General features: G+C 36.6%; 1 protein-coding gene across 1 annotated transcript in view; it reads left to right on the top strand.

The window, feature by feature from the left end:
• Positions 1–286,964: 286,964 nt before the first annotated feature.
• Cntnap2 (contactin associated protein 2) overlaps positions 286,965–288,358 on the top strand; it is a 1,323,006-nt gene continuing 1,321,612 nt past the window's right edge. The window contains exons 1-2 of the mRNA XM_071605412.1: positions 286,965–286,974; positions 287,360–287,470. Of these exons, the coding sequence (XP_071461513.1) occupies positions 286,965–286,974; positions 287,360–287,470 (121 nt within the window). The remainder of the gene's footprint in view (positions 286,975–287,359; positions 287,471–288,358) is intronic.

The following is a 288,358-nucleotide window of genomic DNA, read 5'->3' as shown; positions in this document are numbered from 1 at the left end:
GCCAGTCCTCCAGTCAAGTTGATTCCAGCTTGCCTAGGTGCTTTGAAGTTTTTTTTTTTTTTTTTTTTTTTAAAGCAATCTTTCTTGCTGATTACCAGCAATTCCATATTCACATCCTTGGTACTGTTGCTAACATGAGTATTTCAAGGTTTGTCATAAAAGTCCCTCCAGTTTTTAAATTGAGTTTTGTAAACATGCACCTTACTGATAAGAAGCTTGGGGAAGTTAAAGTAAGTAAAGAAGACTATGCTTCATTTAAAGTATGGTCACTTAAAATTGATTGAATCTAACATTCAGTAAAGTGTATGATAAGTAACAAAACTTATCCATTAACTTTTCTCCTAAGAAATTCTCAATCTGTATTTTTCTCTCACTCAAATTCTATCTGACATTCAATTTAAAATCCAAAGAATGTAATGAAAGTCCTTAAGGTAATGACTGTGAAATAGCAGCATAGCCTGACATTTAATGAAGTGGGTAGATATGTCTCTGACCTGTGAGAAGATGTGAAGATTAAAGTCATCCTGGATATACTGTCTCTGTGTGTAAATGTTTTATCAGACTCTATGGGGAAAGTTATCTAGCTTTCTACCAAAATAACACCTGTATGTAAATATTCCACAACATCACATTGTTTTATATTTTAATGATAATGAGTGAGCCAAAGCTATTTATACGATTTAATATTTTGCCCGACTTTATTAAAACCATAATCCCTAAGAATCTAATCTGTGGTAGTGCAAGTACATTCATACTTCTGATTCTGTTATATTTATTATTTCATATCCATATCTTGTCCAGTTCACTGAAAAATTCAGTGTTGGAATCCAGGGCAGAGATGCCAGTTAAGTGAGGTGTTATCTTCTTTGCCAAATACCTAAGGTGACAGTCGACTGCACATTTGGAATTTCTCACAATTTATTCTAGTTCCCATTGGATGTAAATCAAAAGATCACATTGACAACTTGTCCTACACTTCTAAAATAAGAGCCAAAATTTCAAGTGTGCTTCACTTATACAGTGAATAATTTGGAGAGAGCAGAGATGGTAGTAAGATGTATTCACAAATGTTTTAGGCCTTTATTTAAACCTTAGTATGAAAACTTCAGGTTGAAATTTTAGCTATGAAAATACAATGGTTATGTAGTTGTCACAGTTAAAACAAAAACAGCTATGCAAGAACTTTTATCCATAAGGCAACTTAATATCTTACTGTTTTTTTTTTTTTTTTTTGTTTGTTTGTTTGTTTTTTTGTACTGGGATTGAACTCAGGTGTGCTTTATCACTGAGCTACAGAGCTACAGCTCAGCCCTTTTTATTTTGATACAGGCTCGCTCTCACTAAGTTGCTTAGAGCCAGGCTAAATTGCCAAGTCTGGCCTCAAAATTGCAATCCTCTTGCCTCAGCCTCTTGAGCCACTGAGATTAGAGGTGTGCTCCACCGTGCCCAGCTGAACTTAACATCTTTCCAAATCCCTATTCTTCTGGCTTAGCAAAATAAATGCTTTCCCTGGTGTTGTGAGTCAGTTCCAGGGGCCCCTGAAGTGCTAGATGCTGAGTATCCATGATGTTATCAAGTGCGGGTGTCCTCTGAAGAGTGCATCACTCTGTTTTGTCCTGGATTCCAGTGCCCCTAGCCTGTCCTTCCTGTCCATCTGACTCCATCATATGGGCATGGAGATCATCCTCTGCTTTCCATCCCAGGGGATGGGTCTGCAAGATGAACCCAGAGGTCTAACCTAGCAAGCATCTCTCTGGCTCCCTGGGGTCTATTGGGAAAGAACTTAGCTCTTCAATCTCACATTCTTCTGTAATTTCTTTCCATGATACACAGACGCTTCCTGAGAAAGGTCCAGAGCATCTTTCTCTGCCCCTCTCTTAGCACCTCTGCCTTGTCTTCCCTTTCCCCACTCTGTCGTCTCCAACTGTTAGAACAGACATCTGAACACACGTGTTTATTACTATTATTATTATTATTGTTATTATTATTTTGGCACTATTACCTCTTTCTCTGGAAGATCTTCAGAAAAAAAAAAAAAAGTAAATGGTAAGCTGGGCAAAGGTGAAACACGCCAAGATAGTCAGTCACCTTTTCTCACTTGAAACTTGATAGTGCATCAGATGCTCCCAAAGCATGACAGGGACCTTCGTGCATCTGTGTATCCCTCACATCCCCTGCCTCATTACTCATCCTTCCGGAAGAATTTATTCTCTCCTTAGAGCACTTTCTCTTAGTAGTTTTCAAATACTTTGTGCATGTATGTCTGCGTATGGTAAAACTTTTGAAGTCTCATATGCCTAAGAATATATTGGTTTTACCCACAGTTTTAAATGATAAAATGGCTATGTAGAAAATTATAGTTGGAAAGTTTTTTTCCCCCTTCCACTTTGGAGGGGTTGTATTTATCTTCTTGCTTTCAGGGTATCAAATATACTTCTGATGCCTTTGGAATGCTTGTTTTAAAATTTAAAGTATGTGCACATAGGTTTTTAATTCTGTCATTAGGTGTGCTATTGGTGAGATGGGTATGAAGAGGTGGAAGGAACTGGGAGAAGGACTCAGAGGACATTTGAAGGTCTTTTTGGGAAATTGCTGCTTTTCTAAAACACAGTAAAAATGAACTGTATTCACAGGAATACAAAACTGATGTAGATTGAAGGCTTATTGTGGACTTAAAGGCCCAGGTGAAACATGAGCTGCCGTGGAGAATCCCAGAAGTACCCTGGGTCCTTTGTTTCTGCAGTGGACACCTTTCCTGCCCCTCAGCAATAGATGAGCCATCCCCAGGAGGACCACTGCTCACAGAGAGTCATGGGTCCTTTCCAACATTCCACACTCTGATCACTCTGGCATCATGTGCTGTTTTCCAAGGACCCAGGCTTCATAATCACAGATTTTATGTGTGCGCCATAAGTGAGCCTGTGCCAGGGTCTGTCTGCTAACATCAATCCATGAAGGAGGAATTTCCTCCCTATGTTGGTCTATTTTCTAGAAAGGGTCAGATATTTTTTTCCCTGGGGTTGGAACAAAACAAAGGATGCACAAACTGACCTTCTCATGTGCCAAAGTGCAGGGAGGAGCTCACTTTTCAGGACTGCTGTTTACAGCTGTAATGGGGCAACAAAGGGTCACATAAGCGCCTGCCTCAGTCCCTGCTGAATGTATGGTAAATTGGAACAAACAAACATGTAATCACAACCAAATTTCCTTTCCATGTCTACTCATCCTTGTTCATTCTTGTGGCACAATATCATTTTAATTATTAAGAATAACCTTTTTCCTATAAGCCTAGATTAATCAATTTCATATGCAGTAAAATGGGACTCTTATTAGAGAGTATTTCCAGATTACTAGTAGAATAAGTACTGCATGGAGAGATTTTTCTCTAATTTGTTCAAGGCAAAATGTTTCCCACTAGGGAATCAAATAATTTAAGAGAGTGTGTGTGCACATATACATGCTTGTGTGTATTTATAGTTTCTTTCCTAGCTGTTGTTTGCATTATCTAGACAATTTTCCAATTTTATATGTTCACTTTAGCAGCATTTTCAAAATCTGTATTAAATAAATATGGGAACTAACAGAGCAAAGAGGAGGAGAAAGAAAGAGTGGTAAGTAGATAGTAAACCTTAGGAAAGGTTTACTAAGTATTGCTTCAGAGCAGGAATGTAGGAGATTTTATGAATACTAGGTTAGCTTGAAGTCCTACTACATCTGACTCTTCTTGTTAAAGGGAATTCTGGTATCTTGACTAGGAAGTTCACTGTAGGCAACTCAGACTCTTTAAAATATCACTCCAGTAACGGGATCAGTCTTGGTGAAGTGACTGAGTTGTGTCTTGCTGATTGATACTTTGTGGAAAAATAAGCATCACATTAACTCCGGAGCTGCAAGGAATCATAAATCTCACTTACTAAATTAATTGATCTCGACTGTGAACTGAGAAAGATTTCCAAGGGCAAGACTGAAATCATGAGGCGACATGAATGGAGTGTGCATCCTTTTAAGCCAAAGCTGTTTTGCTTCCATAATAATCATGGTAGTGTGACTCCATATGAAGCAAGCATAAAAAAGAACAGAAAACAATTGGGGTGAAAATCACTAGGTCATTACTAAAGCAAGTCAGAGGATGGTAGCTGTAAGCATTTTAATATCCCATCTAGCTGCACATTATCTAGAAAAATATTCTGCACGATATATAATCTAGACACTCTTCCCTTCAGTGCATGAGTTGAGGGTGTGGCAGGGGAAAGCCATGTTTTGTTTTGTTTTGTTTTTGTTTTTAGAAAACGACCACAATAGCACTTTCTTCAGAGCATTGTGAGGTCAGATTCCCACCAATGAGTGCTTATTCTTAAATACAAATCCCTACTATTCTTTGCCTTGGTGGTCATGGAGCTAAGAAAAAGGATAGTTGGTTCTAGGGGGAGAGATGAAAGTGAAGCTGTGAGACACAGCATTCTCACCATGAGGGAGAACTTGGTGGATGGTGACTCTCAGATGTGTGTGTTACCTGCAGATTTATTTTCCAACTCTGAATATTTCTTACCACACAGAATGCTTGAACAGCTTTTGTAGGTACTGATTTAGAAGGCTGGAGAGAAATCTACCTGCAATATGCCATCCTGTCACCTGGGAGTCCTGCTTTTATTCAACAAGCATCCCATTGTTTTTATGGTTTGATATCATGGGAAAGTTCAAGAGACTAATATGGAAGTGACTGCTTACAAAATTTACCCAAGTCCAGGTCTGTATAGAGCATATTAATTTCAGGCACTTATCTTTTTTTTTTGGCATTCAAAAAGAAACTTTAGACTAACTATTGTCTTAATATACAATAAGATCAATTTTTTATTTTATTTTCATTTAGCTTTTAAAGTCATCTTTTGAAACAAGAGAAATTAATAGCTATATCTTGTAAATATACTTGTTAATTTGTCTGAGGAAATGGGTCTTGCTATGTTTGTCAAGTCACATTTTAAATTCCCATGATTCTGTTACACTGATGCTGAATCTCACATTTAGGGGATAAACGGATGGACTAACATGATTTTAAATGCTGCCCTGGTTTTAACTTTTATTGCTTAATTGAGAACGTATGTCACAGTCCAATCATGCCAAGAACAGAGCTTCATCAAAGGGAGATATTTTATTGTCTCAAGAGCTAACTGTATTCTTACTTGATAGAAGGAATGTGTGTTTTTGAGCTTGAGAGGCAGCAGCAGTGTTTGCCAAATTATGAATGACCCTCCCAAAGACAATGTTTTATTTTTTCTCTCATGTTTTATTTATTTTAGAGTCAATTTACTGTTTTAAAACAGCCCCCTGAAGTTCTATTAGTTTGATAATCCAATATGAAGTACACACAAAGATAATACTCTCTTCCTTGACGTTATGTAAACAAAGAAATTATACTGATGTGAAATATGAGAATCTTGCAACTGCAAATCAGGTTGAAAAGTTTTCATGCCTCATTAACACCTGTGCTATAAATTCAGGTTCAACGGTTTGACAAAGTAATATTTCAAATTGCAATAATCACAGAAGTGTTTATTTTAATAGTTTCAAATGCAAAGCAGAAGACTCTCAGAGTTAATAAGCATCTTCAAATGGATTCTTTATGATAAAAGAATATCAGTACAGTTGGCTGGTTGCTCTGGGGATTGAAATTGAACCACGTCAAAGAACAAATTCTGTCTTTCAAGCTCCATATTTAGCTTTTCCTTTATCTCCTTAATTTCAGAGTTTTGAATTTGCATGATACACATTCTTAAGCAAACCAGGATATACATTTGTGACCTTTAATTAACAGCTTCCATAACCAAGTGAAAATGGAAAGAGCCTCTAGGAGTCTTACCAGGCAGGAAGCCCCTTCCACATCCTTAACTTAATCCACAAGGTTGCCATGAAGTTTCCTGAAATTGTAATTCCTGAGTGAAGAACAATTCCTAGTGCTACCTGCACATAGTTAATAGTCAGAAATCTAGAGATGCCTCAGAAATCCAATCTCAACCTTTTATTCATATATAAGGGAACTAAAGTACAGAAAAGTCTAGATACGTTACCAAGATATACAGCTTGTTACTCTACAAAGCATTGACCACAGTTGGGTCTCCTGATGTCCACTTCAAATCACAACCCCCTACAATATAGTGCAAACACATGAGGGGCACAGGTAACATAGAATACTTATAGTAGGTACTTTTAATATTCCATTTTAAAATAATTTGGTTCCCTGGGAAGTTGCAAAGGTAGTAGAGAGAGGACCTGGTTACCCTTCAACTAGTTTCCTCTGATGATTGTATCTCACAAAACTGTAGTACAGTACTTGAAATTGGAACCAAATATTATTGCATTTATTACATGTGCAGATTAACCTGTTCAGCACTGAGGCAAGAAGCAGAGCTGTGCTGTCAACACAAAATTTTCTTGGCAGCCAAAACTCCCTCCAATACCATCCCTGTCCATAATATTGCCTGGCAGTCAACCAGAAATAGAAACCTGGACTCCTTTTAAGACCTTTCAGCAATTATTCCTTGGAATAGCTTCACCCCAAGCTCCACCCTCTTCCATCTCTGTTTGTTGGACTTTCATGGCATGAGTACTAGATCTTTTGTTTCAATTTTTATGTTTTCCTGAGACTATGTTCTTTTTCTTCCTCCCCTAGTTGATTTTCTCTCTGTTGTTCATACTGGGTTATTTTGTTCTGATTCTCACTCTTCCCTTTGTCTTCTATAATTCTGCTGTTGAGTCCACCCTTTGAGTATTTTTATTTTGCTTACTTTATTTTTAATTACAAAAATTTCATTTGGATCTTCTTTATATCTAGCATGTCTTTGCTAAAATTTTCTATTGTTTCATTGTTTCAAGAATGTTTATAATTTTTGTTGAAGCATTTTATAATCCTTGCCAGATGATTCCAATTTTCAAGTTTTCTCAGTGTTGACCTTTGTCAGTTGTTTTATTTAAGAGGGTGTTTGCCTCACTCATGTATGCTGAGACATTTCAGTAGTATCCTGGTTATCTGTGCATTAAGGTATGGGATGCTGAATCTGCTATGTCAGGCCTCCTCCGACATCACAATGCCACTCATCTCCAGGTTGGGGTGAATGTTCAGGTCCTTCACTCATTCTCCCTTGGTACCATGGGTGGGGAGAATTGCCTTTGATTTTTTAGTGGAGGTGGCTTCTCACCAACACTCCCCACAACACCTCAGCTGACGCCATCCTGGCTGGGAGGACAAGAGCTGCCTCATGACCTTAGTGATGTCCAAGATTCACTGTCCCTGGCTCACTCCCCCATGGCATGGGAAGGAGGTAGAGGCATGCCTGGTGGTAGCCTGGTGAAGGTCGAAATCAAGGACTTCTAGGTGGCCTTTGTTGGTGAGAGTGGAAGTGGATTTTTTCCCATCATGTTTGGCTAGGGTGTATAGTTATTGCATTAAAATTTTTTGCTTTGATTTGTTTGTCTTCCTGGGTGTATCCTTTCCTGGACCTTTGACTGGAGAAAGTTGGCTTTTGTGGAACCTCGTTTCCTTTCTGCCTGGAATCCTGGGTTAATTCTGGGTTACTGGTTTCTCTATCTAAAAATGAATGTATGTGAGATAAAGAGAAGACCCAAGGAATTCACTGCCATGTTGTTCCTCAGGTCCCAAAGTCTCTAGCCAGTCTGCCCTCTTCTCTCTATTTTCAGAATTTCTTATGCATTTTTGTTTGGAATTTCCAGGGTTTGGGGTCTGTATTCAGATGGAGGAGTAGAGAAAAATGCATCTACTCCATATTGGAATGGAAAGGGAAGCTTTGCTATAACGGATACATCTGTGACACAGGGCGGCCAAAACTCCCTCCTGACAGAAAGAAGAGGGACACAGGTGTTTAAGTGGTGCTTTAAAAAACCTGTGTATTTCACAAATGCCACTCATATTAAACTAGCTGATATGCCTTTTAGAACCATAACAGCTTTAGCTGGAAGTGATGTAAAAATCTGTTGTCACAGATTGTAATCTGTCCTCCCGTCATCTCCTCCTATTTGATCTTTATTGGAAATGTAAAACATACTCTGTTATCAGATATTCAATAACTTCATACAATTATTGCTTGAAATTAAATTCTTCCTTTTAACGTAGCTTCCTGGAGACAGAGTCATGTACAGTTTAACATTTACTCAGGTGCTGTTCTGCACATTTTTCGTTTATTCATTTTTGCAAACTCATCCACAACTACATTCTAAGCTCTTAGAAAAACTTCTACTTCCAGCCATGGTAGAGTAGCAGAAATCAAAATTCCATAAAAACAGAGAAAACACATGATGTGACTTTTTTTTTTTTTTTCAAGACATGGTACATAAGTCCATAAAGTACTATGGTGTTTAAGTTTGGCAGGTGTTGGATATATCCGTTATCTTGGTTGTGGTGGTGTTATTACAGCTGTTTGTTTATGTTCAAATCATCAAAAAGTACATATTATATATGTGCAGTTCTTTGTATATCAGTTAAACTTGAAATTACCTATAAGTAAATACATATAGTCAGTGATTCTTGAGACAAAGGAAAACAAATGAGGAAAGAACTACATTTTTCAGTTAGGTGACTCATCTTTAAAAATTTTCACCATATATTAAGAAACATTAGAAAAGAATATGAATCTACTTACTTAATTTTAGAGTATATAAAGAAGAGAACACAAATTGGTTAATCAAGACATATTTAAGTTAGGTATATTGATGTATTATTTTTTGCAAATAAATTACAATGAGGGAATTGTTCTCTCAAAATGGTGCCAAACTCAAATAAGATAGATACATAGACTGAAGAAATTTTGGTAATAAAATCAGCATAATACATTAATGCATAAATGTCAGCCATTAATGGAGGAATTATGTTAACTTTACTTTCAAAGTGCCATGTTTTCTTTCAAAAACCAACTTGCATAAAACGGTAGCCAATCCCAATACAGTTGTCAGTTGAGGTACATTCTTATTTACCTCTCCCTTCCGCAGCTGCTGGGTAATCGAGAGCCACTTCTCTTACCACCGTCTTGAGGCATCTCAGGGTCCTCCTTTCATCTATAACCTCATGTCAGACTCTTGTATCTTTAATGTCCTCATTTCTACATCCTCCTTAGGATGAAGACATCCTACATATTAAATATACAAATACAACTTTGCTCTGGATGTAAATAAACCATGTAAAAAAAAAAAAACCTGGCAGAGAATGTCTGTAGGTTGGCAACCTATACTCTGCTTTAAAATGTCTTTATAAACTGGACATGATGGTGCACACCTGTGATCCTCAGAGGCTAAGGCAGGAGCATCCCAAGCTTGAGGCCAGTCTTGGCAACTTACACTTTGTCTCCAAATGAAACTGAAGAAAAGAGGTGGGGTGCAGCTCAGTGATAGAACACTTGCCAGGAGAAGCAAGGAAGGCCCTGAGTTGGATTCTAAGTACTGAGGGGAAAAATATCTTCCTGAGATGACTTGATTCCTGACCTCATAGTCAGCTTGGCTCTGCCTTTTTCTTACTAATGCATCCTTATGAATGTCTTCTCTTTCCAGCTCACATCATTCTATTTCCCCAATGCTAAATACCTGTATATTTTTCTTTTCCAATTTTAAAATGTCTCTTCACAGCCTCCTCTATGAGGACCAGATGTCAGGGCACAGCGTTGCTTTGGAACAGATATCTGTGCCCTTGAAGGCAGTTGGAAATGAGATGAGGTTAAACACCTGGATAAAAAGACACAAGACATCCCTATCTTGTTTTTGATTCAGTTCTAAGACCTCTTACTCTGGATGGAACTGGTATGATTTTAAAATTCATTAGATCTTATGTTGAAAGGGAGAAACCATTCTGCAGAATAGGAAATGAAAACTCATTTTAGAGTGGAAAAAAGTAATTTAATATATCCTGTTCGTTCTTTATTCTGGGCCTAAAACAAATATAATAATTAGATAGCTGAATATTTTAATAGCTTTTAACATTGATTGCAAACTCATTACAGTGGCCAGACCAGTAGTTCTTTTTGATTTCATTAAAGAAAACTGCCTATGGAATAAATATTATTAATAAAAGCATGCAGGAGTAGCCTTAAAAATAAGTTAAAAAGGAAAATAATAGGACATATGACCAATTTTTTCTAAGTCTATAATGTTGCCCTCTGTTGATGTAAACCATGAAACAATATTATAAGATCTAAGTGCAAGTAAACAAGTCACTCATCTTTATACAAGAGAAGAAATATTTTTCTTAAGAATGGAAAAAAAAGTGTTTTTGCTTTTTCAATATATTCATTCCATATCCTAATAAATGAAATCACTGACTCTGTAATGGAAATTCCTAGGTAGTTTCAGATAAAGTGTGACTTTTTTGGAAGCTTGTAAATGCCAGAAAACAAAAGTGGTTAATTACCAGAATTGGCAGTAAGATATCTTAATTATGTGTTTTAAAATTTATTTTAATATTTTCAAAAAAGCTAACCAGAAACTCAAAAAACAACATGGCCAACTATCAGATCATGAAAAAATCTATGAAAGTCTCATCTGTCTGTAATTTAGATGTAACTGTTAATGGTAACTTGCTTGGCGGAACTGAAAGAAAAACCTCTGGATTCATCCAAATCTAAGAGTGCAGACATGGAAAATTTGTTCCTCTGGGGGCATTTATCTTTATAAACTTTTCTGAGTCTTACAAATCCTCCCTAAGGGCTTGCTGGTTCTGAGAATAGAACTAAAATCTCCAGATTCCTCCAAATCTGAACACTTTAGGTCTGGATTACTTGTTCTTCGGGGTTTTTATCTTTCTGTAATCTTCTCCCCAATCTCCCAAGTTCTCCTTAAGGCTTCACAGTGTCTTTTTCTGGATGCAATGTTGCCAGATGCTGCCTCTCCAGCATCAGAGCTAAAAGAGGCCAGCGATACCACTTTAATCTCAATCTTAGGGTTTCACTCAAGAAATGCCTTAATAAGTGTTCAGCCTAATGTAGACGATGCGTGCTTTCTATATCTGCTACAACCTAGTTACACTTTTGCTCTATTGAAATAGGAAACAGATCATAATTAGTATAAAGAAATTGACAGGAAAGACAGAAATTATCTCATCTTTCAGATCTCATAGACAACTGTCTATGTTTTTGTTCATGGAAAACATTTTATGTAATTTAACTATTAGTTTTTAAAAACTGCATTCCACTGGGGCTGAGGCTAGGGCTGGGGCTGGGGCTCATCAGTAGTGTACTTCCCTGGCAGTTGTGAGGTACTGGGTTCAATTCTCAGCACCACATATAAATAAATAAAATAAAGGTTTATCAACAACTAAAAAAATATATTAAAAAACAAATAAAACTGCAATCCATGACTTTTTGGTCTTTATTTTGCTGACCTCATTCAGATTAAAATTTTACATATTTTGATGTGAAAAGCACTATGGAATCAAGCCTGGAGGATTAGAATCATTTGTGGTTTGCTAAATGCAATGTCAAACTGTAATTTAAGATAAATGCCTTGAAGACAACTCTGCAATCACAGATGTATTTTTAGAAGTGTTGAATTATATTTCATATTCTCAACACTTCTGTGATCTTTACAGGAAGCAATGAACATATGAGGTATATAAAGTAGAGATAGTTGTGATTGTTTCAGAAGCTGAAGCAAAGGGCACCATCATCCTGGGACTTCACAGGATGAATAAAACTGGTGGCTAGACAATTAATCAGCAAGGATGCTCTGAGATTTGTGGTAATAATTACAGTTTTTGAAGCTATAAATAAATCAAAATAATATTTTTTTAAATTTTTAATATGCAAGTTATTTTAAGAAGCATTCATATAAAATGTGATCACCATCTAACAATAAGTAAATGTCATATATTTATTTGAAGACGACTTAAAATATCCCACCTAATAAAAAATTAATCCAGGATGCACAATAGCAAAAACAAAGATCCAGTTGTACTCACATGCATTTGTTTCTGGATTTTTTTTTTTTTTTGTAATTCATACTAGGTACTTAGGCAGTAGGGCTTATACAGTACAATAATTTTTGTTGAACCTTAGATTTCTTATGTCATACATATGTGATACACACTCATGTATATGTGTACATGTTGGCCCTGCATGTTCAACCAACCACTGATCAAAAATATTCAGATAAAATTGCACCTCAATTTCTGCAGATTTATTTTTCTTGTAATTATTTTCTAACAAAACAGTATAACAACTATTTTTATATTTACATTATAGACAAATTGATTTTAAAATGTGCCAAAGGATAGACATAACATATGGAAGTATTGTTTGCATTTTAAGGGACTTGAGCATCTTAGATTTTAGAATCCAAGAGTTAATCTGAGGGTCAATTTTAGCATCCTGGAGTCAATTTCGCCTGAATACTGGGGGACAACTGTATATAAAGCCTGTGATGGGTAATTTTTGCATGTCCGTTTGGCTGAGTTATGTACTGCCTAGATATTTGGTCAATTTCAAGAACTCCCTCAGACCTGATATCACCATCAAAAAGGAACAGGATTGAGCTAGAAATGTAGCTCAATGGAAGAGCACTTGCTTAACATGTGCAAGCCCTGTGTTCAATTCACCCTACTGCAAAATAATCAAAATAAACAAACAAACAAACAAAAAAAAAAAAAACAAGGTTAACTTTAATTCAAATATTATGAATTTCTATTTTAATTCCTAAAATGTCATGGGGAAATGAAACTGACTTCATTTAAGTCACTTCTACATAGTCTTGACCTAGCAGTGAAATTGATGAATTGATTTTCTCAGAATAATATTGGAATTGGATTTTTCCACATGCATGCTCACTCCTTCCACTGTTTATCAAGAGAGAATGCTCCAATGGTTTCACCTAGGCCCAGTGCCTCTAGCGCCCCCCCTGCTGTACTGGCTGAGCAGGATATTGCACTCCCTCCCCTCCTTAGGTGGCTCAGATTTTTATAGTAACACAGCCAAGTCCTCAATAGAGGAACCTAGTCATAACGTGCACACCACAGCATCAAGTGTACCTGGCTCAAATGACTCTCAGCTTCTCCCCTGCCTCAAAGCATCAGTTTCTACTTGTAAGTCTGCACAAATCTAAAGGCTCTGAACGGTCTGAGAGGAGAATGCTACTTGAAAGTGACGTTTGGCTAAACTGTGGATTGTCTAAGGGAGGAGGATAGGAAGACGGTAAAGAAGGTCAGGAGGAGGTCAAAACAGGAGCAACCAGATGCTTGTGAAAGGTAAAGCAGAGGAAGTTTAACCAAAAATGCAGGCTCAGCCTGGTACAGGTAATGTTGGAATAGGAGCAGGTTCCTAAGCTGACCAGATCTCACTAGGATGCTGGCAGCACCTGTTATAGTGGATATACAAAATTTCATTATTGTCTTGAACCTCAAGTCTCGTTTATCAACAAAAGCTGTTCCACACGTTACACGTTCTGACAAGAAATCAGTAAAGAGTATTGGTGAAGATGTGGGGAAAAGGGGACCTGTGCACAGTTTTGGTGAGGAAGGACATTCAGATAGTCATTATGGACATGAGTATGAAAGTTTCCCATAAAATAAAAAAAAAAAAAAAAAAAACTACCATATGATTCAGCGATTCTGGTATGTTTCAAAAGGAGACGAAATCTGTATGTTGAATAGACACTGCACTCCCATGTTTAATTCAGAGTTTTTCACACTAGCCAAGGTATAGATTCAACCTAGGTATCCATTGGTGGATAAATAAATAAAGAAGTCATGGTGAATAGATCCAGTGGAATATTATTCAATTTTAAAAGTAGGGAAATATTGTCATTTTTAACAACATGGATGAGACAAGAGTACATTATGTTAAGTGAAATAAACCAGGCACAGAAAGACCCCCATACCATATCATGCTTATGAGGAAACTGAAACCGTGGATCTCCTAGAGGTAGAGAGCAGAACGGAGGATTCCAGAGGCTGAGTTGGGGGTGAGAGTGAGGAGCTGTTAGCTAAGGGGCACAAAGTTTCAATAAAGTGATGTGAGTAAGATTTGCAGATCAACTGTACAACACTGTAACCTCAATAATAATAATTTTAATAAAGTAACTTGGAAATTGCTAAGATATTAGATCCCTAACATTTTCACACCACAAACACATACACATGCAGACTTACATCTGTGAAGTAAAGGATATGCTGTCCAGTCTGATTTAATCATTTAATAATTATGCATACATAAAACACTGAATCATACCTCATAAACATGTACAGTTTTAATTTTTAATTATACCTTAATAAATCTTGGGAATAAAACATAAATTTGAAAGAAATTAGTGAGAAACCATGATAAGGATTTATAATACCATTTGTTTATTGCTTTGCAAAAACCTACATATTTTTTAAAATTTGATGTTCACATGCAGAAAAATCTATAAAGGAATAGAAAACTGGCAGAAGTCATTTGATAGACACAGGTTAAGTTGTCTGAATTCCACTCCAGTGAAGGGTAGAGTCAGAACAATGTCTCTTGTCTTTTTCCCTGTATACTATATTTGATGAAGATTATGTGCCAAGTAGGATTTGGTACATGTCAAAATGTAGGAATATTGAGTATAGACAACTTAACACACACAACTAGAGAGTACAAAAATGCTCACAATCCTTGCCTATAATCACTGGTAGGTCAATGTTCTGGAAAAAATGAAACCAATGCAGGCTGAACTGTTTTTATACAATGTACTCTGTGACTGCTAACAATGAACCAGAAATGCAGAGATAAAAGTTTTCTCTTAGGGAACCTCTCCACCCCTTTACACATTTTTGTTTCTTAAATACAGTGTAAGCACCACTTGGAATATTCTAAAATTTTCCTTAGAGTTCTTGAATTGAGATACTTCTATTTAGCACAGTGAGAGTCTTATTCTCGGAGGCTTGAGTGAGTCACAGTTACTCCCCTGTGTACCCGACACCATGCAGAAAACAGTTTAGACCCAAGAAGAATAGCTCCAAATGTCCTTACCTGAGTTCATTAATATATCTTGGCTTGTAGCAAACTGTTTCATCTCTACTTAGACTGCAAAGGTAGTTGTGTTTTGTTCTTTATTGGTTCTCTTTTCTTCTTGGTGGCTCCTTGACACTTTTTCTTCCCATTATTCATGGGGAGATCTGAATGAGAATGAGTTTATTTACCAAATCTGGCTCATATGCAAAGTCCTGATAAGAAAAACGGATGATTCTGTTTCCCTACACAGCCACTTTCCTTCCTCCAACATTTGGGATAAAAGGAAGCTTCTTATTATCCAGACACATGTCTTCCCTTCCAACCTGGGTGAGTTTTCTGAGAACAGCTCAGGTGCCACCAGGAGCTGTCTCTGCTAAGCTCACACTGCTCCTGGGGACCTGTGCATTGTGCTCCTTTACAGTTTGTTTTCGGCATATCTCTTATCAGAGCCAGGGCACAGGCACTAGGACGCACTACACAGTTCCAGGATGGAGATTTTGTAGTCAAAATCTATCATGAATGCCAGATAAATACATAGGAGGCCCACACAAAGTTCTTGACATTGGGGAAAACTTATTTGCTCTTTGCGCGAGGAGCAATTTGTTGACTTAATAGCGTTTCAGATCACGGCATTGATCTCCAACAACAGTTTGGGTGTCTCTCTTGTCATCTGTTTGTAAATAGATCAGAATAGAGTCATATTTCTAAAAATTCTATAACTTGCTCAGTGTCAGGATAGCTGTTTCCTGGAGTCTTCTCTAGAGGAAAATAACCAGACAGATGGGAGAGAGAAAATGCCAAACATGGGAGACTGTCCCCCCTGCCTCCCAGGGGAGGCCCACTGGGACTCCCTAGTTCCCCAAGGAGTAAGGGAAAATAGAAGCAAAAGGAAAATAAAATGTTGGATAGAGTAGGAAGTATTAGAAGATAAATGGAAACAAACACCGGGTGAAAATAAAAGGGAAATAAAAACTGAGACAATGAAAACCAAAAGGACAGAGAAAAATAGTAAAAGAGAAAAAAAACTGTCTTTGTCAGTTCTTCCCATCTCTAATGCATCTATTCTGAGTTTTCTCAAGGGATTTGTTATGTTGAGTTTTGCTGGGATGATGAGTGATTTTTGCCCCACTTTCCCTCTATTTACCCGTGTTCTTTGCCTCTTCCTCACCTCCTTATTCCCCTCTATGCCCCCCCCCCACCCTTAGTTCCAAATTCAAGGCAGAGGTAGTCTAACCTTCAATAGAGAGGCATTCTTTCTGTCCAGCGGACTCAGAGTACTACCCTGTTTTGCTGCACTGGCTAAACACCTGTCAAGAGCATTGCTCTCAGATGTGAGTGGACTGGGCAGCTAGATGGCACAGTACTTGTAAGGTGGCAATGTGTCCAATAGTAGATTCTAATATAGGCATATGTTAGCAAATGCTAAAATTTAGAGGAAAATAATGTGAGATATGTAAAAACATAATAAAATCACAATTTCTTCAATTACCTTTTTCCCCAACCAAAGAGAAAATGGTTGACGTCAACTGCTTGGGTGGAACAGAGTTTTGGTGGCCTCTGGGGAGAGTGGTTTAGGAATAAGGAATTATGGACATATGTAGAGTTTATTCCCACTATTGTTTTCAAATGTATCCCACTCATTTTCTTACATTAAACTCAGTCACAGTATATTTTCAAAATAAAGTGCTTGTAATTAATTAATAAAAAGTTCAGTAATGAACCTTTTGAGCTGAGTATTTTCTTGTTTGATGCGGTCCGGTCCCTCTATTCCTTCAACTTCCTCCACTCCTGCCTTAAAGCAACAAGCAAAATCCTGGTAAAATTTTAAAAACAGATTTATAGTCTCTTTTTCTCTCTCAGAATATTGAAAGAGATTGTTAATTTTGGAAGGAAATCATTTCAGTGATGTCAGAAGAAATCTGAAAATTAAAACATATTGAATGCATTTTCCTGAAATAAATTATATTGGAAAACAGAAGAAAACCTCTTATTTGTTAAGTAATCTCCCCTGTGGAAACTGGAAACCTTAGCTAATTAAAAGTAATCCATAAAACCCATTAGATGGGATATGGGAAAGATTTGTTTTGAAGAAATAAGTGTGTAAACACATAACTCATTTCCTCACCATTTTCTCCTCTTCCTCTTTCTCCTCTAATTTCACCAGTAACATTTTCTGTCTTTGTTAAATTATCATAATTTTCAATACTAAAAATTGAAAGTGATCTATCACACATACAGAGTAATTTATCTTTCTAAAGTTTTTTTTTTTTTTTTTCAACACATGAGTATCCTACTACCACACTTAGTACATATGTTAAAAAATCTTGTAAACAACTGTGGTCACAAAATGTTAAGAATCCACTGTTTTCAAGTTGAAATCCCAGCACAAGTTTGCACAGAATTATTGAGTGGGCTGTTTCTTGATATCTTCAAACTCTTAAATTGCATTATTTCTCCTGTTCATTCCATTCCCTTTACACAGAATACCCAAGTGTTTCATTGGCTTCTGGAGAGTCACTTAAAAATTGGATATTCTGAGATTTTCAGGCTGTCTTCAGACCTTTTTTTATATCAGAGGACAAGAGACAGATGATCCTAGACAGTTTAATGTATGAAGGCATTTTCATAGTCTAGAAAATAAGAATTCCTATTCTTTATTTTGTTTTGCCTTTTATATTATTCTTTGACTAGAATATAAAGACTCAAATCCCATAATTAGAACAAATGTTATTTTAAGTTACTATCATTTATAAATTATGCATAGTGAGAAACTATTGCAAGTCATAGACTATTTCGATTGCTTGTTGATGGGTCACATATTGACTTATGTGGCCACTTTTACAACTTACACTTGCCTGAGAAGTGGGCATTTGAGTTGGAGCCTTCCAATCGTCTGGTGGTACTCTGGTTTTGGATATTTAAGACAGAGTGGACCCTAAATGCTAGCTGTGTGCCAAATCCAGGGGGAACAGATGCCCACATGTCTAAGGTTGTTTTATCTCCCACTAAAACAGCAAGGAAACAACGTATCCAGAAACCAAGTGAGACTGAGAGGCTCAAGCTTTCCTTTCTTCCAGGTAGAATGCACACAAGTGAAGCGTGACCCAGGTGAGGGGTCTGAGAAGTGTGTGTTCTCTGACTTTCCAGAGTGGCACCAAGAGGTTCTGGCAGCACCTGGGTAGAATTCTGTGCTTGGTTTCTCAGTGTTTCATCTTGCCTACACAAAGCTCTATTGCAGTAGAGGTGTGCTTGGGCTGTGACAGTGCTGAACAGCTATGTATCAACAGCCAGCTGTCCTCAGTTTGGGTAACTATTCAATTTTGCCCACCAAAAGCTAATGAGAAGGATCACTCTTGCAGATGAACAAGTTTATTTAATCTATCTTTTCACCCTAAGGAAATATCCGTTTTTTGTCCACTTCATCCAGCTATGGTTTTGATGATTATTTTTATATTTTTTAAAAATTCATAGGCTCATGTTTAATTGTTCAATAATTTTCAAAGAAAATCTCCACATTTCTTTCAAGGTGTTGCTCTGTAACCTGTACTAGTAACATGACAACATAATGATGTCATTGGTAGATTAATGACTGTTTAATAATTTTATAGGACCTAGTGACAATAGATGAAGAACTTTGACAATTCTGGTGGCCTAAACTATTCCTAAGGAATTTTTGAACTCAATCATGTTTGAAAATGACTGTATTAATTTTGATAAACTTTTAAAATATATTCTGGCCATCTGGTCTGGTATTACTTAGGATTTTCTGAAAATTATTTTGCCTTTAAGAAAAACTATTAAAAGTCCAAGGCTGACTTCCCAGGCAGCATATGAGATGGTATCACTAACATGACTGATTTCAGTGTCTCTGAGTAATTAGTTAAGTTATGCCTGTCTCCTTCATTAAAAGCACTATTACACAGGCTGATGCAAAAGATGACTGTGGTAAATGGGTTTTTAGGTCATTTCTGATAAAGTTGAATGTGGTTGTCATTTCAATTGATCATTCTGCATTTTTTCCCAGACTGTCCATCCATCTCCTGGAATAGCCTGTTCAATAAGCTCTACAGGAAATAATTTGGGCAATTTTCTAGAAAGTGCATCCTCAGATTAGATAGCTTTGAGGTGTTTTTATTTTCTTCCAAGTTAGTGAAGAATATATTTCAAAGAGAAATTATTTCCTGTTTTATAATTATTGAGTTTCCTTGGGAAATAAGTATTTAAATAAATCTCAAACATACAAAGTCTTTGAATCACAAGTGAGACAATTAATTCTAATAACTTTGATCCAGTGTTCACATAACTCTGCATTTATGTTCTCTAGATCAAATTGTTAATTATTCAACACAAATTTATAAGATCTTCCTATTATTGAAGCATTAATTATACTTTGGAACAGCGTGGGAGAAATGGCGTTCAATGTAATAACACGATTAAAATACGTAGTGATAGATTAAACAAACATTTTATTTTTGTTTTTGGAGAAAAATGTTCATGAACTAAACTAAATGATTCCATAAGGAAGTTCCATTTGTGTTCTCTAATCATCAGTTGAAAGAAAAAAGAATAAGTAGAGATAAACAGAAATCTTCATCAAAGGCATAGAAAGTGATTATGGAAACAAGGTAAGGAATAGGTCTCAAAATTTAAAATAAAAAAAAAAGAAGTACAATGAAATTATCTCAGTGTAGCAAAGAAGAAAACTGGGCTGAGAGCACAGTGTGGTAAAGGTCATGATGGGCTACACAGACGGTATGGAGGGACAGGGCAGCTGATAACCCAAGTCATGGTATCCAGCTGCGTCAAGACACTGTCAGATTGGTCTGGGTTTGATAAATTTTAGGAGATATTAGTCCTGCTCTTGTGTTGTGGCTTATGAAAAAGTGTTAAACACATGGTTGTTTTTCTTTTCTTTCTGTTTTTGCAATACTGGAGATTGATCCCAGGGCACTCCACCACCAAGCTATATCCTCAGCCCTTTTTATTTATTTATTTGTTTGTTTATTACATTTTGAGACAGAATTGCTTAAGGCCTCATTGAGCTGCTGAGGCTGTTCTTGAACCTGTGATCCTCTGCCTCAGTCTCTAGAGTTGCTTGGATTACAGAGGTGCACCACCATGCCTGGCTTTTATAGTTTTTAATAATAATTGCATGGCAGAAAGAAGCCTTCATGTTGAGAAAGTTTGTGAAATGATGAATGATAACAAATGTATGTGTAGCTTCCACCCTCCTCGTAAGGAGAAATGACTAGGAAACTAGAATTTAAACAGCCCTGCAAAACAGAAATGATAGACTTGAGGTAGGTGAAGCAAAAATCAGGGAATGCACAGCCAAAGTGAGAGCCTTCTTTAGAACATGACATAGGTCTCTGGTATTAAAAGAACTCAAAATGTGCTTTCAATGAAAAACTCTAGAAGAAGAGGGTGCAGGGTTCTGTGTGAAACACATGTTTTCTTTGATGTCGACCCAAATAAATCATTTCATGCCAAAAGCAATAAATCAATAAGTTGAATGTTTTTTTTTTTAATTGTTTCCTAAGACACTGTTATATAGTCATATGTACAGTTCAGACCTTGCTTCCAGGATAGCCTGTGGTCCCAGCTACAGAAAGTGCTGGAGGTAGACACTTTGGACCTATCAACCCCTTTTGGGGACCCACTCAGCTGTACTGGATGTGTCCTCATGGGGAAGGCTCACAGCTAATGACTGAGGAGCTAACTGGGATAAATCTCACAATTCAGCATTGGAGGTTTTCACGAGTCTGGCTGATGGTCACAAGCCTGCATCATGGCTGGCCTTCTCCCCAGACCAGTCCTACCCCTTCCCTTCTTTCCACAGATGTGGATCCCAAGACAGTCTCCATGAGACATCCTGCACACAGATTCCATCTCAAGTCGGCTTCCCAAAGACCCTACCCTGGGACAATGTTTAAGGTACAAAACATGATGTCACTCACCAGTTTGAGAAGTAGAGTGGAACCATTGCCTTAGAAGCTCCAGGGCACATGCTGTCTACTCATTCCTACCACAGAAGTAACCCTCTGAACTTCCTTTTAAACTTGTCATTTTCTGTTTTTTTCTTTATGGTATAATTGCATATTTCTTTTATTGACACTATGTTTTGTTTGGTATATTTTTGAAATTAATATACATAAAATTAGTCTGCTTATATTATTTTTCATTTTGTTTTTTATTACCAAGACAGTTGAAGTTGCAAGGGAATAAAAAGGTGAGCTCACACAGAAAAATGCAGAGAAAACCGAAAAACTAAACATTATTAATGAAGGGACAAATGAAGCAACTTATACTTGAAAAATACTTAGGGTATAGTCCCATCCTCCTTTCTCTGCCTTGTCCAAATATCATCTCTTCTTCCCTAGGTGGCTTTTCCTAGTTCTTCTTGGTTGTGGTTCTTATTCTGTACCTATTTCATCATCTGAGTCCCTGGTATATGTTTTACTAAATAGTATATCCAGACAGAAGAGCCTGGCTAAAGCAGAATTTTGTAAAAAGATCTCTCCACCCAGGCTTTTTAGAATCTTATACCAAATTACCAGCTTCTTCTTACCAGCAATATGAGTTAACTCACAAATTATAATATCTACAGAACAATTGCTAATGGAATAAGATTTGTGTATAATTTACAAAAGTTTGATGTCATAAATTATATTTAAAATAAACTACAAACATTATGCTGAGTGGATCTGATAAAAATTTTAAACCTGTTCCTTAGAGGATTTGACGAAACCATTATCTGAGTGAGGTCTGGCTCCACACTGGCCCCTGACCTTCATCTCCAAGCTTCACATATTCTACATCCCAGAGGTCACTTCTTTGACTTAGAGTTTCAGGCAAGTGGTGGTTTCTCCTTTGAGATAGCTTCCAGTATTCTCTGCCAGCCCGTATGGGCTGTTCTTTTAAGTCTTAGAAGATTGCTGCTTTTCTGCCTTTGTGCTCTGAAGCATCCCAGCTGTGAATCAGCGATGGAGGAATAGCTCCTGGGTTGAGTCAGGCCGGAAAATCTCTTCTGATAGCAAAAATGTAATGAATTCCATGACATTTGCTATGGAAACTCACTCTTTTCTTTGCCATTTCAGTGTGGGCTTGTACTTGCATACAGTCCTCTCTCAATTTATATTTGTGAATTTCACAAACAATAAAGGCTCAAATGAAATGTCCACAATAAATTGTGCTTGAGTTTCTCATGTGATGGAAATATATGTAACACAGAGTTCTTTCTACAAGCACTAGCTTAGGTACATTTCTAATTATCCAGAGAATGACTTTTAATTCTTACATATAAGTGTTGCCTATTAACCATAGTTGAGAATTATAGGAATTCTGTGGTAGCAAATAGCCAGAAATTAAAAGCCAGAAATTCTCTTATTGTGGGAAAAGGGAACCAACACTGGTGGTTGAATAAAGAAAATTCCAAAAGATTCTGTTAGTTTCCCAGACTTCTTAAGAATCCAAAATGGACTTGCTATTTTAGATGAAAATGGTCCCAAAGTAGTGAAAATAAAAGCTCTCATGGGTGTCCTGGTTTGGAGAAATATTATAAACATTTTATGTAGCTCAATTTAACATTCCTACATTAGCTTCTTTGTGTAAATGCACCGTTACATAGGCCACTGTTCTGTACTATGTTTCAGGTAATTCTATTTCACAATGGGTAGATATGACTATATGGTACCACATCAATATATTTTACCTAATGGAGAGAATATGGAGGGCTGTGCTATATATGGATCATAAATCAATGCAAAATGAGGCCACATTTATGCACCATTTACAGTGAAGTTTTGTATATCCTGCATCCAAATAATTGCACCTATTATGTTCCATGTTTTAAAGAAAAATCACATCTTTTCTGCAGTAGAAAATTGCTTTCTAAGTAGATAACTGATTTCTGAACCAAACAGAATATGCAGCCTCAAAGTTAAAGTAATGCACTTACTTTGCACTTGGATAACTGCTAGGACCTCTGAGCATAATAATACTAATCAATTGTGTTTCAGACTCTGTTCATAATCAATCTAAAAATTTGTTTTGACCCAACACTTTCATATAACATAGTATAATTACTAAGAATTAAAATATTGACACAACAACTGGTAGCAATATCTATAATATGTGCACCCAAACTTTAAAACAATACAAGCAAATTCAAATGGTTTTCTTGTATCTTTCTGAGATTAAAAATAATTCTTACAAAAAAGATGCAGATATTTTTCTCTTTGGGCCACATAGACTATATTAAAAAAAAAAAAATCTGCCTTACTGTGAGTCTGGTTAGATTTGGTAGATGAGATTTGGACAACCGAATACAGGTTTAACTCTACTTATTGTGTTTAGAATCCCCTCTATTATTTTCATTATTTATATATTACAACTTTATGCCCTTCTATTTTACGTGAAAAATAATGGATTCTAGTGTCATTAGCAATGGGTCAGTACGGAGGTGATGTCAAATGATACTCAGTATTATTTGCAGAAATGTTATGGTTAATTAGAGACAAAGGGGAAGAATTACATTTGTATTAAGAGAATAAAATATGCATTTTGCTTGAATTTTGGACATTTAAGATTGAAAGAAATTTTGAGCAAAAACCTTATCAAAGGAGTCGTTAATGATCTAGTGATTCAGAAGTCAAGCCTACAGACCCTGCAGGGAGAAATCAGGGAAGAAAAGGTTTCCACTCTTTCAGTTAAGGCAGAAGGCACCCACAGACAACTCTAGAAGCAAAACAAGTGAGAAGCAGTCCCTGGGTAGTAAGTCCCTGAGTGGTTTCTAGAAGGTACTTGGAGACCAAGGGTCCTTGCAGCATCTCAAAGATGCTTTTTTTTCATCTCTTCTTCCTTTTCTTCTTTCTTCCTTTTGTATTTTCCCTTCTAATATAAAAATTTCAGAATGCTTCTCCTTTTATATCTTTCCTTGTCCCTCAGGGAACCAGATACTTCATTGAGCTGAAGCTTGTCTAAACAATCTCTTGATTGCCAGGGTGACATTGATCTGATCTTCTTTCTTGAAAATTGTGGTTCACTTAAGGAAATTCTTCTTAATGAATTCTTGATTTTAAACTACTTTTATTATGGTATACCACTAGTTAATGTTCTATCTTCAACTAAAATTATTCAAACCTGAGGCATTTAATTGTCTTTCTGATGCACTGAATCTCTAAACATTAATTTTGACTTTTCTATTCAGTTCATTTCTCCACAAGGGTCCCACAGGTTGGTTTTCTTATTGCTTTGTTCTTACAATATTAACATTCTTAAAACTAATATATTTACATTATGATTTCTACTCTTTTGTATAAAAAAAATATTTCAGGTTTGTTTTTGCAAAAGAAACATCACATTTCTTTTTAAGAGCCACCTGTCAGTCAGTCTTACCGAGCTGAGGGTACTGAAATATGCTTGGCAGGTGAAAACCTCCCAGCTTGCTGCAGAGGCCTGGGCTGGGCTGAGCTCCATCACAATTTGGATAAAGATGGAAATGGACTGTTTGTAAATTCAGAATATTAAATAAAAAATAATTTAACTAACACATTTGAAAATATTTGGGGACTTCTATGTAGGCATTGTTCTAGTTTCAAAATACATGCGTATTATTATTATTTCATATATTATTCTGCTTTTCCAAGTAAATTGCTTGTGTGTGTATATATATATTATTTATATTGCATATATTGTTTATATATATATATATATATATATATATATATATATATATATATTTATTCCAAATAGAAATGGCTGTGTGTGTACTTTAAATTTTTTCCTCAAAATACATTTTTGCCATTACTCTCAGTACATCTTTGAGCAGCTTGGCTAGACACTCTCAGGATCACTCCCTGTTTTTACTACAATCTACCTCTGCTTCTATGCCCCCCTATCGGTTGTCCCCAAGTAGGAGGGAAGGTGCTGATTAACTCTATCAGTCTTGACTTGAGCACTGGAGAAAGCTGCTATTCTGCACCTTTTTCTTTCCTGCGTCACCTGCAATGCTGTTTTTGTCCAAAGGTTCATTATTGGTTTTAATATGAGCTGTAAATCATCAGTTGACCAGTAAACAGCACAGATTTTCTTACAGCAATTAGGATGGCATACTTTAAGATCATCTAAATTAATTTTATGTTAATTGCATTTTGCCTAAGATTCATAATGGGTTAATTATGAGGCAAATGAAAAATTATATAGATACATCTGGATTTTTGTAAAGATATTGGAATATCTCTCAGGTGGAACTGGAACACCTCCTCCAGTGTAGTTTCTTATCTACCCTTAGCACTGCAAAGGGAGAACTAGGTTCAAGCCTTTACCACCCAGGTAGGCATGAGCAAGTCACTTGCAATTTCTGGATCCCAGACTCCTAACCTGCAAAATTATGAAAGTGAGAATCTTTGAGTGTCTTTAACCCTAATATTCTGTGGTTCTCTTTCAGCCTGAAACACACACACACACACACACACACACACACACACACACACTCTCTCTCTCTCTCTCTCTCTCTCTCTCTTACATGTATGCATGCTTATACACATATGCATCCACATATACATCATTGTAGGTGACATGTATTTTTGTGCCGATAGAATTTAAAATAAGCATGCCTTTGAAATATTTTAAACTTTTGTAGGATAAATTTATTTGATAATGTGGTCTTTTTGATTGGATAAGTTTCCTAGCTGTTCTTAGCTGGTTGCCTTCAGGTTTCTGTCTTGACACTGGAGTGGTTAGCAGAAGCTTCCTAGCAGAGTTTTGGGCTTTAAATTAAATGGAGATAGGGATAAGAACTGGTGGAACAGAGAGAACGCAGCAGTCCCTGTCTAGAAGAAGAAAGCCCAGCATTAAAATGTATTGCAGCATAACTTGAAAATGAGAGGAGACTTATTTATAAATGAAATTGTTTTCGTTGGGAAAGAGGCAGAGAGAAATTTAGACTACAAAGCGATTATGACCAGAGACTGTGTTTGCAAGAGGCAGGACATACCATCAAGTGGTTTTGGACCGGATGGTATAATGATTAAATTGAAGTGTGGGCACAATTACCTTGGCAGTTAATGGTATGCAGTCTAGATTTGGGAGACCAAGATTGATAGATGGGACATCAGTGGGAAGCAGTTGTCTTGATCTATATAGGAAGTGACAAGAGCCTGAATCACAATGGAGACAGGGGAAATGGAAAAGAGTATATCTAAGATCCATGGCAAATAAGTAGCTGACAGTGCTTGATCATTTCTTAGCTCCTCCCAATATCCAAAAATATCCTGTATATTTCTGGCCAGGGAGTTTGAGCTAATGATGTTGTCACAGATTGACAGTGTGTTTAAAGAGTAGATATCTCAGAAAAACTGAGGACTTTAGGTTTCAAGAAATTTGTGTTTTTTTAGGTTGAGAAATTCAAAATATTCTTAAAGAATGCTGAATTGAAATACAGCCCAAGAGAGATGTCAGGTGAGTTGAAATTGACTAAGGAGCTCTCGGAATATGGAGAGTAGTTGTGGGCCAGCTGTCCCTGAAAAGGACCTATAATCAGGCTTTTTACTCTCAGTATACAAAGCTGAATATTTGTACCAGTTTCAGATAAAATAAAAATATCAACTGCAACATTATTTCTCTCTTTTTCCTTGAAGTAAGAATATGTTTTTTCTTCTTTAGTTACAAGAATGGATTTTGAATAGGTTTTTGGTGTCTATTGCCAAGTAATTATGATATTCATCAGCAGAATCTGCGATTTCATATTCATTAGCAATTCCATTTCATATCCAAAATTCCAACAAAAGAAAAATTGCATACTTTTTGGTCCAAGTTTAACACTTCTGATGATACGACTGAATTCATAGCTGCTTTGGAAAACAAAAGAAGTCTGACTGATTCCTGGCATTGCTTTTGTCAAAAGAAAATAGATTTTTTTTCCTTTTTTATTTTTAATTCTGTATGACTGCCATTATTACCATTAAGTTTTCATTTTAGGAGGGCAGTATTTGTCATGCATTGAATATAAATTTGTAGGTAGAAAAATATTTGTTTTCATGTTTCCTTTTCCTAAAATGCCTCATAGTTTAAGTGGAAAGTCTACCTGGAATGAAGACAACCTTTTTTGAAGTAACTGGAGTTAGAGGAAGTTGGCTTGATCATTTTAACATTAGACGAACCATAAGGAATCTATTAAGTTAGAAGACTAGTAAATATCACTATGTTTTAAAGAAGAAAAATTGAATATATCCTATTAAACACAACCTAGGATGCACTCTCACTGATTAATATTAGTGTATTTTTGTGAATTGCCCAGAGAGTAGGATTTCAAGGAACATGTAAATTATAGACCCAAATGCTCTATGAACTGTGTGGTCTCACAGACACAACCCTGTCCAATGGTTTGCTAACAATCTTAAGCAAATGTAAAGAATAAAGCTACAGTTATCTTCTTAGAAAGTTTCCCTATTTAAAATAATGTATAGCATAAACTTTACTGGATTATTTCTCTGCATGAACTATTTATTTTCCTGAAGTCCTTGAGGAATGAAGTATTTCATTTCATGGGGCAATATCACACATTGACAAAAAAGAGATTCAGTAAATCAACACAATTACACATGTTACAAGTCAATTAGCAACAATTCAGTATTTGAAAAGCAGGTTTTCATTTTAACTGGACCATTATCTGGTCATATGAAATTGGGGAAGTGAATTTTTAACTCAGGATCTCAGTTGCGAGAGTGCTATTTATGAACATTGATTTTTAGAGCAAATGATACCAGTTAAAACATATAATGACTGTGAAAAATCTAATTGCTTTTTGAATATGTTATTAGGATAATTATAGCTGTATTATGTGCACAGTGGAGAAGTCAATTTTGTAAACTTTAAAGTTGAAGATAAAGTGTTCAGCTTGATGAGTGATTTTGGGGGTCTCTGGCATAGAGATTTGTTATAAAAACAGTCATTGTATTATTATGTCAGTTTCACATAATCCATGGAGTTATATTAGATTCACCTTAACTCTTGTAATTTTACTATAATAATGTATGATATTATATAATTATAACTATATATAATATATAAACATACATTATATCATAACTATAAATATATAATTATTATTTGACTAAATAATACATTTAATTAAATATCTAACTGTATCCAGTAATTGAATTTAAACTTCTAATCGAAGATTCTAGTAATCATTTTTTTTCTTTTTTTGTGGGAGTTGGGGGGTGAAGTTGAGGGGTGAGGTGGAGGATGGGGGGCAGGTAGTGGGGATTGAACTCAGGGGGCACTCGACCACTGAGCCATTCCTCTGCCCTAGTATGTATTTTATTAAGAGACAGGGTCTCACTGAGTCGCTTAGTGCCTCACTGTTGCTGAGTCTGGCTTTGAACTCGTGATCCTCTTGTCTCAGCCTGGGGAGCTGCTGGCATTACAGGCGTGCAGCACCGTGCAGGGTTTTTTCCTAATAATCATTTTTCAGCAATCATTCACATTAACACACATGCATATCTTTCAGATTATACACTAAATGTTAATAGATTTTGGACTGATATTAATTTAAAATAACAACAATAAATTGATCGTTTAAGAGATGAGGTGATTGCTCAGAGATTAAGTTTTGAATCTTTTAAGGGAGTCAGTAAGACCCCAGGTGGACCGTGTATGTTAGGATGAAATGAGAGAGGAGCCCTGAGATAGAAGGGGCCTGTGCCCCGCCCCACCCTCCACAAGCACCACAGCCTCAGGATGCAGAGGGAGCCCTGGATCTGGAGCCCAGGAAGAGGGTGGGACACGCCCCCCTGGGCCACTGCTGTCAGAAGCACCTCACAGAGTTTGCTGGGCACTTGGCTGGAGAAGCAGGAGGGAGGAACTGGTCTGAGGCAGTTTAATGACGGTTTAGAAATTTATTCCAAGTTCTAGCATGTTCTCCTCATCATTAGATCTCCTGTTCTCTGCTCTTACAAGAATAGAGAGCTAAAGAAAGAGCAGAAAGACCGTGGAGCCAGTAAGAGGAAGAGGGAAGTGCAAGGACAGGGAGGGTACTGGAGCCCAGCAAAGGGCGATGGGTGGACGGTTCTCAGCTCCAGTGCAGCCCTGAGCTGGGTGTGAATGTCCTCTAGGCTGTCCTCCTTGATCTGCTCTCTCCTCAGTAACAGGATTTGTCCCCAGAGCTGGGCATTAGCCCACATACAGGGAGGTGGGTTAAATTAACTAAATACCTTAAATGTTCTCAACGACAACTTATCATCTAAGTGACACCTCTCATATCTACACCCAACATCATGCTAAGCTACTGTCTTCAGGTACCCAAATCCTGAAGCCCAAGCCCTTCCACTGTCCTGCAGCATCCACCCCCTCCCCACTACCCCACACCTGTGTACGCACATTTGAATAGTCAGATTTTGGGAAATTTGACTAATTTGGGGTGTTTTCTCTTAATACGCTATAATCTAAAATTGTCTTTGTATTCATTAAGTGTACTTACAGGGTGTATGAATTAAAGAAACTAAGAAACTGATGCACCTAAGAAACTGATGCACAAAAATGGCCATTTATTGAAGGTAAACTCATTCTTTCCCTGTTCTTTGCTCAAAAACAATACTATTTATTTTGCTTATTTAATATTTCTTCGGGAGAGGGGCAGTGTGGGAATTGAGTAGGAACTTTTATAGACCAAACAAGTCTGCATCTGAAAACCGGACAACAGAATCTGATGGGAATCTGGCCCTGTGACCATCCCCAACCAGAAGCCACACTGCCATCTGATCTCAGAAGCAGCCTCACCCACTCACCTTTGCTTATGAATGGAGGGTGCAGGATGTTAGTCACCAGTGCTTTCAGAACAAAACCTTCCCTTGCAAAGATGTCCCCACACTATCACCATGGCAACAGGCACACCACAAAGATGAGTTATCCATTAGTTGTTCTATTCAATAAACACCTCCCTGAAATTCATCAGGAGACAGGTTTGAAGCAGTTTCATATTTTGACATTTCTTTCTCTAAAGCTGTGTTTGACAATTAATAACTATATAACAATTTAAAACAGCTCTTTTGTTATAAAAATGGTAAATAAAATTATTTTTATGCTAAAAAGCATAAAAAGAAAAAAGAGAAGTATTCCTCTATGCTTTGTATTTCTCAGTTTTAAGCACATAAGGAACAATTAATTCACAAGCAACAAAGTTTAACAACTATATAAACGAATAATTTTATAATTTTTATAAACAGTGACAATTAGCTTTATAAAATAAAAAGGTGTTTATTTTAAGTTAGGAATTTTTAGAAGAATGCAATTAAGTGGCTAAAAATCATACTCTTACAGAATTTAGGCAAGAAAATTATGTCTATTCTAAAAGCCACCTTCTGGCAACAAATTGTGAAAATAATCCTCTAAGAGCAAATAATTTTATAGAATAAAGTCCTACTATATAAAGCATAATCTATAAAGATAATATAGATAATTAAATATAATTGGGAAATAAAGAAGATAAAAGGTATATTTATGAGAAATAAACAAATAGAAGAGTGGAAATAGGTTTGGAGGCTAAAAGAAAAGCATTAAGGACCAAAAGGAGAGAAAATAATTTCATTTTAGAAAACCAATCCCATGACACTGAAACGATGACTGTGAGCTCAAGAGGTTGCTGCAATCAGATGTGTGTATATATATATATATATATATATATATATATTTAAATGTATATATAAAAATATGTATATACATATAATATTAATGCTAATATATAACATAATACATATAATAGTTAAATATATACATATATGAGTTAAATATATATACATTTGTTTGCATATATTTAACTATTAAGATAAACATTATATATACAATATTTATCTTTTATTTTTACTCTGGACTTTCAAATAATTTCATCTTTTAGGGCTACCTTTTCTTAAGATGTTCCTGAGAAGGATGGTTATTTCCTCCTTATAGATATTCTGGGTCCCTGTTGGTGCAATATAAACTCCTGCTGTCAATTCTTACTAGTTTCACAGTTTTTATGATGAAATAATTTTTTATACCTAGTTGTACTAATGAAATGGGTTTTTTGAAACCTAGTGTTAAAGATAGATATAAGAAATCCAAAGACACCAAAATCTTTCCAGAATGTCCTAAGCTGAAGTGGCTGGTCCATATTAAACATCTCCTGCAACCTGTTTATCAGCTCTTTCAAGCCAAACATGTTAGTAATGATATACTGCAATGGCTTACAGTAATGGACACTGTATTAGGCATATGGTAATGGATATGCTGTAGCTTAATTTCTGTATTTCCCCATACTCCTAACATTTCCTGTTTAGTATTTTAACCAATCCTAGCACCTTTAATTTTTACATTTCTTAACATTTGGGTGAATGATTGGTGACGTCTGTCCACCCATGATATATTCCCAGGCAATAAAGCACTGTGGCTCTGGAATAAGGCAATGAGGCGGAGCTGAAGTTTACTGCCACATCAACTACTTAGGCAACTTTTGCAAGTTACTCACTTTTTCTCTTCAATCTCCTCAATTGTAAAGTAGAGATAATAAAACCATCTCCTGCATAGCGGCTTTGTGACAACGAACATAGTAATACTGTAAAGCACTTAGCACACTTTCTAGGGCCTAGTAATTGCTCAGTAAATGCATTTCTCCTCCTCTTCATCATCATCCTTGTAATAAATGGGGCTGTTATTTTCAACCATTATTCAGATTCCTCTAAGAGATTGCAGCACCATAGAAAAATAGGCAGTTATTTTTGCTGTTGCTTGGAGTGATGTATCTATGGAATTAATTAGACTTAGCTCTTTGCTGTAATATTGTGTTATCACTTTAGTCCTTTTTGTCTGGGGTTAGACTCTCACATGTAGCCAAGATTCAATGGGACACATCATTGAAGCAGAAGTGGTGAGTGGGGAGCGGTATCTTAGGGAGAGGCACAAGTGCACTAGTGTACTTGACTTTGACCTTGAGTAGAGGAGAACTCTCAGCCAAGAATTTATTGTAAAGTGCTGCAGATGGGAAGTGCCCAGGAAGCCTGAAGAGACCAACACAGATCTGCTCTGGAGGGAAGCCCCTTTAATCTGCACTTCAAAGAATGGACACAAGTGAGGGTCCATTTGTTATTTGTAAAACAATCAATAAGAAAAACACAATAATAACTTAAAACAACAACAACAAAAAAGATTAAGATTCACCCTAAACAAGGTCACAGGACCCCTGTAAAAATTCTTAACAGGTGCTCTTTGGAACTGATGAGCTGGCTCCAGGGTCTAGAGGGGGAGCCGAAGACTAAAAATGCAAAGCAAAATCATCTAGAAAGCTAAAATTTAAAAAAGAGAGACTTACTTAATAGTAACTTGCATGTAATAAATTTTAAATTGTGTATATACATATGAATGTGTGTGTATATATCTATACATACATATTTGGATATATATATGATTTTAAGCTGAATATTGCCATGGATATGGAGGAATACATATTTACAGTTCCTGTCCATATCTGCAGGTTTTAACATTTGCAAATTCCACAAATGACAGTTTGAAAAAATTGCATTTGTACTGAACATATACAGACTTTTTTCCTTGTAATTACACCCTAAACAATATAGTGTAACTATTTTCAAAACACTAACATTGCATTAGTTACTGTAAGTAATCTAGAGATTTTTAAAGTACATGGATGAATTAATATATAATTGATATATTTAATTTCATATAAAATATATAAATACATAATTTACATATTTAATTGTAGTATATATATTATATATTAGTATATAATTTAATATATTTAAATATAAATATGACACCAATTTAATTTGGCTCTCAAGCATCCTTGGGCTTTGATATTGGCAGGGGTTTCTGGTACAGAAATGACTGTATGTAGGTGTACACATACATACACACTCTCAAATAATCACATTTCTCTGAATTTAAACACCAAATATTTTCTGAACCTCCAATATATAATAAAGAGCTTAGCTGAAGAGATAGATATGAAGATAAAATATATATTCATGATTTGGAAATAAAAATCATCTTTTAGCAATGAAAACCTTTAGTGTACATAAACACCTAAACTAAAAAGTTTCTCATTTATTGTGTCTTCAATACTAAAATTTTCATTTGCCATTTGATGATTTTATAAAATCTTGAGCACCTAGTGATGTATAGGATACCTTACTGCATACTGATTCATATGTATTATGGCTCTATTTTATAGTTAAGGAAATACGGAGCAATATTCAGCTTAAAATCATATATATCTAAATATGTATATATAGATACACACACATTTATATGTATATACACAATTTAAAATTTATTGCCCAAAGAACCAAATAGCTGGTTTCCACACAGGTCTTATTTTTAAAACTTGAGCTTTGTTTGTTAGTATTTTGTAATTTTGGATAATGATGATCTCAAAATGAAGGTGCCTGTTTTGTTATTCTCATTGACTTATAGATGATTCCCACGAAACTCTTTTCTGAACTAATCCCTGGTAGCTGGATTGACAGCAGGAGAAAGGTGCCTGACAGGTCTTTTTCCAGCCTTGTCAAAGGACAGTGGTTGGTACTCAGGCAAGCAATCGGGCAGGCTAAGGACAGTGGGTAGTAGATGAAGTGTTGGCATGAAAGCACGGAGATGGTACTTGTTATGGCTTAGATATGAGATGTCCCCCTAAAACTCAAGTATGAGACAATGTAAGAAAGTTCAGAGGTGAAATGATTGGGTTATGAGAGCCTTAACCCAACCAGTGCCTTAATCCACTAATAGATTTACTGGGTGGTGACTAAAGGCAGGTCGGTATGACTGAAGAAGTAGGTCACTGGGGACATGCCTTTGGTGTTTATATTTTGTCCTTAGTGAGCAGAGTACCCCCTTCTCCCCTCCTCCTCCTCTTCCTTCTTCCTCCTCCCCCTGTTTCTGTTTCCCTCCCCCTCCCCCTCTGCTTTTCCCTCCCCCTCCCCCTCCCCCTCTCCATCCTCTTGACCCTATCCTGAGCTGCTTTCCTCCACCCTGGCCTTCTCCCATGATGGTGGACCTCACCTTAGGCACAGAGCAATGGATTCAGCCATTTATGAACCAAGACCTCTGAAACCACAAACTTCAAGTAAACTTTTCCTTCTACATTGCTCTTGTCAGGTCTTTTGTCACAGAGACAAAAAAGCTGACTAGAATATTACTTTAGAAATCTCACTGAGTAAATTCTTTTTCCCGAATCCACTATGATACTATTCAGTAGAGCCACCATTGGCACATTAGAGTTGAACCTACCAAAATTGGGGATGTGAAATTTTTATTCTCAGTCACAAAATATATTGAAAATGGCTGGATTTTATCTAAAAGTAAAATTTTACCTACAGGTAAGTATTGAAAAAGAAATAGCATTTAGAATCTACCCCCTTTTTATGTGGCGTTTTCATCTTAAATTTTCGGGTTTTCATTTCTCAGAGTGTCAGAATGGCACAAAGATTCACTTTATTCTGGTAGCCACAGGCTCCTCTGCATGCTGTAGGCATGGTATGTTCACAAAAGTATTCTTAAATACTTTAGATGAGAATGGGAAAAAAAGAGTGAACAAAAATACATAGAACTAACAGAAATTCTCTGAAAAGGAATCAGTAAAAAAAAAAAAAACATAGAAAAGAAGTATGTATTTGATTTGAAACCAAACTTGTTTTAACATATGGAAGGCAGATGCTTTGTTAAAATCTAATTTACTCTTATTGATATGCCCTGTGGATAAAAATTAATTGTACCACATATATTTTTTTCAGATGATACTTATCTATTTATTTTTTTTAATTCTTGGTCCAAATGCCATAAAGTATTCAAAAATTAATCATGTAGGTAAGAGTACAATGGTAAAAGAAAAATCTCATTAAAAGCATCATAATAATAAGGTGTGCCTATATGAGAGGGAGAGTCAGTTTTGCTCTGATTTTGCCAGATGACCTTACAAATGGTAGCAATTTCCCTTTTTTATTGACTTTAGGCTTTTATGGTCTTGTGAAGATATGGCAAAAATGAGAAACTAACTGCTAATTACTAATTATTCTTATTTTTTTGCAATGCTATTAAATACAGTTTGTGGCATTTAAAAAAAATTAACAGCATGGAACAAATCTCCATTGCCAGGTGTCTCTGTGAAGCCTTTGCTCTGGGGGTGTGCAGTCAGTCAAGGGCAGGCTACAGGAAGGCAGTAGAAACACTGAGCACCTGGGCTGTTCTGGTGTCCTTCCTCGATCCTACTGAATGTTCCCAGAGCTCCGGAAAATCTGGATATCATCCCAATTAAGAGATGAGGAAATTGAGATCTTTGTGTTCCATTTCTCATGCTGTACACTGAGTAGCCTGTGCATGCTGGTGTTTGACCACCTGGATCTGATTCCTGACCTTAAGATGCTTTTCCTCCCTCTTTCCTGCTATGACGGAGTGCTGACTTCTTGGAGAGATGCTGAGTGCCATATAACTGTTCCATACAGAGGGAAAAGATAATACTGTGAAACTTCTCCATTTATACAGAATCTGCTGTGTGTGTGTGTGTGTGTGTATGTGTGTGTGCATACACACATATGGATATATGAAATTAAGTAGATTTCAGTCTTCATGAGAAATACTTATTTCAGATTTAATATGGTTTGCTTTTCTTTGTATCAGCATTAAATTCACTACAAGGAAACTTAAAAACAAAAAAGTCCACCCTGGCAGTGTTAAACAAGATAGAAACCTCTTCTCTAATGTTCAAGTGAGCAACTGTCATGCTAAGGTTGGGGCAATGCTCTGAAATGTGTCCCTTTCTACAGTTCCAGAGCCTGAGCGTATTTTGGGGTGGGGCTGGCTCTGGCTCTGACGGTGTTCACCTCACTAGGAGAAACCCTGGTGGGTCACCACCAGGCCACTGGCTTGCCATGGAGATAAGGACATCCATATCCAATTGCCAGCAGCCGCCTGTGGTGGAAGCTTATGATGATAAATGTGACAGGTCTGGGAGCAGGTTTAATTGCCAGGACAATCTGCAGAGCCAGAGGCACATTCTTTTGGGAGAGCCAGGAGAGGTGCTTGACAGATGGGACTTTGCCTCAAGCCTCAGAGAATCACACGGCTCCTGTCTCATTTTTTCACATCTGTTTTGGCTCCCTGAGTATCATCTTCTGTGTATGCCCCTCACCTCCATTCCAAGTGTTTTCTCTCAGAAAACACTGAGTCTTTTCTAGCTGCACCATAACTTCACACTGTCACTTGAATTTTACACCCTCCTGCTGCAGAAGAGAATGGAGACGCTCTCTTATCTTTATCATGGGTGCATTACCAAACTGGTATTCTTAGATGAAGAATAACATTTCTCTTTAGAGAACATGCCTTGTTAGGACCCATGTTCTCTTTGATTATACATTAATAAATATAAATCATGATCTAATTGAGACAAGTCATGGATTCATTTTTCCCATATTAAAGCATAACAAAAGCTGATTATGATAGACTAAAATGCAAATTTCAGGTTGTTTCATTGCCAAACAATGATGGATATTTAATTTTATTAGAAATGTTATACTAATACCCAGTTTTACTCTGATAGACCTGTCTGGATTTATTTATTTATAAGAGTATAGTTGATAGAAATATTTAAAGGATTCCTGAAAGTACCTATTAGAAAGAAATGGCGAGAAATGAAATTATTGTAAATATGCATTGTCTTCAAACTTCCTTTTTAAAATGGGAAAGAATTACGCCCTAGTAAGGCAGCTAAGGGTCTCTGTTACTAAAGTGATTTGCAATTTAATGCTAATGCCATAATTTCTTTAACAAATAGTTTAGATGTTACATTTAAGAGGAAAAAGTGAAAAGAAGAGGAGGAACTTGGTGATCATTTTCCCTCGTAGCAAAGTGAAAGAAGAAAATTTGGCTGACATTGAGCATGTTCTTAAAAATTTGAAATACACAGTTACCGCCAAGTGTAGAGAGGGTATGCTAAAGCAGTGTACAGAAGGAGTATTAGCAGAGATGAGTAAACAGTGGAAGATCAATGGCACTTGGTACTTAAAAAAAGGCGGTAATGCCGAAATAGAGGAAAGATACCAGACCCAGTTCAAACAGCTAAATCCTCAGTTTTCCCAAGAGCCAGCCCTGTAAGAATGGGGGAGATAAATACAGATCTACAAGGGATGTTGAAGATTAATAGAACCATGAGGTTAAGTGTTCAGAGATCTTTCAGCAAAATTCAGAAGTGTTAACAAAAGACTAAATGACTAAATCCAAATAACATCATTTATCCTAATATTCAATGTCTTTTTTATTTTTTAATTTCTTATTATTTTGGCAGATCAGGGGATTGAACCCCAGGAGCGCTGTACCCAGTCTACCACTGGGCTGCACCCCCATCCCTTTTACATTTTTGTTTTGAGATAGGGCCTCCCTGAGTGCCCTTGCTGGCTTTCAACTTGAGATCCTCAGCCTCAGGAGTCTCCAGGATTACAGGCAGAAGCCACCTCTTCAGCTTCTCTAGAATGTCCTCATTCCTCGCGTGTTGGACATTTGGATCATGCCTTGGTCTCTTCCTCTCATAGTGTCTCTGCACATCTAATCACACACAGGCTTTGTCCTCTGCTTCTTCAGAGTCTTTCCCAATGGCAGAATTTCCACTGACACTATCTCTGGCAGGAATTTGAAACAGAATCCTCTTCCATCCCCTCTCCCTCCTGATGATTGTCCTTTCTTCCCTGTCCCCTCCTTGTCTTTCGCTCTTTGGTTTTTCTGTTTTGTTCTTTCCTCTCACCTTTTCCTGTCATTTCTTTCTCTCTCTCTCCTCTCCCCTGCCTTCCTTCCTTTCCCCTGTTTCATGTGTGTATTTATTACTAGAAAGTTGTAAGGGGCTACTTGCATTATTGCCTCAGATCTACTTAGCAAAGGTCACAAATCACCTTTATCAAAAAGAGGGAGGTTATGTACAGTCAGGACTTTGTAGGGCTTTGTGGGACACAGTGATTGTAACACAGAGCTGTGTATTAGGATCACACTCTTCCCGCTTGGTCCTCTTACCTTGGTCTTCATTCTCCTGTGCATACTGCTGCCTAATGAAACTCCTTACAACAGTGGTTTCTAAGCATGATTTAGAAACTAATGTTTCCCACATGAATCCTACTGGGAACACTGAAGATTTAAATTTGAGTGGCACAGCAGAAAGGACTGGAGCCAGAATTTGTGGAAATCACCCAAGTCACCTCCCACCTCCCACCATCTTTGGGGCCACTTCCCCCCTTCCCCTGCTGTGTATTTTAAGTATGACTGCCCAGCAACACTTCTCCCAGGACTAATTCTGAACTCCAAGCTCTTCACCACTGCCTTTAGGAGCCTCATTCTCTTCTAGTGATATTCAAGGTTTGTTTTAGAAAGAGTCGGGAATCAAGTACAGAGTTAAACAGGACATTGAAGAAAGGAAAGCATTCTGTTTCACCTTGAATAATGAAAACTGGAACTTTTCCTTACTGCTCTTACAGTAGTAAAAATACATGCAGCTAACGGGAAGTACTGTGGGTGCAAACGATTTTCACATTATCCTGGAATCAGAACTCTAAAACTGCATGGCTTTCAGTAATCAGTTTTTTTTTTTTCTTTCCCCCATGCACAAATATTTATTAAACAATGATTCTATTTCTGGTATTCTTTTAAATCTAGGGGAAAATACCAACAGGGAATAATACAAACCTGTCTGCCCTCATTAGGTTTATATTCTAGAGGGATAAAAAAGTAGCACACAAGATAAATGAGAAAAACACATGATGTGATACCCAGTAATGGTGCTTAAGGAAGAAAGTCCCAGAGGGCAATGCGGTGTATTAATGGGTGGGGGGTGGGATTTAGACCTAGTGGCCAAGGCAGGTCCACTGGGCCAGCTGCTTTTGAGTGAAGAGCAATAAATGTTCATTGAACAGAGCAGATATAAAAATATGCCAGTGAGACATTTAAGTGCAAAATTCAATTTATAATTTTATCATGGAGTAATACTGTAGGTAAGCTTCTCTAGTAGCCAGTAGGAAAATATTGATACAATTATTTGCACTTAAGTATTTCAAAGGCATAATTGATCACTTGAAGGAATAGGTTTTTATTTTTAGACTTCTCTTTAAATTATCAATTAACTCGGGAATTATGAATAGTTTATTTCCTTATCAAATGTGATATCTTTTGTTAAACAAAAACTTTCAGCTCTGGTAATTAAGATTCAGTGTTGGTCGTGGAAATGTAGCACCTACCAGGGGTGGAGCAGATAAATGTTTCTCATTTTGTGATGATGGCTTGGCTGTCCAAAATCTAAGAAAATTATATAATATTTCCATGGGAAGTAATGAGACGTGCATTTGAAATATCTACAAATATGCTATTTATTTTTTTAAGTCTCAGGATTTTATTGTTTCTAGAGGGTATATTATGTAATCAAAAGCATAAAGATTTGTATAAGGCAGGAATCCTGCCCCCCCCCCCAAAAAAAAGAGAGAAATTGAAAGGTCTTTTTGTGAAAATGAATTCTCAATGTACAAGTAAAATGATTATTTGTACAAAAAAGGCTTGAGTGTCATTTGGTGCATGGAATCCTATCTCCCTGAAATCTTGTGAGGGCTCCTTGTAATCCACACCTACATGAGCTCTGGGTTCTATAGGCTTCTCTGACATATCAAAAACAACACCTTGTGGGAAATGTATTGGCATTTTGTTGTTGTTGTTGTAGTTGTTTTCAAGGAAAAAAAAAGAAAGATCCCAGAGTAAGGAGAAATCAGAATTTGAGCTCCATTTCCTTTCATATATTTCAGCTTTTTCTCGTGGAGACTTTACCCTCCCAGATCAGCATGTTTGGGAATTCATCGCTGGGCTGTGGTACCAAGAGATTAACTCCCCAAGGGAGGAGACAGTGACTAGCAGCAGGCTGAGCATGAAAGGCTCCTTCCTTGGGGTCAAGGAGGATGCTCTGGAGGGGAGGCCAGGTAGCCAGCAGAGTTCCTCAGGCTCCTCTCCTCCCCAGGAACCCTGAGCTGTTCAGGACATCTTCTGTGCATTCAGAAACAGATGGCTCTCACGCTTTGTACCTGTGGATATAGTGGAAGCAAAGACACCTATGCCATGAATTAGAAATTGTACAGCAGATTCAAACCACTGTTTGAAACAGAATTTTTTTTTATTTTTTTTACCATTTTCAGAAAAGGTGCCCCGCCTGTTTTATTATGTTATCTGCTGGTGACATGTTCTATATAAGCATGTACACATGACACTGCATCAAAACTGGATCTGTAACCAAAAGACACTAGGATGCAAAAATGGCGGTGACTACCAGAAAAAGAGCAAAAGGGTATTGTGTTTTTTGTTTGTTTGTTATCCTTCTTGATTCCCAAATTGAGCTCCAAGAGGTCAAACTGCTCTGGTTTTCTGTATGCAACTAAGAAACAGAATGTCCTTAGAAGCAGGCTGATTAGAATGTGAGTAACCAGCTTCAAAATAGAATTTAAAAAATGTGTCTTGCTAGTTTTCATCTTTGTACAACACAGTGGCCTACTGTTGATTGAAAAGATCAAACATGGAAGGAAGGAGGGAGGGAGGAAGGAAGAAGAAGGGAGAGAGGGGAAAGGAGGAGAGGGAGGGGAAGGAGTGGGGCTGGAAGGGGCAGGAGGAGGGAAAGAAACAGAGAAAAGTATGAGGGATGCAATGCTATCCACAAAGCAAAAGCAAACCAACATCCCCTCATCAGATGCTGTAACCATTCTCACATATGTGAGACCTCATAAGAGTGTCTTTTTGCAAACTATTTTATTTAGGTTAGAAAGCATGAATTACTTTACCCTTGGCTAAAATGTGGAAAAGTGGAGTTTAATGACAGTTTCTTGTTCTCTTTTGAATTACTCATTATTACATCACTGTGCAAATCTTTGTATATCTGTAAAGCCAACACCTTTGATGAAATTCCTTCTAAGGAAAAAAAAAAGTGCTGCTTTGGTTCCTGGCTTCATCTCCCAGCACAGAGGTGTGTGTGTTCTAGTCTTCTGTCTGCCTTATTTTGCCCAGGTTTTATTCGAAGCAGTTGTCTTCAGATATTTACTAGTTGTAAATCGTTGCTGAGTAAACCAAACCAAACCAAAGGATATAATGAAAACTGGGGTAATTGAAGGGAATTATATGATAATTAGTCCATAATCCAGGAATATATGCTTAAATAATAACTCAATAAAGAAATTAAAGGGTCCGGCACAGTGGCTCATGCCTGTAATCCCAGTTACTCAGGAGGCTGAGGCAGGAGGATTGCAAGTTCAAGGCCAGCCTTGATGCTTTAGAGAGACCCTGTTTAAAAAAAAGGGTTGGGATGTAGCTCAGTGATAGAGCACTTCCTCACGTGTGCAAGGCCCTGGGCATTATCTTCAGTACATAAATAAATAAGTAAATAAATAAATATAAATAAAAGGATGCACATACTTTTAACTTACTTCCTTTGGCCTGAGTGCAATCTTTTTTTTTTTTTTTTGTATACACATAAGAAGTACAATTTACTGTGTCAGGAATTTCAATCTGCCAAAATAATGTAACAGTTCTACTTTTATATGCCTTAAAATATGTAATACCAAAATTGACAAAACTAAGAAATAAAAAAATGATAAATATAAGATTTTACAGATTTCTTTTAGTAACTAATTATACAAACAAATTATCTTAGTAAGAATGTAAAAACATAAAATTACATAGTAAACTTTTCCTAAAGGATATACACAGCATACTATAGAAATAAACCAAAGAATAAATACACTAATATACTAATATTTGAGATCAATCTTAAACATAGGACTTTTTCTTTTCATCTATATCTGTTTATACAAGTGAATCAGTCAAAATTGATTTTATGAACAGCAAAAACCCAAAACTGCTCTGGCTTTCTTCCATGATGTTGAATCTATCCCTGAAAAATGGTCCATTTGGGCTGTTTTGGGCTAGCATAATTTTTTTTTTAATCTAGAAAGTAAAATATTGTGATAGAACAGAAGCTCCAGAGTATTGATTTTATAAAAGAACTACATTGTTTTGGAGCATGTTCATGACATGTCTTATTAAATCACCTCAAAAGGTTTTGAAAATAAACTCTGGTGCGTTTTGGTGAAGATGGAATTTGTATTTCCATTATTGTTGTCTAAGCAGTTTTGTCTGAAGATCTAGAAGGAAATTAAGAGGGGATCAAAGAGGATCATTAGGGAACAGAAAACATCCTGCTGGAGTTTATGGGGAAGATAAGAAGTGTAGAGGACCCAGGCTAACCCAATCTCTATCAAGTGGGGTTCTGTAAACAAGTCAGACACTTGTGGAAGGTTCTCCCTGGCTTCCATCCTAAGCCACCCTCACCTCCAGGCAGGTGCTTGCTGAAGAGCAACACTGAGAAGGTCCTTCTTGAGAAAAAGGACCAAGAATAATATGGAAAAAGCAGTCTTTTGAAATATCTTCCTGATATCATTTGCTAAATTACCCATGCAATTCAATATAGAATGAGACAATACTAAATTAAATAATAGTAGCAAAAGAAAAATGCTTTGTGTGCTGTAAAGTAACAGAAGATATAGAAATATTAAATAATAATTCCTAAGAAGTAATGATAAAATAGTTTCCCTGAAAGCATAAAGACTTTCATCTTCAAAAGTCCTCATTTTTTCTCTCCTTGCCTCTATTTATTTACTCATCTGGGACAAAATGAAACAAACTCATTCATACCATCAACAGAAAAGGGTGAGACTTGAATGTGAAATGTACCTAAGGCACAGTCAGGAGGCTTCACTACTTTGTGATGTGCATGAGGCTCTAGGGATTCTCACAAGTTGATCAAAATTCATGTGCTAATTAACCCTGCAAAGGCCTTGTGTTTGTTACAGGGCAATGCCTTGATGAAACTTTTTAGCTAAGTGTGCCCACTTTAAAACATATAGTGCTTTTAAACACCTTTACTGAACTGACAACTTGGCCAAAGTCTTCATTTTCACCCCAAAATAACTACATGAACTATCTAGTGAAGGAAATTCATCTGCATATTTAGGAATCTGTTCCAAACCTAGTGTGTGTCTGTGTGTGCATTCCCAACTACATGTCTCACTCACAGCATAGGATACGCACAAGATAAGTGCTTCCCAACTACAAAAGGACAAAATAAACTTATCATCCATTTCAGTAGAAGCCATGAGTATTACAAGTGATTAAATTGAAGGAGACCCTTTGGACAATGTAGAAACAGAAAATCTCTTGATAAGATTATGACTCAGCCTGTCAATTCTTGGTAAGCCTGTGATGTGGTTAGGCAGGGTCAGCTCCTATGGGACCCTCATTAAAATGACATTTTCTTGTGTTTGACTTATCCCTGGATCCAAGAGAGGAAACAACGATCTGAAAACAACCATTTATGGTTTTTCCATTTCCATGTTGAGTAAGACATACACTACACATTGGTGTTTGTTTATAAACAAGGTTTATTCCAGCTGACACAGAATAGGGACAATAAAAATTCATGAACCCTGCTGATGTGGGTTTAAGAGAACTGGATTAAGTCAGGGGAACCGTACACATTAAGACTGTTTCTCATTCCTATTGTATAATGACCTTGGGTAAATCACTTTTGTTTTCTCATTCTCAGTCTCATCTTCTGCAAAGTAATAAAGACACACTGTATTGACGATTCTGGCCACCTTGAACTGCCACCTTTTTCTGCTTTAGTAAAATCATGACAATATAAACATTAAGTTTACTTTTGTGTAGTGGCTATTTCTAAGGAAGGAAATAGCATAGAGATAAATGTGTATTAGGTGTTTTGAGATCCAATGGTTATCTTTTGAATTTTAACTTGCAGTCTAAAAATACTATGTGCACAGAAGTGTAGTGGTATAGAAATTATGAACAAGCATAAGCACAAGAAAAAAACATGGAGAGAACTAAGAAAGATTAACTTATGGATGCAAAGGAAAAGACCATATTTAACTCAAAATCCACCTTGCCAGAATTTCAAGATAAAGGTAAAAAGGGAAAGGATCTACTTGGTAAAGACTTCAAGGTCTGGAGTACCAGGAGGGTCAAAGGATGCTCCCCTCATGGTAGGCTGTGATTTTTCTCCCACAGTTACTGGCTTTATACAGCAGCCTCATGAGTGTGTTGAGGACACATGGGCGCCATGTTGAATGGAATCTTATCACAGCTGTTCAGTGCCCTGATGTCTCCATCAGACAGTATTGGTTCCTGGTATGAGGAGCTAAATACGAGTTAAGTAGCTTTTGAGTGAGTCAAGTCTCCAGATCCCTGGCTCTTAGTTTAAGTGGAAATGCTATGAGAACTTTCTTGAAAGCTCAAGGTGAGCATGAATGTGTGCTCATGCTAAAGGATTAAAAATTAGAAAAAAAAAATGAGAAGCTTCCCATTTACTTGGCCAATTGCTTGGGTCCAAAATTTTACTTTTTAAGAGACAGTCATCCATTGATCAAATGATGATAAATGAGTTGAATTCAATATTACTGAGTTTGAAGCTGTTAAAATGACTCAGGTCCTGTTTTGTGCCTAGGGAAAGTTTTAAGGGAGAACAATTGAAAATGAAATAAAAACAAAAATAAATGAGTAAAAAGTACAATTAGAAAAATGGCACAAATTAATTCTGCAAACCAGAAAGAAAAAAAATAAATAGCCCATGGGCTCTTCAAATAACTTTGTCCTCCCAGGATCTGGTCAGCTGTCAATGTCAAGGACGTTGCCATCCTGGTTGTCATTTACCTTTGTCCCCAAATTTTCTTTATCCGTATCAAAATCAAAGGCTAATTCCAGATGCATCAGGGACTTCACAGATTTTATCATGAATTTCATGGGATTAAACATCTATAAGATGATGATATTTGAGTATAATAGCCAAATGAGCATATTAGCCATTTAGATATTTTAAAAATGGAAATAATGCAGTCTTTGTAATCTTGCCGCACCCTGTAGAGTTATATTATCAGAGTAAAGAACACCTGTTAATAGGTCCTCAATATTTGAGTAATAATTAAGTCAATGTCACTTATTCTCTAAGAGGGAAATTTAAGAACATCCCATTTGAATTGCACAATAGGTATTGACCTTTAGGGAATATCACTATAAATAGGCGCATTGCACAGGTAATACAGATTTTATTGTTTTAGCTTTATAACAACAGCAACAAAAAACCTAAAGTTCAGAGTGAATGATATCTCTGTCTCTGCTCTTTCTCTTGTACCTGGATCCCATTATCATTTTCTCTACTTCTTTAATCTGCTCTTAAAACTTAGTATTTTGTCTCTCTCTTTCTGTATTCTAGTTAAACCTGTGTTTACCCATGAAAAATCTTGACTATTGAAAAATTTTGAATTTAATTTCCTATTTCTAAAAGGATTTTATTAGATTTCTGATTCAAGCATGCTTATATATACCCAGTTTTTATAATATGTTCTATCAAATGTATAGGATTCTTCATGCTATTTGAAATGTACAATTTTTCTACCTACTGTTTATTAATAAATGAGACTTACCTTAGTATTTCTTCAGTAGCCAACACACTTTCCTTGCTTGTGAGAATTCAACAACTTTGGCCAATTCCAGGCTTCTGAGTAGCTCACCACTAGAAGTCCATCCCAATTTGCCGTCCTCACCACATACTCCATAATGCTCATTTGTTCTGTACATTCTTCTTTCTACCAAAATTCTTACCTCTCTAATGTTCCTCCCTCCCTCAGAATGGAAGGAAGAGGTGTAGTCAAATTGATTCAAATGGAAGAATTCATGGCTTGTAATTTCTCAAGCTCTTCCATTCATTCAACAGATAAATATATGTTTATTCATTCCTCACTAAAAGCAAAAAAAAAAAAAAAAAAAAACTACTACAGTAGGGGTAAAGAAACAGATTAATGGAACTCACAGTCAAAAGAATTAGGCAGAAAGTAATAAGGGGGACACAGTCTGTGTAGATAAACAAATCAGTGGATTAAAAAGTAGGACGTTCTCTATATGGAGGTCACACTGGAGAGCCTTTTGTATAGCTGGGATTCAGAATCTGACAGATGAAGCACTAGACATTGACGATGAGAAAGCAGATCTGAGGATCCATGGTGGCGTAAGTCTACTTAGACCACAGGGCATCCCCCCCCAGCCCAGAGAGTGAGTCTGACAGTGGTGGAGAATCTGGGGGTCTTCCAGGCAGGTTTCCATTTACTTACTGTGGGAAACATCCACATTTCCTCCACAGTAAGCTGATCTGGTTTATTTAGTTGTTGTTCTCAAGGTTCTTCCATTTTAGTTGAGATAACCAGAGATTACGATGCTGTGAGATCAGACTTGCTACATCTTGTGAAAATATTCGTTCTGATATAAACCAATTGAATTTATATTACATAAATCTCTAAAAGCTTTTTTCTAAACATCTGAAATTGGATCAGAGTATGATTTTAGAAACTTTCACTTCCCATTATATTTACGTTCAGTAATTAAGTTAATCATGTTAGCCTAGCCTTTCTCCCCATCCATTCATATAGACTATGGATAAAAATAGCAATAATAAAATAAAGACATAGGAATAACTTTTCCCAAAGTCCTGCAAGCCCAGAGTTCATTTATATAGGAGACTTCTGAATTCTATTGCATACTTTCTGGAGAGGGAAGACTGATTTTGTGCTGCTGGCTGGTTCACAGATCAATTTAGAGGAGGAAAATAGCACAGAAACACATTTCCAAAAGGATGGCTCCTGAGATGTCTGAGAACATTAATTTTTCTGTCAAGAGCACTAATGTGCTAATCCAGTCAAGAATGATCTGCTGAAGTATAGGATCAGGAAATATGATATGTGGCACACGTTGCATTCAAAAGAAGTCTCTGTGTCTCAAGAAAGTCCTCCACACCCACCCTTTCACATAAACCCAGTTGTCTGTAGCAGACATGGTCTTTCTCAAACAGATTATCTGTACTTTTTCAATTCTTACTCATCTATTGACATGAATTACAATGTATCCTTCTGGCTTGTGGATGTTTCAACTTGAAATCTCACTTTTGCAGCTTGCCAGAACACTATGCTCTCTATTTGCTAAAACCACATAGCATCTAAAAGTCTACTGCCCTTTTCCTTTCACCATCATTTTAAATAACTGCCAACCAAAATTATCTTCTCACTAATAACAACATATATGGTCTTCCTCCTAAAATTCTTCTTTAGGAACAGAGGTCCACTTCCTAAGAAGGAAACCCAAGAGAATAGAAATCAGGGAATAATCGGTTGTTTTGTTGTTATTTTTATTGACATAAAATCTTCATTGACATATAATTCATGTACCACAAATTCGCCATTAAACAGCATGTAATTTGATGTTTCATGTGTATTTATGGAATTGTGAAATGCATCAAACTTACACTGGATATATATGGTAGCATTGTACATGATAGCCCCCAAAGGGAAACTACTTAAGTGTTCTCCAACTGATGAATGGATACACATAATCATCCATGCAATGGAGAAATGAAATACATGTACAATGTGGATGAACAGAGAAAGCATTATAACTCCTCAGGATTTCTATATATCAGATCGTATCATCTACTGCTTACTTCTAATTTGGATATTTAATTTTCTCGTCTAGAAAGATCCTCTGATATAATGTAGAAAATAAGCAGGCAATGTAGATATCTGTCTTACTCCTGACCATCAGGGAAATGCAATGTTTTTCAACATTAAATATCATCTTATCTATGGGCTTTCCATAGCTGTACTTCATTAGGTAGGGCTATTTGCTTATACAAATAGTTTGTTGAGTGCTTTCTATCATGAAACTGTCTTAGATTGTGTTTAAAGCTTTTCTTTCTTTCTTTCTTTCTACTGAGATGGGATTTTGTGTTAATCTATTGATATCTTATACTTATTTCTTTTCTTTTCTTATACTCACCTGGTTTTCCTTAGTCCTGTTGCATAAATTCTCTTGTATGTTGTTGGATTCAGTTTGCCAGTTTTTTTGTTGAAGATTTTTGCATCTATGCTAATGACAGATATTGATCTGTGGGTTTTTTTTCTTTTCATGGCTTTATCCAATTTTGATGTCAGATTAATAAAAGACTTAGAGCAAGAGTTAGTCTATATTTCAGAAATATTTGTGGAGTGATGGCAGTAGATAGAATTCACTAGCAAAGGTGGCCTGGCTTTAAATTCCCTTTCTGAGAATTTTTTTGATGACTAAATTCATCTTTTACTTTTTATAAGTATATTCAGATTCTTCTTTTTTTCTTTTTTCTTGAATCAGTTTTGCTCATTTGTATCTTTCTAGAACTATGTCCATTTTCCCTAGGTCATTTCCCTTGTTGGCATAAAATTATTCTCACTGTTCCTTGTAATGTGTTTCACTTGTAATAGACATTACTGGCGATATCTAGTAATGCTCTGATGATGTCTTCTTTTCAGTTTTGATTTTAGAAACTGGAGTCTTGTCTTTTTCCAAATATGTATACCAATCCCCAAACCACAGAACCTAGAATTGTGACATTGTTCAGAAAAAAGGGTCTTTGCAGATGTAATCAACTTTAGGATTTTGAAATGGGGTCCTTGTGGATTCTCTAGGCCAATCCTAAATGCAAGCAGTGTCCTTCTATGAGACAAACACAGTGGGACATTTTTGACAGAAGCAACACCAGAAGAGAAGGCTGTGTCCATTTGAAGGCCAACTGAAGTTACTCAGCAACAAGCAAGGCCATCTTGCAGCTGCCAGAGCTGGAAGAAGCAAATCAGGACACTGCAGGGGAACAAAGCTGTACCTACCCCTTGACTAAAGACTGCAGGCCTCCAGAATGGTGGGAGAATCAGTTTGGTTTTGTTTTAAGCCGCTCAGTTTGTATTAATTTGTTACAGTAGCCATCGGAGACTAATGCAGTTCTCTCTGGGTAAAGGTTTGTCAATTTTGTTGATCTTGTCAAAGAACCAACTTTTGGTTTCATGGATGTTCACTTTTGGTTTCTTTTATCTATTTCACTTATTTATTATTTATTGTCTCCTTCCCTCTGCTTGCTTTGGATTTAATTTGCTCTTCTTTTCCTAGTTTCTGAAAGTAGAAAGTTAGGTTATTGATTTGAGATCTTCTTTATTTTTAATACTTATGGTTACAGCTATAAATTTTCTCTAAGCACTGCATTTCATAAATTTTTAGGTATTGTGTTTTATTTTTATTCAGTAAAAAAAGATCTTGTGATTTCCCCTTTGTTTTATTATTTGATTCACTGAATAATTAGGAATATGTTGTATAATTTCCATATATTTATGAATTTTCCAAATTATCTATTTGCTCTATGAAATGTCTAATTTCATCCCACTGTTGTCAGAGAACATACTTTGAATTATTAGAACAATTTCAAATGTACTGACAACTGTTACATAGCCTTTAGTAGCGAGTGTTACATACATACCTGAGAATAATGTGCATTATGATGGTGTTGGCCAGAATGTTCCACATTAGATCTGCTTTATTTATAGTGTTCTAAAATCTTCTTTCCAAAGATGAAATTATAATAACAGCTTGAATTATTTATTTTTCTATCACATTTGCATATTATATTCATTATTGGGTAAAGAATTTGACCTTCAACAATAATCATTAAACTGTTTCTTTTTTTTTTCCTTTGCAGAATATTTCTTTTTATTACAAAAACTATTAACACATACTAATTATACAAAATAATGGGTTTCCCTGTGGCATTTCCATACATGTATAATGTCTGGTAGCAATAATGGTTATGAATAAAACTAAAACAGGGTAAGAAAATAGAGTGTGGGAGAATTGGGTGGGAAAAGGAAGATAGCACCTAGAAGGGAATTAGTGTTACCAACAAGGGTATCTATAACAGTGGCAGCTTCATTCAAGTGTGTTTTGTACATTGAACATCTATGAAAGGACCATAGCAGAATAGGATAAAATGGCTTCTGAGTACATGGAAGATTCCTAGGTAAACCCTGAAACAACTAGGAAGAATTTGGTGTCCTGGGTGATGCACATGAGAGGTCTGAGCCTCTGAAATTTAAATTATGACCCTTAGGATGACCTCATGAGTGTCCAGCATCTGCTAAGACTTACAGATATGTAAGTCCTTAAGATTAGTGGCTAAATATGCATCCCACTCCTAGGTTTATACCCACAGGACTTAAAATCAGTATACTACAGTGATGTAGCCACATCAATATTTATGAAAAAATCAATGACTTTGGAAAAAAAGCTCAATTCACAATAGCTATATCATGGAACCAACCTAGGTGCCCCTCAACAGATGGATAAAGAAACTGTGGTATATACACAAAAATGGAATATTACTCAGCATTAAAACAGAATAAAATGATGGCATTTCAGGTAAATTAATCCCAAAAATCCAAAGGCTGAATATTTTCTCTGATATGTGGATGCTAATTCACAATAAAGAGGAGGGAAGAATTGAGGTAATTTGGACTAGACAGAGAGGAGTGAAGGGAGGGGAGGAAGCATGGGGGTAGGAGGGATAATAGAATGAATCAGACATTATTACCCTATGTGCATATATGATTACATAACCTGTGTGACTCTATATCATGTACAATCAGACAAATGAGAAGTCATACCCTATTTACGTATGATGTGTCAAATGGCATTCTACTGTCATGCATAATTAATTGGAACAAACTTAAAAAATATATAGATATAAAATGCCCACACGGTAGTTAAGAAAAACAACTGGAAATATGAAACTGAAACAAAGATCAGAGATCACATCTGAAGATGTAAATTTTGGAGTTATAGAAAGTAGGATTAAAATGATGATGAGAATAGAGCAAATTGAGCAAAGATCAAAGGCAGTGTCTTGAATGTTGACATTTAGAAAGAACAGAAAAACAGAAGAGAGAACAGGAAAAAAAGTAGAATAATTTGAGGGGAAACAAAACAAAAAATAGCAAAAATTTAAAAAGAGACTTGGAAAAAAGCAAATGCATATTCAATAGTGTCAACTCTGCAAAACAAATATATTTTTAGAAGAATTTGTTCAAATGATATAGAGCATCTAAAGAGAAAATCATGAATTAATATGGAAGAATTAAAGCTAAATTCCATGGTATTAGAGGTCAGATAAATGAGAATCGTGGCATCACAGATTAAAGATAATGAATCTATAAATTCAGCCTACTGTGCTGATCCTCCACATGATTTCTTTACCAAAAAATAATTTTCTCATAGCCCTTCCTGGCATAAATGTACAGGTTATATCACATTATTAAGTAAACTGAGGTGGGGTGAAGGTCAGGCAGTTGGTGTAGGTTATAAATTATGGGAGTCAAGAGAAGATGACTACTGGTTACCAAAGAGAGAATGATGGGTGGCTAACCTCTGTGATCAGGCTTCTGGGCACTCTGGGCTGCTATTAGTTAACCTCATGTCCCTGCCCTTGGTGACATATACAGGGAATATATAGAAGATGATAATTAAGAAGAGGGGTTCGGGTTGGGGATGTGGCTTAAGCGGTAGCGCGCTCGCCTGCCATGCGTGGTTCGATCCTCAGCATATTGTGTCCACCAAAAAATAAAAAATAAATATTAAAAAAATTCCCTCTCTCTCTCTCTCTCTCTCTCTCTCTCTCTCTCTCTCTCTCTCTCTCTCTCTCTCCCTCTCTCTCTTTTTTTTTTTTTTGGATTGTCTTCATATTTTTTTTTTAATTTTTTATTGTTGGCTGTTCAAAACATTACATAGTTCTTGATATATCATATTTCACACTTTGATTCAAGTGGGTTATGAGCTCCCAGTAATTCTGCAATCATTAAACTGTTTCTATCTCATGCTCTGGATTTCATTATTTTATAAATATTTTAAGTACATATATGTTTATGTCTTCTGGATGGGGTGACTTACTTATCGTGAATTTACTTCAATTATTTTAAAAATAATATCAATTTAACCACATCACTTCTTTTTTGTATTCTAATTGATATTTCTTCATTGTTTCAAATTTTAACCTATTTTTTAATGCTAACATATATCACTTATAGATTGAATATGGTTTGATGATATTTTTAATAACATCTATCAATTTCTCTTTAATTAGAGTACTTGAATTAATGACCTATGTGGTAATTAGTGATAAAGTAGACTGTAGGTATAGTGATACTTTGATTTTTATGTTTTACTCAAGATTGCTTTGACTATCTGAGGTCTTTTGTACTTCCCTGTGAATTTTAGAATTTTGTTTGGTTTGCTCTGTGAAGAATATCATTGGAAATTTGATGAAGATTGCATGACTTTTTACATAGTTTTAGGTAATTGGCCTTTTTAATGATATTACTTCTCCTAATTCATGAATGTTGGAGGTCTTTCTACTTTTTAGTGCCTTCTTCAATTTCTTCAGTGTCTTATAATTTTCATCATAGAATTCTTTCACTTTCTTAGTCAAGTTTATTGCTAGTTGTGTGTAGCAATTATGAGTGAGATTGCTGTCATGATTTTTTAGCAACTGTATTATTGATTTATAGAAAAGCAACTGGTTTTTGTATATTGACTTTGCAATGTCTTAACATACTAAATTCATCCATCAATTCTATTTGTCTTTTGGTGAAGTCTTCAGAGTTTTCTATGTACAGAATCATAGCATCTGCAAACAGGGCTAATTTGATTTCTTCCTTTCCTATTTCTGTGCCCTTTATTCTTGCTCATGCTAATGGCTTGAGTTAAAATTTCTAGCATCATATTGATTAAGGTTGGTGAGAGTGAACAACCTTGACTTTTTCCTGATCTTTAAAGAAGAGCTACAGGAGAATGCTTGCCTAGAATGTATAAGGTCCTGAATTTAATCCATAGCACAATAAATAGATAAATGAATAAATAAAAACAATTTTTAAAAATTTGCACTAAGTCTTTAACAGTCCTTTTGATCCTTCTTCCATCATCTGTACTTCTGAAACTCCTGTTCTGCATGTTTTCTCATGCTTGGTAGTACCACGCAGGTCTCTGAGCCTCTGTTCATTGTTTCTTCACATTTTTTTCCCCTCTGTGTTCCCTAGACATGACACTCAGAGTTGACTAGTTTAAAGTTACTGGATTCGTTTCCTTCCTTTCACATCTCCTGTAGAACCTCTCCAGTGAGGGTTTCATTTCAGCTCTTCTGCCTTTGTATTTTGCAATTGTTATTTGGTTCTTTTAAAAGTGTCCATAAATGTCTCTACTGATATCCTTCATTGGTGTGACAGAATTCTCATGCTTTCCTTTAATTCTTTAGATATGGTTCCTTTCATTGTTTAAGCACATATATAATTGTTGATTTAACATCTGCTTTCTAAGAGCAATTTCGAGGCTTCCTGAAGATCAGTTTCTATTCACTTTTTCCTGTGTATGAATAATTCTTGTTTCTGGAAAAGCCTCCTCATTTTCTTGAAAACTAGGCACACTATAGAATGTAATGTGGCTCCTGAAAAGATGAGTGTCCCCCTCAATGGAGATGTCATTGTTTTCATTGTCCTTGTTCATTTTGTGACTTTCACAGCTTAATTCTGTTAAATCTGTACTCCTGTTGTGTACAAATGCTGCATTTGTATTTGGTTATATTATTCAGATACTGACTGGGTAGAGATTTTTCTTAAATGTTTTGAAATAACCCATACTATCCTTTGCTGAGTGGCCTTGTATTTGTTTTGGAGCAGGCTTTCAAAGCTACTACATGCAATTTATTAAGAGTTGGACTTCTTGCTTTTGCAGTGCCTTTGGGTCAGCTAGTGGTGAGAAATTAGCATCTTTTTATACATTTTTTTGTTGTATTTTTACAACCCTACACATATACTCTATATTCTCTGGAATATCTGAGTTTTTAAAGACTCATCTGGAAATCTCATTCCCAGTTTCCCTTGAAGATGTTTCCATGGGCCTCTCCTGACTCTCTGCTAGGATCACACCAGTCACAGGAGATGTCAAGTGATCAATTGCCACGGGTTGGTTATGAAGAAGGCCCCAAGGACAGTGGGGTCTGCAAAGGGAGCTCTTAGAGGAGCTAGAGAAAGCCCCCAAGTAAGGGATGTTTTAAGGAACTGCTTTTTGAGTTAAATAGCCCTCCCTAGCTGGGACTTTTGAGGAGCACCAAACTGTCCTTCCCTTCCAGTGGCTGCCAAGGTGCTCTTCTCCCATGGCTGTCAAGATCGTGAAGTTGTTGGGGTTTTATTCCACCATGGAGCTTGGGCAGGACAGGTAAAACTGGCATGTGAGATGCCCCAGCGCTCACCCTTCATACCAGACACAGCCATCCTCTTAAACAAGCATCTCTGGATTGTTGCTGGCTTTTGTCAATCTTCAGGGGGGAAACAGTGCTGAGCCTGACATTTTTTTATTAGTCTTCCCTTGGCGTTTATGGAGGAGAGTATTTTCAAGGCCTTTAGACCACCAATCAGGAAGTGTGAAAATAAACAAATTTTTTCAGAGGTCCCTGCGAGCCCCTGGCTAGCAATGTGACCTGCAGGTATTAACGCTGGCTCTATGTCCTCACTGGTGTCATCCAGAAAGTGAGATCATCTGGACTATGGTCCCTAGGATTCAATGAAGATCTTTAATGTGAGTCTGTGAGTCGTTTCTTAATGACATAAAGGCTTTGATAAGAATACCCATTTAAAGTATTTATTTAAATTTTATGATCTTCATGAATCCCTATTTCCAGTACCCATTATTTTATCACTATTTCAAGTCCTTAATTTTCCTTAAGCATAAACTAATATTAAAATTATATATTTACTGTTAATATAAAATATTTCATTATTAAAAGCAATAGTAAACAAAGAATTGCCAACCTTCTTGCCAGAGGACATTGGATCAAATATACATATACTTATTAAATTTAACAGGTTTTGCATGTGCAGCAGCTCCAGAAATTTTTGTATAAAGTGTTGGAAATATACTGTACATCCTTGATGTTGTATTTGCAAGGCTCCGAAGAAGCACCTTATGCTGGAGAATGTGAGGACAACTTAGCTATTGTATGTCTGTTGAATAATTAAACACAGTTTAGACGAAAGGAAAGACATGGCCATGCTTTTATTCTTAGTTCTACTTAGTTCACCTTTGCTACTCTGCAGCTCTTCTCCACGTGGTCTGATGCGATAGTTAGTAGATATAAGTGTACTATAATATTGAATCACAGCCCTGATTTTTAGAATGGAAAACGTCATATAATTGTATTTTATCATGGTATTTCATTGATTATAAGGATGACACCTGACAAATTTAGAAGAAAAATAATTGTCAAATGATAATATGATTTAATAATTAAACCTACTACTTAATCACCCTGATCACAAAATGTACATAAATGGACTCATAACCAAGGTTTTAGATTAGAGGGCGCAGTTGCTATTATTCTGTTTATTCTCTAACCATTCTTACAGTGAAATATGCTGGAGTTACTTTTACAGAAGAGCTTTCCATAAGCTCTTGCTCACCATGGACCAGGTGCCAAACAATCACCTAGGCACAGGAGATATGCAATTAAATGAAGGGTAGTCCTTTTCCTGCATAGATTTGTAGTTTCCCAGGAAGACAAGGTATTATGGTCAATCACTGGCATTTCTATAAACAATGAGCAATGATTTTAGTATCAAATCCTTATTATATATTCCCAGAATAGTCATTGTAAAATTTACTTATAGCAAAACTGACTTTCTATCAGTATCTCTTTTCTGAATAGCCTATATATCTTACTTACTCCAAAAATGAGTTTTGTGTTAAGAGTTATGGTAAAACAATGTATCCTATAGCATTGACACTAATAAAACTACAATGTGAACATGGCAAAGAGTAAAACTATCATATATGTAAGTAAGTGAAAGACAAATGAAATCTTCATAGAATAGAAAATGATGGTAGATTCTACTTGTTAATCAGGTGGAATTCAAGTTGATTAGTCCTGTCCTAATGCAGCCCAAATTATCTCATAATTGCACATTACAGGAAAGTAAGATGGTAGTATGCGTTCTCAACACTTTCCTCATTGTATTTTCCAAAGCTGAAACCAGTGCAATTTAACATGCTAAGTGGTTCCTCCACAGCATTTGTAGCTTTTGAGGGCTCATGATCTATGTCAGATATTTTTCCTTCCTTTGCTCCACACTGTCAGCTGATCAGAGTAGTGAGTTGTATTCCTCATAACTGTTCTTAAAAGAGAAAGAAGAAAGAAAAATCTATGGGACTATGATTTGAAAGCATTTTAGGAACTTACTTCTTTAATTGAACTATTGTGTAGCCTAATTAATGATAACACAGGGAAGGAATTAAATCTGAAATTACCTTTCTGCATGAGAACTATTGTAAAGGTCATTACTAAAATTTAGGGAAATAAAGATGATGAGGAAAAGATAAAAGGCAAAGACAGAAGACAGAGAATGCCAGGAAGCATAAAAACATGATTTTATAAAATTTTTCTATTTTACTCTATTCTATAGAATGGTGTTTTTTTTTCCATTTAATTTCATAATATGAGAAATTTTCATATGTTGAAAGTATTAGAAATCCAATACTAAGCAACTTTTAAAAATTATGCAATTAATTTATCACATGCCATAGGACATCTAATTATAGCTAACTGATGGTTTGTGTTGTGCATTAGATTTTGATGAAGCACCACAGCATTGCACAGAGTGAGTTGAAGAATAAATTCTTGGGAGAATTTATTAGCCAAAGAGCAGTGGGGGTCTGCACAAACTACCTGATCATCCTATTTTTCCACTAAGAGACAGACTGGCAAAACAGACCCCCATCCTTTTGATTGTTCTCTCTATTCATAAGGGAAATCTTAAGCGCAAACTAATATATTCAGGAACAAACATATTCTTGATTGTTATGTTAATTTAATGAATTTCCAGGTCCTACAGATGCTTGATCCCCATGGGGATTTGTAGCCCCTGCAGCTATAGCAAATAAACATGGGTCCTGTAGAAAACTAAGTTTGGATTGAGTCTCTCCAAATAGTGAGGTGTTGGGTGGGACCAGTTCTGCCCAGATCACTGTCCAGGCAATGCAGAGTGAATGTCTGCAGTCACTTTTGGACAGTTCTTCTTACTGCAGTACCACTGACCATTATGGATTCCTATCTCATTTTGTAACCAAAATTGCTATACTTAACTACCTAAACTGCTAAGCAAATGTGAGTGTATAATACACTTACAATTTCTGGGATGGCTGAAGTGGATCATAACACTTTTCTTAACACATTGTTTTGAGATTCTTGTTCATATCTAACTACTCCCATTTCCATGACCATCTTAACATGGGGTGAGTCCTGTGAAGGGCACCCCCTATTCTGGCTCAAGGGAAAAAGCAGGTTCAAGAGTCTTCTGACTACCATAGGCAGAAAATAGATGCGGAAGACTCAAGGTGGTTAGTAAGGGAAAGAAAAAAAAAATCACAAAGTATCAGATTCTGCTCTTGAGAAAGAAAGGGTAAATTATCTATGTTTCTGTTTTATGCATTGGTACATAAATTTTCATAGCAGAATAGAGCACTAGAAATTGCCAGGCATTCCAGGGCTTCCAGTGGTCTATCTTTGTTAAATGGAAAGTGTTATGTAAGATTCTACTTTAGTTGTGTAAAAGGAAGTTCCCTGTGAGAAGTTCCAGTGCTGTTGAATGCTTTATAGCAGGGGGGTGGGGCCTGATGGGATTGGGTATTTTGTGGGGATGTATAATTTTATACCACATGAGTTTCCCACACACAGTGTTGGGAAGGGAAATACAAGTTCAACCCCTTGCCAGTCTGTACCTGTTGTTACAACTCTTAACTCTAATCTTTTTCTTAATTCTGTGACTATTCCTTAAAAAAAAAAAAGTTATCTGGCCAAATCCCAAAACACTCAGGGATGCATTATAATAGATTGTGGAAATGTAGCCATTGAATGTTGAGGGTTTCTTCTTCTCCCCTCTTCCACCCACATGCATTTTCCCTTGCCAATCTTCTTTGCTCTTTTGACTGTATTTGTTTTGTGAAAGAAATTCAGACAATCTCCATAAAGGGAAAGTCCTCCCCACAATCCCCCTGCAGTGAAAATCGTTGTATACATCCAGTTCTTTATCTTCATTTTCAGAGAAATGTGTATTATTAAAATAGCCAACTGTTTGTGGTAGAGACTTAGAGAAGAGGGACAATGTGAGCTGTAACAGTCAGGAGGCACCTCTGAAGAAGCTGCATTTCAGCTGAAACTTGAATAACACTTAGCTGGGTATTGATCTCAGAGAAAAGTAATCTAGGAAGGTGGAAATAAGTTTAGTGTCAGAAAAAGTCCAATGTGGCTCATATGCCGCACAGTTGGGGAATGGGATAAGGTGGGCACAGCCGAGAGCACAGAAGGACTTAAGGGTGTGCTTGGGTTTAATTCTAAAAGGAATTAGAAGTCATGGGGTGATATAAGCAGTCGAATGACATAACTTTATCCGTATTTTAAAAGATCACATTGGCAGCTTTGTTGAGAAAGGACTGGTCGATGGGCAAGAATGAAAGGAGAGACCCCTCCAGAGAATGCTGTTATTTCAATTGACAGAACAAAGCAACAGAGAGCAGAGAGCAGCAGACCGGATGGAGAGAACTGGCCTGATTTAGGATATTTTGCAGGAATCCAAAATGATTCGGATGCTACTTAGCAGCTGCCTAAAAGCCCATTATATGGCTGTGCCATGACTTATTTAATTGCAAAGAATACTTTAAAATCTAAGTAATCAATGCACATTCTGAGATCTACTATTGAGTTTCTATCTCCCAAATCTCCTCCTTTTATGATATTTATACCCTGTGAATATCTATTAAAAAAGAATAAGGCAGTACCCTCACTGTACAAAAAAAAAGATGAATAGTTTTATCTATCTTTATTTTTAAACCACTATCGTGTTTCAGTAAAAGTTTAATTTTTAAAATGAGAATGGATATAATGGATGAGTGAGCATTCTATATATCATTCAAATATATATTCAATTTGTCATGGAGTTTAATGTTATCACTTTGCAGATTTTCATTTTTAGCTTTGGGTAGAGCAGACTTGAAGAAATATGGGAATACCTGCAGGAATCAGATGATATTTGATAATTATACCACTCTTTGACTTTAATTCAAGATTAAACTCTGGAGAATTAGAATAACTTCAATAAACCAATAAAAACTTTGGCTATGTAATTCAAAGCTTAACTGAAAATGAAAAGTTATGTATCCAGTACATTTTTCCATAGGCAGTTCATTTTTATGCTTACTATTAGCTTTCAGTATATTAATTTAAATGTTAGACTTTATCCTGAATCACCTAAATCTTCCATGGGCCCTCCATGTAGAAAATAACTTGGCAGATGCTTAATTGGGGGGAAACTTCTTATTTTTGCATGCAACTATTTTCTTGTGAGAGAAAAATATTAAAAGAAATTACTTATAAGCCTAAAAACTCAAATGCTTTGGTCATGATTGGTTGCAATAAAGATAACATATCACACACTTTTAAAAAACCTTAGATGCATGGAACCTAAATAGAATGAAAAATAAAAACAAATTCGCTGTTCAGGATTCAACCTGTTCATAGTTACTTACTGAGTTGGGTAATGAAAGGAAGAGGGTGGGGTCATTTTCAGGACATGCTATGTACAATCTCAGTTTGTAATATATCCATTGTCCATTTAGTGAGACAAGAACATCCATCAGGGATTTTTGTGATGTGTATACGCTGCTCCCCTCTGGGCATTTGTCTTCTCAGCCACGTGATTACTAATTATTTCTTGATTCACTAGTGTCACATCTGGTGACTGTGTTGCCACATCAGTTTGTTGAACCCATGTCATGTGATTTTGAATGCATATTTCTGTATCTCTGGAAGAACGTGAGGTGTGGTGTCCCAAGGGCCCAGTGCAGTGTCAGACACACTGTTGGGACATAATCAATATGGATTATTGAAAACTGACAGGTCATAGTGCAAGGCAGTTTGCCATGTGTCCTCAGTGTCAGGTGCTAAGGAGTGATTGAGAAATTTGCATTTCTACAAAGGAAGAGATCACCATGTCCTTTAATCTTCTAGTGGAGATAGAATCTCCTGGTCAAATCATTAACCAGGTGAACAGCAAGTAGATGGGAAAAGAAGATGGATGGGAGAGTCCTTCAAGAGGTTGTTGACTCTCCTGATTTGAGGTTCTGCATCCCAAAGTATAGATTTTGGAATTGGTCTTTGAATGTTTAGTAGCATTATTTGGCAATCTAAACTGAAGCTGTAACATTAACACAATGGACTACACTGAGCCATTCTTTATATTCAGTCGGCTCTAGACCATGTGCAGGAGGAGGCTCTAGAGCTCTCTGCTTTTGGAGAAGCCATCCTGGAGTCCATTGTCACAAATTCTCTGATGTCCACTTTGAGAGCTGAACTGAAATGTAAGAGTAATGTAGAAATAAAGATGAAAAATCAAATCTAGTAGCAACTAAGTGCACAGGGGGGGGGTGTTTACTGAAACATCTTTCTGTGAGTACTTGGAAATTTTTTTCTGAAAAGTTAACTTTTGAGTAGTGCACATATAATTGGTTTTTGTTGTTGTTATTGTTGTTGTTGCTGCTAATAAATTCAGGGACCATAAGATTCCATGAAATATCAACATTACAATATATACCTTCATTAATATTTTGCATCATTACCTTTGTAGATAGTCAAAGAATTTCCTGGAAGAAAAAAATTCTTAAAATTTAATCTAGTAAACTTTATATAAAACTTGTGAGTAGAAAATAAAGATTCCGGTTCTCTTTTTCAGAGACTCTCAGCATATCAAATGAAGGCTAACTCTCTGTGCCAGAAACTCGGCATGGACACAGGAGTAAGCAGAAGCATGATATTTTATCTTACCAGTACCTACAAAAGCTTGAAACCTCTGATGAAGATAAAAAGGGATACACTAACTAATAAAAAAATTAAATTGGCAATAGCATGAGGAAATCGAGGGAAATCTATTGATTTTTAACTTCCTTATATGTGTGCTTTGTATTTGATAATGTTAGAAGCATACATAAATCTTACATTATATGAATGCAACTTTTGAAATTAGGACCTATACCTCTGAAGACAGAATGACACCCAGTGCCATGGGAAGATAACCATAGTGAGTTCTCATCAGCTGCAAGCTGAGCTCCTCTGAATGAGTGTGGAACACTCCCATTGGCCAGTGATGCTGCTGTGGGACTCTAATGCAAAGAGACAGCAAGAGTAAAGGTTCTGTGGTGACAGTGAAGTGTTCTAAGGAGCCTCCAAACCACAGCTCCTTCATCAGCTGGAGATGCTGCAGGCTATTTGCTCAGGAAAGGTTCTCCTTGTAGTCCTGCCTCCCATGGGGCAGCTAGTACCATCACAGCCTCTCACAGTTAAGTGGAGAGTTGCAAGCTATGGCAAAATTAATAGATTTATCATCACGCCAATAACAGGTCGTGAAATTGGGAAAAGACTGCAATAAAGTAGTAATTTTATTCTGGGTTTGTTCACTAAAGGGCTTTCAATCTATTGCCTTCCCAAATTAATTTAAAAAGTGCACATTGCTGACTTCTAGGACTTTTGTGACTTCTCAAGTACCAGAAAAGACTCTCCCATAAATTCTGCTCTTCCCTAACATTTCCCAAAATGTATGTGGAGGTGTAGCCATCCTTTATAAAACTTAACTTTTCTGAGCCTTCATTTCTTCCTAGTTCAGGAACAAGAGAGGGTGGAGAACAGGGGGAAAGACAGCAGACCAGGTTCTCACCCAGTTATTGTTGAACTGAGCTATGGTCTGTGATTAAGATTGGCAAGTTTCCTTTAAAGGACCCAATAGTGAGCTTTTCAGGCTGTAAAGTTTCCATCACAACTGGTGGACTCTACGATTGCACTGAAAAATCAAACGTACAATACATAAATGAACAAATGTGGCCATGTTCCCATAAAACCCTATTACAGAACAGGTGGTGGCTCGAGTTGGGTCTACAGGATGTTGTTGGCTGACTCTTGTTTATGGCATAAACTTTGAGTGCAGCATAAAAGATCTCTCATGCGACCTATTTTCTCTGCCAGGAATTTCCAAATTTTGAATGATTGACTTTTTTTTTTTCTTCCTAACTTAGCCTCCTGTATCCTTTCTAGAAGGAGCTTGACTATCTTAACTACTGATTGAAATCCAGAGGAATGTCATGAAAGGAAATTACCAGTATAAGACAAGCATTGTCTGATAATAGAAAAATAACTAGCTTGCTCCATTGAACACCCCACTTCTTTATTTCTATAGACAGCACCCTAACCACCAGGCATTTAAGGAGCATTATTTATATTGAGACTCAATAAATATTTAATCTAATCCTTATTATCATCTATTTCCCAAATTTGGAAATCTAGACTTGGAAAGATGAAGTGGACCTCTTAAATAGAAAGTGACAAATCTAAACTTTGAAACTGGATCATCTGCTTCTAAATCCTGAGCTGATTAAGAAAATATTAGATTAAAAAACTCCAACATATGAAGACTTTCTCTATGGTACATCATTTTGTTGTTGTTGTTTTTGGCACCAGGGATTGAACCCACAGGTGCTTAACCACTGAGCAACATCCCCAGCCCTTTTTTGTATTTTATTTAGAGACAGGGTCTTGCTGAGTTGCTTAGGGCCTTGATAAGTTGCTGAAGCTTGCTTGGAACTCATGATTCTCCTGCCTCAGCCTCCTGAGCCTCTGGGATTGCAGGCATGTGCCACTGTTCCTGGATCTGGTACATCTTTTATAAAAAAGGATTCTGTGATGGGCCACCCTTTTTTATAGAACATACAGAGGATGACAACTCTCATTGGTGTTAGTAATGAATCACAAATCCATGTACTTCCCATCATTAGTTTATTTAATAGAGCACCATGAAAGCAAAACAACTGTGCTCTCCTTTTCTTCCTATAGTATTTTCTGGTGAATTTCAATTGCTAGTCTCTCCCCATACATTAAAGTTTGTCATTCTTCCTTAAGAGCAAAAGGCAATTTAATGAGATGCTTGCAGTAGATAAAATTGCCACATCCACTGCGTCTGTGTTTCTTTACTTGAGAGATGACATAGAACAATGTTGTCTGAGATTATGAATTTCTATACAGAGATTATTGAAGCACCTGTTGTTCATAAAATACTCTGCCATGCTGGAGACAAAACTATCAAATTTTATTAAAATTTAGTTATATCAAGTCAGGCTTTAGATTTCCAAATAGAAATAGTGAACTGCAATGTGTCAGAGCTCTAAATTTCATTACCAAAGCAGGTGTCATTATTTGGCACACACAGCCAGTGTTTGTGATAACTACATTATACAACCCCAAAGGAAATAGCAGAAAAGTTCACTGAAAGCAACTTTTTTATGTTTAAGATAATAACATTTTTGAGCCGCCTGGCCTAATGGAAATAGATATAACTTTTTTTTTTTTAATGTTGGGAATTGAACACAGAGTCTCACACATGCTGGGCAAGCTCTGAACCACTAACCTACCCCAATCTATAGATGCAGAAATCTTCAGGCCAAGACAGAGATGATTGTCAAATTCTGAAATGCCAGGGAAGCACCTGAGAGATTACAGTATCAGAAAAGGAATATGGAAAGAAAATTACCTCAAAATGTGCTACTCTAATTTAAGGTCAATGCAGCAATTTTATGAAAAATAATTAGCCAGAATATAAATTTCTGTGGCTAAGCATTTATATATTAGTTGTAGAATTTCACTCCAATTTTCATCTCTTTCTCCAGTACTAGGGCAGTGAACCCAGGAGCACTTAACCACTGAGCCACATCCCCAGCCATTTTTCTTTTTATTTTTCTTTATTTATGATTTTTACTTTGAGACAGGGTCTTGCTAAGATGCTGAGGCTAGCTTTGAACTTACAATCCTCCTGTCTTGGCCTCCCAAGCTGCTGGGATTCCTGGTGTGCACCACCGTGCCCAGCAAATTTTTATCTCTTAAATAATTTTTGGCATTGTGTAGAGTTAATAATATAAAAAACTCATTCTCAAAAATAACAAGTCTGTGTGTGTGTGTCTGTTTGTGTGTGTGTGTGTGTGTGTATGAGAGAGAGAGAGAGAGAGAGAGAGAGAGAGAGAGAGAGAGAGAGAGAGAGAAAGAATGGTTTGTCTTTATAATTGCATTTTCTAAAAAAAAAAAATCATTTAGGACAAAGTATAATTCTTTGTATGTTTTTTCCTTCCTGGATTTAATTTTCCCTTTTTGTATCATAGAATTTCTATTTTCTTCTTACTCACACCTTTAAAAATATTTATATAAAGGCAATTGTTGCCACCACTACCTCCCACTCATATCTTGTCCAATATAAATTCTCCAACCTCTTTTAATTATTTGTTATTTAATATAGGTTGTATGATTCCTTTTAATCATTGTAGATTTGGACATGGATTCTAAAAACATAGAACCTTAAAAAGTGTATGTAAAGCTAAATGGAATCTTACAGGTACAGTATGGAGAAGGCAAGGTACTAGTTTGTTTTTTAACCTATGTGGTCAATGCCTATTGATAAAACTTCAGATTATAAACACTTTAGCTATTTAATGATACTTTGTATTCATGACACCACATTTACATTTGAGAATCATAAAACTTCAGATTATAAACACTTTAAGAACTATTGGTTAATTCTGGTCTTTTTCATTTAAATTACCTGGATTCATTTTTTTAATATCTTTTTTTAAGTTATAGATGGCCACAGTATCTTTATGTTATTTATTTATTTTTATGTGGTGCTGAGGATTGAACCCAGTGCCTCATACATGCTAGGCAAGTGCTCTACCACTGAGCCACAACCCAGGCCCTGAATTTGTTTTTGTTGTTATTATTGGTTGTTTTTGTTTGCTTGTTTGTTTTGTTTTGTATCAGGCGTTGAACCCAGGGTGCTTAACTTCTGAGTCACCTTCCCAGGACTTTTTATATTTTATTTTGAGACAGGGTCTGACTAAGTTGCTGAGATTGGCTTTGAACTCACCACCCTCCTGCCTCAGCCTTCTGGGATTACAGGTGTACAACATCACACCTCGCAGTTCTTTGTTTTTAATTTGGTATATTATGAAACCATTGATATACTAGTTACAATATTTGTGTAATTAAATTTCTAATCTAAATATACTATTTCACATTTTTTTCCTATGAAACCTAATTTAACTTTTCCTGCCTGTGTCTTTATGTGAGTTGTGGATGACCCATCTAATCAGAAATAGTCGAAACAAAACTCATTCTCATATTCCCAATAAACTAAAATCCGTGTTGGTGTCAACCATTAGTTGATATCCCAGGGTGCACTTATTAAAATCATTGAAACTCCATCAAACTCTTTGCCATTCTTCTCACAAGAGTATCATGTGAGTCTGTCAAAGGCCTGGTTGAAACATAGACTCACTGTGTCTATGGCCCATGTGAGGCCCATAAAGAAAATTCAGAGCACTTAAAAAGTTGCTTCGAATCTGTAATCCCATCATTTTTACTTATCTCTGGTAAAATATCTGCTATTTGTCTCATCTCAAGTCATATTAGAGAGTTTAAATATGGGTGAGAAATATCTGGATCATCATTCCTCATTCAAGGAGTCTCAAGGCAGACATCCTGATGCCATTCTTCATTCTCCTCCATGTCTCTGCCCTTGTGCCATGGTAGCTTCTTTGCATGATAGCATATTGAAGGGTCTCCATTACTCATGGCACTTGACTCTCTGGTCACAGAACTGAAAAAGGTTTTCCTTGGCGCCAGATGAACAGAGCTACAATTGACCTTTTCCTCTACATTTTCTCCTTACAATTTTTATTACACAGCATAAAATACTCAGGCTTCCATGTCAGCCTCCTGTCTAGAATAGTCTCCTTTCTGACTCCAATGCCTCAGAAAAAAAAAAAAAAACAGAAAACTCGGGTGTCACTAGTGAACTTATATATCATCTTGTGTTATTTCAACAATAGGACTCTTCAGGACTTAGAAGGTTCTGGCAAAATACCGGGTGCAAAAATGTATGTCCTTATGACATCTTCTTAAGTAAACCAAAGAAAATCACATGAAATAAGATTCCCTTGATACAGTATGATTATCAGTTATGCCAATTGAGGAGACCCTATCCAAGACTATCCTGGCTCCTGAATAATCATGTGAAAGATTCCTGCTTTTTCTTCTGTTTAAAACTGTTTTGCTGGAGCCTTTACGGATGATGGCCCGCTGGTAATTGTGAACATTTCCTGTGAAAGCAGAGCAACTCAGGAGCAGGGGACATTCAGTACTGCACTATTTCTAGAGAAAGGGGGTGCAGGGCTAGTATTCCTGGTTTCTGTTTTGAGAAAAGAAAAAAAAAACTAATTGGAAGAGCTGAGCAAGAGAAAGGAGAATAAGATTTTTATTCAAAAATGGAGATGAAGGGCACATCCCTGATTTCCTGAGCTGTTAATGCTCTCAGTTTAAAGCTCCTGGTTCTCAAACACTTATTTTCAAAGAAAGCAATGACGCTTTTTGTTCTTGACCCTTATTTTTGACAAAATATTTAGCAAAGATACTTGATATTCATGTCACCACATTTACATTTGAGAATTATTGGTGGAAAACACAAAAGACATAACAATTTAAAATGGGTTTCCAAACCCAATTCAACAGAGCTCTGCATTAAATAGAAGTAGCAAGATGAGAAAAAGAGATGGACATTTGGCTCAGTGTAATCAAATGGTGATAAAGGAGAGTCAAAATGATTCTTTGCCGCTGCTTCCTAATTTATCTGTGGATTGGTTGTGGCAGCATGAGCTTATTATGTAAATGGACATAGGATGGTAGTGCTTTTGCCTGTAGATGCTGCTTCCTCCAGGGTCTTCCATGGGCAGCCTTTAGGGTATCCAGGGCAGTGATGGACTCCTGAAGAGACTAAGGTGGCAGCTGCAGGCTACTGGCTGTAAACCACTGAGCATTGCTTCAAGTTTGTTCTCTTGGGAACGACCTGTTTATCTCATCAACACTACTACTTCTCAGGTTGGTGATTCACCTACATGTGGCACAAATCCAATGCCTGCGTTATATCTACTTAGGCTGGTATCAGCCAGAGGGTAGATTCAAATCACCAGTGCAGGCTAAAAGGGGACATCATCTTTAAAAAGACACAGAAAGTGGGAACAGAGAGATCTTAAATATGACACTTCCATTTTAGTGACATTTCTTCTTTTTTTTTCTGATTTTAAAATAAATATGTTAGGATAGAAAATAAATAAACAAAAACTAGAATAAAAAGGGAATTAATACAAGGACCCATAGAGTCACCATCCAAAAGAAACTACTGCGGAAAAGTTGGCTGCTTTTCATTCTTTGCTTCTTCTCATGCGTTTGTGTAGATGAGCAAAACTTAGTGAGGTGCAGTAGCTTATTTAAACAATATTGTCAGTTTAGGTAACAGTATTGTCAGTTTATTTCAATTGTTTGGTATTATAAATAATTCTGTTCTTGGCAGCATTGACTGAATTGTTCAAACACATTATGTTCTATTTTCAAGTTAAATTTCCAGAAGTGTGATTAATTAAAATTTAAATATTCCAAGATTTATGACACACATTTGCAAACTGCTACATAAAAAGTTTGTCTAAATTTGTACTGTGAATATAATTGTAAAATTAAAACTATTTTACACAACATTTTTAGGGGGAAAGAAGTCATACTCCTTTGCAAAGTCATCAATACATTCTGAGAAGTGTGATTTTAGGTGAGTTTATCATTTGTGTGAGCATCAGTTGTGTGTGGTGGCAGAAATCTAGATGGTAGAACCCCCTTGTCCCAAGTTTATGGCATAGTCTGGTGCTCTGCCACTGTATATGTGGTCCATTGTTGATGGTACCTACTTAATAGAGTGCATGAGTCTATTTGCTTATATTCAATTATTAACAGCTCCACATCTGGAAAGACATAATGAATAACATTAACTAGATGTCAGAAACTAATGCAAAGAGCACCAAGAAGATATTTTAGAATTTACATACTCATTAAGTAATCACTTATGTGTATTCCACTAAGTTGTGCACGCAGAATGCAGGGTTTGTTCAATTATTCAGCAAGATTTTATTGAAAACCTGTGATGTGCTAGGCACTTTTCCATTTCCTTCTAATGCAGAGTAAATCAAGATAAATTGGGCCAGCTCTCATGCATCAGAAAGAAAACAAGCAGGAGATCTCAGTGAATGTCAGGCTCAATGTCACACATCTGGAATTTATCTATACATAGACGGTATTTGTAGGTGTAATGTATAACCAAAAATAAGGTGAATTTGGAAATTGATACTTTGACATTAATTTTCTGCATGTCACACTTGAGAGCTGTTTTCTACTTACTTTAAGAGGGATTCATCTCTTAAAAGTCCATACAGGAATCCCATGTAGAAAACAGCAAAATTTTGAAAGAAGTTTAACTTTAATCATTCCTTTCTCTAGATGTTAACACCAAGTCAAAAAAAAAATATTATATAAGTAGATATTTTTGTGGATAAAGTATTTGAACTACATCCTCAATAAATTGTAATTGCTATTAAATCACTTTAAGGTGAATTTTTAAATTTTGTTTCAACACAAGTTATATTGAATTATTTAAAGTAATGTTATCCAGGAACAGATTTTTTTTTTCTCATTTGAAACTCTCATTAAGAGTTCTGTAGTTGTAACTCAAAGGTAGAGTGTGTGCTTAGCATGCACAATAACTTGGATTTGATTCAGAATCCTGAATTGTTCAAAACAAAGAATCCTCATTCAGGGAATTCAGTTCACTATGTTATATTTCATGGCTTCTAAAATTTTATCTGCCAGTGTAGTCAATAGGAAAAAGTGAATGGACAGAAAGGCAAAATTTGTTTATAATCCTCTTTCTACTGATAGCCTTCCCTGAATCTTGTTCAATAAGGTATTAAAAACACTCACTTTTTAAAGAAAATATAGATGGAAAAAGTAGGATGGGGAGCTTTATAGAAAAATCCACGCTGGAACACAGAAGGACAATGGAAAAATTACCTGGAAGATTGTAAAAATTGTAGTCAATAAATGGGCTATAGGTAAAGCTGATGAGTTCAATTAGTCTCTGTGCACTTTTCTATCTCACCTGTACCTTTGCACCTTTACAGACTTCTAATACTAGCTATGATTGTTAGAAGGATGAAGTAAAGTGAGACATGCGTTCCAGCATCATAGTGCCTGGCAATTAAGATGAGGTTCAGGGTGCAGATTCAGAAATAAGGATTATCATTGTGCAAGTGTCTTATAATCTCACACTCATTACTAAAAATAAGATAGATTAAATATGCCCAAGGACAGATATGGTCATATTTCTTATTATATTCTGTGTAGTTAATTAGACAGGCCAGGAATAGAGACAATTTTATTTTCAGAGCCATGCAAAAAGATATGCCATAACACAAGTTCTTGAAATTAATGAGCATATTGCATATGAATAGGCAGGATAGGAAATGAAACAAGGCTGCCCACAGGATCACTGATGGTATCGAAAGTATGCATATCCTTTTATTAGAGGATTCTTGTCAAACACAGAAGAAGAGGGTGAAGATGTAAAAAAAAAATAAAATAAACGGTGACCTGTGGCTGAGTCTAGTTATCCTCACACTGACACCATCATATTATAGTCACAGAACAGGAATAAGGAGTCAGCTAAAATATAAATAATAGATCAGAAAAACTGAAACAAGACTTGAGTAAATAACATATAAACATGCAAGAAAGGAATCAAGGAAAATTATTTTTATGTGTATATATTTCAAGGGGCTAGAACCAGATGTATTTTGGTGTACAATGTAGAGAGATGATACTAAAACCAGAGATGAATAAAATGTACATGAAAGTAAACTTCAACAGAAAGTTCACAGTTTATTATTTTGATTTTTCTTGTATGTTTCTTGCAGTACTCATCTATCAACGTAGCCCACATCATGTAGTCCCTCTTGTAAAAAAAAAAAAAAAAAAAAAAAAAAAAAAACTTCAAATTTGTTCAGTATAAGTGTTTCAGTTTTTCTGCATGTATAAAAGGAGAAACAAATAGAAAATGTATGAAAATGACAGGAAATTAAAAGGTCACCTACCTGAGATGATTTTATGCCTGCCTGGGAAGCAGAGAAAATGGTTACTTTCTAGCTTAGTCTGCATTCAAAGCAGGAATTGTTGCCTGAGGTCAATACCTTGAGGTTATTATATAAAAATGTTTGAGGAATGAGATGATATTGTGAGAGTTCATAACTTCTGCTTCTCAACAACATTCATGATTCCTACCCCCAACACTTAAAAACAAAGAACTGGGAAAAGGTAACTAAATGTGAAGTGTACACAGGTAGTACCTAAGATTTGTGTTCAGGGATTAGTTTTCTCCTGTAGGACAAGCGCAAAGTTCAGGATGTACTAGAGAGTACAACAGAGGTACAGGTAAAGAAAGCTGAGGGGTCGAAGGGCATCTAGGAGGTTACATACCAAGGCAAAATACATGCATTAAATGTACTATCTTGCAAATAATCATGCTCAGGTAATCATTAAAAGCCTGGAAGAAATAGATTTGATTAGAATGTAAAAAAAAATGATTATGTGTTGCATGTTTAATTAACAAGCTTCTTGTGCATGAGAGAGGAAAAATAGATGAAGAAGCTAGAAAAAAATGATCTAGTTATTGAAGTGAAAAATAAGGAAATAACTAGGAATCAAATTGAACAAGATTGTGGAAAGTAAGATGAGAAAGTATTGACAGCTTTTGGAAAACAGAAAAGGAGATAAAATGATAGTTTTGGAGAAGGAAGGCTAAATGAGGGTAATACAAGCATTATGCAATTTAAGAAAATAATACAAAATTATTGACTCAAAATTAGAAATGAAATGAATATGTATTTACCCCTAGGAGAGATGAAAATAACATACTTTGTTTCCTTCTTAATATGAGAACAAATTTTAATATTCTAAATAGAGAAAATGGAAAGACAATTCAGTCTTTATTTGGCATGGCTGAGTAGAATTTATGCTCATTCTACACTGTGTGTCCTCAAATGTAGAATTTTTAATAAATTTTCTATTGCGTGATTACCATTAAAATGTAAAGAATGTTGCTGATGTTAGAGAACTATTGTTTTATCTAGTCACTAATGAGAGGCAAGTTTTCTGCTTTCAATTTTGTTTAACCCACTAATGGAACTTTCTAGAGACTAGATTCCGACTGAACATCTCCAACTTTCTTTACCCCCTCCTTCCCACAGTTCTCTGATACTGAGAGTGTTAATATACAGGACACATTCATGTGTGTGTGAATGTGAGAATAAAGCATATAGTCCCATAACTTTATGCCACACTATGGGGTCTCCCACTGTAATGTTCCATGGGGGCATTTCTAGAAGTCCCTCACACATCACAATAGCTAACAATAGTTTAATTCTGTATGGAAATAAATGCAAACCATTTAATTTCCTCTTACTAAACCAAACTGAATTCATCCAGATTCACCTTTCTCTCAACCACATCCCAGAATTATCCTCAGCAACTCTGTTACCAACTGACACAAGGAAGAGGTCAGGGAGAGGGTTCAAAGTAAAAATCAATCACACAGGCATCACACATTTCATTTTAAAAACTGCTAAAGTTGCAAAAACTTACAGGCATGTGAACCTAGACTCTGCATGTATACAAGGAGAAACAGAGAAAATATGTGCAAATAAAAATAATTAAATCAGCCACCTGCCCTAAACTGTGAGATGATTTTTTTTTTCTTTCCCACTGCTGCAAAACACAGAAAATGGCCCAGGGAATTAGAAATGAACTAGGCAAGTAGAGCCTTCCTATCAGCAAAAGAATTTGGAAACAAACTATCCAAAATTGTAACTATGTTGTAGAAAAGATGAAGACAGAGTAACCAAAGGAAAACACTGGAAAGGTAAACATTATGGGGTGTGAAATAACTTTATATTCCACATTATTGGAAATGCCTGTGTATATTGTTGAGGGGAGAATTACAATCTTAAAGAGAAAAAAAAAATTGTTCCCAGTAGGACAATAATTTATTGCAAACTACACAGTCTTGTAAACACTGCCCTTTGCTGGAAAATAAAACTAGATTTGTGTTTCATGACTCATCATATCCATTCCTACTCCAAAGCAGTCCTGAACAAAGCAACATCATCTAGCTCATCTTTAAAGTCCTCTCTTTCCCATGTGTCCTTTCCATTGCTCCTGACTCCACCTGGGACTTCCATTGCTAGGATGATCTAAGTGGATGGGAGGCACCTGTTTTCCCTTATGTTGGCCACTTTACCTGAGCCATCTGATTTGGTTAGCCCACTCTCACACCTTGTCTTTCACAAAATAACCAGCTGTTTTGTTTTTTAACAACCCCCTATTAACTAGGTATCACTGGCAAGAATGAAAATAAAGAATGACATAAGCATTAGCATGGAGTTGGAGCTGAGTTTAAAAAGGAGCCTATGTAAAATTTGTATTGTTAACATCAAGTTTGAACTAAGGTTCTGTTCTTAAGTCACCTGTCATTTTAGAAAATATAAATTAATCTGTGGTGTGTTCATGACTAAGAATATATAAATATGTGATGCCTGCAAAGAATTCTACATTTTGTTAAAGGATAATCAAATGGCTCTCTTGCTGTATTCAAAGGACTTCCTGTACCTAAACAAACCAGCAGCAGAAAATCTGGGATGGATGCTTTCCTAATAGAAAAAAAAAAAAAAAAAAAAAAAGGACAAAACAACACACATAAAACTGGAATTTATTTTAATGAGTAAAATTCAATTGATTTTTTTCTAAGTATTATTTCTTATAATCTGGGGACAATTAATTTAAAATATAGTTAAGGGAGGTAAAATTTGCAGACTTCCAAGAGAGCATCAGAAACGTCCCAGACCTCTGAGATTAGCAAACACCTACCACAGAAGTGGGCTTAGTTGACACAGAAATAACAGTGAAATGGTATAGTGTGTTTTATTTTTGACAGTCTCTGCATTTACCAATTGCAAATATATTATGCATATAGCCAGCAATTTGTCAAGGAGTGTGGTAGAAACATATCTGATCCAGACAAAAGAACCAATAGATGGAAAAGTTTTGCTGATCTAAACTGTATGCTCAGTCATCAAAGGGGAAATGAGAACTATACATATCTAATCTTTCCTGGAAACTGAGATAGTTGTAGTACAGCTAGCTTCATAGACTGTAAAATGCATGTATATACTCTCCACAGTAATTAAAAGTTCAATTTCTGGTCTAATTTTGTCATAAAATAATATAGACATTACCAGTAGTATTCTATATATTCAAACTTGCAATGTGAATACCTCCTGCCTAGCTACAGTTTTGCCTTACATTGAAGACTGGGATCCAAATCCAAACTGAGGTATTTACTGCCTCTATGATACTAAGAATCAGAACTTAAGTAGTTCTCTTCTATGGCATGCGAATATAAATGATAAGGTTTAACACAATTACTGGGCATAAGGATTTTGAGACACAACATAAGAGAAATAGTTGTGTAAATTCTAAAGTTCTACATAGGTAATGTACACAGATGCATACGTGCATGTGTCTGTGTGTGCGCGCACACACACACACACACATTTAGGTAGTGTACCACAATAGGCATGACACCAAAATGTCTTTAAAAAATTGTATTCCCTTCTTTGTGATCTCTTAGTGGAGATGGGGGTGTGGTGCTGATTCATAACTGAATGTAATCCTGCCCACCCACAGAGAAGGATGATGGAATGTAAAGTTAAAAAGGACACAGTGAAAGCATCTCCCCCTGTAATGTCAGTGAGCTGAGAGATGTGCGCAGCAGCATGCAGTCATCAGAGGGCCACATACATCCCCCTGTTCTTCATTCTATAATGATGAGGTAAAAGCAGAAAGACATGGATCCTGATCCCAATTAACATTCTGCTATTTCATTGACAGGTTGTGGTTCTGAACCACATTTATCAGAGGACACTGAGTTGCACTTAGAATTAGGTGATATTCATTTGAATCTGTATGTTTCAATCTAAGTCTTTTTCTGCAATTGCTTACAGGTTAGAAACAAAGGCTGGCCCAATTTATATAACACATAAATAACAACTGGGGGCTGGGCATCAGGGGTGCAGGCCTGTAATCCTAGCCACCGTCAGGCTGAGGCAGGAGGACTGCAAGTTCAGAAATTTGGTGAAATAAAATTAAATAAACAAAAAAGAGCTGGGTCTATAGCTCAGTGCTAGGCACTTGCTGAGCATATGGAAGGTCCTAGGTTCAATCCCAAATACATTGACACTGGAATTAACCATTTGAATTTCCTTTCAGGCTAGGAATTTGCATTTGATTGTTAAGCAATTTGGTATGAAGAAAGGTCTTGGAGCATATATTCCTGTTCACATTAGCCGGTGAACTGGAGGAGGAGGAGCAGGAAGAGAGTAGATGAGCAGGCGGAAGTGCAGGAAGGAGCTCTGAGAAACACAGTACCAAAGGAGTGCTGAGTGAGGGACTCCTGGCCCTCTATCATTCTTGAAGGTTAATCATGAGCAGCTTTACAAAAAGGAGAAGCTAATACATTTAGAGTAAATGCATACATACATACATAAAGCATTATCTTGCTATGAAGCAAAGTGTTCCGAGATACCCTCAGTCACCTTGCAAATGTCACTGGCACAGCCATTCCTGAGACACTGTTATTGTAAACATGTATGACACATGAGAAATGTGTCCAGTGAACATGTAAAAAGGAGCAGCACATTGAAATTTTAGAGACTTCTTTATTTGTAAATGCTTCCACAGCATCATATTTATATCAAATGAGTATACTTGGAAATTAGCCAATAATATAATCTGGAATATGAAGTGAGCATTTTCTCAATGATGGATCCTGTGTGCATTGGAAGGCATTTATATATGAGGGGTTATGTTATTACTCTACTCCTCTTGTGTGTAATCATTTAAGACCTGGATTTGAGGGACAAAATTAATAATACATAGTGCCAGGTATGCCTACAGTAACACAGTAGTTAAGTTTTGATAGGAGAGAAATTTTATTGGATTCTGAATTGTACACGACAACATCTACATCCTATCAACTTTAAAAATATGTTCTATTTGGAGGGATAAAAGGTATTTAGGAGATAAACCTGACACAGAATTGCTATCTACCCTTATAAATGTTAAATTTTTATAAATGCTTTGAAAATAAAGGAAAAAGGTCAGCTATTGCTCAGGAAAAGCCCAGGAAAAAAGTCATAAAATTATTATAGTCATTCACCTATCTTTTCGAAATATGCCTCCTTCACTCATTCAACAAACTCATTTACTTCCTAAGTTCTTGTCAATGCAATCAGCCTCAGCCATTAAGGGAAAAAAATGAATAAACTAACATCCCTGACATCAGGAGGCTCTCAATCTTGTAGAGTTAGACAGTGTATAACTAGATTAAAGCACATCAGGTAAGACAGCAAGTGGCACAGAAGAACACAGGAAAGGAGGGGGGAGTTGTGACGCTGGGAAAGGGGTGTGAATTTTAACTTGGGTGGTGTGGGAAGATGTCACTGAGTAGAAGAATAAGGAAGTGAGGAACCAAGGAACTAAGTTTTAGGAAAGGGAGCATTTCAGGCATAAAGGAGAGTAAATGCAGTGCCTGAGGCAGGCATGTGTTGGCCAGGCTGGGGTACAACAGTGCAGCCATATTATGGCTGGGATCAGGTGGACATGGGGGAGATTAGCGGGAGATGAGGCCAGGGAGAGGGCAGGCATGGAGGTGGGCAGACTGTGTCAGCCTGGCCTAGCTAGTTGAGCATTAAAAGAATTCTTACTGTCATCAGAGTGAAGAGAGAAGCTGTTCAAGGGATTTGAGCCCAGGGTGGCCCTAATTTTATCCACATGTTTAAAGGGCCATTCTGGTGTCATGTGGGTGGTGAGTCACATAGGAGGGAAAGAAGCACCCAGGTGGGTCGGGAAGCTGTCCCAGTGATCAGGAGGAGACCAGCCTGTGGTCTATGGTGGAGCAGAGAGGTGATGAGAAGTGGGCCGCTGCTGGAAATATCTGGATGGAAGGGCAACCCAGTTAACCCCAAGGCACGGAAATGGGCACATTGGTCAATTTTAACCCGTGCTGAAATTATAGACATCTCAGTTCTCTTCAGCACACCTGCTCACCTTCCAGTGCCTGAGGCAACATTTTCAATACCATGGTCACTGGGGGAGGACACCAGTCCTCCTAGGGCAGGTCTCTCAGGCCTCTCTCTGATTCAGGAAAGAGCAAGTCATTGGAAACCACAGTATCCTCTACTACATTGCACTAGAGAAATCAAGGTTTGTCCCAAGCACCTGGAAAAAATAGGGCTAATAGCCATTGAGATTAGAAGGACACAGGTGAAATCGATTTTAAAATATTTCTAAAAGTTGAAGATGATATCAAATTAGGTTGCAATATTTAAATCATTTAAAAATTATTTTGAAAGCCTATCACAAAATATAGAAAGCATGAGTTATTTTAGAGGGGTCTGGTCAATTGCCCAGGTGACATATGATAATCAAGTACTAGGTCATTATCATTTGAAGTGAAACAAGTGCACTATTCAAAACAATTAATGTGGGGTAATGAAAATACCTGTATCCGTGAGTGTAACCCATTTCAAAAGTCATATAATTATTATTCACAGATCATCAGCTACATTCAAGGCCTGGTGATATTCAAGCTGTCTTGCACTTCACATACCTAAGTGCCATAAATATTTCCCTTAACTATAGAAACAGAAAAGTAGCATAAAATCTACACAGAGTCATTATCGACATATTTATCCCTCTGTGAATGTAGTATTTTGCAGCCCTTCTGAAAGTGCTTCTGCACAGCTGTATATCATGTTTCTTACACCATCTAAGCCTGCCGGTACATGCGTTTCTGAAGAATGAGGGAGGGTTAATCAGCTTTTGGCAGAGATCAGCAAAATTTGCAAGCATTTTAGCCTCTCCATCAAGACTCATAAAATATTTTGGAAAATACAGGACAAAAAAACAACCCATCCAAGCAGAAAATTAAAAAGCAATCTGCCAGTTCAATGGAAATCAACCTTTGCTAGGCTGCAAATGCTAGTAAAATAGTTAAATATTCATTCATGATTACCCAGATACACAGAGCTACCAAAGAAGCATGAAAAAAAAAAAAATATATATATATATATATATATATATATATATAATATAGGCTATGGGAGTTTTGGCAAGGTAGAAAAGAAAACAGGGCCAGATTGTGCATCTTCTAGTTTGGTGTTTTTATTTCATTTTGTTTTAACTTGATACATTTTAACTTGATTTCTATCAAGATGTTTGAGAATCCCAAATTCACATGGGATAGGGAAAGAGATAGACCAGCCTCCAACTTCTACTCCAAATAAGGAGCAATTCTTTTTGATTTCCTTGTTTTTACATTGAATCCCTGCCTAAGACTTACTTGGATTACAGAGTTGTATTCTTTTTCTCATTCCACATTCTTTGACAATAAAATAGTCCCCAAAGTCACCCGTTTGATGGCTCAGGAAAAGTTTGTTGTGGTAACTATCAATATCTTACACGAAAAATAAAACATTCAAACGAGAGGGAGAGAGAAGCCCTTGACAAGGCGAAGGCATTTCTACTTATTGCTTTTACTTTTCGTAGTAAAAGAGACTATTACCTAGTGAGAGTGGCATCATGAAAGGGACATTGGAGCAGGGTGTGCTGGAGGTGAGGGAGCTGGGCTGAGTGATTCTTAGGCAGACCTTGCCGGGCAGAGCCCTGATGAGGAGTGGGCCCAGCCCGGAGCCTCATGGCTCTGGGCTGGTGAGCACCAGGGGGAAGTCTTCAAGCACCTTTGAGCAAAGTCTGGATTCTGACGAGGAGTCTGCTCACTCTGTTCATGGACTTATGTGACAGAAGCAAGGAGTGGCTTGATCTCTATTGGATTCTACATTGTTTAGCAGAATCGGGGAATTGGGCTGGTTTTGATGCTCTGGCAAGTATTGACCTATTTTGTGAGATTTTAGAAGGAGAGCCCAACTAAATGTAGAGGTACTTGCTCCAGGTCTCTAACTTCTCACATCAGTAAGATTTCTCCTCTGATAGATTTGTGAGCCTGAAATTGCATGATGTAAGCAATAGGAGGTTGAGACGGAAAGCAATATTACATGACCCCATCATCTCTGGAAGAGCAAAGGAGGAAGCTGTGTGAGACTGTCAGAGCCACTTACCACTGGCTTCTTGGCTGCCACGACTACTATTTTATTTCTCTTTGGGCCTCCTACAAGTAGGAGGATGGGCCCAGAGATAGACTCCAAACAGGAAGTGATCAGCATCTACCTACCTTGGTCAGAAACTGATCATTATCAGAAGCTAAGAGAGTGAAACAGAATAAAAATGTGTTCAGCAGTAGGACAGGTAGGACTGCTCACGGGGAGGGGTATGTGTGCTGAAGATGACGGGGACCTTGCACACCAACATTAGCCTTATTTCCAGGGAACACACATCACACTTACATTAGAAGAAGTTTCCAGCATTTTCCCTGGGGGGATTTCCTTGTTATGGCTATCCTATTACTGATTCATTTGCAAGCTCTCATTTGACCCAGGAAGAACTCAGTTGTGAAGCTTCACATGCCAAGTGCTGTCAATTATAAAACATCTCTCTATCACTTGGATTGCTGGTGGCGATACGTATGAGTCCAGAGAACTTGTGGAACAGAATTATGCTCAGGTAGCTCTACGATTAGTCCTTTTTAGTGCCATTTCTCAGAACTTGGAGAAACAGACCCAATTCATCCCTTCTATCTCCACCTGCTTCTTTTCCTCCTCCTTATATTTCAGAGCTAAAAAGCAGTGAATACAGAATTGCTTCTGTCACAGAGTAAAACAATAGATCCAGTAATTGCCCTGTCAAGGGTTTTTGTAGAGAAGTACTCTGAAATCACAATATAATACAAGTCTCAAGGAGGATTTCCTAAACAGTGTTATGCTCTCCCAACCAAATAAAAATAACCTCAACCTACATTTCCTCTCTCAGGTCTAATAACCAGAGATCTACCAGGTCTATGACTTCACACTTTAACATAATTTACTTTGGACAACAATCTTTGGGGGAGCTTTATTATATTTTGAAGTATTAAATACTACTCCAAAGATTCCCAATTAAATTAAAATGTGCTAGATGATAGTGGGCATCTGCAGGCACTGTCCACCACTTCACTCTGGCTTCCATAGGGATGTTTCTTACATTTGTGGGCTCCCATAGACTGGATGATTTCCAGTTTTAGCTGTTATTTTGCTTTAGGAGTGCATACTGTAGAGCTCACATCCCATGAAAACAACAGGACTCTTCCAAGGAACATCTTCCCCAGAAAATCTCTGCATGCCCAGGAGAGGGGTACTATCCCTGAATGGATTAGTGCCAAGATATTCTTGGATTTTCCCATATTGCTACTTTAGTGTTATTAATAGGAAAAACTAACCATGAGTTTGATGTAACAGAAAATTGCACTCACCTCGGGGCAGGAATTATTATTTCAATCTAACCATGAAAACAAACATTTCCTCAGGTGACTCAAGTCCTTAAAAATAAGATGAAGTGTGCTTACAGACAAAGTGGCAGGAAGCCAGGGAAAGCCGGGCAGGGTCTCTCAAGGAAATTAAACCCAGTCGGCGTCTGTGTTCTTGTGTCTTGTTGTTTTGTTCTCCTGAAAATTGGTTTTGATGGGGAGCTCTGGCAAACATGTGTGTTCTGTTGGTTTAATGTGATAAAATGAAAAATACTCCCACTGGCAGCCAGGGTCTGAGGGGAGACCTGGGAATTGAAACAGAAGCCACCATTTACTAAATGGACTGCATTGGGACTTGCGAAACACAGAAATTATACTCGCGCAGATCAGGGTCACAGGTGACCTAGGCTATTTTAACACCAGCTCAGTTAGAGCTGTATCTTCTGGGATGACATCACAGGCACACTGCTCCACAGCTGCTCTGCATAGACTCCTGCTCTGAAGACAGTGGTCCCAGGAAGCTCCCTATTTACACCTTCTCCCCAGTCCTGTCCCTTACCCCCCTCCAAACCATAAATGTCCCCTTTCCCAGTCCTCCCCAATAGAGACCCCCTTGGTTCCGCTGATAAATATTCTCCCCAAAGAGCAATCTGATGAACTTAACTCCGATTACAGTGGTGCTGTGGGTCCTGTGCAGGAAGACTGAGACAAATCATATGGAAACAGGGAAAGATAAGAGATGACCAGGAGTAAAAGTTATATGAGCAATAACAGGCAAGTTCTTAAATTTAAGTATGTAGTTTATTTCTAGTATTTTTCCTTCTGTACTTATTAAATCAAACTTTTCAAATCCCATTGGCTTGGGAGGCTGAGATGGGAGGCTGAAGCAGGAGGATTGCAAGTCCAAAGTCAGCCCCAGCAACTTAGTGAGGTTTTAAGCAACTTAGTGAGACCCTTGCTCAAAATAAAAGATTAAAAGAGACCTGGGGATATATCTGTGTTGGTGGAGTGCTTGCCTTCCATGCACAAGGTCCTGGGTTCAACCCCCAGCAACACAACCCCCCCCTGCCACACACACACACACACACACACACAAAATAGGGCTAGAATGTGACTCAGTGGTTAAATGCCACTGGGATCTATCCTTAGTTAAAAAAAAAAAAAAAAAAAAAAGAATTTCCAGAATGTTTTTAAAGGCTTACTAGGAAAATCAGAGACTAAAATGAATGTTGGTTTTGGAAGTGTTAAAGAAATATTGGCCAAAGTATACAAGACTTCAGCAAAATAAGAGGAATAATTTCAGAAGGTGATTGAACAACATGGTGGTAGAAGGTAGTAACATTATAATGTATTCTCGAAAATTGATAAAATAGTAGATTTTAGTGTTTTCACCACATGTATACATGGAAAATGTAAATTTATGAGGTAATGGATGTGTTAATTAGTATGATTTGGCCATTACATAATGTATACTTATTTCAAAATGTCATGTATGTGATGAATGTATACAATTTTTATTTGTCAACTAAAATGTTAATTGTTTCTAAAAGGCTTTCTTGGCCCAGTGGGTTAAATATGTGGCTTTTTCTCCACAAAGTATGTCTTTAATGGAGCTATAAATCTCACACATAAAAGGTGTAGATCCACAGGGTGGGTGTGGATCAGTGAGCCTGGTGCATGTGAACACTCAGGTAACCATCACCTTGACCAAAATGTCTCTCATTCCCGAGGCCCTTTTCTCATGTCTCCTGCCCACGTCCCTTTCCACAGGAAAGAATTGTTCTTTCTACCACTAGAGATTAGCTTTGTCCATTCTTGACCATCCCGTGAGTGAGGTCACACACTACTGATGCTGCAGATGACTGACACGAGATCAGGTGACCATCTAATGGAAGACCTTCAACTCTAAAGCTTTTCAGAAAAAGTTTACATCTCCAGTTTTCCAACTGAGGAAATCAACATATTCACATTATTCATTAACAGGACCAAATACATTATTTGCAAACCCTCTTCATTGATAAATTATTCATCAACATTGTAATAAACATCAATTAACCAGCAACTTTAAAATATATCCCCTGCCACTGCCCAAGTTCATGCCTCCACACTTCTTACCTAACCTAGTTGGACAATCTTCCTGACTGGTCTGTCTTTGAGTCTCTGATTCATTTACTCATTCATTTGTTTATTCAACAAACACAAACTTCTTTGAGAATTCATACTCTTATGAACTTTATTTGGCATTCTTCTATCTACTGAATTTATTTTCATAAAATACAGTTCTGATTATGAAGCCATCATTGGCTTTTAATTATCAGAACTTATCAACACTTGGCTTTCTGACTAAATGCAATCCATAAGAGCTACTTTTTTTCCTTTTAAAAATTATTTTTGAAACTGAATGATTTATTAACATTTAAAACTTGATCAATCTGAGTGTTAATTCATTATCCTGACTACTCTTCAAATATGGAAATGTCTAGAAACACTGACTCCCATTCTTCTTGGGTCTATAGTGGCTTGGCACCCATGGTAAATGAATTCTACAGTTCAGAGCAGCTCCTACCATGTCAGAAAAACAGTGACATGAAGGTACACTCTAGTCACCCCTAGCCTTTTAGCATTTTTAGTCATTTTAATTTTTACCCTATATTTTGATATGAAGCCTAAATTTGTTGGTCAGATATTTAAGGCCTTTGCCTTTAGAATACATTTTGTAGTGCATGTTGCCATAACATACCCTGCCTAAAATAATTGTTCTTCCTTGGGTAGCAGAATATGAATAATTATATTGTGTAACCTGGAAATTCAATAATGTTGCTTTTCTTCCTATTTTTCTCCTGTCATAGAAATAAGGAATGCCAGTATTTCCCCTTATTTTTGGAGAAGGTTTTTCTCACCTAACTTCTCAGTTGGTTCAGGCTTTAAAGGTAATGAAAAATTAGATTATATATTGAAAGAAACGAAACAGACATTTATAACAAGAGGGAGAGTACCCCGAAGGCAATATTAAGCAGACTATACTTCTTTTCCGAGGGCCTGAGCTAGACTCTGGCAGCACATCGGTGGAAATGTGGTTCTAGCCTAAGGAAATTAAAAACAGTGTCAGGGACTGATAGGTCACTGGGTAGAACTGAGCTGGAATAATCACAGGGTACAGTTGACATATGAGTAGCATGTTTTGGGGTCCTGCATCAGGACCAGTGGAAGCTGTGGCTGAGTTTCTGAAACTTAGACAGGTCTGAGGAACTAGAGTGGGCAAGATGAAAAGATGGAGTTCTAGACAGAGAAAATCACACAGACAAAAAGAAAGCACAGATTCAAAGATTCTTTGGATTATCGTGGCCAAAGATAAACTCCAGTAGAATAGAGTGTGGGAGGGGGATTAGAGGACTGGTGAAAACTACTTTTCTGGATAATGAACTTGTAGTTCATTTAAAGTATTTTTTTTCCTGCCCGAGTTTGTGAGAATCATCAAAATATTTATCTGGGCAGAGTACAATGACAGAACCTGTAATATCAGGTTCTGGGAATTGTTGTAAATTCCCTGCATGTTGCAGAACCTAAGAGCTACTTTATGCAGTAGATGTAAGGTAATACTGGTGGACAAATACAGCTAATGCATACAATAATGAAAACTATGGATTATGATGTAGTTCATCTTTGTATTGTCAGAATTCATTTAAAAATCAGGTTTGGGGGATGGTTGTGGTATTCAGAAAAGGTTTTAATTAAGAAGTAGAATGTGATCTTGAAGGCAACTTGGTTTTGGACCAGAATAAAAATGAAAATAAAATTTCAAGTTTAAGAGGGTAAGCACCTGTGTGAGTGTGTTTGTGTGTGTATGTGTGTGTGAGAGTGTGTGTGTGTGTGTGTGTGCATGTAAACATCACATGTTTAGGGGCTCCTGCTGTTGAAGGATTCTGAGGTTATATCTGAGAACTATGGCAAGAGTTAACAACTCTGAAATTGATTTGATAGAAAGTGTTATCTCCTTTTGCACAGGAGAATGGCCCAATGAAAGGAATGTTTGGACTATTTGTATATGGTGTTCAAATTCTCTAGAATGTAGAGTGGTGTAGTAAGATTCCTTGATGGAAAGATAGACTCTCAAAGAAAGAATTTACAAAATGTGAAGTACAGGGGCTGGGGATGTGGCTCAAGCAGTAGCTTGCTCGCCTGGCATGTGTGCGGCCCGGGTTTGATCCTCAGCACCACATACAAACAAAGATGTTGTGTCCGCCAAGAACTAAAAAATAAATATTAAAAATTCTCTCTCTCTCTCTCTCTCTCTTAAAAAAATGTGAAGTACAACTGACTAAGACACAAAGGCATTGCAGAGTCAAAAATGGCTCCAGAATTATGCCTGACTCTCAAGTCTCCAACCAGCTCAACCTTGGTTTTATGAAGAAGGAGTGAGAAAACCCCTTCTTTGTACCTTAGCTGCCTCCTCTTCTATTCCTGCTGAGGAGCACCATTTAGGCTGTATTTGTTCTAAGAATTTGTCAAATGCAGGTGAGAGACAGGCAGGACGCCATTTAGGTCATTAGTACTTGGTGAGCCTTTTTGGACCAGTCTAAACTCAATCATGTCTGAAGGTACAAATTTCTAAATTTCATGGGTATATATATATATATAGAATTTTTTTTTGATGTTGTTTGTTTGTTTGCTAGTGAACTGTAGGGGTTTCTTACATATTTTGGAAATTGATTCATTGCTTTCTTTGCTGTAAGAAGCTTTTTAATTTGATGTCATCCCATTTGTCTATTTTTGCTTTTGCTATCTGTGCTTTTGGTGCTAAACCATGAAATTTTCACCAATATCAAACACATGAGATTTTTCCCATATATTTTCTTCAAGACATTTTATAGTAGTTTCAGTTCTTTAATTCGTTAATCTATTTTGAATTGATTTTTGTGTATGCATTAAAATAAGTATCCAACTTATTTCTTTTGTATTGGTTTGGTATCTTAAAGAAGTTATTGAAAACCTTGGAAATGATCAGAAAGCATTAAGCAGTAATTTTGATTAATAGTTGCAGTAAGCCACCTGAATTCTGATTTTGCCTATCAGATTGGGGAGTAAGCAGAGATCTATTTGCAGCCTCTGACATAACAGCTGTGACTAAAATTATTACTTATAAGCTTTTGAGTTTCACAGATTATGCTCATATTTTCTAAAAAAAAAAAGTTCTTATTAATGTGAATTTAAAGTACATTCAGACAAATCTTATTAATTTAAATTCATCCTGTTAATTGAGGGACACATCACACTAATCTCTTCCAAAAGAGTAGATTGAAGTTGAGTGAAGAACATCAGTAGGGGGCCTGGGGCTGTGGCTCAGCCATAGTGCACTTGCCCAACATGTATGAGGACCTGGGTTCGAGTCTCATATAAATACATAAATAAAGTAAAGGCTTATCAACAACTAAAAACAATATTTAAAAAAAATCAGTAGGTTAAATGGTCATTTGCTGAAACCCTGGCCTGAGAGATAGGAGTCTGAGCAGCTGAGACACCGCTGTAAGTCTCCCTCGCCAAGGACATCACACCTGCAGGGAGTCAGCTCCACAGCAGGTTGAGTGTGACCTTAAAGTCCTGCTATTGATTTTGTTTTCATGTTGTTATTAGTCCAATATTCTGAGGTTCAAAGATTTAGATCCACATCAAGTAAAGATCAAAAAGAAAAGCACGGAGCCTAGACAGCTCCGTCAGAAGCAATCAATGTCCAGGTTGCCAAACACAAACATGGATAGGACTGAAATGGGATCAGTGGAATTTAGGGGAGCAGGATGACTAGGCACAAGTGGGTTATCTGAAGATCAACTGAGTGCTTAAAACTCAGTCCTTGCTGGGCCCCACCTCTGTACTCAATGCTCCTCCAGAGCAAACCGTGGTAGCTGAGTGGATATAAGTCTCCCTGGTCTGCAATGTAAAAGCGGTCAGCTTGCCTGAGATGGTCTTACTTGCCAGCAGCATCAACATGAGAGCTTTTAAAATACAGATTCCAGGGCCAAGAACTCAGAGATACTGAGTCCAGCTTTTTATCAGTCAAGCTCTTAAATCTATATTCTTTTTATAAAGTACCACAGGTGATTCTGACAAGGCAGGTGCTTGGGAAACTGTCCTAGGAAACAATATGCAGAATTTCTGATTTTGAAGTTCTGTTGCCTAAATAGTGTGTGTGTGTGTGTGTGTGTGTGTGTGTGTGTGTGTGTATTTGCCCTCCCTTTCCCCAGGATACTCAAAATTCCTTCCTTCTCCTCATCATAACTGGAACTTCTAAGATCACAATGTTTGCATTTTTACAGTAGATTCTCACTAACTGTTAAGATGCTCTTGAATGCTGGGTTGACAACTTCTTCAAACATGCTTATTTCCTCCCCCCCCCCCCCCCCTTGGTTTTCTATTTCTAGTGACCAGCTCAGAGCTTGGACATAGTTTATACTTAGTAAATAAATCAGTTAAAAAGAGAAAATATTTAGAAACAACTCAAAGCTCTGGAGCAAACCATGGTAGCTGAGTAGATATACGTCTTCAAAATCTTCTCCATAGACTATTAAAGAGAAACATGAAGAAGATAATTCATGGAATAAGTGATGCCCAAAAGGAGTTTGGAATCCAGGTTGGTGGAGAGACAGGGAAGAAGGGGTTTATAAACAGGAGGGGAAATGAACAATACCAAGCCTACAGACACGATTATGGGGAACAGTGTGTAAGTAGAGGGAACTAGAGTGGATCACATGAAGACTTCAGATTCTTCACCCAGGAATTAGCAAGGGGACAGAAGTAAGATACATCTGATCTTTGGAATGCATTTGGAGTCCAAAGAAACTGGCATAAGGAGACTCCAGGTAAAAACAAGCCCCACTCAGACCCAAGTGATCAGTTTTGAAGTGAATAAGTGAAAGAGGCCCATGCCTTCTCTCTTTTTTGGTCCAAGTATTATTGCTACTATAAGACTATATTTGTGAATAGTTGGGCTCCTGAGCAGAGTTTGGGGGTGAGCAGCATATTACCATAATCAAAGCTTACTTTTCTCCTTCTCCTTGTGTATTCAAGGAAAGAGACTTAACTGATCACTTCTGAGTTAAATGGCTAATCTATAATCATTTTAATGTATGTGATCAGAAGACTGAGCAGATATAATCCCCTCAATTACAACTAGCAATTACTGATATAATTAGCATGTATATTTACATACTTCACTGGAAACAGAGAACAAACTGCCAGGGTCATGAAGTGTCCTGGGACACTGTGTAGAATTCAGATTATTCTAAAAACCATGCAGAGTGGGTGCTGTGGTGCACACCTGTAATCCCAGCAGCTTGGGAGGCTGAGGCAGGAGGATTGCGAGTTCAAAGCCAGCCTCAGCAAAAGTGAGGCGCTAAGGAACTCAGTAAGACCCTGTCTCTAAATAAATACAAAATAGGGCTGGAGGGATGGGAATGTGGCTTTATGGTCGAGTGCCCCTGAGTTCAATCTGCAGTACTCAAAAATAAAAATAAATAGATAGATAGATAGATAGATAGATAGATAAAATAAAGGCCATGCAGAAACACAGGAATGCTTTAAGGGAGATTGCAACTGTTAGTGTATGTCCATTATTTGTTTACCATACCTAAATATTATCATGTAAATTATTTTCCTGCACCTCAGAAACAATAGTGGGTGGAAAATTAAAGTTTTTCTTCTACAAAATTCCCCACACCCTGCTTTCCCCAATAGCTTCTCTTCAGTTTTCTCTGACTCAATGCAATTCCATTATTTCAGCCATGCAGATCAAAAATCTTGGTGCTATCACTGACTCCATGCTCACTCTACCTTTAAAATATTATTTATTTTGTTTGGTACATTGTAAGTGTACATATTATTAGGTACAATGTGACGTTCTGGTTCATGTACACACTGGGTAGGGATTAAGTCAGGGCAATTAACAACTCCATCACCTTAAACTTTCATCATTTCTTTACAGTGAACATATTCACAATTCTCTCTTCTAACTATTTTGAGATACATATGGTATTATCAGTGTTTCTCTAAGACACTAACTCTACTTTCAAAATATTTTCTGTGTTTGGACACTTCTACCCCCCGTGTTTCTAAGCTACCATGCTCTTTTTAAATCTGGATTATTACAGATGACTGCTAACTAAATCCTTGCCTTTGCTGCTGAGCATCATATAGCAGCCCAAGGATCCTGTTAAACTAGGTCAGATCATAGCACTGCCCTTTCCAAACCCTCTAGCAGCCTCCCTCCTCGCTTAAGAGGCCCAACTTGGTCTGTGCCTCTGCTCACCTGTCTGGCTTCCTCCTTGCACTTTTGTCTGCTCTGGTCTCCCGCCACATGGACCACTGCTATTCTTAGACCACGTGGCCCCTCTCCAGGGTTAACTTTGCTGCTCAGCCTTTGTCAGATAAGCACATCACCTTCCCTCACTCACTTCTGCCTTTCCTTAAAAGCCCACTTGCCAGGAAAGCCTTACCCTGCCACACAGTCTAAAGTGTCATGCCCACCCTCCCAACATTTTTCATCTTTTCCATCTTACTGTGCTATTGTTTTCTTCCTACTGGAGTGGGAGGCTCATAAGACACGTATCTTAGAGTCTTCTGTTCCCTCCTGGGTCCCCTGCCCTAGAACAGTACCTGATGTGTAGTAGATTATACTTGTCAGATACATGAATATGTAGAATTCTGTTCACAGATTGTGTGGTAATATTTATCATCTCTCTATATATATTTGGAAGGTTAAAACACATATTCATCTTTATATTGGGACTGAAACAGGTAGGAAGTCCATAAAAAATTCTGTTATTTCACATTTTATGTATTTTGTATGATTTGATTGTTCTTTTGAGTACTCAGGAATACCAAATTGAAAATTTGAGCATCAATACTAGTTAGTTCCGACAATATTTTTATTTGTTTTAAAAGTTTCTCACCTAATGTTCAGATATATCTTGTGAATGTTTTAGTGTAGTAAATAAGATTTTCTTCTATAATGCATCATTTACTTAATAGTGTTTCATATTTTAAAAAGAGTTATTTAGATGTATAAATTATTTTCTAGTTTTAGGTATGGGAGTCTAATTGCATTTCTGTTAAGGAAATAATTAAGGTTCATAACAGTTGGACTTATGTTTTTTTTTTTTTTTAATTTTTTATTGTTGGTTGTTCAAAACATTACATAGTTCTTGATATATCATATTTCACACTTTGATTCAAGTGGGTTATGAGCTCCCGTTTTTACCCCATATACAGATTGCAGAATCACATCAGTTACACATCCATTGATTTACATATTGCCATACTAGTGTCTGTTGTGTTCTGCTGCCTTTCCTATCCTCTACTATCCCCCCTCCCCTCCCCTCCCCTCTTCTCTCTCTGCCCCCTCTACTGACATTCATTTGTCCCCCTTGTATTATTTTTCCCTTTCCCCTCACTTCCTCTTGTATGTACTTTTGTATAACTCTGAGGGTCTCCTTCCATTTCCATGCAATTTCCCTTCTCTCTCCCTTTCCCTCCCACCTCTCATCCCTGTTTAATGTTAATCTTCTTCTCCTGCTCTTCGACCCTACTCTGTTCTTAGTTACTCTCCTTATATCAAAGAAGACATTTGGCATTTGTTTTTTAGGGATTGGCTAGCTTCACTTTAGCATAATCTGCTCTAATGCCATCCATTTCCCTGTAAATTCTATGATTTTGTCATTTTTTAATGCAGAGTAATACTCCATTGTGTATAAATGCCACATTTTTTTTTATCCATTCATCTATTGAAGGGCATCTAGGTTGGTTCCACAGTCTTGCTATTGTGAATTGTGCTGCTATGAACATCGATGTAGCAGTGTCCCTGTAGCATGCTCTTTTTAGGTCTTTAGGGAATAGACTGAGAAGGGGAATAGCTGGGTCAAATGGTGGCTCCATTCCCAGCTTTCCAAGAAATCTCCATACTGCTTTCCAAATTGGCTGCACCAATTTGCAGTCCCACCAGCAATGTACAAGTGTACCCTTTTCCCCACATCCTCGCCAGCACTTGTTGTTGTTTGACTTCATAATGGCTGCCAATCTTACTGGAGTGAGATGGTATCTTAGGGTGGTTTTGATTTGCATTTCTCTGACTGCTAGAGATGGTGAGCATTTTTTCATGTACTTATGTTTTTAATTTGAAAGCACTAGTGTTAGTCCAACTTGGGTTATAATGAAAAAAGTCACTGTATATTTATGTTTTTAGAAGTTGAGCCAGGCACAATGTCACACTGTTTTCCACTTATAGTCCCAGGGACTCAAGAGACTGAGGTAGAAGGATCACAAGTTCAACACTAGCCTGAGTAACTTATTGAGACTTTTCTAAAAATCTAAAATAAGAAGGGCTGGGATGAAACTCAGTGGTAGAGATCCCCTGGGTTCAAACCCCAATTCCATAGGGAAAAAAAAAAGTTGAGGTGTCACATGACACACAGTGAAAATTTTGATGGAACACTATGAAAATGCTGAGGTTTCCTTTCCTAAAATGTGAGCTCCTACGTCATCACAAGGTCCTCCAGGGGAGCAGTGAGAGCGTTACCCTGTCTGTTCTGTGACCGGCATCCATTTCCAGAAGTGCCACTTTAACTATGTAAACATAATTAAACATGATTTATTCACCTTTGTGGATATGAACATTGTTATCTTATGGTTTGTTTTAAATAAATGCACACTATATATGAACACACACACACACACACACTCACCCGTGAGTGAGCTGAGCAATTGTCCTCTGAGGCATCCACTTGTTGGTCAAATAGCTCCATCAACACCCATTCCTCTCCATCACCGTGATGAGAATGCTGTGTGATTAATGTTGAGGCTGAGGCCAGAAAACATCCGAAAGCCACCGAGAAGCAATTCTTAACCAACCTTGGGCTGTACTCCAATGGTTGAGTAACTTCAACCTTCTGTCAGGGCATATTGCCATGCCAGTGTTTTTACTTTGAAAGAGTGAGATTTGACGCTCCTAAGAAATACTCATTTTATGGTTCCTGGTACTTTGTCCTTGGTGTGGGAATTGTTTTTCACCCTGGAAGCCTTGGAGAGTGCGCATGTTGATTTTGAAATACATTTTCTTAAAGGGCATTTGGTCCCCGAGTAAACCTAAACCGACATATTTTTATTGACAACTGCTCTTGTAATGTTTACATTAACAAAATTAAGGTGACTCTTTTAAATTACATTTTGTCATTTCTATGTCTTTCTCCCACCACATTCCTCAAAAGCCCCATAGTTTTTTGTTTTATTTTTCCTTTTCCTTAAATTATCCCCATTCTTTCTTACTTTGCTGATGAATTTTGTATGTGGAGGTAAGGGATACTGTAATTTTTTAAAGATGTCTGGCTCTCTGGGGAGTGTTTGTTTGGTTTGATTGGTTTTCTGCAGAACAGTGGACATAGCATTGAGACTGCACTGCTACCAGCTCTTGCTATCATTCATTCTAAACTCCACATGCAGGGGACTGGCCACAGACAGCTGCCCAGACAGGTGGCCAGCCCCACACAGAGTCCCTGAGGCAAGTTAGTGTAAGAGCCGGCAAGATCTTTCGACAAAACAGGATTTGGGAAAAAAATCAGGGAGATTACATTGATATCACTCTGGAGTGTTCACAAATAGCATTTTACTTAATTTTTTCTCATCAAATCTCATAGTCATCCTGAGATCTACTTAAGTATTATTTCTCCCACTGTCTACATAAAGAAAATGGGGGCTAAGCAAGGTTAATGTATTTGCCAAAGAAGACACAGCATTAAGAGTCCAATATTGATTGTCTTACTACAGGTTTCTCACTCTTTCTCAGCAATTTCATCTCCCTATTATTGAGGTGTCTTTCAATGAATTGGAGCAGGGAGCTCCACCCCACATCCCTCCTTCCTCTCCCTTTGCTCCCCTCAAGGAACACAGCTGTAATGAGCTGGAAAAACTAAAGATACATAACGACTGTGAAACTGAGCAATCCCAGACACCTTCCCTGTGTCTGCCCGCCCCACCCGAAAAACCAACCTTGACTTTGCTTCAGCTTAATATTAGCTAAGTCATGTATTAGACTGTAATAAAATTCTATCTACCTAAAAACCATCACTTTTTTCAAGGTAGCATTTGCTTTCTAAACAGCTAATTCACAAGAATAGTAACCAAAGGAAACCTTAGAAGGTTCTACGTAAAGATTAAAATTACCATTAAAAAACTACAAAATGGCATTATGTTTGCTATAATCTTCTTCCAAAGTTCATGATGTGAGCAGGTGGTGTCACATGAGAGGGAGTCAGAGGTGTGGCTTAACAGTGTGGGCTTTGATACCCCAAGGCCTGAGTGCAAATCTGCAGTTGGCCAATTAACTTTGGGTGACCTTGAGGGACATTTCTCATTTCTTCATAAAACAACCTTCTTTTGCACAGTGGGAGATGAACATACTTTCCTCCTAGAAGCATGGCAAAGGTTAAATGATTAATGTATGCAAAGCTGAAACTTAACACCTGGCATAGAACACACTCTGAAAACAGAGAGCTATTGTTTCTATACCTGTAAGTCTTTATAAGCCCCATTAAGTAGGAACCCCAATGACATTGTTATATACCAATATTATGTCAGCAATATGGTTGAATTCCAAGAAGTAGTCTTTCAATAAAAGCATGAAGAAATATGACTCTTTAGTATTAATTGTTTTTTTAATATGTAATGTCAGACTTTATTTTTTTCTCAATACCAATATAACCTAAAAATACCATATTTCTACAAAGCATTTATAAGAAGGATGCAGAGGAGGCACCTAAGAACAGAAAGAAATGTAAGGGATATCATCTCAGAGAGACGCACTTTCAGTGTCTGGTTTTGCCTCTTACTAGATTTGGGACTTTCAATAAATTACATAATTACGTAGCTTCAACACACTCATTGATAAAAGGGGGGAATAACCGTTATCTCACAGTTAGGATAGGATAAGCAATAAACTAGTGTGTGCAAATAATGTATCACAGTGCCTGAATCATGATAGATGCATAATAAATGTCAATTTTTTTTCTTCTATTATTTTTACTTCTTCATCCATATCCCTCTGAACATAACACCTTCAAGAATAAAAGGAGCAAGACAAAAATCCTGAGGCATTTAAGAAGATCCAGGCAGAAAATTTCACATAGAGAATTCAAGGTTCTTGAAAATTCTAATCACTTCACTAGAACTGATGTTTGCTTGACACAAACATTGCCCATTAGAATGGTTGCTGTGATTTATTTAAGAAGCAAAGTGTAATATTTACAGGGGCAGAGAGGGCAGCATAAGAAATTTAGTGGAATCTGACCTTTGGTGAGCTGGCAGTATTTTGTAAATCTCGCTTTTCTCAGTGGAAGGGATTAGCTTGCAGTACAGTTAATTCCACATGGAAGAGAAATCCAGAGCAGTAGCCCCTGTGGGATCTTGTACTACACGGCCGGATTCTTCCACATCATTTTGGCTGATGAAACAAGCAGAGAGACAACCCTTCTAAAATTGTATCAATACTAATTTTTGGAGCCCTGTCTAGGCATCACTGTACTAACAGGATGCAAATTTTGAAGCAACATACAATTTAAATTAATAGAGTTGCACATAAGGACAGTTATTTTCCAAATGATCTATTAATTAACATCACCTTCTGACTCCTTTCCCAATAGCTCTATTAAAACTGTGAGGGGAGAATGGTAGGACAAACTCACTGCTGATATTTAGATCATAAAGGGGAAAAAAAAACTACTATGTGGGTAAGAAGCAATGAAAATGTGCCACGGAAAAGGAGGTGGGGACAATATGCTCAGGCCCTCCGTCCTCTGGGGCACGATGTTTGTCAGTCCACTGCTCAGCTGAGTATAATAAGCAGAGTTGTTTTATATTGTTATCAAAGGGAAGGAATGAAATGAGTAGATCCCTCTGTGTCTATTAAGGTTATCCCAGAAAAGTGTGTCTTCATAATTAATCCTGTTGTCTTTTGAGTATACGGTTAGGGGTGCGTTTTAGTCAGTTTTATTCACTGCTGCAACCAAAAGACACAATGAGAACAACTTCCAAGGAGGAAAAGTTTATTTAAGGGCTCGTGGTTTCAGAGGTCCTGTCCACAGAAGGCCAGCTCCATTCCTTGGGGCTCAAGCTGACGCAACACATCATGGTGGAAGAATGTGATGGAGGAAAAGTGTCTCAGGACATGATCAGGAAGCAGAGAGAGACTCCATTTGACAGGTACAAAATGGAAACCCCACAGGCATGCCCCAGGAGCCACCTCCTCCAACCACACCCTACCCACATTCAGAGACTTCTACTCAGTTAATCCCATCAGGAGATTAATTCACTAATTGGGTTCTCATAGCCCAATCATTTCATCTCTGAATGTCCTTGCATTGTCTCACAGGTGAGCTTTTGGGGTCACCTGTGACCCTCATATCCAGACCATAACAGGGATATATATCATTTTGGGGGAAATTTATAGAATTATAGTCTTTTAGACCTATAAGAAACCCAGTAAGTCATACAGGACAGACTTCCCAGGAAACAGAAAGCACTATGGGGAAATTGTCTGTGACTCAAGACATTGCAGAATTAGACTTGGGTCTAAATATCTTCACACTCATTCTGGCAGACTCGCCTCCATCTCGTGCTTCTTCATTAATTGACTAACTGACAATTTCCTGATAGACAGATCTAAAATTCCTATGCTTTGTGTGAAAGATTACCCATGTTACAAATTGGTGTAAGTCATATGGTTGTCCTCAGTTGACACTAAGGTATCCCTTCCTAGCCTTTGTCAGTAGTGAGCATTATCAGTCTTCTATTTTGCAATCACTCTGATATCTCATTTTAAATGAAAACAATTCACAAAAATAAAATTCTCCCACACTTTCAAACACCTCTTAGTAATGGAACATAAAGTCATAACATCTACTCTTTGAGTTGAATTAAACCAGTCTTTGATCATGTGCAGGAATTTCACTTAGGCAGCTCTCTCTGAGCAGGATTTGGTCACATATAGATGGAGTCCAGCCAGAGCATCTTCTGGAAGTGGCTGTTTATGGACCTAATAGAATTCATGGCCTAAGGTACCAGAGAAGAGGAGAGGTGACCCCCTACAATACTCAGCTGCTAGGACAACATGCACACAAGAAAGGGGCCCAGACATGGCATTTTAGCAAATCTACACATATTGCTTCACTAAGAAACTTGCTTCCCTTGTGAAAAATATTGCTGCTGTCCATGATGATAATGGAGTCTTTAAAGGTTACCAGGTAACTGGGTAGCTGACTGGTTGTAATAGCAACATCCAAGTGTGTGCTTCTCCTCTTCCTCCTCCTTCTCCTCCTCCTCTCCTTTTTATTGAGGTATAATTAACATATTGGACACTGCAGATATTTGATCTACTCAACTTGGATGTGTTGAGAAATAAGTTATACCCGTGAATCCCTCACCACGAACTACGCCATTAACCTGGCCATGACCTCCTAAAGTGTCTTTCTTTATTATTATCGTCATCATTTAGGGGTAGGGAAGGACACTCAGTATATGACCCACACTTCCAGCAAGATTTTAAGTCCACAACACAGTATCTGTTAACTGTAGGTGCAATGATATACAGTAGATGTCAAAGACTTATTCATCATGTGCAAAGGAAACTTTGTGCCCTTAGCGTAACACCACCCATGTCCCCTTTTCTCACTCCCTAATTGGTGCCAACCTCTCGTCAATGCTCAGCTTCTAGAGATTGACTATCCTTTTTTTTTCTTTTATTGGTGTATTGTAATCATACATAACAGTGGGTTTCCTTGTGATATATTCATACACGGATGTGACATAATTTGGTCAGTTCATTCCCCAGTAGCTCCACTTTGCCTCCTCTTCTCTCTGCCCTGTTTCCCTTCCTCCACTTGATGGGTTTACCTTCCATTTTTCCCCCTTCCAGTTTTGTGGGTTCCTTTTTGTATTTCCCCCCTTTTTTTTCTCTCGCTTCCACAGATGAGACAAAACATATAATCCTGAATTTCTGAGTCTGGCGAATTTCACTTAGCATGATGTTCTCCAGTTCCATCAATTTTCCTGCAAATGGCGTACTTTCCTTCTTTATGGCTGAGTAAACAGAGTTGACTCTTTTGGATTGTCCTACACAAGGTATCTCGTGGTACCTATTATTCTGCACCTGGTTTATTTCATGTACCAGAGAGTCTTTCATGTTGTCCAAATATGGGCCTCTGATTAGTACCTCAACTACTGACAACTTCTGGTGTGTGTTTGCTGTATTAAGGTATTTCAAATGTTTTATAATAATGCCATGGAATGAGCTAAAATGTGTATGAAATAATGTTTTCAATAATAACAAACAACAAAATTTCAGAGAGAAGTAGTAAATTTCAAGATCTGTCTCACAGCAGGATGATTATGGCTGATAACAATGTCCTGTGTATTTCAAAATAATCAAGAGAGTAGATTTTAAATGTATCACTGTAAGACTAATAGATAAGTGAGCTGATAAAGATATGAACTCAATCTAAGTCATTCAAAATTGTATCATATCACATCATATGTTATAATTATATATATATGTATATATATAATTATGGCTTGTCAATCGAAAAAATGAAAATATTAAAAAACATAACAAGCCAAGAAAATCCTTCTATTTTATTTCCCATTTATAAGGCAGTCTATGAATTGCCAGAGACAGCTCATGTATCACAGAATATTTTCTGAAATGACATAAGTCTGATATTTAATTCAATTTAATTTTGTATATATTTCAGCCTACTATAAACCATCTTTGTTTTATACAATGTAAAAGATCATTTCATCCTACTTTGGATAAGTTAGTTTCATATATTGATGAATGCTCTTAAGTTGTCATCTAAAATACATACCAAGAATGACATTAAATAGATGTCACCTGAATGCCCCCTCCGTCTCACACGCCCACACATTTAGAGATCTCCACATTTGTCATTTAATCCCTTCTTGCCAATTATAAGCTTGGTCTTTCTTTTTCAGTATTTTAAATGAATCATTGTTATCCTCCATCAGTTAAAGTACCTTTATTTGCTTGCTGAAGTGTTGCCATTTTTTAGTAAAACAGTAGCAGACACTGCAGTCAATCTCAGCTAGGATTTGGTTATTATATTAATCCCATTGCCTATCGCTAAAATCCTTTGCAGGCTAATTAGATTGTTATCTGATTCTGTCTTGCCTCCTCTGAGTCAATGTGCACAGGTGGAAATGCATTAAATAAGCTATCTTTCTGGATGGCTTCTTTTCAGTACCAAGGAGTTTTGCAAGCACAAATGAAGTGATACAAAGGACTTTCAACAGTTGAAAGTTTTCAACAGCTGGGTCATTTATTTTGAGGCTGTATGTATTTGGCTAAGAGTTTCTTATAAGCATTTCTTGTGTGGCTAAGCATTTCTTCAGTGTATTCTGGGCTCCTTCTGGGTTTTTTTTTTTTTTTTTTGTTGAAACTGTTCACAGCTATAAACCAAAGCTCCACTATAACTGGCCATCTCTGAAGCACTTCAGTGTCCTGCCATGTTGGAGTTGACACACTCGTGTCAACTGAGCTGAGGTGGCAATTTGTCACTTTTCATATTAATAGAGCCATGTTTGACATAGTTAAAGAGAAGTTCCTGACCTTCCCTTTGTCTTTCTCTAAGTGAGGATGAGTCAGCACATCCATGGCTAGAATCCAATAGCACCCAGTGCTCATCTGTCTGGTACTTCAGCATGCTCTGCCATCAGTATTTGATTATAACTTCATCTCTGCCTCTTCTGGACCAATTCAAGGGACTTGGACTTACTTTCTCATTCATGCTCATATCCGCAGAACAATCACTGATGCATACTTAGCAAGCATTAGAGATAGAATTCAGAAAATTCAGTTGAGATTACAACTCCAGTGCCAATTATATGTTGTACACAGGCAAAAGCACTTTAAATGTATCTGTATTATAATATAAAGTGTAGAAAGGAATTAATCATCACCTTCCAGGTCATCTTAATAATTGCTAACAATGCTTTCTAAATTTCCCTTCTGTATATTTTTTAATAATAGGAATTTTTAATAGTGGAGGAAGACCCTCCGCTCTATGTCGTCAAGCCTTGGGATTCCTTTTAATCCCCCCCTTCACAACCAGAACTTGGCTGACCAGAAGGCACAAGAAAGGGGCCATATGAAGGTGTAGTTCACATGTCAGAATAGAAAGAGTGTTCTCAGAAATAAACTACGATGTCGTCCTGCATGATGAGCTAATACTGGGAAACTGATGAATGTAAAAATTGTAGAAAAAGTTTTAATTGAAATTACCCCTCCAAAAACATTTCTAATCTTAGAAATTTTATATTTGTATTTTAAAAATTTATATTTTATTAACTTGTTTAAAAATTACTACTCTTGTTTCCACTGACTACATAAAAAGAAGCATTCCATAGGCATAAAACCATTCTGGCTTTTATAGGATTTATACTAAACAGCTTCCCATCATAACAGATTTTTGGATCTGAAAGGTTCTTTTGGAAAATAATAACTGAACACATTTCACTTTTATTTTTTCAAATATTTTTCGAGTTTGTTTTGGATATGTTAAGTTTTACAGTTGAGAATCATAGCTTCTGTTAATTTAATCTTGTTCTGAGTGATTTAAAAGATTAATTCTTAAATTTTAAAGAGCATATGTAGAAATGTACATGCTATAGTAATTTATAGAATGTACTTGACAAACAGAATTTAAAGTTATGTTGAACAGAGAACAATGTGACATGTGTGGAGACAAACACGTAATAAACAATAAAAGGTAGTAGCAATATTCTGACTTAGAAATATGGGTTGAATGTTAATATGGGGCTTTATCTCCACTTAATGACAATGATAATTTATCATTATTTAAATTAATTCTGATGCAACTGTGCATGTACATGTCCTTGAAAACTCAGTTAAATTGTATGGCCATTGTGTTTCATTTTAATGGTGAAGAAATAGAAAATGCAGTTGCTAAAAGATAATTTTATATATATATATATATATATATATATATATATATATATATATGACTAAAACTGAACTTAAATTTCTAGGTTGTTGAACACTAAAATAATTTAATAGTTCAATCAAATTGTTAAAACTAAAACTCAATTCAATGAGGATATACTCCAATCCTGTTATTATTGTATTGTTATTATTACTTTAAAAAAACATTTATTTGTGTATACTGTACACTACAGGGTTAGATTCTTTATATATAGAATCATAATCCATATTCACATTGTGAGAAAGTTTCCTTGTGTATCAGATACAAAATTGAGTTTTGGAGAAATTAATTTCTTAAAGGTTGTATAGGTAGTTGCAGACACTATGTTAAAAATCACACTCGAATCTAAAAGAAATGCCATCAAGTTAATTAATAGATTCACTTCTCAGTTTTCAGAAACATCTGTATGCTATTTACAGCCAGGTGTTTGATTTTTCTCTGAATATGACCAATGATACCAATTCTGCCACTATATTCTTGTGTTTCCTTGTGCTCTTAAGACTCCATTCTTCCCTATAAATATTAGCCCTCCTTATAGGCCCAAGGAAAGCCACATGTTCAAAGATGACTTCCAAATGGAGTCTCTCTGGACTCCTACTTCTTCCACCTTTCTTGCTTGAAAACTCAGACTCATCTTGTGGTGTTATTAATAATGCTTATCCCCAGATCCCGGAGATACAGAATATGTTATCTGGCTTCTCAGAATCCCCCCGTGTGCTGTAGAAACTGCAAGATAGAAATGATCCAATCAGTATTTATTTACTACTAGCTGCTAGTACCTAGTAGGATTCTTAGTTGTCTTGACTTCCCTGGACCCCTGGGATAATACAGTCCAGCTAAAGACCTGTTGGGTTCACAGAATTTAAGTAAACTCCCTGATCTTAAGTTGTCTGTTGGTATCCTGGGAATAGGAAAAGCAATATCTTAAGACTAGCTCAGAGGAATTAATTTTGAGAAAAGTTTATGGAGGTTATGATTCTTTTTCCTTTACAGAATCTTTCACTTCAGACACAAAACCATATTCTTAGGTCCCTCCATAAGCTGTGGATGAGTTGTCAGGAGCCTACAATTGGAACATTGTCTTCCTAATTAATTCAGAGATGTTTTTTCCTGGAGAAACTATCTCATGGTCCTGCCTTGGAGCTTGGCCTAAAGATATTGCCCAGACTTATATTTCATCTCTAATGTCCAACATTAATAGGTAGTCAAATACTTGTATCTTAGAAATTCCATAAATCAATTAGGGAGAGAGAAAGAAGCATCTAATCAACTAACACAGAAAGAAGTTATGACTAGCATTTAGAAGTTTCATCCAATATTTTGAGGTAGAAAGAAGAATACAATTTCTCTGGAGATAAATTTTTGCAGACCACAGGGACCAGTTACCTGTACAAAAACAGGGGTAGTGAAGGGACCCTGTCTCTTTCTGTCTTAGAGAGGCAACATTGCTCAGCGAGCAAGAATCAGAGCTTCTGTGGGTGCCACCTTGTTCAATTCTGCTTACAGCATTGCCTGAGGCCAGTAATTAATTTATCTAAACCTTCATTTCCTTATGAATATGAGTATCTGTCTCTGTTGGATTATAGATAAGGTTGCCATAAGTATTAGATAATTTCTGCAATGTAGCAGTTATAAATATACCTACATCTAATGCATATAGTAGATATTTATATTAATATAGCATACTATACATGAGACAACATGTAATATTAAATATATTCTAATTATATTTTATAGGAGATTTATATATATATATATATATATATATATATATATATATATATATATATATATATGTGTGTGTGTGTGTGTGTGTATATATATACATATATATATATATTTAGAATAGCTTACTTCAATTTTTTGAGGAAGCCTGTTTTTGGCTTGCCACAACATAGTGTGCACTGTATGCTTGGTGGATGTCCATTGGAGCCTGTTAATGAATGGACATCTTCTGTCTGCTTTCCTTGGAGAAAATTCAGTTTTCTATACCCCATTAAAACCAGACATCTGCTGTTGTGTTCATTTTCAAATTTGGATTTATAGTACTAGACTTACAGCCTGACCTCCCTTGTAGTCATTGATCATGATTTTGTGTCTTTATGTCAGAATATATTTTAGAATCTTGAAACTATTATTTAATGGCATTCAGGAAAAGGCAGGTTATCATGTGAACCTCCACATATTCTGTTTAAAGATATGGCAGCATTTGAAAACTTAATATACCTAAGCAAATATAAAGTTGGAAAAGAGAGGGGAGGGAAGAGAAAGTTTACATTTAATAAAGACAATCAGAGACAAACAAAGAGATTGACAAGCCCAATATGTCCAGGACTCAGGTGGCCCTTAGGCAATGGTCATAGCTACTTTTGGTTTCTAAATTGACGTGCAGTTCTTCTTGAATCATTTCATTGGTGAAACCTGTTAATACGGCATCTGTTCTCTAGTTCCACTCAATTCTATGCCCTTGATCCCATCCGTTCATGGTCATAATTAGGTTTCTCATTAGTTTTACTCTTCTGTCATGACCTTCCCTCTTCCCCGCACACTCTGGGAGCCCCACATGCCTTCAGTACATTACCTATGTTTTTTTTATTAAAATAAAATTAAATTGCAATCAACTAACACCTCTGGAGAGAGCACATAATTTCATTCTTTTCATTTTACTGATAAGCAAATTGAGCTACAAAGTGATGAATGACAGCATACAATTTATTGCTTTTGTAGGAAACAAATAATGTGCACGTAGCCCTTAGTAGTAACCAAATAGATTTACAGATAGTACTGAATTTTATCTTCCTAAGAACCCCCTAAGGAAAGTACACATACTTTACCAATGCAAACCTGAGTATCTAGAAGTTAAGTGATTACTCAGGATCACAGGACAAGGGTCTGCCCAAGGACGACACTTAGGACTTTGGATTCCTGACAAAGTGTTTCTTCTACAACAATATTATACTTCTGCTTTTTCCTTTGACTCTGAGTCTTGTTATTTTCAGTCTGTTCTTATTGTCTCTGCTGCCCTTTTCAATAATGGATTCAGATACTTTTGAAGTTAAACACACACACACACACACACACACACACACACACATACACATATACACACACGCCATTCAGGGCAAGGTATGTGGTTCTAGGTATCCTGGGTGGTACAGCTTGCACACAGAAAATCTTGTGTGAAAAGTTGCCCAGTTATATTTATCCATGTACCAAGTATACGTTTTTAATTGAAACCACTGGTAAAATCTAGAGAAATTCAATTAAAAAGAAAAGAAAGACTCCACTATAGGGATTTCCTTCTGTTCATCCATAGATATATTCATCTCCATTTTCTTATTTGTTAATGTTAAATAATAGATTTTTTTCAGAAGAAAGTGTAATAAATGTTAGAATTAATTAATCAGTACTACTATTTCAGGGGTGATATAGATATGGGGGTAACCCACATTGTTGTGTTGTTGTTTTTTTGTTCTATTTGGAATGATTTGCTTTGAAAAAACCATCAAGAAAAGTCTAGTGAATAAACGTGATTAGATGTAGAAACTCTTGTGGTCTGTAGGTAGTTAGAAGGTTTGTTCGTTAAAAAAAAAGTTAAATCTCTTCAACGTGTAGGCAAAAGTTTTTTTTTTTTTTTTTTTTTTTTTTTAATAGAGGAAATCTGCACATGAACTGCTCATTTTTCATTTAAAATAAACTGTGTGACTCCCTTCTCTCAGTGGCCCATGTCATGCTTAAAATATGAAAGGAAATAAATCTGCAAGCTTTAAGGAAAAGATAAACTCCCATGCCTGCTATATTTGCAGAGTAATCAAGGATTATGGTATATTTATCCCATTTCCTCACTCCTCCCTTCTTGTTATTTCAGTCTTCCTCATCAAAACACTTGCTTTTCACTGAATCCCTGCAAATTAGCTTCTCATGCATATTCACTGGCAAATCACACAGCAGTCCTGTAATGGCAGCAGCTTTCTTGCCATTGAGCTCAGCCGGACAGGCACCCACCAGGCAGGAAGCCTGTCACAGCGGAGGCTTGGGGCAGTGAGCATCAGCTTTCTGGGTACAGCCTGCTGCTGCTGCCCTTCAACTAGCAACTTTAATCTTCCTTATCATGAGAGGGAGCTCAGAGCAATAAATTCCATCCAGTTCCACCTGGAGTTCTCCTAAGGGTGGATGACCTTTTATATTTTTAATGAAGATTTTATCTTTCACTTTCCTTGAAACAAGTAGTTAGGTATTTTTGTTATTTCATAGAATAATGAAATACATCTCATAGTAATAATTTTCCCCTAAGACTCACCCCTTCCATTTGTAGACTTTTAGTTGAAAGGATCCCTTCTGAAAGGAGTCTACCAATAGGGACAGAAAATTCACCAGTAATTTAATCTGGATTTTAATCCTTTCCTTGCAAATTTATTTTAAGATATTCCCAGCATATGGATGTTTTAGACATTTGTGTCTGAGTTAAAAGCTAAAAGAAAAATTTCCAACCCCAGCACACAATATACTTCATTTTCTGTTTGTGAAGTAACTTCTATCTTACAGCAAGTGACTGGAGCCATACAGTAAACTATAGACAACTACCTTAATTATGTTTCTCCTGGATGAAGTGATGGTAAATAATTATGCCACACAGATCTGGATCTGAATGGATGATGAAATTGTGAGATAAAACTTAAATTTAGAAAAGACTCCTGTTTCTCAATAGGAATATGTCAAGAATCCTATAGAACATCTAACTATATCTCTCATTCAATATAGGGGTTCAGTATATGTCAGTCGTGGTATATTGTGTTCTTCTTTCTCAAAAAGTGCTTGGAAAAAAGTCCTTTTCATTTTAAAATGCTATATGTCCAATAAAAGGAACAATTAATATACCATACTTCCAAAGCAGATTTATGAAATAAATGGAATTGAACATCAACCAATTTCATTATATTTGAAAGTATAATGGAAAAATATATGTGGTTTTAATTGTTAGATTATTATCTAAGAACTGACTACCATTTTGCTTTGGGTAACTACAAATCTTAAAATAGGATTAGACTTGGAGGTAGTTTAGTTTAACTTATTTTTGCCATAAGTCATAAAGCTATATTCCCTTTCTTAATTACCCTAGGTAGTGTCAAGAATATATCAGAAAACTAAGTTGAAAACTTCAGTTTCCAAATAGTTATATTTGAAATTACCAATGCTGTAATTTAAACCGCTTGATTAAATCATGTGCGATTTTAATTAAAGACATTTTTTATATTGAAGCATTTTTGAGATTTGAAAATATAAGAGAGAAAAGTCTTTCCAAATATTTCATTTCAAGAAATATATACAATGTATTCTTCCTAGCATTTAAATTCCCACCTATCCTAGCACACTGTCCTGCAGACGCAGCAGGTCACCAGTGTTGGGACTGGGCTGTTGCTTAGCTAGATCACCCAGCCAATGGACCCCATGGATGGATTCTGTCCCCTTTGAAGAGTGCCCCAAGTCACTAGAATAAGTTCCCTTCTTCCTTTTACTGTGGCTTCGGCTACTAAGTTAATTTTTCCCATAATATTGATTCAGCTGATTCATGGTATTCTAGTTCTTTTTGGAAAATTCCACAATAATTTTTATTTTCATGAATTTAATGGAAACTTAATTATTCTAGAGAGTAGAACCCAGAGCTTATTTTCAACTTCAAATCTCACAGATGAGGGCAAAAATCATTTGTGCTGTTCCTTATGAATGGTATTGCAAACAAAGACACCATGCCAGTTCAAGTAGGCAGATGGCCAGAAGAGTTTCCTACAAGACAGTGCCATGTGTCACCTCTTTAGTGTTGTTGTAGCTTTCCCACCTGACAAGATAGTGTCAAGATCTGTTAATGAGATGACCTCACAAGTGTATATTTGAATATTTCATGAATAGCCATTTTAGCTTTGCATGGATCTGACAGTAATTAAATGCAATGCATGAGCTACTAAGGCCCATTCCAAAATATATATTCGTGTATAGGTATATTATGTATTTTTCCCTTCAAAGGCATATCAAGGTGCACAAGTCAACATGTTAACTTGAAAGGACAAGATAAGAGCTTTTTTCCCTAATTGATTCTTCTATTAGCTATCTGAGATCTCTTTGCTCTATTATAGCCCTCGGTACATAACTACCCCTCATTATTGCAGAATAAATTTTCATTATGAGCTTGACCTAACATGCTTCTATGTAGTGGGATGTAGACACAGAGCATCTCTCTTTCTTATTCTTTCTTTGATTGTCAAGGAATAATTGACCAGAAAACAATGGCTAATATATCACTTTCTCTAATGAAATAGAATACAGTGAATAGGCATTTATAAATAATCTATTTTGACATTTTGGATCAATGATTCTAGATTTTGATGTTTTGTGTGTGTGTGTGTGTGTGTGTGTGTGTGTGTGTGTGTATGAGGGAGAGAGAGAAGATAATATTTTATCTTCAGTGAAATAATTGATATCTATATGTATGTTCAATGAATATAATTTTGAATTGAAAATTATTCTTTTTCCTGCACTCAGAAAAATAGAATAAATATTGGAGCTTACACTTTTTAAAAGAGGAATCTGAAATTCAATGGAACTTTATCTCTCAGGGAACTAATGGTTGATTATTTTCATAATAATTGTGTGAACATTTAACATTGTCCTCTACAAACTTTAAAAGTTGAAAAGCAAGGGTGAGAATAAATTTCCCATCCAGATTACATGTTGGAAATCCAGTTTATCTTTTTGAATTTTGTATGTTGATATGACATGTTAAAAATGAAGTACATGTGCATTAATAATAAAATTAGCAAAAATGTGATTTCTTTATTAGCAACGGCTTATGTTTAGTTATAAAATATATTAACTATTAAACCTTTGCATGTAGAGAATTCTTTTAAATCAAAAATGGAAATCCTTGCAACTAGGTGACCATTTAGTCACAAAAAATACCAAAGCAATTTTCTGGATGATTCAGCATTTGGCCAAATAATAAGAATGCTCTTAGAATTCAGCTACCTGAAAATAAACATAAAACATCTAGTAAAGTCCTAGATATTTCAAAATCACTGTATTAATGAGGAGATTCCTTTTCCTGCTTTGTAATAAAGAACGAAAGAGACATTTTATAAAAGCTAGGAAAGATTCCTTTTGAGTATCCTCTGCTCAATGACCCTGTTTAGCCTTCTTAGCTGATTAGGTATCTTGAAGAAAACTTAATTCATAGTGTGTGCAAAATACCACTATGGGTGGACGTGAAATGGTCCAGAGGCTTTTTATCTGACACTACTTAACCTAGGGTTTCCCAAACTCACCTGCACCCAAGCACACCTGCTTTTTGTTTCTCTGTTTCTGGTAAACCCTTCTAGTATCCAGAGGAAAGTATCCAGAGGAAAGGACACTGGAAGTCCCTGATGATGGCTTCACACTGGAAAGCAAACCAGCACCTCCTGAGTTTAGATGCTGAATCCCACAATTCCAGGCTTACCGGTATCTGTATTTTGGATAAGCCATACAGTGCTTCGTTTTTTACTGGACCTTGCATAATGAGTTAAATTGCTACTAACCCAAACTGTGAAACAGGAATTAAAACTGAGAAAAGTATCAATCCACTAACGAGGGAGTGAGAGCATTTGCCTCTATTATGGAAATCCCACTGTACCCAAGGAGTCAGTGATAATGATACCTGAACACATTTTCTAAAAATGCGAATTTTCAATAAAACTTTTTAAGGTGATATGTTACCATTATGGTTGTCAAGACTATAATGATGGTGTGCTGAAAAAAACTATGAAAAAGCAAAGTCACAAAAAAGTAAATAAAAAGGATGGCACAATGTCTGTATTAAATTTCCCAAAGCATAATACATTTTTTTTCCTAGTGTATGTATGATCTTGGAGAAAAACAGTCATATTCTACAAAAGAGTGGTTTGTATAAAAGGAGTTAGTTAGTTCCATGAGGGTAAAGTGAAGGATGCAACAATTAGAAAAATAAGATTTTGTGGGAGACAACAAAGAAAGAGTTGTTAAAAACTTAATGATATGGATTCTTGTGAAATTTGCATAGGTGAGATGGAAAAAGTCATATGAAATGGTGGATGAATTAGTGAGCAATCTGCAGAGACATACTGATACATGGTATCAATTTGAAGTCAAATATGTGCTCACATTTGTTGCTCTGTGTCCTTCTGTGTCTGTGTCTTATGCAATGATTTACAAAAAGATAAAGAGGAACGTGCTTCCTACTGATTTTAGTGATGGCAAAGTCAGGAGTGAGGATAGAAATGTTGCCTGACAGGTTCGTGACTCCAAGAAAGAATCTAGCACCTGCAAAGTGCTGAATCAAACTTCAAATACCATACTTCATTGTCTCAGTTTGCAGTTGCACAGTTGGTTGGAAGGCAACTGCTTGAAGACTGTAGAATGATGTGGTAGCTGAGCACAGAGATGATTTAGTTAATTTTATGTACCAGGCTCAGCACAGAACAGAGGGATAATTCTGCCCTCTGAAGCCTCTTTACAGGTTTACAATGGAAGGGATTCAAATGGATGGATTAGCACTCTCAACTTTATTCCAATCCCCAGATGCCATGATATTTTTGTTTTTCCAAACGGTGTTTCCTTCTCTGGACCCTCATTTCCCTAACCCTTCCTTCAACAAAAGAAAACCAAAATAGCACTCACTTTTCTTCAAACAACTCGGTGCTTTTTTTCCCCCTTGTATGTTTTATTAAAATGAACTTTGCACACATATGCACACACATAGAAAAAAAATTACCAGTAGTTCCACTTATGCTGTAGTTAAATTGTTTCTAAGAAGGCCTTGAATATATTCACTTATGTCAACTGTCTCGTGGCACCACTCAGTTGCTCATAAAATGTCTGCGGAACAAATCTAATTTTTTTTCCTTCCCTGTTTCCGTCCTTTCTTTCTTTCTAGCTTGCTGGCTCTCTTGTTTTTTTGTTTTGTTTTGTTTTTTGCTTTCTTATATAGTTAATTTATTCACTCAATATATCTGAAAGAAGTGGGAAATAGTTATAAGTAATGACCTGTTGCCCCAAGTGTGAATTTTTTCCCAGTCTGAGGGGTTGTCACTGTGGGTCAAAGCCCGTCCGGGAGCCTCATGTGCCCAGGAAGCTCACAACTTGTCCTTGGCTGCTTTCTGTCCATTTATTTCCCTTCACATGTATTAGAATAAAGGAGCTTTGACTAAGGCCAGTGGCATAGAGTAGAAAGCCAGAACCCAAATGTCCTCAGCCTGGTAGTGACTGTCCTTCAGCTTTAGGGATACACCTTGAACTCTAGCATGAAAGAAAAGGAATCTTTATAAAGCACACACATTTGAGTAAATATTTGTCATTTGTTATTACTTATTAGTTGGAAAGAGGGGTTAAAGAATTCAACATCCAGGGCTACTGCTCAGTACATTGGTATATTTGAGTACTTCTTATCTAAATGGCTCTATTAACTTATTTCTTGTATCCAAACAAGGGAAACAATACAGGGTTTTTGTTTGTTCGTTTAGGAAATTTTAGTACTAATGGAAAAGCCAACCTTACCAGTGTTTGAGACTGAATTAGGTTTCCCTTGGTAACAAAGTTTGAAAACCTTACAAGGTAATAAAAACTTTCTAAACTGGGTGGAAACAGACCATGCCACCCTAGCTTACCCACAGTAGTTAATTTTGGCAATTTCTTTAATGCCATTTTAACCTACAGGTATCAATAAGGACTGAAGGGGCTCAGGTCTTGTCAATAGAAAGGTTTATAAGTAAGAAGGAGGGAAAATGACTGAATGCAAGAATAAGGAAAATGCACCCTAATTGTGATTCAAGGCTGCAGCAGGTTCTGTGTACAAATAAATAGGCTTCAACACCTGCTGATGTGTTGGCATCTGGCTTGAAAGCAACAAACATCTGCTTGTAATTTGCAGTGGGAGACCATGACAGTGAAGAACGGTAGGCTGTCACTGAATATGCAACCTTGTTAAGTTCCTCAGAAGATCCAGAGCAGAGATAATGAATGGATAATCTGGGACATGTGACTCCCATGTGATAAGGATGAGATTTGCTTTTATTTTTTTCTTCCAGTTGCACTTATGCTTCCATCCTGAACCATTACCTAATAGACTTTAAACACTACTGAGAGCTTTCTTAAGGAGAACCCATTTTAATTTTAAAAGAGACTTTTCCCAACACCCGGGTTATATCTTCCACTCTCTGGGGTTAGCATTTGCTCAGAGTTGATGTGGACAGCATGTAACTACTCAAACTTATGTAGGTCCTGTTGGGAGAGCCAATGGGAGGATTCAGCTCTGGGAACAGTCACATTTAGCTTGTAGGCAGTTCAGACAGCTCATTTCACAATCCCACCTGCCTTCCCTCTATAAAGATCATGATTCTCTGGTTTGGTTGTGGTTTTGATACTTTAGGCAGTAACTCACCATTTTGCCACCTTTGCTTTTGATACAGGTTGGTTTTGTAACATCCCTCAGGCTAGAGGTTGGGAAGACTCTTTGCCAGGTTTTTTTTAAAGGAGGGAAATGAACACCTCAGACTTGGAGATCACCATGCCCAGGCACTCCTTATCTTCTCTTAATTTTTCAGAGATTTCTAGAGATAATTCTGTAAACCAGTTTGTTTATATGTATCTTGGTGGTTAATGACAATTTCCACATGTCCATGTACTCAGTGAATGAGAATTCACTGTTACAACCATTTTCAAAAAAACATCCTTAGATAGATGAAACAATCTTTAGGTCCTAAGAATGGGGAGGCTCCACCATAACAGCTGCAGGCGGTCACTATTTCAACCAGGAATAGTGATTCCTTGCTGTCAACAGGAGTTTCCATACTCAAAAGGTGTTATTTAATTATCTTATCATTTGCCAACATAATTTTTGCAAATTTAAAATTCTTTGATTAACTTAGGTGCTTAAATTGGATCAGTCCAAACTTCATTCTCAAAATTTCAATTTAATATTTAAAGAATGTGGAGTAGTTTCAGTAATGCTTTTGCTACTTAAAAAGAGTAAGTAAATAATAAAAGTAAAAACAGTCATGGCTCTGCCCAGAGGTACAAGAGACAGATTCTGTGGCTTCTGTTTTGCTTACAGCTAAATTTCTAACCTGTGTTGAGACTATATTTATAGATTTCTTCAACAAAGAAATTCACAGTTCACAAATACATATTCCTCAAAAAATCCAGAATTCCTTGTGTGCTGGATTTCACAAAACTAAAATATTCAGTCCTTAAATCTTCTCTGAAAAGAGTTTGTAACGTTTTAGGGTATTGAAAACTTAAGGGACTTCTAATGTGGCCATAGAACATAATACTGACAATAACTGAGAGAACCTAAGATATAGATTCCAAAGAGACACCACCATTTCTAACAAATTATATTTTCAATGTTTGTATCCTAAAGATAAGAACCATATGATCATCTCGACAGACGCAGAAAAAGCATTCGACAAAGTACAGCATCCCTTTATGTTCAAAACATTAGAAAAACTAGGGATAACAGGAACTTACCTCAACATTGTAAAAGCTATCTATGCTAAGGCTCATGCTAGCATCATTCTGAATGGAGAAAAATTGAAGGCATTCCCTCTAAAATCTGGAACAAGACAGGGATGCCATCTATCACCACTTCTATTCAATATAGTTCTCGAAACACTGGCCAGAGCAATTAGACGAAAGAAATTAAAGGCATAAAAATAGGAAAAGAAGAACTTAAGTTATCACTATTTGCAGATGACATGATTCTATAACTAGAAGACCCAAAAAGGTCTACAAAAAAACTACTAGAGCTAATTCAGCAAAGTGGCAGGATATAAAATCAACACGCATAAATCAAAGGCATTTCTGTATATCAGTGACAAAACTTCTGAAACGGAAATGAGGAAAAACACCCCATTCACAATATCCTCAAAAAAAATAAAATACTTGGGAATCAACCTAACAAAAGAGGTGAAAGATTTATACAATGAAAACTACAGAACCCTAAAGAGAGAAATAGAAGAAGATCTTAGAAGATGGAAAAATATACCCTGTTCATGGATAGGGAGAACTAACATCATCAAAATGGCAATATTACCAAAAGTTCTCTATAGGTTTAATGCAATGCCAATCAAAATCCCAACAGCATTTCTTGTAGAAATAGAGAAAGCAATCATGAAATTCATATGGAAAAATAAAAGACCCAGAATAGCAAAAGCAACTCTAAGCAGGAAGTGTGAATCAGGTGGTATAGCGATACCAGATTTCAAACTATATTACAGAGCAATAGTAACAAAAAGAGCATGGTACTGGTACCAAAACAGGCGGGTGGACCAATGTTACAGAATAGAGGACACAGAGACTAATCCACAAAGTTACAACTATCTTATATTTGATAAAGGGGCTAAAAGCATGCAATGGAGGAAGGATAGCATCTTCAACAAATGGTGCTGGGAAAACTGGAAATCCATATGCAACAAAATGAAACTGAATCCCTTTCTCTCGCCATGCACAAAAGTTAACTCAAAATGGATCAAGTAGCTTGATATCAAACCAGAGACTCTGTGTCTGATAGAAGAAAAAGTTGGCTCCGATCTACATATTGTGTGGTCGGGCTCCAAATTCCTTAATAGGACACCCATAGCACAAGAGTTAATAACAAGAATCAACAAATGGCACTTACTTAAACTAAAAAGTTTTTTCTCAGCAAGAGAAACAATAAGAGAGGTAAATAGGGAGCCTACATCATGGGAACAAATTTTTACTCCTCACACTTCAGATAGAGCCCTAATATCCAGAGTATACAAAGAACTCAAAAAATTAAACAATAAGATAACAAATAACACAATCAACAAATGGGCCAAGGACCTGAACAGACACTTCTCAGAGGAGGACATACAATAAATCAACAAGTACATGAAAAAATGCTCACCATCTCTAGCAGTCAGAGAACTGCAAATCAAAACCACCCTAAGATACCATCTCACTCCAGTAAGATTGGCAGCCATTATGAAGTCAAACAACAAGTGCTGGCGAGGATGTGGGGAAAAGGGTACTCTTGTACATTGCTGGTGGGACTGCAAATTGGTGCAGCCAATTTGGAAAGCAGTATGGAGATTCCTGGGAAAGCTGGGAATGGAACCACCATTTGACCCAGCTATTGCCCTTCTCGGACTATTCCCTGAAGATCTTAAAAGAGTGTACTACAGGGATACTGCCACATCGATGTTCATAGCAGCACAATTCACAATAGCAAGACTGTGGAACCAACCCAGATGCCCTTCAATAGATGAATGGATAAAAAAGTGGCATTTATATACAATGGAGTATTACGCAGCACTAAAAAATGACAAAATCATGGAATTTGCAGGGAAATGGATGGCACTAGAGCAGATTATGCTAAGTGAAGCTAGCCAATCCCTAAAAAACAAATGCCAAATGTCTTCTTTGATATAAGGAGAGCAACTAAGAACAGAGCAGGGAGGAAGAGCAGGAGGAAAAGATTAACATTAAACAGAGACATGAGGTGGGAGGGAAAGGGAGAGAAAAGGGAAATTGCATGGAAATGGAAGGAGACCCTCATTGTTATACAAAATTACATATAAGAGGTTGTGAGGGGAATGGGAAAATAAACAAGGAGAGAAATGAATTACAGTAGATGGGGTAGAGAGAGAAGATGGGAGGGGAGGGGAGGGGGGACAGTAGAGGATAGGAAAGGTAGCAGAATACAACAGTTACTAATATGGCAGTATGTAAAAATGTGGATGTGTAACCGGTGTGATTCTGCAATCTGTATTTGGGGTAAAAATGGGAGTTCATAACCCACTTGAATCTAATGTATGAAATATGATATGTCAAGAGCTTTGTAATGTGTTGAACAACCAATAAAAAAAAGAAAAAAAAAGAAAAGAAAATACACAGTAAAACTCTGAACTCTTTAATATTTCATTCAAGCTTTAATTACAATGAACACAAGTAAAATTTCAGTCCATTTATTTTTCATTGCTTTTGAAAAGAAAAGGTTAAGATCGGTGACTTTGGCTGCTGAAGAGAGATGAAGACCTATGGACAGAGCCAGAGACTGGGTGTGATGGGAAGCAGGGGACAGTCCCAGGTCAATACTTTTCCTAGGTGGGCATCTATCACCACAATGCTCTCTGTGGCCTGTGCCTTTCTTTACCTTTTATATCTGGGAATGAAATATTTAAATATTTTAATTATTTGTATCTAATTTCTTAAAGATTGACAGGTTTTTGTTGTTTAAAAGAATTTTTTTATTGCTGTTGTTGCTTTTCAAACATCCAGGTTATATTTTCCAGCTACTAGATAGGAAACCCAACAACTAGAACTTAGTAGAACCATAATTGAATGAGATAGTTCTGCCTGGAGCCAATATTAAATCTCCAGTTCCCCAAGTGTTAATTAGTGGGTTTGTATTAAAATTTTTCAGAGAAGATTTGAGGCACTGAATATTTGATTTCTCAGAATTCAGCATTTGTTGCTTGGATCTCATCCTTACATCTGGATACAGGCATTTTGATTATCTTCTGCTCCAGAAAAACAACCTTAGGACATAAGAATCCCATAAGATTTTCTTCCCAAGTGAGATATTTATTTATTTTAAGTTGCATTGGGCTATTTGGGGGGAATGAAGGAAGATTACAATGTACCTGATGCATTTAAATTGTGTTTCTACTACTACCATTGACTGCATACTTACTATAACAAGGTATGTTCTAGGAGCCCTCTTATGTAAATATCCTCCAAACCCCATTTCATCTTCATCATATAAATGCAAAAATTTAAACTTTACACAGGTAAAATTATGCCTGACATCATCCAACCTGAAAATTGTTGAACTCCGGAATATAAACTCCCAAACTCTTTCTCTCTGTAACCTGCAGCATATTCACAGCTGTGCATACAGACATCTAGTGAAAGAAAATAAATTCAGATTTTTTTTTTCATCTCTGGTCTGTAAACTCCCCTTTCAACTTTTCCTATTTTCAAAAGTATGCTTCATATCACATCCATATGGGGAAAACCTTTTAAATAATCTTCAACTATGTCTACCAGATGGCCAAGCCCTTGAGACCTAGGGCTCAAAAATTGTGGCTGAACAATTTTACTTTGTTTTTTACTTATCTGCTAAATAAATATTCTAAGTGGAAACACAAAGCTGCCTGTAATGGTATAAAATCACTTTCTCTAGATGATTCCATTACATGTTTGATCCAAGAGAGGAATGTCAGGCTTTAAGACAGTTCTCTAGAGAATACAGTCAATCCCTTATTGCCTCTCCAAGCTTCCTTGTTAAAGTTTCTCTAAACAAGTGTTATTTGTCTCCAGTCTCAAATAGCTACTCCTCAAACTCTCATTCCTTACTGAGCTCCACAGAGGAGAAGATATGATAGGATTTACATATACACACACACGCACACACACACACAAACACACACACATAAATCCCCTGGAAATCTTAATGATGAATTGTATAGAAAATAATAGCAATCTATGCAGAATTTTTTTTTTGAATAATGAAAATGTCATAATGTGAAATATCTCAGAACTCTTTGTGTACCCAAATGCCAGCCCACTGAGAAGCCTCTAGAAAGCTCCACAAACTGAATGGACTCTTAACCTTCACTTAAGCTTTCAAATCAGTCAAATGGGTGCCTTGCTTATGGCTGCCCGAGACTCATTCGTAGAAGGACATGCAGTTTATCATTGAGAGGTTCACACATTGGGTTCCAGGGAGAGACTAAAATGGATCACATGCACAAAATGTTCAATTTCAACCCCCTCACATGAATCTAACAAGAAACCAGTAAATGTGACAGGCATTGAGTGGGAAATAAGATGTAATTTCTGGTATCTCATTATTTATTACATGATACCAAGTAATTTATTGAAATGAAAAAACATCCTGCTGCAAGTTCCTCAGCCTGTGTAATATTTCAGAGGAGAATCCTCTTTCCCATTAGCCAACATTCTCTTATACCTCTTTGTGTTCCATTTACCCATGTTTTACCTACTGTTCTAAGTTGCTGAAGATCTACAACTTTAGATTCAACCAGGGCAGCATGCCCCAAATTGACCCCAAGCCACGGTCTCCTCTCACCTAAGCAATTACATTTCTTATCCTTCCTCATGTATTTTCTGTAGGCAATAGGACAGTTAGACATTTGTGTGTGTGTGTGTGTGTGTGTGTGTGTTTTAAGACAAAATACTAATGTTTAGCTATGGATACAATGTTAAGCTATATTATTCTATAGAATAATTCTGTATCAGTGGGAATTTATCAGGGATATTTTATCCAGAACACTCAATTTCATACTTCACTAAGATAATCCGAATTATAGGGTTTTTGTTGTTGTTGTTGTTGAAAGTAACATTGTATTCCACATTTCTTTTCTTTTTATTGGATTATGCTTCTCAATTTATACTTTAATATCTTGTGGGGAGCAGAACAGTGAGAATCTTTATATAACTCATTAACTTGATTTATTGCTCTATGGTAAAAATTAAAATATTTCTTCCTGTTACAGATTTCTCAGAAAGACTGAAAATGGATGATTATTCCCAATTAAAATGAAAAAGTATAATGATTCAACAGGTTTTAGTAAGAACTTTGGCAAGATCTGGAAATAAGGAAGAAAATCAGTGTAGGCAGCCAGATTTTTGTAGTATTTTCTGTCTTCTCATTTCTGTGCCCTGTTCTGGCTAGTACTACCATCAGTACATGCTTTGTGTTCACATTTGATGTTTGGCTTATTAACTCTCTGTAATGAAGCACCAACATTTTTTGAGTGGGGATCATATTCAGGGAGTATTAATATCACTAATGGAATTATATGGTAAGGATTATTTTTTTCTTCTTTTTAAAATAATTTTTAGTTGTCAATGGACTTTTGTTGATTTATATGTGGGGCTGAGAATCGAACCCAGTGCCTCACACATGATAGGCAGGCACTCTGCCACTGAGCCACATGGTAAGGATTATTAAAATTCAATCTCAATGCTGGCTGGAGTTTTATTACCAGTACCAAGAGCAGTGTCTGAAAATGGCAGGACATAGTTAATGTTGAATAATTCTAATGTTTCTATACACCTCACCAAAAAAAGTGCTCAAAACTACCCCAGAAAACAAAAGATAATTAGAGAAAATTGAAAAATTAATTCAGCCAACGGAATCACCTGTCAAACATGCTATGATTTGGAACAACATGACTGAATCATGACAAAGGCTAATATTCTGGTCCCTGTGCAACTTTCAGTCTTCCAAGGATGGGCTCATGGAGAAGTGCACTTTCTGTGTTTAACCAAGGTCTCCAAGTAAATGACCCAGTGGAAACCTAGGTTTATTTTCAGAATGGTGAATTGCCTCTATGCCTGAGTGACAAACTGGCTTTCAAGAGGGGGGTGGGCTTTTCCTACAGGATTTGACATGCAATAAGCAAGGTAACTGTCATGCTTTTCACACAGGTAAAGCCAGGTCAGAGCTGGCATTTCCTGGGTATTCCATTTTATATTTTATAGAGCATTAATAAGTAATCGCTTGATGGTATGAAGAAAGTAAGATGGAAACAAATTCTAAGTCAAAGTTGGGCTTCTCAATATTATGTAAACTTGAGTTAGAATTAGGATTTTTTTTTCTCAAACAGTAGTATTTTCACTGGTGACCAAATATTGAAAGTGACCTATATTGAAATGAAAAAGAGAAAATTTAGGTCCCGAAAAATCAGGGTCATGAATTAAACATAGTTTTGGAAAATAGCATGAAGGGTAAAGAGTCGATGCAATGTATTAGAATAAACACATTATTAAATAAATCATTTATTTATTTAAATTTTCTGATTTTATGTTGAGATATTTTAAAATAAAATTGGAATGATATAGCATTATAAAATTAACTTGTTGTTATTATTGAGTTTGATGGTAGGTACAGAAGAAATCAGGCTTCGAGTTAGGCTGACAGACGGGAAACAAATGGGAGCTTCCTCTAGATCACTGGGATTTCCCAAGAGCTTTGTCTCCTACCATAGGGGGTAAAGGGCAAGAGTTGAGAGTAGATGGACTTGTGACCTTGAGAGGATCCCAATCTAGAAATGCAGCCATGTACATAAACAGCTGTAATACCAGGGTGACCCCTGTACAGTGATGGAAGAGAGTGCTCTAACAAGAAGGAAAAACTTGTTTCTGTCTCCTGGAAGGAGCACTCACTGGATCTTTAGAGAAGGCGTAATCTACCATCACAAGTATCTTGGGTGGCAAAGTTCAATCAAAGATTTTGTCACAGAAAAATAAATGGCAACTTCCCCAAGGTTCGCAGTTTCCCTTTTCACCATTTTAGTTTTGTGCATATCTTACAAATGAGCATGTGTTTCTCTCTTCTGTTACCTGTGTTACACAGAAACACCTGGATAGCCGTGATGGTTAATCTTGGTTGTCAACTTGACTATTGAGAAAGCCCAGAAAACTGAGAAAGCACCTTTCTGGGTGTGTCTGTGAGCACGTTTCTAGGGAAGATTGGCCTGCATGTGGGTCAGAGACAGAGAGGGGACGGCCTGCCCCGATGCAGTCCTATAGGCGGGGAGCCCCCTGGTACAAACAGTGGAAGAGGGCGAAGCTCCCAGGTGCAGGCAAGGTTGATTCTTCTTCAGTGGCTGTAGCCATCACCTGGAGACTTTCCTCTGCCTTTGAAAGTGAACCTGCACCAGAATCTCTCCAGGGCATTTCTAGGCCTTCGGCCTCCAGTGAGGCTCCATCCTTATTACTTCTTCTTCTGAGGTTTCCAGTCTCTTGAACTCAGCAGCTTCTGCTTTCTCAGCTCTCCCGCCTACAGACAGCCATTGTGGTGCCATCCAGCCTCTGATCCTGTAAGTCAATCTCATAAATTCCCTGTTACAATTACACATCCATTCCACTGGTTCTGATCCTCCAGACAACCCCAAATGGGTTTTCTCTAGAGGTACTTGGGGATGACCTGACTTAAAATAGAGGTTATTCATTATTTAAATTCACTCTGGGCTGACTTGGAAGATACCCTGAAGACACCAGCTATCATTCTAGAGAATGCTGTAACTGCTGATCATAAGAGACATGCCATATATATTCAGATACTACAGGGAGAGAAAATAAACAGTGATTTATAACACAAGGCCCAATTTGAAAGTCACAAGGGCAGACACTTGAAATTGCACGTGCTGATTTGTGATCAAGGTATGCCTCAAGGGGGTGACTCTAGATAACATGCCCAGAGTGAATAACAGCATGGATAGACTAATATAATGTTGCCTGAGGTTTTCCCAAACAATGCAGAGACCAGAGAGCTCTGAAATTATTTTTTTTTTCATAAATTTTATAAAGTATAAATGTGTTAGAAGATGCAGGAAAGACTTTTTCTATGCCTGAATAGGAAAAGGGATTGATATTGATTTTTTTTTCTCTGTTTTTCTTCTCCTTTCGGTACTGGGGATCGAACCTGGGGGCTCTTTACTACTGAGCTATATCCCCAGTCCTTACTATTTTTTAATTTTGAGACGGGGTCTTGCTAATTTGCTCAGGGTTTCCCTATGTTGCTGAAGCTGGCCTTGAATATTCAATCCTTCTGCTTCAGCCTCTAGAGTTTCTAGGATTACAGGTATGCCCCACCATGCTTAGCCAAATTAATTTTCTTTACTTTCTTTACCACTGTTACTTTTCTGGGCATCTCTTTTATCCCCTCATTCTTGTATAGATAGATTACTCATTACCAGATGACTAGGCAACATGATGGTATTTTGGACTCTTTGAACGTCTCAGAGATAGTTATCCTGAGCACATTGTTGAAATTCGATAGCCACACAGGGCTGTTGGTGGATCAACGTGCAGATAACAGCTGAAAAATGGGAGTAGATGAAATCCCCCTCAGGTGGGAAATGCCAAAGGAGAAATAAAGAACATTTAGGACACAAATTGGAGGAGCAGGTATTAAAGGGAAATGCTGAGATTGTAGTCTGAGGGCAAGCAGCCAGGGAAAGCAGAGTTCCTGGGTGCAGGCAGGAGAAGCACTCATTTGGGAAATAGAAGTCAGGCACTGAAGACAATTCTAGTTAGAGTTACCAGTTAAATAATTTGACTGTGGTACAGCAGTTTCCACACGATGGGTGTCCCAGAGTGGAGGGGTGAAGAAAGTTGAGGGTGAGAATCTGAAGATACAAAGAAGGCAAGCTCAGCCCAGAGATGACTGGAAACCAGAGGAGAGGGGATCATGGAGAGTTTGGGCTTTGTTACTCGACAGATGTCCGGAGTGATTTTTAAGATAAATGATCTCTTGTTCCTTAGATTTCACTTATTTATCAAAACATGGATGTGACAAGATTAACCTGGTGTTGGTTATATTCCTGTTTTCCATTGTTAAGGCCATTTGTATAAGTATCCTTTCTTTCATCATTACTTGTGAATGATTTTACCCCATATGATTTATTCATATCTGCTCTTTATTATAACTGGCATAACCCTTCAAAATTAAATTTAGAAAAACACTTTAAAGTTATCATGAGCCATATTTATAGAGTTTTCTAACACTCTAGTATAAGAGGGCTGGTTTTCCATAGCAAGTTGGGATTGAGGTCTGTCTTTTTGTGAGCATATTTTTAAATGCCACTTCTTTTGTGGGTAAGTGCAGGATCTTTTATATTTGTCTCTGATATAGATTATAAATTTAGATTTATTAGTGTTAACTGAGACCTTAGGTACCCTGGTCTGCATATTTATTTTTGTAAGACAAAACGCTTTCAAAATCATTAATAAACCATGGAAAGGACAGATATAGGAAGACTGAAATAAATTTTGGGCTGTGATTTTCAAAAGCAAAACAGTTTAACTCATAGGATTTGGAATAACGGCAAAAACAAACACACATGTTTTAAATTCTCCTTTGATGCTATTGTTTAACCCCCCTGAGCTTCAGACTGTTTACTGTAAAACATGGATGTTCAGCCTCACAGGGTTTAAAGAAGAGGTACTTACTTTAGACCTTGCCAGTAGAGCGCCTATCACACAGTAAGACCAGAAGAAAGATGCCCTCAGCTGTAAGCAATGGAAAGCCCAATTCAGGAGAGCCTGAAGGGTCAGGATTTGATGTGTACACAGAGTCTGGGAGAAGACCTGGGGAACAGCTATGCTGTTTAAGGAGACAGCTTTCCTCATGTGCTTGCTTTGTCTTTAGAGAGCCTTCACCATGGACATGAGTTACAGAAAGCTGGCTTCACATCCTTCACAGGAAGAGAGAGTATTGCTTCCATAAGCTCTCTTATAGTTAGGAAGTTTCTAGAAGCTTCCCCTTGCCTACTTTCTGCCTTCTCAGTGGCCTAATTTAAGTCATATGCTCACTTCTGAAGTAGGTCTTCTGCTTCTGAAAGGCCATGAAACAAATGAGAGTTAAACTTGAAATGGATAGCAGGTGCTGATTAAGTATGTAATTAGTAGTTATAATTACCCTGCATCAGGGACCTATTATTTCTTACCAAAAGGTGAGGGAAATGAGTAAGGCCTAATAGAGCTGATGTCAGTCTACATGTTGGATCAAGACATCTCAGTCTGGAGATTCCCGGCCTAATACTTAGCATTAGTTTTGACACTTGAGTTTTAGAGAGTAGCATGAATGAGAAGTGTGTGTGTGAATGCTTTGAAACACAGACTTGCTTTGTTGATGACAGTTCTAGGTAAGATGTTTGCAACTACACAACGGTGCAAAAGCAATAGGAGTTCAGAGTGAGCGTGTCTGGTGTGCCTGCTGGGTGTGGCAGGCAGTGTGCAGACTCACGGAACACTGTGCTGCTCAGCTACAGTGCTTGGCAGGTGATCCAAGGTATTTTTGACTTTTGATACTTTAGCCTCATGACTGGTATATGGAGATAAGACTCAGCATAAGTTAAGGAGCTTCTGTATGCAGTCAACAAGGGATTTTGAAAAAGCAAAACTAATTTCTAGATATGCCTTGTAATATTATTCTTTTGCTAGTACTAAATTATTTTAGGAATTCAGAGTTGAGAATGAGGAATGAAATTGATGAAGTGTCAAAGACAGATGTATCCTCCTTAAGGCAGAGGGGACAATAAAATTCCATGTCCCTAGATGCCTACCTTCTGTTCCCGAATCCCAAGCCAAATTAAGGGAACAATGGGAACAAGCTTGGGCCATAAAGTCCAGATAAAAGACCTTGAGCACCAGCCTGCACCCTTCCAACTTTGTCTACAACTCCTACTAATTGGGTCCTATGCAGAGAGTGACCCAACCTGCCTGGTGTCTTCACCCATTTGCTGATTTTCTCATCCAGTTGCAAATATTGTCATCAGGTTCCAGGCTTTAGCTAAGCACATGGCTGCTGCCCAAAATAACACAGAGTTAATAAAGAAACTCCTCAAAGGTGGAATGTGGCACTTCAGAGTAGAGCCTGGCAGACATGCTGCTTCTCAAAGCAGGCTATAGTCTGTGTATCCCTGACAATTATCATGATGTGTCTTTGGCTCTGCGTAATTCACAAACCCATGCCACTGGGTAAACGTGGTATTGATCCTTGGTTACAGTCTCTTCCTGCTGTCAGGAAATGTGTTGATTTCAGTCTGCTTACTCTTATAGCTAAGCTTGCCACATTCAGTTGCTCTTTGCATTGCTGTTGTGGGATTTGGCTTTAATGACACCCTGTTGTGCTCCCAAGGAGCATTGCAGAACTAACAGCACTGTGGAAAGGTTGCTCCAACTGGCCACCACTGGGCAAAGTACTGGCAGTATCCAGAGGCACTGCTTTGTGAAGCACCATGAGGGACAGAGGTGCTGTGAGCCTGTCGCCATTCTTCTTGGAGCAGTCTCTCATCTCCTGAAATCTTCCCCCCAATAAACCATGTGCCAGGCTGTCTCCAGGTATCCACTGGGCTGTCTGCAACCTCCCCCACTGCCCTGGCACAACTGGACTGGATGAGACACAGATCTAGAAGTTTATATCAGTGTCCTTTTTCAACTATAAACCTATCTTGTGCTGTAACCTGTAGAATACCAAAGAGTCTGTTAGGATGGGTTTTATGTTTCAGTAAGGATAGGCAGAGTGGGTATGTGAGTGAGCACATGAGTGAATGCGCACACGTGTGTGTATGAAAATAATGTGGTACTTACGAACTTTTCTAAGGTTTTTGCAGGATGTCAGTTTCAGGAAATCACTCTCCGAGCCATCAGACACTATAGATGCTGCGAGCTCATATCCATTACCACCCGGTTTCACATCTTTCGTCTAAACCGTTTATTCTTTTCTATGAGAGCAATATTTTAAATTACTAAGCAAAGTGATGCCCATATTTAAAATATGTCATGTCAGTCTTTCTGCTAGGACTATTGAAATGAGAAAAATAAATTTTCTCTCCTCAAGGACCTGAAGGCTAGTGGAAAACAGAATAATAAGTTGTCATATATTATGACCAGTGTTATAAAACAGGCATGCACATATATACACAGGCTCCCAGAGAAGGAGGGCTTTCCTGTCACCACATGCAATCTACCTACACACCTACATTGGTGGTATCAAGACTGATGGCAGCAAAAAGGAAACTGGAAGAAATACTTTGTCTTCACCATAGACCTTAAAATGTAAAACTTGAAGAAGAGTGAAACTTTATATTTAAAAAAATGCCTGTGTTTTGTATTTAGCATAAAGTATTTAATGATTGTGGTATTCTTATTGTTGATTTAAGAAAATTCTATCATGTGTTGGTAAGATTTTGCTCACAGCAAAAATTACCCTGATAATTATTTAAAAAAAAAAAAAAAAGATTATGCCCTTATTGGCAAATCAATACACATTCATTAACAGTCAGGCTAGATAAGATCCACTGGTTAAATGATCATTAATTAGCCCCTCTGACTTTCAGAGGAAATGTTCTTTCATATACGAACTCCCATCAACCTCTAAGTTTCCCGTCAAAGTCCTTAGAGTTACCAAACTGCACTCACAATGGTTTTCTGTCTTCTATTTTTGTTGTAAATGTATGCTTTATCCATTATCTAATTTAATTTTCATTGCTAACATAGCATTTTATGAAGCATTTTAAAACCTCCCACAAAACATTTTTTTATTAACCTCATGTAAACCTGAGTAGTTCAGTGAAATGCTAAAATGTGGGGCAGCTGAGAAAGCCATGTACATGATCTCTAGAGACCAGCGGAGAGCCCTGGTCCATCAGGACTCTGCTCCTGGTTCTGAACACCTGAGCTGTTCCCCAACATCACCTAACAGGTGATCATATTTTACTCCTGTGATGTAGAGGCACATATTTGAAAGTGAAGATCACCATCTACCTTATGGTTATTTGTGTGTGTGTGTGTGTGTGTGTGTGTGTGTATGTATGTATGTATGTGTGTGTGTGTTAGATAGATAGATAATGGTTAATTTTCTTTGAAGAACCCTGACAAAGATTACATGCATGTGTTTTTTAAAATATTAAGGGTATTAGAAAATAATTGCCTTAACTAAGCCTGATTTTAATTCTAGTTGCTAAATAGAATACTCTAGGGAGCTAGATGTAAGATATACCTTGCTAATTCCAGAAATTCCCAATAGATGCTATAGCTTACACTTTATTACAGCTTGATTAAGGTTGAAGTTTAGCATCTCTGAGCTTCTCTGAGATAGTAAAGGCATATAGGAAAGTACATATACCTGTTAGAGTAAGTAAGTATGAGAAGTCAATACTTTATGGTTTATAAATTCAAAAAAATTCTTCAACTCTATTATGTGATCTTTGGAATACTGCCAACTAAATTTTCATGTATATATGTAGGCAAAACATTTAAAACTATCATTTTATGTCCTGGCATGATATATTCATTTAAGAATATTTTTGAATCAAAATATCCCATAGATGTGAACCTATAAGTTATTGTACGTAACGTTTAACTAACAAACTTTTGAATTATTATTACAGAAAGTGATGTGAAGTCATGATTGTTTAGTGACATCAGGTGCACATTTAACATAATTATTTACAGTAATGGACCCCTTTACAATTCATTGATAAAAAATTTATTTTACAATACCTCTGAGAAGTCACGTTGATCATTACCTTACATCCCTCCTTGGTATACTGCTAACTTGCTACAGAACACTTACTTGAATATTTCTTGCTACTTTAGTTCACACACACAAATGTCCAATTCCATTTCCAGGGAGAGTCCAGAAGGTTTTATAGAATGTTATGTATTTTGAGCCTTATGAACATTGTTGCTCTAAGAATTCTACTGGACTGGATTGGAGGTAGGCTTATTATACAAAACAAAGCACACTGAAGGCCAACACTACCTACTGTTAAAATAAAATGTCCCAAAAGACATACTTGGATAATGCATTGTGCTTTTTTTTTTTAAATTCAAATTCTTGTTCATGATTTGCAAAGGTGTTCTTCTATGTGATATAGGGAACCAGAGTTCTCTCTTGATTTATATATAGATTGTGGGCAAAGGAGAGAAAGAGTAAGCATGGCCTACCAAAGGGGTTTTTATGAGCCAGGTCTAGAAGCAGCACCTGCCTTTGCACTCACATCTGGCTGACTCTGCCCCCTGGCTTTGTTCACTGGATGATGTATTCTAGCAATCGGCTGTGGGAGAACAGGCTGAGCTGATCCCATCTCTGCCTCTGGCTCCATCTGCCTCCCTTGTCTTCTCACTGTGTTCCAGCCATGCTGTTTCTTTTTTCCCAACCTCTAGAAGTTGTCATGACACACTTTGTTCCTTATACAAGGAATTCTTTCCACTTCACCTTCATTGGTCAATTGATTTCTATTTTTCATTTATAAATCCAAATGTGTACTTTTTCTAGGAATCTCACTGTAGGCTTCTATGGTGCCTCAGATCATTGTTCATAACACATAGTTATGTATCAAAAATCTTATAAATGATACAATCTCCCCAAGTACACTGTAAGTTTCTTAATGGAAATGAGGGCCTGTCTACCCTGGAGTAGAGCACAGTTCTTGTCAGACACTAGGACATGAAATTACTTGTTGAATTGATGAACGCAACAAAACTCCCCCTCTATCTCTTAGTGATGGAACTCCCAGGCGTGAGACCTTGGCCAGAGGGGCAAAATTAAGATTCTACAAAATCTTTACTGGAACTTTTAAAGGGTCATCCTAGGCTACGAAAGTGGAGCAGAAGCAAAAATAGGGATATCAAGATATCTAAAATAATTAAGAAGTTGGTCAAGAATGCCTGACTGTGGAAAATTAGATTTCTATCCAGTTATATCTAAATCTATCCAAATTCCATGTGGGAGGGCTCACTAAGCAAACAAGGTCATTGACACTTGGCCAGGAATTTTGAGTGCTATGGAAAACGGTGGAGAAGTGTTAGGGAAGAAGGATCATGAGTGGCCCAAGAGGGAATCCAGATTTGTATGTCAAGGAAATTGGCTAATTTGGGGAATATTTGAGCAGGTATTTGAAGAAAGAAAGGGCAAAAGGCAGGTGGATAGTTCTAGGCAGAAGAAAGAACACGTTTGGGTAGAACATTCCTGGCAACAAGAGCAGTGCATGTGTCCTCCGAACCTGGAGGAGAAGAAGGAGAGGAGTGAGATCATATTTGAGCATTAGGAGCCACACTAAGACTTGAAGCTTTCATTCTGAGTGAACCAGAAAGCAGCTGGATGGTTGAAAATAGAGGTGGATACAACTGGACTGTCATCAAGGACCTTTGTAGCTAATACGACAAGGAATATTAAGGGTCCAAGTATGTAAGCAGAGAGAACAGTTAGCAAGTTATTGCATTAGAGTAGGTGAGATGATGGTTTGGCCAGTAGCAGCATAGAAAAAGTGGTATTAAGTAATTAGATTCTGGTCATATTTTGAAGCAAAAGTCAACAGAGTTTGTGGTAGGTTATATGTGACATGTTAGAAAATGTAAGTGGTCAAAATTAAAAAAAAATAATTCCAATATCTTTGAGCAAATCTGAAAGATCGGAGCTAGCAATTAGTGAGAGAACTACTAAGGCAGAAGTTTTTGAGGGAATAGAGGGAATTTCAATTTTTAGCACATTTCATTTAAGAAACTAAATCTCTGAAAAGGACAAATTACAATTTGGATTTGAGTATATAGAGTTCAGGAAAGAGTTCTGAGTAAATGTATGCCTTTTTCCCTCAGAGCATAGATGGGATTTGCAGCCCTGACCCCAAATGGGAACATCTCCAGCATCTGTGAGATGGAGACGACTGAGGATGGGTTTAGGAGACTCTAACATTTTGAGAAAAGGGAGTTCTAGCTAAAGATAAGGATAAGGAAGGGATTCTAGAAGCAAAGTCAAATCATTCCAGGGAAGAGAAGACAACTGTATGAATTGTGACTGAGAGGCTCATAGATGAGGTATGCTAGAAATCATCGGATCTAGCAATGTGAAAGGCATTTTTATCCTCAAAAAGACATTCTGATAGCCTAAGTGGGGCAGAAGCTAAACTGGAGTTTATTTTTAATTGGTGCAGGGGTAAAGACAGTGAAGATATAGAACTCTCCAGGAGTTTTGCCCTAAACGAATATTAAAGGACTATGGAGAAATAGATGGGAACTGGAGTAGCTGGTCAGGCCAAGGGATTTTTTTTTTCTAATGATTACTTTAAAAGAAAATTAGCAGCATGTTTCTATGACAATCTGCACAATGGCATATAAAGGGCCAATTGGAGAAACACAACCCAAACCCCTCTTACTTGGCTGCTATACGTGAGTGTCAATATGTAAAACAGAATCGTGACATTTTCACATTCTGTCTGTTGAAGGAAACACTGCTTCCTTCTTTCTTCAACTTCTCTGGCTCCATTTTCTCTTTTTTATTGACTCCTCCTTCCTGATGCAACGTTTATGCCTACCTGTTCCCCAAGTTATATTTACCATTTTTGTGTTTAACTCTTTGTGGGTGATGATAATGGCTGATAGCATTGCGCATCCTAAAATGCACCAAGTCCATAATACCAGCCATCTTCTAAGTTCTGATTCTATATTTTCTTTGTTGATCTTTACTCAAAGCTCTTCTGAATTCACTTGAAATCCAATCTGCCTCAGATGAAATTCAAGGTAACTTTCCTCTCTACCTTCATCATCCTCTTCTGTTTGCTCTGTTTCAATTTATAGCATTACCATCTACCAGTTGTCAAAACCAAAACAATTAACGTTCATCTCTCCTGAATGCATTTGCCATAACCAGGAAGAGAAAGTGCCACAACCACTGGTCCAGGATCCCGGCTTTGGTCAACTGTGCCAACTCAAATCCAGCTCTTGTGAAATCTGGCACCAATGCTGGTTAGCAGAATGGAAGATCTTAGTGGCTTGGAAGCCTCCCAGGCTCCTACATAGAAATTCCATTACGGGTAGGGATCTCTATGGCAACTGGGAATGAGATGAATATCCAGGGGAGAGTGTCCATGAGAAAATAGTCTCTGGAAGATAGCCACAAAGAAAATCTGGACAGGGCTATGGTGGGAGAGTTCCTTGTTCCACTATAGCTGAGTAGCTGTGGCCAGGATGTGTGACCCAGTCCTTGCACCACGTATGCAAGCCATGTGCTACTACAGCTTCCATGAACTCAATTTCCAAAAAATTACTCCTGGTACTTGAAATGAGTCCAAACTTATACTTTTGGATTATACAAAGATTATTGGAAACACTTTGGGACCAATGATGAAATTCAAGTTCAAAAGATAGTCTCCTAGATTAAAGTTGCATGAAAAGCCTGCAGTCTGCCATTTAATACAAAGATATCCATACCATCTTGGATCAAGACTGCTTCTGCCCCAGATCTAAACCTCCAAATTTATCCTCCTCATTTTGTTCATAATGGGCATGCTTACCCCATTAAGAACAAACATATGGCAAATAGGTCCCTAATGGGTGCCAATCTGAGAATCTCTTTCTTTGCACGCTTGCTTCCTGCTTCCCATCCTTGGGGGCAGTCCCAAGCCAGGCCAGTACCTTGGTAGCCAGATTGACTCAGGAAGGGGCAGCTCGATTGCAAATCTGGTTTGTGTGGAACCTGCTCTTCATGTTCCTGAAGGTCCCTTGTCAATGATGGAGAGGGCTCAGGAGAGAGGACTGAATTAAGTGTAAGTGCAAAAATGTGCATATGAAGAAAAGAAGACTAGTTCTGTTCTTTTTTAAGATTTTCAATGTTTTTATTTGTTGTTTTTAGATATATGTGACAGTGGAGTGTATTTGGACATATGATACATGCATAGAGTACAACCCAGTCCAATTAGACCTAGTCCTTTTAGCCAAAACTCTGTCTTTATGCCTTTAAAACAATGATATTCAAGAACCCTTTAAAACCTGATTGCAGCCTGCCTGTTTGGATGAAAGCTCTAGCCCATCCTTTCCACCCGCCACTTGCTGTTCAGCACAGAAGCTTCTGGTCCCCTCAGAGCAAAGATCAGGGCCAGGCATGCAGCAGACGCTCAATAAATATTTGAGAATCCACAAAAAGTCACAGTCAACCAGTGCCTTCTTGCTTCTTTAGCTCTGTATCTCTGTGTTGGCTATTTCTCATTTGTAATGCACTCCCCCTTTTTTTTCCTTCCTTTGAAATTTCATTTTTTTCTTATTCGAGATTTTTCTCATGGACCAGACTCTATTCAGTATCCCCTAAACTTTATACCAACGAGGCCTGATGTGTGGACTTCTAAGTTTGTGTGCATTCTCCAATTTCGACAAGAATCCTTCTAAATTGGCTTTTCCTGAATCTCTCACCCTTGGAATTGCCAAATCACCCCAGTGTCTAATCAAGGTTTTCATTCTCACCACTGCCCAGGTGGTGTTGAGGATCATATCTGGTTCTCCTGGCCTGATATCAGTAAGAATTTTGGTAGTTTCGTTTGTCCAGAATACCCCTTCCGTCTCAGATTACTTCTTGGTAAGTTTACAGCCACTGGCCCCAACCCTTTCTCTGTCTATAAAATTGGAATAGAGTCCAGTTCTATACTGAGGTCTCTTTCCCCTTATTGCAGTAGTCCTAAATAACATGTCTGTTTAGTGCTTTGGCACAGCCACCTATGTTGAGTATTTGGACATATTATACATCCATGTATGTATATTTATGTCCAAATACACTCTACTCTCACATATATCCTGTGTGAAGTCTTTTGGGCTTTGAGACCAGTCTGGTCAATAAATCATTACATCCTCTGAGCTTTCGTAGTGGTATTATTTGTCTTTGGCTCCTCTATTATTCTAGTATATAAAACCACTTCTGACTACTAGGGGACATATACGTGCATACCCCCCCCCCCCCCCCCCGGTGTTATTGGCATCTGATTCTCGAGGAACTCCATTATATTTTTCTTTTCTGTCTCAGCAATTTATGAATTATTTTGCTTATAAGAGAATTTTTGCAAACAAGATTAGATAAAAAGCAAGTCCCTCTCAAAATATTAACCGAGTGCAAAATCTTAACTCAAACGTTTCCAATAGCCGTCAATAGTTCAGAGATGCTTGAAAAATGAATAAGCATTCCTTAACTTTGTGTCCTCGTAGTTGACCAACTCATTACAATAGGTGAGATGATGTGTTATGCGTTACAGATGCTGGTGAAAGCTTAATGGCTAGCTTTCTGAAATATTCTCTCAATCTGTGATGTTTGCAGATTGCTGTGTGCACATATTCCCTCCGAGGTACTCATTTCCAGTGTCATATCGCTCACTGACCCTAGAGCTGGGAAGAGATGTGTAGAGACATGCCATCATATGCTATCTAAACCATACAGATGTGAGAGACAGGAGTAAACTCCAGGACACAGATCATAATCTGCAATTTTTGACGATGGGTATGTTTAACAGCTGGCTTATAAATTCCTGATATTTAACTGTCAGCTCTCAACTGCTGTTCAGTTGGCTCCAGGAGGCTAGCAGTATGGACTACAGCATATTCAAATATATAATTGTTCTCAATGATATAAGGAGAATATTAGCTGACTTTTAAAAAGCATTATAATTAGTTGCTAGTAAATTAATGTTCTCAAGAAACACCAAATATATCATATTTGATTTTTATCAATTTTATTGTTAAAAACTCAAATTAAAAAAAAAAAAACCCTAAAAATCATCACAATGTGTCAAGATACTCAAACATCCTATAATCTAATTATTGGGTTTTGTAAATATACAAGATGGCACACTGGGAAAATATGTAATATTACTTAATATATAGTATTATGGTGGTCTAGAATAGTATTCTTAAAAGAAAATATTTGCAGAAAGATTTGTGTTAAGTTAAAGCTTATTCCTCAGTGAATATGTATTCACAAACCAAAACAATGATACTTTATAAATTTTAGTATCTTATATGATCCTTTGTAGCCTTTGGCAGAAGCAGTTCTTCAAACAGTAGGTGGAAATCTACTTAGTAAGGTACAAAAGTGCCTATGTTCTAAACATGTGCAAGGAATTCCTAAATGCCACCTGTTGTCACAACAACCAAGATATCCAAAATAGTTGTTCACTAGTCTCCTTAAATACCTGAATATACAGAATGTTCCCATAGTGCTGCCTGGCAGAATGATCCATTGTTTTGATAGACACACATCAGAGTTGTTTCTGAGCCTATTCTGGCTCTGTCTTGGTTTCCAGTGGTACCATTCTTCTACTTTGTTTTGATTTATAGTCCCTCTTTTTAACTTGTTGAGGTCTAAGTGATCACTGCTGAGACCTTTATAGAAAACAAATATATTCTCCTTAATTTATGTTTTTAAACCACGTCATTAACATTCTGGCACTAGAGGTTGTCAGTCGAGCCTTCTAAGTTGGCACAGTCCTGTAATCCCAGTGGTTTGGGAAGCTGAAGCAGGAGGATCACAAGTTCAAAGCTAGCCTCAGCAGTCACGAGGTGCTAAGCAACTCAGTGAGAACTTGTCTTTAAATAATACAAAATAGGGCTGGGGATGTGGCTCAGTGATCAAGTAAACCTGAGTTCAATCACCAGTACCCTCCCCCAAAAAGAAGTTGTCAATGGATTATTTAATATTACTATCAATTGTGAATAAATGAAGTAGTAGGCCAACATCTTCTTGAGATCATGTGCAGTGCAGCAACCTGCTCCAAATCAAAACAGAAGTTCATAAAAGATTAATGGTACAAATTCAGCTGTATATATATCTATTTATATCCACATGGATATACTTAGAATATTGTACTTATACCTTCTGTGTATATTTCCATAGATTTGAGGCTACTTAAGTAGAAAGTTGCAGTATCATGTAGAATCTTGGTTAGATAATTCTGTAGGACATACACTATGGATTGATAGTAAGGAAAACCCAGCTGCATTACAATGAGCTAAAATTAGGTGATATGCTACAAGGATGCCCAGAAACACAGTGCCCCCCCTGTGCAGCAAGCCCCTTAATAATGAGAAGAATCAGAAAGTTTCTGTAACAGAGAAATAAGCAATTGGCAATCAGAAGTGTTGTGAGTAACGTAGTGCATGGGCTCTCAGATGATGAGAGTGAGCTATGACACCAACATGTGGCACAGATATGACTGCAACTCTATCCCAGGAAAGTTCCTACAAACAATTTTGGCCATGAGAGAGGGAGTACACTGATGGGAGCCTTGATGTTCTTGTTCATGATTGTCACAGGCTTACAGTGTGGGAGTCCTGGCCACGCAGCATGGATTTGAACATGAACTCTATTGTCCCTCTGCTTGCATGACCTTGCGCAAGTACTACAACCTATTTTCTTATTAGTGAAATGCCAATTTAAATGGAATGATATCTTATATCTTGTTGTGAGGATTAGGTGAAATAATTTTTTTTTTTAGGAAAATGCGTGTTTATTATTTTTCTTTCTTTCTCTTTTTTATTAGCTGTTCAAAACATTACAAAGTTCTTGACATATCATATTTCATATATTTGATTCAAGCGGATTATGAACTCCCATTTTTACCCTATATACATAATGCAGATTCACATCGGTTACACATCCACTTTTTTACCTACTGCCATACTAGTGTATGTTGTATTCTGCTGCCTTTCCTAACCTCTACTATCCCCCTCCCCTCCCCTTCCTTCCCCCCCATCCCTTCCCTTCCCGTCTTCTCTCCCTACCCCATCTACTGTAATTCATTTCTCTCTCTTGTTTTTTTCCCCCTTTCCCCTCACTTCCTCTTATATGTAATTTTGTGTAACATGAGGGTCTCCTTCCTTTACCATGCAATTTCCCTTCTCTCTCTCTTTCCCTCCCCCCTCTCATCCCTGTTTAGTGGTGATCTTCTCATGCTCTTCCTCTCTATTCTGTTCTTAGTTGCTCTCCTTATATCAAAGAAGACATTTGGCATTTATTTTTTAGGGATTGGCTAGCTTCACTTAGCATAATCTGCTCTAGTGCCATCCATTTCCCTGCAAATTCCATGATTTTGTCATTTTTAGTGCAAAGTAATACTCCATTGTGTATAAATGCCACATTTTTTTTTTATCCATTCATCTATTGAAGGGCATCTGGGTTGGTTCCACAGTCTAGCTATTGTGAATTGTGCTGCTATGAACATTGTTGTAGCAGTGTCTCTATAGCATGCTCTTTTAAGGTCTTTAGGGAATAGTCCAAGAAGGGGAATAGCTGGGTCAAATGGTGGTTCCATTCCCAGCCTTCCAAGGAATCTCCATACTGCTTTCCAAATTGGCTGCACCAATTTGCAGTCCCACCAGCAATGTACAAGTGTACCCTTTTCCCCACATCCTCGCCAGCACTTGTTGTTTGACTTCATAATGGCTGCCAATCTCACTGGAGTGAGATGGTAACTTAATGTGGTTTTGATTTGCATTTCTCTGACTGCTAGAGATGGTGAGAATTTTTTCATGTACTTGTTGATTAATTGTATGTCCTCCTCTGAGAAGTGTCTGTTCAGGTCCTTGGCCCATTTGTTGATTGGGTTATTTGTTATCTTATTGTTTAATTTTTTGAGTCCTTTATATACTCTGGATATTAGTGCTCTATCTGAAGTGTGAGGAGTAAAAATTTGTTCCCATGACGTAGGCTCCCTATTTACCTCTCTTATTGTTTCTCTTGCTGAGAAAAAACTTTTTTAGTTTAAGTAAGTCCCATTTGTTTATTCTTGTTATTAACTCTTGTGCTATGAGTGTCCAATTAAGAAATTTGGAGCCCGACCCCACAATATGTAGATCAGAGCCAACTTTTTCTTCTACCAGACGCAGAGTCTCTGATTTGATATCAAGCTACTTGATCCATTTTGAGTTAACTTTTGTGCATGGCGAGAGAAAGGGATTCAGTTTCATTTTGTTGCATATGGATTTCCAGTTTTCCCAGCACCATTTGTTGAAGATGCTATCCTTCCTCCATTGCATGCTTTTAGCCCCTTTATCAAATATAAGATAGTTGTAACTTTGTGGATTAGTCTCTGTGTCCTCTGTTCTGTACCATTGGTCCACCCGCCTGTTTTGGTACCAGTACCATGCTCTTTTTGTTACTATTGCTCTGTAGTATAATTTGAAATCTGGTATCGCTATACCGCCTGATTCACACTTCCTGCTTAGAGTTGCTTTTGCTATTCTGGGTCTTTTATTTTTCCATATGAATTTCATGATTACTTTATCTATTTCTACAAGAAATGCCGTTGGGATTTTGATTGGCATTGCATTGAACCTATAGAGAACTTTTGGTAATATCGCCATTTTGATGATGTTAGTTCTGCCTATCCATGAACAGGGTATATTTTTCCATCTTCTAAGATCTTCTTCTATTTCTCTCTTTAGGGTCTTTCACCTCTTTTGTTAGGTTGATTCCCAAGTATTTTATTTTTTTTTTGAGGATATTGTGAATGGGGTGTTTTTCCTCATTTCCATTTCAGAATTTTTGTTGCTGATATACAGGAAAGCCTTTGATTTATGCGTGTTGATTTTATATCCTGCCACTTTGCTGAATTCATTTATTAATTCTAGTAGTTTCTTTGTAGACCCTTTTGGGTCTTCTAGGTATAGAATCATGTCTTCTGCAAATAGTGATAATTTAAGTTCTTCTTTTCCTATTTTTATGCCTTTAATTTCTTTCGTCTGTCTAATTGCTCTGGCCAGTATTTCGAGGACTATATTGAATAGAAGTGGTGATAGGGGGCATCCCTGTCTAAGGAAATATCACAACAGATGCTACAGAAATACAGAAGACAGTTAGAAATTATTTTGAAACCCTATACTCCAATAAAATAGAAGATAGTGAAGACATCGATAAATTTCTTAAGTCATATGATTTGCCCAGACTGAATCAGGAGGATACACACAATTTGAACAGACCAATTTCAATGGATGAAATAGAAGAAGCAATCAAAGGACTACCAACCAAGAAAAGCCCAGGACCGGATGAGTATACAGCGGAGTTTTACAAAACCTTAAAAGAAGAATTAAAACCAATACTTTTCAAGTTATTTCAGGAAATAGAAAAAGAGGGAGCCCTTCCAAATTCATTCTATGAGGCCAACATCACCCTGATTCCGAAACCAGACAAAGACACCTCAAAGAAAGAAAACTACAAACCAATATCTCTAATGAACCTAGATGCAAAAATCCTCAATAAAATTCTGGCGAATCGGATACAAAAACACATCAAAAAAATTGTGCACCATGATCCAGTTGGATTCGTCCCTGGGATGCAAGGCTGGTTCAATATACGGAAATCAATAAATGTTATTCACCACATCAATAGACTCAAAGATAAGAACCATATGATCATCTCGATAGATGCAGAAAAAGCATTCGACAAAGTACAGCATCCCTTTATGTTCAAAACACTAGAAAAACTAGGTATAACAGGAACTTACCTCAACATTGTAAAAGCTATCTATGCTAAGCCTCAGGCTAGCATCATTCTAAATGGAGAAAAACTGAAGGCATTCCCTCTAAAATCTGGAACAAGATAGGTGAAATAATTTAACAAAAAAAGGCCATGGCTTTCCCGATGAAAATATTCCCCCAAACAGCTGGTATTTTCATTCTCTGGGCCTAATAAATATTGTGGCAAGGGTCTGTAAATTAATGTTGAGGTTGAATGACTTTACATGGCCATCTGAGATGCTCAGAAATAAACATGGAGCAAGGCACATGGTTCTGAGCAGGGAGATGGAAAGGGTTAGGGCGGCACAGGAGAAGCACTTTATTCTTGTGCACACACACACATATTTTGTTGGTGTGTTGTTACAGTTAATAGTTGGGTTAATTTCAACATGATCATGCATGCATGGATTTCATTTACTCCATTTAATCCCCAGTGCACCCTTTCCTCCCTTTACAACCCCCCATTTTCCCCCCTTCCTCTATGCTACTGGTGAGAAGTGCTGTATTCTTATTGAGGAGCTATGAAGAGTTCTTGAGAGAGCTTCAGAGAAGGTGCAGCATTGGTCATCATTGATGTTTTATTCTCATCATTAGTTTGGTGGCTGTTATTGGTAAGATTCAGATTGGAGTGATATTTTAAGGATTATTTGGCATGTTACTAGAAATGCCTGCTGTAATATCTGCCAGCAACATGTAGCCCGATTGGGAGATTGATCCCACTGTAGCTGTGCAAATAAAATAAATATGTGAGTGTACATAATGGGTATTTTAAAAAATGGATGCACTTAGCATAATTACATGCCTCAGTGACAAAATGTAATTATTTTGCCACATATATATTAAAATTCAGTGTTTGCCCTGTCTTAAGTTTTACCCAGTCCTCATGCACTGTTCTATGAACCCCACATCTTCTTTGCACTTTCATTTCGCTTAGTATGCTCATGACAAATGAAAGACATTATTCCATGATTTAAAAAATGAACATAACTATTTTGAACTCTAAAAATAGGATCGTTTCCATGAATGCTGCTTTTTTAATTGAGTTATTAATGAAGTTGAAAGTAGATTTCTAGATCAATGTTGATGAGAAAACACACTATTATAATTTGCATTGTTAATAATTTTGGTAGAATAAAATAATAGCAGTAAGTAAACTCTGAAATATCTCATAAAAATCATGGCCATCAGCAAAATTCCCACTCTTCCTTAAAAATCCCTATTCAAACATTCCCCAGATTAGCCAATTCCCTTGATCATCCTATACATAGAAATCTAGGTTCCTTCTTGGGCCACTCATGGTCCTTCTTCACTTATATTGTTTTAATGTTTTCCATAGCACTCAAAACTACTGATCAAGTGTCAATTATTTTGGTTGCTTGTGTGAGCCCTCCCATATGGAATTTGGATAGATTCGGATATAGCTGGATAGAGCCCTGGTTATATTTACTGATGACTCACTAGTGGACAATAGCTGAGCTACAAGATACTAAATACATTTGTGAATGAATTAATTAAGTAATTAATTATACTCCATGTTTTTGGTGCTCTGTAAACTATGCTTGAAATGGTAATTTATAGATATTTATGCTTTCCCATCAATTTAATTATGCTTTCAGAAACATGTTTACCTGGGGAGTAATATGATCATAAACATATTCAAAGGGTCCCACATTTATATTTAAGAGCAGTTCTTTTTGCAAGCCTGTGTCATGGGCATATTCATTTCTCCCACATAACTCCCATTAATGAGGCATTAAAATGTGCAGGTGATTCTCAACCATTTGTTAGCAATACTCCACATTGCCAATTTTCTGGTGGAAGAAAATGCCTGCTAATTCTAGGGCAGTTACAAACACCTGGCCTTGCTTGGTAACTGAAAGGTGGACATTTTCTTCTTTATTAAAACTCAGATCCTCCAAATATGTGATTTGCATTCTAACTTTAATCATATTGCCTCTTAAATATGTTTAATCTTAGTTTTTGTTCTCATTAATAGCCCAAATAGAAAATATTTATAAAACTGATTGACTTCACGAAGCACTGCTTTTATTTCCAAATTATTTTATTTCTTCTTTTTTGTATATGCAATCGGAATTTTAAAAGATGGGAGGCAAGAGTTACCAGCCTGAAAATACATCCTTGTATTATCCTGTTCATATTTGTACCTTGTGTGTGTGTATGTGTACACACATATACATAGATATGTATCTACATGGGTAAGAATTTTGTATCTTCTGTATACTTGCAATTTTTGTGTTCAACATTGTATCACAATTGGATTTTCCATGTATTTATCATTATCATACACTCCGAGCCCCTTGAGAAAATATATTCTTATTTATTATCTCTACATTACTTGGCATTTGACAAATAATAGCTAGTCAATAAATGTTGCATTATCCTTTACCTAAGTGTATTTCACTCAGCCAAATTATAACACACTGTTACCAGAGGTATACTAATTCTGCAATATGAGTAGTTTTTTAGGATTTCACATCAGAATGCTGTGAATACTAACTCTTGCTTGGAAGTCATATAGCCCTTTATCATAAGTAAGCTCTAAGAAACTGAAAATAACTACCACCACCACCAACAACAACAAAAGGAATCTGTTCAACATGCTTTAAAATATAAATTATTTGCCCAACATATCCATTTTTTATATGTATCTCCATTGTTATGCATATCCTAGTTTTAGAAGTAGGTTACATTAAGGTAAATACAAAGTGAATCAAGTACTATTGGTGCTAAACCTAGATTGAGAATGACATGAATCTATTTTATATACCAAATTCAATTCAGGAACTGATAATGGATTTTTATTTAATATCTGTAGTCTCATATAGCAGATAACCCAAAAAGAGTATTTTGGCTTAAATGCATAAGGAATGTACCAAATTTCTGTACATGCAGTGATGATGGTTATTTTGGCACTTACATATTCAGGTAAAATTTGAAAATTCAGTGGTCCTTAAAAATTGTACTGCTTAGTATAATTTCCATGAGAAATGCCATGGCACAATACTTTTTAATGGTGAGCTATCCTGTAGTTGTAGATAAAAAGATTTAGTATTATGAAGATGCCAATTCTGGCTTTTTAATCCATATCTAAGTTTATCTAAAATTAAATAAACCAATAATCTATTTTCAATAAAGATACTTACTTCAGAATATATGATTTTAAAAAGTGTACATAAATTACAAGGAGGATTCCATAGAAAAGACAAAGTAGTAACTCTATATGCTATTTATACTTGTGATAAAAATCTCAATAAATAAAATGGTTTGATTCTGATACAAAGAAATAGAATAGGCATATACCCAATTACATAGGAATTGATGTGAATGCATAAAAGTAGGAAAATTAAATTGGCTCACATCCCAACTTTAACACAGGCAAGTTTCTAAGAAGATCAGTTTTTTGCTTTTGTTTTTATTATTGTTTATTTGCTTGTTTTGGTGCTCTGGAATTGAAACAAAGACCTCATGCATGCTAAATACATGCTCCACCACTGAGCTTACACCTGCAATTCCAAGAGCACAGGTTTCAAGAAAAGGAGCAATTGGAATAGTAAATTTAATTTTGAAGGTAGCAAAAGCAATTAAATGTGGAGCCAAGATGTATATGCAAAGTTTACTTGATATTTAACAAGAGATTAATCACAAGATTTTTTAAAATTTTCTTTGTGTTTTGCTATTGTCATTTCAAAATTTTTGTCACATATCAATGCTAATTATCACATAACCACTTTGCCCTCTAAACTAATTAAAATTAAAATTCAGGAGCAGGGAAATGCACAAAAAGGGCAATTCCTTGCAAAGGGTAAAGAAATATGCTGGTGTCTATTAAGAATCCGTCTGGCAGGAATGCTATTTGCTATGTTACAAATAACATGGAAGAGAGTGTAGAATGAAAATCTTCATATTTGAAACACCAACAATTGCACAATATCATGGAGGAGACAAAGGGACAGTCACTATCCCCAGGTGATTCCACTCTGGAGGCCTCTTAGAGTTTCAGGGTCCATCTCCTTAGGTTTCCCCAGGTGGCAGCATGGTCTTGTCATTGCCCCCAGTTTCCAAGTTCACTGAATGTGAGAACACAGAATTGGAGCAGGTAACTTAAGCTTCAATAGACCACATTTAAGTGAGCACAGGGCTCAGCACTTACTGAGTGTACAAGTAGATCTAATTTAGTATAAATACATTAAGGATATGTAAATTTTAAAATGCTGCAAAATCTTCCCTGTAATACATAATCCTTCTTTGCATTGTTTCTTGTGATTCTTTCTTTCACCTCCTTTGCAATGTGAAAATTACATGGACTCAGGGACTATATCTTATATCTTTATAGTATTTGTCTTAATACGTGGCTAGGAATTATGCTGAGTGTTTGCTGTATGAATGTATTTATTCCATATTCCAGTATTACCAGATGGTTGGCATTACTTTAATAATGATGAAGTGAACTCTTAAGTAATTGACCCTACATGAAACTCTCTTTGGCTCCAGAGGTCAAATTCTTAGCCACCTCATAGTCTTATCCCCAGATCCAAATTGTGTTCAAGGAGAGTCCAAAAGAATAAGAAACATATGTAAGCTTTCATAAATATTTTGAGAATTTCCATGTCATGGATGATAATATTTAATTATTATTTTTGATATTATTTTTTAATTCTCCAAGTTAAGTTATAATTGAGTATGGAAGAAGTAGCGTATTTTAATTCAATAAAAATGCCTTGCTGAATCTTTGGCATGATTCAATGACATGTAATCTATCCACACTGAGATGATTAGCAGAATGTGGGTTATTATCAATCATGGATGCTATTGAAAAAAGTCTAAAAGCTGTAAGTTGGCATCTTTCAAGAGTTATAAATCTATAGACTTTGGTTTAATACTCAACATATCTCATGCTGAGCATAAAGATTTCAATGGACTTGATAAAAGTAAAATATGTAGAGTAGAAAAATCAGGTGCTTTTCTCCTCTAAGACCAATTTCAGTGTAAAACATTAATTTACTCATAACATTGGGACGTGGATATACATGTGTGGAAGCAGATTTGCTAAAACACTAAATTAAATGCATTGCTGACATCTAACATTGTCTCAATATAATAATTATTAATATAATTAGCATTATCTACCTATGAATATTAATGAGTATGATAATTAAAATGAGTCACATTACACATTTTCTTCCTCTATATATTGTGTTATATTGCATACACTCTTTAGTATTACAGATAGAAAAAAAAATTGATAATCTTATGGAAAGTGGAAAAATTGTTATTTGACCCTGAACTTGTGAATAAAGTGAGCCAGAGAAACTATGTATATATCACTTCTAAAGGGAGCTCTGTATAATATACCAGTATTTTCATGTAGTTTATTTTAATAATCATATAACTTCAGTTTCTTGACTAAATTGATCTAAAGAAAACTGAAGTGTTTCAGTTGGGTAGAGGGATGGAAAGAGTCCCTTTCAAATAGCACAACTTCAACATTAATAAAAAGTATTGAATCCTATTGTATTTTCCATATTCTGTTTATTTCCATATTCTGTTGATTTTAGTTTATTAAACTCAGCCACATAAAATATACATGTGGGGGAGTGGGTATAAGCATAAAATTATTAATCCCTACTGCATGATTTTGTGGGCTCTATTATTTGGAACTCAAATGTTTATTTCAACACACAGAATTAAAACCTTTCATTCAATGTCCGCTTATTTTGCTTGAGAAATTATAAAACAAAATCAGCAGGTGCCTGAGGCTGAGCACTTGAAATGATCCTCACTCTAGGGAGAGATGTCTCCTGTCTCTGTTTTCTGGCAGCTGACACTCTAACTATGGAGGAGAGTGAGCAGTGGGTGAGTGTGGGACATGTCAGGGAGCTGTCATAACCTCCATGGGTTTACTCAGGGCAGAAATTAAATGCTCTTTGTGCAGCCTTAAAATGTACAGCAAAGGAGTTTGTACCAGGGCTAAAGTCAGGTTTTTTTATTGTATTGTTATGAGGAATTAAGAAGTAGTTAGTAATCTGTGTGCTTTAACCAAGGAGGAGACAATATACTTTCCTCCTTCTAACAAAAACTTTTTTAGAATTGTACAAAATTAATACTCGATTGTCAGTCCTAAATTTTTTTTAAAGTGTATAACAGCACTGATAATTTGATAAGTTTGGAGTGAATATCAAACAGACATTATGTAAGATTTGAATCCTCTATGGAAGAATTCGCCAAGGTTCCATCTTCAAAGTATTTCTGGGTTTATCTCCATCAAACATTGAACATGTGTCATGAATCTGATGAGCACATTTAGAGGTATTTTCCAAGCCCCATCCCAGCTCCTCTGCCCAGCGTTGCTTTTATCCTACTATAGATGGGCCCACAGGCTGGCACAACCCAGCTCAATGGACCCAAAACTACATAGATCATCTTTCTTCTTCAGTCACTTATTGACTCAATATTTTGTCTCAATTTTATTATCCAAGACTGAATATTTTGAATCTACTACCATTTAACTCTTGTAAACTAATATCATCTTAATGTTTCCTTTACATTTAGCCTTTCCTTTAGTTTCTTTGTTTGCTTCAATGCTATTTAATGTTTATTAATTTTATAAAAATGACACAAACCTGAAAAGGCAGAAAGATTGAAAGAGCATAAAAACACCTGGTGATATCATGTCAATGTCAGCATTAATATCTAGAACTGAAATTCATATTCTCCATCTTTTCATGTTAAGCTAGATAATTTGATAGGTTTGTAGTAAATATCTCCTCTGTCATAAAGTAGTTCCTGATTGTGTCACCAAGATGTGTTCTTGCTTTCCTGGCATATACTTTCAGTATCACTGAAATGCCACATAGAGTCCATCAAAGGTACATCGTTCCCTATGCCAAGTTAAAACCTCTTCAAGGCTAAGGCACATGCTTACACCTTTCGTTGTAGAAGATCTAGTAAAGTGGAGAATGTTAATACAGTATTTGTGGAATAAGTGCATGTAATGCATGTAATAATACAGATCTGGATAGATTGGTATGGTGAATAAACAAATTTATCTTCTCTAGAATGCTAACGTGTAAGCTGGTCAGGAGAAGGTAAAATTTTTCATTGAGTTAATAATATGCTTCAGGGAAGCACATTCCTTTCCATAGAACCAGGCACACTGTCAGGTGCACCGTAGCAGTCAGGAGACGATGTCTTTTTCTTCTCATCCCTCTCTTATGGGATCTGTCATTCAAAATGATTTAACGTCAGTACAAAGAATCATCTTTATGCTGCTCAAATTTGCTTCACTTAGTTTGGTTTGCCCTGTTAGCATTCCTTCTAACCAATTGTGTATCTTTAAGGGCTTTTGGTGTTGTTGATGCTTTTCATTTTATTTAAGTGTCCTCCCTCTCCAGCTAGTCCATATTTTCTTAATAAAAATACTCCTTTTATTCCCTGTGTGCAGTTTTAGGTATTAAATTTCACTGTCTCAACAACACGTAGCATAGATGCCTTTGAACTTTTTCCTAAGTTAGATTACATTCTAATATTTGAAGCAATAATTCCAATTGTTCCCCCCTTTTGGAGATTTTAATAAAATTTATGTTTCTAGGTTGGGGAAATAGTCAGAAATGCAGTTGTCCTATATAAATAGTGCTGTGGAACTTGTTTCCCAAGATTATATTTATTTTTAGACACAATCAAGGATTACGGAAATTGTCACTCAGTTTTAGTACTGGGTCTCAAAAAATTCATTTGTCTTTTCCCAATTTAAATGACTGAAGTTTGAACATCACATTGAACATCATTGTGTTTCTTGGTCAGAGAGCTCCATCAAAAAGTATGTGGTGCTGATGTCTCCTGTCTATCTGAAAATGTGTAGCAATTATTAATTGTCAATTAAAAATAAATTGTGAAATTTAAGGACATCTAATATTGTAGTCAAATGCGTTTTTATCCTATTGATCAGCTAGTATGATTTTGCCTTTTTTTGTAAGGTAAATACATTTTCTGTATTGTAACTACCCCAGAGCAGGAGCAGTATTTATACATATATTCTAATTAGAATACTGGGAATCTACCCCATGCTTACAAATGGGCTTTCACATTTTTTTTTTTCCACAAGATTCAAGGTCATTCTGAAAATAGGGTTTCTAATATTTCATTCTAATTTTGTAATGATAAAATACCTATACAAGTAAGGTAGCATCCTTCTGAAATGACAAAGGTTTTCCATAACATTAGGCAAGATTTGAATCAGCTGTGGATCTCAAGTCTGACTCCACACCCATGATTCTTATAGTATGCCCCAGGACCATAAACACCAACCTCCCCTGGTGTTTATTTGATACGTAAACGGCAAGTCCATTCCAACCTTGCCAATCAGAAACTGAGGTGCAGTGGCAATCTGTGACTTAACATGTGACCACCCTGCCGTGAGTTCCATGCACTCAAGTTTCAGATTCATTTTTCTGTACCAGTTAAATTTCAATCTTCATATGGGTCCTATACCCTGCCAATATTGAGAAAGTTGGAGAAGTCTCTGATAATTTATCATCTTCAGATGATAAGTTAGCAAACAGGGAATCATGTGGACTCTACATATCCACTCACTCACTGACATGAGTTTTGTTTCAGTTTAGTTGTCTCCTAGCACAAAGAAGGGCCTGGGGAGAGAGGCATGGATATGCAGGCTTCCTGAGAGTAGGCCTAAAACATTGTCTACCTCCAAACAGTAGTTTTGGAAGAATTGATGTGGCAGGAAAAAATAAAGGGGTTGGGGGTAGGGCAAGATAAAGATTGAGAAGTATGTCTTTGATTAGTTTGTGTGTGTATTTTTGCATGTGTGTGCACACATTCAAATTTAGAGTGAGGTGAGATAATCCTAAAAATATGGTAAAACTGATAGACTAGAACACATGATTGGTAGATATCATCACTGTCAGTACAGCAGGAAAATAATCATGGGAAATTCAGCATGAGTGGAAGTATTTAACTTAAATCCCATTTTTGAGATGTGAAAGCAATTTCCTCTTAATTACTCTCTTCTTCCAAAATATTCTTGATTTATTTTTGTAAAAATCTAGACCCTAAAAGGTTTTGGTTGTTTCTAATTTGCACTCTGGTCTCTGAACATATTAATTCAAGTGGTTATTCAGGATTTAGAAACAGTGTTTGTCACCTGTTAGAACATTAGTGTGCACACCTATTAGGAATTAGAATATGTTCTGAAAATGTTCTATTCCCAGAGTATTTAGGTTCCTGCCTCAAGCCCCTAGGGCCCCAATGCTGTTTACACATTAATTTAGTCAGTCTCCTATATATTTAAGAAGAAAGTATATTAATGCAAATGAGAAAGTCCCAACCTCTGGGATTTGAATCTGGAATTTAAAACAAGCTAAAAGAGCATCAAAAATGGAAGCAAAATTGCCAATAAAACTTTTAATGATTTTAAAGAGCATTGAAATGATAGTTATGAATCCATAAGCAAAGCCATTTATGTATTTTGCTTTAAAAGTTAATAAACCATCAGTGTGTTAGTTGGAAAAAAATATGTTATTTGTAGAAATGCTGTGGAAGAAAAAAAGTACCTAGGGTTTCTTAAAATCTACTGCTCCTTTTTGTATATTAAGAATCTGAGGCATTAGAGTCAGATATATCAAGGGAGAAAGTAAAGATTCACAGCTACTGAAATAGAATCATATGATGCCTCAATTTTAAACTCTTTCTGTGAAGGATATTTCTTACATATGTTTTAGATACTTTAACATAATAGTAAAGATGCCTCTTGATTTTAATCTCTTCGGTGACAGGAACCTTCATGGAAATGGTGCAAGGGAACACGTGACTCCAATTATGTCTTTTGATATTATTTTAGGCAAGTTTTACAAGAGAGTAATGCTTGTCAAGCACTGTGTCTTCAGACTCTCTTGATGATCCTGTAGACTAGCTCAGCCTGCATCTGCAGACTGTACCTGCAGGGCACCTCTGCTAATCACAAAGCCTTTCTGTGCAAACTCATCTCTCAGAACTTCAAAGTTCTCCATTTTTTAACCCTGTGCACATAGCTTAGGAGAGGGCGGAAATGTTTATTTAACACTTTCTTAAATAAAAATAAGAGAATTTTGTTCCAGCAGATAAAAATCTTAGGCTTGATTTTCAGCTAGATATAGTCATTGCTTCAAACACAAATTCCACAACTGGATTGCCCCCTGGATCAGTGGACTCACTGGATGTATCTCCCAAGTATCTGTTCTTGATATAATAACTTCTGGCAGTCTCAGCATGCTTTGTTTTCAGTGCGTTCCAGGATGTTACTTAGACTTTCTAATATTTGACAGGTGTATCTTTAAGTTGACAAATATAGAACTCATGTAATAATCTGAAGAATGAAGTAAATTTAAAATCTAAAAAATGAAAAAAAAAAAAAAAGGCTTAGAATGTTCCCTGGTAGATAGGGAAATTATGGTATAAATGTAACTATTACTATTTTTAGTTGTGTGATTTATATTCTTAATGTTTCGAAAGGGCAATTTTTCTGTCCCTCTCTCCCTCCCTCCCCCCTCCCCCGCACCCTCTCTCTCCTGTGTTCACAAGAGCCTTCTGTGGTACACACAGTAGGTTAACAGCAAAGTTAGCTTTCAGGTCAGAAAGACAAAGAAGTGAGACAGAGGAGGTTACTTCAAGTGCTCCCTTTCTTTAGACAAGTAAAATTTCATGAAATATAAAAAGGTGAAAATTGAAATACCAAAATATTATTTATAAAAGAATAATATTAAGAAAAATTTTACTGATGGTTTAAGATAATAAAAAAAGAATGGAAGAGAGAGAGAAAAAAAAAAAAAAAAAACTTCTAAAGTATTGTTGAGAAGTTCAGCTGGAGATTCTGGAAGATTGTTTCTGCCAGACCTCATTTACTAATTTTTAAGGCAGTGAGTAAAAGAGTGAGAACACCAAGGGACAGGAATTGATCAGATGTTTTCTTTTATAATATTACATTTATTTTCTACACAACTATGTTCAATCATTGGAACTGATTGTTATGACAGGGAATGAATGCTCAAACTGTCCATTGAAAACATTATGTCCCTCCCATCCCAACCCCTCCCTCCAAATACATAGAGAAAAATACTGAAGTATTCATCCATGACTTTGGCCCTTTTGGTTGTTGTTGTTGATAATTTGTTATTTTTATTAGACTCAAGGATATTTTTGAGATGACAACACTTTGGCTCATTTCCAAAAGTGCTAAAAGATTGTTCAATTTCATGTAACCTTGGAATCATTTTTCTTCCACTTACACACCTGGCTTTTATCTTCGTTGTTACAGTTTTTACATACGCTTGTAAATGGATAACTATCCAAATTTTTACATTTGTTTTTCTTTTCACTCGCTCCCAGTGAGTCAAAATATGATGACAATTTGAGACACTTGTAATAGGCTCCTTATATAAAATATGAAATCCATATATTTTCCTTCATTATGGTATTTCTTTGCTCAAAGAGCTCTATAGCAGGTCTCTGCACACTAGCCTGGTTGCAGATGCCAGTTATTAACATCTTTGCTGTCTCAATGAAACATATTTGTAATTTCTAGAGTTGTCATATGGACTGGATAAACTTCTGACACCAAAGCTTCTGGTTGACATTTTTAGCCATAAGCATTATACTGTGACCAACACTTCTCTAACTTTTAAGAATATTGCCAACAGGTCTCCACAGTACATACATACATATTTTGTTCATTTGGCTTACATTGTAACTTTTGATTACAATAAAATAAAAAACACTTGTTTATATCAATGTAGGTCCCATATATGGTTTTAAATTTTCTAGTATCCATATTCTTAAAAGGGTTAAATAAGAGTTAAAATTAACTTTATAAATCCATTTTATTTAATCTAGTTTGTCCAAAATATTATCCTGTCAACATGTGATCAGTAGGAAAAATATTGGCCACATTTCTTTTAATTAACTTTAAGATGTTTATATCTGCAGCCCAGGTTTGGACTAGCTCCATTTCAAATGTGTGGCTGGGCATGGTGGCAAATACCTGTAATTCCAGCATGACAAGAACCTGAGACAGGAGGATCACAGGTTCAAGAGCAACCTCAGCAACTTAGGGAGACCCTACTCAAAAAATTTAAAGGACTGTAATATAACTCAGTAGTAAAGTGCACGTAGGTTCAATCCCCAGCACCAAAATAATAAGCAAAACAATAAACAAACAAAACGAATTCTCAATGTAGCAGTGGACTGTGACCACTATATTGGACAGAGCAGGAAACAATTTCAAAATAAAGAATATAGATTAGATGATGTATAAAGCACCACTCAGTTATCCTTTTTTCCCCAGTTATCTTTTTTACTTTTCTACCGAATGATTTTTAGGCCTTTAATTTTTGTGTTGCGATGAACAAGTACAAAGTAGTTGTCTTTAACAGTTAAAAAAAAAAAAAAGAAATTCAGTTTTTTCTAATTATTTGTTGCCTGATTTGGGAAAATGTTACCTGTTTAGATGCTGGGTCCCTATTTATTTCTTAATAGCTATTATCTCTTTGATGCCTTTCAACATATTTTAAAGTTTTTATTATGGTGTCCTGTAAATCTTTTTTTAAGTAACACATATGTGTGATTTGTTTTCACTCTAGTTAAACTTCAATTTTTTGCTAATTATGCAAAGTTCCTCTTAGAAATATATTTAAATGGTTATGTTTGTTAAAAAAAAAGATAAATTAGATAATAACTGATTAGATTCCAGACCACCTTTCTTTGATAGGCTTTATTTACATTAACTGAGTTTATGTGCTTCATAAATGAGCATTTAAGGAAATACATCCACATGTTAACAGACTATAAAGCTTACTAATGTATAAGTTCATAGGAAAACATGATTAAAGAATTTGGGAAAATGTGCCCACCAACTTGGCTTGGAGATTACAAGCAAGTTCAGAAACATCAAGAAACAAAAGAATACAGGGAATGGGCTGGTTCCTCAGGTGTGAAGAGGTGACGCAGTAATGCAGACAGGGTCCCAGTCCTGCTTCCTAGGGACTCTCCCTGTAATAACATAACCATCCAGCTAGATGCAAACCTGTGGGGGAAATGTTCAGGTGAGCTGGTTGATGTTGTGCTTGCAATCTGTCGCTCTGCATGCCTGTAAAAAGCGCACAAAGTCGGCATGGCCCATGATAATATAGAGTCATCCTGGAAAATAAGACCAGGCTCAGTGACAATTCACTAAGATTTTGAAGTTATAAAAGGTCACTAACTTGACTTACAAAAATTGAGGTTCTGCAGGGCAGCAGTAGTGAAACCAGTAAACTGTGGTCATTATCATACAAATAAAAACAAAACTCTAGGCAATGTTTTTTTGTTGTTGTTGTTGTTTTTCATTTTCTATCCAGATCTCTACATATCCAATTAAGCTAGCTCTCTATACCCGTAGTTCAGAAATTATAGAGCACATAAAATGAAAGAAGATAAAATAAGACATTTTATTTGTTTAAAGAAATAAATACTGGAAAATATTATTTTAATTCAGCATGTGGTCAGACCCTGACCTTGAGACCCAGGAAGAGGAGGGTTGATGCAAATAACATCTATTAAGCCACACAAAGCCACCCTCCTGTCTGTCTGTACTTGCTCTTCCTTAGTTCTCACAATTGTGTGATAATAATATCTCCGGTTAAAAGATGACTCTAGGATGAAAAAATAAATAAATATCTAATCATTAACTTAAGTATGTTCAGACAACTGCAAAGCCTATAGCTTTGCACTTTGCTTCCAGAGCAGCTAACACAACTATAAAGCTCACTCCTGAATCTTTGGCCCTTATGCCCATTAATGGGCATATGGTTCATTGGATCCTCTTGTGAATCACTGGATTCACCTGTGTGTATGTGAGAATCCACCAGAAGATATAAGGAATTTCTTCCATGAGGTAGTAAGTATGGAAATAAGATGCTCCATGTTTACTTTGTATCAGAGTGAAAGTCACACTCAGATATTTTAAGAAGTACTGAGCTACAACTAAGGAATAATGTATTTCAGGTGCTATTAGTGATGTACCCATTTCTCTTCAACATATACCACTCTGGTACTTTCCAAGTAGGACACACATCTGAGACTCTTTTGTTTTTCTTGTTTTGTTTTGTTTTTATTTTTTAGTTGTAGATGAACATAATACCTTTATTTTATTTATTTATTTATTTATTTTTATGTGGTGCTGATGAGCAAACACAGTGCCTCAAACGTGCTAAGCAAGCTCTCTACCACTGAGCCACAACCCCAGTGTCGACATCTGAGACTTTTTCTCTGACTTTTCTGGCCAAGGGATCTGGTGCAGCAGAGGGGAAGTGGGAAGTGCCTGGAGTCCAGATTACCTGGAAGTATCCCTGAGCCAGTGATTGGCAGTTTTGTGGCTAAATACCCTGGCTCCCTCGCTCTTGGTTGGGATACCAGAGACATGATACACTGTGCCTCCCTGTGTTTGATAATGACATTGGTTTCCAAAGCTCTTCGGGTGCCCACAGTAGTATCTGATTCGAGAAAACACATTTTACAGACTTCTCTGTGTCTCATGTTCTCCTCTCATATTGTTGCTACCTGGGGTCACACTCTCCCCCGAATATATGAATATGTTAACGCTCACATGTTGCTCAGGATCTTCTGAGGGAATTCAACATTTTTTTTTTAAAATAGATTTTGTTTTGGAAGTTTGAACTTTAATATCGGAATTCTCATTTTGTATTTCATGAGTGATCCCTGGCCTATTATTTTTAATGTAGCAAAAGAATGAAGGAGAATCTACAAGAGAGGGCAAAAAAAAAAAAAGAGTCTATAAAAGTGCAAGAGGATGAGAGAAAAATAGGAAAGTAAAGTGAAACCACACACACACACACACACGCACACACACAAACAAACAATATGTACACACAGAAAAAGAGGGATCACACCAAGGAAACAGATTGAGAAAATTGAAGTTGTAGAGAATTAAAGGAATCCTAGTGACGTGAATGTGTTCACAGAGGATGAAACTCTTTTTAAATCACTAATTGTAAATTTGGACAATGAACAAGTAAATAATTTCAAATACTATGGCTCTTTGTGTTATTTGTCCAAATGGGAGAATCTGGACAAATAGTGAAGTTATGTTGAGGATAAAGCTTCTGCAGTATATATATTTTTTTAAAAAAATGGACTTTCCTTTTTATTTTTTTTTGAGGATATTGTGAATGGAGTGTTTTTCCTCATTTCCGTTTCAGAAGTTTTGTCGCTGATATACAGAAATGCCTTTGATTTATGCGTGTTGATTTTATATCCTGCCACTTTGCTGAATTCATTTATTAGTTCTAGTAGTTTTTTTGTAGACCCTTTTGGGTCTTCTAGGTATAGAATCATGTCATCTGCAAATAGTGATAATTTAAGTTCTTCCTTTCCTATTTTTATGCCTTTAATTTCTTTCGTCTGTCTAATTGCTCTGGCCAGTGTTTCGAGAACTATATTGAATAGAAGTGGTGATAGAGGGCATCCCTGTCTTGTTCCAGATTTTAGGGGGAATGCCTAAATCATAGAATTTGCAGGGAAATGGATGGCACTAGAGCAGATTATGCTTAGTGAAGCTAGCCAATCCCTAAAAAACAAATACCAAATGTCTTCTTTGATATAATGAGAGCAACTAAGAACAGAGCAGGGTGGAAGAGCAGGAAGAAAAGATTAACATTAAACAGATACATGAGGTGGGATGGAAAGGGAGAGAAAAGGGAAATTGCATGGTAATGGAGGGAGACCCTCATTGTTATACAAAATTACATATAAGAGGTTGTGAGGGGAATGGGAAAATAAACAAGGAGAGATACGAATTACAGTGGATGGGGTAGAGAGAGAAGATGGGAGAGGAGGGAGGGGGGATGGTAGAGGATAGGAAAGGTAGCAGAATATAACAGTTACTAATAGGGCATTATGTAAAAATGTGGATGTGTAACCGATGTGATTCTGCAATCTGTATTTGGGGTAAAATTGGGAGTTCATAACCAACTTGAATCTAATGTATGAAATATGATATGTCAAGAGCTTTATAATGTTTTGAACAACCAATAAAAAAAAATGGACTTTCCCAATCAAAATTACCTACCAGGGCAAAGCTAACCTTCTGTGACTTAACTTCTACTTTGATGTAGCTGTTCAGCTGGTGGTTCAGACTCTGTGGCATGAAACTGGATTATACTAATCTATAGTCCCCAATGAGTTTTTGAATTTATATATCAAAGAAGAAAAATTAAGGTAACGAGGAACAGGCATTTCTCTTAGAAAATTAAATATATTTTATAAATGTCTCAAGAACTTTAAAATGACACACATTAATAGGGTACTAGGTAGTATTTCAATAAATGTATATCTTGTGCAATGTTTAAATCAAGTTAAATGCATCTGCCTGTTCACTTGTCATTTTGTTTTGGGGAAAACTGGTAAAATTCTTTCTGCTTTTTTAATGGTGGAGCATGTGCAACAGAGAGCATATCAGGACCTCCTGCTCTTCATACCCACTGATCAGCTGCTCCCTGCCCTACCTCCTCTTTTTTCTCTGGTAAAGACCTTTCTACTCTCATCTCTTAATCCTGGGCTAATGTCTACACAGCTCTCTGATACTTTATAATATGACTTGATCTTGAAGCACCTCATTTGCCTGGGCATCCAGCCTCTCTGATAGTACACTTGTGCCAGCTCTCCCACTGTCCTGGGAAAGCCAGCCTTCTCTCTGAAAGTTCCGGAGACTGGAACAGCTCCAGCTGTGTCAGGGGCTGCTCATCCTTACCAGGGAGTCCTCATCTCACACACCATTCATGATGAAGCATGCAGTGATGAACTTAGATGCAGTTTCTGGTAAGGAAGAACATCTTAAGTTGTTGCAAAGTGGGCTCAGTTGTCATGAAACTTTCTTTCTAGTTGATGGCAATATTGGGTGTGATAGAAAAAGTGCTAGCTCCAGAAAATCAGTGTTTCTTTCCTGCTTTTAGCTGTAAGTAGTTGTGTAGCCTTAGAAAATCATTTAAACTGTGAGGACTGAGGTTCCTTTGTCTATAAAAAGAGGAACTGGAATAATATCCCCACATCTTCCACATTAGATCCAGAAATAGACTTCAAAGGTCTGCTTCAAATACTTTGGAAATGAATGCAAAAAATTGTAGGCCTGTGCATTTTTCTAGGAGAGAGAACATGGTTTTAAATCGTATTCTCAAAGAAGGCTGTTAAACAAGACATTTTAAGAATTGCTGAATTGTAGTATCTTGAAATACTTTCTTTTTCTGAAATTCATTGATTTATAATTCTATGACTCATTACCTCTGTAGCACTTTTCAATAGACATTTTCATGAGAAAACTTTTCTATTAAATATCAAAGTTACTCATAAACTTACAATAAAATTTTATCCACCCATGAAGCTTTTCACAGATAAAGTAGTGGCTTAGAGTTTTTGAAAATTAAAAATTGTCATCAAATTTTAGAAAAAACTAAAATTGTGATATATAACTGGGCTAAAATACACACAAAATACCAAGAGATGTGGACTTCTGCTCTTCCAATAGTAGTCACTAAGATAAAACAAAGGGTACTTTTCTTTCACATGTCTTATATAAATAAGTCAACCATTATAAATAAAACTTTGCAGTTCCCTCATATTGTAAAACACCTTAATAAAAGAGCAAATACAGAACTGACTAAATGAAAATGAATTATTTATAAAAAAGAGACATTGTTTTATCATTACCTTTTTGTGACCTTATTTCTACCTCAACTTATGATATCTATATGTGTCATTTATAATATTGATTTGGCTTTTAAACTTTTCTGAGGGTTTTATTAAGGTTGGTTTCTCAAATTATCCTAAGGATTAATAAAAAGAAAGAAAAATAAAGGAAATAGGAGTAAAAATATCAATCTTCAGGAAGTGGTTTGTGGATGTTCTTCATTCCCTGAATCTTCAAATTCAGTGCTTAGCCTGGGGTAGATGTGCAGCCTCACAGAAAGTCCAATTATTTTATGGCTGCACCTCAGAAGACAAATCACCCCTTTCATGAGCTGCTTATTGAGAGAAGCTGGAAAGGGATTGATAGAGTTTGAAGATTCAATGTCTTTAGGCCTGGTAGAAAAATCACACAACTATTTTTGACTTACATACATGGCTATTTCTCCTAACACACTCACCAACTAAGATAAATCTCATGGGTTTTATGTTTTAGGATGTTCTTTCCAAAGATTAAATTAACCAGCAATTACAATATGAATTACTTTTAGGATAATGCTCTCAAATCACTTATAATGTACCTGTAGTACACAATCACCTGCTTTAGAGAGGAATATCACTAACATTGTCAGTCAGGTAGGATATTCCCATGAGGATGAATGGATGAATTTTCAAATATCTTAAACACAACTGATACATGTCTAAAATGTTATCCTAGAGCAGTAAATCAATTCTGCTCTTGTAAGCATGTGCATAATTGTTTTACTTTAGAGAAAATTGCTAGTTTTTTTTTTCAAATAAATATTTTTGCCTAAGATATTGTTGAACAAAACGCATACGTTTTTATGCAAAAATTATTGAAGCCGTAGAATACCAGGAAAATTGTATCAAAAACCATGTAAACAGTAACAACAACAAATGCATGTGGAGTTGCTGAAATAAAATCATAATGTCATTTAAAAAAACTCTTCAAATATAAAGAAAATAGCATGAAAGCTTCAGAAGCATTGCTCATTTTTATATTAAGTACAAGAGAATAATGAGTAATATTTAAATTAATGTAATTTCTTTATATTTTCAGTAGCATTTCTTAAATTATACCAAAACCTAGTGGTTAATTAAACTCAAACCTAAGATACTATATGAAGCAAAGTATTCTCTTCTCATTATTATTATGCATATTGTGCAAAAATTACAGTGGAAACCTTACTTTACCCAACAGAGAGGTAAGAGGATTCCCTTTAAGGATTTGGTGTTTTTCTAGCATTATTATCCTTGGAGGTTTGAAAAGCAAGACTCTATTCAACCGGTACACAGATTCTGCTCTGGTACAATTAAATTGTCTTCATTCCTCATTCTTCCTTCTGAAAAGAGCAACATAAGAGGAATTGTGTGTGACATATATTGATAACAATCTGTGTCTATGATATATAATAAATATAGGCTTCTATTCAGTTTTATATTCTGATTTTTACCATGAGAAGCAAATGGCAACATGATAATTAACAGGAAAAATGGCATCATTCATACCATTTGCATTTTATATGTCCTTGAAAGTTTTCTTCTGAAAATGACTCTTCTATGTAAAAATAATAATAATAATAATAATTTGGTCATGATTTAATTCCAGATTTTTTCAAGTTCTATATAGTTTCTCTTCAATAAAATTTGTCTTTGTTTTATATTTGAATCCACACAGGGTTGAGGCTTAGACATAATGATTTAAATCTATACACATAAATTTTACAAAAATGATAAATATATTATAAACATAACACAGCAAGATTACTAATATTTCAGACATAATCCTACAAATATTTGAAATATATGTTTAGTATTTGTACAGTGTTATTCATCTTACCAGTTCTAGTCACTAGGATGGTTTCTCACAATATTCTTAGTTCAAGTAATTATTATAGGTGACAAGGAACAAAGGGACTAGCTTCACAAAGACTTCAAGCTATTTAAGATCATGCAGAGCTCCAGAATAATGTTTCCTGTACTTTTCTAGCAAACGATGCAGCAGTAAATAACACTTGCTGAATTGTGCCAAAGCCTGGGGTCTCAGTGTGACTGTGGACCTATGGCTAACAATGTAGTATGATCTGAGCAGTCAGGTTCTTGCCAGAGATGTAGAACAAGGTGGTGCATTGATAATTGCTAGCTGGCTCCTTCACCTTTCTCCTCATAAATGTTAATGATAGGCTGGAAACCCCAAGGCAGGTCTCCAGCATTACTATTCTTCTTGTGAAATATTGATTGGAGGAGGTTAATCAATACAATCCAGGGGACCATGGGGCTCAACCAGGACTAATGTCTACAGCCACAAAAAGCATGGAATGTTTTTTTTAAATATGCTAACTCTTAGTTTCCTAGAAGTCCTTAAAATTGAGTTTCATATCCCACCGTTATCATGCCATATCTAGCTGTGAACGCTCAGGGAATGTCACACTTGACCTAACAGAGAGGAATGTTCTGCTGATCCGATGTGAGTACATATCAGAGAGAACTTTGAGAAGTGCAGGGCTGTGTATTATTATTAACCTGGCTCCGTGTGCTCACTCTTTTCTAGGTTCCTTCTGCTCTTTATGACCTCACTTCATGCTTGAGACTTTATTTTGTTGAATAATTAAACATTTTTGAAAGACCAAGTAATTTTGAATATCAAGTGTCAAGAGCAGAGGAAATAAAGTGACTTGTCACATCATTCTGTAACTGTAAAATCTGGAATATTTGTCTTCTGTATTAGCTGGACCATCTCTTATCCTGTTCTTTTTAGAACTGCCCTCATTCAGCCACACTGCACTGGGACATATGTCCACATATTGATCTCAACTTTCACTCAATTTTCTTCAAGGGTAAAATGCCAACCTAGAGTGAAATTTAAAATGGTGTAATAACAACAATCTCCCCATTTTGTTATACATTGGCATAAGGTATTATAATGTCTTTGTTTTTAAAAGTTTTTAATTTTATAATAGATTTGGGTTTACAGAAGAGTTGTGGAGATATACAGAGAGAACTTAATTTCCTATCCAACCAATGATTATAAGAGGGAAAACCAATAATTTCTCCTACTCCTATTGTATCTGTTCTACTTAGATACCCTATTGTTAATATTTGTCTTAAATAATGAACCAATCCATAATGCACTAAAACCAACTTTTATTGTGATTCCCTTAGTTTTTCCTAGTGATTTTGTTTTTTGTTGTTCTTCCAGGATCACATCCAATTTACATGGTATTGAGTCATTTTGTATCCTCTTGCCTCTTCTGGCTATGACTGTTTTTCAGATTTTAGTTGCTTTTGATGATCTCCACAGTTTGGGGAAATGCCGTGAGGTATTTTGTAGACTATCCATCAATCAGCATTTGTCTGATGCTTTTCTCCATGTCTAGATGGGCACTATGGGTTTCAGAGACCACAGAAGTGGAAGTCCATTCCCATCACATTGTCCCCAAGCTGTGGAGCATCAGTATGATTTATCACTGTGGAAGTTGATTTTGATCACCTGTGGAGGAAGGGTTTGCTGGGGATCTGTACTCTTGGGAAGGATTTCATTTTGTACAGTCCATGCTAAGGGAGGAGATTATGTTCTACCTCTTCAACGGTACAGTATTCACCAATTATAGTATTACAGATAACATTATTTGGCATTTTCTACAGAGGACTTATTTATTCTCTCATTTCTTTTTTTAATTATTTATATCAGTTTGGACACATGGATGTGAATTTTATACTTTAGGTAAAAAACTAGTACTAATTTGTTTATTTATTGCTCAAATTGTTTTACCTTTAGTCATTGGAACTTCTTTTAGTTTTCCTGTGTCCTTTTGATATACACAACCTCCACCAACCCTACATATTTGTTAGAAGGCATGTATTTATTTTATGGCACTACAAGGTATATCATCTTCTTTGGTGTAACTCCTAACCCAGTCTAGAAATAGCTGTCATGACAAAGAAATTCTGATTTATTTAGAATAGTACTAAAAATCTAAATAAAATCTGGGAGCTAGGTTTGCTCATTGATACTGGAACATCATTGTTTCTGTTTCAGATTATAGAGCAAAAAATATGTGTGTATACTAACCCATGTATTTATTCATTTCCATAAATTTCTTTATCTATATACATATATATCTATGTCTATATTAAAAAAAATATGGCTCCATGCTGATGTCTGTAACCATAATCCATTACAGCCTACAATTGTTCTAGCCTTATTTTCTTGCTTATTTGTAAATTCCCACCCCAACATGGATCCTCCCACCCACTGTCCATTTAACTAATGGTCCCAGCCTGTACACTAGTTTCAGAATTGTTAATGAGACCCCCACGGGGAATGATTTATTAAGTAGGATATGGCATTTATGTGCAGCTCCTTTTAATTTCAGGCTTGCACTCTTCATGCTTTTCCAAAGTTACCCACATTAGCATCTTCTCCTCTTTTTTGCCCTCATGTGAGTTAGGTGATTTCATACATTATATGGATAAATCATATCTATTTAATTATTTTATATATAAAATAAGTATAATTTATATTTTTCTCCTGTGAGCCTTGACTTCTCATGTAATTGTTGAAACTATTCACATATTTTTTTCTTTTTCTTCTGTGAAGTTCCATTGGTTTTGACAACTGTATGGTATTATACATGCACAGTTACATTATCAAAGAAATTACTTAGATGGTCCTCAAAAAAGCCCACTGCTTCACCTATTCAGCCCCTCCCAATCCCTCTGCAGTTTTTTTTCTTTTCATGAGTGTCATACAAAAGGAATCATAAATGATATTACCTTCTCAGGTTGGCTTTCTTATAAATCTAATAATATACATTTAATAAACATTCATGTTACTGCACAGCTTGTTTATGTATTTGTCTGCCATTGAATTGTGTTGGTTTATTTACTCATCTGTGAGAGGATATTTAGGTTGCTTCAAGGATTTTTCTGGAAATAAAGTTTCTATCAATATTCCCAGTAGGGTGTGTGTGTGTGTGTGTGTGTGTGTGTGTACACATAAGCTTTCGGTTTGGCTGGGTAAATGGAAAGGCAGGTGATTGCTGGATAGCACAAGATGATGTTGAGCTTTTAGAAGCAGCCAAATGGTTTTGCAGTAGTGATGCTCTTTTGTAGTCCCACCAATAATGAATATAAGTTCCTATTGCTTTTTTTTTTTTTTCCCCTCACTAGGAGTTAGAATTCTCAGGGGTTTTGAGATTAGGCATTGTAGTGGCTGTGTAGAGGTGTCTCATGGTTCTTCTAACTGTAATGCGCACTAACTTAATGGCACATTCTTATACCGAAGAAAAGATAGTTGAGGGACTCACATTACTAGATCGTGAAACAGGATGCAAAGATATGGTAATCCAGACTATAAAGAGCAAAGTGCCAGACTTTGTACTTCCTGGCAAAGGAACAGATACAGAGATCAGAGAAACAGAATGGCAAGCCCAAAAATAAACCCACAGAATCAACTGCTCTCTGATAAATGCAATACAACAGAGAAAGGATAATCTTTCCTCTTTGGTTAAAGGCAGTTTAAAAATAGACGGGATCTCACATGTTTAAAAAAAAAATCAGTATAGGTATAGAACATAATGCCTTCCATAAAATATATATAAGAATGGAAAACAGACATAAATATAAAGTGAAAATGATAAGCCACTTAGAAGAAAATAAAGAGACAATCTAGGTCTCCTTGGTTTGGAGATTAACTTTTTAGCACAACTCTGAGAGCATCATCTATGGGGGGGTGGATTTAAATTTCTGACTCCTCAAATGACATTGCTCAGAGAATTAAAAAGCAGAGCACAGACAGGAAGAAAATACATGCAAGGCATATCCTATTCATGTCCTTATGCCCAAATTAAAGAAAGAACCCTAAAAACTCAGTCAAAGGAAAAGAAACCAATTACTAAACAGAATATCTGAACAGATGCTTCATCAAAGAAGGTGTGCAGATAACAAAGAGGAACATGGGAAAATGCCCAACATCATGCATATAATTGACTATTCTACACCTTTTTTCTTATCAGATGAATATTAGACAGTTTTGCTGATGGAGGATTTGCTGGGATTGTGTTGAAAGAATAGATTGATGCAAAAATAATTGATATTTAACAACATTGATTCTTGCAACCCATGAACATGGAATGTATTTCCAATATCCTGTTATTTTTATCTTGCAAAATAATAAAAAGTTTGTCTTCCATTACTCAGTAACATATAATGTTTGCCACATTAAGTACAAAGATTACTCATGTAGATACAGAAAACGAAAAGAGAGAAATTATCCCCACCAACAAATGGTGTATATGAAGATAAATAGATATGCAAAGATGGGAGTCATGCTAATTAGGTTTTCAAGTATATTCACATGAGAACTTTGGCAGAATATGTTTGGTTTATATTAGTTATTAGTCTACTTTGAATATTATAGTATAGAAATTGAAATTCATCACTCAGAAGATTATTACATATGGTAAGAAAAGAAAGGAGTCATAGGCAGTAGTGATTTTTTATTAATTACAAGGTGGACAAACTAAATGCAGAAGTAATGGAGAAAAAGGATATGAATCTAGAGGAAGAAAATAATTTGGGGAAGTGTATATAGATGTTTAAAGGAACTAGTGTGTTTTAAAAGAATGCTTGGTTACAAAAAAAAAAAAAAAAAAGATAAGAATTTCATGTTATGGGATCAGAAATGAAGAGCCTAGGGACACATCCTCCTCTATCTCAAAAATTAAAATTGAAAACAAGGACAAAGATACCTAGAATGATTCCAATGTAATACATGGGCCTAGTATTTGAATATAAATATATGTTTTCCAATTAAAAGTCTCTCTTTGGTCTGGTGAGTTGAAAATTCTATGTATTTGGCCAAGTTTCATTCATTTATCAAGTTGAGGAGTATTTTCTCCCAAATGGAAAAAGGTATCTTTTTTTTTTTAATTCCAAAATGCAATTGAAAGCAAAGACTGGCAAAGATATATGAAGCAGTAAATATTCCAAAACAATTATTTGGTTGTTAACATGCCAACAAAAGGTTGGTTTTGAAAAGATCTTTTTTTTTAATTTCAGAAAAATATGGTTTCTGTAATTCCCATAAGCAATTCACTATGAGCTATCTTCTGGTAATGAATTCTCCTACAAAGGAATAATTTATTCCCAGTGTACTCACAAAAGCTAGATGCTACTGGGAACTTAAAGCTGCACAAGAACCCTACCTTATTAGCTGCAATGCCACACTAAAAACACATATCTCCTGAGCTACATAAGCAATGATGAGGTGTTATTTATCTTCCTTACACTAAATAGGAAACGGCTGAATCATTTCTCATTTCTTCTGAAAGAGATAATTGTACTTTTGTTCAAATTCTAATTCAGGTTTCAAAGCTTCAAACTTATGGTACTTTATCTAATTGAAGCAGTAGTGTGAATATTTGCACACACAAAAAACCAAAAAACAAATGAACTGCCACATCCAAAAGCAGTAAATACTTACAAAGAAACCCATTAGCAATAATAAATTTTTGCTTTTCTAAAAATGTCTAGTTATTTATGAATTCAAATTTATAATTCTAAGTCAGTATTTTTTGTTCTCAAGGTTCATGAAATCTTATTTATATTGAATTAAAATAAAAAGTATTAGTTTGCAAATCAAATCACCATGTATATATCTATTATTCCTTTGGAGGGGGCAGATTTGTGGATATCCATAAATAATAAATACACAAATGTAAAAGCTTTAGGGAGTGGAATCCAGAAAACATTCAGAGTGATGCCATTATCAAATATTCTGGTTCAAAGTTACTAATTTGTCTTTTGAAATTAAAAATAAAGAACTCTATGATCTGAATATTTTTTGGTAGGAAACATATGTTTATGTACCTATACAAATTAATATTGATAATAAAATCTCAATGCATTTAGTGTTTATATTCTCCGTCAAGATGTTTTAAATGCTGAAGGGAACATTGAGATTTAATTATGAATAATAATCTCCTTATTGTGCTTTTTCAAAAAATTGATTACTTTGTTGATATTCATGAAAAGTAAACATTGTTTTGAAAATAGTCATACAGTTAGTAAAAGCCTATGAAGATCTAAAATTTGTGAAAGTTTCACAAATATTGTTGACTGAAAAACCCAAAAACTCTTTGAGAGAAACCTTTATAGCTTTTAGTGTTTAGAACCATAATTGCTCTTGAGGACCTTAGAAATATATACATATTCTCCTGATTATATATATATATATGTACATATATATGTGTGTGTATATATAGTTGCAAACTCACAGAGATGCCTATCTTAAAAATATAAATTCACACTGTTGCAAACTTTTAATGCTCAGTATCTGGCATTACCTTAAGGATTTCTTCCCTAAGACTTCATTTAAATAATTTTTGACAGACTTCTAAATCACAGATGCCTTTATGGAAAATATTTGCACACTACTAAGATAACAGCCAGAGAATTATTCTCCCAAAATGACATGGCAGACCCCTTCTGCTTTACAAAATCTAGAAAGGTTAAGCACTAATCTTTTGTTGTTGTTATTGTTGTTTCTTATAGTCACCTTTTTTTTTCTTATATAATCATTTATAAGGTATCATTTTGCTAGGGACTTGTTTAGGGAATTGGGCTGTGAGAATCCAATTTCCCTTTACCAAGTGAGCAAAAAGAGAATGAATAGTGGTTATGTTGAGGTATGATAGCATTTTCTTGTCTGAACCCTGCCATGGAACACGAGGCAGGAGGAAGGGATTATGAATTCTGAGGAGAAAAATGCTACTCGATGTTTCTCCCTAATGATATTGCCTGGGAATTATACAAGACACAAGGAAATATCTGGGGTGGAAGGAAGGATACGCTCAATACCATCCAGTAATCCAAGGTCAAGAAGTCTAGCGGAAGCAAGGGCCTGGGGCCAATATTCAAGATGGTGCCTAGGTAGATGCATTCAAGAAGTTAAAAAGAAAAATGTATTTGTACTCTCTGCATTAAAAACATACATGTACATATGTTTTTTTGATTTCTCATTGGGATCTTATATGTTATAAATGTCAATGGCATTCATTAATTTATTGACTGAATTTAATCCAAATAAGACTCTGAAATGAGAATTTTGGAGGAAACCAGACATTTTTTCACATGTAACAATAAGCAAGCAATGTTCAGAGAAATCTGGAGAGGTAACTTTCCTAGTAATGTGAAAATATATAAAACCAGTGGTTACGTGATTTGGATATGAGATGTCATCCAAAATCTAATGCTAGCAATGTAAGAATGTCCAGAGGTCAAATTATTAAATTATGAGAGCTATAACCTCATCAGAGGATTCGTCCATTTGATGGATTAATAATTTAAATGGCTTACTGGGTGGTAACTGTAGTCAGATGAACTAAATAGCTAGAAGAAGTGGATCACTGACAACATGCCTTTGGGGTTCATATTTCTCTCTGTCACCTTGCTTGCTCTCTTCTTCCTAACTGTCATGAGCTGAGCAGCTTCCCTCCACCATGCCTTTCCGCCATGATGTTCTGCCTCACCTCAAGCCCAGAACAAGGGAGCCAGTGAACTGTGGGCTGAAACCTCTGAAACTATGAGCCCCCAATACACTCTTTCTCCTCTCAGTTATTCTTATCAGGTATTTTGTTCATGGTGATAAAAAGCCAACAAATCAGTGTTCCACAAAACATTGAGGAATGTCTCGAAATTAGGACCATGATCATCTAAAACAAAAAGGCCAACAAGAATGAAATGAAATCACAGGTTCTAACAGATGGTGAAAATAGGCATCCAAACAGTAAAAATAATTATTTACTGGATTATAAATGCCTGCCGAGTTAGAGTTGGATATCAATGAATGTTTTTTCTTCATAATTTATTTGTACATACAAAAATAAACTCCTCACAGACTAAAGACTAGATCAAAGGTATAAAGAACATTCACAAAAAATTGAAATATTTTTGTTTCTTAAATACTATCTTCATTGAGTTCATAGCTATAGTATTAGAAGAGCCCAATTTTGTTGGCATTTGTGAATGAGGCCCTGGTGCTTTCTCTAGCAGTTTATCTCATTCCCACAGTGTCATGACAAACTTGTTATAACCACACAGGCCAACCGTGGAAGCCACATTATAGCCCCAGATCTGTCGGGTCATGTCTAACCCCACAGGTCTGTGCTGATTTTCTATTTCCAGGCTTGTTTCTCTTTCTTTCCTTAATTGACTGGTTGATATTTTATGCATTATGTATGAAAATGCATATCACTTCATGTTAACTGAATAGTTGATCAGACAAAAGCTGAGTGATTATGCAAAAGAAAGAAAATTTGTACCGGGACTAGGAAAAAATACTTCATTGGTCAGAATTAAAAGACGGAGTAAAAGATTTCCAAACCAAAGTTTTGAGATATGTTGATTATAATAATTAACTCTTTGTATCGTTCTCTATAATGCAATTCTTTAAACATTTTGTAGAAAGCTGGCTTAGTTAACATTGAAAGTAGAATTTTTAATTTTAAGTCAGGGAACTTAAAAATGATATGCAATGACCTTTAATTTTTCATCCTTTTATTTAAGGGCATTATTATTTCATCATGATTTGAGGTAGAGGTATAATATTCTTCTCACCAACTTCACTATTCAGATCAAAAACATTTTATATATCGAAAACAAGTATATTCAGAAATATGAGGTTTTTTTCCAGCTACATGGAAGTACCTTATGGGTCAAAATGGATTAGTGATAATTTCTCCTGTTTCCTTCTTTTTGCACAACTCAACTGGTTTTAAATTTGGCTTTAATTCCTCAGTTTTGTCATTCTGTTTCATTGGGAAAGCAGATATTATGTATACAGAAATTTATGTGTGTTTGTGAATGAGCGTATGAACGCATATATGTGTGATTATCTATACAGTGATCGTTCACCCAGCTCTTCCCAAGAGACATTTATCTGTCCCATGTGGAAATGCTGCGAGCCACTTGTGTGCTCATACCAGGTATCTTTCCCACTTGCTTTAAGCAGAAAGAACTCTTCAGACTGAGCTGGGTTCAGGCCACTCTTTCTCTCAGCATGCAGACAGGTGTCTCAAGAAGAGACAAGGTGCTAATAAATCTAGAGTGAGAGCATTTTATAAGTCAAGAGACAGAGGGTCACATTCACCCATGAAAATATTTGAGCACTTTGTCACTCAGATGGGGAATCAAAACAAACAAACAAAAAACCCCAAAAACCTGACTTCATAGGAGTAGACAGTAGAATAGTGGTGACCAGGGATGAAGTGTTTGGGGGTGAGGTGGAGAAGTTGGCAAAAGGATAAAATGTCATTTAGATGGGAGGATAGGTTCCAGAGGTAGGTTGTATAACATGATGAGAATGTATTTAAAGTGTTTGCAGCACAAAAATGAAAACATATGAGGTATTGTAAGTAGTAATCAGCTGGATGTAGTTATCTCCTGGTGTGTGTGTGTGTGTGTGTGTAATTTCACACTTTCTAAAAATTGAAAAGCTAATGTGGGTATAACAAATTTAGTCCTTGTCCTATCATTTGCTACATGATTTTAATAATCTGCTAAACTCATAGGAAGTCAACATTTTTTTGCTTACATGGCATTTCTTAGTTATAGCACTTTAAATGCTTTCTATCAGAAATACATATTTTTAAATGTACTACAGAGCATTTGAAAAGTGTTCCTTCATGTATTATTTCAATAGTATTTGTGTTATGTTAGTATGCAAAATATTTTAAATAATGGGATTTCTACTCCAAAGACTGCATCACCTCATATTTCCTGAAAGAAAAAATATCCCCTTGATTATTTAAAATCTCCATTGACCTTGATAACCACCATCAGTGATATTTGTTGGGCTGTTTGCAGATATTGGAACTGTAAAATCAGCAGTATATGACAAGAATTTTTTGTTAAATATTGATTACTTGAATAATCTCAAAGCTTTATTGTACAGTCTGTACAACTAATAGCAACAGAAACAAATCAGAACAGGATTTTTTAGAACATTCTATGCAGAAACTGCACTCAACTGTTAACATAGGAAATTCAACGGTGATGAGCTCATTAGGGAGAAATAAATATTGTATTATATTAGCTTTCATATTTTAAGAAGAGGCTGGTCCTGGAGAGCTAGGGAAAACTTTCCATAAAATAAATCAAACCATGTAATGCATTGAATATTCTGATCTCAAATATGAATTTCTAAGGCTGCATTGAAAGGAAAACAGGGATGAAAATAGATGGTCAATTTAAGACAAACACATGGAATGAATTTGAAGAGGGGTAGATTAATATTTTCAAAGTCAAATTCTGCCAGAATCATAGGTGTTTTGGTCTCATTTCATTGGTGGATATGGCTGATGATGCCGGTGTCTCTAACTCTGGGCTGAAATCTACACCCCTCCACTACCCTCTCATTGTAGTTCTATGCCAAGACACATCTGCAACATCTTCTACTCAAGAACCTGTTGTATACTTGATAAATATCAAGCACTGTCTTTATAATGGATTTATTAACTAAGCTCAATTGTTCCTAGGTCTTCAGTAGCTCTTCACAAGAGAAGGTTGTATTCTCTTCCAGATTCCTTTGGGTCTTATCTGTCTAGGTTTTTATTAGAGTTCTGAAAAGAACAAATCCTATGTGCAGCAATGCTGCACACTATTGAATCATACTGAGTCTGTGGGTTTTTAAGAGCCAGCCAATTCTTAAATGATCTTAGAGGAAACTAAATACTGGCTGGTAATTTTTACTAATCGCTTACTCATATACAAAAGCATGTGATCCACCTCCAAATTGAAGTAAATCTGCTGATGCTTTCCTGTGTTACTATTCCATCAACTTCAGATTTTCCAAATCTGACAAACATAAGATGATTTAAAGTCTGTTTGCAAAAGTTTAGAAAGGATTTTTAAAATTTTATTTAAAAATTGATAAATGATCTAACATGTATTTGGCCAACCTGTATGCTGTGCTTACTGTGCCAAGGGCCTTAGTAGCAACAATGATACTCTACTAATAGAGCAGATGGAGCTTTGGTCTCATAGAGGTGACTGTGGACATGTCACTGTACCTCTGTGTGCTTCAGTTCTCTCCAGTGAAGGAGGGAGCTTGATTGAATAGGAAAGAGTTTGGCTTAATCAGGAAACCTACGTGGAAACTTAGTGATGATGTTTTTTGTTGATAAATTCCCAAAACCTATTTCCAACCATTCCTATGCAAATGTTTTTGGCATTGGGAATAAAAAAAGAAGTTGCAATTTTCATCTCATATAAATACAGTTTTCTTATTTTACATTCGGGGAAAAGTGTTGTTAAAAAATCTGAGCAACACAATATAGCAAATGAAAATTTCAGCACTAAATATAAAATGTCTCAAATATGTTGGCATCCAGTGATGGTAAGATTAGAAGCAGTGAGAATTTAAAATCTATTCAGGCTTAAGTAACTTTGACATGTGTTTTAGAAGATCTCATTTGAGTATATGAACTATTGAAAAGTAAGAATGATTATCCAATGAATATTTTAAAGTTAATAATTTCAAATTCAACATTTTCTAGACAATAGTTGAAAGGATAAGATCTTCACTCTAATTTATGGTGCTACATAAAATCCAGAAGTCTTTTTAAAATCTTTGCCTATTGATCAAATTTACAATGACTATCAGTAAATGTTGATTTATATTTTCAAATTACATATTGTTTTTAAATATAATTCAAAAGCAAAGTTACAAATAGTAGTATAGCTATGAAGAATATAAAAATATAATCTATGACATATTATTGAAAGCTATGATAGCATTCATCAGGACTCTAGATTTTAGTCAAAGGTTCAACCATTATGTGAGTTAGCATTTTGAGTAAGTTACTTTGAAATTAGATGGTCACTTACCTGAATGTTCACATAGGAATATCAGTAAGCAAAATAATAGAATAAAAATAATTAGAAGAATGGCTGAATTCAGAGAGAGAAAGTACTCTACAATATCAGGAAAAAACAAAATAAAAGCAGAGTTTCTGAAATAAAGGGAATTTTTTTTCTTTTTTCTTTCTTTTTTCACTCTTAATGAGTAATTTCCCTCTGGTTTTACAACATAAATATGTTTTTCTTTTCAATAGGGAGCATCCACTCAGAATTATTTATGAGGAATATTTATGTATAATACTGTTGTTGTTGTTATGCTGGGGATCAAACCCAGGGCCTTGTGCAGGTGAGGCAGCCCTCTACCAACTGAGCTACATCCCCTCTGTATGATACTGTTGAGGCTAGATGCAATCCTAAACTCAAGGTCCACCAGATCTTCCACCCACTCAGTAAGTGAGGAGTTTTGGGGCAGAGGCCTTTCGCCTCTAGGGCCAGGGTCATTGTGTGTTGAATGGAAGAAAGGTGAAGATTAGCAAGATTAATGCATTTCTAATATCTGAGAAGACATAGTGTTCTACCGCATTTCTGCCAAATCACAAATTAACCTACAGTAAATGACATTAAGGAGACAGCTTTGTTCAGCAAATGGTTAGGATGCCATATGGCTTTGATGTTAGTGTGAAGTTAATCACAAGCTACACGATAGGCCATCATATAATTCCATAATAAATTGCCTGTATAAATGCCGCTATTATCTGCACAGCATGCAAATTTTGGTCATCAATAACATTTAGGGATAAATGAATATAAAATCTTGACTAACAATATATATGAGAATGGTGCATTGAAAAGTTAGAGTTGGCCCTCTGTATCCTTAAGTTCTGTATCAGAAGATTCAACCATCCACTGAAAATATTTGTAGAATAAATTCCAGAAAGTTTCCAAAAGCAATACTTGAATTTGCCATGCTTCAAGCACTGTGCTGAGTCTACACCAGTGAGGATGTATGGGCACAGCTTATATTGGTCTCCCCGCACACTATGGAGCCTCAGCACCCCTGGACTCCTCCTCTGAGCATTGTAGATCTCACATGTCCATTATGCATTACATAGTGAGGCCTATGATGGCTGCATCTGTACTGAACACATTCAGACTTTTATCTTTGTCATTATTCCTTAAACAATATGCTTACATAGAATTGCCTTGAATTCAATATTGTAAATTTAAAACCTGAAGATGATTTAAAATTTAAGGGAGGATGTGCATAAGTTATATGCAAATACTATATCACAATACATGAGATTTTAGGATCTATGGAATTTGATGCTCCAATGCTCCAGGAATTACTGGAGCCAGTTTCCCTCGGATACCCAGAAATAACTATGTATCTAAGTTGTAGGGAAACTCTATGCATAATTTTTGAGTACCCTCAAAGGAGAGAACAGACATTTCCTCCATTTCTCCTTTTTCCATCTTTTGAAAGGCTGCCTATAATGGGTTTGACCTTGCATCAAAAGCATCTCACGGGTCAATTCAGAGGAACCTTTTACTTCCCAAGAAATAATGTGATATTGCCTTTTTTCAAGACTCCCACACCAGCTTCAGACCTTCTGCCCACAACCTCCTTACTTCATTTTTTTTTTCTTGTGTACATTGCTACAAATCAGCTAAATACAAAGACAATGAAACCAAACCTTAAATATAAGATTATGGTATTTCAATTCTTTTGTTACCAAATACTTGATTATCCAGAGGGACTCTATTCGCAATCTTTATGAAAATCAGAGTTCCTTAATCTTCAGTTAGAAAATGTTGACAATCAGAGCAGAAGTACCATATTGGTCTGCGAAAATGATTAGAACATTAATGAAAACTGATCTGATCTATTTTTCTTAAAACTAGAGAAGGTAATATTTTCAGATTTGTCTCTGCTCTTCCAAGTACAAGACAACACTTAATTTATATGTAATTCACACACTAGTAGAGAGGTTTTTCCTACTGATTGCTTCTACTTTAATAGTGCTCTACAAACAAATAAAGAAATTAACTGATGTTACCCCTGATCAGATGATCTTTCTTTGGAGATGTGACATTTAATCTGATTATTCATGAATATTTTAATGCGAGATTTATCACATGCCAGTCATTAAACACTGAGTATTAAAATGCAACCAATCACCCAATGTTGATGACAAGCTTCCATTTCTAATATGTGGAGGAAGAAGAAGCAAACACAATGAATTTAATACTAGTGGTTTCTTTCCCCCCCCTAAATCTTGTGTGGCGCATGTCTGATCCAAGGGAAAAGGGAATTTCTTAAACCCAACACTCAGTGACAGCAATCCACTTTTCTGTCCCTCACTCCAATTAAAGCAATGGCACTTCAATTCAACAGAAATGAGATATATTGATGATTAATAGGAGTTGTTGTTCATTTTAAATATGCAAGCAACAGCAAATTGAAAAATAGTTCTGGGATTACCAAAGTGTATTTGCAAATCTACTGCTTGGAACTTTAACTGGATATACAATTTCCATAGGAAATAACAAAGAGTGGCAGGATCTCAAACCAGTTTACAGGGGCTAATTTAACCTCAGTTAACCTGCACTCTCTGAGGGCAAAGAAAGCACCCAGTGACTAGTAGAGTGTTTGAAATATAGCTGGCACTCAAATATTACTGGATGAATGAAGAAAAGAAGAAATGAAAAATACCAGAATGTGTTGTATTATTAGAGTGTAAAAATTCAACCGCAAATTACACTGTTTCCATTTGAGAGCTTCCTGAAAGAGTCAATGCTGGTTCTCAGGTTCCTAGCAGAACTGTTCCCACCCCTCTGTTCCCTAGTCAGTAGCAGTGAGGACATGATCCTCCCATATCACTGGTCACATTCCCCCCATGCTGCTCTAAAGTTAGGGGAGAGGATGAGACTCTCCAGTGCATGGGGACTCTGGGGGCTGCTGATCTCCTTAGGTTAGGAATAGAGGTGACTAGAGAGAGAAAGAACAAAAGGTACATTGGACCATCTCATGCAATTGAGTAATAATACATTCCTGAATATGTAAAGAGAAGAAAAATGCATCTGTGAAAATCAAAGGATTCTAAATAAATAGAATATTGGATGTATTAAAAATATTCTTGGGTGTGGACTTTAATAAGCCAAGCTCTGACAGTAAAGCTTAAAAAAACCCCAAATTGTTGGCCAATTGCTGTGTGTTTGGGGGCTGCATGGATTACGCAGGAAGCAAGGGTTCTGCCTTGCAGAGTCCTCCTCTCCTGCCTGTGCTCTCAACCAGGTGCTGGGCTCTTCCTCAGGTAAACGTTGAGCAGATATTTAAAGCATCAGTTTGTCAGAGTATCAGACTTTTCTGCCAAAAGCACACAAATGCCCTTCTCTCATCTTGGGTAGGGCAGTGGGGCAGGGAGAAGAGGGGTCTATTCCAGTAGCAAATCAGAGGTGCAGCCTTCACGTTTAGGAAACTGCTGGGTAGGTACAGTATATACACTAATTTATACAGTTATTGTTTCCAAACATCTTGAAAAACAGGTGCAATTTTCCTGCTACTAAAATATAGGTTGCAAAGGCAAAACTAAAGAGACAGAAGAGGAATTTCCAGGTCGTGAGAGTGGGGCTGTGGATGATTACAGATGTGTTCAAAGGAATGCTGCAGAGTTATGGGGCTCTCCTAGGTCCTGAATGGGCTGGTGGTGTCCCAATTTTTGCATTTATCAAAACTTCTGGGATAGTATACTAAAGAGGCTGGATTTTATGTTAAATAAATTGCACTTAATTTTTTTTTTTTTGAAAAAGTGTTATAACTCTAAAGATTCAGACATAGGGAGTGTTAATTGAAACAAGCTTGAGCATCTCCTCATCTAAAAAATTGCTAAAACGAACTGTGACTTTCAATATATTTTCCAGTTTTTTTTTTTTTTTCCTGTGATGATTCTGTGTGTAAATAACCAAGTAAATCTAAAGTTACTTGGTGACATTGTACCAGCAATGGTCGTTATTCCACAGGCCATGCTCAGATCATATTGGTTACTTTGTCATCATTGTCCAGTATGCAGCTAAGATCAACCACTAACACTCAAAATTTTAACTTCTCTTTGGCCTCACTGATTATTTGTAGAGAGCATTTTATTTATAGGTCAAATCATCTCAACACTCACAGCTAACTCTGGTTGAGCCAAGCTAGATTTCTTTCAAAAGCTCTGACATTGGGACTCTGCTCTGGCATTTATTTGTTTGTATAGAAAATGTTAGGGCTCCCTTTGCCAAGTCTAAGCTATGATTTCAAAATCCTCTCATAACCCTGTGTCTCAGCTGTATTCTGGACTTAAACCTGAAATTGACCCTTTGGTCACTGCCAGAGGCAGACGTGGAGAGGAATGTGCTATCATAGCATTATTAGGCATATTCATGCCAATCATACACCCCTGAACTTCAAAAATATAACATTCACAATTTGAATAATAATGTCAGTCACACACTGAATTAAATCAAAACCTCAGAAAAATGATGGTTTATGAAATTTTGCTGAGTGGTACACTCAAATGATCAAAGAAATGCTTCACAAACTCTCTCAGTACCATCATAAGTCATCCAGACCAAGGGATTCCTGGATACATTAATCAGGACACCTTGGAGAAGAGTGAAATTGCAGAAACATAAAGGCATACAGGTTTTTTTTTTTCATTTCATGTTTCTTAATATATCTTAAATGTGAAAATGACTTGAAAGTCCTCTACTGAACAGGAAGTCAACGTGCTCTTCCTGTCACACGTCTTGCTTTTCTTTCTTTTGCTTTCACCAGCATTTCTTTTTCCACAGGAGGCTCTCTTGCCTCTGCTTCATGTTCCCCAGCAGTTAAGTGCTTTGTTCCATCTCCCCATCCCTCAGAAGTCACAACAGGTGCACTTCTGCTCAACATTGTCCGCACTGTGTCCTCACACTTAGAAAATGCTCTTTCACTTGACCCTTCCTGATGCCTGTTTTCTTAGGACCAGGACTCTGAAAAGTTGAACAGATGCTGGTGTGTGATAACCATGAGCAGAGTGCCTCTGTCCCCTGCAGACAGACAAAAAGGGGATTCTTAACCTGACCTAGGTAGACCTGGGACTGTTTTAAAGAAGCAATTAGATGTAGCATTGCAAAATGCTGTTATAGGAGGCTATAACAAGATATTGGTTTTATTTTTGAAGTCAGGGTTGATCATATTTATTCTAGCCCTTTTTTTTCTGAAAGAATGAAAACAACATCAATATCTAAAGCATTTGAGTTGTAGAAATTGTCTTTGTCCTGTAGGACATCCATGTAATTATTGCCATAACCCACACAGTCACATACGGGGTGGATCGTAACTTCAATCCACCCAGGCACCCCTTGTGCTCACTCCTGCTCTGTAGGCAGATTGTGTGACAACCCAAAGGAGTTCTAGTGATGAGTCCAACCTATTGGTTGCTTGAGGTGAACACCATTATATTCCTGTCTATAAGCTCACATCAAGGTTAAAAGAAACTGACTAAACTAAAGAGGAGTTTATGACTATTCCCAATTGATAGCATATCCAAAAGGAAGAACTGACAATGATTTAAATTATTAAGCCTTACAAGAAATCCCTGTATCCCTGCAGTGTTAAGTTCCTGAAGGCTCTGACAAAGGACCTTTACTTTGTTGTACAAGGTGGGTGGGACGTGAAGGCAGCCTTGCTATACCATACATACATTTTATATATATATATATATATATGTATGTATATATATATATGTATGTATATGTATAAACACACACACATATATAAACATGTATGTGATTTAACTGTTTATATGTATATAAACACACACACACACATATATGTGTGTGTGTGTATGTGTGTGTGTATTCATCCTATTTTTTTGTTTGAAATTGTACTTGGTAGTCCATAAAAAATATGTAAATCTTCATGGATTTAAAAATGATTTTTTAATGTGAGATATATATATATATATATATATATATATATATAATATTTTATCTATTATTTAAGGTTTATATGTATGATTCATTCATATATATATATATATATATATATATATATATATATATATATAAAATCACACACACACACACACACACACACACACATACACACACACGGCAAAAAGAATCCAAAATTCCATTGCTTGATTTTGGATATGGTTTTTGAAGCTGCATGTCATTTTAACCTCCATTATTATTATTATTCTCATTTTGTTCATGTAAACTTCTCCAGAGAAGAAAATTAGAAGTAGAGATAAATTATTAACAGAACTATTAGCCATTTAGTCTGATATCTTTTATCAGGAAAACTTGAGGTTCAAAGATGTCTCACAACTGACAAAGTCATCTCTTTGGGTAGTACAAGAACAGTGTCATAAGCAGGGTCTTTCTGAATTTAAAGTTCCCTATGGGACTATTTAAATTCTGAAAGTGATTTAACTGTTTACACATAGGTCTAAATACCCAAGGCTTACTGAGATATACAAAAACCCTGATACTTACACGGCAGGTTTAAGTGGCTTATAGCAGTGCTACACGTGTGCGGTGAGTTTCCATCCTGTGGATTGCTCTTGACACGTTAATTGGGACACCTTGCAGAAGAGTGAAATTGCAGAAACATAAAGGCATACTGGCTTTTTAGTTTTACATTTCTCAATGTATCTTATACTTGAGAATGACTGGCTTTCCAGATCTTGGGTTGGCTAAGAGCCCACTGCAAATCCTAAGGAAGCTCAACCTCCTGAGATCCTCTTCCTGCTCCCCCGGCCCAGCTCTCCCCTGAACAGCCTGTGCTTTCCTGCTCCTGGGTCCTCTCCCCTCATCCCTGTGCTGACTCAGCTGTGGACTCTGGGTCCCTGTCCCCGGCATGGGAGTTTCCTTCTCCTTATTTCTTAATTTTCCCCAAACTTACTGTTACACTTCCTCTCTCATTCAGATTTTATCTCAAAAATAGCAGATCACTGATGCATTCATGAGCTTAGTAGCACATTACTTATTTTCCTTAGATGAATCCAGGGTTGAGGTGGAGAAGTAGCATGTTTTTCTACCTGAGAGAAAGTAGTGAACATTTATTTTCATCTTATTAATTATTAAAATTTATATTTGTTTAATATGTAATAAATATACATATTTATGAGGCTTTGAGGTATAAGGTGATGTTTCAGTGCTTATATATATTATGTTCTGAGCACATTAGGGTAATGTTCTCATCTACTAATCGTAACCTTGTGTTTGGAGACTTTTAGCTCCTCCTAGTTTTTCATCAAACATATAATAGGTTTTTGTGAGCTGTCATGATTTGGTCATTACCCACTATGAATATGAATCAAATCGTCAACTATACACATAAATCTGTAGAATTAAAGTAATAATTAACAAAATATAATGCCAAAAAAGAAGAAACTGGTGAAAAATTCTGTTCTAATCAGCACTACATAAAAAGGATAAAATGCTTTACTGGAAAAAGCAGCAGATGACATCATTCTATGTTTTTAAGAAAATACCTATAACCACTAACTTTCAATGAGCACTTACTGTGTGCCACATCCTGGGCATGCTAACAGCGCTGTAGGTATTATCTCATATCATGTCAGCCCCCAAAGAGCCATCCAAGATAGATTCTCATTATCCCCATCTTATGGGGGAGGAAACCATACTGCAGGTTGAATAACATCTCCTTGAATATAAACTGTCTTTCTGTAAGCCCTCCCCACCACTTATCATGAACCATCCACCAAGACTGGTCAACATGATCTCTGCACATGAACTTTAATCTTAACGTCCAGGCCCCTCCCTCAGGGAGCAGAGTTGACTTGGGTAGCCACAGTAATGTCGGCAGTGATTACTGGTGGCTGAGTACTTTGGGTGCCAGGCACTAGGTCAGAACTATAAGGCATCATCTCAGGTATCACTAAGAGCAGTCCCAGAACATGGATGATGCTGTTATCGCAGCTTGAGAAGAGGGTCCTGGGGATCAGAAAGGCTAAATCATGGGGTCGGGGCCGTGGCTCAGTGGTAGAGCACTTGGGCTGTAAGTATGAGGCCCTGGTTCAATCCCCAGAACTGTGGGCAGGGGGGATTAAGTGCGTGGCCACACCATAGCCAAGGAATGGCAGGATCAGGAGAGGAAGGAGGGAGTCTGTCTGACTGCAAAGTCTTCTCTAGTGCCTACGGAGAGGCAAGCACCACTGGAGACTGAGTGGCTTTTGAAACTTCAGAGTAAGGATGTGCACTTCCTGAGGTGAGGTCATACTGTAAGGAAGTCCTGTTGGAGTGCAGTAGTCCCTGGCCAGGGTCAGCCCGTGCTGCACCTCCCTGTTCTGATGCCAAGGGCTGTTGGTAGACAGAACGAGATAGGAGTCGACACCTCTGCCTTCAAAATAAAATATCTGAGTGAAACATTTTTATATTAAGAATATACACTACTTGTTGTATTTATGGCTTTGTTTTGTTATTTGCTTCTTTGGACTATTTCTATCTGGAGTTCACAAAGAAATTATACAAAGACTGATGGAAATCCCCAAGAAAAGATCGGCATCTTTTAGGCTCAAAAAAAGCCAGGAGCTTAGTTAGAGAGTGAGTGTTCTGATGGTTACCCCAATTGCTCTGTGGTGTGATAATGGCTCTTTGTAGGTCAATTATCTGAAGACTTCCTCGTGGCCAGAAGGTCATTTTTGGTGCTTTTGTGTGGCACCTCACTGAAAACACGTCAGTTCTCTGTTTTCCCTTGCTTTGGGTACAGTATGTTTTCTAAGTGGAGTGGCGAAGTGTGTGAGGGGTACATTCAGCAAATTGGTTTCATGAGGACCATTGTGTCTAAACACTTAGAGAATTTCACTTGATTAGAAGAGGGCTTCTCCAAGTAGCTTCTTTTTCAGCTGAGGTTGTCCATAGCCTCTATCATAATTGCCTCCTGAAAAGAAGCTAGTGTCCCTGCCGTTGCTCCAATCTGCTCTTTAGTGGATTTTTCTCTCCTTTAATATAAAGCATCTTAACTGCAAGAATTTTAAGCTCTAGTGTTTGAAGGATGAATTGATGTTGATTTTCTGCAAAGGAAAATAATAGATAGGCTTAGAGAAAGGAAAAGGAAATAAATCTCCTGGTTTGAGGTAATGTAGAAAGAATAATAAGCAAGCATAAGGAAGATGACATCTGGTGAATAGGTCCCGTCTATGAATGCTTGTGCAAGGGGAAAATGCCTAAAATGTACAAGTGGAAACCCAACAGGAAATAAAATGAAGCCAGGACTCCAGTAGTTTAGCATTTGAGGAGGAAAAAAAAGAAGCATCTTCTAAAACATGACCAAATGCCAGGGTAGGTCTCTGATAGTCATTTATGAGGGAGATCATGTTGTCTGTTGATTATTACCCATGCCACATTTTATAAGGAATAACAGGACAATTAGCTCTGTTTGGGTTATTTCTCCTCACTTCTCATTTATTTTTTCTATTTCTATGATTATTTCTCCTAGTTTCAATCTCTAGCTCTTTCTGCTCTTCAATTTGTGGATCTGTGGGGTAATGGAAGGCAGGTGCTGGGATGACATGGCCCATTGCTTATCACACTCTAATAGATTACATTCTCTTTGATCTCTGCTCAAGAGTTCTGTGCAGGTGTTTGGGAGGAAAGAGCAAAAAAAAAAAAAAAAAAAAAAAAAGATGTTTTTCGTGACACTTTTGGCATTGCAGAAAGAAACATAATTTAACAAAGAGAGTAGAGATTCACAACAGATGAATATCTACCTAACAGATAGTGAGCAGATGAAAATCCATACGTGTGCCTTTGTGTTTATTGTTTATAAACAAGCACAGTGACCCTGTAGACAGAATTATTCTTCAGGTTTTATGAGAGTGTTACAAATTGTGTAAACCAGCCTTGCTTTGAAATTGAGAATATTTGAGAAATGAGATTCATGTGACAAAATATGAGTAACAGTCGAAATGAAACATGCATAATCTAAGAGAAATTTTAAGTTGATGTAAGTATACATATATGTAACTATGCGTACTATTATTTTAAAGAGAAAAAGCATACCATAGCTTATTTAAAAGATAAACACTTTTAAAATCAATTAATGAAACAGGCATGTATTTCTGAAAATGGTGATTAAAGTACAAAGGGGTTGAGAATTCTGATAATGTGGGTTCCCAAGAGCAGGAAGAGCATCTGTCTTCTTCACTGTCCTCTCTCTACACTTGCACTTTACTGAATGCATGAAGGTGAATATTACAGGGAAAACCGTGGCTGTTCAGAAGTGTGCAGACATACAGCACTGGTGGTGGGTAGTCAGCTGAAGCACAAACTCATCACATGGGCTGGTGGAGGGATCATAAAATCCAGGAGATAGTGGAGTGCAGCGAGGCCCTTGACCCTCATCTCTCATTCTTTGCCAGGCTTAGAAGGTCTGCATCACCAGCGACACAGTCCTGGCAGATAAAGGTCTCTACCCTGGTAATGCTGTGCATATTTATAGGGATGAGGGCAGGGAATATCCCTGTGCCTACAAAATAGTGGAAGAAGCTCTTTGATTGATAGGTGTGTCCTGTTGGAGATGGAGGCACACAGGGGCGTAATGAGTGCATGACTGATTTTTTTTTAAAACTGATATACTTATTCATCTATTATAAAATGGACCAATTTAAAGTGGAGAATTCAATGGCTTTTATGGTGTTCAAAGAGTTGTGTGTCAAGTCACCTGTCAGCTAATCTACCTGTGTGTTTGTGTTTGCGTGTACATATGTTGTATGTGCAAGAACTTGCGGTGGGGTGGGACAAAAGGACACCCAGGACTTCCAGGTCTGTCTCTTTTCATGTGTTGGAAAGAGCCTTATAAGTTTACTCTAGTTTACCTGAAACTCCTGCCTGAAATTTCATATTGAAGTAATGGGGAAAGTCACATATGTCCGTGTTACAGGTGACAAGTAAATTGCAATGTAAAACCTTCAGTAAAAAGATTTCCAACGCTGAATTCACATGAATGATTTACAGCTATTTATTCACAACTTAAAATATCCTGCCAATGCCATGTGGCACCCCCCACCCCAATCTTATAAAAGTAGAAACAGAGCTGTCTAAAACCCTGACCAAGTAAGTCCAGGAGAAATTCTCAATTCAGAAGTTAACGTTCACTGACATGTCCCAGAAGGAAGTGCAAACATACTCATTGTTCTTGTCTTTAGATGCTACCACGTTAGGCAGTATGCATATGTGCAAGGGGTGTGCATGTGGATATACACATGTGTTTTCATTCATATAACATAAACTACATAGCAGTTAATGTGAATTATACATTGGTATAAAATATGTAAAACAAACTATAATAATAGAATGCATGCTACTCTGAAAATGTGGAAAACGACTTCATTTCTAAGTACTTCTGTTAAAGTTCTATCCTATTTCTCTTTGAATTTTCTTGCATACGTACTACTACAACTCCCCATGTAAGCCACTCTTGTTATCCACTTTTAATAGACCTGTCTGGCCAGTTCCTAATTTCATGTGGAGTCTTGAGTCACAGGTTACACAAAGATACACAACCCGGCCATGACAGGCCCTGTGCAGGAAGAGCTGGTCTGTGACCTGCAGCCAAGTGCGCCAGCAAGAAGGGTCAGGATGTGAGACTGCTCATAGATAAGTGCTGGGACAGGCGAAGCAGAACAAGGATAAAATAGAATGCAGGCCAGTATTCCTCGGGACAAACCTAAAAGCTCATTCTGGATCTCACTGTAGATAAATGATGTGTGATTTTTCTTCAGCCAAAGAGGCTCTGAGGCAGGGCACCTATCAGTGGCCGCAGGAGGACAGGGACCGTGACATATGTCCCTGTCTTATCAGAGGTCTGGTTCAGGGCAGATTCTGCAGTGTCAATGAGGAAAGGGACACAGCATGAGGCAGGAAAACCCCAGCAACCATCGCTGCCACCAGAACGCTGTGTCACTGCCACTTCTCAGCCGTGGAAGACCACATTCAGAACTGTATCCTGGGCTCCCTTCCTTACTCAGGCCTGGAAAAAAAATGAAAATAAAAAGGCCCATAAAACCTGAGGAAGGTAAGCTTCTGTTTTAAAAAAAGAGAAGAAGAAAGAATCTCACCTTGTTCTTTGGTGCACATGAAAAGGAAAAAAAAAATCAATATCCTTGTAAGAAACTTGTCTGAGGGATTAGGTTAAAAAAGATAAATAATTAAAAACCTAGAACATAATATTGAAACACTTTTCACTTGTCTGTTTCTGGGTTGCTACCATTCCATTAAAAGAAACTTATAGAACATAAATTGCTTAATCTTTGGACAAAAAGATTGAAAACACCCTCCTTATTCTCTCATGAGCCCGAGGAAGAGAAACAGGCATGGAGCAACAAATATGGAGGGAGTGATTGATTGTGGTGATTGTGACCAGAAGAATTAAAGACGACCCTGGAGAACAACATCGCATGGAAACCCAGGGCTTCAACTCTAGTTTTTTGGTCCCAACAGTTAGATGGCATCATTTTCTCTGTAAACTGTCTTGTCTCTTTACCTATTGCTTTTGTTAGAAGCTCCTTTTAATATTGTGCTGTACTAACCAATATCCATCCTGAGGCTGATTCTCATGTAAAAAGAAAATCTGTCGTATTCCAAACACAGGCACAGAGCAGAGTGCCTGTGGAACTCGCCATGGATTTATAAAACATTTTAGAGCAACTTGGTCCCTGTCACTTCTCAGCTGCTGGCCTGTCCCACTTACCCCTCAGTCCTCCCAGTCCTAATCTCCTAGGGCCTGTACCTCAACCCCAGATGCCTCCACAGGTCACCTGGAGCCCAGAGCTCTGACAAGACACAGGACACTGCAACCTTGAGGTCACAGGCTGCATAAAACATTGTCTCATCTCCCCACGTGAGGTATTGTGCAGGCTAGTGTGGGGACTTCCCAGAGTGCTTTGTCTCTTTTCAAAGGTAGATTTTGAGTTCAAAATAAATTATCTCCAATGATCCTTTGAATCAAGGTCTATGTCTATACCTTTCTATCTCCAGATATCCGGGAATAGAGAAAGAATTGAACTGTTTTTTACTTTCTAAGGCAGTAAATTTTCACTTTTTAGTTATGTTTCCAATAAAATAACAAAGGCCATAGCTAGAGGACATTTTTTTGAATTAAAAATTTTCAAATCTAGAAATAGAAAAAGGTAAAACCAGATTCTAAATTCAAGTGGCATTTTTAATTTCACAATATTTCTTTCAATTAAATAAACTAAATATTTTATAAGATGAACTTATTTCATGAAGAGTTTAAGTCTAGAAGAAATAACAGATTTGAGATGAAACTGTTTTTTGGCCTGGAAGGAATTCTCAGATAGTTGGGAAGGAATGGAAAATTAATTTGAAATTGCTTTTTTCCAATGTGCAATGCATATTTATAACCTACAGAGCAAAAGACAAAATCACATTTTGGATTTTTAAGACCTGATATCGAAAAAAAAGCTAATTTGCTTTGAGGCTCTTTGATGCATTTAATTTAATTTATTGGAAGCAAATTAATGTAAAATGATAAAATAATTATTAAAATGGAAATAGAAGAAAAGGAATGATTCAAATCAACAGAGGGGGGAAAGTGCCTGATTACTGTAGTTCACAGGATAATTCCCAACTTAATCAGATTAAATCTAATTGTTTGCAGACAGATGAAGGGAAATATTCTTCTTGCTTTGTAACAGAGGAATAGAAAGAAAAAAAGGAAATTCAGACTGTTGGTAGCATAAATAAATAAGAGTAAATAAACCATGGAAATCAAAATGATTGTCTTAAGGAAACACTGCCCCTTTTTATTGTAAAATAAAAAGCTGTTCAATGACTGTTCTATAGTTTTAGAGGACTGATTGTACCTTGAAAACAATCTGCATTTAAGCTAATAAACATATATTGAATGATATTGCTTCTCTCTTCTAGCCAAGTTTAGCTATAAACTTGAAGCAGTAGCAGAACCCAGTTTATTGATTAATGAGAGCCCCTACCCAATAGTAATGACCAATGTCTTCAGTAAACTTGACATGTGATTCTTCTATACTGAGTTTGATAAGGGTATCAAATAGTAGAACTCGTGGTATATCTGTGTATAAATATGATCTATATTGGAGTTTTAATTTCATGTAGCTATCTGTTGCTATAATTTAAATCTTCAATGAAAAATACATGAGTTTTTCATTATTCTTATAAAAATGTGATGTTTTTAAAATGGCAATTCTAAAATAAACAGAAGAAAGTGGCACTCATTCTCAATATTGAACATTTTTTAGTATGAATGACCATTCTTGTGAAATAGACTATTTCTAAAGTTTACTTTTTCCTGATAGGAAAGATTCTTTTATTTAATTCTGCTCACTTATATCCACCCTTAATGTTTTTTCAGTTAAAGTCCCATGACAGTTCTTGTAAATTGTGATAGTAATATCATAAGAGGACATTCCTCTTCCCTTTTTCTTCTTATTATCCTGGTTATTCTGCAAACCACAGTCTTGAGTTTAAAAAAAAAAAAAAAAAAAATATATATATATATATATATATATATATATATATATATTTTAAATTTTTTATTTAAAAATAAATAAAAAACATTGAATTTATCACACATAACAATGTGGTTGCAAGAGTACATGGTGAGGTATGCAGTGGTATTGAAGGGGACAAATCAACAGAGTGATAAGCAGAGGTGCATAATTATTGCATTGGACAATATAACACATTAGTTATTCTGAGGACTCTTTACAATATAAAGTAACTGGATCTTTTTTTTTAAGACAGATGATCCCACTCTTGTTTAGATGACACATGACTAAAATTACAGGAATTCAGGAAGAACACCAAGCTCTCTTACCTTTATGCTCTGATTCCCAGACAGTGTAGGTATTGTGTAAGAAGAAATGGAAATTTTGAGCCCTTTTGAGGGAAAACTTTTGGAAGCAAATATTTTTAAAATAAAAGTTAGAAAGCATGAAGAATTAATGCACTATTATCCAGAACTTATAAGTAACTACTTTGACTCAAGTAGGAAAACCATAGAGACTGATAAACAAAAGCTTAAGAGGCCTGACTCACAACAGAAAACAAGAATGACCTATTGTCAAATCCATAGCCCAAATGTACCAGATGGCAGGATAGGATGCTGAAAGACCAAAGCATCTGGACAATGTGTGAGACACATGGCTTATTGGGGAAAGCTTGCAGGAGGTCACTGACTGCTTCAAGAAGAGTTCAGTGGTAGCAGTTAGAACTGAGAGCACCATTGTCCATCACTCCTCTAAGCAGTGCTTCCTCTCCTTCATGGCGTTCTGTCCAGTGACAGTGTCCTTTCCCCATTACCCTCAGTTCTGTATCTGTCCTCACTTAGGGTTTTTATACATTAGGCTGCAGAAACAGGGACCTCCTCAGCACTAGCATGCTTAGTCTCTATGACTGGCAGCCAATTGTCCTGGTGTCCATGCAAGAAAAGAGTGCTAAGATAACACTAATTCTCAGAGTTCCCACTGTGCATGAGAAAGATAATGTCCTTAAAAAAGATATGCAACTGGATGTGACAGTTTAGACTTGCTGCTATGAAGTGTTCCCTAGTAAACTTGGGTGTAGGCAATGCAGGAAAGTTCAGAGGTGTAATGATTAGATTATGAGAGCTGTATTCTCATTGGTTAATGAATACATTTGATGGATTAATAATTTGAATGGATTGCTAGGTAGTAATTGTAGCCTGGTGGGGCATGGCTGGAGGAAATGGGTCATTAGAGGTAAGCCCTTGGGGACTTTGACTTGTTCTGGTTCCTTGCGCATGCACACACACACACACACACACACAGTTTCTCTCCCTCTCTACCCCCCTTTCTGGCTGCCCTGAGCTGAGCGGCTTTGCTCCGTTGTGCCCCTTTGCCATGTGTTCTGACTCTCTTTAGACCTAGAACGATGGAGTCAACCACCATGAACTGAACCTCTGAAACTGCCAAACTCCTCCTTTAGGTTGCTCTTGTTGGGTTCTTTGGTCATGATGATGAAAAGCTTCCTAAGAGACTTATTCTCATTGTTCTTGTAACTTGCCTGGGGTTTGATAACTAGAAAGGGGCATTTAGGGACATGGCATTTAACTATCCTCCTGTTCTTTCGGGATGCTTCACCTATAAACAAATGCCATTCAGCCTCCTTACTAACTGTACCTCACAAGGCACCACTTCACCTGAGAGGGCAGGCAAGGGTTTGTGATGACATGGCGTTAAAGGAACCTTTATGCTCTGCTGAGATGGTCACTTTGAAAACAACTTGGTGTTGTCTTATGAAGCTGAACATTGACCTACAAGCCAGAAATTTCATGCTCTGTGAAGTGCTTCCCCGTACTGTGTATGCTATGACATTGACAATGATGCTTACCTAGCATTGCAAGGTAAAGCACAAAGTGGTTCCTAGGTGGAAGGACACTGTGATCCCCTCTTACTGCTGTTCCTCTCTGTTATAAACCAGCTACAGAAATCAACAAGTAAATTCATGGCACATTATTCACAATGATGAGATGGTGTGTCAGAAATGCTAGATTCCATAGGTGGAGTGTTTATATGTGCCTTAACTGAATAGATTGACTGCTGGAGTAAGGTATTTTCCAGCCTCACAAAATAAGCCAGTGCCTGTTGAGACCACTCAGATTGGGGGGATGTGTGCAGAGCGGAAGGACACATGTTGTGACAGTTGGTCGTCCTAACAAGCTGTTAGAAAATCAGAAATGAGGGCAGGTGGCTTGTGAAAGATAAAGTAAGGAAGGAGGAAGCTTCAAGAGGAAGATGGGAATGAAAATAAAATGAGAATAAGTTGAACAATGACAAGGCAATCCCTAAAATGCTACTAAAACAAGGACCAGAAAGAAAATTATTTCAACTCAGTTACAAAGGATGAATCCGATTTTAAAGCCACTTGAATTTGTGTTAATTTTGTTTAGGCAAATGTATTCCTACAGAGGAAACTTCTCTCAAGGATGGAGGGAAGAGCAGCAATGTGGATCTGGGGCATTGGGAAACTGACCCAAGACCCTCGCTGTTCTGTGTATCCCACACGGGCTACTTCCTTTTCTACTCTTTATTTGTGAGGTGGGAATATTACCAGGCAGCTGTCAGGATGAATTAATATGTGAATTCCTCTGGGGTCTTTAAACAAAAGATTTCTGACAAGTTTTCTTGTTGAGTGGGGATTCAAGACTTCTAACTTAACTGAAATGTTTTGCTAAAAGAACCCGTTAGAATTCTTTTTACTCCTGGAGGTGCACATACTGTTTGGGTGAGTGCCAATGACTGATCCATTCATAAAAGGGAAGTAGGAGGCTGTTATAGATGTCTTTCCTGTTAAGTCCAGTCATTTACAATAACCTGTACTTAAGGAGGTAATTAAAATGAGTGCTTGAACACCTGGAAATTTCTTAGCCAAATAGATCAAGACATGAGTCAAAGTGGAGAATTACAATAAAGGAAAGGAATCGGACTAGAGTAGTCCATTTCTGTTGGACACAGTAACTTTGTAGGCAGAGGCAGAGACGAAGGCAACTGTGACAGACAGCAGCCCCTACTCATGTGGTCACTTTCCAGCTGTCAAATTCAGACATGAGCACTTCTTCACCAACCCTTAGGCAGGTATCTTGAGCCCAACTTGCTTTCCTGCAAGGGAAATGAAGACTTATAAAGCTAGAAACACTGAGGGAGGGACGACAGGTGACAAGATTAATATTGGGAAGCTGGCCGGTTCACGTGCTTCCCTTAGTTACCAGGTTGTCAGCTTGGTTTGGGGTCCATGCTCAACTCCCCAAGTGACTGGGCAAGTGGGTATTCTTCTGAGGTCACTAGCTCCTGATTCAAGATCAGATCTTGCTTCTTGCTGTTTACTTGACTTGTGATTGTGATGGATTCACCTCAGGGTCCATTTTCAGTATTTCCTGGGCACTTGCTGTGTGTCAGATACGCTTTAGACACCTAAAAAGGTAAGAGTGAGCAAGACAGGCATAGTCACTGCCTTCCTGGAGCTTCTCACACAGGATTTTGTATAAATATTGAATATACAGAGTATGCATTTGCTCATTAGAAATAGAGCATTTGTATTAACATTTCCAGCACTTATAAACAGATATGTGAAAAGCTAACTAAATACCAAAGCATCTTTTGGAAAAACAGTATGACATTTTAAAATTAGACTGTATTAGTCAATAGTTAATTGTTAATGAAGTTGACTAGGGAGAAAACAACCAGTCAAAACAAGTAAGAATGTCCTTGAGTACCCTTCCATCAGTGAGCTGGGGACGTTGTGGCAGGAGGCATTGGCAATCTGGAAAGCGTTTGTATGGAGAGCGATGGGCAGGCCATTGTGACTTAAACACACTTTTGCATGAAAGGAAACATCTCTTTAAACCAGGGATTGGCTCAGGCTCCTGTGACTGGCAGTGGCAGGAACAGAAATCCCATCTCCTGACTCTTCGTCTGCTGCTTTTCCATGACTGCAGTCTTGAGTTCATCACTTCCACTGACGGCTTGATATGAAAGTGCAGTCTCAGGATAGCCATGTGCATATTTAAAAAATAAATCCCTTCACGTGGTTTGTGGAAACCAGGCTCCATGTGTGAGGCTGAGGCCCAGGGCAGCTCTCTTTCCCACCCTTTGGCCTTTAATGTGTCTTGCTTATGCATGGGGACAGACTCTAATGACAATGATGGGCCCGGTGTCCTTGCACATAAACATTTGGCTACTCACAGTGTGAGATGTCTTGTCAGCACAGGGGATAAAATAATGGTGTAAAGATTTACTGTCAGGGAGCTGGGCCCGTCTCAGCAGGATGGCAGCTGAAAGCAGATAGATAGCCTGGCACGCTTGGGTCACCTGTGTTTACACTGATGAATGTGTGTGGTTTCCCTTGTTCGCATCATTATATGGAGTTGTGTGGGTTTTGTAGCACTGGTAACTCACCCCGGAAGGTAGCTTTTTATTGAGAGACAAGTAGCCTAATATCTTAGTTCCCAGAAATAAAGGATAGGATACCCATGAAAGCATTTTACAACTAAATGAAGTGATTTATAAATTTTAAGGATTAAGGATAATCATTTTTGTATTATGAATATACAGAATTAGTTAAAATTAAATATTTTAGATTTGTGTAAATTTGTAACCAAATATTTATTGAATTTAGTCTCACATTGATTTCATTACATAATTTAATATTTATGTTGTGGCTTTTGATGTACCATTTTCTTGAATGAAATGATTGTGGTATGATGTTATAAGAAATAATGGTTTGGCTTGAAATAGAAATTTGCAATTTTTGTGTGTGCATTTATGTTTTTTTTTTTTTATTTAAGAGTTTCAATTACAAGTCACTTTTTTGAGTTCTAAAGGGTATAGTTATGAAATTATATGACTATTAGAACTCAGATGAATATCCAAATTATATTTGTGAATATTTTAATCAGGATACTAAGTGGATATCTCTTATAAAATTATATATTTTATATAACAAATTTATTAAAAATTCATCATGTCAACATAGCATATTAACATATGATTATAAATTTACAAGACCTGTGTTTTCCAAGCATACCAAAGTTTCAAGTCCAAAATGTAATTTATCACTATTTTTTTCTTGAAATTACTTTAAAGAAATGCAATTCTCTTTACATTTTGAAGTTTTGAAAAGACATTGTTATTTTAATGTTACTGTAATTGCCTACAATCATGCCTTAATTTTTTTAATTTTTATTTATTTATTTTTTGGCATACAGATAGATTCTTTTGCAAATTATCCCTAGTCAGAATGTTTTTCTGTTCTAAGGTGTACTTGATTTTCAGAAACATAAATGCCAGTTATAATCAAAGCTTATGATCATTCTGAATATTACATTTTTAATCAAAACAAATAATAATCCTAATGCAACGGGTGTTGCTGACAGGCCTTGACAAATATATTCTGGTTGATTTTGTTTTATTTATTAAGTTCTTCTAAAGATATTTCTGGACACAGTCTCCTATGAAATTTTGGCTAATTACAAAATAGAGTTCTCATAAAACCAATATTCCATGATCTCCTCTTGATGAATAATATTTAATATGAGGATGGTTTGATTGTGTAATTTCCCATTTCTTCTCTGAGTATCTCTCTAAAAATAGGGAAAAATGTGATAGATTTTGTTTGGGTGCTTTCCATTGAAGCTTAGCAAGGTCATGATTTTGTATTGTCTATTATCAGACATAATTTCTCAAAAACAGATGGTAAACAGGCAGAGTTAGAATATTTGTAATTTACAATCCTCCACCAAAGACAAGACACAGAGTAAAACCACAACCCCATTAAACACCAAAACAACCTTCAATCATCCTGCCTGGTTCTTCATGTTTCTCCTGTTATGGTTTTTGGCTGAAGGCCCAAGTTCATCTCTTCTTGCCCTTTCCTCTGTCTGGGAAGATCACTGCCTGCAGGTTTGCATTCCAAACGGGTCTACCTGGCAAAAGAAATAAGCAAAGCTGTCTTTCATCATCATTCCTGTTCACTTGATCCTTAAGATCAATGAATCCTGAAAATTAGAAATAACCAATAAGAAAAGTAACCATTAATATTAAAAATAAAAGCTTGAAACAATATATTTGACTCTCTGAAACTGCTCACTGTTAGAAACCACCACTGGTCCATGTCAAATTCAGAAAACAAAACTGAAGCAATTTACTTTCACATTTACTAAATGGTCACTTTTAAGCATAAGGGTGAGACTTTATCCAGGCTGCCTAAATCTTGGTTTCCTGTGAAGCTGGGGCTGCAGGGGCTTGACAGGTGTGCCAGTGTGAGGCAGACACAGAAGCAGCTGCTACCTAGGGGTTTGGTTAGATTCTGCCAAGACCTACCCATCAGATCTCTTCTGTGAATCAATGATTCAAATATGTCAACTTGGCAAAATATTCTTGTAATATCTTCTTTGATTGCTAACTTCAAAGAGCAAATTGAGAAATTTTTATTCAATGTTCCATCAATTTCTTGAATGAAGGAACAGAAGGGCAGCTTGTTTAATTTACGAATGGTAAAGATAAACAAATAACTGAAATTATCTTGAGAGTTTGGAATTCTGAGCTAATTTATGGTACTGGGGCTTGAATAGAATTTTAACATGAGTTTTGCATGTTAATATGATTTCTGCAAAATGCAAACACAATCAAAGTTTGCATTAATGGAAGGAGAGTGTTCAGATAAAAGAAATTTTAGTTTTTATTTTTTAATCTCAAATTGTGTTACTATTAGACCATGTCTTGAATGTTCTGTGCTTCTGCCTGCGACATCTGAAGAGCTACTGAAATATGGGGGGAATGATATAAGAAGATTAGAAAGTTGAGATATTTGAAACTGATGCCTATGAGAGTGTGGTCTGAAGAAGACTAAGGGAAAGCATGACACAAATTTAACGAAATGAGCATACCTAACATTCACGGGTCAGATACCAGAACCCATGGGTTCTCATGACTGGTCTAGAAATGAGGTGAGTTGTGGATGTGGACAACTGGGCCACATAGCAGAATCCGGAAAGGGTTATAACCCTTCGACCCACTGTGTGCAGCCAGGAAAACCAAGCCCTCTAGAGATTACAGGCAGAAAGAGGCGTGATGCAGAAAAATAAAGAAGGGTGTATGACTCAGGACAGGAAGCTATTGTAGTGCTAGAGCTGGGGCAGAGGACACCCCTACACACACACACACACACACACACACACAGAAGAGCCACTTGTTCTGCAGCTAGTGCCCTATTTTCTTTTGCTTTTTTTTTTTTTTTTTTTTTTTTTTTTGGCGTGTGTTCATGGTGCTGGAAATGGAACCCAGGGCTTTGCACATGCCAGCAAATTGCTCTACCACTGAGTCACACACCCAGCCTATGAGCCCCCATTTCTGACTTGTGGCACTTGAGATAACTGTTGCCAAAGAATAATTCCTCCTCTATCTTCAAATTTGCCTCCAAACCTAATGCCGTTGGCAATAGAATGTTAGGAATGTTAGTTTTCTGAATCCAGTACTTGAGGACAAACGTGCAGGAACATTATGAGAGGTTTGGAAAGGTGAGTGACACTAGCTAGCACACCAAGGGATAAAGGTCCCTGCAGGAACAAAGGCCCAGGCAGGATGTATGGAGACAGCCAAGGTAAATGGTCAGGGGAGGTTTAGGACCCACAAACGTTTGAGGGTGCTTGAAAGGGAAGAGTGGTGCATTGTGTTCCCCCAAAGAGCAGTGAAGTGCAGAAGCTATGAGGAGTTGGAATTTAGGAAAAGCAGCTCCCTCCTAACTAGAACTCTCAGCAGGCGCTCGGCTTTTCCACTGTAGGATAGTGCCTGATTGAATGGCAATTCTTTTCAGGGATGCTCTAGAAGAGCTTTTCATAACAGGGGCAATGAGATTGGTTGACATCTGAGGTTCCTTAAAATTTGTCAATTTCATGACTCTCACACCACTCATCTAAAAATAAAATCAGAAAAAAAGAATAAGTAGATTTAACATACAAAACGTAAAAGGTTACAAAGAAAAGGAATTAAATATAGTCAACATGTTTCAATAACTTGAAAGAAAATGAACAAATGAGGAGGAAACAAACATTAAGTCCTACAAGCGCCTTCCAGGATCATCAATTTTTCTCATGAGTGTTCATCAGTATTCCAAATGAGCTCTTGGGGATCTGGGTGGGAGAGGTAGCTTCTTCCTGGTGTACTGAGGCTCAGTACTGAAGTGCAGCTACCAACTTCCCAGCTACCTACATCAGGACCAGAGCAGATCTGTCTGGGAGAGTGGAGTATCCCAGAGGTGGCTCCTCTTACTGGCTGGGCTGTCATTAAGCTCCAGTGACCAGAAGCCTTTTCTCTCACCTGTACATCAATCTAGTAATGTACAGTGATGAAGCCTATACATTTTTTCTATATAAGGAACAAAATCTTGGACAGTAATAGATGGAAAAATAAAAGAGGATAGTACATATTCATTTATTATGCAAATAAAATACACTGGCAAAGAATTTCACAATAGCTCATGATTCTATGATTCCTAAGTAGCAAGTAGATGGTATCCAGCTCATCCACTATTGAAACCCTTATAAAACAACATTCCTGTTGAGTGTGTCCAGTGGGATTGAGTACAGTCAGTGATGGAAAAAGTGCAGGATACCCCTAGGCATTCCACTGGAAGACAGGGGGCAGAGCAAAGCCACAGGGACTCAGGTTCCTATCTTGCTATGTTGGGCATTAGCTGTAGGATCTTAAGTATTTCATACCATCTAGCTAAATTCCAATGGGCTTGCCTTCCATGTAATCTCAAACTGTCATTATAACATTAAAATAGATAATATGTACTATTTTAATAAGTGGAAGCTATTATTCTATTATTGGATACTTTTAATGGAGACATTTTCTTTATACAAATCTAACTTCTGTTTCTCTATAACTGGAACTCACTAATCCTCATTAATTAACATAATTATTTAATGTTTAGCTGATCATCTTTTCCATACTAGAAGCTTCAGAATTATAATATTCCTTTAGCGATCTAAATAGACCCATTCTCCCAGCATTTTCTTGTACTTCATGACTCTTAGCCACCTCACTGTCCTGAGAACTTAAGGCTGCAAACGTGCAATGATTGTAACTACGTGGTTGAAACATGGAGATAACCATGGTAAATGGAGGGTAAAAAGTCTTGGAGCAGCCCCAGTTTTGAATTTTTGGACAGAGATTCAGTAGCTCTGATCTGCTTGCTGATACTCACACAGTGCTGCGGTTGGCATCCTTCCAAGGGCACAAAGCTGTCATTCTGCTCATGGTGGGTTGAGGATTCACAGAGAGGTTTCTTCTGAAAATACACTCTGCTTTTTTTTCTTTCCTGTAGGAAAATTGTACATTTACTTCTCCACTATTTTAGTTCACATGTCAACAAACACTCCTAGGTGAAAGCATACTCTGGCTAATTTTAACCATGTATACTCAAATGCATTCTTTTTTTTCCCTCTTTGTTTTAAAAATCAGACTCATTAGGCTATACTTTAGTGCATCAAAATTCACCTTTTTCAGATCTATAATCCTATGAATTTTTGCAAAGGTAGATAGTCAAGTAACCAATGCCAAAATCAGATTTAGGTTCCACTATCCCAAAACAGTTTTCTTTTTAATGCCATTCTTTAAAAAAAAAATTTATAAGTGCATTCTGGTTAAATGTAACAGTGGGATTGATCTTGAACTAATCATCCATGCATGGAATACAGTGTACTCCAGTTCAGTTCCCAGTACTTCCTCTTACCTTCTCCTCCTCCCTCTCCCCATTCTCCTTCCTCTATTCTCCTGATCTTCCTTATCTTTATTCATTGTTGTCGTGAATACACTCCCCAGTGCTCAGCCCTGGTAACTGATTTGTTTCCTGGCACTCTGGTTTTTCCCTTTTCTGGAAGGTCATATGAATGTAATCATACAGTTTGTAATGTATCGGTTATCACCTCTTATATTTAGCCTAAAGGCTTTTGAAATTCATGGTTATATAACATATATCATTAGTTTTGCCCCATCTCCATCTTTCTTCCTGTGAATTATACCATGGTGCTATAATTTACTTATTCACAATTTATCCATCCATTCACGAGGCGGTACGCATTTCAGCTTTCCTTGGTTTTGACAATTTTGAGTAAAGCTGCTCTAAGTTTTCATGTATAGATAATTGTGCATTTATATATCCTCTTTGATGCTGAGTGACAATCAGGATTATGATTACTGGTCAATAGGGCATTTTTTTGTATGCTTACCTTTGTAAGAAAATAAGAAGTAATAGTGATACCTTTTTGTATTTCCAGCAGAATCATGAATTGTAATTGCTTTGAATCCTTGTCAGCACTTGATATTGTTTTTCTTCCTCTCTTTTTAAAATGTAGCCACTTTAAAGGTGTAATTGGTTTTCACTGTGGTTTTGATCTGAAATTCCCTCAGAGTTAATGATGTTGAGTTTTTATTTGTATTTGCCATCCCATGTCTTCTTTGATCAAGTGTTCAGCTTTTACTTCTGTTTTTATATTGTGTTCTTTGTTTACATATAATTGAGTTATGAGAATTCATTATCCATATTCTTAATACCAATCTTTATATATGTATTTTTGTATATATTTTCCCAGTCAATGGTTTTAAGAAGTAATTTTTTAAAAAATCTATTGAAGTTTTTCTTCAACAGTTCATATTCTTCTGGTTCTATATAAGAAAGCTTTGCTTAAACTATGGCACAAAGAATTGCTCCTATGGTTTTCTTTGAGAAGTTCTACAGCTGTTTGTTTTAAATTTACATCTTTCATCCATTTTAAGTTGGTTGAGAATTTTTTATTTGTTTTTTCTTCTTCTTTTTTTTTTTGGTATATGAATACCCAATTGTTATACATCATTTGGTTAAAAATATTACCTTTATTTCATTTGAATTTTCTTGGCAGCTTGCTTAAAAGAAGATATCAATTCACCATATGTCTGTACATCTGTGTCCAGACTCTTCATTGATCTATATCCATGTCTTTCTCAAACAAAATTGTTTTTCTTAACTTGACAAAAAGAAGTCAGAGAGCAAGAATCTTTCTTCATTGTGTCTTACTCAAAGTTATTTTGTCCATTAGAAATCTTTTGCTTTTCTACATAAAGTTTATAATCATTCTGTCAAATTCTCTCAAAAACAATGCTGGATTATGTAAGAGATGGTATTGAATCTGTAATTCAGTTTGGAGAAAAAAATGTCATTCTATCAATATGTGATTTTCTAATTTGTTAATATGTTATATAGTTACACTTAATTAGTCATTTTTCTCTTTAATGTTTTGTATTTTTAAAATATAAATCTTTTGTACATACTTCATTGGTTTTATTGAATTTTCTGTTGTTATTTTAAATGGTTGTATTTTTCTTTAATCCAATCCCAAATTGCTTATTTCTAGTGTAAAAAAAAGTATACAATGACTTTGAATCCTGTGACCTTGCTATATTCACTTTGCTAGTTTCAGTAGCCTATTTATAAATTATTTGGTGTTTTTACTTAGGCCACTATGTGTACTGTGAATCAAAAAAATTGTTATTGTTCCTTCTCCATCTGTGTGCCTTACTTATTTGCTTTACTTGCCTCGTTGCACTGAGTAGGAGCACAGGAGAGAGCAGCGAGAGTGAGTTTGCCCCTACTCTTAGGGAAGAGCATCATTCTTTCTCCAGTAAGTGGAATGTCAGCTCTAGGGGTTTTGTACAAACTGTTTATCAAGCTGAGGGAGTTCCTTTCAATGACAAGTACTTCTTTTTCAATTTTTATTAGTGTATATGCATAGTGTTGGGGTTCATTTTGACATAATTACACAAGCAGGAAATATAATTTGCTCCAACTCAGTCCCCAGTACTTCCACTTGCCCCCTGCTTTGCTCCCTTTCCTCTACATCTTACTAGGAGTTTTCATTATGAAAGAATGTTGAGTTTTGTCAAATGATTTTTCCATATATAGAGACGATCTTCTCTTGATATGATGAAATATATTGATTCATTATTTAATAATAATCAAATCTTGATCATCTGCATTCCTGGAGCAAACTCCACTTGGTATAATACACTAAACTTTTCATGTATTCCTGGAAATGATCTAATATTTTTAAGTATTTTTGTGTTCATATTCATGAAGTATATTGATTTATAGTTCCTTTAAATTTCTCCATGAGTTTTTTCATAGAGTAACATTGCTCTACAAAATGAGATGTTGTCCTTTGCTTTATTTTCAAGAAGACTTTATATAAAAGTAGTATTATTTCTTTCTTTCAATGGATAAAAGAATCCATGAATAAAACCATTTGAGCCTAAAGTTCACTTTTTTCAAGATTCTAATAATTCAATTTCCTTAATAGAGATAGGTCTACTCAAGCTATCTCTGGTCAATTATTTCTTGTGTATTTCTTCTAGAGTAAACATTACTAATTTATAGCTATGCATGTGTCCATTTCATCTAAATTGCTGAAAGCTTTGGCATACATTTTTAATAATATCATTTTGTCATCCTTTTCACAATAGTAGCAGAATCTTCATGATGTCTGTCCTTTTGATGCTGACACTGATAATTTGGCTCTGTCTTCCTTTGTCTTCCTCTCATTAGTCTGGCTAAAGGTTGATCATTGTTATTGTTTGTCACAAGCAACCAGCTTTTAGTTTTCTTTCTTGCCTTTATTTTTAAACTTTCTTTCAATTTTTTTGGTTACAAATTATAATTCACCCATGACCACATCTTTTCTGTGATCTATAGGTTATTTAGAAATCTTTTCTTTTTAAATTTCCCAATATATTCAGAATATGTGTTGGGGCATACATATATATACAGATATATTTTTATATATGTATATGTGTGTACACATATATTTTTTCTGGTTTAGGTTTTTTTTTTATTTTCTAGTTGTAGGTAGGCAGAATATCTTTATTTTATTATTTTTTATCTTTATGTGGTGCTGAGGATCGAACCCAGTGCCTCACACATGTTAGGCAAGCGCTGCACCATTGTTAGAATCCACATTTATTAATTTCAGTTCTTTTAACTTGGTTAAAATGGGGTCTGTGTCTAAGAATAGAGTCTAGCTTTGTGACTGCTCCTTCTGTCTGAAAGAGCATTTTGCTGTTGCTGGGTATTCTACAAATATCAAGCAAGTTGATGTGATGATTCTATCTATCTTAAGAATATATTTTGACAGATGCAGTTATGTATAAGAAGTATAATGGTTAATGATGCCTATAGTACAAACACACATTCAGAAAGTACAAGGAAGCTTGTGGCCCAACCACCCTGACAGCTGCAAGAACTTGAGCCCCTCAGCAGTGTGGAGGCCTACTAGAAAGGCAGCTGTGTGCTCAGTAGCCCACATCTTCCATCAGCAGGTTCCAACCCCAGTGACAGAGACTTTGCAATATTTGTTTGACACCAACCTAAAAGGAAGCCTATTGAATTTCAAACTTCTTAATCCAATTTTGAAACATCTCCATTTATACAAAATAAGGGATTAAGCCACTTTCAGGAAAGGCAAGATGCTAAGAGGCATATGTATTCAAACATAACTGAATAGGAATAGCGGGTAACCGATCCCATGCCAAAAACAAACTCAGAAATCTCTGTTTGCTTAGGATGTCATTTTGTGTTTTTTAAGGGTGTAGTAACACATTTAGAAAATTTCCTTCAAAAATATATCCACCTTTTGATGATGTTAGTTTTGGACCAAATAGTAGATACCTAAAGAACCCTCCCAGAGCAGAAACAGTTTAGGATCATCCTTGAAAAGTGTCATCCCCAGGGAGTAATGTAAAGGTCATGTCATTTCCCTCCAACTTAGACACATGAATTTAAAAGAGGTTAAGAAAATATAGTACTGTATCTCAGACTTTTCCTTTAAACTTTGATAACAGAATTGCAACATTTTTTCAAAGCAACTTTGCATTTTATTTTTATTTAATTACTTTTTCATATTCTTTTTCTTTGATGATGCTGAGGACAAAAAAGAAGGAGCATAGCTTTTGAGAAGGTCTTTCCTTTCAAACCCTCTATGTGGCAATCAAATTTTGTAATCTTTAAAGGGGTATGCATTCACGTTCTCTTCAGAGACAGTTCAGTCTGCAACTGGCCTTTGAAAGGAACCGACACAAAGGCCTCTGCCTTTCCCTTCTGATTCTGTAGTGTGATACTCATTCAGTATAGTTTTGTCTTTTTCAAATAAGCATTTCTATTATTTTCAGAAGGACAGATACTAGCAGGCCGACCAAAGTCCTTCTAAGTAACCTGAGATCCTGGCCTTTCCTTTTTCTCTGGGCCAGGTGTGCTCAGGACATGGGGCTACTTTAGCATTTTCCATCTTCTCTTACCTGACTCTTGGAAAACCCCATTTTGAGCATTGCTTCTGGAAACAGTCACCTGCAGAGGATGCACGTGTCAAAAGAAAGGACCATTTTGACAGTTTTGCCTGAAACTTCTACCAGCTTATGTTATGGGCAATATTTCTGTGTCTATGAAATACATAGCTAGAGATATTCCTAGAACCAAAACCCTGGGGACAAAACAAAGCTCTCACTTCTAGATGTGTGAAGTCTAGCAAAGGAAATGTTAAAAAATCCTGCCCTACTTATGGGCTTATAGACACATTGACAGGCTTACAGACATGTGGTGATGAAGAAATATGTTTTCATGGCTCTATTTCTTTCTGAAACAGACTAATCCTTCTTCACAAACTCAGGAAGTGAATACAAGTACAAAAACATAATATTAAAAATTTCTCCCTCTTATCGGTGTACATTCTCACGTGTCTTAACTTGTTGATAGGAGGTTCTGGAGTCCATGTCAGTCCACCACTCCCAATTATCCAAGAAGCCAGGACTAGAGTCCCAAGCCAGTAGTTCATCCATCCTAGTCAAGGGCAGGACTGAGAAAGACGGTTCTCCTCAGTGTGGTCTTAGCTTCGCTCCTGTACTGCCCAGGCTGGTGGACCATACCCCTCCATTCCCACTATGGAGTCTTACGAGGTGCCACCCCCCTCCCTCAATATCCCAGTTCCTTGGCTCTTGTCCAACCCTGCATTCCACTAGTGGTAATTCTTAGGACTCAGCACTCCCAGTTTATAAACACAACCAACTTCCATGATGTCTGTGGCTCCTTGAATGCTGACAAGAACTAACTCTCCAAGAGATACAGAACCCCCAGGCCTCCTCTCCACCCAAGTCCTCTTCCGGATTGAGTAGCTCTTCTTCTTAAACCTTAGAGACACCCAACAACTGATTATTGTCCCTTTTCTCTAGACAGTGAGGTTATGGGTCTACCTTTGCACCGTAGGTCACTGCTAGTGACACGGGTGGCTCTCAAGACCCCTCAGTTACGTGATGGTGCCTGTACCTAGATTTAGGAGAGGAATGAAAAAAGAGTGGGGCTGCTTTTAGTCTCTGTCTTGGCTGTCACATCATTCCTTTATCCCTTTAAACTATCCCTCTCTGTGCTACCTACCCCACTTCACCCCCTCTTTCCTTCTGGTTCACACACACTCATGCAGAAGCCACCCGGTAAAACAAACTAAAAATCTCTACCAGTGCTTACATAAAGACTCTACTATCATTTGGGGGTTATAACATGATTCAGCTAATTACAGAGAATGATTTCTGTAAGTCCCCCGCTTTCTAAACTTTGGTGTTCCTCCCTATACAGAAGAATTACAACAATTGAGAACTCATACAATTTGGGAATGCATAAGTAAAATAATCCCTATGTAACCTTTAGGGAAATGCTTGAACCAGAGTAAAAATACAACTAGCCATAATTTTGCCCTGTATGTATTCCTCTACTTTAGTAAAAATAAGCTTACCTTTCCACAAGCATTTGCTTCCTCATTTCCGTTGGCGATCGCCACCATAGAATCTCCCTCCCCATCCCAGGCACCCATCACCATTCCAAACCCCATCGATCATGTATGATGTGTTTTGCAAACCTCTTTTCATTGAAGCAGTGCTCCTGGCTTTTCTCTATCCTTTATTCTTACAAGCATATCAAAAGTTCGTCTATTTTTATCAGTTCCAGGAGGATTTTGTTGATTTATTTATTTTTCAATGTTCTACATAAATGATCATGTCATAACTTATTAGCAGGAAGGTCCAGGTGTCCATCTCAGCCCTCCACTCCCAATTATGCAAGAATCCCAGGACTTGCAGCCTGCTGAGTCAGAACAGGCAGTCTATTGTTCCCAGCCAAGAGCACAACTGAGTGAAATGGTTCTCCTGCACTGCCACACAGATCATGTCCCTATGAACAAGGGACAGTGCCAAGACGGAAAATGGAGGCTGTAGGAATTCCTAAGTCTCCAACCTGAAGATTTTTCAGCATCTCATCTACATTTTCTTGGCTAACGGAGGCACAGAAGAGAGTGGTTTATGCTGTGTGTGGAGTGGAAGCCATGGATTTGGGAGCATCCGCTGCTCTCCTTGTGCAACAAGTGCATCCCTGAATCTGCCACTCTTGTCCTTGTGCCCTAATTGATGACAAGTTCCCCAAGAGTAAAAGGCATGGCTTTAGCTCTTTCAAGTAGATGCAAAGTTCCATAATGTCAGCGGCATTCACAAGATGAAGTCATAAAACAGCCACTCTGTCCACAACACTATGCTCAAAGGCTAATCCCATATTTGTTTTTAGCATGTACAATCACCACCCTGTATTTGTACTAGAATCATTTTTTATTCTGTATCTTTCTGTTCCTGTACTGATAGGACCAATATTCTTAATAGGATCTTATTTTATTTTGTAATCTGAATGTATTAAGGCAATAAATGTGATTTTCCACTTAAGGATATCATTATGATTTTGGTTGCTGCCTATTGCTCAGCAATTTTTCTTCATATCAGAATTCTTCCTGGTTGATTTACTTTTTAATTTTTTCCCATTAAGTGATGTAAATTTTAGGAAAGTACTTTTCTCTCCTTACATTAGTTCAGAATCACAGATTCATGCATAATCTCTTTGATATTCAAATAGCCCTCATTGCTTTTGATACTTTTATAACCTTCATTTTAGAATCTTATAATATCTTTCATTGAATTCTTCTGGTTTATGTTAGTTTCAGTAATTTGTTAGTTATCCATTCTGTTTTCAGAATCACTTGTCTGTAAATTTTTCTCATTACAATGCTCATTTCAGTTTTAACTAAAGTTCAATCATAATACATCACACATAATGGTAAGTTTAGAAGCTAAAATAGAAGCATTTCCATTTCATATATAATAGTTATACCAAAAAATGAGATAGAAACTTCCTGTTTCTTTTGTCAAATAATACAAGTATTTTTTAATACAACAAGGGTTACAGTATGTATCAATTATGCTTTGCAACCAAGGCAGACACTGCAGGGTATCCAAAAAGAGAGCCACTGATGCCTTAGCTCAAATATGCCCCTTTCCCTACACAGACTGCTTCAGTGATATATTTCTATTAAGTAAACTCCAGACTTCATTTGCAATTGGGTTTCTGCCTCCATTAAATTTAAATAAAACCAGACAGCTAGATGGTGTACCAATGGTATTATTAAATATTGCAAGGAGGTATAGAAAAGGGTACATTTGTGTAGTCCCAACTATAAAAATAAAAATTGTATGTGAAGCAGAACTTTTCAGACTTCTCAAGAAGGTAAAACTAATTTAGGCTTTGTAGGAACATAGAATATACTATTTCAGAAAACTAGGAGGGAGTTATTTTGATACAAAGCAAATGATTGAATTTTTAAAAAGGAATAATAAAAAATTCAAAATCAAATAAAGGTCGATAAAAAGATGCTGAGCTGACTAGAGTAGAAATTCCCTTGGGGTATTAGTAGATAAGAAGATGTTGCTTTAGGGAGGCCACAGATCAGCTACAGCATCTGGCCTACATAGACCTATCTAGGAGTTCTTTCTCCATCACTTGTTAATTGACCGTGACTTTAAGCATCTTCTTTTGCCACAGTTGCGTGTCAATTCTCTAAAAAATAGATATGATGAACATCTTCTAGGTTTTTATGACAAATTAATATACATGCAAATTATGTGTGAATTATGATATGTGTTAGTTGCTCAATAATCTATGGCAATTACCAATAGCTACACATGTGAAAGGTTAAGGTAAGGAGAGCCTGAAACTCCAGACTCAGAAGTCTTGGCTTTAATCTTGTAAGTCATTAAAATTCTATTTTCTCTGGAGAGATAATGTAAAGAGAATTATGTATAAATCATAGCAATCTGGGAGGAATGTACAAAAACTGTGGATAAAGTTTTCAGGCAGAAACACAAGAGTGAAAAAGAAGAAGATTGTGACAGAAACCGTTGTAGGATTCTGGAACGGGAAGGAAGGCAGAATGTCTAGGGACAAAGGGAGAGTCAGCAAGACTGAGGGAGAGGATGCCCTTTCAGGAGGAAGTGATCTTGGGCGGGGAAAGAGCAGGTGGGGATGCTTTTAGGCCTTTGAAGAGGGACTAAAAGATCTAGGTTAAAAAGAGTAGGTGGGAACGAAGCATTCAGCTGTTCATTTAGCAATAGTACCAGAACTAACAGAATGGAGGAATTCCTTAAGATTTTTAAGCTTAAAGACACTGAGTTTATGAGGTGCTAACGAGCCTAAAATCAGAAGCCACAAAAAAATCCCAGTCATGCTAAATGACATGTAAGATAAAAATACTTGGGAGAGTGTTTCAAGGAAATTGTGACTTTTGTGGTCAATAGAACAGTCATAAGAAGAAGTTCATGACCATGTATGGAACTACCAGGTTTGTTCAGCATAACTGGGGTATTTCTTTGTAGAAACTGAAGCAAAATGACATGATAGCATGAAAAGAGGAATTGATGACAAATGGAAAGTTATTACAATTACAGGTTTGCAAGGAACTTAGATGTGAGGGAAAAAGAGCAGCAAATCATAGCATTTCAAATGTATATGTTTAATGTAGAAAGAAGCCATGGAAAGGAAATATGTTTTCATAAATATAATCTTACTAATCTATAAGTAATATTTCAAAGTTCCTACTATACAATCAGAACCCTCTACACTCTCTCTCTCTCTCTCTCTCTCTCTCTCTCTCTCTCTCACACACACACACACACACACACACACACAGTGTTTTCTCACAAATTATGCAGAGCAAGAAATACTCTTAACTTTCTACTTTATTAATTTTTATATTTATGTGAAGAGTTTATTATAATCATAAGTGCTGTATAAATTATAAATCAATAGTATTGACATCTCTTCATGAGTGTGATTTAGCACCCAAAACAGATCTTTAAAAATTTTTTATTGGTGCGTTATAATTGTGCATAATAGTAGGGTTCATTGTGATACATTTTTATTTGCAATTTGGTCAATTTAATTCCTTCCCATTTCTTAGCATTCAAAAATGTTTGAACAATCACCATATAGCAGAATTGTACAATGTCTAAATGTTTTCCAAAACCCATATTTGAGGTTTAAAGAATTAACTGAAATACATGTAGGTGAGGCAGAAGTGTCAAAAATATTGTTAGCACCACAACTTGTCATTATAAGACTTCAAATTAAATTGTTGATGGTAATAAGACTTTTTCTATATACATACACACACACACACACTAACACATTCACACCATCTTATTTTTTTCCATCTCCACAAAATCGCACAAATCGAGCCACTTTAAGTTTACTTGGGAGCAAACCAACCCTTATAAAATGCATTTTAACCTATGGCCATGTACAATTTTTCCTGCCAATTATTTATTACCTTTGGTACAATTGAGCTATAACAACCACAACCTGGATTCCACTTAGAAAAAGGAATTTTAGGTCAGGCAGTGGTTGCTGTTGACAAAAGTTGCTTTCCTGTCTACAGAGCTTTTTTGATACCTCCCAGGTACCTGAGAGAGTAGATGGAAGTCAAGAGGAAGGCCTATTTATTGAGCCATTGTGTATCAGACATTTTATTGATAGTATCTTACTTACACTTTATATTTTAAAGTAGATATTATTTATCTAGTTTCAAAATAAGAAAACCAGTGAGCAGAAGAGGTTAGTGAGTTAACATTTCAAACTGGCAGTTCTTAAAACCAGTATTAATCCAGTTCTGAGGGACTCCAGTCCTGCTGATCGGATCATGGTGCTTTCCCCCTGGTCACACTCTCCCCTGCCCCAACCCCTGTCATATTCCACAGACACTTACACCTGCACTTGAATGCACTTCTCTCTTTTTTTCTCCCCTTTGTTCTGTCATCTACTTGTCTCTTGCTCTCTATGACAAATTTATAACATTGATTGCTTGCTTTTTACTTTCACTCACTAAAAATAGTTCCCTTAATTTCAATTTATCTTAATTGATATACTCGGTATAGTTTGGATTTGGTGTGTTCCTCAAAAGTTAGTGTGTTGGAAGAATGGTTGAGAGGTGGAGCTTTTAGTTAATGATTGGATCATGAGGGCTCTGATCTTACCTGTGAAATAATCCATTAAGTGGATTAATCCATTCACAGCTGAATGGATTACTGGGAGGTGGGAACTAGTTGGATAAAGGAGGTCACTGGGAGCATGCCTCAGAAGGGTTCATCATCTCCCATCCCTTTCTGGCTGTCCTGACCTAAGTAGTTTTCCTCTGCCTTGTCTTCTGGCCATGATGTTTCTGCCTGGGAGTGAACTCACCATGGACTGAATCTCTTAAATCAGTCAGCCAAAGTGAATCTTTCCTTCTCTAAGTTTTTCTTGTCAGGGATTTTAGTCACATTGATGTAAAGCTCACTCATTTAGCACTGTAAGGGTGCATGTGTGTGTGTGTGTGTGTGTGTGTGTGTGTGTGTATGTGTGTGGGTGGGTGTACACTACTGACTCTGATATTTTCAGGACTGTCTCCACAGACTGGATAGATACCTCCTCTCCATACCTCCATGTCAAGATCATTTGGATAGCATTGTATTTTCACTGAATTGCCATTATCTCTTCTCACATCCTCACTAACTTCAGGGAAGGGAAAACCAACCAACCAACAACTTTCCTCTGATGTCTTAAGTTCTGTGGACTGGACTTGTGAGTTTTGCTGTTAAAGACCATTAACAAGAGGAAGAGTTCATTTCATGTGAATGTGAATGTGGAGCAGGGGAGTAGGGGGAGGTCCACATAAAATAAGGGGAAACTGCAAAGAAAGAGAACCTGTATACCAGGTTAACAAAGGGTGATAAAGCCTGGAGAGGAGATTAGGCCAAGGAAGCCAAGGGAGAGAGGGGTCAGTAACTGGGAGGCTTAGGATACATGAGGGTTGTTTAGTAGGTTTGTTATGCAGTTTTCAAGTTATCACCAAGGGCAAAAGTTGCTCTCTTCTTCCTGGTATTGGAGAATAGAGAACTTTGACAGATGGAAATTTCCTTTGCAAAAGGTAAATTTAGGCAGAAGTTGGAGGGCGCAGCAGAAAACTCCCATGTTTGTTGTTTTATAGTTGTTTTTAGCTCAAAACATTTCTTGTGTAGAAGTTGAACATTTTGACGTGGCTTATTCTAACTTCACCTAAGCCGGCAAGAGCATGAATCATTTTTGTTGTAGATGATGTTGTTTTGTTTTTTTGGTACTAGGGATTGAACCCAGGGGCACTCTACTACTGAGCTACATCCCTACCCATTTTTATGTTTTCAATTTGAGACAAAAATCTCACTAAGTTGCTTAGGGCCTCTCTAAGTTGCTAAGGCTGGCCTTGAACTTGTGATTCTCCTGCCTAAACCTCCCAAGTTGCTTGGATTAAAGGAATGGGCCAGCTGACTCTTTAAAGGCATATATTATATCTTATTCATCAACCTTTTTCTAGGGTTTATTGCAGTACATGGCACAGAGTTCTCAGTAGATGTTCAAGAAAAACATAAATTAAGAAAGTAATTAATATTTTTAACTTCTGGGAAATTAATTATTTTCACTCCAAATTGGTGTCCCCCCCCCCCCCCCACCCTTTTCTCTCTCTTTTTTTCCTGTGGATAACATACCTTCCCATTTGTTCAGAAAAAAATTCAGACCATTGGTTGCTGGGAATGAATCTACAAATACTAATCTGTGTTTATATTTTGCAAAGCACTTCTGGCTTACTGCTTAGGACTGAAGGCTAAACACAGGGCCTGGGCTGGAGCCTTGGGGAAACCAGGAGATTTGCAGAGTAGCTATAGAGCTCAGGCCTTTTAGGTCTCAGTGCTTTATCTTAAACTCCAGGTGAGGCTTTTTGTTGTTTTCTCCACACATGGATCCTCAAGTACATAGAGCCTAATACATACTCAAAGCATTTGGTTGAATAAATGAATGCCATCTGGCACCTAATTTTTGGTTGTTTGGGGGGTTTAAATAGGTTGATTAATTTTAATGTGTGAAGAATTCCTACACAGTAAGAGCTCAATAAATTAACCATTCTTATATAAGTGCAACTCTCCACAGTGTTTCACTAGGTATAATTTATTATAGCATTGTTTATTTAAAGTAATTTATGAAAGATGATTAAATTTGATGTCTTTGTGTGTGTGCAGGGGGCGAGTACTGGGATTGAGATCAGGGGCTTGTACATCTTTGACAAGTGTTCTATCACTGAAACACATCCCCAGCCCAGATAATAGCCTTAATTGTATTCATTGTTATGGATTTAGTCACTAAATATGTTTGCTTTCTATATCAATATACGTGTTTCTTTGTATAAGTCAGTAACTTTTCATTTCTTTTGGATGCCAGGAAGCTCAAAGTGAAACTCAGTGCTTAAGGTATTTGGCCACATTATGTTGGTAAAATTATCTGTAATATATGGCCTTTTTTGGACATACATCTGCTCTTTGTATTTGTGATACTATGTCATATAATATTCTACCATATTTTTGTGAAAAACATAATTATTCTTCATAAGTAAGAAATGCATGCCATAAAGCATATTAGAATCATGCTATGTCTTTCACATAATTAAATAATTTAAGCATGATTTTAAAAACCATCCACTGACAGAAGCAGTAGAAAATATAGCAAGTTGAACCCAGTATTTCTAATGTTGGACATTTAGATATTTGACCATAAAATATGTTTATAAATATAAATATATGCAGATATAAATGGCATGTTTATGATTTTGACATGTTTATAATTTCAAATGTCATATTAAAACAAAACCAAAAGTATTCAAATGCAAAAGGGGAAACACATAAAAGTAATTACTTTTATTTTTAAAGCAGTTGAGAAATAGCTTGATTTACACTTTAAAAAAATCTCATATTTAATGTTGTAAGAAATAATTACACAATACTCAATAGGCTGTATTAGGTTCACTTAGAATAATTTATTTTAGAAAGTTATAATTAATGCTTTATGCACTTTCTAAAAAGTTTACCTGTTTCCAGAGAAACCAAACTTCGCATAGAGGGTTTCTCAAATTATCTAATTATTTTTATCTAGACACTATGAAAACATCGTCACACTCTCAATTTTTCCTCCTTTTAACTAGGTAAATTAATATGAAATATTTTAAAATAGACTAATTAATATTGAAAATTCAGTGGACAGGTAACATCGGTGAAAAATGTGAAGTTTCATCCTGATACAATAAGCAGTTTGTTTTCAGGGTGTAAATTAGATTTCTATGAAGCCTTTTCTACCATATCTAAAAAAATGGGCATTTTGATTCATCCTGTCTGATTCTCCAGTTGGAAGGTTTTTCTTCCTTTCTCTCTCTCTTCATCCTCCCTCCTCCTGTGCTGTCACTCCCCAGCCATCTTCCCCTCCCCATCCTTGGTCCCTCTCTCTCTTCCTTCATTCTTGCTCTCACCCTGTTGGTTCCATTCAGGTTGTAGTACTCCTTCACATAAGTTGATAAGATTTTCCTGTTTCAATCTTTATACTTATTCATATTACAGATTAATTTTAACACACTGTAAAGTGTTGTTTGCCTTGAAATGCAAACAAGCAATAATATAAAAAATGTACCATTTTAGTTGTAGAGAACAAGAACATCATTCTATATTTATTATACTTTTAATTTAATGCAAATATATAGTCCCTATCATGGCATACGTCATTCTAGAATCAATTATGCATGTTTACTTACTTAATTATCATTATCAACTCATTAAATATGTATAGCTAATCTCTCTCAGTTAGGTATCATTGTTACAACTGTTTTATAGATAAAAAAAAAAAATAAGGCACAGAAAGAGATTAAGTAATTTTTCCAAAGGCAGGCAGTGTACAAGTAATACAATCAGGATTCAACCCTGGCCTGTGTGAACTGAATAACCGTATATTACGTTATTTCAGAAGAAAATAAAAGCAAAACTCTCAGACAACAAAAAAAGCAAACAGTACCCCTTAAATCCTGTTCTCAGTCTATGTAAAAATGTGGACCGTCAGTTTTATGCTTCTTTTTTCTTAGGTATGAATGGAAGCGGTATTGTAACTGAATGGGAAACCTTTATAACAGTGACTGCAGCAACTGAAGAACTCTCCAGAAAAGAGAGAGAAAGGGAGAACGTGGTTTCTTTTATTTCTCCCCTTATTCCGTGTCCTCAGAAGGCATTCTTAACGTGTGTTCCTCGACTGTCTTCTGAACATTACAAAGTAATCGATGATCCCCCTGTCTTGTTGCAGAGCTTGTGAGTCCACTGCATGAATGAGGCTTTCTGAAGTGTGTGTTCCTAAGATGAGGACTCATTAGAAAATCTCTTTGCTCTTTCGCAGTACACAGATGGTGATAATTAGTGAGTGGCAAAGTTATAGCTTTATAGTCGCACTGATGAGGCACCCGTGTAAGGACTGCCCTCTGTGGGCACTCCTGCCTGATAGGGATTATGGTGGGATCGCATTCTAAAGCTGCCAGGTGAGCATCAGGACACAGGCCCTTTAGAAGAGCTAGGAATTTCAGAACTCTGACCTCTAACCCCCCTTCAATGATCCCAGTGGTGGTGTCCACAGAGTGCCAAGGTATTAGAGAAGGCGGTAAGTAATTGGGACTTGGGAGCCACAGAATGCCTTCACAGAAAAAGTGACCGAGTTTTGGAGAGAAGAGAGAGAAGTACAAAAGTCATGGTGCCGTCAGAAGATTTTTGAACTTTCTGTGTGGTCAAACTGCCTTTTTGAAGAGAAGAGAATTGGGGAGGTTGAAAGTAAAAAAGAAATCAACAGTATCCAATATAATATTTGTTACATATATAATGCAGTTAATTTTGAATATTTAGAAATATTGCCACTGCTTTATTAAATTCATATTTAAACCTTTATCATATGCATAACATGCATATATAGAATATATTTTCATTATATGTATATAGAATGCAAATGAAATGTGATAGAGTCTTACTTTCATGTCTAGGGATCCTTTCTAGGAATTGAGGATCTTCTCTCTTAAAAGTCTCCCGTCTCATAGGTTTTGCGGGTCCATTCACCTTCCCCCACCTCCAATTCTACATCTTGTATTGGTCCACACTTTGATTTTTTACATGGAACATTATTTTAAAAAATAGTTGTCACAATTACACAGGTAGATGATGGTACATTACGCCCTCCAGGCTGATTTTATGTATGATTTTACAGAACATATAGCGCTACAGAAGAGTGACAGGTGAGAGCTGGCTCAGTTATGCCCACAGTTCTTCCTGTGGATCCTGAAAATGTCTCATTAAGAATCTGAACTCCTTGGTTCTGTCTAGTGCAAGATTACAGACCTAAAAACGCTTATCATTATCCAGAAAAATATTAAGGCCTCTGGACGTGTTAGTTACCTCCCTCGCTCCTCCCCTCCCAGTCTAACTTTCTTTGCAAGGTTTTTTGTAATATTATTCAATGAAAAAGTTTTTTTCCTTCAGTTCTTGCAATGTTATTAAACACAAGTGCTGTCCCTTTCTCTACTTCTGTGTGTGTGCATGTGTGTGTGTGTGTGTGTATGTGTGTGTACACAGTGTCAGTCTCCCAGGGAGTCAATCTGACTTGTCTCTAAAGACACATTTTTTTATATTTTCTTCAGATATAAAACATATAATTCAGATACTTGGAGCTTCCGGTTCCATTATTGACCAACCATAATTGTAAAATATGATTTTTTTTCATACATCAGGGAGAGAATCAATGACCATTCTTATTTCTTTCAACTTCATGAAATATTTTAGACTAATGAATGACTCTTATTTTCCTCTCTGCATATACAGAAAAAGACATCAGTTAAAATGAAAAAAAAAAAAAAAAAAAAAAAGAATCCCAGCTATATGGTATCAGTAAGTTCCATTTTCTCAGTAGATTTCGATCAGGTTTTAAGAAACAACTCATTTACTATGTATCCAAATATTAAATAAGACAAATATTACCTGTAAAGACTAAAAAGCATTAATTTCAAATTTCAAATGTTTCTTAATGATATTTGTTCCTAATTTTTCAGAAATTTTTATCTTTTTAATGTAAACATTTTCAATGTGATTATTGTTTATTCAGATCAGCAAATTTAGGTATGCTGCTCCTTGTCATTTGTCTGCATATGTAAGTTCATATTAGTTTAAGTTCAAATAATTTTTTTTCTGTATGCAAAATCGACAGTTTTCACTTTTCTTATAGAACTTTAGTTTTTGTAACTAATTTGAACTCCTGGTAGGAATTCTTTAAAATCAAGAAAGAAAAATTTATATCATTAACTTCTCATGGTCACTGATTATACTAGTAATATACAAAATAGCATTTGTAAAGAGTTAAATATCCAGGTAAAATATATGTAGTCTGCGCTTATAAGATCCTTCGGTGTCTATTGAGGCAGAAAATTACATAAAATGGGCAAAAGCTCATAATGTTCATAATTTCCCCAGGTACAAGCACTGTCTCACATTTTACAGTCTATTTTCTTTATAGATTTCCATTTTTTTTTCTTTTTTTAACTCACAGGTTGCTGGAATGACAGAGAAAGTGAGGTTTTAAATTCCTATGAGGTAGTGTCACATGGGTCCACCCACACTAACCAGTGTGGTGGATGTTCTTCCTGCCTCTCCCTCTACCTTTACAAGGTGGCCTGTCCTTTCTCGTCACCCTCTGATCATTGTCATCATCCTTCACTTGCTGATTTCTCTCAAGGCTTCTTTCAGGTTCATAGTTATTGTCCCAAATTTTGCTGAGCATGTGTCCTAAGGATGTTTTAGATATTTTTGTAGCCACTCGGATTTGGCACTGTATCAGATGTGTAATGACTGTTTTAGAATATCAAAGAATAGTAACAAATTGTTTTCATATCTAGTGTTTATTTGACCCCTGACTCAGATGTTAGAGTGGCAGAACAATGGTTATTCTTCCTGCTTCATCTATGAGAATATAAAGACTTAAACAGATGCAATGCCTTGCTTAAAGTTACAGAGACATATGCTAACATGTTATGTTCACAACCCGAAGGGTTTCAGGGCGTCCTGCCCCACTGCCATGTTATTGCTGGTGTTCCAGTTCATTATCTGTATCAAATAGTCCTCTTAGTATTTCAGACTGCAGGGATTATTATATCTCATGTTTCCAGATAAAACCATGGAAAGTACTCTCTGATGGGAAGCACAGAAATATAATCTCAAATCATCTTGCAGGATCCCTTAAAGTCATGGAGCCATTGCTCACTGGAGAGTGAGACAGTAAAAGTGATGCTTTGTCGAAGGGTATATTTCACTTTTATAATCATTTCCTAAATTCTTTGTATTAAAATTTTAATGATTAGGAGTAACCTAATTTCCTCACTGTTCAAGGATACAAAGTGTATGTGTGTGTGTGTGTGTGCGCGCGCGCACGCTCCTGCACACTCTGATATAATCAGTAAATGTTCTTTCATCCAGAAAATCTTCATTTACAGAGTGCTCAACCCAGCATATGGACTGAGTAACTTACAGGATGTGTCTTCCAGCTCTGTTAAGTAGATCTGAGCTTTGATAGCATTTATACTAAGGCTAGTGCAAAATAGGTGGCAATCAGAAGGTGATTCTGAACTTCTTGTTAGTCCCTGGATCTAATACTTAATACTTTTTTCAGCTATTAAGGTGAGTTGCCTTCATTTCTGTGTTTCAAGCATAACACAGTGAGAAAATAGCAAATTACATCAACCAGACAAAAAGAGTGATCTATTTTTCAAGCAGTGAAAACCACAGAAAAAAACATTAAGCAGAATATTTAAATCTCATTCTCTTGTTAAAAGGGCTATAAAAAATTATGGCAATTTTGCTATAAACCAAAATAAAACTGGGGGGAAAAGTAACTATTTTTGATCAATTGATATTTCAGGGCACATATTTTTGTACCGTGAAGCAAATATATATCATGCTTGCAAATTGTAGATTATAAGTAAAAGGGGAAAAAGACCCACTATCTAAAGACCTTTTTTTGCACCAGATGTGTTCATACACTAGACTGCTGAATCTTGTTAATGTTTTATAGGAAAACCTTATCATCTCAGTTAACATGAAGATGTTCTGTCTTGTTGAGATTATTTTGCTAAAAGGGATAAGTTGCTATGTACTCACTCTTGTGGTAATTTGTGAGTGGGTATACATCTGTGTGTGTACACACATATAACAGTATCTATATTTTTTCTTGGTTATCCTGGTTGCTTAATATTCGCTCAATAAAAGTAAAAGATGGTTAGATAATTGGTATATTTGGTCTTCTTTCCTCAGAAAGCATGGACTACTCAAACTGTTCATTCAAGCACACATTAGAAATTATGAACTGTGTCTTTGTTACTATTGCTCTTTAGTATAGTGTAAGATCTGGTACTGTGGTACAACCTGCTTCACTCTTCTTGTTAAGGATTGCTTTAGCTATTCTGGGTCTCTTATTTTTTCAGATGAATTTCATGACTAGTTTTTCTATTCCTATGAGGAATGTCATTGGGATTTTTATTGGAATTGCATTAAATCTGTATAGTGCTTTTGGTAGTAGGGTCATTTTGACAATATTAATTCTGCCTATCCAAGAACAAGGGAGATCTTTTCATCTTCTAAGGGCTTATTTGGTTTCTTTCCTTAATATTATGTAGTTTTTGTTGTAGAGGTCTTTCACCTCTTTTGTTAAGTTGGTGCCCAAGTATTTTGATGCAATTGTAAATGGGGTAGTTTTCCTCATTTCCCTTTCAGAGGATTTGTCACTGATATACAGAAATGCCTTTGATTTATGGATGTTGATTTTATATCCTGATACTTTGCTGAATTCATTTACTAGTTCTAGAAGTTTTCTGATAGAATGTTTTTGGTCTTCTAGGTATAGAATCATATCATTAGCTAATTTGAATTCTTCTTTATCCCTTTAATTTCTTTCATCTGTCTTATTGCTCTGACCAGTGTTTCAAGAACTGTGTTAAATAGTAGTAGTAAAAGAGGACGTCCCTGTCTTGTTCTAGTTTTTACAGGGAATGCCTTCAATTTTTCTCCATTTAGAATGATGTTGGCCTGGGACTTAGCATAGATAGCCTTTATGATGTTGAGATATGTTCCTGTTATCCCTAGTTTTTCTAGTGTTTTGAACATGAAGGGGTGCTGTATTTTGTCAAATGCTTTTTCTGCATCTATTGAGATGATCATAGGGTTCTTATCTTTAAGCCTATTGATGTGATGAATTACATTTATTGATTTCTGTATGTTGAACCAACCTAGCATCCCTGGAATGAACCCCACTTGATCATGGTGCACTATCTTTTTTGATATGTTTTTGTATTTGATTTGCCAGAATTTTACTGAAAATTTTTGAATCTATGTTTATTAAACATATTGGTCTGAAGTTTTCTTTTTTTGATGTGTCTTTGTCTGATTTTGGAATCAGGGTGATATTGGTCTTGTAGAAGAGTTTTGAAGTACTCCCTCTTTTTCTATTTCCTGAAATAAATTGAAGAATATTGGTATTAGTTCCTCTTTAAAGGTCTTGTAGAACTTGGCTGTGGATACATCTGGTCCTAGACTTTTCTTGGTTGTTAGGCTAGCTTCTGATGGTGTCTTCTATTTCATTGCTTGAAATTGATCTGTTTAAATTGTGTATATCATCCTGATTCAATTTGGGCAAATCATTAGACTCTAGAAATTTGTTGATGGCTTCAATATTTTCTATTTTATTGGCACCAAAATAGAGCACACAGAGACTTACCCACATAATTACAGTTATCTTATAGTTGACAAAGGTGCCAAAAACATACATTGGAAAAAAGATAGCCTCTTCAACAAATAGTGCTGGGAAAACTGAAAATCCACATGCAACAAAATGAAACTAAACCCTTATCTTTCTCCATGCACAAAACTCAACTCAAAGTGGATCAAGGTCCTAGGAATTAAACCAGAGACACTGTGTCTATTAGAAGAAAAAGTAGGTCCAAATTTCCATCATGTCAGATTAGGCCCCAACTTCCTTAATAAGACTCCTATAATGCAAAAATTAATATCAAGAATCAATAAATGGGATAGATTCAAACTAAAAAGCTTCTTCTCAGCAAAAGAATCAATCAGTGAGTTGATTATGGATCCTACTAATTGTGAACAAATTTTTACCACACATATATCAGATAGAGCACTAATCTCAAGAATATATAAAGAACTCAAAAATCTTAACACCAAAAACCCAAATAACCCAATCAATAAATGGGCCAAAGAACTAAACAGACACTTCTCAGAAGGTGATATACAATCAATCAACAAATTTAGGAAAAAAAAAAAAAGTTCAACATCTCTAGCAATTAGAGAAATGCAAATCAAAACTACTGTAAGATTTCATCTCACTCTAGGCACAATGGCAGCTATTAAGAATACAGACAACAATAAGTGTTGATGAAGATGTGTGGGAAAAGGCACACTCATACCTTGCTGGGGGGACTGCAAATTGGTGCAGTCAAAATGGAAAGCAGTATGGAGATTTCTTGGAAAACTAGGAATGGAACCAGCATTCAACCCAGCTACCGTATCCCTCAGTCTATACCCAAAGGACTTAAAAACAGCATACTACAGGGACACAGCCACATCAATGTTTATAGCAGCACAATTTCAGAATAGTTAAACTGTGGAACCAACCTAGATGACCTTTAGTAGATGAATGGATAAAGAAAATGTGGCATATATACACAATGGAATATTATTTAGCATTAAAAGAGAATAAAATCATGGAATTTGCAGGTAAATGGATGGAGCTGGCAAATATAATGCTAAGTGAAGTTAGCTAATCCCCAAAAGCCAAAATGCAGAATGATTTATCTGATTTAAGGATGCAGATTCATAATATGCTGCGGGGTAGGTAGGTGGGAGGATTGAATGAACTCTAGATAGGGCAAAGGGGAAAACAGGAGGGAGGGGGAATAAGGGTAGGAAAGATGGTGGAATGTGATGGTCATCATTACCCTAAGTACATGTATATAGACGCAAAGGGTGTGACTCTACATTGTATACAACCAGAGATATGAAAAATAGTGCTCTATATGTGTAATATGAATTGTAATGCATTCTGTTGTCATATATAACAAATTAAACTTTAAAAATAGAAGAGTCAAATATGGCAATAGGTTAAAATTAAAATTTCTTTAAACATATACAGACATACATAAAAAAGAAATTCTGAAGTGTGTCATACCAGGCATGGTATTGAGTACATTTCAAATAATTTGTATTATGTTGTTCAGGCTAAAAGCCATAAATTTGTAAATAATTTACTTAGGATCTGCTGCATGTTGGGAATCCTTGTGTGTGTTAAATGGGGCCACGTATGCTGTAAAACAGATTAGTAACAGATTTGGAAAATGTCTAAGGATAATAGGTGAAAGAATCCTCCTATAAGTGGGTTGTTAAAGTTTACCACATGTGACGTAATATGTTGTGCAAGTTGTATGCTCGTGTTAGACACATGGTCCTCTGATGCATGAGTGCACATTGTCTTTGTTTTCTCAGGACAGAGGCTTCTAATTATTCCCCTCTATTCTTGAGACCCACTGGTATCCTATAGTCTGAGCAGCAACCCTTTTTACCAGCCTCAGGGAAATGCCCCAAACTCCTTTTCCTGCTTTTCGTTTTTAAAGATCTTGCTCTCCTTTGGGCATCCTGACCCTTGTTTTGCTGGTTCTGTCTGTCACAACATCCAGAGGATAACTAATCAGGATCCTGACCCTTCTAGCAGCCTCCATTCGTTTACCTCTTTTAATCTGGCCCTAATTTCCAAGGACTTACAGTAGATCTCTTGCCTGATGATTTTTTCTCCAGAGTGAAGATGCTGGCCACCATAGAATGTAACAATATGTAAGACCTGTTCACAAACCAGGGCAAAACCTCATAACAGAACAATCTGAGGCAAGGGCAGCCTTAACAACTGCTGTTGTCAATGAGCTAAAAATCATACAACAATAATGCCTTCCATTTACTTGTAGAGAGAGCTACACAGTCAACATTTCATACACATGCATTTATATAAAACAAAATGAAGGTCAAAAGTCAAGATCAGTATCCTCCAAAATTAGACATCTTTGAATTTAAAAGAAATTCTGATATTCTATGGAACAGTGGGGGAGATTATAATTCACAATAAACTATTACATATTGTTTGAATAACTAGAACAGAGGCACTTCAAGCCTCCAAACACAAGAGAATGATAAGGAGATAGAAACATTAATTATCCCAATTTGATCTGTACACCTTATATACACGTATTAAAATATCACACTGTAACCCATAAACAAGTACAATTATTACATGTTAAGAAAGAGTTTACAGACAGAAGTGCTAAATACATTCTGTGCTAGTATCAAATCTTCATTTATGCCCCATAAATTTGTATGACTAAAATAATAATTTTAAAAATCTTATTTGATTCTTTTAAATCACTGCAAATTCTGTACCAGACAATAATACGACCTTTGCAGGCTAATTAAAGGTAACATTTCTAGACCTAATAAATTATGACTTTTGGATATTTATACCATGGCAAGATCACTATGATAAAATTAGATGCTCCCCAAATAGCTTTAAATAAAAGAGTCATCACAATCTGAAATATTCCCTGGATCTGCTGGTCACTGACTATGGGACCTCCTACAGATAACATGACCTATTGGACATTTGCAAGTCACATGACTTCAATTCACAAATAAGTATACAATTGTCCCTCAGGTTGTTTCTAAAGAAATATGCCACCCAGCTCTTGGAGGTGTGGTGCATACTGTGGTCTATGTGAATGGTACCCATTGCCAGGATAATGTGTGATCTCACAGCTGTCAGCAGTGCTTTTGGTTTTGAACAGTATACTATAGATAGTGCAAGCTAATGAGTTTTGTAAACTTTAAAGCATTTACATAAATATTAGTGAAAAGGTTACTAAAAATCAAGATCTTCAAGACAATGCCAAATAATAATGAGCAATTTAATCCTCATGAAAATATAAAAGGAATGGACAGGTATTAATATTCCACAGTCTTTCTAAACATGAAGAAATTGAAGTACATAGTGTGACAGTGGCAAAGTAAAATCTCAAAACCAGACAAGCCGAAATATAACAGCAACTCCATTTATTAACACTAAATTACTCCCACTGTCACACCAGTTTCAAAGGATAGTATAGTATCCTTGCCAGTTCATTTCTTGTACACAATGAGGGATACGTAAAACTACGAACAGGTTTAAATAAAATTGATGTTATCTCTTTGATCACATTTAAGTTTCCACGATGAATAAGAATCTCATCTCTGATTATTGAATAATAGAGCATAGAATCACACTGTTTGACCTTTATGTTCTATGAGAGGTTTTGTTGATCTTTCAGCTCTGGCTGGAGTTACCCAGTGTACTATTTACACGGCACACTAGGTTTCTGCCTCACCTTATTCCTATTTATCTTTGAGGACAGGCGTTCTAAAGGCCAGAAGTTCCTCTGTAGGTTATGGTTTGCATATGAGATGTTCTCCCAGAAGGTCATGTGGCAATACAGGAATGTTTAGAAGTGAAATGATTGGATTAAGGGAGCTATCACCTAATCCATGGATTAATGCACTTGATGGTTCTCCATCTGGTAACAATGTTACTGTAGGTAGGTGGGGCATGGCTGCAGGAAGTAGGTCACTGGACGTGTGACTTTGGGGATTTTATTTTGTCCCTGGCTCCTCTCTCTGTCTGCTTCATGGCTTCCATGAGCTGAGCATCTTTCCTTTGCCAGGCCCTTCTGCCATGATGCTCTAACTCACCAATGGGGTCTAAGACCTCTGAAATCATGAGCCCAACTAAACTTTTCCTTCTCTAAGTTATTCATGTCAGGTATTTTGGTCACAAAATCCTTACTAATACCCTAGCCCAAAATGGTTGAGTTTAGGAGGAGTGCCAGAGCAACATTAAGCAACCTCCAACTTCATTATAAGCTAATTTCCATGTTAATTGTCATAGCCAGTGACCACCATGGCCCAAAACTCTAGTTTATGCAGGAAGAAGAAAGAGATGACACCCAGATCCTGAGAAGTATCTGCCAATTTCAGAAGAAACATGAACATTCCTCCCCTAGGTAGCCTGTCCCCTTCCTTAATTTCTGATAATTTATATCTATAACCTCTCAACCCTGAATGAGCTTAGAAGTTGATTTGTGAGCAAGGATTCGTTTTCTATTCTCTGGCCATTGAATAAAGTCTTTGCAACTGATGTTCAGATTTTTTTTTTTAATCTTTATTGGTTTCATAACACTGGAGGGAGAAAGAACTACTTATATCATCTCTCCCTCTCCCTAGAGCAGCAGGAGATCTGTTCATAGCACTGGAATAGACCACATGTTGTGGTAAGATGATGGAGACCCTAGAAAATACCTGCTCCCCTGTGTCTGACCTAAATTAATACCCCGAGGAAAGGATCCGCCTGATCTATTGATCACTACTGATCTGTTATCACACAGAAGGAAAGTTTTAATGGGCATTGGATATAGTCACTGAATGAAAAACAAGATCTAGATAGTAAAACAGTATGCCACGGAGTAATTATTCTTCCATGAAGTAAAATACTATTAAAAAAGACTTTCTAGATATATTAAGAAATATTTTTGATATCTAACCATTGTGTATGTACATAGCACTTACTGGTATATTTCCTATTATACTCAAAAATAGTTATGTGTAAATTAAAGAGAATTGTTTGTAATTTAATTATGTGAAAATGAAGGTTAGAAAGAAAATTTGTTTTAAATCTGTAAAATCATATGCCCAATGATGGTGTTGGTATTTAAAATGTATTTGATTATTGCTTCTCTCTGGTTTAAGTATTACATGATATTTAATAGCACAGAGTAATATTGACCCTTTGATTTGTATACTTGAAAAAAACTCCCAAATCTTTTTAAAAGTCAGGATAGAGTAGTGTATAGTTATATTTAGCATTTGTGAGTCACAGGAAGAGTGTGACACATTTCCATGGGTTCTGAAATTTCAGTCGGGATCTCCTGCTTTCCCTTCTTCAGGAATCCACAAATACTTAATGGGCAGTCAAGACAGGCCAGGCACTGAAGTCTGAGCACAGACTTATGTTCTTCTTTCGTGGGGTCTGCTCCACCTTCCTCGAGGCAGGGGCACAGAGAGTCCTTACTTCTGGGTGTTGGAATCACATCATCATTGTGATTCCTTTGTAAATGTATCTTCCTATATCCAGGTGCATTTTAATGACTCTTAGCATTGGTGCTAAATATTGCCATTAAAATAAAATAGATATTGATAGTTAGCCTAATGAGAAACTTCAGCTTTATGAAAGTCATATAGTTTGAAGATAATTCCCTTCTCTATAATTCAAAAGAATGTGAATCTAATATTCAAGAGACAGCATTTGCCATTTATGTGACCAGTGTTTATCATCTTTCTTTAAGGATAAAAACTAGCCACACTAAAGGTATTATAAATTAACTAAAGATATTATCAATTTCTGAAGATATTATCAATTAACTTCAATTAATTTTGGAAGACTGTTTTTTTTTTTTGGGGGGGGAGGCAGGGATTGAATTCAGGGGCACTTGACCACTAAGCCACATCCCCAGCCCTATTTTGTATTTTATTTAGAGACAGGGTCTTCCTGAGTTGCTTTGCACCTTGCTTTTGCTGAAGCTGGCTTTGAACTCTGGATCCTCCTGCTTCAGCCTCCTGAGCCACAGAAATCGAAGTATGCACCACCTTGCCTGGCTAATTTTGGAAGACTTTCGATTCCTGTGGCCAGAGGACCATCCCAGTTCACCAATTCAGTGCCTCAAGCTGCTTGGGAGGCTATAAGAAAGTACCATAAAGTGAGTGGCTTATCAACAGTAGGAATTAATCTTCAGAGCTCTGGAGTCTGGAGGGTTGAGATCAGGGTGCCAGTGAGGTTGGATCTGGTGAGGCCCTCCTCTGGAGTGGATGCAGACTGCCTCTTTCTCCTGGGTTCCTCTTGTGGAAGAAGAAGCATGATCGAGGGCTCAGGACTGTTTTTCAAGGGATTTTATCTCATTCACAAGAGCTCTGCTCCCCTGACACGATGTCCCCCAAAGACCCCAGCTCTTACTCCCAGCATATCAGAGATTGGGACCAATGAATTTGGTGGGGACATAATTACTCAGTCCATAACCCATAGTAAATAGCAAATTAAAACATAATAAGTTTAGAGGAAGTCTAATTTCCCTTCATTTGCTTTATGACTTCCCATAGGATTCCTTCTGAGATGGTCGATTAGAAAAAACTACTGGCTTCTCATATGATGCTTAGAAGATATGGAATAAGAAATATCACTTGACTTATCTACAGGGTTTATGACATACACAATTTTTAGATACTCCCTTAATATGGAGCTAATGTAATGTCCGCTAAGTCTTTGGAGTGAATTGGCCAGTGTTTGTCATAAGGTAGGGACAAATGCTGGAAGTTGTCCTTGCCCCCAATGCTTTTAGGTGCTAATGTTGTATGCATACTTCACAGATTTTGTATTTAGGACCAGTTTTCTGCGAATGGTGTGAATCAGTTCATAGTTCTCTCTAGCATTCTTTCTCTGAGAGGTACATAAGTTACCTGAGAGATTACTATTGTTAATGGTGCCATTTAATCATAGAATTTTCACGGGGAAACTTCTCAAGAGTTAAATGTCTCTAGAACTCAGTATGTTTCATGGGTAGCTCTTTAAAGCCACAAGCTCTCAAAAAAAAAAAAAAAAAAATCCTTGAGATGTGTAACTATTGAGTGCAATTTAAAAGCCCTGGCTCTGTCAACTGCCTGGGATGAAATCTCACCTCAGACATTTACTACACATGTGACCTTAAGCAAGGTGACAGATTCTCTGAGTCTTAATGCTCTAATGCAGAGAACCATGGCAAGGCTATACCAGCCTCATGGGGTCATTGTGCAGTTTGTGTGAGATGATACCTGAGTGTGTCTTGTCAGAGGAAGCACAACGCACGTCAGTCATCACAGGCTCTGTAGCAGCCTTTGCTGCTGTTTATGTGTCACACAGCGGTGAGGGGGCACCAGGGCTTCCAGTCATTCAACAGTTCTCATATATGTGAATGTGCAAGAGATGAATTTATGCCTCATGGATGAGCTCCTTATATTTTTAGTTACCTCTGTTTGCTGAGACAATTAGGGTTTGTCCTTTAGAATCAAGTGGTCACATAACTACCGAGATTTTTTTAAAATAATTAAATGGAAATTAGCATTAAAAATTTGAAATTTTAGGAAATATACTTCCGTAGCTTACAGAAAAACTGACACAAAATAATGCAAAGATGAGCGTTAAAGTGGGAAACAGAATCAGGAGTGATCTTTTTCAAGATCTGTTGTTTGTGGGGAGAGCCAAATATATTTAGTTGCCTTGCAGTTCCGTGGTGGTGCTCTCCATGGGGGACTGTGTATGTGCATGGGGTATGTTTTTGAGTTTTTATGTTATACCTGTATAAACACATATTTTCCTATGGCAATTGACAAAGGATTATATTTGATGATGGAGAGGAACTTAATTTCTGTGGTTAAAAATATATTTTGGTATAGAGTTCACTAAACAGACTCTGCTGGTTTTCTATTTTATTATCAATCCAAGTTGGAGAAGGAATCCTGGAGCACAAGACAGGATTTGTTAGAAACAAGGCTTAAGTGAAGGGATTCAAATGGAAGGAAGACACTAATTTGAAATAATACTCCAATCATTGCTAATTTTGGTGCTATTTACTTTAATGGTATTAATCAGAACAAACTTAAATACTAATACAGCAATAGTCATAAGAACTATTCTTCTACAAATTCTACTTTGAATCTTATAACAATTATTGTTCATCATATTATTGCAAACCAATTGAAAAATATTGTCATGAGATGACATAAAAATGAAGAAGGAAGAGACTATTAATGACTAACCTAATTACACTAGGAAGGAAATCAAAGCTCTTCATCAGTTAGTTACCACTCTTATTAGCTGATTAGTGCATGCATGTATAATACTGTCTGGTAAGCAAATTGTAATGTGCAAAACTAAGACATTTAGCTATTAAAACTTTCTGTGCTCATCTCTTATGTACAGCTTACATGATGTTTCACAAAAATCAAAATAATAATAAATGTTGGCACTTTCTAATGCAGCTTTACAAAAATTTACTTGAAAATACCCTTTTACTCAGAATTTAAGAGGCACAGTTTTATACTGCAAATATAGTTGTAATAAAAAGTAACTCTTATGTTTTTGACTTGTCCTTTGAAGTGCAGGTGACCTTGAGCAAGTCACCTCATTTTACTGATCTTAGTTACTTCTCCATGAAGAGTGATCCAAATGCCCACCCTGGCTTTTGAAAGCCAAATGAGATGGGCATCATAAAGCAACAAATTGCCATGAAATTCCTTGTGCATCATTTTATTATCACATTTGTGCTGTTATATAAGTATGTGTTTGTGTGTATGTCATCCTTATTGATCGTGAAATCATTCAGGATAGGAACACTCTGAAAATTTTTAAAAAAAGGAAGAAAGAAAAGAGAAGAATGGAGGAATGGTAGAAAACAAAGGATTTTTCTCAGGAGCTTCTGTTCCATTAACTCTAAAGTGTAGGCCACCAACGTCCTTGAGAATCTTTCATTTATCTGTTGCTACCTTATAATTATATCTGCCACTCTTTTATTATCTGAAGGTTTGAACTGTGCATTTTAAATCTAACTTGTCCTTTGTACTAACTGCCATGCATGCCTGATGAAATATAACAAATTGAACAGTAGTGCCATTATTTTAAAAATCTGATAAAATGCTGCAGTTGTGTGGTACAATGAAGAATGTATTTGGTTTCTTCAGGGAATCAAAAGCATTTCACATTTTGAATTATTTTCTAGAGTCCTTTATGTGAATATGCTACAGTTTATCATGCAGAAATGTTGGGTATCTTTTTTTTTTTTTCTGTCTACCAGGAGAATGAGTGGGATATCTCAATCTGCTATTATTAAAGTATCCAGTGTTCAAATACAGTAGGATGCCTATAGAAATAGAAACAGTGTTTCAATCAGAAGTGTGTGTGTGTGTGTGTGTGTGTGTGTGTGTGTGTGTGTCTGTCTGTCTGTCTGTCTGTCTGTCTTTAGGAAATATTTTTCCAAATAGCCACAAACAAAATTCTAAAAAATTTCTTGAGTGTTGCATTTCACATAATTAGAGGTGGTCTCTTTTCATATAATTCCTTTCTATAAAAATTTTATTTATAACAATATGTCAAATAAATACCAGTCTCCCAATGGCAGTTCATGACATATTAACTGTAATTGTATGAAGTAGAAACTCTGTTGCTAGCCCTTCAGTCCACAAATCGCTAGATAAATAGTATATGTGCCTTGGTGTCAGTAAACAATCACTCACATTCTCCAGTGACTGGTTCCTCCTGCATATTGAATTCAGCCTGTGTAGGGACAGGGTCCTGTCTCTAGCTGTTCTCGCCCACTGAAGCTCCCAACATGTCCTTTTGCTAATCTTGGTTAGTATATAGCATTCATAAGTTTTTAAGAAACAGGATTATGAATAAGTTTTGTGATATAGAGTTTGGGAAACAAAATTACCAGAGATTGAAATAAATATTTTGTATAAATGACAAATTTCTGTGCTTTCTATACGCTTGTTTGCAAATTTATTAAAGCATATAACTGGAATTTGCTCTTAACCACAGAGAAGGTATGGTAGAATTTGCTTGAAATTATAAAATTATAGGAGAGAATTCTATGAAAGCAAATTAATATTTTTTATATTCTTATAAATATGTATCAGGAAAGGGGAAAACATCATGGCAGATGATTTTTGAAAGATTTTTTAATTTCTTGGTTCATTTTGGATGTAAAAAAGAAAATTAAGTTTAGTTTTTGGAGCAAGTACTTCATGTTGTTAGTTTTACTCGCTTAAAAGAGAATGATTTTTAAGAAATCTTAAAAACTATCATGTGGAACAGTTTCCCAAATGAATGATTGCCACAAATTAACTAACCTGTGGTTACGCTGTGATTTTGGATAATGCACAATAGATTCATTCCTCATTTTAATATGTCTTGGAATCTTTCCAAATTAATACCTACATAATATATGATGCATATCCATATGTATGCCTATAGCTTCTCAATTGCATGCAAATTATAGCCACTTTAATCAAACAAGTTTCTCCACTTTTTTAATATTTCCATTGCATAATCAGCTTCTTTAAGAAAATTCTGAGAAATGACGAATTTAAAAATGGTAATTTCATAACCCACTTGAATCTAATGTATGAAAAATGATATGTCAAGAGTTTTGTAATGTTTTGAACAACCAATAAAAAAAGAAAACAGTAAAAAAAAGAAAAATTTGTATTAGACATTAACATTATAAGAGGAACAGCATCCATATGCCACCAATCAAAAGATAATCACAACTAATATTTTGCTTTATTTTTTCTCTGCCTATGCTTCATTTGTTAAATAGTTTTAGTCATGATATTTATATATTTGTACTTCTTGTTTCTCTAATCAAATGCCAAATCCTTTTCCATGTCATGAATAGTTTGTGAACTTTATCAAGAGATGCACATACCCATTTTTGCTGCATGTTTTGGTTGAATCAGATTTCTTACTATTATAAATAAAACTGCAAAGACCAAAAAAATAAATAAATAAATAAAAATAAAAATGGTAATTTGTCTTTTTTTTTAATCTGTAAGCAATGTTTTCAATGAAAAAAAAAATGGTTTCCATTTTAAGTAAAAGATAGTAGAGGGTGCTTTGTGTATGTCTACTGTTTCTTTCCTGAGTATAGACATATTGGAGTCAGTTCAGGGAAAACTACCCATACTGTCTACTCCTCAAGATAGCCTCTCCCTCTGAGTTACTCTCATATCAAATCTCTGTGTTATGCAATGGTCAAATTGGCATGAATGAAAAAAGTCTAATTTGTCAATTTAACAGTATTCAGAAATATAAGAAATGAGCAGATTATTTTTTGGTGGCTATTCTGAGTAAAGGAACTATGTCCTTTAAATGGCATTGACTTGGATTCAAACCAATGACCTAGAAGTTTAAGGTCCTAAAACCCATTACTAATCTGCTGAGACATCTAATCATACATGGGGATTCTTCTAAAATTGCTGACTTTAACATGTCTAAAGCTAGTCAGAGATGACAGGATAACTAGCAAATAAAGAATGTGTTTTTCTGGTTCCTGGAGATAATGGGCACATTTATGTTTTTCATCTCTAGTTACAATCATCTGTGCAGGCTTATCTAGTCTCCTACAATCCCTGTTGTCTTGTAGAAATGCTTTTCTGTCAGAGTTTATACTTTCATATGATAAACATTTACATAGAGTCTTGTCACAGTTGCAAGCATTTAAAATGCATTTAGAAAATGCAGCTTCATGTTGCATTTGAATTACTATTTTTCCTAAGAAAAAAACCCTTCAAAACTTAATACTAGTAAAGGCCAACTCTTGGGGTTCTTATGGCCTCTTTTTGTGCCCACTAAAAGCTAACCTTTGGGAAATAGCATAAGCATCTAATCAGTGCTTGCTAATTGTAGTTACTTTCAGCCAGAACATGCAGCTGGACACAAAATTCAAAAACTGAACAAATGTTTAATTGCATATGCAATCTTAACCTATTGTCAAGAGGGAAAACAGAAAGAATGAAAATGACCATTTTGACTGTGGTTAAAGAAGAATTAAAATGTATCAGCAAGAGTTTGAATCTGTAAGAGATAAACATAGTTCAAATATTTAGTCGTTTCACCTTAGACATGTCACCTTGTCCGTATGAGCATCAGTTTCCTCATGTGGAAATGGATTATGGCACTTTCATAGCACAGTGCTGTGGAGTACTGAAGTGCAAGCTCAAAAGAACCTAAAGCAGTATGTCATGTGTTAACCACTCGGAACACGGTGACAGATATGATTTTAATTATGAATGCAGCAGTACCCCCTTATGTACCATTTTGCTTTCCATGGTTTCAGTTACCTGCAATCAATTGCAATCTGAAAATATTTTAAAGTTACAGAAATAAACAACTCATAAGTTTTAGGTGGTGCACTATTCTGAGTAGTGGGATTGAGTTTCTCCCTATCCTGTTCCGATACAAATTATCACTTTGTTCAGTGTATCCACACCATATATGCCACCCTTCCGTTAGTACCTCTTTCAGTTATCACTTTGACAGCTGTTGGCACTGCTGCAGGCTTGTGTTCAAGTAACCCTTATTTAGTATCCTAATACTAGGTTACAGTGTCATCATCAGTCACCTCACTTCATCTCATCACATGGGCACTGAATCATCTCACAACAAAATAAGGATGAGTACAGTACAATAACACATGTTAGAGAGTTCTTACAGTATATTATTATAATTGTTCTATAATCTATTGCTAATCTCTTTATTGGTTCTTTTTAGTTTTATACAGCATTAGGATTCATTTGGGCATAATTATAAAAGATGGAATATAATTTGTTCTATTTCAGTCCCCAGTACTTCCCCTTTCCTCTCCTCTCCCTCACCTTGTTCTTTCCCTCTAGTCTACTGATCTTTCAGCTATTAACTTATACTTTTTTATTTTAATCAGTGTCTTGTGGATGTACATGATGGTGAGATTCACTGTGGAATATTCATATATGTACCTGGGAAATTTAGGTCAGATTCATTCCACTGGCTTTCCCCATCTCTCTCTCCTCCTTCTCTCCATTCCCCTTTGTCTACTCCTCTGATTTTTCTTCCTTTATTTTTAATGTCCTGCCCCCTCATTTTGGATTATCTTTCATATATCAGAGAAAACATTTGAACTTTGACTTTCTGGGATTGGCTTATTTTACTTAGAATGACAGTCTCCAGTTCCATCCATTTACTAGTAAATGCCATAAAGTCTTATTGGGCCTAATTTATAAATTAAAATTTATCATGTGTATGTGTGTTTAGGATAAAACATAGTATATGTAAGGCTTGGTGCTGTGTGTGGTTTCAGGCATCCACTGGGTTTCTTGGAACATATTCTCTATGGATAAGAAGGGGATATTGTATTAATAATGAGGGTCACCCTCCCCTAAAGGTAATCAAAATGTAGACCTTTCTCTTTCCTCCAGTTAACTAACCATGATCTTGTAAGCTGGCATTAGGCACACCATCCGTTACACTTACCAGCATTCTGTAAGTTGAGTTCTCACAGGAGCAAAAGAGGAGATGAGTGTTAATGTTCGTTGTGCCATTTATTCATGGCCTGAGCTTGAGAATGTCATTTAACATCTCTGAAACAAGCATTTCAGCTACACAGTAGAGGCTTACTTTGAGAGATAACTGAGAGACAATATGAAAGAAAGCATTGTGACTGACTAATTAGACATGGACACATAATAACACTATTAAAGGTTAATAAAGTGACTTTGCCAATAGTAAGTGCCTCTGGAAATTTGTAGAAATTAAATTTTTCCTCTTATATTTTTTTCTATCTTAGATCCATGCTATCAGTCAGCTGTCTTATTTTTTTGGCATTGCTTGGGAAAAAATCTGAAGCAGAGCAGATAATTTATTCAATCGATTTTTTTATAACTCCATTAGTTTTATTTCCTCTTATTCTCTATATGTTTTTAGTTTTCTCTTTTAATTTCCTCAACACACATGTGTCCTTTTTATTGAGAATTGTTGATTCATGAATTATCACTAAACTAAGCTAGGTTTCAGCACCCTTAGATCAGGGAGGACTTTGTACAACGTGGGTATGTTTCCTAGTCTATCACTATATTGGCTTCCTTTATTTATTTATTTTGATGCCAGGGATAAAACCCAGGGACAATTTGCCAATGAGCTATATCCTCAGAAATCTTTGGTTTATATTTTGAGAAAGGCTCTAGCTAAGTTGCTAAGGCTGGGCTGGAACTTGTGATCCTCCTGCCCCAGCCTCCAGAACCTCTGGGATTCCTGGCATGCACCACCAGGCTTGGCACTATATTACTTTAGAAAAGCTACCTCCCTTTTCTGGACTTCTCTTTCCTCATCTACTAAATAGTGACGTTACTCCTTTTATTAGTATCAAAAGAAACCCTGAAAAAATTGAATCACCAATTCATCTTGAAAAGCAGTGTAATTATGAAAGAATGCCAGAATGAAGAAATCATTAGACACTGAGTATGGATATTTGTATCCTGTTTTTACAAAATTGAAAATAATGTTTGTGTTGAGCAGAAAATTACAGCTTACCAATTTAATTAGTAAATAAGAAAGGTAAGAAGGAAACCAGGGATACAATTAAAACTCCGCAGCTGCAGACCTGGAGGAGAGCACTGCTGTGTAGAGAAGTGAGAAAGGGCTTATTTGGTGAAGGGAACTTGAGGATGTACAGACAACAACTTCATCTTGTGGCCAGGGTGAAGTCAGTATCTGGACTGGCTCTTCTGCGTGTGGGTTTCCACTCTCTCCAGTGCTGCGCCTGGAGACCACCGACTTTCCTTTGCTCAGTTTGCAAAGAACAATTGACTCTATTTGCATGGGTCTGTTTCTGGAATCTCTATTTATTTTGTCTATTTTTCTATTTTTTTTTCACCCATACCAAACTAGATTTTGCATTTCAGTTTAGAAAGTTCCTATTGGTATGTCTTCAAGGTCAACAATTATTTCCTCAATTATATAATGCCTAGTAACAAGTCCATAAAGGTGGTATTCATCCCCATCTTTTTAAAAAACTCATTATTATTATTTCTTACATTTTCTTATAATTATTTGAGTTTCTGCCCCTGTCTCCATTTCCTATCTACTCTTACCATTTGAGCTCTCAATACATTAATCAGAGTTATTTTCAATTACCCGTGTAGTCATTTTATATTCTCTGTTGTAGATTAATCCAGTTCTGAGTTTTGCTCTGATTCCTCAGACTGCGTTCTTTTCCTTGTAGCAGGTCTTATAAATGTTGGTTGCAACCAGAAATGATGTTTCAGGTAAAGTGACTTAAATAGTGCTTTCTACTGCGGCTTTATGCTCATTGTTCTAGGAGTGAGGCTGGGTTTACTGTTTATTATAGAGCTTGTGTCAGAGATTCAAATTTATTCCAGTGTTTTTACTTTCATATCCCCATTATTATCCTATGTCCATGGAGGATTTATCTTCAGTCACCTTAGAAACATGAAGTCCTCTCATTTGTATCCCCTATACCCATGCAGAAGTCCTGATCATGTGTTGATGAGGTAAGAGGGAAAAACTGGCTCTGGCCCTGTGAAGAGGTCTTAGGGTTTTATCTTCACAAGATTTATGTGATACAGGAAAGACAGAGAGGTTATAGATGGCTATTCCTATCCCTTAGACCCCCACCCCAACACACACACACACACACACACACAGGCTAAAGAGAGCTGGAGGTGAGTAGTTCTCTTCCCTATGTTTGGGTAGGCTCTGGTTAAAACCCCATCCATTAGGCTCCAGTATATTAGTGTTCCTGAGGGTGGACTGTGTTAAGTAGAACAGAAAGTTCTGGGTGTATTTCAAAATCCTTCCTTTCCCCCTTCCTGGATGGAAGAACAAGCTGATTTTTGTCCCATTTCTCCCCCAGGGAACCTGGTGGGTCAGCTAAAAGTAAAACTTATCCAAGAATGGGTTCCTTTGAAATCCAGCAGCCTGGGAGTTTTTCTCTCTGCAATTTGTCTGTGCTCCCTTGGCAGTGCCCAGTCAGCTACCTTTCAGATTTTCTCTGGTTTCTGGATGCAGCAGTGCTGCCTGCTCCAGGTGCACTGTGATGCTCTGTCTCCACCTGTATATCTGGTTTGGGGTTACTGGCTTGCCCTGTCATCTGATGTAGCTGAGAATCTCTGGTGCTCAGTGAAGTCATCTTTTTTATCATGAAGACCAAAGGTCTTCCCAGCTTTGGAAAGCTCTCTCTTCCTTCATAATTTTTTTAATTTTTTTTTAGTTGTAGATGGACACAATATCTTTATTTTTATTTATTTTTACGTGGTGCTGAGGATCGAACCCAGGGCCTCGTGCATGCAAGGCAAGCACTCTACCGCTGAGCTACAACCCTAGCCCTCTTCCATCATCTTTACATGTCCAACCAGACAGACCTTCTTTTTTAAGGAAAACATTAAGTCGGTAGTAGCTGGGAAATTTAGCACTTCTGTTATCTGAAAGTCTGACTTTCCAGAAATTCATTTATACCCAAAGATATAACAACCATATGTTCACAAAAACTACCCATGACAATGAAGAAGTAACCTCGAGACAGTGAAGATACATTATGTGGGCTTTCAAATGAGGGTTTTGTAGGAAAAAAAATGGAGGAGGTATTTAAACATATGATCATTTTAACACATTTTGTTAGCTTTGTGTTCCTAGAGTAGAGGGAAAAAAACTAGGAATATATGTTGTAAGTTATTTCCAAATTTGCTGTTAGCTCTGCATGCAGGCAGGTCACCATAAATGTGTGCCAAGAAATCCAAGTCTGTAGTCCATGGGGAGTTTCCTCTAGCACAATGCAACACTAAGGCACAATCCACCAAATACTGCAGCCAACACAGGATAAGGGTCCCATCATCTTCTTAGTAAAATTTTTAAAAATACAAAATCATGTCATTCATATAAAAGAATTGGAAAGTTACTCAGAACCTAAAAGAGAAGAGCAAACGACTGTGTTTAGTTCTATTTCATGTTATTTACAGGGAATAATGTGGAGTCAGTCCTCTTAAAAAATGGAAGAAAATATCAAAGAAAGACTATTTTTTATCACTCTTGTTTTTAGTGGAAGAAAATAAATATGACCAGGTGCTTATGTGATAGCAGGAACGTTATTCTTTAGCAAGATAGTGGTACTCAGTTGCTGTACTTCAACTAAATGATTCAACTCATTATTAAACTACTAAAATACCAAACCATCTTGTTGAATATTAATACTAAAATACTAAAACTCTCATGTTTGTTATGCTGGGTCAGTGCCCATGCTGTAAATGTTGTTAAATATTTGGAATAGCCTCCTTTAAATCATGAAAGAAGCAGGCTATGATGTCTGATTGCAATTTTAAAATATTTCTTTGCCTTTTAAAATTATTTCTTTGATGTATGGGTTTAATTGTTTACATAGAATACATCACAAAGAATTTCAGTCCTGAAGTCACTTAAACATACAGTACATCATTCAGTGTGAGTTTTTAAAACATTACAAAGCATGTAGAAATGTGCTTGAAGAATAATTGTTCATATGGCATATACTCTGGCATCATCCTTGCAAACATATTGGATTCTGAGAAGAGAAATTTTTAGGTTTTGAAATGAGTCTTCCCCCAAAATATTCTTTCTGGGACAAAATATGTGTAAACCTATGATCCCCCTGGAAAAGTGAAATTTACATTGAATTTCTTATTAAAACACAAGTAAGTTTGAATAAGGGGGAGGGAGAGGGATGAGCCCACTGGGATGTGTCTTTTGAAGATTTTGCTTTTTTAGTACGTAGATCTTGTGTAATTCATTGCACAGTGCTGCTGTATTTTTTTAATGTTAAACTTCAGTTATCTGGAAACTCAGGCAGAATCTCATTCCTGAAAAATCATTCCAAGTGAAAAGATTTTCACATTTATATTTTTATGAAACCTAATTTTATGTGTTTTCCTTGTTGATTTTCAGATGGTCTTTTTAGCAACTTTTAACATGCTAAGCATCATATCTATGCAATATGGAAAACTGCAAAGTTGAGACAAATTTATTTCCATTTAAATAATAGATGCATTGACAATAGTGCTAGCATTTGTCAGGAAAGCTTTGTGGCTGATCATACATGCATAATGATAGTTTTTTTTTTTTCATTGAAATAAATCCTCAAGGGATCTTTAAAACAGATTTTTTTTTTCTTCTCCTCACAAAGCAATTTGTCCTTTCTATAAATTCTGAACTCATTATAGTTACAGGAGAGGAAGCAAAGTCAGCAGAGGTATCTATGCTTGTGAGATCTTTTGGTTCCAGGGTGCACTAACATTTAGTCAGTTAACAGAAGCATTGAAAACACCGTTATTTTCAGCTCTACTGACAAGTTGATATCCTAAGCTGAAATAAACCTCATGGTCTTCACATGGTGAAATAAAGGCAGAAGCCATTTATCAAGAGGGGGGTCTCCACGAGGGTTTGTCAAGCAATGACCTCTTGATAGGACTGCTGTATTTAGTAATGTCTGCAAAGAATGTGGATATCAAACCATGAACATGATTTTTAGAGCTAGCAATTCTATCATCCTTAAGATCCCACAAAAAACAAACATCTGTGGCTTTAACTAGGCTTGCACCTCATCTTTCTTTTAGCTTTTTTCTCCCCTTTATTCTTTGTCTTAGTCTCTCAGGCTGCTATAGCAAAATACCCTTATCCCTTAAGCTGGGTGACTTATAGAAAACAAGCATAATTTCTTATGCTTCTGGAGTCTGGAAAATCCAAGATCAAGGTCCAGGCAGATTCAGTGACTGGTAAGTGATTGTTCCTTAAGGAAACTGTGTTCTTACATGGTGGAAGAAGTAAATGAGTTCCCCCAGGCCTCTTTCGCAGAAAGACCATTTCTACTCCTGCAAGTGCTATATCCATTATCCCATCACCTCCCAAAGGCCTCCCCCTCTAAATGACAGTGCTCTGGGGACTTGGTTTCAATATATGCATTATATAGGCACAGGCATTCAGACCCTGAGCTTTTTCATTACATGAATTTTATTCCATTTGCCTTTCATTTGCTCCAAGTCTTTATTCTATTTTCCTCTCTGATAAATTTCCATCAATGCTTTCTGTTATTTTCTCTTTAAATATTTTAAATGAGAGTCTTTTTATAGGCCATATGCTCATTCAGTGTTGATTGTTAGATGAATCATATTTTAAAACTGGCTTTTAATAAATTAATTGATATAAAAATTTACAGCTCTAAAGAGAAAGAAATGAAATGTCAAAGAGTAAATGCACTTTATACATTGCAATCATGTAGATAATATTTTTGCGTTGACACACACGGTCAATTTTAAAGTATTTCATTTCCAATCATTGTAGAGATTGCTTAATTATGCTGCTCTCTCCAGTGCACTACATGCATTATAAGCTGAGCCTCACTGCCTGATCTTGGAAACTTTATTGATATGGGAAAAAGAAATAAAAGTCAGCTATAGAAAATATGACCTGGGATCAAAATCAAATAAATGCAGATACTAATGTATTATGGAGTGCTATAAAATATTAGTAATATAGGGAATTTAAAAAATCACGCGGAAGAAATTATGCCAGATAAAGCTGATATGGCAATGGACTAAGTGACTTGCTCTGAGTCAGAAGAGTTGACGGCAAAGTTGTGTCATTATTTAGGCTTCAGATCCTATGCCCATAGTTCCATCCGACTCTTAGAAACAATATGGACACAAGCATATTATTTTATTCTACATTTTCCAAATAGGTTAGAAAACGTCAGCCTAATATAAAGTCAGTCAGTGTGAATATTCGAACAAGTGCTACATAAGTTTGACTTTTAAATAGGGGGGAGGGGGAACATTGGAACCTTCAGTAATTTCCAGTGTAAAAATTAAGCCTAGTTATGTATCAGGGTGTTGAGAGACAAACACCCTTGAACCTTGAACCTTGAACCTTGAACCTTCAATGGAAGCTTGAAATCTTCCATTGACTGTGTCTGTAAGGTGAGGGGGAGCCAGGGAAGCTAAAGGACTGTGAGAGAGGAGGAGAATCAGCCCCAGAAGCTACCTTCCCCACAGCTTTCCTTAGAGAACAGTTCTTTCCTCCGGGGTCTGCCAGGCTCTTCGTGAATATTTGCAAGTTGCCCGTCATAGCATGCTTCTGCCCTCTGCATGGCACCTCAGAGGCCTGCCCCAGTCCTCTCCAACCGGGTCCTCTGGGGGCAGAGCTGCACTCTGCTGCCATGGCCAGGCAGAGCACAGGGACGCTCTTACACTATCTCCCATCTCAGCAAAGTCCCTGCATCTTGATGTCTTAGTTCAACATCAGGTTTCTTGTGTTTGTTTTTTTTAATATTTTTTTAGTTGTAGAAGAATACGATATCTGTATTTATTTATTTTTAAGTGGTGCTGAGGATTGAACCCAGTGCCCCACATGTGCAAAGCAAGCACTCTACCACTGCGCTACAGCCCCAGCCCCTCAACATGAGTTTTGAAACAGTCAGGCTTTCCTTTGTTCAGTTCCTGTTTATTATTTCCTTTCAAGTCTGTTGTAGGGTCCATGTTCAATCAATGGAAACTCTACATAAAAGAGAGTTTTATGTATCATGCAAATTTTTTCATTATCAGAATAATAACATGCACTCTTAATCCTTCAGTGGTTAACTCTAGGCTCCGCCTACAGAATACCTGGAGTATTGGTAATTGAAGTGGAGAAGGAAGGGCAGACACAGCACCCACTCCTTTTTTTTTTTTTGCCATTTCTTGCGGGAAACAGGGAACACAAAGTGACATTTTTGATTATGTATGCAGCAGCAACCATGATTTATGGCACCTGTATATATCTGTTACATGAGTGATGGGTTTGTAAACCAAAAATAAAGCTACTGTATTCACACCTGAGGCCTGAGATGTAACAGTTTAATAAAACAACTGGGGAAAACGAATATCTGTAAAAATACCAAGAAATAAACACAACGAACACAAGCAGTTTCCTTAGCTAAGACTTTATTAGTTTCTACCTTGAGTTATTTAATTTCGACCTGTTCTTCCCTGACAAAGCTATAGAGTATTGGTCTCTCCTTGCTCCTGGGGCAGTCTTCATAGTGATGGCATGACCTTCCCGGGGACGTCTTCAATGAGAGCATGTTCAGCATTTAGTATCTATAACTGTCAACAGAGTCAAGAAGGTAACCACTTGTTAGCAGTTTCTTTTTTATAATCTCTTTGGGTGTGTGTGTGTGTGTGTGTGTGTGTGTGTGTGTGTTAGGAAACTCTCTTGCTGAAGGTTAAATGCTTTGAAAATAATTTTTAAATAACCGTGCTAATTAGCACATATAAATGAGCATCTTAGCCTGAAATAGTAAGGTGCTATCTCCAAAAATTACATGACTGTGTATTAAAATGGCCATTGTTGTGCTCTCTAGTCTCTTTATTTAAGAAGAAAAAACCTGCTTCTTATATTGAGATGCCTTGGTTGATTTACAGATGTTTGAGATGTAAATTAGATTTCAGAAATATAAATCTTTGAAATCACCATGGGAATTAAATGTAATCCTGTGAGAGATTTTAAGGGGATTATATTCTGTGTATTTACAGGTAAAGTCAACTACTGCTGTAGATGTCATTTATATGAGTAACATAACTGTGATTTCATCTGTAAAGACAGATAAGTTTGGGTTAGGTGGATGGAATGCCTTTTTTCAAACATTCTAGAATCAGTGCTGGAGAGGACTTTAGTCCACATACCTGGTTTTTAAGAGACGAGGAGACTGAGATTCAGAGTTCATGAGGACTTGGGTAAAGTCCTTAAGGACCTGGGGGCAGGCTAGTTTGTGTTCCTGGAATTGTTCCCAGTACCCTAGACCATGGTCCAAACCAAGATGCAATTGTAGGGCTACAGCCCCTCAGTGACAGCTCCTGTTGGTAAGAGAGAAGCCTATAGGCCAGGGGACAGTGTACACAAGAATGATTGATGTTTGTGTCCAAATTAACAAGCGCAGGCAAGAAAGAAGTTTTGAGGACCTTACACATGGATACATACCGGTTCAGACTTTCAGTCATGCCTGTCTAATTAGTCCAGTGGGCAGCAACACCATGAATGGAATCGTCCAGAAAGGCACTTAGCCACCTCACACAACTGCATGAGCAAAAAGGATAGCCTGGAATCCAGCCATGAATAAAGACTGATTCTCGCCAATGACTGCATCTTGACATCTCCAGGCTTCGGCCTCAGCCTCTGCTTACTAAAAAGAGAAAAATGGGTTGTGGGAAGATACAGGAGGCTGAGGAGTCGGGGTCTGGTGGAACTACGAACTTGAGGTGTGTGGTATATTTTGAGAACCAGTGAGCATATAAAGGGGAGCCAGAAGGAAATGCCTAACCACTATTCAGGACCCAGGAGTTTACACCTGTCAGTTGTGGAAGACACAAGCTGGGTGCCAAACTTCAGAAAAATGAAAAGTTCAACACTTCACAGGAACAAGAGGTTCAGTGTCTTTGCATTCAATCAGAAACTTTGAGCAGGCAGGGTGGCAGGACCTTGAAGTGACCCACAAGGGTCTCAAAGGGAAGGTCTGACCTGGGGCTGGTAGCAAAGCCAGGAAGAAGCTGGCCAGAGACCATGGCTAAAGGGTGGTTCACACTCTGAATGCAGCACTGGAGGAGGGCCAGGGCAGGAGGGAGGACTGTGGAATTGGTCTGGAAGCCAGCAAGGAGAGGACCAGGACACGGATGCAGAAACTGAGAATGGACAGTTCTGAGATACAAAAAGAAATGTGGTCGTGGGCATCACAATTCAGGCTCAAAAGAATGGGAAGTCTGCTTACAGAGTCAATGATCCCATAAATGAGGTACCTGAGACATATCTGGAAAAGTATTCAGCTGGGATCTGCCTGGCTTCTTTGTCTTATCCCAACTGAGCTTTGACTCTAACTTCTAGAACCCTACCTTTCTAAGGAAGAGGACATACCCAGTAAGATCAACTGCTCTTTCTTATAGTTTTGTCTTTGTTTCCTCTTTATTTAAATCACAGGGAAGGGATATGCAGTTTACAACAAAGTTCCTACTTATAGGGGCACCCTGAGGCATTATTGAGAAGCAAACCTTCCTTTGAACCAAAGCATTTCTGGTTTTAGTTCTCTCATCTCTACTTTCATATTGTATGTGCCTTTTTATATATAATTCACATTTTACAAGTTATGCCTTGTAGAGATGATGACCATTGCAAATGCTACTTAGCCTCCTTAGAGGGGCCACTAATTTGGAATCAGCATTTGAAGACATCATAACTGTCATAAGACTACAGGAGGTTTCAGGATTAGCATCTGGTGCTCTAATTTACCTTCCTCACCTACATCTCTGTTTTTGGCACTGGGATCACTAGCCAAGTTAGAATATCTCCTGTTAGGGGCTGGGAGGATATAGCTCAGTTGGTAGCGTGCTTGCCTCATATGCACAATGCCCTGGGTTTGATCCCCAGCAACACACACACACACACACACACACACACAGAAGCTCTTCTGTTAGCCAATTCAAAGCATGGCACCCAAACCCCAGGTCAAGGTTCCCACATGGATCCCTAGGTTCCAATACTCATTGATCCTTCCCTCATCCTTTAACTTCCCCACTTATTCAAGACTCAGGTGCTGGGGAGGACACAGAGGTTGGAAGGACACAAACTCTGCCCTGCAAACATTAATCTCTTAAATAAATCTTATGTGTATTTATACATACATACACACATCTATACATATGTGTGTGTGTGTATATATATATATATATATATATATATATATATATATACACACACACACACACACACACACACACACACACATATGTATATGCAGGTACATGTATGTATATATCTGCAAATACATGCATTTGCAGAAAATGGAAAACAAAAAACAATGCTTGGTGCCAAACTAGAGAAGAGGAAAAGAATAATTTTGACATATTTTAATTAGACTTTGAAGAATAGTAACTTGTCCCCAAAAAGAGTCTTGAAAACACTTGACCTTGAAATGATTTTAATACTTGGCAGCCTCCTGTATCATAGTTGTGCCTATTTATTTTACCACCACCCCATCCACACCACTAGAATTCTGGTCAACTTTTGTTTATTGACTTTTTCAATTTAAGATAAAACAAAGGCTGTAATGTCCATGATACATGGACTGAATTTCATCATAAATGATAGGATTTTTTTTCATATTATACCTTACTTGATTCTTAGAATCTATTTTTTATGTTCTATTTCTTTCTTTCACTTAAAATCTTCACTGAACTTCCTAATCATGAATTTCAGATGGTCTTATTGGGTATTTTTATTGGGATAGCTTTTCACCTATTTTCAAAATTCCATTGGTTCATTTTGTGTATGTGTATGTATGTATGTATTTGTATATGCATATATATGTATTTATATATGCATGTGTACATGTATATATATGCACATATATTAATCTTGCATGTATACACACACACACACACACATATATATATGCAGACATCAAGGGAATTCTACAAGCTGACCTATGCCCCTCACTTTAAAGTCATTGCCAGAGATGAAATGCCCTTGATGGCCTCACTGTGAGACTCACTGGCCTCTCTGAAGTACCTCATTTTTGTTTTGCAAACCAAAACTTGTAAGAAATCTCAGACTGTCAGGACCTTAAATACCATTAGTGATGCAAGAAGGAAAAGGAAAAACATACAAAGACAGACATGCACAAAATGATACAGTATAAAATACCCAAAGAATTAACAGAATGAGAAAAGGAAGCATTAAATTCACATCAAACAAAGCTTTGAACATTAAAGCAAATGAAAGTGAGGGCAAGAAATCTATATGGAAGCCAACAATCCTTGCTTCCTGACAGCTGCAGTTATTAATTAGCATCCCATCATTTGCACTAAATGGCCGATCAATACTTTTTCTTCTCTGGCAGGCCCATTTGCTTTGTAGCTTGCTTCTTAATGGGGATGATTCAGCTCATTGTCCCCTGTGTCATTCTGCTCAGATCTCCTGGCCTGGCCGACAGTTCACAAGCTGTGCTGCCTCAGGACAGAGTGCAGGACTTTGTTCCCAGACTTGAGCTCTGTCCTGCTGTACCAACTCACTTGCCATCTATTGTGCAAATTGTTGCTATCTTTTTTGATTCTCTGTGCATAAGATGCTTGAATAGTTAATTTTATGTTACCTTTAAGTATGACAAATTCCTTTCCAGTAAGATTCCAGGCTACATTTTCCAACTCATTCTCTCCCTTTCTTGTTCCTGCTCATCCTGTGTACCAGTGACAACATATTATTCAGGCAAGCTTTATTAGAACCGATTTTTAGTGAGTAGAGAGAGTCCTGCTGGTTCTTGGCACTGTGTGCCGCCTACTGTGTGGCAATGGCAGATGACTTCTCTTCTATAGACCCCTGATTCCTATTCTCACAGCTAATACCTAGCTCAAGAGGTTAGTGTAAGAATAAAATGAACTCAGATGTATTTATAGAGAGTTAACTGGTTACATGGGGTTGGGTAGCATTTAAATAATGTTTGGTGAGTGAATGGTACAAATGGTGAACAACTTTGACTCATTACTGTTAAATTGTTATTTCAGTCCTGGCAATGAACCTAGGGCCCCTCACACATGCTAGGCAATCACTTTACCACTGAGTCACAAATCAAGACCACATTGATATTATTATTATTACTATTATTATTCCCTTTTATGAGTTTTTTATGAGTTCTTTTATCTACTGGAATATACTTTTCTACCTCATTCATATTTTAAGAACTGCCTTGTATACACTACCCATATAAAAGTCTTCCCTGACATGGAAATGTAATTATTCACTTCTCTATTCTATACAGTGCCTTACAAATACCTCAATGTGACTTTCCTTATACTGTATTTAACTATCCTGTACATACAATTGCTTTACTACATTTTGAAAATCACTTTTTTGGAGGGGGGATACTGGGGATTGAACTCAGGGGCACTCGACACTGAACCACATCCTCAGCCCTATTTTGTATTTTATTTAGAGATGGGATCTCACTGAGTTGCTTAGCACCTTGCTAAATTGCTGGCTTTGAACTTGTGATCCTCCTGCCTCAGCCTCCAGAGCCACTAGGACTATAGGCATAATCCACTGCATCCAGATGAAAATCACTTTTGCTAGAATATCTTTGTTTATCTCTTAGGTTTCCACTACTATCATGCCCCTGGGAACATATTGAACAAATCTATTTGCTTTTAAGTAGATGCACCCTGAAATACCTTACAGTACTCAAAATAACTCATTTCCAAAGTGTAATTAAGATGCTAAGATGGAAACAGTTTGGACTGGAATCATTGTGACATTGACAATAAAAATATTCAAATCCAAACCTCAGATGAAATTTCTGCTGATAATTTTATGGTTAACAGATATTTATGAATATTGTGTTAAGAATGCATTACTCACTACAAATTTTTCTTGAAATATGTGCCTATAAGAAATAGAACTAGCTATAGTCATAGAACATTGAATCACATAAGGTTTTAAAGTTACATTAAAATAACTGACAGTTATGCAGAGCTATAAATTAAATAGGAAATGGTTATCTCTGGAGGTTTATGTAATTAAGAAAAACAAATACATATTTATTCAGACACTTTCTGGCACATTACTGAATTTGGACACTATTCCTTCAAAACTGGTGACAAAAAAGAATCACTGTGATACACATTTGCTACTAGATTCATCACCTTTTGGGCCCTGGGTCCAGCCCTGTTATTTGTGTTATCAGAGGCAAGTCAGTTAACCTCTTCAGTTGGCAGTATTTTCATCTGTAAAGTAGAAATTACAATGTTCTTTTACCGACCCAAATGGTGTCTATGGAAGAAAATGAGACAAAGCCAATACAAGGCTCTTTTGTATTCTAAAACTCGATTTAACAGCAGATATTGTGAAACCCAGCAGTCTCTGAGCCTTGGAGGTCTCCATGTAGAAAGCAAGGCTCTTGATTTAGGCCTCATCCATTCCCCTGATATTTTTCTTGCATTAATCTAGATGGGCCTCCCACAATTTAATGGCCCTTGTAAGGATTTATATATAGTTTCAGCAGCAAACTCCCCAAAGACCACACACTAGAACCATGTCCATTTGACACTGGAAAGAAAAAAGAAAGAAAGAAAATCGTCACACCCAAATCAAAGAGCAGAAAAGTGTTGCTTTTGATAAATGACTAACATAATTCTTTTTTCCAGAATCATAAAGCTATTATTTAGGATTCAACTAGTGGTGCAAACTAAGTTACAATACAGAAAAAAGGGTTAAATTTTGATATTTTAGCCTACTGAAGATCAATTAATTGTCTATCTAAAGAACTTGATGAAGCAGTTCTCAGCTTAGCAGGCTTGTGACTTCTGGGTAGTAGGAGCTTTATTGCTGTGTCGGGTTCCTCTCCTTATTTCCAATTTTGGCTTCTAGATTTGAATATTCAGCTAATGTTCAACTTCTCCTAATAACATCACAATCACAGTGTTGGGCTCAAGTGCTGCTGGCTTACCTATGCCACCCCAAAAGAGGAATAACAGCCACAAGAGATCATAGCGTGCTCTCTGCCTCATGTACTCACCCACTAGCCCACTAAATTGAGTTAGAACCTGATGGGAAGAACATGCATGGGTTTGGGCACAGAGGAACAAATTCCAACAGAGAACCTTCCACTAAACCATGGCCTGAAGCTTTGGCCTGATTTCCCTGCCTGCAGCACTTGCAAGCAAGTGGTCTACAGAAAAAAAAAAAAAATTTGGTTTGGGACCCTGGCTATACTGTGAAAGATGAAATCCTCAGGACGTGTACTGTTAGTTGAGTGAACTTGTTCAGGTCATTTACCCTCTTGGGTAGGAAAAAGTTAAAAGGGTTCATAGTGATCAGAGATCAAAGACTCACAAACCTTCAACAATGTTTAGCCTTGAAAGGTTTTGTTGTTTAATACTTGAAAATTCTCCCAGGGTGTTTCTAAAAAGCATGGTACCCAGGCAGATGTGCTGAGCAGCCATCCAAACTCCTCTGTTTTGGATGCCTAATAGCAGGTTTGATGAGTGCACTTAGGTTGTGCTTGCTGTTTGCAATCATTTAAGTTTGGCATCCCTTGACCAGGTAACCAAGTTCTCATGTTACAAATTTATTATCTATGAGCTACCTGGGCTTCTCGGGATGAGTCACTTCATGTCTACAAATCCAAGCTTTCCTGTCTTGACTGTAAGAGTGGTAATTCTTATACCTGCCTATCAACAGTGGCACTTATTAGGATTAAAGGAGGTGGCTATGTGAGCACACTTTGCAATCTTTAAGCATGAAGAAGGGTTCATTGGGGAGGAAAGTGAAGCTGGAGTGGGAGTTTGGACTACAATAGACAGATAACGTCACACCTCTATTATGCAGTTAGAAGATTTAATAAGAAAGTATGAAAATAAATAGGGGCCCCAGTGACATCTGGAAAGATATTCAAGAAGATGGATACTCATGAGAGGAGTTTATATCAAGAGGAAAAACGCTAAATCTGGTTGTCCTGGACTGATTGTGAAATCTCCTCCCTTTATCCCTCACAGTCATACAACTGTGTGTACCTCCTAGAGTGGGGTGATGCAGCTAGAATAATTTTGTCTGCTCTGCAGATTATTTAAGATCAGTGCAATTCATTTTAAATTGACAGGAAGAGATGCACCCAAAGATGCAGAGAGATATGAATTAGTTTGCCACAAAATATTTCACTATAAAATATTGTTTTATTTAGCTCACTTTCATTTTATTCATGGAGTAATGATGATGATGGGGAGAGGAACATGGACATAATATAAACTAATTTTTTGAGTACATTTTGTGCCAGGTACCCTGTAAAGCCCTTCACATTTTTTTAATTACCCCAGTGATTCTAGAAGTTCAGTAAACCTTTATCCCAATTTTCCAGTTAATTAAACTGAGGCTCAATGATGTGAGTAGTTTGCTCAGTTACACGGATGATCAATGGCATTAACAAAATGGGAAAAGAATACCTTCTGATGATCATACAACTCACTTGAAATTCTTCTCTGATGCTTATTCTGCATGTTGAACAAATTGATGATAGTTAGAAAACACATTTTAGACCACAGCCAATAAGCCTCTATATAATAATAGCTACAGTCCTAATTTGATTCAGAAGCCTCCAGCTTCAGGTGTTCTTTTAATATTCCATATGCTCGTCCATTTTGTTTACCATCTGCAGAGCAGTAAACCATCAGGGCACATGTTGACTGGACTAAATATTTAGACTGTCACATATTACAAAAATCTCAGTGCTTTCTTCCAATTCTACAATATTAGTTGTCTACAAACCAATGACATAAGTTGAATTTCTGCTTTTCTCTTAATAAGCTTAGGCTAATTTCAGAGAGAAGGTTATTGAACGTAAAGACTGGGAACTTGTAAGGCATGTTTGTGGCCTCACTGCTGGGGAGACTTGTGTCTTGTTGGGTAGCTGTGCATATGGGTGCTGAGGAGTGTTTGGGGGCTGATAAGTCGGGGAGACGATGGTATTCTGGGACTGGAAACAACATCTATTCCTGTACCCATTTCTGTTTAATTAGATTGAAGGATGCCAGATTTTGTGCTCATTTAAATAGCAATGAAATGATGAAAAACAGCAAGTTTTAATTCTACAACTAAGGAGCAATAAATAATCCTGAGTCCCTGGCTGACACCACTGGTTATCATTCAGCTTAATACTGAAATTGTCACAGCTTGGCTAAGAAGAGAAGAGTTCTCAGTACTCGTTGTGTGGTTGGAGAGTTCATTCCCAGCCAACACAATTCCCTCTCTCTCCACCACCAAGTCATAAAGAAGAAAATAACAGCCTCTTCCCCAGAAGTTTGCTTTTGCCTCATTATTGGCTTTTCCATGACAGTCACTTACTCAGGGGCTCCTCTTCTAGTTCGTGATGTGCCAAGGTTAGGGGTGCAATTTGTGTCTTCACATTCACTACCTGAAAATAGTGCGTCTTCCTTTGGCACTTGGGTTCGGTTTACTAATCGAAGCAGAATATGTCTTTCTGTGGAGTTTCTATCTTCACAAGATGATTGGTACCAGGGAGTGTCTGACTTCAGACATGCTTCTGAATTCAGGAAGATTTTTTCTCACTGAAATTAAACCACTCTATTTCATGTTAAATTGAATCTAGTTTGCTCCCTAATCAATGCCGAAGCACAAAGTAGTACTTTATCTTTTTCACAGCTCTCCGATTCCAAGAGTTTGGCCTCTTCGTGCTCTTTGTAATGAGCAAGGGGGCTTGCATCTGATGTCTGGTTTCCTAGCACCCTCCTTTGCCCCTCTATTTGCCATCCTTCTGGGTTTCAGCTTCTGCTGTATTTGGAAGCTCAGCCCCACAGTCACATCTGCTGTGGTTGTGAAGAAACACAATACACCATGGCACGCACGAGGAAAGCTATGCTGGGAACATCAGGAAGGGCGCTGATCAGAGAGAAGACAATTTTAGCAGTTCTCATCTATGTCCTGAACAGCCTTATATAGGAATAAAGTGAGAGAAACATAAAAGAATAGGAGACAAAAATCTTGCCTTTTTTAAAATTTCAAATGATTGAATTGAAATTATGTTTGAAATCATTTCATGTCACCAGCACATTCTCAGATTTTAAAACAAATCAAAAGAAAACCACTTTGGCCAATACTTCTGCTTGCCCTAAGGTCTTTGAGAACATCTGTGTTAGTCAGCTTCTCCTTGCTGGGACCAAAATACCTGAACAGAACAATGTAGGGTAGGAAAAGTTTATCTGGGGCTCACAGTTTCCTAGGCCTCAGACCACGGTTGGCCTGCTCTGGGTCTGGGGTGAGGCAACATGTCATGGTGGAAGGACTTGGCAGAGGAGAGCTGCTCAGGACATGAGAGCCAGGAAGTAGAGAGAGAGAACGGGGAGTGCAACTTTGCTGGGCACACCCCAGTGGCCCACCTCCACCAGCCACACCGACCTGCCTGCAGTCCCCACCCAGTCAGTCCCTTCAAACCAGGATGAACTGATTGGGGTACAGCACTCACTGTCCAATCATGTCACCTCTGCATTAACAGGAACTTTTGGGGGACACCTCATATGCAGACCATACATCTGCAATTTTTGCCATAATTTCATTCACTAGCCTTAGATGTTTGCTGTCTTTATACATGCATATTAAATTTTATTTTCTTGGTTCTTCTTAATTATACATGATAGAATCCATTTTGATAAAGTTATACAAGCCTAGAATATATCTTATTCAAACTAAGAACCTGTTCTTGTGGGTGGGCACAATGGTGGAGTTCACTTAGGTATTTTCATATGTATAAATAGGAAAATTGTGTTAAATTTATTCTGCTGGCTTTCCCATTCCTATATATTATTTTTAATTGAAAAGATAGAACTAATTTGTCTTTGAGTCCAATTCTCAAAGACATCTGATTGTGTAAAGCCTGTCCCTGGTCTCATGCGCTTCCCGTGCGACCCCCCACCACCCTGACTTTCTCATTCTTGGAGTACTGTTCCTAAAGCAAGGTAAGCTGTTTAGTTTTGTTTTGCTCTTAAAAGAAAAAATATTTTTTCAACTATAAAACAGGGACTAAAAGCAACAAACTATTATCCAAAAATATCTCCATAGCATAAGTCCCAGTCAAACATCTCCAGGAGTGCTGGCTTCTACTGTAGCTTAAAAGCCTGAGGTGACCCAAATGTCAAAATGGTGATAGAAACATCTACTGGACTCATTACAATTCTGGGTTCAGATGCCAGTCTTATCAGCTATTGATCATGCTGTACCATTCAGAAAGAGTGAGTGCCCTCCCCCAACCCCCCCCCCCCAAAAGAACAGTCAGATCAGCCTTTATCTGGTTTCACAGATTGGTTTCCTTAATTTATTCATAAAGAAAAGAAAGATTTGGGGGTCTTGTTTTATTATACTCATGCACCACATTTTTTTTCTAGATATTTCACCAGAAAAAAGGTATTGAGTTTGTCCACAAAGAGTCTGTGCCTCTGATTTGTTGCACATTTCTGATTTTAGTAGTTTGTATCCCCATTGTCTACTCCAAGATGCTGTCAGCACAGTTTCTCCTGCCCCATTTATCATCCTGTGGAGTGCTACCTCTTTACTCGCTCACTTTAAAATACCTGAGTTTGCTAATGCTGCAGCTTTCCACATTACAAAAGACCCTGGTAGTCTCCCTAGAGAAGGCAATTATCTATTATGCTTAAGGGACACAAAAATCAGCTCATGCCGGGAAGCGCCTACATCCTTAGTTCATGCTGGGGCTGACCTGAATCAATTTTAGTTGCCTATAAATACAAATTGAGTTCTGGATATAAGGTTAAAACTGCAACATTTTTATTAAAGAATGGTCCTTCTAGGGTAACAGCAAATACTGAATAATTTTCACGTTGATTACCAATGTTCAAAGGAACTCTAAAATCAAAATAAAAATGATAGGTATTTTTGAGTGTCTTTTTTTTTCACTTCTGCCCACTGTATATTATATATTCTTTCTTTTTCTGTAAATCTTATCTCTTTCTTTGGTTTAGTTTTTTTTTTTTTTTTTTGAGTCTTCTACCATGTCATGTGGTATCAACTGTTATAGAATGGGTGGGGGAACAATTTCATATAGAAAACAAAGTTAATTATTATTAATGAAGTATTTAGAAAAAGACAATCTGGGTAAATATGTCAAACTATGGAGCACTTACTGTTTCTAAATGGTACAGCATGATCAATAGCTAATAAGACTGGCACCTGAACCCAGTATTAGGGACCATTGACCATTGGTCCCAGCATACATAGTAAGGGTTAGTCTCTGCTTGGCAGGTATGTATAACCTGGGAAAGGGTGGAAGGAATAAGTACTTAATTGCACTCACATGTCAAAAAATGCATTATTAGTGGTGATTTTTGCTCTATTTGGTTAGATTGATAACATAGATGCTAATGCAAAGTTTTAGAACCAGCAGCAATCATTTCTTTTCATTCTCCTTTCTCAATGCATTAATCATTTGGAGATTTTCATTCTGGTGCTGGTCTGTGAGATCAGGTGATGCAGATGAAACTCCTTGGTCCATGGGATTAAAGATCTGAAATATGTGTTATATAAATTGTGCAACTGACAGTGTTGGGAGAACAAGGGCATTTTCCCAAAACTATATTACAGGTTAGTGCTATGGATTAAACTGTGTTGGCACAAAAAGAAATGTTGAAGTCCTAATGCTTAGTACCTATGATTGTGACCTTATTTGAGGTTGAGCCTTTGCAGAAGTCACCAAGTTAGGTTGGGTAATTGCTATGGGTGCTTGACTGGTATCCTTATGAGAAGAGGAAATGCATGAGGCAACAGTGATACTGTGGCCACATGGAGATGGAGGCAGAGATACAGCCATAGGCCAGCAGAAGCTGGAGCCACCAGAGGCTGGAAGAGGGCCTACCACTGCCTTTGATTTAGGTTTCAGAACACTGCCCTCCAGGACCATGAGTCCATACATTTGTTATTTCAGGCTACCCAGTTTGTGTATGCTTTATAGCAGCCCTAGGAAAATGATGCAGTTAGTTACTTTTGAACGTACTAAAATTATAGCTCTCACAAAATATTCATAAATTGAACCAAAGAACAGAGACAGAATTATATCCTATAAGGCACCCATTGGATTTAATTAATGAACTACAAGTGATTACTAATAAACACACCTGGGACTAAGGTTACTTGAAGAGTGTTCTTTATGTTTGGAGAAATGTATTTAAGTGGTTAGTTCAGTTCATTCAATGACATTTCTTGAATTTACTATGTCCCAGATTCTGTAGGGAAAATGAAGATGCAAAAATTAAATGAGAGGTAACTTACAAAATATGGTTCTTCCTATAACGATGACCAGGTAATTTCTTTTAGAATTATTGTGTGAAACTTCAGAATTCTTTATAGACTAATGTATTTCATTCCCAAATCTCAGGTCTTGTATTAGTAAAGTTGCCAGAAAAAAAATATAAGAGGGCCAGTTAAATTTAAATGTATTAAATGTTTTTAGTATAATATGTCACAGGCAATCTTTGGGACATATACTAAAAATCATTATCTGGAATTCAAATTTCATTTGTGCATTCTGTATTTGCTAACTGTGGCAACTGATGTAGTAAACATCATCTGCAGGAGACTCATTGCCTGGACATGGCTGCCTTCCTAGATTTCCTGTTATTCATTACCACTTTGCTTTCTCAATGGGTCTGTAACAATTTTTAAAGACATCTGTAGTTATTTAAGTCTTAGGACTGCTTTGGTGATTAAATGTGATTGGGTGTTATGTGTTTCAGAATGTTACTCTTGAATAGCTAGGGCTCAGTAAATGTTGCTTTATTATTATTTTTTTTCATTTTTAAATCTAATGTAATGCCTGGGTAGAGCATTTTCTTGTGTACTAAGTGAGGATCGCAGTGTTGGCCATGTGCATAAATTTGCTAACAACATTATCTAATGTATTTGTGAATCCTGAAAGTTGCAGCCTTGAAAAAGGATGGGTTTGGTTCTGTTCTCTTCACTCAATAAGATTCCAGGCTACTGCCTGATGAAGCATTTGACCTTAAAACCTTAGAAAGTCCTGCTATTGAATGTGGCCATTTATGTTCCCAGGGTATTAGTTACTCAGAGCTGCAATAACAAATTTCCCCAAATTGAATGGCTTAAAAAAGCAGAGCTACATTCTCTCCTATCTGAAGGTGAGGTCTGAAATTTAAATGTTGGTAGAGTTGGGGCCCCTTGGAGGCGCTGCAGAGATTTCATTTCATGCCTCTCCCAGCTTCTAAATAGTGGTGGGCAGTCTCTGCCTCCACCCTTTCAAAGCATTTGGCACTTCCTGTGTGTGTTTCTGATTCCACTTACAAGGACATCAGTCATATAGGTTTAGGACCCACCTGGATCCAGTATGACCTCATCTGCACAAATCCTCTTTCCAAACTAACAAGTAAACATCATTTATAGCCACTGAGGGCTAGATTGTCACCATATTTTGTAGTGTATATACACATCAACAACCAGTAGCTACACTTCAGAAGTGTTTTGAGAACCTCAGCAACTGTGTTTTGTAATAACAATATGCACCTTTCTCTAATGTTTAGGTATCTTGTGCAGTTTATCATTGGTATAGAGAAAGAAAATGTTTGCTTTAAATAATAGTATCTTTCTTAAAATATCTACAGCAGAATTTAGAAACTATTTAGGGATACAATATCTAGATAGCTGTACATGAACACTATATTTAACCATTCTGTGATGTGATTATAAAATAACTTTCAGAGTATGGAATTCCCAGTGCCTCAAGGAAGAAATAAGGTAGGAAAAAAGTAGCAATAGAATTTTTTTTCTTTTAGCTTTCCTTATTTGTGAACCTTTGTCTTTGTATTTTGAACTACTTCATTATTTTTAAAGTGCTATTCAATTTTCAATTGTATAACCAGTGTTTGCTAAGCAATTATGCAAATTTTTTAGGTGGGAGATTAGATGAACTGAATGTTAAAATATTTTAAATTAATATTCTTGCATGAAAGTCGACTTTCTCTCATTTTCCAAAGAAATGTCAGTAAATCTGCAGTTGAGTAAATGCCAACATATATATAATAGCTATTCTTAAAAATTATAACTTAATGCTCATAATTCCAAAATTAAGTTTGTGTAATAAGAAAAGTCCTGGATTGTGAATGACCTCATATTTGAATTTCCTCATCCATAAATAAGGATTAAATAAGTAATGATAATGCCATTGTCATATTTAAATATTCCACATTAACAAAGTGCCTATCGTGGAGATTTTCAGGTAATGAATATTATTTTCTTACCCTTTTTATTTTTTAATAAACTACTCAGACATGCTAATTAAACAAAATGAGGTATATATTATTGCTTTGATTTTGCTTTGTTTTTTTTTCTGAAAGTGAGGATTATAGGGGAAGGGAGAGGCCATTTTCTTTTGCTTTGTTTTTTCTTAATGAAATTATAAATACCTGAACTTGGAGTCATTTTCTAATTCTAGTTAATACATTAAGGAGCATTTACTAGAGAAAACATTGGCCTATAAACCACAATCAGCAGTTTTCAGGTGATCAATAGAATAAATTTGGGAAATACCCAGGATACTGGTAGTACCAATAAATGATTACTTTCCACACAATGTCCTTCACAATGCAGAGGGTACAAAGGCAGATTATGTACACCCATTTTGGTAATTTACAGGTAACAACTAACTCACTGAAGCATAGGTGGTGTATCTGGAATATCAATGCTCATACTAATAGAGCCAATTTTGTTGTCAAAGCATAATCACAGTCAAAATCTTACCACCACCAGAGAGTGCTGCTCACATCCAGGCCTTTCACCACAGGAAGGATGCAGAGATGAGGCCATTTGCAAGCCACATCTGTACAATAGACAATTTCTGTATTCTTTACAGAAGAAATTGAGGACTCACACTTATCCATACACTCTAAAACCAAATTATCTGGATAGGCTAGATGTGATTTATGTAGATGTTTCTCAATTGCCTGCCATTTTTTGCTAGCATGCTAACTACATGCAAATTTTTGACAAATAGTGGCTCATTTTTACCGGAAATTCCAGCCTTATGTAAGAATATCTTTAACTCCAGAAGACCAAGATCTACCCAGTAATTTTGTGGAAATGTATTATAATTGTTAGTAGAAAACATCTCTGCAGATGACTTTTACTTACTCTGTGAGTATATAGATCAACATCTTAAGAAAATGCTCATGTGAACAGCATGTCTGATTTGGGCAACAAAGTAATTGGTTTATTTCTAAATAACTATTGAAGTACTCACAGGAGGTTTTATTTGTGTCATCCAGCATTTTGCTGAGTCTTATGTGTGTCACAACAAGACAAAGCTCCTTCTCTTAGGTTGCTTATGAAGTAGAGAGAAGAACAGGTAGTTTTAACATGCTGTGGCCAGTGTTGCCCTGAGGGCACTCTGTGAGTATGTGGAAGAGAGGGTCACAATGGAACCTGTAGGCAGGTGGCCTTCTGGGGAGTCCATACCTACACTAAGCAGTGCTAGAGAATAGGATTTAGGAGTGGGATGTTCCACAGAAAGAGAAAATACATGGATCAACAATATGTTTCTAAGGAAAAGAAATGGCAATGGTAGTCTGACCAGATGGGTCAAGGTAAGAAGTTTTGAGTGTGGTGGAGGAGAGGTCATAGAAAGTTTTTCTGGCTTGCAGGTGAGTTGTTCTTTATCACATGTGCACCCTGGAGCCCTAACTACTCCAACAATGGAAGGCTATCAGGTCGTTCTCCTGTATTAGTGAGTGGTTATGTTTTCTGTTAGGTATCTTTATATCCCAATAGTTAGGCAGATAATGGCTATAGGTATGTTAATTAATTTGATTGTGTGAATCACTTCACACTTGACAGATCTATGCAGACACCACTACCATAAACCATAAATGTACATATATTTTATTTGTTGATTTTATCTCAAGAAAACTGACAGAGGGAGTGGATTTCAAAACCAAAACCAACCAAAATATTCCAGAAAAACAGTCTCACTTCTAATTTTGCTTCATGTTAAAACACTTATTAACTAGCAGGACAAAAGGCAGTTACACAATCTGTTCTGTGAATTAAGTGAAATTCACAGCTTTCTGTCCTTTTAGCTACTCTAACAAGATCTTAAAGTGAAGGCTTTTATTCAGATGTGATGAAATTCTATCTGCCATTCTTGGTTACCAATGTGAGCAGAATCAGACTGCACAGGCCTATGGCCAGCTCTCCACAGGACAGGATGGCCTCTTAGGGCTACTTAGCAGAAGTATGTTTGGTATATTCCACTGGGCTTTGCTTTCTTAAATGATGTTCTGGAAAAGATGGTGTTAATGTTACAAAGCTGGAGCCTTCCAAAAAAGTGAGGCATCATGAAGACCCCTTCATTAAACCCCAGATCTTACAATCAATTCAGAAAGGTTTCAGACATGTCGCTCAGAGAAACAGAAATGAGTTTATTGAAGAGATAAGGAAAAATGAAAGGGGATGCTCAAGGAAGAGAGTGAGTCCTCTTAAAGAGGAGAGAAACAATGTGTCTTTCTTGCATCCCAGTTTTATTGAGGGTCCCAGGGAAGTTTCCTGAGAGTCCCACCCAGGTCCACTTCTTGACTTTTGATTGACATCAGACTTTCAAGTTCCTGTTGCTATGACAACTCTGTCATCTTGGCCCATGCTAATTGTTCTAATTGTATTCTTAATAATTTATACAGGTTTTATAATTAGGAGGAATTATCCATATCTTCTGGAATCTGGTCTGTGAAAAGGGTCACAATGTCTCTCCCTTCAAACAACCTGGGTTCCTCATTTTCTGCCTGCATTTCCTTGCAGATAAGAGGTAGCTTAGTTTAGGGAAGTGCATACTTATGCTGTTATACTAAACTCCAAAAACTAAATGTTATTTGTGTTTCACAATTACTAGCATGGATAAATAATTATAAATATACACACACAAATCTATTTTTGAATGTGTATTTCTTTGTGTGTGTATAGATCTTTCTACCATATTTGTATATCAAACATAAGTTTTTTGTTTTTTTTTTAAAGATAGAGTGAGAGAGGGAGGGAGAGAGAGAGAGAGAGAGAGAGAGAGAGAGAATTTTTTTTTAATATTTATTTTTTAGTTTTCGGCGGACACAACATCTTTGTTTGTATGTGGTGCTGAGGATCGAACCCGGGCCGCAAGCATGCCAGGCGAGCACGCTACCGCTTGAGCCACATCCCCAGCCCCTCAAACATAAGTTATATATTTAAATATCAATATCTACATCTATATCTACCTAACAAAAAGCAGGCCAGATTTTTAATAATCTATTTAGCAGTCCTTCCTTTAGTCTGAATGTCCTTTGTACTAATTTGGTTCTTCTCATCTATTTATTGTTTGCATCCATTTTCTCTGCAGAACGTGAGAGGGATCACCTCTCTAAAACCCTTTGGAAGAATCTTCACATTGAAAATAAAAATGGAGAGCTTATTGTAGATCTAATCAAATTTCTAATATGTTTTGACCGGCTACATAGTTTATAAAAGGTGAGGGACAGTAAAGCTAATTTAAAATGCTAACAAGTTGATAGTTAATCAATTTGCACAATTAGATGATTAATAGCTGGGGAGTTAATCATCACCAGTCAGGGAAGAATGGCCTCGCCCTAGCTTAGTACCTAATTAATTATGAGGCAGCAACATTTCTTTATTACCTCTTACCCCCGAAAAGCTATTGAGTGCATTTCATCTAACATCTGGTGATATTAGTGGGCTGTTTTCCTCACAACTTATTCCTAGTCAAAAATTGAAAGCAACATTCTATGAATTCGGTCATTAAAATACTACAGGTGTTCCTGACTTATGATGGAGCCACATCCTAATACTACCCCTTTTAGCTGAAGATACTGTCAGTGGAAAATGCACTTGATCCCCATGACCTACCAGAGGTCAACACTTAGCTCAGCCTGCCTTCCATGTGCTCAAGGACGTGTTTAGCCTATCACTGGGCAGAATCATCCATCACACAGCCTATTTTGTGATACTGTAAAGTGTCAAGTAACTCATCCAAGTTATTGAAATGATCAAAATTCAAAACTTGAAGTATGGTTTCTTCTGAGTGCATGTCACTTTCACACCATTGTGAAGATAAACCATTATAAGTCAGGTCATTGTACGTCTAAACCATCTGCATGTGTAACATATGAAATAAATGTGTCCACTGGCCACTGGGAACTGGTCAGAGACAAACTCGGTTTGCTCTTTCTGTGCTTCAGTGAAGACTCTTGGCTGCACATTCAGGATCACCTGTACTTTCATTGTCATTTAATTGTTCCAGAATCCCCTTGCTTTCTCCAATGGTATTGAAGACCTTGTGTCTCTTATATCTTCTGTAATTTTCCCAGCCCCATAATATAATCTGTATTTGGTAATTTTTATAGTCTGATTGAAGAGAATTGAGATATGGCATTTTCTCTCCCAGTAACTTGGGGGGTTGGGGACATAAGGTATACCTTACAGTCCCTAGCCACTGCATCTCTGCAATCTGGGTTTCTGTTACTGAGTCAATGGTGGGACGATACAAGGGATTCACTGGGACATCTCTGTTCCTGGATGAATCATGAAAACCCAGGATCTGCAGCAAACAAACTATGCAATTTTACTTCTAAGAATTTTTTTGCTTAAACACCAGGGAAAAGTAAGTTACAAATCTTGATGAATTTTTGTTTTTTAAAACCTACCTGAGCCAAATAGAATGTGGCAGAAGATTTGTCTCCCAAATGTCCTCACTTGCACAGTCTAACTTGGGGTAAAACAGACAAAACATGGATTCATGGATTAGCAGTTCATTGGAACCTGTTTCTCCACACCACTGAAGGCTGAAAATTGTGGTTTGCTGCCTTCAGTGAAGCCACTGAGCAAGTTGACCAGCCTAGAACCACTGCATTAGAAAGTAAAGCAGGTTGAAGTCCAGGCCTACCATAACTGTACAGAAGAAGCCCAGTCTGCTCTCAGAACAGTGCTACAAGTAGTTGCATATTTGCAAAGACACATCTAAGATAAAACATGGGCTTTCCTAGTTCTTGGCTTCTTCCAGCACATACTGAGGATCCCAGCTTTGGTCCTGGTAATATCCTGTTGGTGTACATCCCCTCTGGAAGACTCTACACGAAGAGGTCTGGTGGGTGGGCTTCAATCATCCCTGGTCTCCATATTAGTGTCACTTTATCAGAGAGGCCTTCCTGGCCATTTACTGTACCCTTCCTCTTTGTGCTCCATGTTTCTCTTTCACCAAGTTTATTCCTTACTCATAAGTGCTATCTATTACCATCTCAAACTATGCCATTTGTTTTTTGTTTGTTTGTTTGTTTTGGGGGTATTTCTTAACATTCCTGACTGCTATTTAAATATGTGAGGGTTGGAGTCTTCTCTGTTATATTTACAGTTGTGTCCTCTGGGCCAAGAGTCTAATATTTAGGTACTCTTAGAAGTTTCTTGAATGAGTACTAAATGACTCAGGGGATAGAATTCCTGCTGTCTTTTGCATTGACTTTGCTAATTGCATTTTGCTCTTCTTTGTTTCCGTCTACATCACTTCCCATTCCTAATGCCACAGGCACCTTAGTTTCAGATGATTATCATGTTGACAAGTAATAATCAATTCACTTTTTATCTTCAATGAATTAAATTTTAGCTTACTTTTAAAGAAACTTTCCTTCCATAAAAATCAAACCATCACTTTGCTAAAGTATCAGGAGCCTAGTGTTTATTGTGCTCATAAACTCATGACATTTTCCAGTGAAGTGAGTTAAGAGACTGCCTGGTGCAAACTTTTATTTTACAGATGAGAAAACTGAATGTCGGGTGGGTTAAATGATTTACTGAAGGTCAAATCACTAGTGAGTGACAACTGAGTCTGAAATCAGAGTCCACTGGGCCCTGCTGTGTTAAGATTATAAAAGAGCCCTGGTGGTATCTAAGCCACAGAACTACAGTGGAGGATGAGGAGGAGGCCCCAATTTCTCACAGACCTGGATGGAAAGTCAGGAAAAGATTCAGGGTGATCACACCAGAGTTGGGAGACACAAAAACAGATCACCCAGAAACACAGAATTGCAGGAATATCGGTCCACTGTTTTCAGTTTCCAGGAAGGTGCTAATTCCAATGCTTAAGGAACATATAGGATACAGAGCCCAACCTGCTTTGAAGACCTGAGTAGTATAGGGAAAATGAACAAAGTCACCTTTCATAAATTCAGCAGCTCTGAAGCCTGTGGACACAACTCACATCAGATTGGAAGCCTGAAAATTAATATCTTAAACTGAGGAATATCTGAAAACCCTGAGAACTTTCTAGAAACCTCACATAAATAGCACAGACTGAAGTGGGTTAGTAAAGTAGAAACTCACATTTATGCCTGATGTTCCATTTCTCTTAACACCTTTTCAAAAGTTCCTTGGTTCAAAGATTCCCTTCTGCTTACTATTGAAATCTGTCATAGAGCACGGTGACTGGAACCTAGAACACGTTTAATAATTTGTTGAAAACAATGTATATTTCTTACTTTTTATTTACTGATTGTTATCTAATATTTAACAAATAATTATCTAATTAGCAATTAAATATTAGATAACAATTACTAAAAAAATTACTAATTTGACTAAAATTTTCATTTCATTTAGCTATAACTGTGTAGCCAATTATTTTTGACGAGTGTGATTATTTAGTGCTGGACATTCACCCCATACTCAACTGTCATTCCCAGTGAGTCTCCCATCACATGCTAGGGAATTAGTCTAAGGATCCACACATAATACAGTGGCCAAAACTCAAGTCCTGGGTCATTTCCTTATGAATATTTGTCATTACATTTGAGTGTCATGGAGGTTTCAAAACAGTTTTGTAGTACTTGCTTCAAATTTGTTTCAATAGACCTCCAGCAGTAAAATTTTATTCTTTTGATCTTGCAAAGCCAGTATCATTTTTTCTGTAGCACTGATAACATAAAAGCTCATTATGTAAAAACGTGCATTTCACATATGGTAAAACTTGTTCCCCTTCATATGTTGTGGCTATTTCAACTTATTAGTTTACCTTCTATTCTAGTTAAACTCAGAATTTATCATGCATTCCCTGCTGCTAACTGGGAGCTTAGCAAATAAAATATCTATGTCAGCTTTTTTTCCTAGCCCCACTATTCTCTCTTCTTGGAATTGTCTTCTCTGAAGTTTTTGGTTATATATGAACCTCTATGGCTCTTATAAAAAAGAAATGTATCTTCAGTTCATGTATAACATAAAGATTTCCCCATGTTCTTCAAATGATAGATTTTGAACCAAACATTTGAAATTGGACCTTCATACCAAAAAGAGATACTTGTGATATGTAATTGGGAAACTCACATTTTCAAATAATATTCTAATCTAAAAAATTCCAAAGTGGTAATAAATTACCATAGACTGACAATGGGAAGGATCTTAATTGAGATCAGAAATGGGAATTCTATTGCGGCTGAAAAGTCTCTGATGGGCTGAACAGTCCAATTTTCCTAATAGCTACTCTGTCAAAAACCCATATTGTAAGTAGCCATTTATTCAGTTTAACAAATATTCAGGATTCTTGACCCTCAGCAATTTGGATTTGTGAGTGCTACAAACTTGAGTAATGCCAGGTTTACTTGTTGTCCATCAAATTGAGCATTTATGTAGGAAATAAATCATGAATATCACATATGTGGGGAGAAAAATGTTACTTTCTCCAGTTCTTTGTTCTCATTTGTTTTATCATTTTCAGTTGCATTGTTATTTATATTATTTCGTTATTATATATTCAATAAGCCAAAAAGAAATAGTTAAATTTATGCGTTTCATTTCATTTAAAATTTTAAAATTCAAACTATATTTTAAAATTCTAACTTTAGATTCTGAAATAAATCAAAGTGCCTATTTTCTAATCTGTTTGAACTAGTGATGTTTCAGATCATAAATAAAATTAAATGGCATTTACTTAGTTTTACTGCCCTTTTCTGAAGTGAATCAATTGACATCTTACAAAGTAGATGATCTCTAGTCCTGTAGTCGACGGATGAAAATGGGCAGTCCTTAGGAATATCCAGGACTGAGAAAGAGACAAATTATGGGAAAAGAAAAAGAAAAGGGGAGGGAGGGAGGGAAGGAAGAAGGGAAAGAAGCCAAATAAGACTTAAGAAAGGAGAAAAGGGGACTCTGAGTCTGAGGAAGGGAGTATGAAGAGAGTTTTCTATTTCTATTTCCCTATGAAGAGAGTTTTCTATTTCTAGATCTGTTTCTTGATCATGTCTGTGGCTGATTGCTTTTCATAGTTCCTTTTGTGGTGTGGTGGTTTTAAATGTGCTAGTATACAATCATTCTTTTTTTTTTTTCTTTTTCCTCTTTTATTTTCTGGCTATATTGGTATACCAATTTCATAATTATAGTTACTTAATGAGTCGTTCAATTTTGTCTACCATTGCTATGCTTAAACATATAATAATAAGAGAGTAAAGATGCTAGTTGTCTGTATACATGTTTTTGGTGACCAAAAAAAAAAAGAAGAAGAAAAGAAAGAAAGAAGATTTTTTCATTATGCAGCAATACTAAAGATGAGCCAAAAATATTTTGGAGCAGTAGATATGACAGATATGTCCTATGCTGGGATCTATGGGTGAAGTGGACACTGACCTTTACCTATAGTCCCTGCTAAGTGTATCAGACAAAATGAGGGTGGCAGAAGCTTAGATTCTTCTATACTCTACTCCAAGTGAGGAAATATGTTAATCTATCTTATGAGGCTGGATGTAGAGCCATATACCTGTGGAGCTCCTGCCTCACCCATATATCCTCCTTTACGTCATCTCTCATGTATTCTGCTGAGAGAAGACAAGAGTATTCATACATCCAGAAGTAGCACGAATAATAACAATAGTGACCTCAGCTGAGGTCTAGTGCTGACCATAGGCTAAGCCCTCATGTAACCTGGGGCATTTTAATGTTCTATATTTTTATATTAATGCATTCTCCCAGAGTTTTCAAAAACCTACCAGGAGTGTAGTTAATGCTTTTGAGTATAAGAGAAAGAAAATGCAGAGTTCTGAATTTGACATTAATGAGTATGAAAAAATAACAGGGAAAATTATAAATTTGAAGAGGTAAGTGTTCAACTGCCTAGTTCAAAAATCTAGTAGTAAGGAGGGACAACAATTTTGTGAACACAGAAAATTAACTTATTCTAGGTTCTAGAGCTAACTGATTATAACTTACATGAAATTTAGACATTGTATATTCTGTGTAATCAACATGTTCTCTGTCAAGAGAACAGATTAAAATGTGGTATGGGATGAAGGTAAGAACCGTGGACCAGTGTCTGTTACATAATGCAAGATAATAACATTAGCTACTAAAGAATGTTAAATATTGCTGATGTTACTTAAAATGAACAAACTTCAGCTGGACTCCACAGTTCTGAAACTGTCTTTATGTAGTGATGCTAAACTATGCAACGTCTCCTCTCAAGGGCTCTCAATGTGTTTTCCAAAATTAAAGCTGAGTGTGTCCAAACTAATTTCCCCTAAACCCTTAATTTTGTTTAATGATGTTCCCCTTCACCTCTTTTTTCACAGAATCTATTTTTATTTTCTGAAGGAGTAGAGGGTGTATATATTAAATGCAGCTAAATGGACCGAGAAAAAAACCCAGATGTTTAACCATGGAATCTAAATTTGAAACAGTCTTTTTGGAAATATGTTGAAATGTTTCCAAAATATCGTGAAGATCAAAACAAATTGCTTTTAAAATGACCTTCACTGTAAGCGATTTCAACAATCTGGAATTGTGTGAGAAGAATTGATCTTTCTTTTTTAATCTTTTTTACTTTACCATTGAGTTAGAAATTCCTGCAATATCATTTCTAGCAAAGTATAAGTCAATATGATCTTATATTAAGGATTTTAAAACTTCATTTGAAATATACATGTATTTAAATATGCATTGTGTAATTCATCATTTTAATGTGTTTAAAGATATTTTCATATATGTATGTATGTATTGAAAATTTAGAATCAGGCTACATTATGCAATTTAAATAATCTTTCATTAGATGAGAAACAGAAGTAAGCACAGCATCTATTTGTTTAGTTGAGGCACAGGATTGGTGACATACTTCACCAAGTACAGAACATAGGACCAGAGGTTCAGTCTCTAGGTCCACACTCTTACACTGAAGGTGAATAACTTATACATTTCATATCTATAGATATGCTCTTAAACTCATAATATGTAATTTGGAGGAAATGTGCCTTTGTTGGCAGGTGTGATTCTGAAATCCGCCATCACTAAATTAACTAGTATTTTCTGAATGCCTACTCATCGCCTCCAACAAAACAGAGGGTACTGAGGGAACAAGACTAGGATGAGGATCTGCACCCACTCACACATAAGGTTTCCCTCAAGAAATGGGCCAATCATTTTCCACAGTCAGCCATGTTTGGTGGTATCTATTTATTAAATGGAAAGACACTTAAAAATATGGGGACTGTAACAGAAACAAAGCCATTGGGAAGAACCAGATGGACACAAGGATATCAGCTGCAGAATTATGGCCAAGTTGAGAAAGTTAAAAAAAGGAGAAAAAAAAATGGCAGACACTGGGAAAAAGACTTGCCAAGAATAATTTTGAGGGGGCATCAACATGGCCTGTGAGAGTCTGAGGACTTTGTTTGTGATGTCTGCTTTACCTGACCATTTAAACCTACAACAGTGTTGTGAGGGAAGAAACAGTGTTATCCCCATTTCTTTCATGAGGATTCAGGGGCAAGAGGTACTAAGCAGCTTGACTGTTAATTGCTGCCACTAAGGTCAGAGAGGGAGTCTGGCTCAGGGAGCCTAGCTCTCAGTCACTCTGCTATGCTGCTGCTCAGCAAATAGGAGAGTCGTCAGCATGGTTGATGTCTACAGGATGAACCACAGTAGAACCTGAGATAGAAGAGAAATCAAATGTCCCATTGCAGAAATGAAGAATTAAGAACTATAGTAGAAAAAATTCTTCAGGAATGAGATCATACAGGTGTGATCACAGAAAAAGAATAAGGTTAATACTATTATTGAGCTTTAAGGGTTTTTTTTCCTTAATATATGATGACTTAGAAAATATGTATATTTTTAACTTTTCTTCTGGTATGTTAAAGAGGACCAGTAGAGGGAGCTTTATATTAAGTTTATATTCCATTAAGAAAATCAATCAAGTAATGTGTGATGAAAAGTAAAGCAATCTTAAGCAACAGAATAATGTACAAGAAACCATAAAGAAATTTAAAAATAAAGTCAGATTTTATTTCTACAACTTGCTTTAAAAATCACTCAAAAGACATGTTTTATTACTTACTCTGTGTCCGTTGCTGTGCTGGGTATTAAGAGCTGCAGGAGAATTCCAAAGATGTCTGGTATATTTATACTTCACTTGAAAAGACTTTGACATATTATAAACACATAGTAGGAAAAAAACATTTCATTGACTTATTGACTATATAGTATCAATAAAATTGTCAGAGAAGATAAGCAAACAAATTAGAAAAGATAGAGCACAAAGAATGTTAGCTCCTCCTATGGGGGTAAAGGTTTTAGCTCCATGGTGAAGAATCAAAAGGCAATTGCAAGTTCTCTGATACAGAAATTAGCATGGGAGGAGAGAAATCATATACGTATACCCAAAGTTCAAGGTTAATCTGGAGGACACAGGAAATGGACTTTAATATTAGCTGAAACTGAGTGCTACATGGGGTTGAAAGTAATACAGAAGGTGGTAGGAAAGGAGAGGGAATGAGGAAAGGCTAAGTAGGTCAGTCACTGGAATGGGGAGAGGACCCAAGGGTGGACTTGGAGGGCAGTTAGAATGAAGAAGACATTGGAGGGAAGAAGCCCAATAAGAGGCAACAGCAATGTTCCATGAAGTGCTTCATTTAGATAGATATATTGGCCTCTTTTCCAAATCATGTAATAAAGTTTCCCCACTAAACAACCATTACAGAACGTTGTGGTAGTGATAATAATAGCAATAATAACTATGAGCTGGCATTCTCTTCTCCTTTTATATTGCATTAAAAAATATTGAAACTAGCTTTGGCTGTGCTCCCAATGAGTCAGTTTGTGGAATTTTTGTCTGTCTGCCTTTACTTCCATGGTTTATCAACTGCTTATTTTGAAGTCTTTTGTTCTTTTCATTCGTTTCCCCATAATCTAAATAAATAATATTTATTTCTCTAGCATAGCAGCCATATAGAATGGAAGAGATGTACAGAGTAATTTTCCATTGACTTAAATAGTTTTTTAGAAGCACTTTTCTCATAATCCATCGCCCAACCACTAACCACTGATAATGCCGGTTATCCGTGAGGAATACTGCTTCCCCACATGTCGAAGATTGAAACATTAGAGAATCACGCCAAGGCAAGCATATAAGGCAGGGTTTATTTAAAAAGGGATAACATAGACTTCTTCCAGGAGGGAGAAGGGGGCCATAGGTGCTATCCTGGTATCCTCAGAAGTGAAGAGTTCTGCCCTTTTTATATGTCCTAGGCTTCCTTGTTCTCCTGCCCTCTTCCCCTTATCTTGCTCCTTCCTGCATATGTGACTAGGCCCAGGGATGGGTCTGTAGGATGGCCAAAAGGTGGCTGAAGGGGGAAGGGCAGGATAGTGCAGCCCAGGACACATTAATCAACAGCTTCATTGCTCCATGTAGGGAAGGGCAACTCCTGGGACAGGTTATTTTAGCAACAGGTTGAAGCAGGCAGAGGTTTGTGATAAGGGTGGAGGAAGGGCTCTGAAAGAATTAACATTTCAATCCCTCAGGAGACAGGCTCCAACTTTCCAGACTCCCTCAAAATTGGCCTCTTTGATCCGGCCTGACTAGATTTACGTATCTATACTGACTACCTGTCTAATTCTGGCTTCAGCACCAGCATATTCTTCCTGAATCTTCATGACTCATGGAGGAACAGCCAAGATTAATCAGATCATAAAGTTCAAATAGATAACTTATGGGCAGTGGTAAGATTAAAAAGACAATTTGGAGTTTTCAGTGCTGTCCAAAGTGTACTCATGAGCCACTATAAAGTTTTGAGCAGAAGATGATGATTTTAAGCCAACACTTTAGGAAGATTAGTGAGAGTTGGGCTTAGGGCACCTTGAAGAGAGGACAAGAATCAGGACAGTGAAGAACCAGATGTCTGGCTGATGACAGCATGAGAAGGGTTGGGGTGGAAGGAGAGGAGTAAGGAGATAAGAAGAGAAAAGAAAAAACGTGATTAGCCACAAGTAAGGCATGCAGGAGAGGGCCTCACCAATGACTGGCAAGTGCAGGTTAGGTCACCAGGGAGGGAATGGATACATATTCAGGAGAGAACTGGAACTTTGCTGGACACTGTGAGTTTCCTTAGGCCATTGATTTTCAGTGTTAATATCTTCAAGACATTTTTCGTATCCTCACAATGCAATGTTCAAACCTCACCATGGAGGCTGACATTCCAGAAGTTGAATAGCCTTCTTTCTTTTAAAATACAGAAGTCATTAGAAATTGGATCTTTTTTTTTTTTTTTTAGGAAAATATTTGCCTGAAAATAGTGAATCTTTTGTTCTTTCAGAAATCTGCATCAAAACCCTGATATTTCATGTCACTTTTTTTTTTTTAAATCTGAAATCCACAATTAAATTTGGTACATCAGTCAGTATGCTATCAACTCTGATGTAGTGCGCTTGATAAGTGAAGAACAATGCTTGTGAATTCCCCTTTTCTATTACTATGGGGAACACATGACAGAATCCAGAGGAAATACAAAGAGATATTATATGATTGGGCTTAACAAGATAGCATGTTCGTCCCCACCAGAACCAACCACCAGCAAACAAAGGGCAGATATGGTAGAAGCCATTTTTCTGAAGCCAAAACTGTAGCCTTATTTACCAGGGATATTTGCCATCCCTAAAACTTATTTTTAAATGCTTCTTATTACACCCTAATAATTAGATCAAATTATACATGCATATTTTATATTTAACTAGAAACTCATTTGGAAAAGTAGTTGAACCCACCCTGTTTTCTGTTCTCCTGCCTATGCAGTGACAGTTTATTTGAATATGGGTCTTAAGTATTTGCCTGAAAATCATAAGCATGCATGGCACAGCTTCTGGATATAGTGACATGAATAAAACTGTAAAGTGACAATACATGGCCTTCAATTAGTAGCACTGATGAATAATGCCCATGAAGTTGACCCGACAGTTCAGAACCAGACCATGGGGAATAGCCACCAAGAGACCTGTACCCCAAGACCGGGTCAAACAGAAACACTATGGTAAAATTGACCTGACTATCCATTTATAGGACAAGTATAAATAAATCTTTTTATCTTGTTTTTGTTTGCGTAAGTCTTTTTTATGTTCCTTGAGAGTATTTCCAGGGGAACATAGCTCTGTGACTCTGTGGGGTGGGGTTGGAGAGCAAGTGGCCTCTCTACTGGTCTGATTGTGCATAGAAATTTCTTCCAAAGAACACAAAAAACTTATAGCCTTGTTACTCCTACTTTTTCAAATTTGAAACCTAAACTTAATGGAATATAATGTCTCCTCTGTAAATAGAGAGCTTACATCATATTTGCATCATGTAAACATTGATGATTTTATGATCAGGCTGTGAACATTTGATTCTTTACCCCAGTTTTTTTTTTTTTTCTATTAGAACAAACTTGGAGTTTCAAGTTTGCTTGCTCTACATCATTGTGGGTCAGAGAAACAGAATGATTATTTGAAGAGCATAGCAACATTAACAGACTCAGCCCTTTGTATTACCACTGCATTACTACATTGCAGACCTGATCACAACACTAAGGGTAGAAATAGATTCAAGAATTTTCACCTTGTTTACAAATGCGTCCAGTGCTGGGTGCCCAGAGTTAGTCCTGACTTACTACAGGTGTTATCCAAGAGCTTTTAAATTGTTATTTCACCTAGTCCTCACAACAACATTGTGAGTTTTGTATCCATATATTTTACAGAACAGGAAACTGAGGCAAAGGAGAGTTCAGCAAGCTGTCCAGGGTCACAAAGCTATCAAGCGACTAAGGAAGATTTAAACACAGGCCACACAATATTCTATCTTCACCTTCTTACAAGTATCTTGAGAGCAGCAGCTCTTGCCATTGGTGCACAAGGCTCCCTTCACAGGGAAGAGAAACCAGAGTTCACTGGTGGTCTGTGCTTTCTGCCACTCACTAAATAGCAGAGGACACATGGAGCTGGGAAGAGACTCCTTACTCAAACAGATGTGGTTTCAATAATTATGAAATCTCTTCATTAAGCACTGGTACTAACTCGTTACAAGATCTTCTCCAGCCTTTGGGCAATGATCAAGTGTGGAACATCTTCTCATTAGGATAATGGGGTTCAATGAAAGACTGTCTGTCATTCCCCATAAGGGAGCAGAGAGGAACTTTGTTCACTCTAATCATTTGGTGATACATTGTATCTTTCTTAGATCTTGTTAATTCATTATTGTACAGGGCTAATTTTTCCTGCATTTAGATTTTGATCTTGACAAAATGCATAGATCCTAAGAATTAACTTTGTAAAAGAAATTAAGGACACATTAAATTAACATTGGGAACACAATGAGGAGAAATAAGAAAAGCATTTTGTTTTCATTCGCTAATAAAAAGATACATTAATTAAAGTATGAATTATACATTCTAAATTATATTTTGAGGATATTTTGACATACATTTTCCTATTTTAATAACAAAGAAAATTAGAAATATTTGAGTTTTGCCTATATTCAGCCATTGTGACTGATAACTTCTTACTATTATATGATTAATTAGTATAGAAAAGTAATAAGAGATCTAACAAAAATCTTAGAAATGAGGCTTCATTTGAGTTTTTTTTAAATGTAATATTGCTAACCAATCAAGACAATGATTAATAACTTTTTAAATTTTTCCTCTTCACGAACTTTTACCTACTTGTAATAGAGTCTTCTATCCTGATTATTTGTACTTATTATTAGATCAAAAACACTTTCCAATCATATACTTTAGAGTCAAAAAAATGAATGGTTCTAAATTTCAATGATAAAATAAAATTATGTAGTTTAGCTTTGTGTTTAATGTTGGACATTTGGTTAATTTCAAAAATTTTTCTGTTATAAATAACCAGGCAACAAAATGATGTTTTATTTCATCCTTTCTCCCATATTTGGGAAAATTCTGTAGAAAATAATCCCCAGGAGTGACTTTAACAAGTCAAAGGGTATGACTGTTTCTAAAGCTCTTGATCCACAGTCCCTAAGTTGTAAGGAACTTAGTCTCCTTCATCTCTGAACCCAAGAGCCTAGAAAGACTCTGATGAGCACTGCTTACATTTAGAATGTCCTAGATCTTTTTAGAAATAAAATATATATGAATGATACTTTTATCCACATGGCTAATTAAAAGCCTCATGCTTGTATAGATTTTTATTGTTTGTGATGAACATTCATGTGTATTATCTGATTTGATACCTGCAAAATACTCACAAGATGCACAAGGAAGACTTTTGATCACACTTTACAGAAGAATGAAGAGCCTTATAGAGATTAAGAACACAGACTGGGATTGACTCTTCTGACTTAGACTAGAATAGTTCCATTGCACCCTGTCTCTGTACAGTGTTCTCTGTTGCAAAAAAGAATTTAAAATGAGTTAATTTTCTTTTTCTTTTCTTTCTTTCTTTTTTTTAGTGAATAGTTGCTTTTACTCCTTGGGAGGAAAACATTGGGAATATTTTTATTTGTTTTATAATCCATTCCTTAATCATTATTATATATAGTTTTTTTCCAAATGCTTAATTCCAATAAATAAATAATGCATTTTAAAGACTTCTTTTATATTTTAAAACAGAGTTGAAGACAAAAGCAATCATCTTGGACTCAATTTGTTTGTCACTTAGATACATTAATTGGGAAAATACTTATTAAAATTTTTAAGTGAGCTATGTAAGCAATGCAAATGTGACCTCTACCCAACAATGATTCCCACAAATATGGATTTCTAAAATTTTCTGCAGGAAACTCTCTACATACAGATGACCTGGGTACATTTTAAGAAAAGTATGAGCTATTTCTTAGCTTTGTAAATATAGGGGATTGACTGAACTTTTATGGAATTTTTTTTAACATAAAAATGTGTTTGATAATATCTCTCCAATATGAATAAACATTAAATTATTCAGTGGGTGAAACTGCCTGTTATAAAGCTTGGTAAACACAATTTACAAAGCATAGTTTTCTTTCTTCCCTTCTGTTTTTTTGTTTTGTTTTGTTTTTTAGCCAGAAAATAACCATCCTTATTTCAAAGATGCAAAGATGAGATTATTGACACCCATGGTGTAGCTTTCAAGTCTATATGGCTTTTAGGTATCATTACTGGAGTCTGAAATCCAAATTTTCCCACCTTAGACATAAGTTCTTCTCATTAAACCAAAAGGCAATTTAAAGAATAACAATAGAAAAAGATGAAAGTCCATTAATGTACACTTGTTTCAATTCCATACCACCATTTTCTAGCACTAGTTTGTACTGCATCATTTTTTGAAGATTTAAATTTAATGTAATGAAAATCTTTTCAATGTAAATAAAACATTTTTAATGGAACTGCTTAACAAGGAGTTCTTAAAAGAAATCAACTTTTTGGCCAATAAGAGATTAAATGACTATTGAACAAGAAAGCCAGAAGATTTCTAACCAAAATGGGTGGTAGATGAAATGACTTTTCAGATTTATTCAGTTTCTAATTGAATTAGTTCTTGAATAGATCTCCCTCTGTTTTGTAGTCCTTTTCTTTCTTTTTTTTTTTTTGGCTTTAGGCTTTATGTTCAGCAAATCTATAATTCACCCACTTTACTACAAGTCGCCAGTAGATTGCTTTAAAAATATTGGGTCTCCTTTAATTTTTATGATCATCTCTTACTAAAGCTGATGTATAGGGAATACACACAATGCATATACATGATTAAATGTATGTCCAATATATGCATATATAATCACATGTATATAATATATAAATACATGCACATGCATTTTATTTATACATTTATACTGTAGATACAGGCATGTACCACATATATATGTTGTATGATTATTAAATCTAATAGCAATCCTATAAATCAAATGCTTTCATTGCCAATACTTGTGAATATAAAGAAAGCTATGTAAAAAAAGAGAGAGAGAGAGAGGAAAAAAGTAAAAACTACCAGAGGTAACACAACTGTCAAGTGGTAAAGCTGGGACTCAAGCTGTATGGGATGGGCACCAAAGCCTTCACTCTCAACCAGTACGTCATCTAATGAAGAGTCAAACTTGTTTATAGGCTTTGTTTTTCCCTCATCAGAGTCAATGCTATTCATATATCATTTAATATAAAGCACTTAAAACAAAGCTAACTATACCAGATAGCAAGATATTCATGAAACAACCATTAGTGTTTTACAAATGTGTGTCTCCTGTTAGATGAACTAAAACTCTTTTAGAAAAGAGGTGATGGAACCATGAATCAAGGAAACTGCAGAGAAAAATCTGAATTAAATAATAAAGGGGGATGCTCAATGAGTGAAAAAAAAACACTCTTCAAGCTTAGTAGAGGTAGAATATGGATTTCAAACACGGTTTCTAGTATTACCACCTCAGTGTTTGGAGACTGTTTACATGTCATCTTTTATCATTGACCCAGAAACTTTGGGGTAGATCAGACAGACAGTAGCTTGTTAGCAGGAAGTGATGAAAGGCACTGTTTAGGTTGGAGCATAACTCAGTGATCAGCCCCCTTATCTAGCATGCAGAAGGCCCTGGGTTCCATCCTCACCACCAACAACAAATAAAAATAAAAAGTTAAAGGCCATGCTTATTGGCATTTGAAGACAGGCCATGGGATTCCTTTCACATTTTTTCACACATCTCTCAGGACTATGAGGAACTGGAACCTAAAAGGGATTGTCCTCATCATCATCCCACCACAAGATCCATCCAGTTGCACAGGGAAAAGATTGGCTCAGCCAAGAGGTTAGCATTCGAGTCATGACCTGGACAACCCAAGTTCAATCGGAGTCACTAATATCTGACCAATCTGATGTTCATAAGCTCCTAATTTTTTGATCTCCATGAAGTCTCCATTTGATTTCATTTTGTTCTCCTATTTTCCAATTGGAACATCTACTTCTCTGTGTTTCTATCCCTACCTTACCTTGCTCCATTGGAATGAAGGACTGAACTATCTCATATGTCTCTATAGTCTTTCCTCTGGGCTCCAACATTCTCAACCACTCATAATTATTTCTTTTAAATTTAACTATATGACTACTCCATTTGCTTTTCCCAACCAAGTGAAAACAGATAACCTTGACTCATTTTTTTTTAGTCCTAAGGTCAAATCCTCAGCACTTCAATTAGTTTGCTCTGCCACTGATCAGTTCTTCATTTAAGATCCAGCCATATGTGGGTATGTCCAGAGGGCTTTGTGAGCCAGGTTGCCTTGCTTTCCAAGGAACACTAGTTGAGAATTTTGTTTTATAAAGGCCACAGTTTGCTACAATCTTAAAACTGACTCCAGTAATGTCTCAATGAACTTAATATCTAATTCATTTTTCTGACTGTAGGGAGGTTACATAGTTAGAAATTTATAATTATTGTACTTTCTCTGTCATTGCCTTATAAAAATTTCCTAACTCTTGACTTATTATATTACTTGAGAAATTAAGTAACAGAAACTTTATATTTTCCACAAAAAGCTAATTATTTAGTTCAGATTCCCCAGATAGAAAAATTGCACTGACAGAAATATACAGTCATTACGACTGGGTACTTTCTCCTCATTCATTCAATTTTATATTCAAAAGAACATGTTTTTTGAAAAAAAGATACCATAATTAAATATTTATATGTATTAACTTGGAAGTAAATTCAATATTATTTCATAATAATACAATTGTCTTTACATTTTTAATGTGGTACCATCTCAATCTTAGTATGTAAGAAAATTAATCTGTTACCCAAATATATTATTAAATTTAAAATTAACTATTTGGAAAACTTTGAATATTAATATATTCAAGTTAATAAAAATTTTACCTTTATGCCAACCTACTTTTATCCTTATTCAAGAAAAGCATGTAATTATATATTACTTATTCTAAGGAGTGTACTCTAAGCTACCTACATATTTTAAGAACTAGAATGTTACCTGTTAAATCAGAGTGTTAGTTAAAAACACACACACTTACTCTGACTGACTTTCAATCATGGACTTTTGTAGATTTTTTTCCTCATAGCAATGCAGGTTTCTGATTAAATATTTCCTAAGTTTTTTTCCACATGTAAAACAGGTATAAATTTAGGTTTATAATTTTAAATCTTATCTTTTTTTTAATTACTCTCATTTGACATTCACCATCAGCCAGAAACTCATCCTCAAATTTTGATTCATTCTAGAAGTAGGCTTAATCAAGGGGACACTTGCAAAGTGCATGAGGTCAGCAAGCCTGCCTGACTTGTCTATAGAGCCAGGATCCATGCAGGGCTAGTGGAACATGTCTTTCATGTGGGAAAGTTGTGTAAAAATTCTGACCAAAGCTTCATCCTGTGCCTTTGTGTTAGTCAGGTAGATCTATCCAAGTGCTACAGTCATTTGCTAAAAATTTTTGAGGGAAATATGCAATGCCAGATTTTTCCTTTTTAAATAAATATATGCTATGAAAATCTGTGCTGATATCTATTATTTTAGAAAGATTTCCCTTGCAAATATTTATACAATCTTCTTTAACTCAGCTCATTATTCAGGAATAAAAATGTTCATATCACTTATTTTTTTAACCTTTCAATTAAAAACATTATAGATATTTTATTAACTTATATAATTTAAAAACTATATGAATAGTCATATCTGGACTCAGTTGTGTATATCCTTGTTGATCTATTAAGAAATTAAGCTTTTGTGTATAAAAGATGCATCAGAAGATACTAACATGCTAAGTCAATAAAAAAATATTATACAAAAATATTAGAATGATCTGACTTTCAACATTCAAGACTCAATTACACACAACTTAGGCAACAATAGTTAGAGTATGTTGAAATTGTTTTGAGTTTTATTTTCTCCATATTATGAAAGCAACATAAATTCCTTAAAGGGTATACAAGTAGAATTTGATTTCCTTTTCATTGATCTTGGAAAACATTGTCTAGTACTCAAACTACTTTCACCCAGACTTATCACCAAAGGTTTCCCTCTTTTAGAATGTGTATTTACCTTCTCTCTTGTACTTTCTTTCAGCCACCAGTTTCCCTTATAGTGTTGCTTTTAGAGTTATCTGTAATACTGAGAGGTTGTGCTGGGCTGGGTAGGAAATAGGGTAAGATTCTGCATATATTAATATATTTGGAATCTTACCTCATTAAAACTAGCATATAGAAAAGGCAAGCTTAATAGTTTATAGATATGTGAGAAAAATACCACCTGCCTCTCTATTAATTTTATTCATTCATTAATTCATTTATTTATTTTGGTGGACATGTAGAAAGTCCTTTGCCAACAGATATCTCAGGTATTGATATGGTGATATTGGTTTTCCTACTTCCAACCAAGACACCTGTTTTAGTCTCTCCAAAGTTTAATGCCTCTTACTTTAATGTTCCCTTTTGTTTCTCCCAAGCCAATCACCTGTGAAAGCTTGTGTTCAAAGTCTTCATTCTCAGGAGCTAATGGCATCTTCAAATGGTGTTCCTACCAGGAACATTTCAGTTCTGTAAGAGAAATGGAAGAAACTGAGATACATATATTGTTAACACATATAAACACGTAATAAACACAAAGAATGAACAAAAGGTAAAGCATTTTCCCATCCAAGGAAAAAACACTGTCAGTTAAGTATATTTTTTGAGTTATTTTTCATAGCAATTTTGCCCACCATGGAAATAGAGCAACAATGTGTGGCAGCTGACTGCTATGTGGATTGCACACATCATATCATAGCTTTTATCCAATGAGATAGAAAATTAAATAATGCAGGCTGTTACTTCCTTCCTTTTGTACTGAATCTAGCTGGCCACAGTAGTAGCACTGACCTTAACCATGACCTCTCTTTGTGATAGTTCTATTGCTATGCCACAGAGTCAAATAGTGTCTCTGCAGTTCTTTTCAGAAATCTTGGATGAAAAATGTAGCAGGTATAGGCAGGGGTTAGAAAAGAAAGGCTATTTATTCTGCCCCTGTAGTTTGGGATGGAAAGAAATACTTTTTAGGTGATCCGTTTCTAAGAAGTGCAATTTTCAGAAAACCACATACCATTTTCTCAAGACTATTTTCCTTTAAAATTAACTCTCATCATCTCAAAGTAAAAGATCATTCTTAATTAAAAAATGCTGACACTCAAGTTAAATTTGCTTCAAGTTCAGGGGAAAAAAAAAACCCATCAAGCTTAAATTTCTCAAAGACTTTCTTATCCCCATTATTTTTTTTTTTATCACATGTGCAATTGATAGAAGGAGTAAGCCCCAGAATTCAATCTTTGGGAGTCTTTGGGGGAGGCATTCTCCTGGGATGGAATGGAACTCAGGATTTCTGGGGTTTGTGATCAGAATATAATTGTAGCTCATGTTCTCATGTTCGTAAACCCACAAACCCCTATTCCACGAGATAGGAATACAGGATGTTTAATCATTCAACAAATATGTATCTAGCATTGGTGATGTCAGTGTCTGCTGGCCATAAAACTAAGGGATGAATCAGACACAGTAGAGAATGTCTACAAGCCCTGTGAAATTATATGTTGAACTGGGATGGACTCAAGAGTGTATGTGTGAATGTATGTGCTCTTTCAAATCCAGGAAAAATATTTTCCACTTCACCAATTGTGCCACTAAAAAATAAATTGTTATTGGTATACAGTGACATTTGAAGATATTAGAAAACTCAAATCAAAAAGGCAATGCTGCTCTGCCATGAATAAATGATGTTCATACTTCTCTTTGCAAACTGCTGTGTCACCTCCAGGGTAACTTGTCAAGTGCATTTTTATATTATGTTTCAAATAACACTAACCAATAAGTGGAACTTAGAGAAATGTGTAAATGTGCATATTCTTATGTTCTGAACAACAAGAAATATGGAATGTCAGGTGATGAACTAATAGAGAACATATAATTCAAATCTTTTTTTTTAAAGTTAGCTTGCAAGGGAGTCAGAAACTGTATCAAGAAAATGTAACAGTGCGCAGAATGAGACTGTAAACTGATTTATTGAAGCACTCAAATAATATAGTACTATTTAAGGGAGACACAGACCTCACTGCAGTTACTACAGAAGAGACTCCTGTCCTCTGGGATCTCCAGTGATGATAGGCTGATTGGCTTCAATAATAGGCTTATTTGCCTTGATGGTGCACTCCTACAGTAGAATATACTTAGTAAAAAAAAAATGATTATCGCTATGAATATAAAGTGGACAGCTATATGCAAGAATGTTCTAGGTTTCACCAGTTGATTCATATTTTTTTAAGTTAAATATCAATGAAATTCTAGAATCCAAGTGGATTTTGTATGAAAATAAAAATTAAAATTTGGTAAAATATATAATATTACACATTGGATTACATAAAGATGCAAAAGTCCAAAAATATATTCAACCACCTACAAAAATTGTTTATTCTTAGATGTCTAATACTGCCTTGGGTTTTAAGGTGAATTCATGATAAGAATTCTTAAGAATATCCAATAGTTCACTATTTTTATTGTTATAATAGTGAAACTAATTAATATTGGTATATGACTTTAACAGTGCAAAAACCAATTTATTTTCTCGTTTTATTGAAGTCTCCATTAGCACAGTGGTTGCATTCATCTAGATCACAATAAATTCTCCCAGCCTGGAAAGTGAAAGAATTTTCTTTCTACACTTGCATTAAGAGGTATGTTTTGTAATTTTCTTAAGATAAGAGAAGATGTTGAGGTGCAGCTCAGTGGTGGAACCCTGAGTTCCATCCACAGACCACAAAACAAAGTGTAATTTCTTTATATGAGAGATGGTTACCTTTGGATAACATTAGTTATCCTATACTTTGGTACCCATACGACTTTTTGTAACTTTGTTATCGCTATTACAGCACTTAATATTTATGGGAGGTGTCTTATGGTTGGCGTTTATATCTCTTTTTGAACTTTGAAATCTTACCCATATCCTTAATCATTTTTATTTGACCATTACGCATTACATACATGTATTGAAAAATCACACTCTACTATAGAAATGTGTATAAAAATAATAATAAAATAAAATTCTATCCAGCAAGAAATATTTATTATCTCTACCATTCTCCCACTTTGCAAATTTCATCTTTAAACAAAGTCCTCTTATTGGAGCTCTGTAAGATTTTATTAACTTTGCTTTCATTACAGTTTTCCCAAAGCTAAAACTGGGATTCTAAGATATTGGGATGACCCCACAATACATAATAATAAGTGGTAGACCAGGTATGATTCACAGTCTCCTCACTCTGAACACCATGTTTTTCTTAAGATTTATTTCCTCCATCTTTCCCTGTTCTTAGCATATATGAAATTATAGGTCTTATTCTATAAAAAACATTGTAATACAAAATGCAGAAATACTTTTCTTAAAAGTGCTAAACATTCATTTTGTAACACACAGTTTCTGATCTGCTTCCTAAATACAGGTCATAGGGCACTGTCTTGGGGTTATTTCTATTCTGCCCCACAGTTTGTCTACTCAATGTTTTAGAATGGGATGAAATAATCATAAAGCAAAATTCTTTTCAAGGCTAAGTAATAAAAAGTTCCTTATTGTGAACAGTGAGGCAGTAATTCATATCTCTTGGAATATCTGTTTTTCATGAAAAAGAACAATTGTTGTGATGTAACCAGACAATGAGCCACTTGTGCTGTGCAGGTAGAAGTAATGGATGACAATTTCCTGAAAATCTGGCTGTGTTCAAATGAGCAGAGATGGCAGCGTGTCCTGTGCTTTATTGACAAAGGGAGGCTGTGTCATTATCTATTGCTTTGATGATTCATCTAGATCACAATAAATTCTCCCAGCCTGGAGAGTGGAAGAATTTTCTTTCAGTACTTTGCCATAAATCTACACTTGCATAAAGAGGTACGTTTTGTAATTTTCTTGAAATAAGAGAAGATGTTGGGGTGCAACTCAGTGGTGGAGCCCTGAGTTCCATCCACAGACCACAAAACAAAGAAAAGTGTAATTTTTTTATATGAGAAATGATTAAGCAAGAATTGCTTTACAGTAAGGAATAGGCTAGCTTTTTAAATTTTGTACTCTCATGAACATCTTATGATATTATGGATCCTGATAATGCCAGCCATGAAAGTGTCTCTGAATCTTACTTTACAGAAGGGAAGACAGAAATTCAACATGAATTTGTCACTTGATCAAGAGGGTTGGTGTCTGAGTAGAAATGAGAACCTGAGTTCCTAAATGGAGGCTCAGAAATGCTGGTAAAGTGTAGGTGTTGGGAATACAATGGAGTGGTTTCCATGACTGCTGCCCTCCCTCCACTATGATGGTCATGAATATACATGTCTCATTTATTTTTCATTACTGCGGTTCTATTTCTTATTTCAGGATGTAAAACCAACAACTTCCCCGTCTCTTGGTAACTACCTGAACTTTGGCAATACAGAACTCAGTGGATTAGTTTGCCTCCATTTCCTATTTATTTCTGATTACATTGTTTTCTCAAGATGCATTTTCTTTCCCCATCTGGAATTCATTCTCTGGGAATCTCCCTCCCTAAGGAAGCTTAAAAGCCAAAGAGTGTTTATTTTTTATAACTTTGCTTGCACTTTTATTCTGTAATTTTTCTGTTCAGAAACCGTTAATTGTTCCCAATTCCCTTCCAGATGAGATTGCAAATTCTCCACGTGCTTTTCAAGGCTCAGCACACCATTGACTTTCAAAGTCTTTTTCTTCCCACTTCCCAAAACCCACTTGGCATATCAATCAAATTACTTTTCATAGCTTCTGATCATCTCATTCCTGTGCCCTCTGTTCTCCCTTTCTCCCTATCCATGGATGGCCTAGGATCTCCTCTGAACTAGCTTCTCTTCCCACGTGCACCTGGCTGTGAAGAACCAGGAACATAGGAAAGGGCCTCCTAGGCTTGGGCCTCCCCGATTCAGCTCCCAGCTTGCTGGCCTGTGTCTGTCTTCCCACTGATCCTTCCTTCCTGACCTAGGCTTTCTGAACTTGACTGCCCTCTCCTCACCTCTCTTTCAGCCCAGAGTTCTGTTGGGTTCAGTTCTGCTTATCTAAAGACTTGATGCTGGATAGAAGGGCTCACAGTGACACAAAATGCATTTCTATGTAAAATAAAGGAAAAGTGTGTCTTGAAAGACAGAGGGCAGATGAAAAGATAAGAGAATAATAGTCAAAGATCCCTCAGAAATCGGAAGCAGGGAGGTGTCACTCCACAGCCAACTTCCTTTTTCAGTGTACCCCACATGGAAAAATGTTCCTGTGAATGGAATACCATTGGAGGGATGCCCGTGGGAATCTGAGTTGACTGTGAAGTATACTGTTTTGAACCCTGTGTGCACAAACCTGAGTGATGCAGCTAAAGGGAAACACTGGCTAGGGCTGCCTGAAAGGAGATCAGCGAGCATCTTAAAGTCTGCAGGGTGTTTCTGCAGATCCAACAGCTTTTGCTTTCTATTCCCCAGTTAAGCAAACTCTTTTTTCCACAAGTGGATTATGGAACCTGTGACTGGTAATTTTTTGTCAAAAACAGGAAATCATTTGAGTGTGAAGAAATAATCTTGGCATATGTTCTTAAATGTATCCTATTAAAATAAGTGATCAAAGTAAATGAGTCCAATACCATATGTTACCATGTTTGCTTAATGAAGGACTCTATGCTCCACTTAGTCACTGGCATTAGAAATCTCAGTCATTTTTGCCTCTCTTCTTAAATTCTCCCCATATTTGGTTGAAAACCAAGTTCATCATCTTCCAAACTATCCTTTTCATCTTCTTCCAGGATTATGACTAGATATCATCATATTATCCCTTCATCCCATTAAGACACCATCTTAGTAGCTTCTCAGTGCCTACAGAATGCAATCCACATCTACAGCATGATATTTATTAGCTTGTGAAGCCTTAGTAAAAAGATGACTGGCTCTAGACATAGAACTCATCCAATAAACATTCATCAAGAAAATAGATGAGAACATGGAAAGTAAAAAGGAACAAATGAGATGATTTACACAACTTAGTCCCGTCTTCCTGTTCTGTGAATTCAGTGGGCAGCCTCTTTCCCTCCACTGATCATTCATTCTGGGTACCCATTTACTGTCCTATGTGCTAAGTATATGGAAGGAAAAAAAATCCTGGGGTCTATCCCAATGGATTTACCAACCATGGTACAGTCAGACTTTAATTATATACACACATGAAAACAGAATTAATATTTTTTTTTATAATTTTTGCAAAAGAATAGAGAATTGAGTTCTCTGGGAAGAGATGGAGATACACTGAATTTGGTTTAATGGATGGTAGATTTGGGAGGTTCTCTCCTGACTTCTGATTTAAGATATGACCAGTTATCCATGAGAAAATTGAAGAAAAGCACTTTAGAGAGAACAGATTTTGATTTTTTGCTTTTTGTTTCATTTATTTTTGAGTTGTTCTGTTTTCAATTCTAGCGGTCCCATTCCTTTATGATGATACCATACATTCCCATATTTATACCTTTTTGTGATACTGATTTTGCATGAGACATTCTTTGCTGCCGTATTCTATGTAGTGATTTTTTTTTCATTGTTACTGTTTGGACCTGGAATGTCTCCCCAAAAGACTTTGAAGAATGATCCCCAATGCAACCAGATTCAAAGGTAGGGGTTCTAGCCAATATTAGGGCTGTAACCTTATGCTTATTAATGGATTAATCCATTTAATAGATTACTGACTTGAATGGACTACTGGTGTTAACAGTAGGCAGGTGGGTCATGGCTAGAGGAAGTTGGTCAATGGGAGCATGGCCTTGGTGACGCTCACTCTCAAGCACACACTCTTTCTGCTTCCCAGATGCCATGTCCTGACTGGTTTGCTCTGGCATGCCTTTTCACCATGATGTTGTCTGCCTTGGAGCCTGCCAACACGAACTGAGACCTCTGAGGCTCTGAGCCAAAATGTATCTTTCCTCTAGGTTGCTCATCAGGTATTTTGATCATGGTGACAAAAAACTAACACACTTGATGTCCCATGTGTTTTAAAATATTAAAACTGAAAATTGTCCTTATTCTCTCAGATGGAGGTCACCTGGCTTCCCTTTCAGTCTTTTCATCAACTCTTATTGCACTAGCCAGAGTGAGCTGTGTGCCTTCTTTCTACTGGAGATGAGCCCTCACTAAAGGAGATAAAGCATCTTCCTGTCCTACCCAACACTAGGTTCTTGTGTTATTGAAGGTACTTGTAAAAATAATCAAATCAGATTCCTGGGAGATATATAGAGAGATTTTTCTAGTTGTCACTTCAAAAGATAATATGTGCCTCAGAATCTTAATGGGTTCAATAAGAATTAAGGTAAATAAATGAATGATAGGCTAACAGAAATTAAAATAAGCTAGTGGTATTTTAATACTGATCTTTAAAGATGAAGTTATGCCCAAAGAAACACACATTATTTCACTTACTTTTACTTACCATAAACATTGGAAACAAGAAGTTGATTTGAGTTACAGTTATAACCCCAAACGGTAGCCTGTATGTAGAAATCAAATAGACTAATTTCTAGGTAGAAAACAGCACTGTTTCAATAACTTTTACTTCCTTTATAGTGAACTTGGAAAACATCATATTTCTCTTGTGGAGGACCTCCATTCTTCAGTAGCACTAAGACCCAATTCCTCACAACCTCACAGAACCCTTCACCTGCCACCCAGCCTGCCTCCTCCTTGACCCTAGCATCTCTCTGACCTCTTCCTCGCCATTTCCTCCAACCCCTCTTCTGCTCCCTCATGCAGGCCTCAGTGAGGTGCTGAAGATGCCCTCCTTGCCCCTGTTCCTGGACTTCTCACCTGTTCTAGAGCTACCAATCCATGGACCTGGACAAACCTTTGGTTTTCTTCTTCTTTCTCTACTAAAAATGGTGCCTGATCTCTTAGTGCTTCCTGGACGTCTAACTGAAAGAGCACTCCTGCCCACCCTCCCAAACCCATCTTCCCCTCCTGCTGCATTATTGCCTGTAACAACTCACCATCCTAAACTATATGTTTTATGATTTAATATAAAACTGTGATGTTCACTGAACTACCACTGCTGTAGGCACTCGATAAATAATTGTCAGGTGAATAAAGGAGAGCATATCATCACTGCATCACTGGACACTTATCCCTAATATCATGGATTTTTCATATCCAACAAAAATCTCCGTTAATTAGAGAACATTGCAAACTGCAAAAAAATAAAATCCAAGGTAACCTAATAATATAAGCATACAAATATGATTAACATTTTGGTTTACATTTCTTTCAAATCATTTTATATCTATAAATATGTTATATAATGAGGATCATATTATAAATATTCTTTAATAGGCTAATTTTTTAAACTTATCATAAATATTTTAAATTAATTTAACATTCTACTGCAGACTTGCTCTGACCAACTCTACAGTGTTCCAGGATTCATTTTGTACCTATCGAATGCATGATCTAATCTTGATTGACTTAAGCCAGGGGCACTGGGGGAGGCTTTTCTGGAGCACTTTAGTCAATTATTTAAACTAGGGCAAGTAGTTTAGGAAGTAGACTTGACTGTGTATAAGAATATTATTTCTTATTGTTAAATACTGTCCTTGAATGAACCAGTTAATGAAAGTAGAGTCAAAATGTGACAATTACCAGAAGACCAACAAATGATAATCTAAGAGAGTCACTTCCATAGGAAGACTGTCAATCAAATCTTCAAGACTACTCAAGTTCATTTACTCATATTTCAATAGACCTTGACACTTTTCCAAATTATTTGTTTATTAGAATTGCTAGGTAATTCTGCCTCTTTATTAGATTGTAGAATTTGAGTTAAAAAAAATAGACTACTATCACCATTGTTTTAGAGATAAAATCTCTGCCTGGCTTTTGAGTATTGAGTCTATTCCTGAAAATTATTTCATTTTTTTTTGCATGAAGTAATGGAAATTAAAATTTCAAAAGCATTTCCAGATTACACAAAGTATAAATTTGATTTTTATTATTTTATGCTGTAGGATTTATTTCTATGAAATTAGGAGATCAATTTGGAGGAGACAAAATCTTATTTTTTAAAAAGTCTCACAAATCTCTTTCTTCTATAGTATATAACAGTTTAGTAGATAATTTGAAACTGATTCATCTGCTATACCATCTGTCAGAAATATGCTGCAGCTGTTAAATGTCCAGCAAAATTTGAACTACATCTCAAAGTAATTTGCCCTTGGTACATGCAGACCAGACAATTTCCTATTTGATTTACAACCACGATTCTTGCAAACGTGACTGAATTTTTAGCTATACTACTTTCATGGATTTTTCTAAACTATTTGAACAACAAAAACGACACGAAATTGGAACCGAATTTTAAGGAAATAATATTGAACTCATCTATTGCCATAAACTATTGACAGACTGTGTTCAGTATTTTTTCGAAATACATGAAGAATTCCTACTATGTGCACATTGAGAATGGAAAAGATGTTCCTTTCTTCAAGAAGAAATCATCATATGGCAGAAAGATCAACTTATAAATCAATTTTGATTAAATGACAATATTGAGATACTGATTTCAATGACACAAAATGAAAACACAATTTGAGAAACACCAGAGACTTCTTTTAAAGACTAAAGTGGAGTGTGAAAGAGCTAACTCAGACTTGCCTATGTCTTTATCACTCACAAAACTCATTATCTGGAGCCATAATATATGAAAACTTTTAGAGGTAAATATTGATGAGTTAGACAAGCACTCTAGGTAATTTAAGGGTTTCAAATTACATGACATTTTAAGTTGATAAAGATCAGCGGGATGATCTTTCTTATCAGGGACACAGTAGATCTATGTATCTGTCAATGCATAGAGCAGACTCTCTTTTGCAATACAGATTTTAAAATGGAAAATACAAAAACGTCTATTAAAGCTTCACAGATAAAGAATATGTCTTATTAGTCAAATTTGGCTGTATCTTGCCTTGCTCACTGTTAAGTGGATTTATTGCTTGTCACTGTCAGCAATTCATTGACTCAATAACTCTTACAGAGTTCACACTAACCACCAGTTTTTTTAGGCCCTGGATCTACAGGGTCACTAAGTGTGATGGGTGCCCCACTCTCATGCTATTTATAGTGTGCTCAATAAGAAAAGTAACACATTTCAAAACAAGATGCAGGATAATTTCGGATTGTCATTGGTGCTGTGAATCAGTGTGGTAGAATCACAAGGCTGTCTGGAGAATTTGAAGGCAGAAGTTGGGCTGTTAATTTAGATGAACAGATCACAGAAGCAGAAGGTGGCCTTTGACTTGGTGATGGAAGAAAGAAAGTCTTCATCCGTCTCTTCTAGACCTCTTGAGGGAACTCTGGCTAGAAACCAGAGAGTGTGGCCAAACTCTTTAGCAAGTGTCTTGGTGGGTCTGAAAAGATAAAGAAGAGTGAATCAAGCGCCTAGTTACCCAGTGGAGGTGGGAAATAAACTGTTGCTAGAGGTATACCAGGGCCAGACCCTCTCAGGCCCCGGTGGAGCTCAGATTTCAGACTGAATGAAGCAGGGTGAGGTTGACCAGGTATGGCATCCTCTGATCCTCATTTATAAAAGGTTCACCTGTTCACTGTGAAGAAAATGAATTGTAAAGAGAGAAAGACTGAAGGAGGATGTAAGTGGCTATGCATGGAATGAGTGAATGAATGGGATAAAGTTGGTATACTTGGGTGAGCATATTCAATTAGACATATCAGTTGAGTGACTAATTATGAATGGGTCTCTCTGAGAACACATTTAAAACTGCAGGGACCTCTTCCTTTCTGGTGAAGGATAAAAGACTGATATAGCTCAGAAGACATTAGAGTTTCAGCAATACTATTATAAAGGATATATCACCTCAAGTAAATTGTCCCAGGAGGTCAGGAGAGCAAACTGACAATTTCAGTGTGATCAGATCCACATAGTCCATGAATAACATGACCTTAAAATATAGAACTTAAAACCATAGGCTTTGTAATCAGGTACAGTTCATTTTTAATTTTTTTTTTTGGTCCCAACTCTAGTATCCTTAATCTATAAGGTCTTAATCTTTGTCTATAAAATGGTAACAATTCAGCCCAGTGTAGTGGCACATGCCTATAATCCCAGCAGCTCAGGAGGCTGAGATAAAAGGATTGCAAATGAGCAACTCAGTGAGACCCTGTCTCTAAATAAAATATAAAATAGGGATAGGGATGTGGCTCAGTGGTTGAGTACCCCTGAATTTAATCCCTGGTACCAAAAAATCCCTGGGGGGGAAAGGAGGGTAACAATCCTATCTCAAAGTGCTACTATAATTTATTCAGCAAGGTAATCCATTCAACACATTTAACAAATTACCTGTGACAAGCATACTCAATAATGACTGCTGTTACTACTCCTTGATTTACTGATTTTGTTTTAATGACCTCTGTCGACCCATTCCATTCATGCTGGTCTACTTTGACAGGGCTGAGATACAAATTGGGAAGCTGCCTCATTCACGTTCTCAGCTACTACAAGGCAGAGAGTAGCACAGAGGACTTCGTCTCATTGAATAGAAAATGAACCAAAAATAAATGGAGTCACTTCCATCTGGTAGGAAACAGGAAAGACAGTGGAAGGAAGAGGAAGGAAGAGGCTGGATTTTCTTCTTCTTTTTCTTTCTCTTTCTTTTATTTAGGGATTCTCACTGCATATCAGATAAGGTACATCTGTTCAGTTGATAATTTCAGTTCCACCATCTTTAGCTGTTTCCTAAAGTAGCACTTGAAAGCAACATAACTGAACTTCTCTCCATGACCACTCTCCCTGATATTTCCTTTGGTGGTCCAGGGAAATAACCCAAATCCCATTCCCCCATAGACTACAAGGGAGAAAAATTAGTTCTCAATCCGATTATATGATCTATTTTACCAGTAATATAACAGTGTTGTATTTTCTGTGTAAAAAACTTGACTTTGCTATTCAGAACCTGGTATAAATAATAAAAAATATCATTTAAAATGAGATGCATAAAAGTGTGGCAATATCTATGTGTAAACTTCTATGATAGATCATTGAGCCAAAAAAATGTGTTAAAGACCAGACTCTAAATTCTATTGCCTATGTAAATGTTAGTCAGAGTTAATGCATGTATATGTGCTCTAGCGCATGTATGTTTCTGAGACTTTGTTCACTTACATAGTATTGTATGCATATATCAAAAGGAGTGTCTGTAGAAGTGTATATGTTAATAGTCTGTGAAGATCATACCAGTGATGACTTTTGTGGACTTTGAGTGTTCTTTCTGTTGAGGGTCCTTCTTTTCTTTGTGTTGAATGAAATTTCACAGAATTGTGAAATATATATATATATACACACACACACATATATTATTTCTAGTGACACAGAGTAATCAAGGGAAGCTGATGCAAAGCATATACAAAACAATGTATAAACCTTAAAAATGGGAGAATAATATGATGGCACTGAAGACCTAAAAAAACAGCAGATGGAATAGGACTCAATGGTGGTTTTGCCCTAAGGAGGAACGAACACTTTTCTAGTATACTCCTGAAACCAACCTACCTACCTATCTACCTTCTTTTCTTTCTTTCTTTCTTTCTTTCTTTCTTTCTTTCTTTCTTTCTTTCTTTCTTTCTTTCTTTCTATCTATCCATCCATCTATTTATCTTTGAGTACCAGGGATTGAACCCAGGGGTGCTTAACCACTGAGCCACATCCCCAGCCCTTTTTATATTTTATTTAGAGACACTGTCTCACCAAATTGCATAATGCCTCATTAAGTTGCTGAGGCTGGCATTGAACTAATCTCCTTAGCTCAGTCTCCTAAGCCACTGGGATTAGAGGTGTGTGCCACTGTACCTTAGCTATGTTTTTGAACCATTTATTTAATATTGCTATGGTTTTAAAAATCATGGAACTGATTCAAAACTGGGAAAGTATTTTTTTAAAAAAATGGAATGACTAAGGAGACTGTGCATATTATAGGATTAAATAATTTTTTCCCAAGTTTATGTTTCTAGAAATAAAATCCAGACTTTTGAATCTAAGGCTCATGCTCTTTCTACCACTGGTAATATTGGGGGAAATCAACCTAATGCTACTTCTGAAAGTTATGACTGTCCAAGAAAATGTTTATTAGACAATAAGTTGAACAAATGAGTGGACATAAATTTATAAAATTGCCTCAAAGTGAAAACAAATTATAAAAGATATTATAAGAAGAAAAATACTTTATTCCCTACACTTTCCATATGTTATTGAAGAAAAATAAACTGCTTGGATAGCACATAATCTAAACTGCAAATTAAATTTAAACAAGGTTTGGCCTTCAGGAGTGATTATATGCTTTCCACTGAGAAATGCTTGGGGGAATGAGAATTTCACAGAGGACTTGAGGAGTGACCTGTGTTTGCTTTTCATGTTATGGTGGAAGGTCAAAGTTAGCGAATTCCTCAGGTAAATTAATAACATCTGCTTAAGTGATGTGTACTGAGAAAATGAGACAGAGCCCTGAAAGTCCAAGTGTATCCCGGGGAAATATTCCTGCCTTCCTTTCCACCTTCCTTCCTTTCTTCAGAGAAAAACAAACCCACAATGGTGGGAATAAAGTCCCTGAAATGTACAAGTGCTATATCTTATTTACATCTTCTCTTGGCCATCAAGAGGCTACTAATAATTTTATAAAAACATGAAGGGCTAAATTAATCTCAATGATTACTCAAGGAAGAACTTGGGCCATGACTTCATCTATTATTTCATTCAAATCCTGAAATATCTATCAGGCTGTGCAAAAATAACAATTCATTTGTTTGAGCTGTTTTCCCTCTATCTTTAAAGCCATGTAATCAAAGGCATGATCTCTCTGGGAATGCAAGCAAATATCAGGAAAGTAACAGCAAGCAGCAGGTTGGAGAGAGGAAATGTTAGAGAGGTAACAGGCAGGTGCACAGTCAGGTTGGTGAAGACGATAGGCAATCATCAGGCATGTGGATGAGCAGACAGCGCAGAGGAGTAGGAGGCAAGATGTGGTGCTAGAGAACCAAGATGGGACTCCAGACCCTGAAAGGAACAGAAGAAGCTGACAGAAGACCAGCTTGTCTGCCTTCCTGATTGACTGAAATTGCACAAATTGAAAGGAGCAGCCCTAATTCTCAGAAAACCAGAAAAGGGAATTACTGTGACTCTTCAGCTTCTAATTCCACATGGCTTTTGTCTTAAGGAACAGGGCTGGAGCCTGTTGATTGGAAGCAGGATTTGCCTTTTTAAGGAGGTCTTGTCAAGACCTCTTCCATTTCTCCTGACTATGAAGAGGAACCTCACCAAATCCGAGGCAGTGTAGACACGCAGATAGAGTTAAAGTTGTCCCCTCCGCCCAAGTTAGGAATTGAATGTGTGGGGGTGACTGAGCCAAGCCATTTAGAATGTGCCCTTCACAGAGGCTTGTTCCCTAATACACAGATGCCACGTAGTTGCTAAGACTTCTACCCAGAAAGCACTGCTTGGTTCTGGGTCCTTTGTTGTTCTTGGTAGCTCTCCTGGCATGGCTTATATAAATACTTGTGCAATATAAAACATGACCGAAGTTCTATAATTTTAAGAGGCAGTGTTTTGTGAAGATTTTATAAATTGCTTTTAATGGGAAAGAAGTTTGAGTGCCATATTCTAATGACTTACAGGTGAGGTCCTTTGACCTTGCACATTCCTGCCCATGTCCCTGGTTGATGGCCAACCCTTTGACCATGCCCTCTCAGGCAAAGGGCTACAAACACACTCAATTTGCCAGCAATTCCTGTGTCCCAGCTTAAGTTAGTACAGCATTCTTAACAGCTTGTCTGCCTTCCTGATTGACTGAAATTGCACAAAAATAAACCTCAAGGCCCATCTGTTCCTCTAGTTTTCATCCAAGATTCCCTGGAAGGGAAGTGCACTGGAGACCAAATATTTGCCATAGCTGTGTGGAAGTCATCCCAGCGTGGGAGAATGCCATACCAAGTTATTTCAAGTCTGTCTCTATCTCCTTCTCCTTTATTTACTACTCTATCAAAATTCTACTTTCTCCAGGGGTTTGCCTGATTTTCTAATATTTAATGTCTGCAGAATTTTGAGATAACATGCTCTATCATAAAAAGCCAGCCAATGCTTTAGAAAGTGTCATGTGTGAAAACTGTTATTACAGCTGGAAATAAAAACAGGGAGTTCATCCTAAGAGTCACCATGGCAGCGTGCATACGCATGCCGTGGGGTTACAAACATCTCTGGAATTGTATGCCCACTATGGCCTCTAATGTTCTTTTAAGTACCACCTGCTCACCAATCTATAGATCCTTTAATCTCCAGTTCTGATTCATTATCTGACAACATAATCAGATAACCTGTACATAATGTCAAATAACCTGTACATAGAAAAACTGCTAATTATTCTTATTCCCAAATACCTGGAATATTTGTCAAACAAGGCTAGAGTCTGCAAAAATTTTTCCATGAAAGGTCAGACAGTGTTTAGTTTTACAGGCCATCTGGTCTGTATTGCAGCATCCGGCCATTTTTGAAAGCAGTATAGACAAACGCATAAATGAAGTGCTTCTGAGCTCTAGTGAAATTTTACTAACAGAAGCAGCAAGGGCTGGATTTGGCCTGCAGGTCACAGTTTGCTGACTCCTGTTCTAGACATTTCTTAGAGTTTTCAGGGGTTGAGAGAAAATGAGCTCAATTTCCTCAATATGATGTGGGAGTCCTCTGTAGGAAAGAGTTTAGTTGACATATTCAAGGTCACACTTTTATGATGGAATGAGGTCTAACAAGCAACTCACCTGTGACAATAGCCTAGCATTTTTTAATTTATATGTTATTTTGGTATTTGATTATATTATATTTAGCATTTAATTACAATTTGATGTTATTCTCTTGTTGTTTTATGTTGTATCACCTTATGTGGATCCTTCTATTATTGCCACTTATGGAAAATGTGAAGATACACACACACACACACACTCACACACATATCTCATTTTAGGTATATTTACATATATATTTGCATATAATACATATGTAGTATTTAAAAAGTACAAGACAAACTGATATCAATAAATATTTCTAGTAATATCCTCTAGGAGAAAGTGTGTAAATGTAACATTTACTTGATTACTTAATTTTATGGTTATATATTATATTTCAATTAAGGAGATTATGAGGTTGCCAATGTTTAAATTCTGATAATTTGATAGTTACTTTTCACAAAAAAGTATTCTCTAATGTGCTCTTATTTTTCCTGATCTCAATTTTATTCTGATTTTATAATTCAGGAGTACATGATTTTTAGATTTATTTCTAACTGAGGTTTAAAATCAATAAAAAATACTATTTGGTATTAAAATACTAATTTGTTACATAAGTCAATTTTAATTCAATGTAATAAGGATAAACTACCTTTAGGTTTTAAAAATGCTTTATTTTTAAGTAAATCAATCATTCAATTAATTCTTTATCAACTGCATTTTGGTTACTTTTAATGCAAGTATAGGTAGTCAAATAGGCAAGGTATAGGTCAGACTAGAAAAAGATGCTCCCAGCATGTTCCTGTCCATTTCTTACCTGGCTCAGCTCCTGGTTTCCGTCAGGTCAATATGTACTCTGATGTTTCCTTGACAAGGACCAGACCCCTGGAACAACACAGCCCCTTCCCCAGCCCCTTTCACAGTCAAGCTCCTTTGTAGTGCCCCTCCCCACCTCAAACAATGAATGTGCCTTTGTGTTCTTGGTCACTTTCTTGACACTACACCGTTGGCTGCACAGGGCAGACCATGTGGATTTTATGTGCTCCTGCCCTTCCAGCAGGTTGGACTCATGCCTGAATGAGTAGGGAGAAGTGAGTGAATATTAACACAACCACGGGAACCTTACAAGCAATGCTCACTGTGGTTAAATGAGAACTTAAGCCAACAATATAAAAATTGGTCTTGAAAGAATCAGATAATAGAAAAAAAAACCAAAGATGTATATTGTTGACCACTATTTTATAGTAAATTTGAACAATGAACATACAATTTTTCACTTTGTAGTATAGACTTGTGGACTGATTACTTTAAAAACACATTTTTGTGCTCATTTTTTCAATCTTTTACATTGAACTTTCTGGGGAATATGATGACACATACCTGCCATCTTTCCCAGAGGTACTTGCAGTCTATGAAAAATAAGAAATCTAACAATGTTTTAGGAGAATGGATTTGTTCATTTTAACTTCAGATTGGTACACACTTGAATGGTGAAATAATAACAATTCATTTCTCTGGTGTCTTTGGGGACTTAACTCCACCTAAGTGAATTTTTAAAACAAATAGTTTATTCCTTCTATTGATAAACATGTTTCTGTTTATATATATCTGAGATAAGAATCATTCTAGAATATCGAGTTCAATTCCTTATCTTATGAAATGGAGTTCTAAGCATATGTGAACATATTTTGGAAATAAAAATTACCTTTCTAAAAATTAACTCTTGTGCCATGTTGCATGTTGACAATGTACTTCTAGACATAGAGGTTAGTAGGATTTACTTTTTTTTTCTTTTTTCATTCATTTATTTTACATGTGAATTTAGAGCTTGTACCCAGTACCAAGATCACTGAAGCATTGGCACTGACAAATCATCAAATACTGTATTTCCATAGAGCTCACAGGCTAGTGGGAGAGAAGAGCAGAGAAACAATTACATGAGTCTCACATGATGGTGCTGAGTGCTGGGAAGGAAAATGAGGTGGATTGAGAGTAGATGCTATGGCAGCACAGTTTCAGCCACAGACATGAATATTTCTGATGATAGTAACTTTTTAGATGGTGATTGTTCTATGTTCTCCCTTAGGGATGTCGCTTCCTTTTTCTTCCCTCCCTCCCTCCTTCTATTCCTTCCTTCCTTCCTTCCTTCCTTCCTTCCTTCCTTCCTTCCTTCCTTCCTAGCAAAGCCTCTTTGCAGAGACCTGGAGAAGAGCTGGATGAGTCTCCTCTCATTCAGAATAGGAATAGTGAAGCCACCAGCAAGAGTGGAATGTCTGTCTGGACAGTAAAGGACAAGAATGTGAGCGGCCACTGTAGGTCAAGCCATGGCTTCAGACTGTCTCCAAGTGATGGAGAACAGAAGCCAGGGTTACCTGGACATAGTGGAGTTAGGTCCCGGGGTGCTAGAGATATGAACCATTGTTCATTATTGCATCCATTCAAATGTGTACAAATCTGAAGTTCAGATGAACAAATCCATTCTCATAGAATATTGTTTGATTTCTTATATTTCATAGTTAGGTAGCAAGTACCTCTGGGAAATATGCATGTATATGTGATTTTATTTCCATAGTAAGTTAAAAGTAAAAGAAGGAAGAGATGCAAGAAACCTACTTTGGAAGGGACAGTTCATCAATATTGACTGTAAAGTGAGTGTTTCATATTAATTGTTAAAATTTACCATTCAGATTAGCTGTAGTCACATTTCCATATCCATTTTCATAAGTGTCTGTTCTGCTCTGTGATAAAGGATCACCCCTAGAGCAAGCAGCAAGGCTAGACAGTCTTACAGTGGTGATCACTTTGGACTAGGTCTGTTGTTTTAGAAGTCAGGGGAGATGTAGGATTTGAGAACATCTTCCACAAGCAGCAGAGTCCTTGATTCAGTCTCCCAGAGATGGAAGGATGGATTGAGCAGCAAGCCAAAGGCTGGCCCTGGCCACTTTAGGAAAATGTAGACTTTAAGAAATTGTGAGAGACCCATCAAAGGAATCAGAGACCAAGTAGCTAAAAGGGGGTTGTGGTGGAGGACATTATAATAGCACTTTAATAGCCAAGTACAGAAAGTGTTACAGTAGAACTCAGGTATCACTTGCTTAGAGTGCCATTGATTAGTTGAGTATGAAGATTGATTGATTTTTCTGATGGTGAATCTTTTTAAGTAGCAATTATTCTGTGTCCTACCTTAGGGATATCTATTTCTTTTTTTAAAATTCATTTATAAGAACACTTAACATGAGATCTACTCTTTTAACAGACTTTTAAAAAATTATGGTACAGTATTATTGTCTATATGCACAGTGTGCGCACATCAGACCTTTAGAACTTACTCATCCTGTGAACTTACTCATCTGGAATTTTATACATGCTGATTAGCAACTTCCCATTTGTTATTTTTGTAGCTTTGATAAAATTACTCCTTGTCATTCTTGCCTCCATTTCTAATTTTCTTGGGAGATACAAGATACCAAATTTTGTTGTGCAGACATCCTCAATTTTTCTTGCAGTTTTAAGATAACAAGTGTGAATTTGGCTCCTTAGGAACAATGTACTTTGCCATAATTCTACTCCTGAAAATCATAAGATAGAATTGTTTCTGTGACATTTTATAATTATCATAATTAAGTCACCCAAATTCTGACCCTTTGTCAAATATCATTTATTGATTTTAGAGTTTGTACATTATTCAATACTTATTTTAGCAAGTGCATATCAATCATTATTTAAAGAGTTTGATTGGCCAGCCATGTTGGCACGTGCCTACAATCCCTGCAACTCTGGATGCTAAGGCAGAAGGATCACAAGTCAAGGCCAGCCTTAGCAACTTAGTGAAAACACATTACAAAATAAAAAAAATATGGGGCTAGGTTGTGGCTCAGCAGTAGAGCCCTCGCCTAACATGTGCGAGGCCCTGGGTTCAATCCTTAGCACCACATAAAAATAAAAAAAATAAATGTATTATGTCCAATTAAACTAAAAAATAAATATATATTTTTTTAAATTAAAAGGGCTGGTGATGTAGCTCAGTGCTAGAGCACCTCAGAGTCAATTCCCAATACTGCAAATAATGATGATGATGATGATGATGATGATGATGATGATAATAATAATAACTTCATTGAATCTCTCTTTTCTTTTCAGAAAAATGTGATGAGCCACTGGTCTCTGGGCTTCCCCACGTAGCCTTCAGCAGTTCTTCCTCCATGTCCAGCAGCTATTCTCCAGGCTATGCCAAGATCAACAAGCGAGGGGGTAAGGCACATTTTCTTTCCTTTTCTAATAAATGTGTTAAATAAAAATGTGATTTTTACGACTATATTTTAAAATGTGTATCATTGGACAACAGCACATAGTAGGCACCCAAGTCCTTCTTGCCTTTCTACTAGAAGACCCACAAACACAGTGAACTTCTCATAGAGCCACTATTGGAGAATAACAGAGGGAAATCTAGGCTTTAAGTGGAGATGATAAGTCAAAGGGTAAGAATTTTGAAGTCACTTGCGTCAACAAAGTCAAAATAATATAAACATTCTGAGTTAAGGAAATTCTTTTTAATCAGAAAATTATTGACAACAATGTTTTTAAAATTGACTCCTAATATGTGTACCATATATGAAAAATAGTACTATATGTTCAGAGATATTGTTCTTTTTTATTAATGTGTGAACAGCTTCGTATGAAAATATAGATAAATAAAAATGAGACCTTTATGATTTTTCCCTCCAGTGCACAGCTTTGTTATTAAAGCTGTATAAAAATAGTTACACATTTGCTTGAATTTTGAACCTTAAAATCACAGTATTCCTTAGCTATTGTCAATTTCAAAGTTGACAGTATTTCATAAAGAGTAAAGAAACACAATTAGAGGAAGAAACAGAAAACTCACTTCAAAGGAATACTGATAGAACTATCAATAGATGGCAATTTTAAGAAGAAATAAGCAATATTTTCTTGGGTAAATACTAATTGATATTAATTGATCTTGGGTAAATACTAATTGATCAAATACTAATTGATCACCATTTTTTTTTTAATTTTTTATTGTGGGTTGTTCAAAACATTACAAATTTCTTGACATATCATATTCCACACTTTGATTCAAGTGGGTTATGAACTCCCACCTTCACCCCATACAGATTG

Source organism: Marmota flaviventris, chromosome 1 (genome assembly GCF_047511675.1).
Source record: "Marmota flaviventris isolate mMarFla1 chromosome 1, mMarFla1.hap1, whole genome shotgun sequence".
Classification (NCBI taxonomy): domain Eukaryota; kingdom Metazoa; phylum Chordata; class Mammalia; order Rodentia; family Sciuridae; genus Marmota; species Marmota flaviventris.
This window is presented reverse-complemented; position numbering and strand designations above follow the sequence as displayed.